The sequence below is a fragment of the Barbus barbus genome (assembly GCF_936440315.1).
Source record: "Barbus barbus genome assembly, chromosome: 3".
Classification (NCBI taxonomy): Eukaryota; Metazoa; Chordata; class Actinopteri; order Cypriniformes; family Cyprinidae; genus Barbus; species Barbus barbus.
Genome location: NC_136731.1, coordinates 38,713,239 through 38,992,520, shown reverse-complemented (window position 1 = coordinate 38,992,520; position 279,282 = coordinate 38,713,239). Strand labels below are relative to the sequence as shown.

Below are 279,282 nucleotides of genomic sequence, written 5' to 3'. Positions count from 1 at the left end.
TGCTGATTTTTGGGTGAACAATTATTTTAAAATGTATTTTTAATTATTATATATAGTTATTATATCTTATACTTATATGCTGCTGTTTTTGACATTGGTTTTATAATTAACAGATGCAATTCTTCAGATTCTTAGCATTGATTCAGTTGAAATAACTGAACCATTTGATTAGATGATTGAATAGATTGAATAGAATTTTCTTCCCTCTGTGAATAGACCCAGATGGAAACAAGAAAAAAGGACACAGGTGCACGCTTTGACCGCTGTAAGGAAGCGATAGTGGAAATTGTCTTGTTTTATCACAAGCCTGTGATACAAATCTCTCTTTGCTAGAGATGAATGAAAAGATGTATGCTAACAAAGCCCTCTGTTAAGTGCAGGTCAACTGCAAGGAAGAAGTAGAGCTTTGATTTCATGCAAGACTGTACACAATGTGTTGTGTTAATATGACAGTTTTTTACAGGTGTGTTACCCTGTGTTTTAGCGTTAATGGAAGTATCTGTAAACTTAACGGATAATCTCCTGGCAGAAAATTACCAGAACAGTTTTCCATTTTTCTATTTAGGTTTTTTTATGTTCTTACAATTTATAATACAGATAAAGGATGATTACTCATACCTCAAATGACCAATAAATGTCTCTGACAAGCATGTTATGAACAGCTCATGTTAAAATGCAGATGGCTCAGATACATTTTAGCAGGTGGTAAAGTATATATACATTTTATTAACCTTATTTACAGAAATGTATTTATTTATTTACTAACCTAACTGATTTATTTACACATCTGTCGTGTGTCTTGTGTTCCCGCCTCTTGTTTCCATATTTGGTTTGTTTCCTGTCCTTGTTATATGTGATTATTAGTCAATTCTTGTCCAGCCGTGTTTGTCTGATTATCTATGATTATTCTGTTTATTTATAGTCCTGTCTGTTCAGTTTGATTTTGTCTGGTCTACTTGTTACTCCCCGGTCTACCTGTCTGTGCCCTGCCTTGCCTTGCCCTGCCTTGCCTTGCCCTGCCTTGCCTTGCCCTGCCTTGCCTTGCCCTGCCTTGCCCTGCCTTGCCTTGCCCTGCCTTGCCTTGCCCTGCCTTGCCTTGCCCTGCCTTGCCCTGCCCTGCCTTGCCCTGCCTTGCCTTGCCTTGCCTTGCCTTGCCTTGCCCTGCCTTGCCTTGCCCTGCCCTGCCCTGCCTTGCCCTGCCCTGCCTTGCCTTGCCCTGCCCTGATGTCTGAAGTAAAGACTGTTATTTTGAAGTTACATCCTCGTCTGCGTGTTCCTCGTTCCTCCCTGCTGTGTGCACCGTGACAGTTACTAATTTTTCAATTGTTTTTCTATTTTTATTATGATTTTTCCCCTTGAGTATTTGTTTTTGTATTTGTGAATTTTATGTTGTGTAATACAAGTTCAAATTAAAAAAGCTGAATGACAAAACAACAACTAAAACTGAAATTAAAAATAAATAAATCGAAGCTGAATAGAAATAGAATTTTTTTTAGAAAATAAACTTGACAAAAGCACAACAACATTACTAATATTTAAATAAAAATATCAAATATTTAAAAGTTAATTTAAAATATTTATAAATCTATAATAGTTTATAAATAACACTAAAATAACACAAATAACTGAATGCTACATTTGTAAAATACAATATACTGTAAATACAATTTGTAATACAAGAAGCAAAAGTAGTATAAATAAAAATACATTCAAAACCAGTTTTGATGTCAAGCACCAGGTTCTAGCATGTCACATGACCAAATTTAAAATATTTTAAAACAAATTCAGATTTACTTCTGAGGGGAAGATTGTCAATAAAGAATAACTTAATTTTTTGTCTTTAAAATTTTGGACTAAATTTTAGCTTTGCACAAAGCTATGGCTTAAAAAGACTTGAAACACTGTTCATGAGTCATATCATATGGACCTACTTTTATGATACTATCATGCTGTTCTTTTGTGCATTTGGAGCTTGGTAGCATATATCATCATCCCCTGTCATCACATGGAAATTAGCAGCACAGACATTCAGCCTACAGCATTTTCTTTTGTATTTCACAGAGGAAAGAAAATGATAATACAGCATCAGAATGACACGAGGATGAGTAAATGATGATAACTATATCTTAAAACATTTCACACACTGAAAGCGCTTTCTGCACCAAAAGAGCAGATTTAGAAATGATGCAGAAATCACAAAAAATTCAAAGGGTCTGGATTCTCAATCAGGAACATCTCTGAAAAGCAGGAGTAGCAGAAGCAATGGCACAGTAGGTCCTGAGATAGATATGGAATATAAACACAAAACAATATGCTCAGTCACGTAGAAAATATGCTGTTGGGTCCATTCAGTCATCGCCTCGCTGCTCGGTGGTCTTCACTCACGTCCCAGGGCACAGTTCAGTGGGAACACCTGTGTATAGGCTTTGCAGGGGGGCACGTCTATGATAGGTACAGGCTGAGAGGGTCAGATGGAAAGGAACATGGTCTTCATTCAAGTCGACATAGTAGGCACACATGAATACACAGCCAGAATGGAAGGAACAGAACACGATTACAGCGATGTCTTGTGTTTGGAGGAGAAATGTGTTTGTGAGAATGTGTTTGTGTTGGAATAAGGCCTGTTTGAAGTGGATTTAGGTCGACTTCACAGAGTCTCTTCTCAGAATGTGAAGGTTAGAGGTGGCGTTTATCCAAAAAGCATAGATCCAAAAATCAACAATCACTTCACAGACAGCAGAGACACACGGAGCCTGTGGCAAGCCATTCAGACCATCACTGACTACAAGCCCCCGCCACAGGCCTGTGATGATGACACATCCCTCCCCGATGCGCTCAACCACTTTTATTCACGGTTTGAAATGCAGAATGACACACCTGCACAAAAACTGCCCACACCTCCCAACGACCGGGCGCTCTGTCTGTCTCCAGCCGACGTAAGGAAGACCCTATCTAGGATTAACCCACGCAAGGCTGTGGGACCTGACAACATACCTAGCCGTGTTCTGAGAGACTGTGCTGCACAGCTGACAGATGTGCTTACAGATATCTTCAACACCTCGCTGAGCCAGGCAGTCGTCCCCACATGTCTCAAATCCACAACAATCATACCGGTACCAAAGAAATCACCTGTGTCCTGTCTAAATGACTACCGTCCCATAGTACTGACTCCAATCATGATGAAGTGCTTTGAGAGGCTAGTCATGCATAACATCAAAACCAGCCTCCCCAACACACTCGACCCGCTCCAGTTTGCATACCGTCCAAACCGCTCTACGGACGATGCAATTTCCCCCACCTAGAAAATAAAGACTCCTATGTTAGAATGCTGTTCATTGACTTCAACTCGGCATTTGACTTCAACTCGGCATTCAACACAATAATCCCACAACAGCTCATAAAAAAACTAAACCTGCTGGGCCTTAACAGTTCCCTGTGTAATTGGATCCTGAACTTTCTAACTGGAAGACCTCAGTCAGTCCGTGTCGGCCACAACACCTCGAGCACTACCACACTGAGCACAGGTGCCCCACAAGGCTGTGTGCTCAGCCCGCTGCTCTTCACGCTGCTGACCCACGACTGCACTGCCAAGTTCAGCTCCAGCCACATCATCAAGTTTGCTGATGACACAACAGTGGTAGGTCTCATCAGCAGTGAACACAGCTGCAAAGATCATCGGTGCCCCTCTCCCCTCATCCTGGACATTTTCCTTACACGATGCTCCAGCAAAATCAACAGCATCATGAAGGACTCCACCCATTTATGTGAAGCATTCGTATAGTTTGTATTTTTTATCTTCTATTTTTTAGTTTGTATAGGGTAAATACTTATATATAGTATACATATAGTTAAAATCTGTCAGTAGGTTAGTTGTGTATAGGTTTATAGTATTTTTTACTTCATTGTTGTATGTCTGTATTTATGTAGCACCGTGGTCCTGCGAGGCACGACATTTCGTTCCACTGTATGTCCCCACATGTAGCGGAATGACAATAAAGCTCAACTTGACTTGACTTGACTAGATGTGGAAAATAATGACTGCAGTTGCTAGTCTCGAATCGGCTGATTTTACGTTCATGAGTTGGAGTTTAAATTGAATTGGTCACACAGGAATTGCGAAAAAAACTACTTATATTCATTTTGGGTAATTTAGAGCATTCTGGAAATGCGTTTTCCACCATGGTCCTTAAATTGAAAGGTAATTTATTGAAAAATCTGTTCCTTTAATTAATAAAATGCAACAACGCTGTTTGCTCTGCTTCTACTCCATCAAAATCCAAATTTCAATATTCAGCTTTTAATAAATTGTTATTGATATCTTGTAATGTTTTTGGAAATACTCCATATGTTGTGAGGAACGTTAATGGGAAAAGTATACTAAAATACACTAATAAAAACTACATTCTAAAGGGACAGTTCACTCAAAAAAAAAAAAAAATAAATTAAAAATAAAAATAAAATTTTGTTCTAATTTAGATTTTTCTTTCTTTCTTTCTTTTTCTTTTTTGTTTCTTTACTTACAATGAAAGTCAAAGTGGTTCAGTGTTGCTTCAGTCTTCTTTTGAAATCCACAAAAGAAAGAAAGTCATGTATTTGGAATGAAGTGAGTTAATGATAGCAGATTTTTGCATTAATTAATTAATTAATTCATTCATCCATCCATCCATCCATCCATCCATACCTACATGAAATTGAATTTAAAGGGAATTCTCTGTATTTAATCCTGGATGGTGCATGATATTGAGGAAATCCATGACTACAATCTGTTATTGATGGAAATGTAGCACTATCATCAAATATAAGCTATTCATTTAGCTTCAGGTTGATATTCATATATTTTACTTTGAAAAAGAAGCTCAGCACAACATGAGACATGCACCTTCACACATGTCTGTGTAATCTATCTTGAGGTTTCAAAACCCTCCTTTGGTTTCTCTGACATATGAATTAATCTCCGCCTGCACATATTTAAAAGGTCATCCGCACCGGCTCATTGCTGGATAATGATGACTGCTTCACTTCCCTCTGTGCTGTTGTACTGTGTGAATCTCTCTAAAACATCCACAAAACCATTGCTTTTCTGGAAGAAATAGAAGCAGCTCAGCCTAGAAGCTTATGGGTGCTGCTATTTAAAGGTTACTGAACATTACTACTATTTTAAAGTGACCACTTCCCTTCAGTAATGATGTAAATCCATCAGGAGAGAGATGAGGTTTATAGTGACGTTTGGAACACATTAGAGACAACTTGTGAAATCAAAGTCAATTTAAGGGCTGCTCCCGCCAAGACAAGAACTTCCCATGAAACACACGCAAAACAGACTCTTAAAATGCAGCAATCCATAAACCTCTTCTAACTTCGTCCAAAATATTTTACTGTGATGATTCACTCTTTATTACTTAGGCTAGGGTGCTTTTATAGTTTGAATACTCTAATACTGAGTTAGGGTTAGGTTAAAAGGTTAACCTAGTTCACCCAACAATTCTGTCATTAATTACTCACCGTCATGTCGTTCCAAACCCATAAGATCTTTGTTCATCTTCTGAACACGAATTAAGATATTTTGATGAAATCTGTGAGCTTTTTGACCCTGCATAGACAGCAAGGCAACTGACATGTTCAAGACCCAAAAAGGTAGTAAGGACATCATTAAAATAGTCCATGTGACATCAGTGGTTCAACCTTAATGTTATGAAGCTACGAGAATACTTTTCTTTCTTTCTATCCATCCATCCATCCATCCATCCATCCATCCATCCATCCATCCATCCATCCATCCATCCAAATTTGGTAATTTGTTCAGAACCCAATTTGTACCTTATCACTGCTGTTTTGCTACCCACTAGAACAGAATGAGACCAGTAAGAAACGAAATGACAGAAAAGATTGTCAGTGAAGAATGCAGCTCCAACTGTGGGGAGAGCAGATGGAAACAGGGTTACTTGCAAAACTGCAATCAATTTCATAAATAGCCTATTAGAAATCTAGAGGGGGCTGAACTAAATAGAGCTCTGTTCTCTTATGTCTTTTTTGGTCTCTTAAAGGGATAGTTTACCCGACCCCCCATTATGAAAATTCTGTCATCATTTACTCATCCACATGTTGTTCCAAACCTGTATACATTTCTTACTTCAGCTGTACACAAAAGAGGATATTTTGAAGAATCTCGGTAAGTGGAACGTTTCGTCGTCATCTTTTTTTTTTATCATTATGAAAACCATAAAATGTGTGTTTTTCCTCACCTAAGACCATATAAATAAGATTTTAAATAATTGCAAATCTGGAGATCACAAACAATTACAGTGCATTATACTAGAAAGCATTTCCTTGTCTTGATCTGATTTTAGTCACTGTATATTTGACTCTTGGCAAAAAAAAAAAAAAAAAAAAACAAACAAAAAAAAAAACAGTGTACAAGACATCTCTCAGGAATGCAATGGTGGCTCTCCTTTTTCTGGTGTTCACTACTTTGCAGATTTCCTAAATCTCTTTTTTGCGCTCCATGGATAAACTGAAAACTACGTTCTGCACTTTCATCTGCACGATTCAAAATTCTATTGCAAATCTTTTAACTTCGCCAGCATGTGCCCATTCTGTTTGGCATAGCTTGTTCAGTTTCATGTTAAAAGCAAAAAGACAGGGTTTAATTCTGGAGGAAGTCTGAATAAAAGTAATGCTCTGTAACAAAAATATATTTTGGCATACATACAGGCTTTGATGTATCAAATTATGCTGTAGAGGGAGATCTTTAGAGCTTGTCTGCCTGCTGCCTCCACCTGTCAGATGTGTGAGTGACACAAAGTGTGCTTTTTCCTGACATTATTGTACCAACATAGAATATTTATCCCCTTTGGCCATATATTCAAATGAAAGGAAGGGGGAAATCACCTTTACTCTCTCAAACACTGCTTTTCAAATGCAAATGATGGTTGTTGGTTTCACTAAATGCATTTCTTTTTAAAGTCTCTTTTTTTAGCTTCACAGAGATTGCCATCTGTGATGTCTTGAAAAGCTATACGATGAAGAGACTGACCTTTCTTTTAAGAAAAAAGAATCTAAACAACAATTTCCTCACCTTTTGTATTTTGTATCCTCTTTTTAAACTGTTGTCGGTGGTCTGGGACTTTACAAAGCCGTGTGTGAGCTTGTGTGAGGAGTACACACATGTGGGATTGTGAGAAATGATCAGATTCGACATGCAGGAAGCTGTCATTCACATACAATAGGTGGCTGCATTGGATGTCAAGAGGGTGTCAGCCGGCGAGGATTATGGTCTGAAGTGTTGGTCTTTTGGAGATAAGATATCTCCAGGCAACAGCTGCAATGGTGGTTGCAGAATCCTATGGAAAGTCAGGCAGAAAAATGACAATTATTATACAACAGCAAGAATGAAAGAAACCAAGTTTACAAAGCAGTCATGCTTTTGAAAGTCATTTTAATTGATTTTCAGAGCTCTGTTTGGGGTGTCAGAGACCACAAGGCCATTTCAAAAGCTTGAAAAGCAGATTTATTTAATAAGATTTTCCTCATTAAACAAAAACTGATTATATTTAAATATAAACTTGGTTACAAAATGTTTAAAAATGTATTCTTTGACTGGTCTACACACTGCTTTTTCTCTGTTTTGAGGTTAAAATAAAAAATAAAATAAAGCCTACTGGATTTTGATTAGGTTAGAAGAATTGATTATAAGCATTTGACAGGGAAATAAGTGGTTGCTTTAATAATAATAATAATAATAATGTTATCAATAAACTTAAAACTTGTATTAACTTTTATTAAAAGCGGAATAAATAAGCTTTCCATTGATGTAAGGTTTGTTAGGACCGGACAATATTTGGCCGAGATAAAACTATTTGAATATCTGGAATCTGAGAGTGCAAAAAAACTCAAAACATTGAGAAAACCGCCTTTAAAGTTGTTCAAATGAAGTTCTTAGCAATGCATATTACTAATCAAAAATTAAGTTTTGATATATTCACAGTAGGAAATTTACAAAATATCTTCACGGAACATGATCTTTACTTAATGTCCTAATGATTTTTGGGAAAAAAATCAATAGTTTTGACCCACACAATGTATTTTTGGCTATTGCTACAAATATACCCCAGCGACTTAAGACTGGTTTTGTGCTCAAGGGTCACAAATGTGTACCTTTTGATAAGGTACTACCCCAGTGACAGCTTTTGAACCTTTTTTTTCTGAGCGCGCATGCACAAAATGATGAATAAAGACTGAATATTGAATGTGTTTTTGCACGTTTTTAGTAAATTAAGAAGCCACTGTAAATTGATATTATTGACGATTATATAATATTAAAATGTCTTAATTTTGTAATACTATGGTGTTTTGCGAATAGGCTACAACTTAGTTTTATTGTAAATGAAAAAAAAAGGGTGTACGTCATACCTCTGTTTATCAATTTGCACTGGTTACCAATAGCTGCTTGCATAAAATTCAATGCATTAATGTTTGCCTACAAAACCACCTCTGGCTCTGCTCCCCTTTACCTCAATTCATTACTTCAGACTTATGTGCCCTCTAGAAGCTTGTGTTCTGCAAGTGAACGTTGCTTTATTGTCCCATCCCAAAGAGGCACAAAATCACTTTCACAGACTTTTAAATTAAATGCTTCCTCCTAGTAGAATGACCTGCCCAACTCAATCCGAGCAGCTGAGTCCTGCTCAAAAAAAAAGAGTTCCATCTTTATTTGACCCTCTAAGTCTAGCACTCTCTATTCTAATTCTGTTCTTAAAAAACATTGTCCCTTTTAGATTTGCACTCTATTCATTTACTGCTTGTTTTCTTTAAAAAAAATACTAACACCAGCTTTTCTCAAATTTTTTTATTATCTGTTTGTTTTATCTGTATTTATTATACAATTAAAAAAGCAAAAAAAAAAAAAAAAAAAAAAAATGGCCTCAAACACTAGCTTGCTCTATTTTTTTTCTTTTCTATCTGTTTTCGTTTTATTTATTATATAACTGAAAAAAAAAACAATAACCTTGCCTTGTGTACTGCATTAAGACTTGTTATAGCATTTACATGTCATTGCTATTTTGTTGATTTTGATTGCTTCCATTGTCCTCATTTGTAAGTCACTTTGGATAAAAGCGTCTGCTAAATGACTAAATGTAAATGCACATCCACTGCATACAATGTGAAAATTCGGAGTTTCCCCACTCATAATTACGACTTTCTGCTGATGTTTATTCAACTAAAAAATATGATCTGTCCAGCATGACTTGAATGCACCTTGAATGTGTCTGAGACTTGAGACTCATATTCATGTTACACCATAACATGAATATGAGATACAGTGTGGAACACAAACTTCAGATCCTCAGTGTCTAAACTGAATTCTTGAACTTCCAATCTAATAGCTATCTAGTCAATGTAGGCCTTCTTGTAATTACATACTTTATTTCTACTTACTTTCTCACAAAAGTGCACTATAAAGTGCACATATCATGATACTGGCAATTACCAGGACTGTACACAGAGTCATTAAAATCTGTTTATGCATGCTGGCTCAGAGTGTAGGTTTAAGTACAATACAATATTGTGTTATGACTTAAGAAAGTAAAAAGAAAGAAAAAAAATACTAGTGACCTTTTATCCTTCCAGTGATCCAGTTGTCTACTGACTGACAGTAAATTCGATTTGAGGTAAGGTGATAATAATTCTAGGAATTAATTTTGTCAGTTTTAAGGGAGCATAATGTAGCCACACGTCTGTGTAGAATGTTAAGTGGCCTGGGGCCTAAAACAGCCACATCTCCGGCTGGTTACCGTATTGATTTGTGCGATGAGAAGCATGATTACAGTGTCAGAAAGCAATCTTCATGGACCTTTTAAGGTACAGTTAAGAGCTGAATGAGACAGCTTTGTCCATAAAGTCATCAGACTGAGGAATGGAGAGAAAGGTCCTTGTGATTGTCACTGCAGTGGTTTGGTGAATCCATATGCCAATTTCTACAGACTTCAAATGCTCCCTATTCAAGAAAATGTGAAGGAAGTCGAAGCTCAGATAGCCTGCGGCTCTCTGTGATTGACTAGCGTAATGCAAGAGGCCAAGAAATGACCTTGGCAGCCTGTACAGGCCACAAAGATCAAAAGACAGTTTGCCATTACAGACTAAAAGCATCTAGGTTTACTGTCTCTTTTGAGTAGGAAATTAATGCTTTTATCTTTCTATGACGTGTAAATAAATCAACATTTTACATAATGGCTGAGGGTCACTGAGAATTTAAATCAGTTTTTCTAGCCCATTCCTTCTCAGTGTTTCACATGTGCTCTTATTCTTTGTACCAAAGGGAGTCGTTACTAATAAAAATAGTTTTGGCAAGAAAATCGAAGCCTGGACAAACTGGCCCAAAATTACCCCTTAGAGTCTTTTAATTCTGCACACAAGTAATGGGATTATGAATGAATAAGGAGGCCGGCAGAGGTTCAGATGAGTAGTCATCCATGGTCTGGTGCTCAATGCATTGTTCATTGTACAGGAAGTAGAATTTATTCCTTTGTTAACACTCTGTTAAGTCACATTTGGAAATGTGAGGAAAGCATGTGATGCTCTGAGATCAGAAAATTTCATTGTGATCTTCATATGGGTAAAATTAATGGTAAAAAAGGGTTTCCTATTAGGTCTAATAATTGCAAGGAGGTTAAGGAAACTGTTGTTATTTTAGAGAATTTCTTACTTCTTCTTCTTCATCCTAGCGTGCATCCTGCATTTGTGCAGGGTCCGCTTGTTTGCACGCCTATAACAGCTCAACTGAACTCATTTATTGAAACAATACTATTTCAAATTCAGAGTTCAGATTACTTGTAATTTAATAAATTAATTTGTTACATTTATATAGCGCTTTTCTAGGCACTCAAAGTGCTTTACATAGAAGGGGGGGAATCTCCTCAACCACCACCAGTGTGCAGCATCCACCTGGATGATGCGACGGCAGCCATATTGCGCCAGAACGCCCACCACACACCAGCTTACTGGTGGAGAGGAGACAGTGATGAAGCCAATCAGTAGATATGGGGATGGTTAGGAGGCCGTGATGGTCAGAGGCCAATGGGCAAATTTGGCCAGGATGCCGAGGTCACACCTCTACTCTTTCCGAAAGACATCCTGGGATTTTTAATGACCACAGAGAGTCAGGACCTCGGTTTAACGTCTCATCCGAAGGACGGTGCTTTTTACAGTACAGTGTCCCCGTCACTATACTGGGGCGTTAGGACCCACACAGACCACAGGGTGAGCACCCCCTGCTGGCCTCACTAACACCTCTTCCAACAGCAACCTAGTTTTCCCAGGAGGTCTCCCATCCAGGTACTGACCAGGCTCAACCCTGCTTAGCTTCAGTGGGCAACCAGTCTTGGGCTGAAGGGTGATATGGCTGCTGGCGCGAATACACTTGTAGCTCATTAACATTAAAAATAACATTATTTTGTGTATTTGGTGTAATGCAATGTGTTTATGTGGTTAGAGGTTCAAAAAACACATTATTTTCCACATACTGTACATTATTGTTGCTCCTCTATGCTCCGCCTTTCTGAAATGCATCGATTTTTACACAGTTTGTCGTTCTGAGAAGCGAGGTGTGCTCTGATTGGCCAGCTATCTGGTGTGTTGTGATTGGCCAAATACCTCAAGCATGTGACTGAAATGTTACGCCCATTACCATGTTGTGTGTGATGCCTTGTCCCGGCACGATGACACAAAAACAATAAAACCCACTATAAACGAGGCATATCTTGCATTCAGTGAGGACATAATTACTGATTATAATGACTTATACGGTCTTTTTACGCATTGCACCACGCCGCGTAAACATAACACCACGTCTGAATTTGTGATCGGAGAAACGATAAACAAGCACTACACAGCTCAAAACTCGCGTTTGAATCGTCAGTAGCAAATTCTTTAAATATCGAAACTTACTGACATTCTGTGAGTCATAAGCACCAGACTTTCCTTGCAATGTTGGAATTGCCCCACTTTATAGTGTTCACAGCCATTCGTAGTGTTCACATTGAAGGCTACTCTCTCCCAGGTTCAGGAAACAGTCCTCTGTAAAATGCGCTGCACACACTCGAATATTTGCGCTGTACTGCTCTGGAACAATGTTGTAAATATAACTTCAGTATTCTTAAGCTTATAACTTAAATATAACTACTGATTTCTAATTGTACTCATTGTGCTGGAAGGCCAAACAAAGTACTTTTGCTTTCACAATGAAACACACAGTGTCTCTACGACATGGTGGCGGCAACAATAATACTACATTCAGAATAAAAGTTACGCCTTCTTTCATTGCGTATACGTTTGGGCGGTGTTATGCAAATCTTCCCACACTGTGATGTAGACATGTGGGGGTGTGTTTGAATGAGCCATTTTAGGAGTCTTAAAGGGGTCATATGGTGCAATTTCAAGTTTTCCTTTCTCTTTGGAGTATTACAAGCTGTTTGAGCATAGATAAGATCCCTGAAGTTGCAAAGACTAAAGTCTCAAAACTAAAGAGATATTCTTTCTAAAAGTTAAGACTCTGGGAATATTTGCAAAACGGCGCCCAAATGTATACGCAATGAAAGAAGGCAGAACTGTTCTCACTGTAGTATTGTTGCCACCATGTCCTGGAGATGCTGTTTCGTTGTGAAAGAAAAAGTTTGGGCTTCCAAAAGAGGACACAACTAGAAACTAGTGGTTAAGTTGCCTTTACAACATTGTTCCAGAACAGTTCAACCCAAATATTAGAGTGTATGCAGCGCATTTCCTGAACCTGGGAGTAGCCTGCAATGCTGGCTGTGCATAAAGGCTGTTTCTATAAAGTGGGGCAATTCCAACCTTGTGTACGTACGTTTTCTTATTTAAAGAATTTGCCACTGACTATTCAAACGCGAGTTTTGAGCAGTGTAGAGTTGTTGGGGAATTACAGTTAAAACCCAAGGACCAGGTATGATGAACAAAGACGAGGAGTCAAAGATGCGATGAATTAAAGAAATAAAGAGATAAGAGAAACACTTATCTTACTTCAAGGTTGCCTCAGCCCTAAACCTTACACACACACACACACACACACACACACACACACACACACACACACAATGAGAGCAGCTTCTTAGAGAGTAAAAAGGCAGACTAAAGCCATATTCAACTTATTCTCTAACATGCATACATGTAACTTTGATTAATAATTATTCAAGAAATATTATAATTAATATTATTATGAAGGCCATTGTAGATCTGTGATCCACTCCTTCAGAGTAGTGCTTGTTGTTTGTCATTTCTCCGATCACAAATGCAGACATGGTAATGTTTACGTGGCGCGATGCGACAGTATATGTCATTATAATCAGTAATTATGTCCCCACTGGATGCAACAAATGCCTAGTTTATTATGGGTTTTATTGTTTTAGTCTCGTCGCACTGGGACACAGCATCACAAGGGGGCGTAACATTTCTCACACGCTTGAGGTACTCGGCCAATCACCACGCACTGGTTAGCTGGCCAATCAGAGCACGCCTCACTTCTCAGAACAATGAGCTTTGTAAAAATTAGCACGTTTCAGAAAGGCGGAGCATAGAGGAGCAACAATAATGTACAGTATGTGGAAAACCCTTGATATGACCCCTTTAATTAAATTATTCTGAACCTGATTCCACAAGTTTTTGAGAGATGACATAATTGAATTTAAATTGAGTACAACAAAGGCCTTGATCTGACTTTGAACTGACTCAAACTCAAGTCCAATTTCATTGAAATGCATAGTGCATATAAGGGAGTAAAGTGAAACCTGTCATAGATGGGAATGAAAAAAATAAATCAAAGTGCTTTAAAAAATATATAATATTCCGTCTCGGTTATAACTTCCTGAAAACTCTCTTCTATTTCCTCTCTTGGTGCATAGTGTCTTCTAATACACAGCATACGTCTGATGGTTTATATAATGGTTTATATATTGGAATTATAATCGAGTAAAAGTATGTAAATATTAAGTATGAAAAGTAATACTTAAAGCATAATGTAGTAATACAATTAAGTTGTTTTCTTCTAGGGACAGCCTCTATGATTTTATATCTAGATAATTAAATAAATGTTGTCATTCTAATTGAGTGAAAGTATAGGCCTATAAATATTCAGCCCGAAAAGTGTTTAAAGCATGAAAACTTTTTTTTTTTTTTTTTTTTGAATGCATGTTGCTGGTTTCATTGTGAACTATTCATCCATGCATTTATTTTCTTCTTCATAAAATGTTATTGGTCTCATATTTTATACATTTTTCATAATTTGTACTTCTTTTAATACATACGTTTAAGCTTATAGGCTATTCCTCACCAAAGCACTCCATTATTAATTGCAATACACTTCTACAAGAGGGTGAAGACAAAATAGCACATACCTAAAAGGCATGCAACTTCTTGCTATTTTATGCGGTACATCCAGGCACCTCACTTGGTTTTGAAGTAACCTTATTATCTCTATCAGCCACCGCTGCATGTCATTTAGATTTCTCTCCTCTTAGAAATCCTGCATCAGAGTGTGAATGGCCAATCTCACAGACACAAACCAAACGGACCCCTCAGCTTTCTTTCACGCCACACAGCAGCATCCAGATGGCTGTTAGTCGCAGTCACTTCCTTTCATCCAAGAAAGCCGCCTGATTCTGCTCTTCTGTGAGGCTGCCATCCATGCATAAATGTTCTTTGACTCTGGAAAAGACATCATAACTTGGTGACAATAGGGTCTTTGAAGCAAAATATGGGTTTAAGCCTGCTTTGTGGCTAAACTAGCACTGACAAATTTGGGAACTCAGCTTCCAGTCTATGACAGGCCAACTCTGTAAAGCCAAGCTGTTAGCTTGCTTTAAATGCTAAATTAATAGTGATACCTAGGCTTATATACTAAGGCTTGTTGTCTCACAATTCTGCCTTTTTTTTGTTAGAATTGCGAGAAACAAAATCTGAATTGTGAGATAAAAAGTTGCAAAGTACCTTATTTACTTTTTTATTCCCTGGTGGAAATGGGCTTCCATACTTTACAGATACTTTTACATTATTGAAATGGTGAGGTCACCAATATTACAAAAACACTTCTGACAGATGCCACGGAGAGAAGCGAGATAATAAGACATTCTGTGTGAGACATTCAAACATTCTGCACTTACCTAATCATGACCGAAGGACATAAGACATGATTTAATTCAATGTGTTGTAAAGCATTAACTGCATTTTTGTTGAAAGCTAATATTACTCACTGTCTTTATTTTTAATAAGGCATAATTAGTGGATGAACTCTGTTTCACCCCCTCTGTCAATATAACTGCCTGGAATAAGGAAAGTACTGCTTTAAAAAACAACAATTTTGTTAATTTACATTCTTTTTATTTTGCGACTTGTCTTACAATACAGGTGCAACCTCAGTCAACCGATCTCCTCAAAGTGCCTCTAGTAAAATGTTTCCGCCCTGTCTGAATCCATTTTGAGATTATGATGTCACCAGACATGCCTGCTTATATCATAACGCCTGAAACTAAGGCGACTAAAGTAACTGCCTTTGTCATTTCTACTTGTGCTCATGTCGTCTTTTTTTTTACCCTGAGGACATGCATTGGTGGAAGTTTCTCATGTGTACGAGAGCTCAACAGATGGCCTAGTGTTTGTCATTGAGACTGCTGGCTCTACTCCCACCCTGGCCACAATCCAGAGACACAGTCCTGGAGTCCCTTCCAACCTTCATCCAGCCCTTACTAACAGTTTCACCAGAGAAACTCTGGAACGACCATTCATGCCCCTCAGAGAGCTTTGCTTCATGAAACATTAGGAGAGGATTCTCTCATTTTAAGAGACTTTCAGTAAAATTTTACACCTCTTTTCTTGCTGTACCTTTGGTGAGAATGAAGAGATGTTGAAGTAGTTCAGATTGCAAAAAAAAAACAAAACAAAAAAACAACAAAAAACAATATTCTAATCCAATGTCAGAATTAATGTTTCATATATTTTTTGGGGGGTTATATCTTGTATCTTGTGAGCAAAAGTTTGTTAACTTATTTTCAGAAGATATATCAATATGTAATATAATATAATATAATATAATATAATATAATATGATATAATTAGTGCTATCAAACGTTTAATCATGATTAATCGCATACAAAATAAAAGCTTTTGTTTAAATAATATTTATGTATGTTCTGTGTATATTTATTATGTATATATAAATACACATACATCCAGTATTTGAAAATATTTACATGTATTTACATGTCTATATTTATATTAATTTAATTTATATTATAAATAAATATATTTAATATATAAACATAACTTTTTTCTGAAATATATACATGCATGTGTGTATATTTATATATATATATATAATAAATATACACAGTACATATATTATGCAAACAAAAACATTTATTTTGGATGTGATTAATTGCGATTAATCGTTTGACAGCACTAAATATAATATAATATAATATAATATAATATAATATAATATAATATAATATAATATAATATAATATAATGAATTGATATTGATCAAGAATCAATATTGTAGCATCCCATTATAAATAATCATATTTTAAATACTTCTAATTGGCTGTTTGTTTCAAAACAGCATAAGAATGAAAAAGTCATAGACTTTACAGCTCTTAACCAATTTCTAGAATGCTGGATTTAATGTCCATGTCATGTGACTTATGATGCTACAGTCCCACGAAAAATTATGTCACTGCAACACTGATTGGCTGATAGCACCAAGAACACACATAGTCCCTTCACTGACGACTATCCTGAGGTATATATATATATATATATATATATATATATATATATATATATATATATATATATATTTTCATTCACAAACAGAAAATTATGAGCTCATGTAGAGATAGTGTTGTGTTTGAAAGAAATGTAAGAGAAGGTAAAGCCTGAGGGTGATGGACAGTAATGCATGAAGACACTTGAAACATTTTAATCCTGTAAAGCTTTGACATATGTGCCCAACCCCGTTTAAAAGCTTTTACTTACTTTGCCATCCAGTGCCTGGAGTGCTATTGCTTAAAAAAAAAAAAAAAAAATACCTGCATTTCACTTGAGATGTTATTGCCTAATTCTCAGAGGGCTGATCCAGTATTTCCCTTTGCATTGATTAATTTAAAACTAGTGATACAACAGTTTTCGAATTTCAGTCTTTCATATACATGCCAAAAGCATTAGGACATTTTTTTTTGTTTTCATGCTGTGCTTGTCCGTGTTTGCTGATTTCAGACTGGAGTATGTGTGTGTAATGGAGAGTTTGTTTATTTGGTAAAAGAACAAATCAATTATTCTGAATGATTGTTTGCTGACATAGATCATTATCTTTTGAAGTTATGGTGCTGCGTATAGCATTATCTAGAGAAACACGTGTTAGTGATAAATCCCCTGTGATATTTGTACTGGCTACTGTATACAGGCCACCAGGGCACCACACAGACTTTATTAAAGAATTTGCTGATTTTCTATCTGAGTTAGTACTGGCTGCAGATAAAGTCTTAATTGTTGGGGATTTTAATATCATGTCGATAATGAAAAAGATGCATTAGGATCAGCATTCATAGACATTCTGAACTCTATTGGGGTTAGACAACACGTTTCCGGACCTACTCATTATCGAAATACACCCCATTATACGGTGTCCGTCTCCCCCCAGTGCCCTCGGGAGACCAGTCTGCCAACCCTACCAGAGTTCCAGGGCGCAGCTGGCTCCAGCGAGCGCTTCTCTCAGTTACTTCCGCCCCGAAGGGTAGCGGAGCTGAGAAGTCCTCCGCTTCAGGGCACAGAGCTAGCAGCTCTAGGTACACCAGAGGCCAGTCTCGAGAGATTGGTTCCCTCAGTAGACACTTGGCAATGTGTGAGCCCATGCCAAGCATGTCTCATTGGGTCTTGCCTGAGCAGGCTCTGGTTTTATCAGCCTGGTCTTCCTAGAAATTATGCGGGTCTGAGGACCATCGTTTCAATAAGAGGCTTCAGCTGAAGCAGTCCTGATGCTATGGCCCAGGACTTATGAGGGCAGGCCCCTCTGGGAAGAGCGGATTACACCACATTACACAGTGTCCGTCTCTCCTCAGTGCCCTCAGAAGATCAGTCTGCCAACCCTGCCAGAGTTCCAGGTCGAAGCTGGCTCCAGCGAGCGCTTCTCTCAGTCACTTCCGCCCGGAAACGTAGCGGAGCTGAGAAGCTCGCCACCCCTGCGGGGGTCTCTAGAGCCCCTGGTTCGGCCGTCTCCTGCCGGTACTCCGCTTCAGGGCACCGAGCTAGCAGCTCTGAGTACATCAGAGGCCAGTCTCGAGAGACTGGTTCCCTCAGTAGACCATCTGGCAGCGTGGAAACTACTGCCAATGTGTCTCAGCGGGACCTGTGTACTGTAGAGAAAAGCTATCGTATTTAGTTCGGCGCTCCACCGCTGCCTTTCAACGGGGTGATTCCCATGTTTGTGGGCCCCCGAGCAGGCTCTGGTCATGGAACAGGAAATAGACACTCTCTTGAGGAAGGAGGCCATCGAGGTGGTCCCTCCTCACGAAAGAGAGTCTGGGTTCTACAGTCGGTACTTCATAGTTCCCAAGAAGGATGGAGGGTTGCGCCCCATTTTAGATCTGCGTCAGTTGAACCGCTCAGTCAGCAGACTGAAGTTCAAGATGCTCAAAACTCAAACAGGTAAGTATCTCAGATCAAGTCCAAGGACTGGTTTGTCACGATCGATCTAAAAGATGCACACTTCCACGCCTCCATCCTTCCCACTCTCAGGAAGTCCTCTGAGGAGGCACAGCTCATAGCTTCCGGTCTCTCAACCGAGGTTGCTGAGACCATCCTCCAATCCAGAGCTCCCTCTACGAGGAAACTTGACACTTCATGGTGCGGAGAATGCCACCTCGACTCAGTTAACTGATTGGTACAGTGCTGGAGTTCCTGCAGGCCCGTTTCTCCGCAGGGGTAACCCACTCCACCCTGAAGGTTTACGTGGCGTCTTTATCGGCCTACCGCGCCCTTCTCGATGGCCTCTCAATGGGTAGGAACCCCCTAGTACATGTTTCCTCCAGAGGCTGAGGCCTCCGGCCAGAGAGCTTATGCTATGTGGTGGATCAGGATGCTATTCCATAGCCTCGAGTCCTCTGCTCTCCCCCTTCTTGAGGATCAAGACTCACTTCTCAGAAGTTGGCCTTTGGGACGCAGGCCCGACCACTTTAGCCACTCGTGGCCCTTTTTCTCTCGCCCTCGCTGTGCTCCTGAGGGATACACACAGGGCAGGTACTTGGAAGTCTGGTGGCGTGGGCATCTCGTTCCCCTAGCGTTTTCGACGCAGCTCGAGTTCCTGGAAGGGAACGTCTCAGGTTACGTATGGTTCCCTGAAGGGAACGAGACGCTGCGTCTTTAAGCCATACTTCCAGCATCCCTGCCAGCAGTTGCTTCATTCCTAGAAGCTGATGCCGGTTCCACCGCATGTGCATCTCTTCATGCTGAAGAGATTCCCCTAGCGTTTTCGACGCAGCGTCTCGTTCCCTTCAGGGAACCGGGGTCCATACGTAACCTGAGACGTTATATATATTTTTGGCCTTTTTTTGGTGGAGATCTGGAAATATATATGTATTTATATGATATGTACAATAAAATATATTATGTCGAATTTATGCATTAGATTTTTTTATGTTTTCTAAATTTTAGTTGAACACTGCATGCTTTATAAAATTATAAAATGTAATATTAATAACATTATTGTCATTATTAATATTAATGATCATTAATTGCTTTTTTTTTTAAGTTATATTTAGCATACTAACATTTACTAAGAACTTCAGTTTAGTTTATTAGTTATGTGAGAATTTAATTAAATTGAGGAGACCTTTTCCACACAATTAATTCAGGTTTATTGAACACTTTTTTTTGTGCTTTTAATTTGGATTATAGTGCTTGGAGCATGTGAAGAAAAAAACTGATCCTGTTAAACAACACAAGATTAAAGCGAAACCAGTTTTGTTCTGCAAAAGAAGTATCTTAATCTTCTCCAGCTGTCAGTCAGTGTTCTGCTCAGTCGTGACTGATGTGTGTCAGTATTCGTCTTGACAGATATCAAGCAGCACTAAGACAGAGCAGGTTAGGCAATGCAGTCTGATAACTTATTTGGCATTTAGAATAAAACCAGGAGCCCCCAGTGAGCTGAGTATTTAATCAGTGCCGTCCCTAAAATGCGCAGCAATGTCTCTTTGGCAGGCAGTTTCATTAATATAACATGGCATGCTCTGTTCTAACATCTGACCCATTAGGCTTTGAGTTTGGGTAAATAAATCCGACCTGGTTGCGTCACCGCCTGACCTGTCCAAACAGCTCTAGTGTAGTCATGTTTCATATTCAGCTCTGGCTATTATCTTAATTTACTGTGAAATGTCCTTTGATTTTCTCTCCAAGTCACCGGGGCTTCAAGCAGTCCTGTTCTTTCACAAAGGACCATAGAGAAAGGCAGCTGTGTTATGAAATAAACCGTTCTTGATTATTTCCAACTCTTTTAAATGACTCCTGTTGTATAATGATTTTCAGGGGTCCATGAACCTTTTTAAAATATTTGAATTGCTTAACAAGTACTATAACAGAAATACGTGTACATTAACAATAAGGTCAGGACATTAGCTTAAGTAGAAACTATAATAATTATAAAAGAATCATCCAACTTTATTTATTCCTCATGATGTTCAGCAAATTTCATGTAAAAAGTAACATAATTGAATGCATTGTAATGTAATGTATTTATTTTTTTAGTGAAGTTGTATGAAGTGTTTTTCCAACACTGTAACAATCTACTGTAGGAGGATTTAATCTGCACCCTGAAAGCCTTAATCTGAAACCCTGAAAATAAATTTATGGATGTGTGTCATAGCAAGTGACTTTGTAAAACTGATGGATTTTGTAAAAAGATGGGTACCTCCCCATATGACTGTTTTCAAATGCTTTGGGGTGCAAGGCGAGTTCGCCCCTTGTCCGCCGTCTTGGTTACCATCACAACTGAACCCTGGACTGATGTGATTAGTCCTAAACTCTCTGTGTATGGCATGCAAGTTTGATGGCATGTGTCGCAAGATAAGCCTGTTACAAGAGAAGCCATACCATCAGGGAGTTACAGTGAGGTTTTGCCTTGAGTCTCTGAGGTTTAGTGTTTTCCCAGGTTAATTTATAACCTCTAGGTTTAAATAAATGTCAAAAGCAAACTTTGCACACAGGTTAAAGTTAGATATGTTGTGGTTTGTTTGAATGACATAAACAGATAAACATTAACTGGCTTTATTCTATGTGTATTGCTATCTGCTGCATTTGAATACAGAGAATACAAGACCCCGTGCAAGTTAATGTTTAGGTATTGCTATTATTAGTTTCCTTTCCTGTATGATGTATTACTTAATGGCTCAAATGCAATAATTACTCCTTACTGTGCCAGAAAGTAGATTTATAGGACATGACTCATTTTCAATCTAAAGAATAATGCATCGAGTGCATTAAGTCTAAACACTTATACACAGATATCCACATAACAAATTACCTCTAATGTTTCATGTGCATCTAAATGTCATTTTAAGGCTTTTTGTTAGGCAAGGCAAGTTTATATCTTGTTTATTTATCTGTAGGTTCACTGTTAAATATCAATCTGTCCTGACTGCAGGGGTGTAAATAAAACTATACTATACTATACTATAATATATATATATATGCGTATGTGTGTGTACCTTAACTAATATGTACCATTTCAGGGTAAACAAAGTACAAAGATGTACCTTTTAAAATTCCTTTCCCTGGTTTGCTATATTTCATCTATATTTTTTATTTATTTTTAAATGACCTAGTCCTAGTGCTAATCTTCATTTGATTGCAATGCTTTAAAACAGCTGTACTCTGACTCTTGTTATTCATGTTGCTGTCTGGTAAAACACAAACTGTTTGTTGGTCATTTCTGCACAGGGACTGATATCTGGGATCCTGTGCTTCCAGACCAACATTTAAGTGGATGCATGAGGAATGTAATTCCAAGTGACATTCTTCCAGATTTGTGCATTTAATTTATCATAGAGAGGTACACAAATAGCTCCAACACATTTAATGCGTTCCAGCGATGTTACGAGTCCTGTCATCTGAGCCTGGATCTTGTGTGTTTTCCTCTTTGAAACGTTCCCTCGTGAGGATGATGGAATGTCAGAAGTCTGTATGGCAGTAAAAGCTGTCTTTCAAAGCAAAGCAACACATAAGATTTTTCAGTCTTGAATAAGCTTAGAAAGCATTGGTTTGCAGTGTAGAAACCTTTCATATATTATTATTACACATTAAGATAAAAAGAAAAAAGAAAGTTTTCTATTTTAATATAATTTAAAATATAATTTCTTTCTTGTGCAAAGCCCAATATTCATCAGCCATTATTCCAGTCTTCAGTGTCACAAGATCCTTCAAAAATCATTCTAATATGCTGATTTATTATCAGTGTTGGAAACGGTTGTGCTGCTTAATATTTTTCAGGATTCTTTAATGAATAAAAAGTTAAAAAGAACAGCATTTATTCCAAATAGAATACATGTCTTTACTATAATAAAAACAAAAAATCAATTTAACACATCCTTGCTGAATAAAAGTACTATTTTCTTTCAAAAAAGAAAGAAAAAATTTACTAACCCCCAAATTTTGAACACTAGTGTATATTGTTACAAAAGATTTATATTTTAAACACTGTTCTTTTTTACTTTTTACTTGTCAAATAATATATAAAGCAGCACAACTGTTTCCAACATTGATAATAAATCATCATATCAGAAAGATTTCTGAGGGATCATGTGACACTGAAGACTGATAGTAATGATGCTGGAAATTGTGCTTTGCATCACAGGAATACATATATTTTAAAGTGCATTAAAGTAGAAAATATTGTGATATTTCACAATTTTCCTGTTATTTTATCCCTCCCCCCCCCGTATTTTTGATCAAATAAATGCAGCCTTGATGAGCATAAAAAAACATTTAAAAAACATAAAAAATCCTACTGATCCCAAACTTTCAAACAGCAGTATAAATATTTTTGATTTGAGTAAGACTAGGTAAGATAATGGTAAGATAAGAAACACAGTAATTAACATAACTGGATGCTATTGCAGTTGCCAAGAAACGTTTTTCATTAATATTGAATTCAACGGCATGAGATCCTAACCACAGGTGTATCACTACTTTCTCAGTGCTGTTGTTTTTTTCTTGAGCAGACCTGAGTTCCTGTGAGCCAGCTCCTCTCTCAACAGCTCACTGCATTATCTGACATTCTCCATCTGCAGCTATCGACCAACCACTGCAATTTAATCTATGAAGCAGTCTGTCTCCTAAAACACAACCTGGGTGTTTGGGGTGGTTGGGCAGATAAGAGGTGGTTTCGGAGCAAGGCCTGCACCCCGAGCACTTAACCTTATCTGTACCTGAGCTCTGACGCGCATGTGTGTGGCATTGCCATGAACCTAAAAGCTGGGTTGCACAGGATGATGGATTAACAATTGTACTACAAGACTTTTGAACAGCATAACACAGATAACATAGAACAATAGCAGCCAGATGTTCCTTTAGTCACAATGGACAGATTTATAGGTCAGTGTGAATGGGATGTCCCAGAATGCACCTGGAATTTAATGTAAAAATAGATGCGCGGCTTTTTAATGGTCATACAGTTCATGGTGTCTGTAAGGTCACAAACAGGTTTCAAAATTAATTGATCCTCTCAGGTCCTCTTCTGGCCAAAAGTTTAAATATAGGTGTGGAGGTGCAGTAGTACAGCGGGCTATTTTTAAATCTGCCTATTCTTCTATTTCAAAAGTCTGAAATAGCTCAGGTAAAGGTGACTCTACAGAGGAAAAAAATATATATAGTTGAAGCTGTACCACACAACTATATTACAGTTATGTATGATATGAGTTTAATATGATTTGGTCATTTTTTTATTTCTGTTTTTTTTTTTTTTAGCAGAAACATTTGTGTCTTTTCCCCATCGGTGATGGACGTTAAATAAAACAAAAAAAGAAGACTGTTCTTGTGAGTGCGGATCATAATTTCTTAAACAAGATAAGAGGAATCATAAAAATTGCATGTTATTGTTTATTTCTGTCCTGAATAAGCTATTTCACATAGCAGATGTTTATATATTCTCTACAAGTCAAAATAATTAATAAAAATGACACTGTTCAAAAGTTTACATACCCTTGAATCTTAATACTGTTTGTCGTTTCCTGAATGATCCACGCCTGTCTTTCTGTTTTGCAATAGTTGTTCATGAGTCCCTTGTTGGTCCTGAGCAGTTCAACTGCCTGCTGTTTTTCAGAAAAATCATCCAGTTCCTGCACATTCTTTGGTTTTCCAACATTTTCTGCATATCTGAACCCTTCCCAACAGTGACTATATGATTTTGAGATCCATCTTTTCACATGGAGGACAAATCTCAAACCCAGTCAACAAATATATTTAAAAAAAAAAAACCAAATTTAAATCGAGCTCATATTACCTCTAGATCCATGTGTTTATAGACAAAAGGACTGAATAGAAGCTAAAAAGAATCATTGCCCTTAAAATGGCAATAAATGAAGAAAATTTGATTTGAAATGAAGTCATTTGTTGAGCAGTTCCTGATTTTCGTTTACACAATAGCGATCCAAACATTGCTTTACATTATAAAAGAGGCATTTACATCTGGAGAACATGAATGTTTGTTTATTGGCTTTGAGACACATCTTCCTATCTGGCAGTCTTAGAGGGCAATGTGCCCTTGGGCAAAGTCATGACACTGTTCCAAACATCAAGCAAGGAGCGAGGGACTGTTAAAAGCACTGCTGCCACATTAGAGCATATAAATGTGTGACAAACTCGAGCTGTGATCTCCCAAAGTTGCTATCATCTTGTGCTATTAAGTGAATTTATGTAAAAAACGCCACATCTTTTAATTGTTTGTGCATACTTAATAGGTGACAATAAACTATAAACATGCAATTTTCCTCGACAGCATTACATCGACAAATATATGTGGTCTTGTAAGACGGGTCAAACTGCATTACTGTAACTCAATGTCAAGTTCATTCTATTAACCATCTGTCATAAATTTCCAATTCATTAACTCAACCACAAATGACATCTGAAATAAAACAAAGGACGCTTTTATGCTTCTCATTTTAGTTAGAGGTCTTTCCAGACCGAACAATATGCTCATATTGAGTTGATGTACTCATCTTGATGTACAATTACTGTAGCTTAACATTTCAGGATAAGATAACATCAATAGCTGTTTTGATGTGACTTTCAAAATGCATCAGTCGCCATTTACTCTCCATTGCCGAAAGACCGATTTCAAGTTAAAATATGCATGACTCTAGAGTTTAATGTGAAGCTGTCGAACCTGCATTAGACCTGGCAATCAAAACGAGAGTTTTTGCACACCTACACACTTTTTTCAGCTTGTAATAGGTAAAGACAGCGACCTTGCTTTCAGTTTTCATGAAGTTAGCTCTGCATAGAGGAACTGGCCATGGATATGTGAAATAAGTACGTATTGTGCAATTCATTCCATCTACTTCTTTGGTTTGAGAATGTTTTTCTAAAACTGTAGTAGCTCTAGTGTTGGTTAATGAAACCGCCACAATCAAACAAAATCCAGTACTTTTCAAAGGTTCTTTTTTTCCTGAATATTTCTGCAGGTTTTCTGTGGTCTTGGGTGAGCTTTACGTGTTCGAAACCAATTTCTCTTTGTGACCTTTCAAGAGTTATTGAGGCCATTGTAACGTGACCCTCTGCTCTGACCTCTTTCTTGGTTTATGTGGGAATTTAACCAGATGAGTGAAATAAAGAAATCCAGTGATCCGGAACAAATGCCAGTGAAAGACCCTCTTAGAAGCTGGAGCTGTGTAGGGTTCTTCAGCCAAAAACATGGATCTTTGTTATGGATGAGAGGAGATTTCATAATTTGTGAAATCTCAAGCAATCACTGTTTAACAAGACAGATTTATTTTTGCATGAAGTAATTTATGCTTGCTTTGAGATAAACTGAAGCAAAAACCTCCTCTTTGTATGATAACAGTTTATTCTCAGTTATATTACGAAATGTCAGTTACATCTGTTTTTAATTTTAGCTAACTTACAAGAAACTGAAGTTATTTAAAGGAATAGTTCGCCCAAAAATTAAAGTTCCTCTTCAGGAACTCGAGCTGCGTCCGAGAACACATTGGGGAATGCCTCCAGCGTGAGAGGTTCTGAATATCGTGTGCAATCTATGCAAAGGATGGACGAGACGTCACGGACGGGGTGACGTAATGACCAGCTGGTATAAAAGCACGTGCGGTGAAACCGGCGCCAGCTTTTTGTCATTCAGCAAGCGCTCTGTGTGTGTATTGTCTATTTAATCTGTTGTGAGTCTTATTTGGTGTTGTTTTGTACATTGTATAAGCTCCATAAATGTCAAAGAGACATTATAAGGGCGAGAGCAGCGCGTCTCAGGTTCTTCCGGCCGGAAGGGCGGGACTGAGATGCTCGCCACCCCTTTCGGGGTCTCTAGAGCAGCTTGTTTGGCCGTCCCCTGCCAGTGTGCCGTTCTGATTACACCAGAGGCCAGTCTCGAGAGACTGGTTCCCTTAGTAGACTTTTTGGCAGCGTGGAAACTACTGCCAAATGTGTCTCGGTGGGTCCTGCATACTGTAGAGAGAGGCTACAGAATCCAGTTCGGTTCTCTACCGCCTCGATTCAACGGGGTGAATCCCACTCTGGTGGGCCCCGAGCAGGCTCTGGTAATGGAACGAGAAGTAGATACTCTCTTGAGGAAGGAGGCCATTGAGGTGGTCCCTCCTCACGAAAGAGAGTCTGGGCTCTACAGCCGGCACTTCATAGTTCCCAAGAAGGATGGAGGATTGTGTCTGATTTTAGATCTGCGTCAGCTGAACCGCTCAGTCATGCGACCGAAGTTCAAGATGCTTACTCTCAGACAGGTCGTGTCTCAGATCAGGTCCAAGGACTGGTTTGTCACGATCGATCTGAAAGACGCATGCTTCCATATCTCCATCCTTCCCACTCACAGGAAGTTCCTGAGGTTTGCTTTCGGGGGCGAAGCTTACCAATATCGGGTTCTTCCCTTCAGCCTAGCACTCTCACCCCGCACTTTCACGAAGTGTGTGGATGCTGCGTTAGCTCCGTTGCGGCTACAAGGCATCCGCATACTCAATTACATCGATGGTTGGTTGATTTTAGCTTAATCAGAGCAGATGGCGGTTCGACATCAAGTCAAGTCAAGTTGAGCTTTATTGTCATTCTGCTACATGTGTGGACATATAGTGGAACAAAATGTCATGTCTCGCAGGACCACAGTGCTACATACTAGTTAAACATAAGATAAATATACAACAATGCAAGTATAAGAAAAAATAGACCATCTGACTATACATATACTATAAATACTATAAATACTACACCTAGTTGCCTAGACATACACAAACTGAGACTGTACAAGAACTTTACATAAATACTGTATATGAAATTATGCAAAAGAGATATTTGTACATGAAATTGTGCAAAAAAAGAGGGGGGTCAGAGGGGGATAGGGAGATTGGAGTTAAGAGCTCTCACAGCCTGGGGAAAAAAGCTGTTGAGCAATCTGACAGAGCGAGCTTTGATACTCCGGTACCTTCTACCTGATGGTAGGAGCTGGAAGAGGTTGTGGGAGGGGTGGGTGGGGTCTTTCACGATGCTGGAGGCCTTGCTGGAGCAACGTGCAAGGAAAATGTCCAGGATGGAGGGGAGAGGGGCACCGATGATCTTTGCGCCAGTGTTCACTGTCCGTTGTAGGGTCTTGCGGTCAGCAGCACTGCAGTTCCCATACCAGACAGTGATGCAGGTGGTCAGCACACTCTCAATGGTGCCCCTGTAGAAAGTGGTGAGGATGGGTGGAGGGAGACGAGATATCATTCTCGCTCATGTGGAAGTGCTGGGGCTAAGACTGAACGCCAAGAAAAGTGTGCTTTCTCCGGCTCAGAGAACCTCTTATCTGGGCGTGGTGTGGGATTCGCTCACGATGCAGGCTCATACGACACCTGCTCGGATTGAGTCAATCCTCAACGCCGTCGCGAGGGTAAAAGAAGGCCGGTCACTCACTGTGAAGCAGTTTCAGAGACTGCTGGCTCTGATGGCAGCTGCGTCCAACGAGTTACCTCTTGGCCTGCTGTACATGAGACCCCTACAGTGGTGGCTCAGAACCAAGGGGTTCTCCCCGAGGGGAGACACACTTTGCATGATCAAGGTCACGTGGCAATGCCTACGTGCCTTAGACATGTGGAGACGTCCTTGGTTCTTGTCTCAGGGCCTGGTGTTGAGAGCTCCTTGTCGCCGCGTAATGCTAGCGACGGACGCATCCCTCACCGGTTGGGGAGGGGGCATGGATGGCCACCCTGCCCGCGGTCTGTGGAGTGGTCATCATCTCACTTGGCATATCAGTTGTCTGGAGATGCTGGCCATGTTTCGAGCTCTGAAACACTTTCTCCCGGACCTGAGAGATCACCATGTGTTGGTGCGCACCGACAACACAGCGGTGGTTTCTTATATCAACCACCAAGGAGGTCTGCGTTCACGCCCCCTGTACAGGCTGGCACACCAGATCCAAGGCCAATGCTTCATCTGTATGCCTTTCCCCCGATCGCTCTGTTCCCAGGAGTTCTGGCGAGAGTGCGCCAGATGAGGTCAGTCTACTTCTGGTAGCACTGTTCTGGCCGGGCCGAGTATGCTTCTCGGACCTGATTTCTCTCCTCGACGGCTCTCCATGGGAGATTCCCGTCAGGAGGGCTCTCCTGTCACAAGCGGGGGTCTATCACCCCCGCCCGGAGGTATGGAAGTTGTGGGTGTGGCCCCTGAGGGCCTGATCTTCAGGCCCTCTCAGTGGCCCCTACTCATTTGGAATTTGCGCCGGCATGGCCAAAGCCTTTCTATACCCTAGAACAGGGTATGTCCCGAAGGTTCCCTCCTCAGCACCACAGCCTAAAGTACTGCAGGCATACGTCCACAGAGCTGCCATGTGGAGAAAGGCAGACCAATTGCTAGTATGCTACGGTCCCCCTAAGAGGGGTCTGCCTGCTACAAAGCAGACCCTCAGTTGGTGGATTGTGGATGCTATCAACACTGCCTATGAGTCCTCTCAGCCGATGGGAGTCAGAGCTCATTCAACTCGGAGTGTGGTGGCCTCCAAGGCCTGCAATACATATGCAATGCTGCAGGATCGTCTACGCCCCTGACCTTTGTCAGATTTTATGGTCTTGACATGCGGGCCACTCCAGGCTCTTCCGTCCTCTCGCCCTTGATGTGCTCCGGAGGGATACACACTGGGCAGGGACTTGAAAGTCTGGCAGCGTGGGCATCTCATCCCCAATGCGTTCTCGGACGCAGCTCGAGTTCCTGAAGAGGAATGTCTCTAGTTTACGTATGTAACCTTAGTTCCTAGAGGTAACAAGATGCTGCATCTCGAAGCCACACTTTCGGCATCCCTGCCAGCGCTTGCTTCATTCCTAGAAGCTGACGCCGGTTTCACCGCACATGCTTTTATACCAGCTGGTCATTACGTCACCCCGTCCGTGACGTCTCGCCCATCCTTTGGATAGATTGCACACAATATTCAGAGCTGGAGGCGTTCCCCAATGCGCTCGGACGCAGCGTCTCGTTCCCTCGAGGAACTAGGGTTACATACGTAACCTAGAGACGTTTTGTTCAATGCTGTATGAGTTACATTTATTATGTGTATTTTTTTTTTATCCTTTTGGAGCTTGAAAGCTGTGATGACAATGACCTGTCTTTATATTCAAAAAGCTGCATGCTTTCATGCTGAGCTAGAAAACAACAACAGGAATGACAGGAGGGTGAGTAAATGGTGTGCAGATATTAGTGAGCAGATATTAGTGAGTGAATATTTTTGCATCCATTTGGCCTTTTTTCATTTAATATGTTTATGACGCTCTGACAATTTCTAGGACCATTATGGTTATTGCTCTGAAGCAAATTGTTTTCAAAAGCATCACTGTAGCTGTAATCATGCAAAATAAATCCACCCAAACATCCATCTCACATCATCTTAATCAAAGAGATAAATAAAGATGTTCATATTGATTTCTGCATTTAATACTAATGCATCCTAATCTGACAGACCTTTATCTTTTTTTAAATGGAAACCAACCTTACATGATCCATTATTTATTATTATTCTCACTTTGATTTATGCATTGCTGATGTTTTCAGGTTTCATTTTGTCTTAAAAGAACAGTTCACCCAAATTATCTGAAAATGTACTCACCCTCAGTCCATCCAAGATGTAGAGGAACTACTCAGATTTGGAGACATTTAGCATCACAACACTTGCTTTCCAATGGATCCTCTGCAATGAATGGGTGCCGTCAGAATGTGAGCCCAAACAGCTCATAAAAATATCACAATAATCCACAAGATTTCAGTCCATCAATTAACATCTTGTGAAGTGAAAAGCTTTTTTTTAGTAAAAAAAAAAATATAATAATAATAATAATAATAATAAAAATAAAAAATCCATCAAGACATTTTAACTTTTAACCATTGCTTATGGCCAAAAAAAACCCCAGTCCATAATCCATAATAAAGTGTCCTTCATTGGTAGTCTATTCTCTGTTGCCTTTTCACATCAAAATCCACCGACATTGGGTTATAACTTTTTTTTTTTCTCACTATAAACAGATTTTAATCTGTGCTTAATCTGTTTTGAAGTTAAACATGTTTTGGATTTGTTACTTACAAACGCAGCTTTTCAACTCACAGTATTTTGGACTGGAGTGGTGTGGATTACTTGTGGATTATTGTGATGTTTTTATCAGCTGTTTGGACTCTCATTCTGACGGCACCCATTCAGGATCCACTGAAACTCATCTACGAGGAAAAAAAATGCAAATTTCACAGTTTCTATCTTGTAAGTGTATATGTGAAAAAACACTTTTTCCTTAAAAAAATAAAATATTTTCTCAAAGATTCTTGCCAACTTTGTCTGGAAAGATTTGCTGTATTACAACACTCAACCACATAATGGATATTGCACAAGACTAGTAAAAGTGTAGGGATTTCCCAAGGCAGGTGTTGCTCTGTGTATATAATTTTCCATGTCCAAATCATTTCAGCAGTCATCTCACTTACGTTTATTGGGTGTTAGTACCCTCAAAAGTACCAAAAACATCTCTGTATGTGGAACAAAAATGCTTTTAACATCTGTGCCACAACACAAATTTATTTGTGTTTGTTTGGCCTCAGTGTTAATGTGCTGTCAGCGATGTGTCTGCACAAGCTGGGCCTTCTACGGAGTTTTCACACCTGAAAATCATCTGAGCTTTCTTGTCGGATTAATTGTAGGTGGTATTTGTTATTGATGGTCTTAAGCAAGTCAAGGTGCGGTTAGGAAAAGCATGAAAGAAGCGTAAAGTCTACAGGATGATTCTATGAAAAAAGGTGTCAAGGTAATCGAATGCTTTTCATTATAATGAGAAACAGCTTGGGAATTAGAACAGGTAACACGGAAATTTGAAGAAATGCTATTTTAAGCTTTTCAAGCCAAATTAAACAGATAAAAATAGCCCTTTTCTGTGAAACACAAACACTTTTTTTTTCTCTGTTAAAACAGATCAACTTTCTAAAGTTCCTCTGCTAAAACAGATCAACTTTCTCCTAAACCCACAATGTTCTGGCTCAGATTGCATGTTATTTCAAAGCGTTCAGGACATCCTGAAGAATATATATCAGCATTACAGATAGATCATAGATCATATGTCATGTTAACCTAAAGGCGGCATTCAAACATTTCTGTAGAATTACAAAAACATGATGTAAAGAATGACACATTGAAAAGATTAAAGTCAATAACATGCCCTTTCAAGGAACTCAATATCTTTGAAGTGACGTGATGTTGCTACATATAGTGTGATTTAAATGAAGTATAGCAATTTCTATTAACCAAACCTGTGGACATAAACACACCACAAAGGGAAAATATTTAAAAAAGAAAAACAATTTAATGCACATCTTGATCAGCACAGTACTATATGCCTTCAACATATGACTTTACTCTTTGTGTAGTTGATTTAATATAAATTTCTGTACAGTTCCTAAATTCTCTCAAACATCAAATCAATCAAAGGAGCAAAAGTAATAAATAGAATGTTCTTGAAGCACTGCAGAAAATGACAGAAATGATGGCAAAGATTGTCTCACAGAACCACAAAAAGCAAGACGGTCACATCGCCTTCACACATTCTGGACATTAATGTTATGGATATATAGAGTCACGTGTGGGCTTGCGTTTTCTGACCTATTTAAATAGTGTGATAAATATATAGATATTTTTCTGTGCCATACATGTATAAATAAATAAATTTTCCGTTGTACACTTTCACATCAGCGACTAAACACAACAGAAATACCCAAAAAAAGATCACGTATTGACATTGTTGTTACAAATACAGCTACACAGCTTGTACTTGCTCGGATCTTGTACATTTCACAACTTCACAACCTCTAAAAAAGAGAAAATAAACATTTCTAAATCAATATTTTTGTGTTGTTTTCCAGTAAAAAACTTAAAAACAAGATGAATTTACTTCTTCAGTTTACTTAACAAAACGGATTGATTTTTAAATAGTTTTTATTCTTAAAACAGGAAAAAAAGTAAAAAGTTTTCAAGTAAATTTATGTTTTAAACCCATTAAATACTTTACTGGGAAACAAGACTAAAACAGAGACAAAGAAAATGATTTTCAGTGAATAAAGAAAGAGAAACAAACACAGACACCAGTGTTGCTTCTCACAGATACAGAAAATTAAGCGAGGGGTCACCAACACAGACATAACAACACTATTAGAAATGACTTAACTAATACTGAAAACGTACAATTCCGGCTGAAGGATGGCGGCCAACGGATCTGATACAGACACTGACCTTACCAAGAATGGTGAGACTGGACATTTTTAACTTTGAACAGTAGAAGGTATTTGAGTTATGTGCAGAGATGAAATGATAAGTTTTAAGCAGAGACTGTGTTTTTATGCCTTCTTTGAGGCACGTTGGAGAAGCACACCTTTTATGCCGAACTTTGGAATATCACATATGTTGGAGGGCATGGTGAATGCTAGCTTGCTTTGGAATGCTGACTGCTGTCTGGAGGTCGCATGACCCACAAACAAAAGCCAAAGGGAAAGGTGACAAATCAAACAATTACTATACACACAAGCCACAAAACCCCAAAATCACTATTATCATTGGTGTTTTAAAGCTGAAGTGCGTCATTTATGTGCCTCTAGAGATTGCTAAGGTGTTCTGAATTACTTGAAGGAATAGTTTATTCAAAAAATATGTTTTATTATGAGTTACTTGACTCATATTTTGACCAGAAGCAATGGTTCGCAGTTAAAATGCCTAGATGGATTTGTTTCTTACAAACATGCAGCTTTTCCATTCACATGACGCTAATTGATCCATTTCTTAGCAAATGATGTAATGTTAAAATTCTCCAAATCTGGTTAGACGAAGAAACAAACTATTTTTTTTTTCTTTGGATGAACTATTCCTTTAAAAACAATGTTATGTGATTGCTTACTGGCCCAAGTCCAAAGAGATACGGCTCATGTATCTCCTTTAATTTAAGTCAACAGGGTTTTTCACTCATTTTATCACTTGTCGAGAGAAAATCAAGAATCTGGTCATCTAGAAAACAGCACACCGGGCAGTCACACCTGAAATTCACTGGTTGAATCAAATCCACTAGAGCAAACAGAACAAAGTTCACAGAACCACAGTGTTAGACTTTTTTTTGACAAGTCAAACTGCGAATGGCTTACAAACAGTTGTCTGCATATTAAAATGGCACACATTTACAGTGCACACTTCACCTTTAAAGAACAGCCTGATAGATATGTATCCAGTTCTGAGAAAGAGCGTATTACACTCCGAAACATAAAGGTACGTTTTGAACCATTAATCCATAAAGAACGACTTTGTGTTCCCAAAAACACCTTTCAGTGAAGAGTTCTTAAAAAAAAAAAAAAAATTCTTAATGTGATGAACCTTTGAATAATCTGGTGAACAATTCCATTATAAAGAACCTTTTGTGAAATTGAAAGATTCCATGCAAGTTAAAGGTTGCTCATGGAACCATAGATGCCAACCTTTATTTTTAAGAGTGAATTTGCATCCAATGAATGTAGTGAAATCGTGGTGCTACTTTCCATAACTGATTGATTAATGATTTGTAAATAATATGTGACTCTGGATTATGTTTTATGTGGTATATGAAAGGTTTAAGTACGGTTAGATACTGTAAGCACTAGAATATGTTCCTAACTAACACCTAATTCACTAGATATGTCACTAATTTAGCTCTTCAGGAGGATGATATATTGTAATACTATTTAATGTTGTATAGACAGTACCTTTGTCTCTAGATAGCCTTTTTGCTAGTAGCCTCACAGGTTTGTATACGAAGTGAACATTTGAGCTGTTTACTGTTGAAGTGCTATAAATAGTGAGGGAAAGGTTGATGGAGTGTGTCTGAGCAGTGCTGTGAAAGTCTTCAGGCCCATGATGCTAAATCAGATCCCTCAGTTGACACGATTCCACACGCACCAGCAAACAGATCTGTCTGACATAAACAGTAACCTATGCTTCTCTCATTTCTGTCCACATCACATCCATCACTGTCCGGGGAGTTTTGCTATTCAGCATCCAGCTATTCTTAGTTTCTCTATTTTCATTACACGGTTTGCTGGAATACATGAATCTGATTGGTCAATCGCAGCCAGACTGACCACTAAACTGCACGTTTAACCATTGACCCTGAAAACCTCAGCAGACTCTTTCTTCTGACATAATTAAATCATTTCAAATAAAATCAATATTTCATATCCATTTATGCTTTTAAATGATAAGCAGCGGCCTAATAAGTGGAATAATGTACAGTGAGATGGTCATTATCTCAAAATAAACCCCTTAATGACCGGCTGACTGTATATTATCTCCTGATGTATTTTTGTCCACTGGTATATTGTGCTGTGAGAGAGACATGTTTGAAAATTTAGTGGTGTGCCAGTAAACCGATGGGATGATTTGTTTCATTTTTGTAATTTGATCTTCCTTTGCTGTTGCAATTTGAGATCAACTTTGACAGGCCATTTTATAGGCTTTATAAAATAAGCAACCACAGACAAAAACAACATCCATATGTGAGCTGAAATCATTTAAATCTCAGATTTGAGATATTATAATCATTATTTGGGGTGCTACAATATGCAAAAACTACTGTTCAAAAGTTTGAGTTGGGTGAGATTATTTTTAATGTCCAATTCCTTAACATTATTCCTTAACTGCTTTTTTTGTGGAAACTGTGATGCATTATTTTCTTCAGGATTCTTTGATGAATAGGAAGTTCAAAAGAACAGCATTTTTTATTAACTATGTGAAATGTCATTTAAAAATATCGCTTTAATGCATCCTTTCTGAATACAGTGTTCATTAAAATAATATCTTACTGACCACACACTTTTGAATAATAATATACAAAGTGCTCAGTATTGTCTGGAACTGTGTCAGAATATACTCTCTCACTTTTTCCTCATTTAGAGAACAGTGAACAAAAAGGTGGTGAGTTCAGAACAGTGCCAAGATGTCATGACAGACATGAGCAAAGGCTAAATTTCTTCCTTCCGCCCTTTCTCTCCACTAACAACTCTCAGTTGCTGGCATCTGGATATTTACTACATTGTCAGAACAAACAAATCAGATTTCACTGCAAAATGACTGCACAGCCTAAATATAGATTTTAAAAAATGAACAAAGCCTTAGTATTAAACTTAGTAGCGACACTAAAACGAACCTTTCAGTTTACTAGCAGCAGTGACACAAGCTTGGTCCTCAGTTTGTCAGGTACACACACTGCTATATGGTAGTTAGCAAACTTCACAATGCTAGTCATCCTATATGTACACAACTAGATGTCTAACTTGTATATATGGTGCTACTGGACACGTACACAACAAGCATGACTGAATGTTGAATCTGCTGACGCCTTTACAAATGATTCTCGCACAAATACTTCAGGAAGGTCAGAAGAGCACAGAGGCATAGATGAAGGTCCTGAGTCAGTTTTTTTTTAAACAACCTTGCACCCCCTATCAGATGTGATTGATTGGATGTATGAGCACAAAAGCTAAATCTGCTTCAGTGTGCTGAGTCAGCAGTGAGCGGTCACAGGACACAGTCATTGGCGGCTCAGCTTGGCGAGGGTTATATAACACATGAATGGACGTTAAATGACCCTACGTGAGGCATACAGATCATTAGAGTCTCTTGAGGCTAATGATATAGGAGCAGATTTTGCTGAGGTGATTCTTCTGGCCTGATTCTTTTGGGATTTGAATTGAAGAAGCTGGTCCTAGAAAAGACAAAAGTTCACTATTCATCTATTTTTTCAAATTTACTTCCGCACAGAACAGCTGTGCAGAGAAAAAAAAAAAAATATATATATATATATGGAATATATATATGGTCCACAAATGACACAGTGACTTCCCTGCTGTCCATAAATTTCTGCCCACACCAGTAGCAATGTAAGTATTGAAATGTACCTTGTTTCATATAAATAACTGACATTTTAAAATAGGATGGTTCACCCAAAATGAAAACTGACATCATTTGCTCACCCTCATGATGTTCTGAACTCATTTCTTTCTACCACGAAACACAAATTGTGAACAGATCAGAACATTTGTGAACAGATCCTTTTTGAGTCAAATCTTTTAATTGAATCAGCTGACCAAGTTCACAAAACCAGTCTTTGAATGAAAGACTTGTTCACGAATCAAATTGATTCAGTTCAACTGAATTCATTGCATTCATTGCAAGTATGGTTTTTATGCAGTAAAAATAAAAAAAATTTAATCGTACTGACCCCTTTTGACCAACTTTTGAAAGGTGGTGTACATTCTTCAAAATCTCTCCTTTTGTGTTTGCTGGAAGAAATACAGTCAAACGGTTTTAGATAACAACGAGGCGGAGTAAACGATGACAGAATTGTCATTTTGGGTGAACTATCCGTATAAGGCTCTTGGGCGACAAAACCACCAACAACTTCCAGTCACGTGTGATTAGAATTAGTCTTTTTTTGAAAGAGTCTCCAGAATCCAACTTCTCAAGTATTTTGTACTATGATCATCTCGTAAAACCGCTTGATAACTGGGAATTTATATGAAAAGGAGAGCTGGAGTGGTTAATTGAAATACATTCAATCGCCCGCTTGGCTGAGACTCCAAATGCAGGATAAAATCAAAATCCTTTCTTTCTTCTGTGATAAACCCCTTATTTAAAAGATTGTGTTATGTGTTTAGCATCGGAGTGTACCGTCTTCTACCTTAGCAGGCAGGAGAGTCTTTCATGATGTTGTTCCCTTTCCTGTGAGCTTCCTTCCTCTTTTTCCCCGGGGGTTTAGATATATCCTTGAGTCCCAGGATGCAAACAAGCTTAGAGAGCATTAACACGTACCTTTCATCTTTGTAAAAACTGTTTACAATTTTTGTACTGCTTGATATATACAGCAACAGATGTACTCATCATATCAAAGCGAAAAGTGTCCATATTGAATGAGTTTGCTCACAGAAATTATTACTGCAACAACGTGGGCAATGAAGACCAGCGAGTAAAGAATAAGAAAAAAATATAAGGGTCACAATCTGAACATCTCGGAGAAAACGCCACAAATTTGTCCCCAATATATCCAGTCAAAAGATTCAATAACAATAATGAAAGTTCACATTAAGATGTGTCAAAGATACTGTTTGTTTTCCAATTTGAAAACTGCTATTTTTTTTCTTTGATTATGTCATTTTGTTTCAAAACTCCTAAAACTATTGCACTATATGGCCAAAAGTTTGGGGACACACAAAAATGTTCTGAGCAATTAATTCCAAAACTATTGGCATTAATAAGGAGTTTATCCTCTCTAACAGCTTCCACTCTTCTGGGAAGGTTTCCAGTAGATCATTGGTCTCAAACTCAATTCCTGGAGTGCCATAGCTCTGCATAGTTTAGCTCCAACCCTAATCAAACACAATCAAGTTCTTCAGGATCACTAGAAACTTCTAAGCAGGTGTGATTGGAGCTGGTTGGAACTAAACTCTGCAGAGCTGTGGCCCTCCAGGAATTGAGTTTGAGACCACTGCAGTAGATGTTGGAATATGGATTTGATCCCATGCAGACACATGTATAGGTAACAATCGCAATACTTTTGGCCATGTAGTGTATATTCCATAGTATCTTACTCTGATAGTTAGGAATAATCTGAGCTCTCCAATGAGAGAAGACTCGAGAACAGGATGCAACATATAACTCTGTCTATTGAATAAATACACTCTGCCAGTATTTAGCAACCTTTTTTGTGTGTGTCAGGTTCCTCCCACAGTCTCCCATTGCTGTCTGAGACCACTGATGCTCTAATCTGTTTCTGAAGCAGTTTTTTCCTCTGTGTTTGGCAGATGGACCTCATTATCTCTGTACATTTCCACCCTTCATCTATGTTTCAGCAGAGGATCATACCCTGTTTGGCCCATAGCTGTTATCCCTGGGTTTTGCAGAGGACGTGGATGATTAGCAGAGGATGGAAAGAGCGGGAGCTGAAGAAACGGGGACAGATGCTTCACTTCTGCTCTGGTCAGACAGCCGATGACTGCTTGATGCTGTGGAAACTGACCCGTGTTGGAGAGGTGGGTATAGACATGGCCCGTGCCACCCGTGCCCGAATGGAGTGCTTGTCCTGCCAGCGGTGCCACCGCTTACGAACGGCTGAGCGTACCTATGGACATAGAAAGAGACGTTACCAATGATATTAAGAATTTAATGTAACTCGACTGCACAAGTTAGTGTCACTACAAGTTTTTAAGAAAATGTAGCTTATGAGGGGAAATGTAATTTAAATTAGATATTTATCAAATGAGCAGTAGTCACATACACACACACACAAACATTTTAAAAAATGTGTGTGTGCGTGTGTGTATATATATATATATATATATATATATATATATATATATATATATATATATATATATATATATATATATTAGGGCCGGGACTCGATTAAAAAAATTAATCTAATTAATTAGAGGCTTTGTAATTAATTAATCGAAATTAATCGCATTTTAATCGCATATAAATATTTGACCTGAGAACAGTGAGAAGTAAGTTTTTTTTTTTTATATGGATTTTTAAATTTCCCATCCACAGGGCCAACCAAAGCGGTCTCATCAGGTTCTTTGTCCATGTTCACTGTGGTTTGTTTTTGGCTGTTTCTCAATATGCGTTCTTCAGCGATCTTGCGTCCTTGTGTTCTCGTTCTACGTCATCATTAACCGTCGAAGTTCAGTTCCAATTCTCAAGAACGCAAGTACAGAGGATGCATGAAAGTGCCCGGATATGTTCTTGAAACTGAGGATGCATCGAGTGCAGACTTGAGAGAATCGAGCCGTTAGAAATCCCAGAAAACGCTGTGGGTGGCCGGTGTACGGAAGCCTGTAAGCTTTAAAGTTGCTCTCACAAATACTTAACGGCTCTTCAAGTTGAAAGTAAACATTTATCGTTTTGTTTTGGTTAATTTCAATAAAGTTATAAGACCCGGAGAAAGTCTGCATTTTTATTGGCATATTAAAATGAATCTTAACAGTAAAACATATAACGCTGTAAAATAAAACAATACAATTATATGAAAGTAATATCTATAATAGTATGAAATGTTTTAATAAGTTATGACATTTTGTAATATTTATTGTTCATTTATGCTGAAACTATGCGGTCAGTTAAGCAGGAATGCAGTACATCTCAATTCTCATAAGTGTGCGTTCTGTGTTCTCGCGTCCTTCCGAGTTCGTTCTTCCAAGGAAGCTTGGCAAGACCATAGACATAATAGAGAATCTCTTTATGTCTATGGGCAAGACCGGTCTCCACGAGAACGCAAGTCCGTTCTTTGCGCTAGTTGGTGCTCCAGTATAATCGGTCCGCCGAAACTCATCCAGTGAGAAACGTTCCGCGGTGCAAAAATAAGTGCGATTAAAATGTGTAAAAAAATTTTTACGCATTATTTTTGTGTAATTAATTAATCTAAATTAACGCGTTAAAGTCCCGGCCCTAATATATATATATATATATATATATATATTAGTGCTGTCAAATGATTAATTGCGATTAATCGCATCCAAAATACAAGTTTTTGTTTACATAATATATGTATGTGTACTGTGTTTTTTTTAATTATGTATAAAAAAACACACAAATACAGTATATATTTTTTTAAAATATTTACAACATATGTATATACATGTATATACATTTAAATATTTATATTATTATATTATATTATTATTTATTTTATACTATATATAATATATTTAATATATAAACAACATATGTTTCTTAAATATATAGTACATGCATGTTTTTGTATTTATATATACATAATAAACATACACAGTACACACTCATATATTATGTAAACAGAAACTTTTATTTTGGATGCGATTAATCATTTGACAGCACTAATATATATGCACACACACACACACATTTTTAAAAATGTTTTTGCGTGTGTGTGTATGTGACAGATAAATACTGCTCATTTATATATATTAGTATAGTCAAACGATTAATCGTGATTAATCGATTAATTACATACATAATTAGCAATTAATCAATTAATTACATACGTAATTCCCTTTCAGTCGGTCACTTAGCGTCATGCCAGTAACTGACGAATTGGGATCCCTACCAAAGCACCACAGATGCTGCCCCTTCCAGTGTCTTGTGCGAGCCTTCTGCACCCCTTTTTGGTGTAGGCCAGTGCTCACAACAAGAAGGCTAGTCACTGTTGTCATAGCACTACCCACTCATTGAGATTGGATAACACTGAGAAAACGTACCCGCTCCACATGGAACCGTAACGTTGTGGAAGCCTCATCCTTCACGAAGGAGGTTTTCAATTGGCACTTACACATATGGATAACTGTTTAGGTGCAAATGGAAGATTTAGAGGTGATTGTAACCCTATTGAGAGAAACACGGGCTCTGAGCTATACCGTGGAACTTATGGGATCCACTCAGGTCTCAACATATGGGACCCAGCCCTCTACTAGCTCTCATGGATTCATCTAGTGAGGGCCCGCCGCAGGTGATGGATGAGCTTGACAGGGTCTACAGTACGGACACTCTGGAGCAGTTTAAGCAAGCCGACTCTACCCGGGGCCTCTCAGTGCCTCTACCCGTTTAAGGTGAGAACACAGGAGGATACCAGCTCAACACGAAGGCTATAGAATATAGCGAACTTGTTGGGGTCGCCCAGCCTGCAGCTCAACAACTATCTGTCAGCGAGGCGCCACGCGCCAACAATTAAAAAGAATAACTGAACATAAGTTTACAAATGAAATATACTGTTTCAGTTATTACTACATAAAATAAAAAAAATTAAAAAATTGAGGACTTTGCCTCCTCTTTTCACTTTCACTGTTCAGAACACCACCGCACACCACTGATATATATATATATATATATATATATATATATATATATACACAGTCATGGCCAAAAATATCGGCACCCTTGGTAAATATGATCTAAGAAGGCTGTGAAAATTAATCTGCATTGTTAATCCTTTTGATCTTTTAATAAAAAAAAAAATCACAAAAATCTAACCTTTTATTGGATAATAAGAATTTAAAATTTATATATATATATATATATATATATATATATATATATATATACATACATACACCGCCCTTATTAGTACTAATACTATATTATTAGTACTAAAATATATATATATATATATTAGTAGTGTATATCTATATTTGTTCATGTTGCTTTATATATGTGTAGTTTTATTAGTACAACAGGTATAAAAATTTAAATGAGTATTGCCGTTTTATTGAAGCTCTGAATACCAAGTCAAATAAGGTGGAAATTAAAGACAAATGACATAAAAGCAGACAGACAAATTGTGGTTTAAACAAACCATGGCTTTAAAAGTGACTTTACAGTCATTAGACATCATTCATTAATTACACTAATGTATAGTTCTGTCAGTCATCTGTCAAACATGCCAACAGAGCACAGCATGTGTTTTCTGTCAAACATGTCACCTGTCATGCTACTGGTCCTAGAGTTTGCACTACATTAACCTTATCAGGTATAGTAGGCAATATATATATATATATATATATATTTACAGCTCTGGGTTCTCATATCTTCCTGTTTAAATGTAATAAACACATCCAAACTTCTAATAAATTATTGAAAAATGTAGTGACTTGTTATCTTTGTTCAAAAATATTAAATAAAAAATATAAATGTATTTCAGAAATATATATATTTATTTTTAAAAATTGTTTCTAAAAAATGAAATATACGTTAGTTAAAATTTTGGCAAGAAAAATCAAGATCAAAAAGAAAAACATCACACATCATGCACATAACAATCCCACACGTAGCATCATTTTCATAGCGAAGAGTAATATAATCATGATTAATAATATTCTGCCTTGAGAGAGAAAGAGTGAGAGCAGGTGAGCATGTGTTTATGTGGGCGGACGTGTATGTGTGACAGGGAAAGAGGAAAGAAATGCATATCCGTGTGGGCACATGTGTCAAAGACTGTGAGTGTGTATGAGGAGCATAAACGTCAGAGAAAAGCCGTTTAATTTTCAATGTTATCTATACTGCATATACCATCTGAAGAGAGAGGGTTTATATTCTACATATATGAAGATGAAACCAATTTCATGCAGCTTGTATATATTTTACACTGATCTGAGAGCAGTTTGGTTGCTTTGCTAATGGATCAGATCTGGATTTAGAGTGGCAGGACTGGTCAAAGGTCAGCAGTAAACCTCTGCTCCCAGCAAAAAAAAAAAGATCTGAACATCCGGATGATTAACATTTAAATCAAACCAGTGTGATATATGCCACCAACGAAAAGCTACATTGTTTTCATACTCAGCATTCTATCACAGCAACCAGGGACTTCTCTCCTAAGCAGCTAAATTTATGGCATTTCCTTAATCTATGCTGTCAGCAAAGGTTGAAATTGTTACAGTCCTTTGACAACTAAAATGCCAAATACAGTTTAAATACAGAGGAAATACGCCTGTGGTCATATGAAAAAAACCTGGACCGCTTTAGACAGTAATTCGGAGGGGGCCGTTTCACTGAATCAATGTGTTGGCTCTTAGAAAGACTGTAAAAGGCCTCACTCTCTGCAAATCAATCAGATGAATGTCGGTGTAAACATTTAAACCTCCTCTCTGTCTCCAACTCATTCAATACACTTTGTAGGGCGGCCTGTCTTTGAAGCAGTCAACAGACACATATTTGTCAGCGCTCCAGTGCGCTATAGACAGTGTATGACTTCCACGCCTGTTGCTCTCTCACCAGATTAGGTTTTTGATTCGAAGTCACCAAAGCTTGTCAACAATGCTGCTGCTGAAATTTAAACCAGTAAACACTTCACAATCAGAAAAACATTTAAAATTTCCAAACATGTTTAGAATTCAAATCACTGTGATTTAAGCTCAGGAGCTGAATGATGCCATATTGATCAGAATTATATAGACTTATATACATAATACAGTGTATACAAGCACATACACATACATTATATATTACAGTATATGTGTTGCATATGTAAATGTGTGTGTGTGTGTGTGTGTGTGTGTGTATAATATAATAAAATATAATACCACTAGTAAAAATGGTTCTATTTAGAATTTTTTTAAATGATCATCCAATAAAGTTTAATAAAAAATAAAGAAAGAAAGAAAAATAATAAAAATGTAAAAAATAAAAAATAATTTAAAAATAATTTAAAAAACAATACAAAATTATCATATGTCTATATATATTCTATATAATATGATTCAGGGTATGTATGGAGAGTGGCATTGTATATATATATATATATATATATATACTGTATATATATATATATCATGTAATGAAGAAAAGACAATCTGCCATGTCATTATGATTTTGTGGAACTATGGGTTCGAGAGGCCATATATTCCTGAAATAAATTTGAAACTGAAACTGAAACATATAATATATATATAAAACAAAAAGGCACTCACACACTGAATGCAACTTCTTTGATAATTAAATTGCATAATTATTGTAGGTAAACAAAATAACACATTTTTGTCACTATGTTTTCCTCATATGTTTTACTTGCCATGCTGCTTGAAAGTTTGTGAACCCTTTAGAATTTTCTATATTTATGAATAAATATGACCCAAAACATCATCAGATTTTCATATAAGTCCCGAAAGTAGACAAAGAGAACCAAATCAAACAAGTGAGGGAAAAATATTTTATTTGTCATTTATTTATTGAGAAAAATGATCCAGTGTTACATATCTGTGTGTTGCAAAATTACCTATGTGAATATTTGCTTTCAGTATCTGGTGTGACCTCCTTTTGCTGCAGTAACTGAAGGTAAAGTTTCTTGTAAATGTTGATCAGTCCTGTAGAATAACATGTAGGAGTTTTATCCCATTCCTTAGTGCAGAACCACTTAAATTCTGTGATGTTGGTGGGTTTCCTCCAATGAACTGCTTGCTTAGGTCCTTCCACAACATTTTAATTGGATTAAGGTTTGGACTCAAACTTAGCCATTCCAAAACATTAACTTTGTTCTTCTTTAACCATTCTTTAGTAGAATGACTTGTGTGCTTGGGGTTGTTGTCTAGCTGCATGACCCACGTTCTCTTGAGACTGTTCTTAAACAGATGTTCTGGTGTTTTCCTTTAGAATTTGCTGGAATAATTCAGAATTCATTGTTCTATCAATGATGGCAGGCTGTCCTGGCCAAGATGCAGCAAAACAGGCCCAAGCCATGATACTATCACCACTGTGTTTCACAGAAGGGATGAGATTCTTAAGCTGGAATACAGTGTGTTCTTTTCTCCAAACATAATAGATTCTCGTTTAAACCAATAAGTTCTATTTTGGTTTCATCCATCCATTAAACTTTTCTCCAATAGTCCTCTTGCTTGTCCACATGATCTTTAGCAAGCAATTTTCTTTTTGAAGAACAGTGGCTTTTTTCTTGCAACTCTGCCATGATGGGCTCATGAACATTAACATTAACATTAGCCAATGAGAAAGGCCTTTAGTTGCGTAGAAGTTACCCTGGGAACTTTTGCAACCCTGCAGACTATAACACGTTCTGCTTTGAGTGATCTTTGTTGGTCGACCACTTCTCAGGAAGGTAACAGTGGTCTTGAATTTCCTCAATTTGTACACAATCTGTCTGACTGTGGATTTGTGGAGTCCAAACTCTTTAGAGTTGGTTTTGTAACCTTTTCTAACCTGATGAGCAACATCAACTCTTTTCCGAGGTCCTCAGTAATCTCTTTTGTTTGTGACATGATTCACTTCCACAAACATGATCAGACTTTGGTAGATCCCTGTTCTTTGAATAAAACAGGTCACGTACTGACATTTGATAGTCATTGCACTGACTGAAAACACCTCTGTACAGATGGACTCTAATTTCACCTTTAAATGAACTGCTAATCCAAGAGATTCAAATACTTTTGCCACTCACATATATGCAATATTGGATAATTTTCCTCAATAAATAAATGACAAAGAAAATATTTATGTCTGTTGCTTGATTGGGTTCCCTTTGTCTACTTTTAGGACATGTGTGAAAATGTTTTGGGTCATATTTATGCATAAATATAGAAAATTCTAAAGGGTTCACAAACGTTCCAGCAGCATTGTGTATATATATATATACTCTGAGTGGCCACACTTTGACCAGACATGAAACAGTTGCTGGCAGCCTATGGCACAGTATGAACAGTTGCCTATGCCCATGAGGGTCAAAGTTTAGTCTCCACAGTAGATCAGAAGTGAACAGCGGGGCTCTAGTGCTGTATGTAATTAACCTTGGTGGTGGGTGTCAAGTGGGGGTTTCAGAAGATGAGTCTGGGAGGTCAAACTCATGCCGGGCGATGAAAAATCAATCTAGAGAAGAAATTTCGGACTTTGCTCTTTTTCTGTATTTCTTTAAAAGCGTAAAACCCCTTGGGTCAGTGACTGCTGACACTTAAAGCAATGTTTGAAATACAGCTTTCAGAGTATTTGCTGAAAATAATCCCCGACATTCACTTTTTTTTGTCAGCTCACACAAGCATGACAGTCAAACGGCGCTTAAGTACACAACTGTAACTGCGGCAGTATAGACCGAGATTATTTCATGGCTGTTTGCCATCTATTTATAATCTTAAAAATGTACATATTAAATATCACAATTTCCATACTCTTTTCAACCATTCCTTCTAATTTAGCTTTAAAACCTGACCTTAAAATAAACTGCACTGGTTTGTCTGTCAAACTTGACATATGAAGCATCATGATGGTCTTGTTATGGAATGTAATTAAGATACGAGAGGTTAGTGAATGGAGTTTTGTTTGTTTGTTTGTTCCTGAAACCAGCCACTAATACTGAAAATGCAGACTCTATTTTTTGTCTTCTAAAGTCATACTTAGTGTTTCAACATAACAAAGGATACAAATGCTAACGCTTTCTGTTTTTTGTTTTTTTTGTGCAAAGATGAACTGCATTTTAAGATATTTATTCAAAAATCATGGTACATCAGTGAAAAAGCAAACTCATAAAGACATTTAGTTTGACGGACATAAATAGAGTAACCATGTTTTAAAAGAAGTAGACCTGGTTAAGTAAATGCTGTTTAGCTGTCAGTTATTATAGCTACGCTCAAACTTCACTGATTCTCATGTGTATTATGACTTGACAGGTTAAAATCGTGAATAAAATGTCAATATTTTCTGTGAATAAAGACTTAAATTTTGGTCCATTTCTCTCCTAAAGCAACTCAAATTCAAAAAACTATGATGCAACACATTGAGAGAAAGTGACCATCTGGCTGAAAGAAAGTGCTTTACTGTACTTCCATGTCAGATCATTGTTATTGCAGCTGTAATTTAGTACCACAGGCTTTTTAGTTCTGAACATATTTGGGTAGCCAGCCAAAAGCACCTTCTGAAGTATCACAACGCGATGACATTGGTATTTTTTGGAGGTCTTGTGTCTGACATTGCGGTGTGCCTTTCATATGTACCGGGAACAGATCAATGTTATCACTTTGACTTTAAGGAACACTGTACGTTCTGCTTTGCTCGTGTATTCTGATATCTATCTGTGATTCAGGGTGACCTCAGATCAAGCCCCAGACTTTCTGCTTGCCTTGAACATGTTCATTGGCTAAAATGACAAACAAATCAGCCCAGACAGATCCTTTTATAGCACCTGTAAGCGTGTGCTTAAGATGTGCTTGCGTTTGCGATTTGGGCACGGCGCTAAAGAGGAACATTTTGGCTGGAAGTTCCCAAAGGTTTACTGTCCTTTTCAAAGGGCATGTAATACAAGCCAGATTTAGACTTCGCAGGAATGAATATTTTATGAGCGGAGTCAGTTTTTATAGTTATCGACTGCCAAAAAGGTGGTTTTGGGTTAATGGTGAGTCAGGAGGGTCTCGATGTAATTCTTTTTTTGGCCGGGTCTCATTGGACAGCCATGGCTGAAGAAATCTGAATTGCCCAAATTACTAAGACTGTTTGCATTGCACTTCAAAGAACAGACCCATTACTTTAGTAGAGCGGTGCCCCTAAGAGTCAAAAACAGAGGGCATTTTTGGGTAAAAAGAAGAAGAACATTAGGAAAAGAGCTTTCTTACCTCACTGTTCAAAAAGCAGTAGAACACTGACACAAAAAAGCCCTGTAAAGACAAAAAGAGAATGAGAGACATTTACAATTACAAGAAAAAAAAATCTAAATAACAAACAAATTTCCCTTTTGTAAAGTCAGCATAAAACAGGGTTCACAACCCATTTATCTGAGGTATTTTCAAGTGAAATGGAATATTCACTGTGACAAATGGAACAAATGGAAATAATTTCAACCCTGTTACAATTATTAACTGTCAATCATAAATGAATCACTATCAAATCATTTTAATACTTAGTGTGTCTGGGTTACAATAATAAAACATGAGTGTGCCAAATAGCAGGCTCTGAAAGCAAAAGTCTAATTTCTGTGTAACCTTCAAAAGGGAAATCTGTGCCAATTACATCATCAAGGAAAAAAAAAATTCTATAATACATATCCTATCAAAAAAAAAAAAAAAAAAGAAAGTGTACTGTATATGCTTTTGTAAAGAGGAGAAACAATCATCGACATTTCCCTAACTGATATGAAATGCATAGACTATAGATCTGAGATCTGATAATCTTGACCCCCTAGACTATTCCTAATAAAGGAATTTGTATAAACCAATAAATGGTTTTACTGTCATTATGGTTACATAACATCCTCTTTTTTTCTGGCATGGTATTTTGCAGAGGAACTGGTAAACCTCTGTTAATGCCCACAGTAGAAGCATTTTTTTCAGTTTCAGTTTTTTTTTCCACCCATGAAAAATATTTTTTTTTAAAGCTAAATTAAATTAAATATGACCTCACGTTGTTCTAATCATGTTTACACACTGCCTCTGAAATGTTCGTCCGCCATAAAAAAATTGGACCAGGTTCGATTTTCTGCGTTTTCACATCCGTAGCAAGCGTTTTGATATGAAAAGATGACAAATACAAAAAGTACGAAAAACGCATACGAAAATTTCGTATAAGTGTGCAAGGATCTTAAATGTGGAATAGACAGAGGTAGAACCAATATGGGCAATATTGCAGTTGTCACATGTTATACAGTATTGTTTTGGATTATCTATTATCAAATCTTTTTTTTTTTAACTGTTTTTTTATTTTTATCAATGATTTTACATTCTTTCATCTATCTGATCCAGCCTGTGCCAAAATTAACCAAAACAAGCAGTTTGCATTAAACCATTTAACATGTTTTACTAGCATGACCACCCGGAAGTTCAGTTCCTCTTCAGGAACTCGAGCTGCATCAGGAGACGCTTTGGAGAACACCTACAGCGTAACCGGCTCTGAATACCAATGAAATCTGTCCAATGGATGGGAGGGACGTCACGGGCGAGGTGACGTAATGACCAGCTGGTATAAAAGCACGTGCTGTGAAACCGGCGTCAGCTTTCTGTCATTCAGCAAGTGCTCTGTGTTTCTGTTAGTCTTATTTACTGTTGTCTGTCTTTAGCTATGGCTAAGAAGAGCCAGTTTAAGGCTTGGAATATGGGAGAAGCGCAATACGAGCTGTGTGTTCCTCCCTGCAGATGTTTTTTTTGTGTATGCGGGGGATACACACAGCTTGTGTGTGTTGGCGATCCCGCGCTGCCCGCTTCCACTGAGGCGGAGCGGAGGCGGTGCTCGTGGGGTTCGCGGCGGGATCTGATGGAGGGATCGGAGACGAGCGAGTCTCTATCTCCATCCTCACCTGTCAGATCCCATGACCGCTCCTCGAGTTCGGAAGCCCGCCTCGTGCTTACTTCCCCTCGGGCAGTGGCGTCGGCGTTTCTCGTGTCTTCCTCCGAGGAGGTTGACATGGGAAGCGTCGAGCATGTTGCACCCACTCTGTTAACCCAATATGAGGAGCTTGTGGAGTGGCTTGTTGAACCGCAGAGAGGGTGTTCTGCGTTTTCTGCGGTTTCAGACTCGCCTCCACATCCGAGCCTGTCTTTTTTTCCCCCTACCTCCACACTGAGGTGTCGAGGTCGTAGGGAAAACAATTCGGGCCGCCTCTTCGTCCCCTCTTTTGATTACTACGGTAATGTGATGGGGACGAGTGAGCGCAGTCACAGAGCGATGCCGCGTGTGGAACAGACGCTTGCGAGCTATCTGTCCCCTGACGCTGCGTCGTCTCTGAAGGCAAGGGGTACGCGGCAGCAGGTCGGGCTGGCTTATGTCTGCACGCCATGGTGGTGTTGCGGGCATGCCAGGCTGACCTGCTCAAGGAGTTGGATGAGGGTGGGGGTTTCTCCATCGCCGCTCTCTAGCTCACGGGGCTGCTGGGCGAGAGCAGCCCCTGCCGCGTGCTGGCTCCTCGTATAGGCAAGCTCGCCCCTGCTGGAGCAGGTCGGGGCGGTAAGAAGAGTGCGCGGTCAAGGACCACAGCGTACGGTGCTCGTCTTCCCCCAGTGCCCTCGGGAGATTGTTCTGCCAACCCTGCCACCTATGGTGCTTCAGGGCGCAGCGGTCTCCAGCGAGCATCTCAGTCTCTTCCGCCCAGTACCGTAGTGGAGCTGAGATGCTCGCCACCCCTTCGGGGGTCTCTAGAGCAGCTAGTTCGGTCGTTCCCTGCCGGTGCGCCGCTTCAGGGCACCGACTGGTTCCCTTAGTAGACTATTTCACAGTGTGGAAACTATTGCCAAATGTGTCTCGATGGGTCCTGCGCACTGTAGAGAGAGGCTACAGAATCCAGTTCGATTCTCGTTCGCCTCAATTCAACGGGGTGAATTCCATGTTCGTGGGCCCCGAGCAGGCTCTGGTAATGGAACAAGAGGTAGATACTCTCTTAAGGAAGGAAGCCATCAAGGTGGGTCCTCCTTACGAAGAGAGTCCGGGTTCTACAGCCAGTACTTCATAGTTCCAAGGAGGATGGAGGATTGCGTCCCTTCTTAGATCTGCATCATTTGAACCGCTCAGTCTGCTAGACTGAAGTTCAAGATGCTCAGGTAAGTATCTCAGATCAAGTCCGAGGACTGGTTTGACACGTAGATCTAAAGGATGCATACTTCCAAGTCTCCATCCTTCCCACTCACAGGAAGTTCCTGAGGTTTGCTTTCGGGGGCAAAGCTTACCAATATCGGGTACTTCCCTTCGGCCTAGCACTCTCACCCCACACTTTTACGAGTGTGTGGGCGCCGCATTAGCTCCGCTGAGGCTACGGGGCGTCCGCATACTCAATTACATCGACTATTGGTTGATTCTCGCTCAATCAGAGCGGAGGGCGGCTCAACATTGAGATGTTGTTCTCGCTCGCTTAAAAGTGTTGGGGTTAAGACTGAACCCCAAGAAAAGTGTGCTTTCTCCATTAAAGAGAACCACTTATCTGGGGGTGGTTGGGATTCGACCACAGTGCAGGCACATATGTCTCCTGCTCGGATCGAGTCAATCCTCACGAGAGTCAGGAGGGTGAAAGAAGGCCAGTCACTCACTGTCAAGCAGTTTCAGATACTGCTGGCAGCTGCGTCCAAGGTGATACCTATTGGCCTGCTGTAATTGGTACAGCATTGGTACAGTGGTGGCGCAAGACCAAGGGGTTCTCCCCGAGGGGGGAACCCGCTTTACATGATCAAGGTCACGCGGCGGTGTGTCTACGTGCCTTGGACGTGTGGCGACAACCTTGGTTCTTGTCCCTGGGCCTGATGTTGGGAGCTCCGTGTCGCCGCGTACGCTAGAGACGGACGCATCCTTCACCGGTCATCTCGCTTGGTCAGCGAAATGCTGGCCGTGTTTCAGGCTCTGAAATACCTTCTCCCAGACCGAAGAGGTTGCCATGTATTAGTTTGCACCAACAACACATCGGTGGTCTCTTATAGCAACCACCAAGGAGGTCTGCGTTTCGCGCCCCCTGTACAGGCTGGTGCACCAGATCCCTGCGTGGGCTATGAGGCTGAGCTCTCCTGGTTGGTCGAGCTGGCATTGCTCCCCTCAACTTTGAGGGTCACCTTGAGCATGCCGCTCCCTTCTGAGCGTCTGAGTTCCCTCTCATGCTGAGAGTTAAGTGCTCCGCTCTCCAGAGCTCTGCCTTGGTAGAGCTAGCATTGCTCCCCTCACTTTAGAGGGTCGCCTATGAGCATGCTGCTTCCTCCCGGCTCTCCTGTTGGTAGAGCTGGCATTTTTCCCCTCAACTTAGAGGGTCACCTTGAGCATACGCCCTGAAGTGGAGACCCTTCACTTCATGGTGCGGAGATCGCCAGCTCGACCCAGTTAACTGCCCGGTAGGTACAGTGCTGGAGTTCCTGCAGGCGCGACTCTCCACAGGGTTAGCCCACTCCACCTTGAAGGTCTATGTGGTGGCAATCTCGGCTGACCACACCCCTCCTGGTGGACTGACAGTGGGCAGACAACCCCTAGTTACACGTTTCCTCTGTGGTGCACTGAGGCAGTCAGTTCGTGGATGCCACTCAGATGGCCTATGAGTCTTCTGACCTCCCCTCGCCATGGGAGTCAGAGCTCATTCCATGAGGAGTGTGGCGGCCTCCAAGGCCTTTCTTGCAGATGTCCCTATCCAGGACATCTGCAACGCTGCGGGATGGTCTACGCCCCTGACCTTGTCAGGTTTTATGGCCTAGACATACGAGCCACTCCAGGTTTTCCGTTCCTCGCCTTAGCTGTGCTCCGTTGGATACACACAGGGCAGGGACTTGGAAGTCTGGTGCCGTGGGTATCTCGTTCCCCAAAGCATCTCCTGATGCAGCTCGAGTTCCTGAAGAGGAACGTCTTAGGTTACGTATGTAACCCCAGTTCCTCGAAGGAACGAGACGCTGCGCCGCGAGGCCACACTTCCGGCATCCCTGCCAGCGCTTGCTTCATTCTAGAAGCTGACGCCGGTTTCACCGCACGTGCTTTTATACCAGCTGGTCATTACGTCACCTCGCCCATGACTTCCCTCCCTTCCATTGGACAGATTTCATTGGTATTCAGAGCCGGTTACGCTGTAGGCATTCCCCAAAGCGTCTCCTGACGCAGCGTCTCGTTCCTTCGAGGAACTGGGGTTACATACGTAACCCAAGACGTTTTCCCCACAGATGAACTGTCATCCCCATGAGGAGTAGGACAGATGTGGGAGCAGATGAATCTGTGGAAAACATGGCTTCGACATGCGTGAGAGACCCCTGGGGCACGCCAGGAAGCAAATGGTGCAAATCAGGGGACAGAGTTGACCTTGTGTGCTTCGGATGACATGGTGGACTGTAAAAATGTACCACAAGGAAATCGAACGAGGATTTCCGAACATGTGGGTAAGATTAATTAGAACACTAAATCTCGAAACACGCGCATTTAGTTGTGCAAACTGATTGTTTTTGTGAAAACAAAAGTCTTTAGTGAATCTGGGGTGAATACACTAAACAGCTGCACCACTTTAGCATGTGATGTTTCAGCACAAAACCTGCATCTTATACACTAAGCACCTGCAATCCAGTTTAAGCAAGCATTAAATGCACTTAAATAGCACTGCACCCTATTTAGATTCAGTCACTGTCATTATTTTCTATGCAAATTAGGCTTATTATACAATGCGTCTTATTCACAAACTTCAGCACTTTTTGTAAAAGACAGCATGTGCAAATAAACAACTCTATCAGCAATTTACTCTTAGTGAATTTCCACCTCTAAATATTAGTCATAAATATTAGTTTCTGGTCTGCTTTAACACAATTAATCATGGTCAAAACTGTTTTTGCTCACCTGAAAGGACTCTAGGAAAGAGTTGAAGTAGATGAAGACAATCTGTGAGATCTCATCCTCGCCTGGGTTGACAAAGAACAGCATGTATGTGATGCCTAGCAGCGGCAGAAGAACCAGTGTGGCCTTTACTGCTTTCCTGTGAGAGTCAGAGACGTAGAGATGATCAGTGATTAATTCATAAATTGTGAGGGCCCGGGACAAAGCGGGGTGACCAATCCGGCAAGTGATTAGAGGAGGGAGAGGTAACGGAGCATTCGCGCAATCACATTGGTGGGCCAACATTTGTGATTAGCAGCTTGCATAAATTACATTTATAGTATGCACATATACTCCAAAATAACATGGGTTATTTTATTTAATTTTATTTCTTTTTTTTTGTGCTTTCAGTGCTGCCCACTTGCATTCCTTTGGTAAAATACAGTTGGGCAAAAAGTATTTAGTCAGCCACCAATTGTGCAAGTTCTCCCACTTAAAAAGATGAGAGAGGCCTGTAATTTACATCATAGGTACACTTCAACTATGAGAGACAGAATGGGGGGAAAGAATCCAGGAAATCACATTGTCTGATTACCATAGAAATAACACCTCCAAAACCTGGCATGGATAACACGCATATCTAATTTACTACTTTTATTATTATTTTATATTAAAGGGAATACAATTATTGACATTATCATTATACGCGCTTTTTCGTGAAATATATGCAAGCTACAGTTCAGCACAAACAACTTTCATTGGTGTGGGAGGAGGGGGATCCCCCAAATGAGGTGCCAGATCAGATTTCAGGGTGGTGGATTCAGATCCGTCTTGTTCTGGCACAAATGAAGCCCTGGAGATTGTAATACAGAAACTAAACTCATAAATAAAAGTCATGTTGGAGTATTACAAGAAAATAATACTACTTTAGTCTTTCTACTCACTTTTCCCAACTACACTGAACAAAATGGTACTAAATCAAACAATTTATTTCAGCTACATTTAAATAATAATAATAATAAAAAAGTGAAAGTTAGTCAGCTACATTTGTTTATTTAAATGTAACTAAAATAAATTGATCGCAACCACTTACCTTAAATTTATTTTACCTTAAATTCAATGAATCAATTTCTTTTTTTTCAGTGCATGTTTCCAAAACACTCCCTCTGTTTGCCATTGGTCAGGCACACAGACAGTCCCACCCAAACTCATGTTATTGCTAGAGCCAAAAATACACACAGATTTACGATATTTTAAAGATATTTTAAGACTTTAAAAAAGGCTGTAAAATGAAAGATCTACGATTTTAAAAGAAAAAAAGTTGAAAAAGGAAATAATAATTTACATTTTATTTTATACTCTGGTCGACATTTCCATCACACTACGTCTTTTTATTTATTTATTTATTTATTTTTAAATCATATACTCTAAATATATAAAAAAATGTTTTTTAGGAAATTATAATTTAATTTAATTTAATTTAATTTAATTTAATTTAATTTAATTTAATTTAATTTAATTTAATTTAATTTAATTTAATTTAATTTAATTTAATTTGGCATGCCAGATATTCAATATGCAAAAATAATCATCCAATTAAAATCACATTTAACAAACAAACTTTAGTTTATTTTACAAATTGAGATATACAACAACAAAAAAAAGAAGAAAAAAAAAAAGATTAATTTGATATTTTTTGCCCAGTAGTGCCTGAATAATGTTACACAGAGTAATGTCACAGCAGCTAATATACAAAGAGTTCAACAGGATGACACTGAGATGAATTCGGTTTAAGCAGTATGTATTGTATTTGCTATGGGCCACTGACTGTGACTGTCAAAGACATTAGTCATAGCTATGAGCACCACACACACACACACACAGGTACACAAAAAACACTCTCCCCTCTCTCCTCAGTATACATCAATCATCCAAACGATCATCCATCAATCCCTACCTCCCTTATTCACGCCACAATTTTGACACAGCACACTAACAGCTTATTATAAAGTTCCAGAACCCAGAACAAACAGCAAACACCTCTAAATTCAGCATCTCAATCCGCTCATCCTTCTCCATCTTTATGGTTCCCCACAGGAAAGACAAATCTCTTTAAGATCTCTTTAAAGGTGAAGTATGTAATGTTTTGGATGTTAAAATACAATCTCGGATCGCAGTTTAAAATGCAGAGACAGCTACAAGCAAGCCCATAAAGTAGGAGGATTTTCCTATATAGTGTAAACACTGTGTTCTTATTAAAACTGCTCGGTTTGTCTGAGCATCCCATCACAGCATCATTAGCTTGCACAATAGTGTTATGCTTTCCAGATTTATTTTACAGCTTTTTTAATTTTACAGCATTTTACAAACTTTTACTGCATGCAACTGTTGCCTTGCATCTACTATACATTTATGTCTGTTATTATTTCTCATAAGGAATTTTAGGATAAGCATCTGCAAAATGATACCCCAGCTGGGCCCAAATAGTCTGTTTCTTTGCATCTTACAAAATTTACAAAAATTCTGGCTTTAAAAAGTGTAAAATACAATACCGTTCAAAAGTTTGGGGTTAGTATGATTTTTATTTTTAAAAAGAAAAGAAATGGGATGATAAGCAATTGACAGAAATTTATAGTGTTTCAAAAGATTTCATTTGAAATAAATGCTGTTCTTTTAAACTTTCTATTTATCAAAGAATCCTGATTGTTTCCACAGTAATATTAAGCAGCACAACTCTCTTTTAGCATTAATAATAAGAAGAAATGTTTCCTGAGCACCAAATCAGCATATTAGTATGTTTTTTGACTGGAGTAATGATGCTGAAAATTCAGCTTTGCTTTCACAGGAATAAATTATATTTTGAAGTAAATTAAAAAAGAAACATCAATTTTATAGTGTAATAATATTTCACAACATTTTTACTATATATACTGTATATATATATATATATATATATATAGTGTTGTCAAACGAAACGTTTTTGTTTACATAACATATGCGTGCGTACTGTGTATATTTATTATGTATATATAAAGATTCACACATACAGTATATATTTTGAAAATATTTACATGTATTTACATGTATATATTTATATTCATACAATTTATATTATAAATAAATATATTTAATATATAAACATTACATATTTTCCTTAAATATATACATGCATGTGTTTGCATTTATATACACATAATAAATATACACAGTACACACACATATATTATGTGAACAAAAACTTTTATTTTGGATACGATTAACCGTTTGACAGCACTAATATATAATATATATTCTTTGATCAAATAAATGCAGCCTTGTTATGCATAAAAACATTTTTAAAGTCATACTAACCTCAAACCTTTGCATGGTGGTGTGTGTTAAAAGCTGCTCATTTGGTAGCTAACATTAACCAAACTGAAATTAATACTCAAGTGGTGGGGAGATTCTCCTGGGCTAGCAAAAAACATTCCTCTGGGATCTGTTAGTGCTGAATAGTCTGCCTCACCTGTACTGAATGGTCTCTGAGGTGGTGGAGGCCCTCAGTTTAGTCATCAGGATCCTCACAATGTTGAAGAGAAAAATGAAGTTAATCTAAAGATGGAGAGAGGTAGAGAAAAAGCACTCGATTTTGCATACTTGAATGCCAGATATGAATTATCAATTGAGATTACAAACATAAATCACGAGAAATGTAATAAGATTTGTGAAAGGGGAAGCACCAAACAAATAAAAAATGCTAAATGACCTGCACACACCAAATCTCATGAAACATTTGTGTAATTGGGTAGAGAATCCAAAATGTGCTGACTCACCAGTAGGACCAGGATCATGGGACCCTGATAAATATAATCAGTGTAAATGCCGGCCCGCTTCCCAAACCAGCACCTGCAAAGACAGAATTATTATACATGCACATCACCAAGCCCAGATAATTATTATACGGTATATATTATATTTTGACCCAATTTCTTCAGATACGGCGTGACTTTGAGATAATTATTTATTATTATAGCACAATGATTAGTAAAGTGTATCTAGTAAAGTGATTAAAGAAGATCCACTGGAAAGAAGCTTTTCTATATATATTTATATATATATATATATATAAAGAAACAAAGCAAGGAAGGGAAGCCAGCAAGTGTGTCCCTTGGGTAGATATGCACCAGATTTGTTAATCTTACAGTTTCAGTTGGGTACACGGTATAATCAAGACTGTCTCGGCTGAGTGTGTCAGTTTTACAGGAAGAGAGGAACATGTGGTGTTTGGGGATTCGTCTGAAAGGCAAAATGCTGTCGTTTGTGGAGCTCAACCAAAGACATGCACGGGTTCATCCAGGTAAAACATGCCTCATGCTTTTAAATGTGCATGTTTTAAAAATGCTTTTTCGGCGCTGTCTACAACAGTGCTTGAATAGTTTATCACATATTTCATGTGGTCTGGGTGATATTTTCTTTGACCTCATAAATATATTTCTTTGATGTTTCATACAACCTGTCATCTATCAATTTTGGCTAGCCACTATTAAGGGGACAGTTCACTCAAAAATGAAGTCTGTTATCATTTTCTCACCCACAAGTTGATACAAAGCTGTATTAGTTTATTTCTCCTGTTGAACACAAAAGATGATATTTTAAAGAATGTTGGTAACAAACACTTGAAGGTCCCTATCATCTTGCACAGTATTGAAAAAAAATGCTATGGAAGTCAGTGGTAACCAGAAACTGTTTGGTTACCCACATTCTTCAACAGCACTTTTGTGTTCAGCGGAAGAAAAAAACTCATACAGGTTTGGAACAAATTGTGAGGGAGTAAATGATAACAGAATTTTCATTTTTGGGTGAACTGTCTCTTTGAGTGAGAAATAAATTTTCAAAACCCACTAGCACCCACCTTGATGGATAGCCTTTGACATTAACAACAAATCTGCATACTATTATATGGTTAGCTGCATTTTATTATTAGCATTTAGCATTGTTTCCTTGATGTGAAGAACTCTGACCCATTTTTTGGGTCAAACGCACCAGTGGAGCAGCACTGCTCTACAGTGTACAGCAGATGTAAGTGAGAAAGAGAATTAGAGAGGTGTTAAGGACTGTTAACAGAGACTCTTTAATTACTCTTGTGCAGGAAATTAAACTGTTTAGTTTGTTAGCACTTCAGAGCCTCCAATTAACAACTATTCACACACAAGAATAAAGTTCAAATTTGGACAATGATACCTATTTCCTATTCACAGTCAAGGAAGAATAAAAAGTCTACTTTTATCCATCCATTCTTCCATCATTGACCATCCATCATCAATCCATTCTCCATTCATCAATCTTCAATCATCCATCATCCATCCATCCACCACCCATCATCAATCCATTATCCATTATCAATCTTCAATCATCCATCATCCATCCATCCACCACCCATCATCAATCCATTATCCATTCATCAATCTTCAATCATCCATCATCCATCCATCCACCACCCATCATCAATCCATTATCCATTCATCAATCTTCAATCATCCATCATCCATCCATCCACCACCCATCATCAATCCATTATCCATTCATCAATCATCCATCCGTCCATCCATCTACAGTTTAAGGGGAATCTATCTATCTATCTATCTATCTATCTATCTATCTATCTATCTATCTATCTATCTATCTATCTATCTATCTATCTATCTATCTATCTATCTATCTATCTATCCATCTATCCATCTATCCATCTATCTATCTATCTATCTATCTATCTATCTATCTATCTATCTATCTATCCACCCCTCCATCTACAGTTTAAGGGGAATCTATCTATCCATCCACCCATCCATCTACAGTTCAAGGGGAATCTATCTATCCATCTATCCACCCACCCACCCATCCATCCATCCATCCATCCATCATGCAGAAGACAGAAAATGTACCGTTCTTGCTTTGTTTTATCTCCAACACTGGTGAAAATGCTTTCTTATAATACAATAATATCATATTTTATGCGCTTAACATCATAAATGTCATACATGAAAAATTAATACTATATACCCTCTACCCCTATTTATTATGAATACATTTACATTTCTTATTGTTTGTTTGTAAAGTTTCCCATCTTGAGACTGATCTTGAGGGCTTTAGTAGAATATCTGCCCTAATCAGTCCTTCCTTTATGGGGAAGTCGTTGCCTAATGGTTAGAGATTCGGACTCGTAATCCAAATGTTGTGAGTTTGAGTCTCATCCCAGCAGGGATTGTAGGTGGGGGGAGTGAATGTCCAGCGCTCTCTCCACCCTCAATACCACGACTGAGGTGCCCTTGAGCAAGGCATCGAACCCCCAACTGCTCCCCGGGCGCCGCAGCATAGTAAATCGGTGCCCACTGCTCCGGGTGTGTGTTCACGGTGTGTGTGTGTTCACTACTGTGTGTGTGCACTTTGGATGGGTTAAATGCAGAGCACGAATTCTGAGTATGGGTCACCATACTTGGCCGTATGTCATGTCACTTTTACGGGTCTAATAATAGCGTGTGTTTGTTTATTTGTTTGTTTGTTTTTTATTACAGGGGGTCTTTTTATACAGGAGATTTTGTACTGTATATATCATGTCTTGACTATTGAACTCTAGAATGTTTACATCAATTTCGTGAGTAGCAGGCGTTAATTAGCCTCACTCAGAGAGCAGAATGCTTCTCTGGCTGTATCGTGAATCGATTGTTTAATGACCAGAGGGAGGGTAGATGACAGAGATAATTGGAGTTAATCTAACCTTTAATTGCTTTTATTGTTAATGAGGTGAGGCAGTTTGTGTGTTTAGAGTAACATGCAGGAATTATACAGAGATAAAAAAGAAAGAAAATGGAAGAAAGCCTCAGCATGGGAGAAACTCACTTTTCATTGTCATAGTACAGCTTGCCAATGGCCCAAGCGACGATAATGGGGAATGGAATACCTGTGGAAAAAAGCAGAGCAAATTTACACCCACTCTGATTAGCTTGAAAACTCAAAGACATTGTACAAACAGTATAACTGATTCTATTAAGGAACTGTATGATAAATCCTTGGCAATGACTCATTTGCAATGCATACTTAATGAGGAAAATCCAAGGCTTGTTTATTCGCATAATAATTTGCCCATCGTTCAGAAAAGAACCTGATCAAATTGCAGTCCTCATTAGTGTAATTATCTACTACTGTAAATGAGTCTCCTTTTCAAGTTATTAATTGACAGCAATTTAATCACTGATGTACTTTAAAGGCAAACATGGAATCAGAAATGACCTTATTTGCTTTCTCAGTTCTTGCGCTGTGTCCAAAAAATGTTTGTCTGCTTAATTTTTAATCATAATTACTTTCCTCTTTCACTTACGGCATAAATCCAACCCTACATATCATTTATGATATGGAAGTAAAATAGATTGTGTACTGTGTGTCAGACTGACTTTTAAATACATTCTATAAAACATTATATGAGAGGTGCCTTTCCTAGGTGATTTCATATTTTCTTTTCTTTTCTTTTCTTTTCTTTTCTTTTCTTTTTTTAATAGTCACAAGTTATTTCAATATGCATGATGCACAATCTGTATGATTTCCATCATAGTGCATCATGGGATACTTACACCAGCCTATACAGATGAACATCCATTTTCTCAGTTTGTCGGTGGAGTATGTCAGTACTATGGCTGTGTGCAGATAGCAGCCCTCTCCAAACATCCAGAAGAAGTTGGTCACATGGAAATAATTATACGCTGCTGTAACCAGCCTGCACCAGATCTGAGAGCGATGAGAGAAAGAGAAATCCAGTTAGATGTTTAGAACAGTCCTAAATTGTGCCTGAGGAGATAACCATGCCACTTCTTGTTAGCATTCTCTGTTTTAAAATGCTTTTATTTTAATAGCTTAAGGAAATGAAAGCTTGTATGTTTGTGTATGTGGAAGGGTTACTCTTCATGACTGAAGCCGAGTTCAAACACCAAGCAGGGGGATAAAACCTTTTTACTCCAAGGGAAGGGACATTACAGATGGGTAGATTGCGATAGGGGGTCTGAAACGAGGCCTCGGGATGGAAGAGATTTAGATTAAAGTATGATGAAAGCCAATAGGTTATGGCTTCTCCTGACAGGACTATCAGAAGCACAGTACCTCTTAGGACGTAATACAGATGGTCAGTGTTAAAATGAAAGTCTTATTTCTGAATACAAAATCTTTAGGTTTCATCTTGTTGGTAGTAAATATTATAAGTGTATAAATTAAATAGTTGAATAAAATGCTTATCAATTTACATAACTAATAAATTATATTAATTTCTACTTTACAAAAATGCAATTTTTCTAACTTTCTATTAATCAAATAATCCAGCACATTTGCTTTCCCAAAAATATTAAACAAATACAAGTGCTAAAACGCAAAGCTGTATAAGGTGTATAAAAATAAATAAATAAATACATTTACATGAAAAACTTTTATATACTTTGAAAAAGCTTAAATTAAGAAATCATTTAACAGAGGAAAAAAAAAACGTGAAAGACAGAGATGTTAAAATGACAGAACTGGATGGGAAAGCAGAGATGCTTCTGACATTTGCAGGAGACATCCACATCAGAATGGCTTGTGTGTGTGTGTGTGTGTGTGTGTGTGTGTCAGCCCTCTATTTAATCTGTCACTCTTGGCTAAAGATTGAAGATTACAGCTGTGAGTTATGGCTGAAGTGTATTCACTTCACTGTATTCACTGTATTCAGTGTCACAGAAAGATTATACATTTTCAGACCTCTGAGTTCTCTTTCAATCTTTAAGAGAAAGCAAAAACTCAAAAAAGAGAAAGAGAATCTATTGGAGGTTTATTGCTTCCCAGCATTAATCAGTGAGTTAATAGTCCATAGACCATTACATGTGTTCTGTGGTAACGATTTTGTTTCAACATGTGAAATAGCAGAGGAAAATGAAAAGCTTCTTCAGTCATAAAATCCTCTGGCTCTCAGAAGTACTTTAGCAGAATTTTACAACCGTCTTCCATAATAGGCCCCCGGGTGTGACAGGAATTTAGGTCCATGTAGAGATTATAAGCTTCTGTGGGATCTTTATTGCTAATTTTACAGTTACTTACTGAACAATGTCTTTCATTAACAGGCATTGCGTAAATTCTCCACAAAGTGACACTTTTCACAATAAATGTGTCATTTTGTGCTATAAAGCTCAGCGAAGAGCTGTTTGCTCTGACTTCTGAGCTGTTTCTAAACAGATGCATCTTGTACATATAGAAAAAAAGACATAATGCAAAGCTCAACCTCGTTAAGCAAAGAGGATTGAGTCAAGATGGTCTTTGTATAAACCAAGAGGCAACTGGGTTCACTTGCTTGAACTGTAATTGAAACGAGTGCATCAATGACATCGCGTATTTACACAGTTTCCTTCACATTTAAACAGCCTCCGTCTCTCCATTCTGTCCAAGAATGCTCATTTTATTTCATCTAGACAGGTCGACGGAAGGCATTTGTCCACAAATCTTTTCTTATCACTTTTGAACATCTCAAAGGAGCTTTCTTTGAATGGAAACTAGGAAAATTAGGCCACTGTTGTCTGCACAAAGACCTGGAGGATTGCTTAACAGCCACTTCCACCTTAAAACCCCTTGCAGCTTTTTGCTTCCTTTTTTAAGTGTCTCTCTCGGGGAGTTCAGAGGTAGAAGTGATGTGCTGCCGTGCAAAATCTTAGCATGAAGAGCCAATTAAGTCAGCCCTTGCATAAAATACAGATAAACAGATACAAAGTATGCTTTGGCAAATATGAAAGATAAGCATCAAGGACAAACATGGCACAATCAAACTCTGATACTTTCTGAAAAGCCATGTGCATCATAAAATACGAGGCTGAATTTGGATGTAGATGGAAAATCCCCTTGGGACGTGGTGGTAGATGAATTAATTGCTCGGCTCAGTTGATTAAGGAAGCACAGAAATGTGGAGGGTAATTAATTCTTGGGGAAGCACAGTGGATGGTGACTCAGGGGCCGAGCTGTTTACATTCCCACCCAAAACACCCACCAACACACATCTAGTGCCAAAAATGCCATACACTCTGAGACTAGTTAGATTTCCATGTCTGTTAGAGTGCAGAAATGGAGAACCAGGTGTCAGGGACAGTTTTTGAATGCAATTAAATGAATAGTTTAACCAACTAATAAACAACTAATAAAAAGCAAAAAGCAAAAAAAAAAAAAAAACCCAAAAGTAACAGACACGACTCCAGTATTGTGAAGTGAAAAGCTCCTTGGTGGTAAGATACAAATCCATCATTAGGGTGTTTTAGTGAGCAAGTGATGTAATGCTGAATTTCTCCAAATCTGTTCAGATGAAGAAACAAACTCATTTACATCTTGGAAGGCCCGAGGGAGAGAAAAGTTTCAGCAAATTTTCATTTCAAGTGAACTATGCCGTTAATAAATGTGCGTTTGTTTGCATGTGTGCCAACAGAATGAGAGAATAACATGGGTGAAGAAAGAGAAATAGTGAGAACGAACAATGGATGGAACAAAAAGGTGGGTGTGCACGTGTTGTGAGAAATAACAATGGATTATGTGTGCACTGCTTGTGTATTTTGAAAAGAAAAGTAATAGGAGAAGGAGAGATTATTTGTCTGTGTATGTGTTTACTCACCACATTGCTCTCATGCACCTCTGGGTTCATGGTGAGCTGCACCACAAACCAGGTGGCATTTCGCAGGATAAATGCCGTAATCAGGTTCCAGTGAATGATATTTCTCAGACACCGGATACTCCTGAGAATGGAGGGGAAGGAAAGATGGAGGAGGTGAAAGATGGAAGGACAGAAAGAGTTAAGATGTTAGATGAAAAACACTCTTCCAAGGCTTTTTGTTGTCTTTTTCACAGGGTGTGAATGCATTCACAGCATGACTTCATGTTGTTTTATTGGTAGATCCATTGTGCTGTTGAGTTTTCTCAGCGTGCGGTCCCATCAGAGCACATTATGTTTATCTTTAAATGGCTCACCAACTGTGTGAAGCGGTTGCATCTTCAAGTAATGCACATTTCATATTCAGAACTCATATGATATACACACAGGGTGTGTACTGATAAAAATGTAGTCAAATTAATCAGATTGTATGCCCTTTAATAAAAAAAAACATACATGCTATTTACACTAAGTGCAAATAGCTATTTACACCAAGTAGAAATAGCAGTATTTTTTAACGATATGCTAAGTGCAACTAGCTATAGATTCTATTTACACTGTTAAAATAGCAAGATTTTCTGCTATTTATACTACTTATTGCAAATAGTGGCAATTATCTGCACCTCAGTATTGTAGTACATTATAAAACAGTACGCAATAATAACGTATTGTATTGTAAATTATAGTTTTAATTAAAATTTTTAAATGGATGCCACCTTATTGGGACAATGAAGCCCTCCCTACACCTACCCTAACCCTACCCGATACTTTTATTTTCAACTTTTTGACTATTTCCTTCGTTTTTATTGAAAATAAATGCCTTTCCGATGTGATATGAGATTTAAAAAAGGAGAAAAAAAAAAATTCGAACTCAATCGCATCAAAAAGCTCACACCTTACCATCTACGCCATAGAAACTGATGTTGAATGAACGTCTATTTTTATTGTTGACTAACCCAATCACACGTTGGTGGGCGGAGTTAATGTAAATAGCCTTTGCCAACAAGGCGGGCTATTTGCACTTAGTGTAAATAGACACTCCGTAAACGAATACAGATGCAGGTAAAGCTATATAAGTTTGGTAAATTTTATGAACCGTCTTTTTTGGGTAAAATATCCTTTCAACAACCAGCTCTTTGACAGTGAAAATGTGCTGTTTTCCCATCATCTTCATTCTTTTGTTTGATTCATATCCGTTATAATTTTGGTGTCAGGGTGAAAAGCAATGAAAAATGGTTTGGTACTCAAACCGATAATAAACACGGTGCCTAACAGGCTTTCTTTGTGTGTTTTATACTGTTGAAAATGTTACCAGTGCCTCAAGAGAAACATCTGGATCGGGCCAACACTTTGAAAAGCTTCATTCCAACATTTCAGCATTTTACAACAGGTTTCCTGGTTCTGAAAGGCTTTAGAAGAAGCTGCTCCAATATGCAACACGCTAAACTGGCAGTCAAAGTAGTGTCAATCTTTAGCAGGTCAAGAAGTTGAGGGCAAACTCAATGCACTTTGAGTAACCTTGGCTTTCAGACTGACTGCTCAGATTTGTGTCATAGGGCGATAAAAGGTTTTGCCCTAACAGCTGTATATAAACATGGTCACAAAGGCTATTTACGTCACAATATTCCTTTATGTTGTATATTCTCATGTGTGCTGGTATATACGGTAGGAACAGCATCAGGCTGCATTTCTCTGCAAGCTTCTATTTTTACTAACACATCTGCTTAAAAATTTTATAACTGGCTGTTTTGTTCTGCTGCTGCCTTGCGACTGAGTGAGAATTTGTTATAGAATGACCTTTGTTTGGCCTCAGGACTGTTTATATGTGACATCTATCAGGGTGTCATGCTGCTATTTTTTTTATAAGGGGACTTCAGTGCCAGTCCAGGCTCAGCTTTGCACCACTGGCAAGATAAAACAATAAAAAAGAACAACCACTTTTAATAGTTAAGGGTAAGATGTGTTAAGATTTTTATTAGCATGCAAGACTAGGCTTCAAAACATTTTCAGAAATAAATGAATCAAAATCACATCTGAACTTGACAGTCAGTGATCCTCATGCATTTTCATTCTTTCGCAGTGTGTTGTAAATTACCCTCTTTTTCTGCTTCTCTCGCAGTCTCTTAAGTTATGGCATAAATAACAGCAGTGCGACTCAAAGGTCAACTTGCCTGTGATATCAGCTTCAGGCTGGAGTCGGTATTTACGACTGACCAAAGCCCAACAGTGACCTCCAAATCAAAGCAGTCATCATTTTTAGATAAGCAGCAGAACTTCCCGGATCAGAAGAATAAAAGAAGAACTTACAGAAGCATGAGTAAACTCTTAGGGCAGTTTCTCAGTGCCACAAACAAACACCAACAGGGTCAAAAACCAACAGAACTGATTTAGCAGCCAAAAAATGAGAAGAAAGCACCATTAAAGAACTCTATTTTGAGGAATGTAGATACTTCAGTCTCACTGCAGAGGACAGACGGGTTGGCACAGTCATCTCCATAATGATCCCATGAGACACATTTATAGATCATAAGGAAAATGGGCTGACATTTTCCATGCATGTTTAAGGTTGAGTTATGCTAGATGAAATGCACCCTGAAACATGAGGTTTTATTTCTCATCTACTTCCCTGGAAATGTTAAACTGTTAAGGGTTATTAAGCGATGATGAACAGATACTCGACATTTTACATCACATATTTAAACCAGTTTCTCATATTTCATTGATTAGTATAAGTTCCATTGGCTGCTGGGCAGGAACATAATGTTGTCATGCATGTTTATCCCTGTAAGAGCTGATTAATATCCATCATTCACTCTCTCTATGCGCCTCTGACCTCTTTTCCAATTAACTCTGACAGCTCAAAGGAAACAAACGTAAAACAGAGAGATAGAAAAAAGCTGGAGGTTTTGTTGAATTGACCTCAAGCGATAAAATGTGCCAAACAATCACATATCCTGTCAAATAACAATGAAAGGGGATCTTCCATGACTATACGCTGTCATAGACTTAGATTTCTAAAAAAAAACAAAAACAATCTGGAATGCTTTTTTTTTTACAAAAAAAACCGAATGCATTTCATATTCACCTCAGAACCACAAACACGTTAGCAAACACACAAATCCCATAAACACACAGTTAGCAGTTGGTGCGTTTATGTGTCATATCAGCAGGAAGCTGCTAGTCTGGGGAAATTCATTTACTGCAAAGGATGCAAGGAAACAAATTATGACATTGCTCAGCACCAAAGCCTTTGCCTCTCTGCCTGTGCATCTCATTAGCAGATCAAACTTAAAAAGAAAACAACATCAGCATGAGAAGCAGAACCTCTTTTAAGCATTTCCTTACAAAAAGGCAAAAAGAAAAACATTAGTTTTTTAAATATGCTTTAGATTGCAGTTATATGCTTGAATTATAAGTGGCCCAGAGATAATCTGCACCTTTTCTTTCAAGTGTTTCACCTTTTCCAATGCTGATTTTTGGGGGAAATCTGCAGAATTCATTGTCAAATGATGTAATTTCAAGTTTTCCTTTTCTCTTTGGCTCAAAACCAAAGAGATATATAAAAGTTCCCATGCCCCCCTAAAACGGCTCATTCAAACACGCCCCCACATGTCTACGTCACAGTGTGGGAAGATTTGCAAAACACCGCCCAAACGTACACGCAATGAAAGAAGGCGTAACTTTTATTCTCTCTGTAGTATTGTTGCTGCCGCTGGCGCCATGTTGTGGAGACTCTGTGTTTCATTGTGAAAGAGAAAGTACTTTGTTTGGGCTTTCAAAAGAGGAAACAACTAGAAATCAGTGGTTAAGTTGTATTTACAACACTGTTCCAGAGCAGTTCAACCCAAATATTAGAGTGTGTGTAGCGCATTTTATGGAGGACTATTTCCTGAACCTGGAAGATTTGTCTACAACGCTGGCTTGCACAAAGGCTGTTTCTATAAAGTGGGGCAATTCCAACTTTGCAAGGACAGTCTGGAACTTCTGACTCACAGCCTGTAAGTACATTTTCTCATTTAAAGAATTTGCCACTGACTATTCAAGCGCGAGTTTGGAGCTGTGTAGAGTAGCGCTTGTTGTTTGTCGTTTCTCCGATCACAAATGCAGACATGGTAATGTTTACGTGGCGCGTCATTATAATCAGTAATTATGTCCCTACTGGATGCAACAAATGCCTCGTTCATAATGCTGTCGTCGCGCCAGGACACGGCATCATAATACGGTGAGGAGCGTAACATTTCCGTCTCACGCTTGAGGTATTCGGTCAATCACAACGTACTGGATAGCTGGCCAATTAGAGCACGCCTCGCTTCTCAGAACAATGAGCTTTGTAAAAATCGGCGCGTTTCAGAAAGGCGGGACATAGAGGAGCAACAATAATGTACCGTATGTGGAAAATAATATGTTTTTTGAACCTTAAACCACATAAACACATTGTATTTCACCAAATACACAAAATAATGTTCTTTTTAGCAACATCATATGACCCCTTTAAATATAGAAAACAGAGCTGCGAAAACTACAATTTTATTCTTAGCTTAAAGCATCAAGAAATTAGAACAGGACCACTGACATAGATAAAAGGACATGATGATGGATGGACAGGGCTTTCAAACACCTAAAAAATGGTAGTGCACTACTAGAATTGTTTAATTTTTTTTTTCCTCCAGAAATGGGAATGCTAATGGACATCTTTCTCCATGTATAACACACCTTGAGATATAAACAGCCATTTAGCTGTAATGGTAACATATTAAAGAGATGAGATGTCTTGAAAGTGACATCAGAGAGTGGCTCCATTAGAGTTCTAGAATAAAGATAAAAAGTATCCTTGAATGCTCTTTGTAAAAGCCTCTCTCACACAGACATGGAGTCACTATTCTTTACCCAAACCAGATCCTTTACCCGAGACGAAACCGCATTTCTCAGCTGGAAGCACCACCTCAGCTAATTATTTTGACTGTTTGTTAGATTGTACAGCAAGATCAAGGTACCGAAACCACATTTTGTTTGAGAATGGATATAAATAAACTCCCGCCTATCAAAACTATCTGAGATAAACACGGTGGGGAGAAAGCCATCTGACATCTGCAGGATAGATGGATGGATTGTGAAAATGATGATGCAATTTTCCTGGTGACAGATGGGAAGGCGCCGCTGTCTTCTGAATGGTAATCGCCAGCATCAGAGATTTATGAAGAAGAGATGAGATGAGACTTGACGTTTAAACTCAAGTCATCACTGATGTTTATGAATGGCGCCTCTGGTTTATAATTTCATATTAGAAGTTATCTGGCTAAGCGCCAAATCTCCTGTCAAGCTTTCTCGTTTTGTATCTTTTTCATTATTAATATTACAATTATAGCTGTCAATTTAACACATTCATTTAGTACAATTAATTATACAAAAAATGAAAGAAGCTAAAAAAGAAAAATGCATTATACCAGTCTTAAAATGGATTATGTTATATTTTATGGAAATAAAATGAATCATGTATTGACATTTAAAGCCAATATTTGCAAATATATTTAAATGTCTATTTAATGCTTTACTCACCTGTCACAACAATGCTGTATTATTAATATTCTTTTGTCTTATAAACGTTGTACTATCTTAATTCTGGGACTGTTTCTAAACAAATATTGATATACACTGATATATAATATGAACTGTGTAAATATTGATATATAATATGAACTGTGATTGATTTAAACAATAAATAAGCATATCATGTGATTAATTCATTATTTTGTAATGAACTGAAAGCCCCTATTATAATATGTAATGACAAGCAAACAAAATTTTCTATGCATGCCATTCAAAAACAACCATACCTACTGAAAGCACTGCATTTCAGAGGTTTTTTGTCACAAGTCTGTATTTATTTAATTTCCCTCCTCAGTTAACTGACTGCAATTGCTAGTGTGATGGATGAATGTAGACAAACAATGGGAGCGGGTGAGGATGACTTTTATCTTGAAGAAGGACGGTTGTGAGGCCAGTTTTGTCCTTGTGAAAACACAAGCTCTGGGCGTTTAGCAGCAGAGTATCTGCCTCTTATGCGGTTCCCTGACCTCGTTCACACAACACTCTGAGCAGCTGCCTCTGACATTACTTTCTCATTAGTTACGGATGGTACACCCACAAATCTTTGCACACAAACTGTACACATACACACACACACACAATAAAACTGGCAGTGTAAATATACTATGCTGGCAAGTGTTTGTGGGTAAATGTGGCTGCATGCAGATGTGGCTGTACTTTCTGTTAATGAAGTCCTGTTAACGTGGTGTATTGTTAGAGATTTCCCACATAATGCCAACTAACAAATTTGTCTTTTACTGCATAACTCTCATTAATTTTACCCCCTGCAGTTTTCAGTTGCTTTATTTCTCTTCAAAAGGAGAACTGATTAATGTTATTCATGTTTACAACATATATGTGTGTTTAAAATTATTGTTGATGACTGGAATAAAATTGCATAAAACATTAAAAAATTGTATATATGTCAACCCAGTTTCATTAAACAAAAAACGGCTGTACCTGTGACGCCATCTTTGCGCTTATTATGCTGCTTCTTGCATGCTTTGAGACACTTTCAAAGTGAAATGTCTAGTGAGTGGTGCTAAAATAACATTCAGTTTTATCCAAAAAAGATGAATGTGAATCTGGCAACATTTAATTATAAGACTTGTACCCGAGTGCAAGTGCAGTGCTGTACCAGGTGAGCTATCAAGCAAGTTTACTATTTCAGAAGAGTCATACAGAGCTGGTTATGTAATGAAAACATCAATACAAATTAGTTTACAAATCGTGCACTACAGTAAAAGTTTTTTTGAATTAAAAAGAAAATCATAATGGACTGATATTCTTCCCTGAAATCTTGTAGAGATGTCACATCTATGCATCGCACCGCAATTGATGGTTTCATGCATGTATCATAATCGAATGTAATGTGCCAGTTTGAATATGTGAACTGGAGAATGAAATTTGAAAATTAAAACTTCAGTCTGTTGCTTACATAGACTTCAAAAGTCTTTAAAAACACACACGCACAAGACACATGTACTATTTTATGGTTATTTTATGATATTCTTGTCTTTTAAGAAGCTTACAAAACTTAAGAACTGTTGTATTGCAAATCAAAGCCCTGCATAAAGACTCTCCTTTTGTAATCAATGGAAAAAATAACAGCATAAAGGTCTAAAACAACATGGCGGTGAGTAAATGATGAGTAAATGATTTCCTTTTTGTGTAAACTATTCAATACAACTCCCTAAAGCTCAATGACATTTTCAGCAAGTGACTCTTACCTCCCAATGACCTCCTCCAGTAGAAGTACACATGGATGTCCAGTGCAGCTCTACTGGAGTGCGCTGTGATTGACCCTGTTTCCCATCCCCCAGCGCCCCAAACGAGCCTCTAAATCCCTGTGAGCCACACAGGAAAAGGCCACATACGCGATACCGATCCAGCCCACATCATCTGGACATGAACTCTATGTGATAGCATATTTGAATGTGACACATTAAGCATGAGCAAAGACCTAAATTATTCATCATTAAAAAGCAAGCACCGGAAAATCCATCCCTGATCTATTAAGAAAAGCAGTGTTATAATAGATAAAGGACTCTGTTCCTTCTGGATCGATGAGCACAAGCAAACAAAGATGATGAGGTTTGAGACGTAGAAAAAAATTAACTCAGCTAATAGATGATGGCTTCTGCTTCCTATTCAGAGACAGTTTCCTAGACAAATCAATAAAGTGCACACAAACACACATGCACACACGCACGCACACACACACACTCGCTCGCTCGCACGCACGCACACACACACACACACACACTCACTCACTCACTCACACACACACACACACAGTAGCAAACAAAATTTGGTGAAGAAACGATTTTCACTCAGAAACTGCAATTCAATTTCACAAACAATTATAAAGAACCAGAAAGAAACTATTTGAAACATGAAAAACTGATTAATTTAAAAAGGTAAATCTACATATGTCACCCTGGACCACAAAACCAGTCTTAAGTTGCTGGGGTATATTTGTAGCAATAGCCAAAAATGCATTGTATGGGTCAAAATTATAGATTTTTCTTTTATGCCAAAAATCATTAGGACATAGTAAAGTAAAGATCATGTTCCATGAAGATATTTTGTAAATTTCTTACTGTAAATATATCAAAACGTAATTTTTGATTAGTAATATGCATTGCTAACAACTTCATTTGGACAACTTTAAAGGCGATTTTCTCAATATTTAGATTTTTTTGCACCCTCAGATTTTCAAATAGTTGTATCTGGGCCAAATATTGTCCTATCATAACAAACCATACATCAGTGGAAAGTTTATTTATTCAGCTTTCACAGGTTGTATAAATCTCAATTTTGAAAAATTGACCCTTATGACTGGTTTTGTGGTCCAGGGTCATATATACTAATGTCTATGCTATTCTTTGTAAATCCACATGAGTGTACAGTTGTATTTCCTTTTCATATTAGGAAGCTACTTCAATAGTTTGTATATAAATTAAAGCTGATGATGTTCAGAAATAACATAATTGGCTGGGATAGGGGTATCATTATGCTTTATTAAAATAAACAGCCAGTGGTGTAAAACTGGGCCACTGCTGCCTCTGTTTAACTCGAAGGGTTACATACTGTGCATGACAGTATGGATCAGGGGCACAAGCCTTCTCCAGTTACCACCCAAGCAGTTAATCAGAGCACTATTTTTGCCATTACAGCTCGCAGATTTCACCTTGACAAAATGCAGCCTAGTTACCCTCTTTTCTTACAGTCTCTTAAAGGCACATTATGTAAGTTTTCACCGCTAGAGGGCACATTTTATGTTAATGGATGAGCTAATGTATTAAAGATTTATTAACGTCGTAGTATGAAGCAAGGTGAGGCTGAGGCGTCAAAGCGAAACAATGCAGCTGAATGAGCGTGACACACGGCTTGAAAGCAGCGGAGCTTTTATTATGCCACTGCTTCTGCTCCTTCCGGTCATGCGTATGTGGGGTAAAGCAGCGCTGTTTTATCACACTAGACACATTTGAAAGTTCTGTTATAATGCTACTTTGTGCGGTCGTCACTTGTCTAATAAAACACATAAAGCGTTTTTGGTGTTTCCATGTTTTCTACAAAACAAAACCGGAAATCGAGGGGGTAATGACGTCAATGGCAGGCAACGCAATGACCAAGTACGAGCCATTATTTAAAATCGCTATTTCTCTGGATTTAAACATTCTTCGAAACATTTGGGATAATGCAACACAAGTCAGTAAAATATATAACATTGTTCTAGTGATTTTTTGATATTTTAATAACATATGTCAATGCCTTCACACAGTTAGTGCAATTCCTTTTACTGGTTGTCAAAGTTAAAGTTAAGTTTAACTGACTGAGCAAAATAGCATGACGAAACTGATGTTGATTCATATTTGACACATGAATGGCAGGCTGTAGAATTCATTTAAGCAGCTAAAGATGTCTTAACCTGTTAACCCGCATCGGCCCGTGGGCGGGCCGGAAGGGCGTGGTCGGGCGTGGTCGGACTTTTTATTACCTTTGTTTTAGAACAATATTCAATCAATTATCATTAACTATATATCATTTGAAAGCTAAAACACTCAAGATTAACGATGTGAGCTTGTTTTTGAAATCAATACACCAGAGAGGAAAGGGTTAACAGAAATGCTGAAAGACCGGCCATTTAAAATGAACAAAGCGAACCGCAGTACTCACGTTTGATCGCCAATAGCGCTGGTCAGCTCAGACTATTCCAAGACACACCAGCATACATTTCAAGAGAAGGGTCCACTCTTCAAAATGCATCCACTTTTTAATCCAAAACAACGAAAAAATAGGGGAAAACACGATAGATCCTCCTTTGTTTACATAAGCGATTCGAGTTATAGTTATCGATAGCGTCCATTTTCCAATAAATATCGATTATAATTCGTATTCCAGCTTTGAAACGCCATCTATTTCCAGCAGAATCGTCTCTTCCGAGTAAGAATAGCCCTCCCTCGTCTCTCTCCTTCAATCGCAGGAGCTGTTATAACCCGGGACAGTAAGCGCGTCCGTGAATGGGTCAGCGAGGTGTCAATCCGGACACATCACAATAGGGGTGTTTGAACCCAGCCAATGCCTCGCCAGCACAGTTTTGATGGATGGAAGTGTTAGCCAACCACAAGGACGTTTAAAGTGATTGACAGTTTGAATAGTTTACGTAAGATTGTTTAGAGAATAGCTCGGCGTATTGTCCGTGTGTTTTCGTGCGCTCTCGGGTTACGCATGAAGCGTACACATAATGGCGTCGCGGCGCTACACAGACTGGCTATCAGCGAACAGATGTTGTCCAAAGCTCACATCTGAATCTCTCCATCGTGGATCTTCGACTTGAGAAGTGTTTCTGTGGCGTTTGGTGGTGTTTTGGAGGACGTGGGGAGAAAAATGGCTAATTTAGTAGCCGAATACGCGCTGAGATCGCTGGGAAGCGTGGATAGCATTAGCACGTAAGTGTCTCCACCCTCCTCTTGAATGTTTATGTGTCTTTATCATGTATTTGCAGCTTTTGTTTCATGTTAGCTGTTTTAGATTCTAAAAATGACAACGGAGAGGGATAATATGAGGGGATTACATGAGTTTTGTTCGTGTGGGTGGGTGGGTGTGTTTGTTTGTGGGTATGTCCCGGTTATTGTGTGTGTGTGCGTGCGCGCGTGTGTGTGTGTGTGTACAAAATGTAAACAGTGTTGCAAGTTTGATTTGTTTTGCTTACACACTTTCTCACTCTTTTTCTCTCACTCTTCCCTGTCTTTTCAGAGGTCTGGTGAATCCAGATGGTCAGAAAAAAAACCATTTTAGTGGCTGCTAGAGCGTCTTCCTCCACTGTAAATACTGTAAATAGTTTTTTTTTTTTATTATTTAGTAATATTAGTAATAGTAATCTATTACTATATTAGTAAAATAGTAATATTCATAATATTCACCATATAAAATAAATAAAAAATACAAATGTTGTAAAAACAATGTATTTTGCATGTTTTGTGTTTTCACTAGTTCAAAAATGATCAAATCTGTTTTGGTTCACTGTTTTCATTATTGGAATTGTTCAGAATAAAGACTGTTTAGTTATGTTCAAATTCTGAAATAGTTTTGTGTTTTTTTGTGGTTTCATTGGTAGAGCAGTTCTGAATTGATATACATATGTAGTATGCAGTGTCTTATGGAGTCTCTAAATAGCATTTTTGAAAGGATTCCTAGACTTTTCTTGAAATAAAATATCCAAATGACTTTTCCAAAGCTTTTCTTGAAATGAAATACCATAAAGATGTACTTTCTGTAAGTCTTTACCTATAAAAAATTTATTATTTCATATTTTATTTCAGGAAATATTTAGGCGTTTTTTTTCAAAAATGCCATTTGTAGACTAACCAAATGACTAAATGAGTCAGCACTACAAATGCTGTTCAGAAATAGTTTTTTATTGTGTGTTTTGGTGGGCAGAGCAGTTCTGAATTGATATACATATATGTATTATGTAGTTTTGACTCATTTGGACATTTGTTTACAAAGTGTCTATTTGGGGTCTCCAAATGGCTTTTTTGAAAGGACGCCTAGATTTTTTTTAAATAAAAGCTTACAGAAACTACATTTTTGGGAGTATCATCCTCAAATTTGAATCAAAACATGGTCAGATGTTCAGCTTTATCTTTATGGTGTTTTCAGGCCTTTGGCATGAAAGTCTCATCCATTTTTCCCTTAGTGAGCTTCATTAAAACATATCGCGAGTCAATTTCATGTATATTTTACCTTGTTTTACTCTATTGCTATACTAATTTTGAGTTATTATGACTCTAGAGTAACAAAGGATCAAGTGTCTAGTTTCAAACAACACCAGATTTTTAAATATAGACCTTAGGGTTCAAGAGCTACAGACATTTTTATTTGGTTATATCGTTTTTTACAAAATGCTCAAAAATAGGGGCGCAGGGTAACAGGTTAAAATCTTTGGTACATACATAAAAAAAAAAAATCACTCAGTTTTAAAATTAGCTCCATTGAAAGCAACACGACTGTTAAGGAATAAAATTGTGGCCATTATAATACCTCTAAGCGGGAAGTCTGCAAATCTCTAACTGCTCGATCCGCACACAGGGCAAAAGTACTGATGTTGCCAACCATCACCATGGCAGCTGAGGGTGGGGGTCAGGGAGGTGCCCTCAGTGCTGACAGGCTGGCAGCGCTGGTGACAAGTGGCCATAAGTTCTCCCCAGTGGAAACCTGGGAGTGTGCCTGCTGCAGCACTCATGAAACAAACTATTAATACAGAACTAATCCTATTCATGCCGCATAATAATGATTGAAATTAAATCTCTACTGCAATAGCTCTTATGAACAGCAATATGATCTATACTGCAGTTTAATACATAAAATGTTAATATTCAATACTTTTATATAACAGACACAGTATTAACAGATCACAATAAGTTGATTAGTGCTGTCAAACAAGTAATCGTGATTAATCACATCCAAAATAAAAGTTTTTGTTTACATAATATTGTCACATGTCTATATGTTGAATTTCTGTTTTGACCTAGTTTTTGCCTGTCTAGTTTAGTTCATCGTCATCACCTGTTGTTTATTAATTATTCCATGTTCTTAAGTCCTGAGTTCTCCTCAGTTCTTTGCCAGTTATTGTTTGCCAGTACGTGTATTGAGACTACCCTGAGTTATTCCCTTCAGTTCGTGTGGATTATAATATTAAAATACTTTATTTTTGGATTCCCTTCTCTCCGTGGAGTTTGTTCTACCTGGGACCGTAACAGAAAAACTGGCCGAAACTGTTTGAGCGGCGTTTTTCCCCTTTTTTTTTTTTTTCCATGGACCTTCCCCCCCATAAAACTTCTCTGCCTGCTGGAAGAGATCGCCCACTGGAAGCTCACACCCTGGATTTCATTCAGCTCGCGTGCCTCACTCACTATCCGGACCGCGTTCCAGCGGGCGGTCTTAAAGAGGATTTCACCGCCTTTGTGGAGTGGGTGCTGGTACACAACGACACTGTGTTCACCATCGGCCCTGTGGAGGATGATTTCGCCACCAGCCCCACTCCACAACTGCCAGAGACCAGCCCACCACCAGCGAAAGATGCGACGGAGGTGTCGCACGAGCCCACCGCAGACCGAGGAGTTCGGCGTGCCGCGATGGAGGAACTTGGACCGAGGACAAGGTCGGAAGTTACCATCGCCCCGAAGCCTACTACCCCACAATGGTCTGACCAGGTGTGTGAGCCGGCTACACCGCTGAGCACTGAGGGAGTTTTAGTGGAGTTCGGGGATATGGAGGATTGCCCCGCCCACACTCCTACCGCTATGAGTGAGTACGAACTGGCCTCTGGTGGATATTATGAGGAACTAAAGGACATTTTTTCAAAGGACCTGATCGACTTTTTTGGAGAGGGGAACCCTAAATACTCCTGTGTCTCCGCTGGTCCCATCCAGCCCTGAATCTTCTGTGTTTCCTGTGTGTCCTGAATTCCCGCCCAGCCTCCCTCTCCCGCCTCCTCACTCAACCAGTCCTTCAGCTCCACCATCGCTGATGTCCTTCAGCCCCTCTGCACCTCCTAATTGTCAGCTGGATATGCCGAGTGTCTTCGGACCATCTGCTCAATCCTACACAGAGGATCCCCTGTCTCCGCCTCAGACCTTTACGTCCCTTGCTCCACCTCGGTCCGTCGACACTTCGGCTCCACCTTGGCTCCTCAGCTCCACCGGAAACCATCTGTCATACGGCTTCTCCGGGCTCCCTCGTCCATCCAGCTTCGCCTTGGTCAGTTGTGGACCTGCCTGCTCCTTACGGCTTCTCCGAGCTTCTCTGAGCTCCTCCTTCCCTCAGACTCCGCCTTTGTCCTCGGTCCCACCGGCTCAGGCTCTGACTTCTGGATTTCCGGTTCCTTATCGGACGCTCGTCGCCGCGGCTCCTCCTCGGTCTCCAGGACCATCGGCTGAGCGTGGACTCATCGGCTCTTCAGCTCCATCTGGGTCTCCATCTGCGAGGGCTGCATCTCCGTCGGTCTTCCCCAGGGTGTCCACGACTGTCAAGGCATCATTCCCACCTTGGCTCCTCCTGCCTTCGACTCCGCCCTGGGGTCTCGTCCTGGTTGGTCTCTGGCTCAAAACCTGGCTCCTCCTGCTCCTGGCTTCCCATTGGTTCCTCCCACCTTCCAATCTCCCATGAACTCTTATTTTGTTCTATGTTTGGTTTGCCCTCTCTCCTGCTCCACTCCCTCCTCCAGAGCCCCCGCCCTCCCTCCTCAGTTTGAACTTTCTTACGGTGCGAGGACGCACCTTCGCAGGAGGGGCCGATCTGTCACATGTCTATATGTTGAATTTCTGTTTTGACCTAGTTTTTGCCTGTCTAGTTTAGTTCATCGTCATCACCTGTTGTTTATTAATTATCCCATTAGCCCCTGTGTTCTTAAGTCCTGAGTTCTCCCCAGTTCTTTGCCAATTATTGTTTGATGTTACGTGTATTGAGACTACCTTGAGTTATTCCCTTCAGTTCGTGTGGATTATAATATTAAAAGACTTTATTTATGGATTCCTTTCTCTCTGTGGAGTTTGTTCTACCTGAGACCGTAACAAATATATGTGTGTGAAGTGTGTATATTTATATATACATAATAAATTTACAAAGTATACACATATATTATGTAAACAAAAAAATGTTTTTGGATGTGATTAATCGCGATTAATCGTTTGACAGCACTAGTTATGATATATAAAAATATATATAATTGAAACTAAAGCTATACACTGTTATCCCTGAAATTGTTTTAATCCAAATTAAGTACACTGAACATAAAAATTAAAATTTATCATGTAGTACTGAATTTTTTGAGTTAGGTGTACGATTTACATGAGTTTCCTCAGTCTATTGAATGTTTTACATTGAATCAACTCAACTAAGATTTTTTGAGTCTGTTGCCAATGGAAACGAAATGAGGAACACGACACAAAGAAGCTGATTGGTCTGAGCTGCTGTTTAAACTGATTCCTCGAGGGCGTGCATTTCTGTCAGTGTTTGCTGGTGAGTTGAAACCATCTTTATTTTAACTTTTGCTCTGAAACCACTATTAATAAATGAAAGGTATAACAGTTAGGTAATTAAAAAATATATAATTTAAGACTGCATGAATGTCGATTGCAAACCTTTTGCCACGGTCTTTTACGGCTCAGTTTTTTTTTTTTTTTTACTTTACTTTTGCAAGTAATGTTTTACACAAACAAGCTTATATTGAAAAACTTTGTGCATGTGCCGGAAATTAGCCCAAGAAATGCAATATCTTGTCAACATAGTGTTAGTTAGTTAGCTACTGAATGCATGTCATTTAATACCAAGTCTTTTCTACCATGTAATGCCGGATAACTTTACTGCAATTTTTAGAAGCAGTTTATGGATAACTCAACAGGTCACATCTTAATGACACTTTGCTTTTTAAGCTTGTTAAAAAAAGTCTAATGTGCATTGTTGTCACTCTACAGATTCCAAGAAGTGCAGTGCTGAGCAAAAAAAAAAAAAAAAAAAAAAAAAAAGATGATCTGGAAATGTAAGTGCTGTCAATTTGCTTGTGGCAAAAGGGGATACTTGTTAAAACATACTAGACTAAACATTTTATTTATGTTAAGGCTATGGATTACAGGTAATGATATCAGTGTACAGACAATGTGCTCATTGCTTTGCTTCATAAGATATGAGTATATCGTCAAGAGCCAGGGGTATTAATTTTGTGTTTTCTGTATCTGCTTTTTTTTTTTTTACTCTCAACGTGATGGAACCCCTTCACTTCAATTTTATGAATCACCAAGGACCATGGGTTCAGTCACCTACATTTTAAATGGCCTGAGGGTGAGTAAATTAACAGCAAATTTTTATTTAAAGTTAACTTTTCCTGTAATACAGAAAAAAGCATTAATTGATGGAAATGTGATTTTCAATTTTCATTGATACAATGTTGTCTCTGCCACCTCAGACCTCTGACCTCACTGACATGAAGTGTGGCAATAAGAGGGATTCCTGTAATACCTGATCACCCTTCTTTGAAGAACTTCATGAAGTTCTTCAAAGCATGCTTTGTAAGTATTGTTGATTTTGCTTTCTGTTATAAATGTAAACTAAAGGGGTCAAAAAATTTGTTTTATTAATTTCCTTCATGTCCAGGCTTCTGATGATGAGGAGTCACACCAAAACGTTCCAGTTGGAATCCGTGAAAGCGAAGAAGTTGCACAACATCCCCTGTCTTTCTCCTCCATCTAGCCCCTGTAAGGAATCGTCTCAGAGGGTAATCTTATGAAGGACGGATTAGAGAACCTCCCTCAGGCCATTCTTGTTTTTGGACTGACTTATGCCTTGCATCTTGATTAATGAGCAATACATTAAACACATACATTTTCTCTTTGTTTTATTAGACAAAATCTGAACATACCGAAAGTTACCTGAAATTTGTTAAATTGATTTTGTAAATTGAATTAAAATAAACTGTATTCTAAAACAAAATCCTCGTTTGTATTTTTGTCCTTGTTTATTGTGCAGCTGTAACTTAAAGAATAATGAATCGACAGATAAATCAGTCAAATTAAACCAGTTAAATAGTTATATTAAAAATGCAATTTAGTCTACTAAAAGTTAACTTCAGTGCAATTTAATGTTTTGAGTTACCTTAACTATCCAGCCAGTTGTTATCACAGAATAAATTCAGACACAAAATATTGATTTGAGCTGAAATATTTGATTAATTCATTAAAAGCAAAGCTTCCACAAAGAAAAACAGTTAATAAACAGCTTCTTGACAAAGTTTAGACAAGATGGACATTTAAGGCATAATATACATGTAAGTATGTATTCTTATGTAAATAAAGGATATTGTTTATTTATTTTGTGCACTATACACATTTATTTATCATTCTCACATCCTCGTTTGTTCATTTATTTATTGTATTATTTTTGTAGTTTTAGCACTACATATTCATGTTCTGCACTTTTTGCATTTCTCCATGTTTCTCTGTAGCTCTTGTCTATACATAAAGCAGTCACATAATAAGGTGTAAATGGTACAGCAAAATCTCTACCAGCGAACACACTTTATATACCATTGCATTTAAAATACCATTTTAAGCATAATTTGCTGCATTCCATCACAAAATGGGCTTTGCTATCTAACAAACAGATTTTTATTACAGTATTGTAAATAGGGTGACCATCTGTCCAGTTTTAAGTCGGACAGTTACCATGTCCACCTACCAGCACACATGCTTGCTTGAGTCAGATGCACATTTGTCCTATATATACTGTATATATATATATTTCTGTCATGACAACTCTCGGAGGGATTGTTATGGTAATGTAAATGGCAATTTTAATGTATTTGGTCTTGGCGGAATAGATCTGCTACGCTGCTGCTGCTGTGGCAGAGCAAGTACCGGGAATTGCTACTGCCAATACATGCACAACATATAGCTATGAGCATGTAAGAAATACTGCTACTGCACATATAACATACATTAAATAACCCACATATAGCATACATGAATCACCTAAGATCTATACAGGTGGAGCTGGGGAAGGTGGAGGGTTTCTGAAGCATGCTGCAAACTGCTACAGCAAAACAAAAGCCAGGCATCTGCATATTGAGTAGTGAGCTCATGATCTCAATTGTTTATTGTTTATTATCGACTGTTTTTGTTTCTAGTCCACCAACAGAAATGGTTCAAAACAGTGGCGGCAGAATCATTATGTCTCTGTTCAACACAGTGGTGTTTCTGAATGATTCAGCTGTTTTGAATGACTTGACCTGTTGTTTGAAAGAATCAATGATTCATTCATTTAGACAATGACTGCATTGTAAATGTATGCATGTACACAAGGTTAGAAAAGTTGCACTGAATAAATACATAAATATATACATACATACACACACAAGGCCAAATATTGTCCCTTAAATTCACCCAAAAAATTAAAAAAAAAAAGTATTTTAATATTTTAATATACTCATTACTCTCAGAGAAGAATTTCTTTATTCTGTTGAACACAAAAGTAGATATTATGAAGGATGTGGGTATCCTACAGTTGCTGGTAGCCACTGGCTTCCATAGTATTTTTCTCCTTACTACATTTACATTTATTGATTTAGCTGACGCTTTTATCCAAAGCGACTTACAATTGCTATATATGTCAGAGGTCGCACGCCTCTGGAGCAACTAGGGGTTAAGTGTCTTGCTCAGGGACACATTGGTGTCTCACAGTGGTTTCGAACCCGGGTCTCTCACACCAAAGGCATGTGTCTTATCCACTGCGCCATCACCACCCCCTTTACTATGGACGTGAATGGCTACCAGCAACTGTTAGGTTACCCACATTCTTCAAAATATCTTCTTCGGTGCTCTGTGGAAGAAAGAAACTCATATAGATTTGGAACAACGTGAACATTAATGAAGTTAGAATTTAAATTTTGGGGTGAACAATTTTTTTATTGGATGAGTATTTTCTGCCATTGCTTGTAGGTTTAATATTATTTTTCAGTTTTTATCCTGGCTTCACTGAATCCTGCAAAGTGTCCTCCTTTCTGTTGTTTTAGTAATTGCCACCCTAATTGTAAATTTGCAAATTACATTCTCCTCCTCCTCAAATGAGTGCTCAAGTGCAAAAATAAACCGTGAACACTTGAAATACTTGAATCTCCACTCATATAATCTGTATGCTTTTCAAGCAACTCTTCCTTTCACAGGTCTCTTCTGAGTCTCTGCATGGGTCTCGCAGTCTTCTGGTTTTCCGCTTAAGATGTGTCCTTTCAATAATAATCGCACGCTCAGAGTCGGGCCTCACAATCACAATCCTCTGCAGCTAATGTTGAGAGGGGTCACAGGCAAAAGCACTGAGTGATGCAATTTTAGGCCATAAACACGGTAACAGAAATCATAAACTGCAGGGGGCTAAAGCAGGCCGCTCTCTCTGCAGGAGGTCAGCGCTAACAAGCCGCGGCTGCTTTGCGCAGGGCCTGCGGCACCAGGGAAACGAGCCTCCTAGAGCGTCCTTGAGCACAAATGGTGTGCAGATGTACTGGTAACGTCCCGTGCTGGGGCCCAGTAAGAGCGACCTGTCTGTCCACTCGCACAGTATAGTGGGGGTGCTGGCGAAGTGCCATTGCCTCATACAGCGGCCATGTGCTCCGAGGTCTGCTGACTCTATCACCCTGCTGACCCTCATTGCGTAAGCATGGCCGGAAATAGAAGAGCAGAGGTCCTCCTCATCTAGTGCTGCTTAAAGGAAGAACAAGTTTATTTCTGACTGTTTCGAGACTGACTACATAAAGAGAAGGCACATTTCAGAGCTAGATGGTTATCACATCTCTAAAGCACTACTCAAATGGAAGTAGTTTATGTATATATATATACATACTCTACCGTTCAAAAGTTTGGGATCGGTAACAGGGTTACTACTGTTAACAAAAACTAAAATCATAAAAAAACACTTTGCTTAAAAACTTAAATTCAGTTATACAAGTAATTTTTAACATAAATTACATTAAACCAACTTTAAAAATAGAGTTGAATCTTTAAAAAGATTAACTTTAAAAAGAAAAAAAGTTGAAATTGCTCAACTTATTTTGATGTTAAAAATATAAGTTGCCATGATTTACTAATCTTTTTTCTTTTTTTATTGTGCAAAAAAACTATATGGACACATTAAAAAAAACTAAACTAAAAACAAATACATATAGCAACAATATACTTTATGTGTTGGCAAAAAAATCAACACATTTTGCTCAAAAACAAATGAGGAGACGCTTTGTGTAACAATAATAAACCACAATTGCTGTCATTCCAGTTCAGACAGGATTACTGCTCTCAGATGACCATAATTGCTCCGTGATTTTAACCGAGGATGTTTGACGGAAAACACCATCTCGTTCGATTCTGACAGGATTAAAATCACCAAACCCATCTGTGAAACACAAAGTTACATGACCTCCTCAGGGAAGGCCAGATCTGTCCAAAAAAGCTTCATCTACATAAACATCAACAGCAGAAAACTGTTAAAAACTTATACAACTAATGTGGCCGTTTTAACAAAGCGCTGTTTGTAATTTTTATTAATACATTTGTTTTTGCCAGAGGACATCTGATGGACAATAGTTTAGCTAAATTTAGTAGGACACATGCTATTCTAGTTAGATTCATGCAAAACGCACAATTGCTGCTTTCATGGATTTGTTTGTTTGTGTTTTAAGTAAAAGCTCTGATTGTTTGAAATAATGAAGCATTATTCAATTTAGTTATGCACATATAATGAAAAAAACACAATGGAGTCTTCAAAGATAAATACACACACTGCTTTCCCAAGAAAATTGTTTTTTAAACTCTTTCCTTCTGGGATAAAGGGCCTTGATTTCAACTTGCATTTATTATGCTTTATTTCTAGGCATTATATGCAGAGAAATACTGTCATTCTGCTTCTCTGTATTCCCTCCTGTCTCTGCCCTGAGGGCACACATGTAAGAAGGTTTTTGTGTCACACAGGACAGGAAGGTTCTCCTAGTCTAGCCTTTTGTCAAAAAACAGGATGAAAAAAAAGCTAGCTGCCAACAGTGGCTTGTCACTGTTATGTTGACCTAAGCTGTTGTGGCTGAGCCCTTCAATGGTGCCGCCCACAGCAGCTTTGCTCTCCTTTCTTACGGTGAAGCCTCCTGCGTTTTACCTAGCACTGCTCATTCTGTGAATGACGGAGGAGCCGGGTTAAACTTTCATGTAGGTGAGCACTGATATGGAAAACAAGGCCATTCCTGAAATTACGTGAGGTTACAGTGTTCTGTAATCTTAGTGACCGTATAGTCAATTCACTCTTGCTACTATAGGTATTGGCCTATAAGCATTTATATAAGATGATTGTATCTAATATCCAGCTCACGGGTCTTTTTTTCTGCTCTTAAACAATGCTGCAAGGTTAAAACATCAAAACTGGATTTACTAAATTCAATGGGATAAGATACAGTGAATTTTTCATTTTGATTGCTGGACTGGATCCTGTATAAGTCAATAAATAATATTTTGATTATTTGGCAAATATTGCAATCGCAATATTATTAACATTTAACACATCTAATTGCTATTGCTATTTAGATATCGATGTGTATGTATGTGTGTGTGTGTGTGTGTGTGTGTGTGTGTGTGTGCATACATACACTCACCTAAAGGATTATTAGGAACACCATACTAATACTGTGTTTGACCCCCTTTCGCCATGGCATTGATTCAACAAGGTGCTGAAAGCATTCTTTAGAAATGTTGGCCCATATTGATAGGATAGCATCTTGCAGTTGATGGAGATTTGTAGGATGCACATCCAGGGCACGAAGCTCCCGTTCCACCACATCCCAAAGATGCTCTATTGGGTTGAGATCTGGTGACTGTGGGGGCCATTTTAGTACAGTGAACTCATTGTCATGTTCAAGAAACCAATTTGAAATGATTCGAGCTTTGTGACATGGTGCATTATCCTGCTGGAAGTAGCCATCAGAGGATGGGTACATGGTGGTCATAAAGGGATGGACATGGTCAGAAACAATGCTCAGGTAGGCCGTGGCATTTAAACGATGCCCAATTGGCACTAAGGGGCCTAAAGTGTGCCAAGAAAACATCCCCCACACCATTACACCACCACCACCAGCCTGCACAGTGGTAACAAGGCATGATGGATCCATGTTCTCATTCTGTTTACGCCAAATTCTGACTCTACCATCTGAATGTCTCAACAGAAATCGAGACTCATCAGACCAGGCAACATTTTTCCAGTCTTCAACCGTCCAATTTTGGTGAGCTCGTGCAAATTGTAGCCTCTTTTTCCTATTTGTAGTGGAGATGAGTGGTACCCGGTGGGGTCTTCTGCTGTTGTAGCCCATCCGCCGCAAGGTTGTGCGTGTTGTGGCTTCACAAATGCTTTGCTGCATACCTCGGTTGTAACGAGTGGTTATTTCAGTCAAAGTTGCTCTTCTATCAGCTTGAATCAGTCGGCCCATTCTCCTCTGACCTCTAGCATCAACAAGGCATTTTCGCCCACAGGACTGCCGCATACTGGATGCTTTTCCCTTTTCACACCATTCTTTGTAAACCGTAGAAATGGTTGTGCGTGAAAATCCCAGTAACTGAGCAGATTGTGAAATACACAGACCGGCCCGTCTGGCACCAACAACCATGCCACGCTCAAAATTGCTTAAATCACCTTTCTTTCCCATTCTGACATTCAGTTTGGATTTCAGGAGATTGTCTTGACCAGGACCACACCCCTAAATGCATTGAAGCAACTGCCATGTGATTGGTTGATTAGATAATTGCATTAATGAGAAATTGAACAGGTGTTCCTAATAATCCTTTAGGTGAGTGTATATACATACACATACACACACATACAGTATTAACAATATAATAGGGAGGCAATATTAACAACGCAAATATTACTAAATATGACATTAAAAGTATAAAAGTCACTCGCTTTTATAAAGTAACTCTGTCCAGCAGCGACACCCGCGGTGACTATTAAAAAGAACAGCTGAACATCAGTTCACAAATAAAACATCGGAGTGTCTATTTACACTAAGTGCAAATAGCCCGTCTTGTTGGCAGAGGCTATTTACACTAACTCCACCTAGCAACGTGTGATTATTACAGAAGACAATAGTTTATTAACAGGTCCAGTGGCGTAGATGTTAAAGCACGTGCCTAAGTCATTTTTGATGCGATCAACCTGGGTTTGAATCCGGCACTTAATGTAAATACAATAGGCTCATTGGAAATATGTGCCTCTACCTACAGTTCTGCAAAACTAAAAAACAACAACAACAACAAATGAATCGCTGCAGTTTCCAGTTGAAATAAACACTAGAGGCAGTAAAACTCCCACAACATTTATTCCTTTTCACACAAAGTATGATTTTCAGGTCCATAGTTTCAATTAATAAAGCCTAATTTTCGCATAATTACTTGAGGAACATTATGTTGTGAATTCTAAATTTTAACATGCTGTGAGATTTGAAAACTGATGCATTTGAAGGTTAGAGTCACATATCCAGCTTCATCCAGTTTTCTAACTCAATTGGTTTGCTTGGTAGCTCACACGATATGGCGTTGCACTTCAGTGATGAAGAGCTTCGGTACGAAACCAGTGAAATTATGGTTCAACAAAACAGCTCAGATCTGCATAAGGAAGTTAAAATAACACAGCTGACGCATTTTTATATCACTTTTGCATTTAACACTATCAGATAGGTTAAGGGTTGGGTTTGGTGTAGGGCAAGGGTGTCAAACTCAATTCCTGGAGGGCCACAGCCCCACAGAGTTTAGCTCCAACCCTAATTAAACACACCTGATCCAGCTAATCAAGTCCTTCAGGCTCAATTGAAAGCTACATGATTTGTGTGTTGGAGCAGGGTTGGAACTACACTCAGCAGGGCTGCGTCCAGAGTTTGATACACCTGGTGTAGGGGATATTTCCAACACGATAGAGCATTGACTTTTAGCAACCCTCTTGGGATATTTTATTTATGAACCATCGCAATATGTACCTGAAGCAACGCAATAAAAACAGCAATACGTGCCTATATCAATGTTAAAAAACGTGCCAGGGTCACGTATTGAAACTGCCGCGAAAGGTACAGTAAGGTACGTAATAATGGTGCTGCAGAAATATATTTAGAGGCACGTATTTCAACTGAGCCTGGGTTGTGTAAATAGCATATCACTAAGAAAATACTGCTGTTTTCACTTAGCGCAAATATCTAACTAAGATTAATAAATACTGTAGAAGTATTGTTCATTCTTAGTTCATGTTAAATAAAGTAGTTGAATAATGTTAACTAATGAAACCTTATTGTAAAGTGTTTTCAAAATATTGTTAAAATCATTTATTAATTTGTGTTTTCTGCAATTTATGTTTTTTCTTTATTATTTAATTTCTATCTCTCTATCTAGCTATTAAATATATGTATATTCATGGTGTCTCAGAAACCCTTCCAATCCTGCATCTCTTGCTGTGCAAATGCAGTCTGCTGAAACATTAATAAGCCAATTTAATACTCCTGTCCTTCTGTCCTTGTGGGCAGACACAAAATGGCTGGAGGGTCTGAGTGCAAGAACACTCTGTGTTTACCCCTGAACATCTGTTCTCCGTGTATTTCATTACACTTTCTCCCTGCTAGAGGACCCGCTTGAGCCCAGCTACAACTTTACAATCTCTGTACTCACACCCAGCCTCAATATATCCATGACGCACTGATTTGAGAACATTAGCTAGACAGACAGAGGGTTATCAGCAGGGCACATTGTTGTGAAAAGCAGTATCCAAAAAATCTGTCAGCTGACTCCTAGCATGATTTTGATTGGAAATCCAGGGAAAGATGCCAGAATATCTTCCCCGGATTAATCATGGCAGATTAAATCGGGGATAATCTAGTCTAAATAATCCTAAACAGCGTGGATATTTCATCTGCTCTCTCGCCTCAATCTGTGGCCATAACACCAAAGAGTGTGTGGGAATGCTGAAATACGTAACTATTCTCCTCCTCACATCTAGTATGACACGTTGATCCAGGCTAATTAAGGCTTGGACATGATCCCTTAGAAACAAGTCTCTCAGTTTGATTGAGCATATTATAATGAGTGCCAGCTCACTGAAGACCTTCAGTTCTCGTCCCTAAATCATGGCACTTTGGGACTGGAATAATCATGAAGAGAAGTGTACATGCCCTTGATGTGCTGCTAAGATGTCTTAATTTCTAGACCATCAGTCTAAAATCTCATTGCTGGGAGCACTCCACTGACCCATGACGTATCGATTTCTAAGGTGCCCTGACAAGAGAGAGAGATAACCTGGACAGGTTGTCCTTGGACCTCAGAACCCTCGTCGAAGGGCTTGTCGCCTGTGATCAGCGAGCATATACAATTCTCCGTTCTCTGCCATTCAGCTGGCCACTCGATGTATAGTTTCTGTCAGCAGCTGGAAAATCAATTGATGTACTGATGGGATGTGACAAGAAGACAGCCTATATTTGTGTTGGGGGCTGAGCCTGTGTCCCTCTCAGTTAAACTGATTTAAAGCTGATCCAAGCAAAAGACACTGGACATGTTAGGAGAGCTGTCCAGAAAAGGGATCATTTGTAGGGATGTATGGATATTTGGGATTATTTTTTGCACATGCAAAAGTGATCTATACAGAAGATACAAAACTGAAGCTCCCATTGGTGTGTGTGTGTGTGTGTATATAGGGATGTGCATTTCCTTAACTGAGGCCGATGCGATATGCATCTCGGTGCACAGTCAATGATACGATACATTAAATATACATATGAAGCAGCAACCGATGCGATGTGATACAATCCACCCCTATTACGCAGTGCGATCCAATTTCAATTAGGTTCAACACAATGCAATTCAATGCAATACGATGCAATGGTAAAAAATACAATGCTGTAATTCAATATGATACATATAGTTTGCTTTTATTTCTTTGGTTCTGACAGACAGCAAATCATGAATTAACTTCAGTGTCTTCTGGCTTCTAAAGCCTTGGTCTCTGTTGTGTTGTGATATGCCGTATTCATGTAGCAGCAGTGGTGCTGAGAGAACGTGCTTGAGAGATAGTTTAGAGAGGAGAAATCAATCTACATATAAAATATTGGTCACAAATTATTGGTCAGATTCTAAATAATATAAGTATAGTACATCTACTAACGATTACATTGGCCTAAAATAAATAGTGTTTTTACTGATGCAGATATGTTAGAAATGATACAAATGCCAAAATGTATCCGATACATGCATTTTTTTATATTTATTTATATATTTTTTATATTTGTTTCCTAATATTTAACCATTTACTATAGCCATTCAACATTACAGTATAATTGAGGGCTATCAATTTCTAACATTTATTAGACTTTAAAAAATAACAACTACTAATTTAAGTGAACTTAAAACAATCTTCACATAAACCCTGAAAAGTCTCCTGTTTAATGTGGTGGTAAAGACTTTCTGTGTTTAAATAAATACAATTATTGTCATGACAAAAAACAGCAGTCGTGAGTGGGGTGGCCACACACACACACACACATATACATATACATATATATATATAAATATATATATATATACACACACACACACACACACATACACACACACTGCCCTCCAAAAGTTTGGAAACACCCCTGGCAAAGTGTGGTTTTGGACGATATCAGCATAAATTCTTATCAATGACCCCAAGCACATTTCCAAGAGGTGCAAATGCTATTTGGAGAGGAAACAGTCAACTGGCATCATGTCTGTCATGGAATAGCCTCCCCAATCACCCGACCTCAACCCAATTGAGCTACAATGGGAGGAAATGGACCGTGATATCTGTAAGAAGTGTCCAACCAGTGTGAATCATCTTTGGGCAATCCTTCAGGAGGTTTGGAGTAAGATATCAAGTGAACGTTTGCATAAACTGCCAGCTCGGATGCCCAGATTATGCAGAGCTGTAATAGCAGCTACAGATCAGCAAATGTTTTCAGTTATCGAACCACAATACAAGTATTGTTCAACCTTTAACAGTGTCCACATTGTATCGACACATCTCTAAAACTGCTGCTGCAGCTATCCAACAAAACATTTAAAAAGGATGAATTTGGGTCTTGGCTTTCACCTTAAATCCATTTTTAAATTCATCGTTGTCCAGGGTCTTTTCAGAATAGCTGCAGGGGCCTCTAAGCTGAAGAAGCTGAAGGCAGCTCTGGATTGCTCCACCTCACAGCTGGAGGAGTTTTACTCCGACCCGCTTGCCATTGCTGGTAAGTCCTGTTTTGTTGTGTGTCATTCACACTTAATGAATGTTAATTGAAAACGGTTACAAGCTTTGTGGGTAACCTGCGATCAGTTACCAAAAAACAACAAGGCAAACTTCAGGTGGGTTTCAACTGAATTTTAATGTGAAGTTTAATCAGTTTGTGCAAAGTTCTGGGCCTCCATGTGTGAAATGGCACAAATTGTAAACTTATGTGTATGCAGAGAGGATTCATATTTATTTAAATTTTATTGTAAATCATCTGCAGATTATTCATGTGCAGTATTAGAAACTAGAGAAATAGAGCATTTAAATGCAATTTATGCTGATAAAAATAAATAAAAATAATAATAAAAAAATAATTTCCACATATTTTATCCACCATTTTATCGATATGAATCGAAAATAAAAAAAAATTCAAAGTATAAACTGTTTATGTAATAAAATATGTTTTCGTATGATATGTTTATGTAATAAAATAAGTTTGTGTTGTCCCTTATCAGTGCAAAATTATCACAAATTAAAAAGGATTCATGCCAATATTGTCCAAAACCCCACTTTTCTAGGGCGTTTCCAAACTTTTGGAAGGCAGTGTACGTCTGAGCAACCATTATATATTATAGAAAATGGCAGTGGAGGAGTGTTTGGAAAGTCAGTTTGAAACATCAAGTCATTATTTTTGCAATTCCATTTAGTTGGTGGCACAAAAATGACACACTTTTCACCATTAGGTCTCCTGAGCAATAAAAGAGCCATCTCTGAGCAATAAATCTCCCCGTAAATGTTTTACAGTCCTGAGAATCCTTAGTTACTTATTCATCCATGCACTTCACAAGGCAGTAGCAGTGGTTCATACATGAATCTCTCTCATGCGAGTCCACCTGTGTAACTAATGCAGATGTTCAATTCTGTTGAAAAGCCCTCACAGCAGAGGCACTCACCCACCTGAGTCTCATGAAGAGGATGAAGGCGACCAGCAGGGCTCCCAGAGAGATACAGTGTCCCAGGTAGTTTATGATGACTGCAATGTGGTAATGCAGCTTGCTCTTCTTCTGAAAGATCACAAAGGGACAGACACACATTAGGAAGATTGAGACTGATGTCCTGCAGATATCTGACATCTAAATCCCAACATGGAATAACTCCTAAAAGCTTTTTGGGGCATTACAGGGACAGAAAAAAAATATATATTGAGGACTCTTAGGAACTCTATAAGGAACAAAAATAACTCTGACTGCCCTCTAAAACTGTGTATGACTGTGTAAGTTTAATGTTATAATTTAATATAATTAGCTATAAAAGTAAATAATAAAATAAAAATCTATACAATTAAAAGTAATTAAAAGCAATTTTATTAAAAAAGCACATTTAATTAATTCAATTAAAATAAAAAAAATAAAATAAAACAGTCACACTGCTTAATAATTTTGTGTAAACTGTTATACATTTTTAATTTGTCAAACAAACACACACACACACACACACACACACACATCCAAGACATGCAGAATATTTAATTATGTTAACTGAATGATCTACACGCATTTGTTAACTGCATAGTTGCATAATATGGAAAATAAAAATAACTGATTCTTCTTTATACTATTAAAACTGCCTTAATATGTAGCATTGAATTTGTAATATTAAGAAACTGCAGTCGCTCATCATACTACTCATAGGATTGGACACCTTTAACATCTTTTAATCTTTCAATTTTCTAGATTCTTACATTTATCTGGTGCTGCCAGATTAGACTTGAGTGCCTCAGTGGAGATTAATAGTAAAATAAGCATTAAATAAATAACTTCACATCACAAAGCTACCAACACACGGATTGACCCTTAACCTAATCACATACTAAAAAAAAAAAAGTCTCATCCGTAATCATTAGCCTTGCACATGAGGATCGCATTACACAGCTCTGCCTGGCACTAATGCTAACAGCATCCAACCAGCAACTGTTTCCAACTGTTATGAATATTTCACTCTGTGATGAGTGAGGCAGATGTTCATGGTCTCTACTATCATGATGATTGCCAACCTGACATAATTCCTTTAATTAAGTGATTAGCTTTGGCTCAGTCAAACGGTTCCTTGTGTATAGCACAACAACTCACATAAAGCTGTTTATGCCCATGTTTGAGCTAACATGTCATGTTTGTGGGGAAAAAACAAAAAAAACCACATATTAATAGCCTGGCCAAATGTTTCCATGAAGCATATGTTGAACACGTAACACTCAGGTTAGGGCGTGTGCGAGCATATAGGCATCATGTGCTCTTTCATCGCCGGCCCAGCACCTTTCCTTTCTCTAGCCACTCACTGCGTCCTCCTGGTGCAAAAATCTGTTGCTGAATTCCTGCGGTCGTCACAGGACGGGCCTGTGAGGCAAACCCCCACTGGTCACTGCAACCCTGCGGACCACTGAGACCAGAGGACCAGACTGTCCAAGCAGGGGGAGGAAAGACAGTTCTGGAATCCAGTGCCTACAAATCCACAAGGCTCATGACACAAGCCAGCTAGCATTATTTAACCCAGCAGAAACCGCTCAGACGGCAAATCAATCAGAAATTGCAAGGACTGATGTGCTTATTGCTTTACAGATGAAGTAATCCTTCAGGAGAGAATTTGGAGAACAATGAATACATTTTTTGCTCAACATAACATAGCAGTCCCCATAAGAGATATCACAAAAAGAGGTTGACTTTTAAAGACTGATCTCTGCTTTCCTAGATACATGCATAAAGAAGTCGCCAATATGTCTGCCAAAGCGTGCATCATCTGAAAAGCACTCAATTTTAAATGTCTTGTGTGTGTGTGTAAAAGCATCTGATAACAACTTCAAGGGATATTTTACACTAAAATGATTCTCAGTTGTTCTCTCACCCTCATATTGGTACAACACCTTCATACAAAAACACAAAAGGAGATCTTTTTAGCAATGTTTTTCTACTGTTTTTGTCAAACCATAAAATGTAGTGGGGTCCAAAACAACAGTGGACTCCATTAACTTACCCTTTTAAAATATCTTCTTTTGTGTTTCACAGATTTAAAAAGGTTTGCAGGTGAGAAAATGATGACTACATTTTCCCTTTAAAAATAGTGGATTCTCACACACTACCATTCAAAAGTTTGGGGTCGGTAAGATCTGATCAAAGATACTTGCAAAGCAAATACAAGTGTGTGTATTTAAGGCCTAAGTGGCAAAAAATAACTTAATACTTCCACACTCTACTCTTCACTTTCATGCATTTATCTGACAGCATGCTAAGACCCAAAACCAACTTCAGCTCGTTAAATCTAATCAGAGAGGCAAAAACCGAACATATAAGAAAATCACAGGTGACTGAATGAAGATTTGACATCTATATATGCCATGAGATTTAATCCAAATGCAAAACAAATAAACAACAAGACAAATCCAGAAATGTACTATAATGAACAAAAGATTAACACAAATACTAACAATAAACAGGTAGGGCAGCTAGGGAAAACAGAAAACCTTGACTACACCTAACCAGAGAGATCTTGCCTAGCTCCCGGAGAAAATAAAGTAGGTGAGTTTTACAGGCCACTGCTTCCCTCGCTAGGTCTAACTAAAAAGCAAAACATGAACGAAGAAAAATCAATCAACTAACCGATACTGAAAATAAAAAAATAAAGTAAAATAGAAGTCAAAAATTGGTTAATCAAAAAGTTAACGAAAAATAAAAACATTCATTCAAAGTCAAATTATAACCAAACAGGATCACTCCTACAAGGAGAGGAGAGGAGATGAGCGATCTCAGGAAATGCCATCACCAAACACCATCAGTGCCATCAAAGTTTTTATAGTAGAAATCCCAGGTGACCTCATTCCACTTTCAAGGATCAGGGAAATCCCTCCTCACAACTCCACCTACAGGCTAAAATACATAAATCACACATGGTACAATACCTCTATGTGGTATATACCTTTCAACGGCTTAAAAACACGTGTAAACATTACGTTTTCATGACCAGAGGTGGGTAGAGTACCCAAAAACTGTACTCAAGTAAAAGTAAAAGTACTTCTAGAAATATTTACTCAAGTAAAAGTAAAACTAATAGTCTGAGTAGTTACTTGAGTAAGAGTACAAAAGTATCGGATAAAAAAACTACTCAAGTAGTTAGTTACTAGTTACTTTGGATCATATAGGTACTGAATATAGTCTATTTTTATTTAGATATATAGATTACATTTATGTAATGTGTATGTGTATACACACACACACACACACACACTGCCGTTCAAAATATATATATATATATATATATATATATATATATTAATGTAATTTATTTCAGTGATGCAAATCAGAATTTTCATCAGCCTTTACCCCAGTCTTCAGAGTCACATAATCCTTCAGAAATCATGTTGATTTATTATCAGTGCTGCTCTTTTTAGCTTTCTATTCATCAAAGAACACTGAACAAAATGTCACAGGTTCCAAAAAATATTAAGCAGCAAAACTGTTTCCAACTCGGGTAATAAATCGATATATTATAATGATTTCTGAAGGATCATATGACTCCGAAAAGTGGAGTAACAGCTGATGAAAATTCTATATATTTCATATATAGAATATATGAATATTAATTGTGTCTAGAACAGGCCGCGCGCCGCTGCGCAGAGCTAACGCGGGTTCCGCGAGTGTTCATTTCATACTCTGTGACAGCTTATTTAATGTATAAATTATACATTGTATTTAATGTAAGGTACATGTACAACAAACTGGTAATGTCATAGTGGTATCATGGCCTATACCTGTGGAACAGTAGACAGCACACGCGGTGTTCATCTAATAAAAGATCTTCATATAGCTCTAGCAAACAAGCCTTTTCAGATTTGCTTTCAACTGACTGTAGATCCAAAGCCACGTCTTCAGCGCTCTTGATGTTCTTAAACTCTCTGTTATCTGAGAGAGAACCGCTTCAGAGACTCAGCGCGTGCGGCAGGGAACTGAACGAATCATTCAAACTGATTCGCGAACCGATTCACTGGTTTGCCAACTGGTTTGATAAAGTCTTTAAACAGAATCGACTCAAAAGAATGAATCATTCGCGAATGGGCATCGTTCATTGCCCAGAGAAAAGTAGACGGCGCGTTTGGAATAAACTGAAGCATTTTTAACTTGTATTGCATTCAGATACAGTAACGCGAGGAGAGTCGCCCACAGTAACGAAGTAAAAGTACCGTTTTTTCTCTAAAAATATACTTGAGTAAGAGTAAAAGTACCCATTTTAAAATATACTCTAAAAGTATTAGTTACCCAAAAAATGTACTCAAGTAAATGTAACGAAGTAAATGTAACTCGTTACTACCCACCTCTGTTCATGACCATATAGCACAGCAACGTCACGTGAGCGTGTAACCGCAAAATAAAAATCTCAAATTGACAAATTTCTACCGGTTAATTGTGTCTACTAAGGCTGGGCAATATATCGAACACGATTTTTATGCGCATCTTGTCAGTAAAGCCGGTTCTGTGATTAGCGCTAAATCTCCATCACCTGTTTTCAAATGGAGCGGCATTTAATACACATGCGCAGATGCGCATAACAATTGCGTTCGATATATCGCCCAGCCCTAGTGTCTGCCAGTATATCACCCACCCTTATTGGACACATATCAAAGATGTCAAAGATCCAGGAAAAAGGCCCATCTCCTACCCCAAACTCACTGCGTTGGTTGAGCCAATGGCATTACGTCTGGCCCAGTCAGGCTTCTCAAACTAAACCATTTCAATTCTGTTTGGTGCTGCTCTGAAATTACACGCTTTACCTTTAAATTCTCCCTTTCAACTGTCAGACTAAAGGACTCTAAGAACCCTCCACGTTTTCTATGATTTGGGCATTAGTAGGGGTTCACACTCTCCCCCTCTGATGCCACTTCTTTTAACTAAATCCTGAGAGAAGGGCTCTTCAAAGCAGCCTCTACTGATCCCTGCATTGTATCACGCTTGCCCTATTTTAAGAGGAGGCTCGGTGCACCAACACATCCATGGTATGCTCACCAATACAGAGCAAAATGTTCCCCCTCGGGATGCTGCTGTCTCCTGGCTAGACTACGTGTCGTCTAAAGGCAGACAAATTCACACCCAGAGAGCCTGTGGGAGTGCCTGTTTACGCATTCGGAATTTTGCTGTCAGTTTGTATTTTTACAATGCAAAGCCTCTTGCAGGCTTTCTGGAAATTTCTACTTCACTAGATACTTGAAATGCTACATAAAAAGTGGGCTGTTCTCTGTGGATGCTAGCTGGAAGGGGGCTGACTACATTCTTGCATTAGCACCCTATCTGTTACAGACCCCGCAGGGAGCTTGTAGGCAATGGCAGATGCATTGTCGATGCCCTCTTGTTGCACTTTCCTCTGTAGAGTGCTTTCTTGTGTTGAGAGAGCATGAGGGTTTCGCAATCTTAGCACCTATGTAGCTTGCAAAATACTTTAGGCAGTTGAAAAGAGGAAACATAATCTTTTAGAGATGTCTTGGCTCTTGAACTTCTGTCTACAAAGGACTGCAGTGCAGATGGAAACTTCATCAGGAACCTTTTACAACAGTGTAAAATTTCATGAGGTAATTACGCTTTTGAAAACATTTCCACCACAAATACTCAGGAAATTTTACTATTAGCAGGACATGTCAACATTTCCTCTTGGACAAGATTAAAATGTATTTTGCACACTTAAACATTCCTGAATACCATTACAAAATCAAAGCAAGTGATCATACACTTATACATAAAGGTTCTTTATTGGCATCTATGGTTCCATGAAGAACCTTTAACTCCATCCACAGAATCTTTCCATTGCACAAAAGAAGGTTCTTTACAAAAGATAAAAGGTTCTTTGTATTATTAAAATTTTATTCAAACTAAGAAAAAAAATGGTTCTTTGAAGAACTGTTCACAGAAAAGTTCTTTGAGGAACCTGAATTTATTCTTCTATGGCTTTGCTGCGAAAACCCTCTTTTGGAACCCTCATTTTTGGGAGCGTAACTTCTCAAACCAGGATAACTTAGGGCGAATTCCAAACCACTTTTTTGCCCCCTTGAAGGGCACTTCGGGAAGGGGACGTCATTTGTAGGGACGTTCCAAACAAAAGTGAACAACTTTAATCCTTTCACGAAGGGCCCTTCCAGAAGTCAGTTAGTGAAGGGAACATGCGATGGTCACTTCACAGAAGTGATTTCCGTTTGTGATCATGTGATCTTCACTTGCGATGAATTTTACAGTAAAGTTGGGTCTTATTTTGACTTTACATATAAGTAGAATAAGCTAATTAAATTTGTCTTTATTTTCATGTAATACAAAATATTTTCGTCAGTGATAGAAATATGATTTAAGACTGTAGACAAGTTTAGTTTGAAAAAGCTTAATAGTAAATAAGACACAATTACACAGTATTTGAATAAAATAATAACAATAAGAAGAAATATTTATTGGCAACATGTTGGAGCGCTGAATGCTGCACGGATGCACAGCGTTGGCAACATTTTGTCCGTCATTCCCATCGCCAAGGGAGTTCCAAATGCTTATAGGAGACAGTAGTGCCCTACACCCTTCAAAGAACACACTTCAAGGGCTTTGCCCTTCGAAGGGAGTAGGGCATAGGGATGCTCACTTCTGTTTGGAATTCGCCCTTAGTGTCTACAGGATAAAAATCAGCTCATGCGCCACTTTGCTGATCTTGTGCATGTTTCTGTCTTATAACCAGGTGGTCTGAGGGCAATTGCTCATTGAGGTTAAGCACTATCAAATCTAATGCCGTCCCCTATGATCTCCATTCCTGCTACAAAGAACAATTCATTGAGAACACAAGGCATTTGTTCAGTTTTTCAGCAATAAAGAGGGTGGGGGAAGTGGGGGTATAGAAATCTGATTGTAATATGAAAAATATGACAATTTCTTCAGCTTTAACGACAATATGTGATTGTGTGTGTGGGTGTGTGTGTGTGTATGTGTGTGCAAATGCTAAACCTTAGCAAAAAAATGTAATGAGATAAAAGACCTCAAAACCTTGTGGCTCATTGAACATCTGAAGGTAATGATTTCATTGTGCAATTGGATTAAAACGTCTCAGACATGCCAGACTAGAGGGTCTCAACCGATCACTGGCCTTCATTAACTTGTTGCACTCTGCCTGTGGAGATTCCTTTAGTGGTTCAAATTGAAATCTTATTATTTCTGCGAGACACTGGATTGCTGTGTGCTCCTTCTGTGATAGAGTTTGTATATTTTTGGCTCGGAAATCTCATAGGTAAATGACAAAGTTGGTTTTTACTACTTAAATCAATCCCCAGACTACCCTTGGCTCTCCCAAACTTAGTTTTCAAAAATATGTTTTGAATCTTCTAGAGGGGAAGACCCCAGCTTTTGCATTTCAAAGAGTCAGAGAAAGGTTACACTGGAAGGTTCAAAGTTATGAATTTTCCAAGAGAAAAATATGATCTTGGCTATCTTCAGTGTTTTGATACTTAAAAACAGATGAACAATAAACTTTTCTTGTAATAAATTCCTAAAAATTTCAAATCCAGCTCTGGTGATCGTCAATGGTGTCAGAAAGTTTGGTTCCCTAAATATTAAAAACAAAATAGAACATATGACACAACAAACTTGTAGTTACTGGATGCTTCTTCATCTGTGGGCACTTTTGGTCCCGTGGACTAACATAAATGCCATTAAAGCACTATTTGATCAACACCATCATAATTTAAAACTCATTAGTTTACATAATTTGTCTACTTACAATGCCCAACAGCTCATTCAGACATATTCTTTCATTATTTCCCCAGAAACACCATGAACAAATGCCATTTCCACCATTTGTGGAATAAAATGTCTGACACCTGTGCTTTACAAAGTCTAACTGTGTGCCTAGCATGTTATATATCCTAAATACACACAATTAAATCATATTTTCATGCTTTCTGAATACTTTGACTAAATAACATGACTTAAGCATGACTTCAGTGATGCAAAATAAATATACGAAGCACCTGAAAGTAGTCCCCAGCTAGGTAACTAGTTATGATATAGCCGGAGACTACTTTCAGGCACTGCGTAATATCATTGCGCCTGCTGCACCCATGATACGGCAGTAAAGTTCCTTGATTATTACCCCGGAATGAGAGTAGAGTTCCTAGCCATATCGGCCCAGAAAATCGCAACTTTTCATTTTCCGTCGGTCTTAGTACACGATGTAACTACAGAAAAGTCAAGCTTTAAATAGGAAAATTATCGAAACTCTTTGGTCATTTTTGAGCGAGATGCTAATGGTCTAATCTGATTCAACGATCTATGCTAAGCTAAGCTAAAAGTGACTCGGAGATCGGACTGAATGGATTCAAAAACGGTAAAATTCAACTGTTTAACGCTAGGGGAGTTGTAAAATGAGCCTATTTTCAAAAAAAGTGGAGTGTTCCTTTAAAGTGGCCTTGTTATTCAGGAAGATGAAAAAAGTCAAAATCTGTTAGTTTTAATTAAAATCAACCCCTGGAACACAAAACTTAATGTAGCCGCAGAAGTACACATATCACAACATTATGATAATATTTATGAAAGTCAGTCCATTCTGCTTGAATCCTGTGACAGCTGCCACACTGCACAGTCTCTCAGTCGTTTCGTTTCAGCCTGGAGTGCAGCAATTTTAGAATTATTCAACCTGCCTGGCCGCTATGTCCCCCAGGGCGAAACCAACGCAAGTGCAGCCTCCCCTGCTGGCTCCATTTCCACATTTGCCTAAGCTGTGAGCACCACAGAGTCACCACATGTCCTATGTGAGCGAACTTATTAATTATTAAATCAACAATCCCATAGGAAACAGATGGCACAGATAGCGGGCAGCTAACGCACGTCTGCCTGGCATTTTGTGTGTATGTGTGTGTGTGAGTGATACTGTAGGTAAGTGGGTGGTTTTAGACTACCTAGGATATGTCACATGTCCCAGCGGTACCTTGTGCCAGTTGGCTCGGATGCTGAATTGTGTGTATTGCATAAATATCACTATAGAGGATGATTGCAGTTGTTTTTTGTTTTTTAAATTGTTTTAAAATCCAAATAAAAGTATGCTTTTTGTTTGTTCTTTCTGCTACATCATGTTTACAATGACAGGAGCTGAAGTGCTAAAAAGCCATCATCACCTCACATTTAACTAGCGTTTGTTATCAATAAACACTACTTTGTTTATTTTAATGCATCCTCAACTTGGACCAAGAGACTTGAATGAATTCATCATGCTGTGCTAATAAAACTAATAGTGTTGCTAAAAACAAACATTAACACAAACAAGCCTCATCTATTAAAACTCTGCATCACAAGCCAGATTCATTCAGATTGTTTTCTCAAAATATAACTTTCAGCTATTTGCATTGGGCAGAAAATGTATTTAAAGATTAATTGAAGGCACATTTTACTCAAAAATAAAAATTATTTTCATTTGTTTATTTCTTCTGATGAACTCATAAAAGTTGATCGTAGCCATTGATTTAATTTTTTCCATACACTGGAAGTCAATGGCTACCAGCAGCTGTTTGTTTACCAACTGTAACAAAGTTCGTAGGTCTGGAAGGAGGAGGCGGGAACCGGCAAACATTCAACGATTTAATAACAAAATAAACAAACGTATAAGTACAGCGGCAGCCCCTCACGGACGACTGCCACACACAAAACACAAAATAATATCCAGGCCTGGTCCTCTCTCGTCTTCCACTGTCGTCACTCCTCCTTTTATCCTTCCGGAGCTCCTCCGTGGGACTCGAGACCGGTGAGTGTCGCAGGTGTCGCTCATTATCATTAACTCCACCGGCCTCGCTCCGTTCCCACGGCTCTCGGCCCCGCCCCACTCACCACATACCCCCATCGCCCCTCGCAGGCCGGGGGGTACCCTCGAGACTGCGCTCTACTCCCCCCCCCCCCCTCTCCTTCCTGGGGGGGACCCGTCAGGGCGGCCGCGGCGTACCTGGGGGTACGGACAGACGAGGCGAGAGAAAAGGAGACGGAAGGATGAGGAGTGACAGAGACGAGAGAGGGGAGAGAGGAAAAAAAAAATAATTCGGTCCGGTTCCCGGACACACTGCTGGTTGGTCCTCAACCAGCTGAGAGGCTCTCACTCGCGGTACCATGCGATGGTACTGGACCTCTTTGGTGGACGGCTCGACGCTCCGCCTCCTGGCGGACGGCGATGGCTCCTCCGGTCGAGGGCAGCCGGCAGCGAGTCCCCCATTCCCTGCTCCTCCCCATCATGGCGGATGGCAGCAGGCTACGGCCACTCGGCGAATGGCGCCGACTCCTCCGCTCCCTCTCGGACGGCAGCCCCCCTCCTCGACCCAGGAGCACGGCAGCGAGTCTTTCGTCCCACCTGATGTTCCATCGCTCCAGCACCACCGTCGCCTCGGGCAGCCAGCGGCCGTCCCCGCTACTCCCTGCTGCCCGATCTCCTCAGCACCGCGACCCCCCTCAGCAGCGAGGGCTCTCTGACAGCGTGTCCCTCCTTCCTCCCGGGTTTCGGCACCAATGTAACAAAGTTCGTAGGTCGGGAAGAAGGAGGCGGGAACCGGCAAACATTCAACGATTTAATAACAAAATAAACAAACGTATAAGTACAGCGGCAGCCCCTCACGGACGACTGCCACACACAAAACACAAAATAATATCCAGGCCTGGTCCTCTCTCGTCTTCCACTGTCGTCACTCCTCCTTTTATCCTTCCGGAGCTCCTCCGTGGGACTCGAGACCGGTGAGTGTCGCAGGTGTCGCTCATTATCATTAACTCCACCGGCCTCGCTCCGTTCCCACGGCTCTCGGCCCCGCCCCACTCACCACACCAACATTCTGCAGAATATCTTCTTTTGTGTTCAAAAGTAGAAAGAAACTTATGCAGGTTTTGAACAAGGGTGTGTACATGATAATAATATTTACATTTTTAGGTGAACTATCCGTTTAATTACATAACATGCTGATTAAATAATTAAATTACATGCATATATACATCACATACATCAATTTATTGCTGAAAAAAGTCCGCAAATAATGCAATATTGGGGCAGACAAGTAACTCACTAAATAGACATTTCAAAAGGTAGCTTACTAATTGTTTGTACTAAATTAATGTGTTAAATTGACCCTGATATTAACATTTTCACTGAATTTCCCAAAGTCATTTTAATGTCACACATACATACTACATACTTGTCTTTATAGTGCAGCTAATGCTGAACAACTGGCTTAATGCATTTTTTTCATGGTAAAGTGAGTTGTGTTAATTGCCAAGGAGATGACTTCTGGGAAAATCGCTTTCCAAATCATATGTTTATTTTGTGAATAAATCTGGCTTGATAAGCTCTGGTGCTTGGCTGAGAGCAGACGCTCTCTCTCTCTCTCTGAGGTTTATTACCTTCTGTTTGTGATTCTAATTTGATTTGAATGTGAATGCCATCTTCATATGTGTTGACTCTGTATTGAATCTTTTTTTTTTTTTTTTCATCCTGCTAAAATATGGTCTTCTAATGGTGGCCGAGTGATGCCAAAGACTTCAACTTAAAACTTGCTGAGGGTGACCAGGCAACTGCTTGTGTCTTGAAGTACTCTTCACAGACCACAAAAATAGACAGACACAATGACAGAAGAGCAGCACTGAAAAACCATTGCCCTGGGGGGGGGAAGCATTTCCATTTACAATAACCTGAGCGAGAACAAAAATGTATTCAGTTCTTCTGACGGCCACATTTAAAATATTCTGCAGTGGGGACTTGCTCCACTTCATTTGCTCCACAATGGCAAGACCAAATGCCAAGCAGGCCACTGGGGACTCTGTCTTAGTACAGAGAGGCTTAAAGGTTTAAAGACTCCGCCGTACCTCTGAGTACCACAGTTATGCTTTTAAGCTAAGATATCAAAGACTTCATGACCCTGCATTTTTTTTTTTTTGCACCCTTCTTTAGACTCACTGCATAAAATGCAGATATTAAGCGGTGATTGAAGTGGCATAAAAAGTAGTTGCAAGGAAATACATAAATTACTTAAAGGGAGTGGTGGACAGTATATTGGGCCAGTATTATATTAGTATTATTTCAAGATTCAAGATTCAATATTTTTATTTGTCACATACACAATTATACACGGTATAACCAGCAGTGAAATGTAGGTAAAGTAGGTAAATGTAGGTATTATTTCTATACTATTATAGATTTATTAATATTTTCAATTAGCTTTATTTTTATATTTTCACACCACCCTCTCTGAGACGATGTCCAATTCTTGAACAAGCTGATTATTTCCAATGAACCTGTTGATTTAGTTAACAGATTGCATTATTCATTGGGGAATCGGATTTGACTTTGAATGTGTGTGTGTCAGTCCTTGTCTTGTGTTTCCCCTCCTCTCGTGTCCCTATTTGGCCATCCTCGTTCCTTTAATTAGTAGTTAATGTGTCCCCAGCCCTGCATGTGATTGCCCCACACCTGTTTCTGTTCTTCCTTGCTAATTTCCCAGTGTTTATAAGCCCTGTGTTTCCTAGCCCCTGTGTCCGGTCTTAACGTCATTTGATGTTCGTCTCTCACCAAGCTCCTCGTCTCACGGTGTGTTCAATAAAAGGGATTATTGAAACTTCCACGTCTCCGTACCTCCTTGTATCCCGAGAGGGAACGTGACAGTGTGCAATTTATGGAGTGAAAAGTATGGATTGTTAAAGATCTAAATCTGCTGTAAAAGGTTGAGCTGTTTAGGCCCAATGAAATATGGACGTGTCTGTATTTGTGTCCCCCCATGTAAACGGAGTTCACTCTCAGAAAAGAAAGTACAAAGCTATCAATGGGCAGGTCCCAGATCTAGCTTTGTACTATTTTTTTTTTTTTTTCTGAGAGTGAAACCCGTAGTTTGTATTTTATTTTCTCACAACACAACAGCCAAAATGTACATCTTTGATTCAAATTTGAACCTACTGTACGGTGCAAACTGTGTTTGAACCTACTTGCCTGGATCAAGAGTAGCTACTAAATACAGTACTACACCAATCCTCCAGCTGATCACATGTTAATAGCATGACCTGATTAAGTGGCTCTTTTTCTACTTCTAGATACAATGCCCATGAATTCCAACAGTGCTCTCAATAATGAGGGAAAACCCTTATCGCTAGCTAAAAAACAGCATCTAGTGCTAATCACATGCTCCAGTAAACCACTGTCTGTGGTGGAAGCCCTCCCTGCTGTCTAAATATAAATCTGAGCATTATCCTTGCTAGCCCATTCCTCCGTCCCACTGATTGGATGAGCGATTTCTCTTTTCGCCATCCCTGTGTGAACAAAGGCTTAGCATGGTTGGTTAAATTGCTTCCTTTGAGGGAAGATAAAAGTCCATACATTATTAATCGCCCCATGTTACTTCTGTTACACCAAAGGACAGCTAATGAATCTTGTAGACGTGTGGCATCAATGTCTCTGTCTAACAGCCATGCCTGTGTTTCACAGAGAAATTCACCTACAAGTTCACTCAAACAAGTGTTTTGGATGCTGTATACTGACACACAGTATAATGTCAAAATAATAAAATTAATCTGGATTTAAAAGGTGGGCTGAATATAAATTGCATTATTTAAAAAAGTATGTCTTTAAAAGTATATTTTCAATGAATTATATATTTCTTCATTTGTAAGAAGATGTACATAAAGTTATACTTAAATTTCATAAACTATACTGCCGTGCAAAGTCAAAAGACCGTAACTTCAGTTTTGGTTGAAAATGAGTTATGGATATTTTGGGATATTCAAGACATCCTTTATCATGTGCATAAATATCTTGAGTCAATTTTGTTGTTTTTCCGATAAAATAATGGGTCATCTTAACCATAACTTCAAAATGAAGTTACGGTGCCTGCTTGGAGTTATTCGGTATTCTGCCTTTGTTTTACTGACCATTAAAGACTGCCACATTTTAATTATGGTGTAACTTGTATACTTTCATACATCTAATCTGTCAGATTATTAGACAGACGAATTACAGAGATCACGATCTACCAAACAGGTCCATATAACAAAGCACTGTAAAGACTAGATACCTTGGCAGGAATACATAATCACGAATAACCTTTAAAGATTTGTTTATTATTATTTTTTCCTTTGTATAATGCAGATCATTCACCAGGCTGTCACTTCTAGTTGGAAGCGTGTGGACTAGAATGCCGTAGCATATAGCATGATCAATCATAAAATCAGTAGCCAACTAACAGTTCGCAATTAAATCCATATATCCTACCTTGTAACCCGATAAAATCAATCAAACATCGCCGGAGATGTTTAATCCACAAGCAGTCTGAGCATTATTCCTGCTTGCGGGCATTCACATAAATCCACAAGTCGTTCTTTTAGGTTTGGCTATTTCATTAAGTCAATATAAAAACAATTACGTGATGTCTAACATTCTTTTACGTTACTGAGCATAGCAAATAAATTGGCTGCAAGATGATATCCACTCACAGGTTTAACTTTTAGTCTGCTTGTTACGGTAAAAAAACAAACAAAAAAACAATTAATACAGTCACACAGTTCTATATGCAATAGCCTATATAAGACAGCCAATGATCACTAGATTTTATACAGGTGTTACTGTAACGATTTTGTAAATGGTGATCAGCAACCAAATACTGATAATGTGTAAGTTACTGTCTTTTGCCTTGGTGTGACTTCTCACATTTTGCATACAATGCAAAGGCAGAGTACAGTAACTTCAAAATAGGGGTAAAAATCAAGTTTGAGCTAACAATTTTTTAATGTAGATTATTTTCATTACCAAAACAACTAATTGCCAAATTTCCAGTATCCTACCTATAATTAATTTGGCTGGACAAATAAAAAATGTTAAAGTCATTTTTTTCAGTTTCACACTCTCGCGAGTTAAGGACTTTTGCCTTTGTAGGGCAGTATACACACTGCATTTAAAACATGCTATAATAAAATAGGAAGATGTGAGTGCGTTTACTATTTATATCCAAGAATCTAACTAACTTTGGCAAGCAGCATCCAGCTGGAACATTTGGAACACATAAAAGAGCATAAAGATAAGCCGCAAATAAAAAACAAACCGTGTCTATGAAGGTTGGATGACAGTCTTGCTAAAGATTCCAAGTGACAACTCTCAACAAGAATGCATGGTCTCTATTGTGCTGTCTTTGAAGATTTTACAGTGAGCTACCTGAACGAACAACTCCTGAAAGCATGACTAGTGTCCCTCATTCAATAACACTCCAGTAACCTTTACATTAGATTAAATTCACAAAGTCTAAATGCAGTAAAATGTTGAATAAAATTGATCCTGAGTGCAAAGAAAAGCTACTTTCAAGTAATAAAAAAAGCTTATATTTTGCATTCTACTCTTATTTAATACAAAAAAAATATTTCATATAAAAACACTATATTACAGGCCTTATAAGCTGCTTCTGCTACTGGGCAAGCAAGAACAACTGTCCTTTATTTGTACAGAGAGGTTTATGTGGTCAGTGTCAAATTTGCATAGTGATTTAGAGATCTTTTTGTTTCGCATTAAATTTTTAATTTTTAAACTAAAAACCTTATTATAATAAACTTTAAAACTTAGACTTTTTGATCTCACTGTATAAAACAGTTTATTGAACAATAATTATTAGAAAACATATGATTTATGTGTCATTGTGAAATAACTGTATGAAAGTATGTTTTATCAATATAATAAAGTGCAACCACGTACCTCCTCGTTGAGGATTTCCTGACATTGGGAGTAGTTTCCCTTCTTCGCCCAGGTCCCATTGGCAAGACATTCTCTGTACACGTTATCTGGAAACACACACACACACGCGTTATTGACTGATCCCCTTATTTAATTTCTAAGGCAGATAAATAGTTTATATAATATTTATTCTGAACATCTGTGGAAAGATATGCCACTTCTTCATGCATGGTATGTAATCCATTATATAATTCAAAAGTTATGCAATATGACCCAAAACACTAGGAATATTAATAGAGCAACAGTCAATATTTGACCTCACGGTGCATGTAGGTTTGACCTTAGCATGGATATCTAGTTAACCCTGACTATACGTTAAAATCTAGTCCACATAAAACTGATTTATGACTGCAAACCCCCCATACTGTGCAGTGAAGAGACGAGTGTAACCTAAACTGAAAGAACAAACATCTTTTGCTCAGTTTTGGTTTAAAAATATCTCCTGAAACATGAAAGTTCTGTGGTAAAATCCATCCTGGGTGCAGATGTGTATGAATGAAAAAAGCGATTTCAGGTTTCATTTCTCATTTCCATTTCAGTGGTTTCCAATTTCATTGTGGGACATTTCCTCTACAAGGCTTATATTGTGCTTTGAACAGCCAGTGTTAGATCTGGTTGAAAGTTTTCTTCTTCAAAATTCCATAAAATAGGTTGAAATCCAACAAAATGAGAATCTGGGGCAAAGCTATTTTCACTGAGCACTCAAAACTCTGCTGACAGAAATGTTGAAATACAGTAGAGCAGTATAAGCATTTTATCCAACGGCATATTACTCTCCTGCAGGAACAATCCGAGTGTCTTCCTCTATAGTATTAAGGTTGGAAATGGGGTTAGTATCGTATCATGCTTCCGGGAGCTGTCCAGTTCAAGACTAACAGATACTTCAACCAGACTAACTTAATCACTAATCTGAAACCCACACATTAAAAACAGTCTGTTACCACTTCAGCCATTTCAGGTTTGATTTTCTTAATATGCATTTTTATCTTAACATTTTCAAAAATCATTTAAAAAAAACATGAATTTATTTGAAAAAGTATCATGACTTTTTCTGTCACAGAATATATCTTGAAATAAATGTAATTCTGTTAATAAATCTGCACATTTCTTTTTTAAACAAATGCACTGCCATTCAAAGATTTGATATGTTTGATAGATATATATACTGTATAATACTTTTATTCAGTAAGAATTCATTAAACTCATTAAAAATGATATTAAAGACAATTATATTATTACAAAACATTTATATTTCTAATTTCTATCTTTCTCGTTCATCAAATCAACATATTACAACAATTTCTTAAGAAATGGCTGCTGAAAATTCAGCTTTGCATCACAGGAATAAATTACATTTTAAAATATAAGAGAAAATGTCTTTTAAATTGTAATAATATTTTACACTATTACTGTTTTAACTGGACATTTGATTAAATAAATGTATATTGGAATAATGCAGCATATTTATTTGAATTATTTCAGCATATTTATTTCAATATTTATCAAATTTTTTCTTAAAGGACATATAGATTTCGCTGAATAACAAGACAATATATTTGAGCATTTAGGCTTTACAGCTTTCCTTGGAAAACTGTAACGATGAATCTAAATATTCCTTTCCTTTAAACTGACAGTGCAAAAAGGTTGCTCGTTAACTTTTAGCTAATACGAGAGTCATCCACCGGTTGAAAAAGAAAATGTAAAAAAAAAACTACTTAGTCAGAATCTTCTGTACTATATTTTAGTTTCCATGGGAACTGGTGCAACTTTGCCAATTTGTGCATGTATGTAGAGCAAAGATTCAAGTCGAGGTGATGCTACATGATGATTAGAGCCCTGATTGCCCTACGGGCCTGACATCAGCACCCATCATAACAAGACACAATTACTGGAGTGATATCAGCTAGAGCTTACCATCCATCATAGCTGTGACAGTAGAGGACAATGGGATTTAAAGTACATGGCTGTTTTTTCTTAATCCATGCAGAATGGAGGCAAACTATGCATCGAGGGAATGATAAACATACAGCAATAGTTGCACCAAAATGACACAATGTCAGGGGTTTAGTGAGATAAAGAAGTCAGGAAGAAGTTGAGAGGAATCTATCTGTGAGTCCATCCATCACGTGTGAACTGACTATCTATCTTATTAACATATTAATTAATCAAACTTTAGAAATATAAGGATGTAGTACTATCAAGGTTTCAATATCATGAGGTAATTATATTTTTTTAGGAGATGATTGGGGTTGTTATGTGATATTTGGCACAAAGATGCCATCCATTATTTCTTTTTTTATGTGTTGTTTTCTCATGATCTCAAATTTTCTCAAAAAACCCCCAAAAAACTATGCGCTCACCATTTCTCTGGTCAGCCGCAAACTACTTTGTCGACATCTGTCAAACATCATCCTATAGCCATTTAAATGTCTCTGTCCCTAAAGCTGACTAGGAATGAAACTGTCCACATGTGAAGAATCACTACAGCATCTATCATAAAACAAAGTCTGACAAATATATATAAATGCTTTATCACTGAAAGACATTGATCTATTTCAGCCTGATTGTGTCCCTGGTCAAATTAACAACAAATTCAGCCAACTGTGATGATTTATGTACTGCCTTTAGAAATGTTTTTGTTACCGTCACACCAAGTAAAGAGCTATGGAAAAGTTGGAATAACCACCAGATAATAATATTTTCCTTTTCGATTTTCCTTGTAGAGTTCATTCTCTACCTGTTTTGTCTCTTGGGAAAGACTTTAATACCAACATAGACAAGTAGTAAACAAACAATCCAAAAAATATCAGTAATTAGGACGCTTCTGACACAACTCAAAACTTTAACTCGAATGGTAAAAATAGCTGAAGATCCCAGAGAGAGCCTTGAAACAGTGACTCAAACTATCTTGCATTTAAAAACAAAAATTGTGAACTCAACCCAAACACTTACTGCAGGGAAGGAAACACTCTTTCCATTACTCTCTCTTACTAGCTTCCTCTCGTCTTTTCCTTTTGCTCATGGCAATATTGATCTGAAGGTGAATGGCAGCTCCATAGATCACACAAGCAAACAGGGCACAGAGGAACTGCTACACGGTGAGTCATCTGCCTCCTGTAAACCTCCACATCCAGCCGGTTTGATCAACCGCACAATTGCCTGAAGCAGATCTGATGGTGTGACGAGACAAATAGAAGGTTGTCAGTGCTTTCACAGCCAGGATAGCCATTTCTGTGTGGATGAGTAGTGAACAATACTGGAAAACAATGCAGCGTGCTGAGTACAGAGTGCTGAAGTATTTGTTAAACAATTGCTGTGCGATTAGGAAGAAGAGTAAGATGAAGAGTAGAGAAGAGTGGAAATCCCCTTATCCTGCTTTTGGAGGTAGCATGTCGTCTTTTCTGACATGCAGCACTTAAAAAAAACAACAACAAAAAACAAGGTTTTTTGAGTATTAGAAATTATATTAAACAATATTTTTCTTTTATTCAGCAAAGATGCATCACAATTATCAAAAGTAGGAGTAAATATATTTATGCTACAAAAGATATCTAAATTTTGATGTTAATTAATGATGTTCAACCCACAGGAACCAATTACATTATATAATATATTAAAATATAAAACTGTTATTTATTATTTTTTTAAACGGATGTAATTGAACACAACCTACAGTATATATATAAAATATTTTTTTTTTTAATTGTGATAGGACAGTATGAACCACAATAACGTTATATGTTGACGTGCTGCCCCCAAGGCTATTGGTGCCAATGTCAAAATAATAATAATAATAAGAATAAGAAGAAGAATTTAAGCAATGAATGAATGAAAAAAATGCATGCATGCATTTGGATCATTACTAAGGAGCTCGATATACCATGGAGCCAGTAATAGTCTCAGTTCCAAAAGCCTACTGTGAAACAATGTAGGAACGATGACAAAAAATGCAAACGCTACATGCAGAATGTTGTCACAGCTCTCGCATGCTCCGCCAGTGACCCATGGAGAGCAAATGTCACTTAGCATAATGAAAAAAGACCCTGCTCAGCTGCCACTGAACTGGCTTTCTCTATAACTGTCATAAGATCTCGCTGAAATGGTGCTGAATTGCAGCCTTTGCAAAAAGCCCAGGCAATAAAAGAGTCTATCAAGGTCAGACAGAGACTGACAATGCCTGAAGGAGAGCAGGAAAAGTGAGACAGGGAGAGAGACAGACAGGAGGAGAGAGAGAGAGAGGAGGGATGAGGAGTTATGTCATGTCATGTAAAACCCTCCTCCCACAGAGGGAGTATAATTAACTTTCACACACTTGCCCTGAGGTGGCAACTCAGAAGCTGAAGCTTTTCGCTTCACATTTCTCCCAAGGGTTGTTATATGTTAAAACAAAATTATTCTTTTTAAACTATACTTTAAACATGAGTGCACTACATAGGGAAGTAGTGAATGAAAATGACTGTGTGAATTCAATATTCGATCAAAACACTTTGCACTAAAGAGCGATCAACTGAACCCAAAGATCTCTTGCATGTTCACTTCACTATTCTCTATATAGCGAATTACATATATTGTAGTGCACTACAGTGTATCTTTGCAGTTAAAAAAAAAAATGTTCACTTACTCATTAATTACTATTAAGTGAACAAAAATGGATGAGGGATTTTTAGATACTGATCTAAATCCTGCCAAATAGTTTCAGAATCGATTAAATCTATTAAAATAAAGAATTAAACACTGTAACTATAAATACATATTGTGTCTGTTAATTCATATTTTTTGTCGATAACAATAGAAAGTTAGAGGAAAATAAAAATAAGAATCAACACATACAGTAAAAAGCTTACACTATTTTAGCCTATTTGTATCCCTAATCAACCATTTCTGCATTCAAAGATGCAGAGATAACATGATCAGATCTCCTTGGGACAATTTTGGTTGAGAGCTTGATTAAACGGCTCAGGTGTGTTTGATTAGAGTTCATTTTACAGGAAGATGGATTTCCAGAAGCATAATTGAGCACTGCTGATCAAAAATGATGGGAAATGCTTTATTTTGCACACTACTATTGTAATAGTGTGGAAGATTGCACCTCAAATAAGCATTTCATTGTTTGTAATCAACTGTAATCAGTGCCTAACTCATAAACAGTTCCTTGCAAAAGTATTCATACCCTTTCGTTTTTTAAAATGTTTTGTTATGTTGCTGTCTTATGTTAAATAGCTTTAATTACTTTTTCCCCGCATCATTCTCAATTCCCCATAATGGCAAAGCAAGCAAAAAACAGTTATTTCACATCTTTGCAAATTTCTTAAAAATAAAAACCTTCAATTATTCCATTGCATAAGTATTCATACCCTTATCTGGAACAGTTGAATTTTAGCTCAGAGGCATTCATATTGCTTGTAGATGTTACTACACTTCAAGTGAAGTTATCCTGTGGCAAATTCATTTGAATGGGTATGATTTGGAACAGCACACACATCTTAATAAAAGGTCTAACAGCTGAAAATACATATCAGATCAAAAACCAAGCCCTGAGGTCAAAAGAACTGCCTATAGAGCTCAGAAACAGGTTTGCGTCAAGCCACAAGAACTCTTCTGAACTCTTGCGTCAAGAGTTCAGAAAAAAAATCTGCATCATTGAAGGTTCACAGAAGCATGTAGCCTTCATTATTCATAATGGAAGATGTTTGAAACAACCTGGCCTCTTCCTAGAGCTGGCCTCCTGGTCAAACTGAGCAACTGATGGAGAATAGCCTTGTCTAGACTGGTGACCAAGAAGCTGATGGTTGAGTTAAGGGTTTGAATACTTATGCAATGTAATTATTTCAATTTTTTTATTTTTAATAAATTTACAAAGTTGTAACAGTTCTGTTTTTGCTTTGACATTATGGTGTATGGACTGTAAAATGATAAAATTAATTTAAAGCAGTTTAACATAAGGCTGCAACATAACAAAACATGAACTAAATGAAGGGGTATGAATACTTTCGCAAGGCACTGTATTAAAAAAAAAGTAAGAGTATAGTAAATACAAAGTAAATGGTAGTCGGCGTGCAGATTTGAAATGACTAAATCAAAAACTCGAAAGGAATCCACACACATAGACAAACTGCAAATGCAAAGAAACATGAGGCTGAGAATAGAAGACTTTTACGAAGGATTTGCATAAAATATACAATGCATTGCTTGTATTCAGCTCCGATTTCCAATATTTGCAATACATAAATGCCTGTTTCTGGACCATATTTATATGAATAACTAAAGTATCAAATATAGTATATCTAGTAATGTTTATCACGTTTATTTTGCACAACTACTCTAATAAAATTTATTGTGGTTACAATCAAGATTGCCTTTATAGCAGTATATCTGCTACAAATGAAGGTTTTATACTGATATTGCTGTGATTCTTTCTTTTGCATCGACAGATGTGTAGCATTAAGCATCAAGAGTGAGTGGGCTGTGTAGTTTCTGACCTGTAAATTGAACTGTATGTACTACATAAAAGACAACATCTGTTGTTTGCTCCACAGAACTCAGAGAGGAACGTTGAAAAAACAGTGTACATTTGTGCAATTGTTTCCCTCCAAATTAAAGCTGGTATTTTACTGTCCGTCATCTGACAACATCATTTTAACTACAGAAAAGATTATTAAAAAAAACAACAACTCGGAAATCTGACTAACCATTTCAATAGCTTATTTTCTTCTTTTATAACTTTACTGATGCTTCTTATATTTTCCCCCAAATATGTTCTCCAGCAAACCGCTACTAGATGTGGTTTACCTTAAATGAAGTCAAGCCAAGTAGATGGCTTCAAAGCTCTTTCTTGAATTTGATAGATAATTCAATGTTAAATTCAATGGCAATGAATGCACATTCTTTTCATTACTGTTAAATGAAGCTGTCACCCTGCATGATCTTTAGAAAAGAAGACTTTAGAAAAGAAGACAAAGTAAACAATTATATTTAATTAATTTAAAGCCTTCAATGTCATCTCACTCAATCTCAACGTGCATTGCTGCAATTAATTATTAGTACACTTTTCAAAACCTTCAGTACAAAATGACAAATACACTTGTAACACAATTCACATTTGTTTCAAAATACACAAATATAGTTACACGTAATGAGAACAAATTCTGGTATATCTACATATATTCAGATGTGCGTGTAGCCTGAGCATCTGATCACCTGAACATCATCTGATAACCACAATATATTTTTACCATGTACATTCAAAATATTTGTGTGTATGCAAGAACTGACTTTGTGAATGAATGAAATTGCCCATTCAATTCAAGTCAAAAATTTCAAGTCAATATAATTTACAGTACTGACAGTATACTCTATTTTACTGGCAGAATGGAAAACCTTATGGTTGTGTCATTAGATATTACAAACATTATGGATTTTATGTCAGTTTGTTTGGGTAATGCAAGTGCATTTTGTAATGTGATGACTGTTCATTACTGTACTGTAGCATTTTTCATTGATTTGAAATATATATCTCGATTGTTTGCTATTGATTTATCTTATATCCACCTCTTTAATCTCCTGACAAGCCTCATTTCCACAAAGGCATTGATTGGTTCATCTCCCTTTTTTTTCTTTCTCTCATTTAAAAACACACATATTTCATTCCACTGGGGAATAAAAACCACGAGAAAAGCCGATATAAGCGCACAGACTGTGTGCAGTGCCCTGTGAATATTGTAAATGTTCCTGATTTGTGCTACACACTGCCTGAAGCTCTACAATATGCTGCAGCCATGGGACTTTAAAAACCAATCATGCTATCAGCTCCAGTGAATCGTAGTACATGAATCAACCAACCCAGCATCTATGGGTGTGGGGCCATTCCTTAATGTGTATGGTACAGTATATCAACCACACAGTCTCACAAAAGTCTCACAAGTATGTCCCAAGCACCAGCTTTATTACGCATTTCACTGTCTTTCTATGCTTTGTTCCAGGTGTATAGGAGAAAAAAAAAAGGAATTATTATTAAGGATAAAACAGTGCAAACAAATCATTACTCGTGAGTTCTCTCTGTCCCCTGGCCGCCCATCCGTATTCTCATATATAACATCTTTAATAATGACTTTGGCATCAGACTTCATTCTCTCCATCTCCTCCTCTCCCAGTTTCTCCTCCTCTTCAGATTATCTTTTCCTTTCTATTTTTCACTTTTTTTTGCTAAACAAGTTGCATGTTTCAAGAAATATGACTAACGGACATTCTCTCATCGAGAGCCTTGGCTCCATGAGAACAGTCAACACTTTCATCTCCCTAAATATGAAATAAATTAAGGATTAAGATTACATTCAATTTTAATGTAAGCTTTAACCCATCTGCAAACAAACCCTTTGCAGCCACAGGGTTTGTTTGACAGAGATAAACCAGACTAAACCTTTGTCTAAACAGACTAAACCTTTGAAAAAGAAAGAAAGAAAGAAAGAAAGAAAGAAAGAAAGAAAGAAAGAAAGAAAGAAAGAAAGAAAGAAAGCAAATGGAATGAAGGATGTAAATATAATGGGAAAGAATGGTATAAAGAGATGACACAAAAGTGAATAAAAAATGGAAAGATGAGAGCAAGGAGGGAAAGAAGAAGGAAATAATGATAAAAGAATGAAAAAGGAAGACAGAAAAGAAAAAAGTAATGAAAGACAAAATTAATTGAAGAGAAGGCTGGAAGAAAGGAAGCGTGAAAGGAAGGAAGGAAAATTAAAAAAGAAGGGAATAAAGACAAGACAAAGAAAAAAAAACAAAAGGAAGGAAGAATACAGATAAATAAAGCAATATAGAGAAGACACAAAGAAAGAAAACAAGGAAGGAAGGAAGGAAGGAAGGAAGGAAGGAAGGAAGAATAAAAGAATGAAAACAAAATAAAAAGAATAAAAAAAGAAAACACAAAAAGTAATGAAAGACAAACGAAAGAAAATACACAAAATGAATTAAAGAGAAGGCTGGAAGGAAGGAATAAAAAGAGAGAAGAGAATAAAGAGAAGATATAAAGAAAGAAAACAAAGGGAAGGAGGGAAGAATAAAAAGAGAAGGTAATGAAGAGAAGATATAAAGAAAGAAAACAAGGAAGGAAGGAAGAATAAAAAGAAAGGGAATAAAGAGAAGACAAAGAAAGAAAACAAAAGGTAGGGAAAAGGAAAAATAAAGAAAAATAAAAGGGAAGGAAGAGAAAAATGGGAAGGAATATTGAAAGTAAGGGAGGAAGGAAGAAGGAAAGGAAGGAACATGAAAAAGAAAGAAAGGAATAAAGAGAAAACGAAAGAAGAATGAACAAAGAGAATGTGGCAATGTATCCTTTCATAAAAAAGAAAAACTACACCTCTGTCCACAGGGAGCATTTAGAACTCGTCTCTGAGGGATACTGGAACACTTTTGTCACAGCAGTGAGTCTCTCTCATTACAGCCACACACACACACACACACACACACACACTGGCAGAACAATTAGTGGGCTTGTTAGCAATGGTAAAACATAACTTGTTAGCATGCACCAGCTCAAAAACTGACCTACATGCAGCCCAACACACACAGGCCAATTTGGCAGAGGCGCACACACTCCCCCTCTGTACCACACACACAAACATGAATCTGAAAGCTTGTTATGTAGTGTAGCTCTCAGCTGTCGGCTCGGGTTATGAAGCTCAAACTGCTTCCGTTCCTATCAAGCAGTGCCAGATGCAAACATACATCCAAAACATGACTTCAACACGTCACAGGCGTTGAAAATATCCCCAAAGACCTGCCATTGTTTGAAGTCCAACAACATCGGCTTGACAAGAGATGTGAGAATATATAAGTCAAGCGCCTAGGTCTTCTATAAAACAGATATAAAAAAGAAACAGCTTGTGCTGTCATAAACAGGAGCAGACAGAGCAGTTCAGACGGGACTGTGATGTGAGATGCTCTGCACTTACTGGTGGTGTTGTAACGGACTCCGAGAAAGGTCTCTGGACAGGGACGGGACACCACTTCTCCTGCACTGCTCCTGGGCCAGCATGTTCCAATGCCATCAATCGAAGTGTTACAGAACAAACCTGAAAAACAGGGGGACCGAGAGAAGAATGGCTTTAGATTATGGAAGACAAACACAGAAATTTGTATGTGCTTAGCTGGAATTGTTCACATTTGGTTAGAATATATTTTAGGTCTACATGCGAAGAAAGCTGACGAGGTTATAAGTAACTAACTAGATACATTTTTATTTGTTAAGCTGTTTTCATTATACTATACATAAAAAAAATAATTGTGCTTCATGGGCTAAATTTATAGATTTTATTAATGTTAGAAATATTATGTAAGAAAATATATAAGGAAAGAAAGAAAGAAAGAAAGAAAGAAAGAAAGAAAGAAAGAAAGAAAGAAAGAAAGAAAGAAAGGAAAAGGGCAGAAAGGACCGAAGACTGGCAGACAAGAGAGAATGAAAAATGGACAAATTAATGGAAGGTTGGAAGGAATCAAGGAAAGACAAAATAAGGAAAAAAATAAGGAACATAGTTTTTGGATCATTGAGATACTATTGTTGAAACATTTTATTTTATTTCTATATTTTCTATTTTCATTTCATTTTAGTTAAAGTAATTTGTTTAGTAATTTAGCTGTGTGTTTTTGTAATTTTTAGTAGTTTTTGTTTTTTTATATACAGTATGTCTCTATAGCTTTTATTATTTTTTTATTTCAGTTTTAATTTGAGTTATTTCTGGTACATATAATACATTGAATTATGGTAAATTAAAATGAGATATATAAAGTTTTATTTCAGTTAATGTTTATGCTTAAGTCAAGTAACATTTTTATTTATTTAATTTAAGTTTTAGTTTCTGTTTTAGTTTTTGTTAAATATAATAACCCTGGAAAGCAATACACTGAAGATAAAAACTAAAAGTAGTGATGCTACTAACTAGCTATATATTTCACTGGCATGATTATATGTTTAAAAAAATAAATAAAATGACTTTTCACAGTGGAAAGCCCAATAACTATAACAATAGTAGAATAGCACGCTAATAATAAATATAAGAGCAAAAACTGTTTTCAAATTGAAATTAGTATAACCATTATTGATAATTGAGCAACAATAATAACTGATAAAAATTGAGAATGATTTCCTCAGAATCATGTAATGCAGAAAATTCAGCTTTTTCATCAATAAATTAAGTTCTGTCATGAGAACTCTCGGAGGGATTGTTATGGTAATGTACATGACAATTTTAATGTATTTGGTCTTGGCGGAATAGATCTGCTACGCAGCTGCGGCAGAGCAAGACTCGCTACTGCCAATACACCCACAACATGCTGCTGTGAGCATGTAAGAAATACTGCTGCTGCAAATATAACACATATGGATAACCCCCATATAACATACATGAATCACTGTAGCAGATCTATACAGGTGGAGCTGGGGAAGGTGGGGGGTTTCTGAAGTGCTCTGCTAACAGCTACAGAAAAAAAGCCAGGTATTTGAATATTGAGCAGTGAGATCATTGGATTGAGTTAGACCTATCGGACTGCACCATCTAGAGTTTCATGCCAGAGCTCTGTATATATTCAAATAGAAAACAGTGAAAACTGTGTTTTGATCAAAGTGCAGCCTCGGTGAGCATATGGGTGAGCATACAATAAAAATTGTAATTATTCCAAACTTTTGACTGGTAGTGTATTAAAAGTGTTCATAAAAGTGCCAAAAGAAAAGGTGTATTTTGGAAATGCAGTGTTACTTATTGGCAGCTGCAAGCATAATCTAATTAAACAAAATATTTATTAAACAAACACTGAAGATAATGTGCAGAACTTCGTGACTGGCGTTCCAATATTTGCTGATAATGCACTGAGCTTTCCACTACGTGTACAGAATCAATACTTACCATTTTAAATTGAGTCAATCAGCACCAAGTGTTTCCTATTACATACGCAGGAGATAATTTAACACTGGTTATTTTCTATGTGGTATCTGGACAACGATCGAGTCTCATGTTTCCTAAAGAAATGTTATTTCTTAAGAAACTGGAGAGTAAACATATCCAGAGACTCCGGCATAAGCACTTGAGGCTATTAACGTTGATGGCTGCATGGAGACACGTGGAATTCATGAAGATGATTTCAATTGAATATCTCTTTATCCATCTTTATCTCTGCGGCTTTCTTCTATGTGTTTGTGTGAGCTGCAGGGCACACTCGTATCGTCTGAATTGGCCTCTTTTCCAGAATTCAGAGGTTTTTTCACACATTGTTCTTGCAATCAGAAAGGCTCTGTGGAGCCCAGCGGAGATTAAAAAGTGTTTTTAAGAATTCTTAATCTTCCCTGCTGGAGACTTTCACATATATGTCTTAATCCACTGCATTCTGGGGACCATCTGTTTGACCAAACCATGGAAGACATTGGTTGTGTTTGCGAAACCTATTTTCAAGCACGTTATTTTATTTATCTGGTCATTCTATTGGCACAAAAAGGATACACTACATCTTTCCATTTCTGAATTTACTATTTGTTATTTATTATTAAAAACAGAATCTCTAGTGCATGATATCATGGCCAAAATGTATTGCAGTGTCTGAAGTAATTTCACATGCTCAAAGCCTACACTAAATATTTTCTTGGGAATATCACAGTCATGACCACTGGCTGAAACACTGTGTTTCTGTTTGTAATTTGCCATATTTACAGATAAAGACCTGAGTTATAAACTGACCTGTAGAATTGGTGGGACTAGACGTCTGATTCCACAGGATCAAAGTGCGAGCTGGGAACAGAAAAGAGAAGGCAAAAAAACATTATTGATCTCATACCCCATGTCTTTTTCTATCTGCAGTCAATCTGCTGTTTATAAGATCTCATAACATTTAAACATTGCACAAACATGATGTGTTGGAAAGCTGTGATAATTTTGGATGTTTAAAACAATTACGTACAGACAAAGTGAACAAATCAGAAATAAAATGAATCTAAGTGATTCTGAGAAACTTTTTAACTGTACAATATTGTCTGTTTGTCAAGCAAATAGCATTAGAATCTTTACTGTAGGGATCTGTGCACTTTTGCCCATCAAATCATGGTTGAATTTGTTTCTCTATTCACTCTCCTGTCTGCTGTTCACCGAGATAAAACAAGCACACATATATTAATCATCTACTCACAAAAGCAATGGACAGTTGTTCTGGCTCCATGGCACTGGAGCAGAAAACACACACACACACACACACACACACACACAACCCAAGCTAGTATGCCACCGTAACTGTTCATCCTCTGGCCCGGAAATAACAGGTGAACGAATGGGGATGTCGCTGCTGAATAATTCATAATGGATATGAGCAGCTCTGCTCTCAAAGTCTTTTCAAATCGCAGAAGCGGATGTGCAAAACAATGCATTCTTAGTACCGTGCCGTAAACATGTTGATTCGAAAATGAGGTTCCACCCTGTGGCATGAAGTTTGTTTATTTGGCAGCACAATGAGGGACACTGCTGTTCCTGCAAATGTAATTTATCCTGACTATCATGTTTTTAGTTTTTATGGGAACAATATGCCTCTCAGGAAATAAACGCATATGGTCTTGCATATGAACAGCACATCTCTCAGAAAAAAAAAAAAAAAAAATCCATTCTTGGACAGCATCAACTTGGAAATACTGCGCTTATAGTTTGGGGTTTACTTTCATAAATTTCTCAAAACATCTGCTATATAGTATATAGCCGGGCGATACAGCTAAATCAAATTTTGAATGCATTAAAAAGTAAAATGCAATAATCAAATAAGAATGTTTTGTGCTAAATGAACAGGGAAAAAATGTAGGCTGCTTAAAAATTTTAATTTAATTATAATGAATAGAATTTGAATCATTACGAATAATTATTATTGAATTATATTATTTTATGCTCTAATGCAACAACAAATTGTAATAAACAATGTTTACATAAATTTCTACTCAAAGTGCAAACAAATCAAGTTATAATCAATTCACTCAAACAGACAAATAAACTGGAACTGATTCTCAGCTGTATTTTTAAACAATGTGAATCATTCAATCAGAATGTGAAAATTACACTTATTTAATCCATATCCATCGGAACATGGTTTGTACTGAAAATCAAAAACAAGATCATTATTATGCCCTCATTATGTTGGTTATGTTTGGCGTCAAACTACATGTGATAGCAGTGCAGTGGAGTGACTGAATGATGCAGAGGACACCCACAGCTCACAGTGTGAACAAACAGAAATATTTGTGTGCAGAGGTATTTCTGCTCATCTTTTTGTGTGCATATGAGAGAGAGAGAAGTATAAGCGAGTGCACAAAAAAGCTAAACATATTTGTGATCTTACTTAAAAACAAGCCTGCATAATTGACAAGTATACAAGTATAAAGTTTACTGCACTTGTTACAAGACTAAATTTAAGTAAAATACATAAATCTGAAGGGTTAGTGAAATGCATAACATCCATTTAAATGAAGACGATAATAAAAAGGGTTAGAGTTTTATTACTTATTGTGCAATTAATTATATATTCTGTTAAACTCCACATAGCCATCATACTGTAAGGGTTGGTGGTTGTAGAGAAGGGAGCGCTCGACAAAGAATAACAAAAGAGATTTATTTAGCATCAACACACATTACCATTACTAACTTAAGATCAGACAAACACAAAGGCAAAACTGAGGACTTATAAAGGGGCTGGAACAAACGAGGAAACAAGGTAATTGAATCAAACACAGGTGATGAATATAACTAATTAACAAAACTAGGTCAGAAACTAAAACAGGAAGAACCAAATAAAGACAAAAAGGAAACTAAACAAACAGTTCTGTTACAGATATCGCCCCCCTCCCGGAAGGTGCGTCCCGCACCGTAACAGTAACATCGGGGAGGGGGGGTGGGCGTCCTGGAGGCTGGAGCAGGACCAGGATGGGACAGGGAAGCCTCCAGGACGGATCAGGAGCCTTGGGAGACCATGGCAGGACTGGAGACTCGGGAGTCCATGGTGGATCCGGAGCCTTGGGAGGCCATGGCAGGACTGGAGATTCGGGAGGCCATGGCGGATCCGGGGCCTTGGGAGGCCATGGCAGGACTGGAGATTCGGGAGGCCATGGCGGATCAGGAGTCTTGGGAGGCCATGGCAGGACTGGAGATTCGGGAGGCCATGGCGGATCTGGAGTCTTGGGAGACCATGGCGGATCAGGAGTCTTGGGAGGCCATGGCAGGACTGGAGACCCGGGAGGCCATGGCGGATCAGGAGACACGGGAGGCCATGGCGGATCAGGAGTCTTGGGAGGCCATGGCAGGACTGGAGACCCGGGAGGCCATGGCGGATCAGGAGACACGGGAGGCCATGGCGGATCAGGAGACACGGGAGGCCATGGCGGATCAGGAGACACGGGAGGCCATTGCGGATCAGGAGACATGGGAGGCCATGGCGGATCGGGGTCCTTGGGCGGCCTTGGCGGATCGGGGTCCTTGGGCGACCATGGCAGATGAGGGTCCTCGGGCGACCATGGTGGATCTGGATCCTCGGGCGGCCTTGGCGGGTCGGGGTCCTCGGGCGGCCTTGGCGGATCGGGGTCCTCGGGCGGCCTTGGCGGATCGGGGTCCTCGGGCGGCCTTGGCGGATCGGGGTCCTCGGGCGGCCTTGGCGGATCGGGGTCCTCGGGCGGCCTTGGCGGATCGGGGTCCTCGGGCGGCCTTGGCGGATCGGGGTCCTCGGGCGGCCTTGGCGGATCGGGGTCCTCGGGCGGCCTTGGCGGATCGGGGTCCTTGGGCGGCCTTGGCGGATCGGGGTGCTCCGTGGCCTTGGCCCTTGGCCTGGCCACACAGACTGAGACTATATGGCCCCCCCCCAAAATTTCTTTGGGAAAGTTCCCCTCTGGGGGCCACATTGGAGGAGAGGGTTCTTGAGGGCGCTCTGAAGGAACGGGCGCTTGAGGGCGCTCTGGAGGAGCGGGCGCTTGAGGGCGCTCTGGAGGAGCGGGCGCTTGAGGGCGCTCTGGAGGAGCGGGCGCTTGAGGGCGCTCTGGAGGAGCGGGCGCTTGAGGGCGCTCTGGAGGAGCGGGCGCTTGAGGGCGCTCTGGAGGAGCGGGCACTTGAGGGCGCTCTGGAGGAGCGGGCACTTGAGGGCGCTCTGGAGGAGCGGGCACTTGAGGGCGCTCTGGAGGAGCGGGCACTTGAGGGCGCTCTGGAGGCGCGGAGCTGGACGGAACCAGCGGAGACGAAGGAGAGCTGGACGGGACCAGCGTAGATGCAGGAGGGCGCTCTTGCAGCGCGGACACTTGAGGGCGCTCTTGCAGCGCGGACACTTGAGGGCGCACGGGAGGCGCGAAGCTGGATAGAACCAGCGGAGACGAAGGAGGGCTGGATGAGACCAGCGGAGACGCAGGAGGGTGCTCTGGCAGCACGGACACTTGGGGGCGCTCTTGCAGCGCGGATTCAAAGGGGCGCTCTTGTAGCGCGGACATTAGAGGGCGCACGGGAGGCGCGGGGCTGGACGGGACCAGCGGGAACTCAGGTGGGCTGGACGGAACCAGCGGGAACTCAGGTGGGCTGGACGGAACCAGCGGGAACTCAGGTGGGCTGGACGGAACCAGCGGGAACTCAGGTGGGCTGGACGGAACCAGCGGGAACTCAGGTGGGCTGGACGGAACCAGCGGGAACTCAGGTGGGCACTTGCGAGGTGCCGGAATTGGTGGGCTCAGACGAGGAGCAAGCACTGGAAGGCACTGGCGAGGAGCTGGCACTGGAGGGCGCTTGCGAGGAGCAGGTACTGGAGGGCACTGGCGAGGAGCAGGCAATGGATGGCACTGGCGAGGAGCAGGCAATGGAGGGAATGACATGCCCTCAAACTCAATTAAAATCCCCACCGGCACCTGTTTTTCCCCCCTCGGTGGTTCGGGGGAACCGTTATTGGCGGCGGAATCCCTTTTCTCCGCGGACGGCGCAACGTTCATCGCCCCTTGCGGCGGAATCCTCCTCGCCGCGGGCGGAACATTCATCGCCGTCTCAGGCGGAACGAATTTCTCTTGGGCGGTGGGTAAGGGCGAGCGGCGAATGGCGACCCGTTCTCCCCAAAACGGGTGGCCTGGGTAAGCCGCGACAGGCAGCCTAACATCCCACGCAGAACGGGCAGGGGCGAGCCGCGAACGGCGGCGAGAACCCCCGCAAACGACGGGAACGAGCTCGAGCATCCCAAGCGTTGATCTCGTCTTCAGTTGGCGGTCTGATCTTCTGTAAGGGTTGGTGGTTGTAGAGAAGGGAGCGCTCGACAAAGAATAACAAAAGAGATTTATTTAGCATCAACACACATTACCATTACTAACTTAAGATCAGACAAACACAAAGGCAAAACTGAGGACTTATAAAGGGGCTGGAACAAACGAGGAAACAAGGTAATTGAATCAAACACAGGTGATGAATATAACTAATTAACAAAACTAGGTCAGAAACTAAAACAGGAAGAACCAAATAAAGACAAAAAGGAAACTAAACAAACAGTTCTGTTACACATACAGGGAAGCAAAGCCATTTGAACAGAAAAATGACATGCTCCTGGTACTTCAGTGTTAATTACATAGAGTGGGCTCGGTATTACAGTTAATCACAGCTTTGTCATGAGCACCCTGAACTTTACACATGTTCGGATCTGTGAATTTTGATTTCAGAATTACGTCAATTATGGCTACACAAACAATCATAACATGACACATGACATGAAATCTGATCACTTCAGCTCTTGATATTTTATAGATAATTCTAAAAGAATAAGACCTCCAGTAGACATGACCATCAGCATACTTTTCCCAAATAATATTTTAAGCTGGTTATGTCCTTGTAATCAGTAATGTAATGTATCAGTTAATGTAAAATATTTGCATTTGCTTTACATGTAAGTTTCAGACTCCAGTCGATCAAATTTATTCTCTTGGCAAAAATAAAATAAAAATTAAATTAAATTAAATTAAATTAAATTAAATTAAATTAAATTAAATTAAATTAAATTAAATTAAATTAAATTAAGGTATGTATGTATGTATGTATGTATGTACGTCAGCCAATGAATAAAATAATGACACTCGGAAATGTCAAGTCAAGTGTAAAACAAATTGTTCTAATGATATACATTCAGTCAAGCCTCTGACAAGGTCTGACAAAGAAAATAGATTATTTTTTACAATTTTATATTTATTTACATCATAAATCAATTACTAAATGTAAAAATATATATATATTTATTAATTTAATATAATTTCAGCTGACAAATTAATTTGAAATAAGCCTGCTTCTCTATTCTACTAAACTCTGGAGACCAGTAATAAATGACAAAGCTCTTGACCCATCCTGATACAAACACAAACAGTGCCTTGTAAAACAGCAGGCAGCAATCAAAGGTCAGCTTCTTAAACGACTCTTAAACTTCTCTTCGTCAAGACTCTCAATTAGTATCACTAAGGTTACCACAGACAAACAAATCAGGAAAATCCAGTTAGCCAGAAACACTTGATTAGCCAATTGCACCTCAAAACACAGGCCCTTTTATCCACTCTTTCTCAAAGTGCAGATTGTGCCAATGAGGGTGACATGGGTGTTGTTTTCTGCTAGTTACTGTGAAGTGTTTACTGCCAATTTCAGAACTAGACGGTACAAAACTCTGCGTTTACAAACTGTCCAAAACAATATCAAAGACAGAGACGCTATAAAGAATCAAAGCCAAAGACATAGTTTCTGGTACAGAATACACGCGACACATCCACTCTCATCTGTCCTGAAAGACGGCGTAATTTGAAAATCAATTGTCTTTGAAAGAGTAGGCCACATTTTTGGACCATATGACAATCATTTCAGACACAGATATTCAAAAGATGTTTATATGTGGTACGGGATGCCAGATTTTCTCATGAGAGCACCTAGGAGGGGAAGTAACATTCAACATCATGTCTCTTTGCGTCGATATTGAGCGTGACAGATGGGTTGAAGGTATTACTCGGCATTTCATAATCGTCCCCTCAGGGAACTGCGATCCCTAGACAGCCACATCCCCGGCCTGTTTTCCTTCCTTGCGATGCAGAACACGCAAAATTGAATCTAAGACTGGCAGACACAGAACATCTATTAAAAACTTTTCATCATTCAGCTCAGATAGCCAATGTGAGTTTTTTTATCCAGTGATATTACACAACATTGACTCCTTGGGAGCTCGCAATTGTTGCTCTGGCACCAGCAGGCTTTGTTGCTGCAGCTGTGCTGGAGATTAGTGGTTGAATTCCTCGAGACTTGTGTAATTATATCATCACTTGGTCGAGCCGGCCAGTGAAAGGTTCAGGTTTTACAGGCGTTCAGGACAGATTAATTATCCGTTATATGGTGAGCATTTAAAAATACGATGTTTGGTTTTGTCTTGGAAAATCTTATCTGAAATCACACACAATTTTATTGGTTGTGTTAATGCTGCATGAAGAAAAAATACGACTGTAAGACCAATCAGATATTTGACAGCAACTGCAAATAACTGCTGGTTTAACCAGCTATTGACTCACCGAATGGTTGTAAGGCCCTGTACACATATATAGTTCAGTGGTGTAAACTTGATCCATTAATCTGTCTACCGGATGGATTAGCATGTGTCTGTATTTAAGAGGAAAGCAACGCTAACTTCACCGTATGTGAGAGATTTACTCTTTGAAGTTTTAAGGATGCAGTGCTTGCCAGATTTCACACCAGATTGGTCTCAACTGGCCTGTTATGAATATCTGAACATAGGTTCAACTTTTCAGCAAACTGTAAAATCAAGATCTATAATAACTGAGGTAAAGAGTGTGAAGATATCTTACGATTTTTCTCAAATGATTGTCCAAAACAGCAAAAAGAATGCAGGTTTGCTGCTTTTCTAGTAAAAACACCTTAGTAATTTCACATGTGTTGAGATCTCAAAATATAAAATTTATTAAGATACAAAATTTTAAAATTTACAAAACTCTGTTTTTAAATGTTCCAAAAATGTTTCCAAAAACATGTTTCTAAAATTTCCCTGGCATTGATTGAACTAAATGCTTATTAGTTTTGAATTTTATATCAGAGTTGAATTTTGTAACAACATTATCATTTTTTTTAATCTAAAAACTGTTGGCATTCATGTTTCTCATTAAGTCTCTAAATGGTTAAATATGTTAAATAATTCAGAATAAATGTGAAAAAAAAAAACTTTATAAATTATGATCCCTTTGAAGTTGGAAAACAAAATAATAAAAAGTTTAAACAATACAAAAAACTGTTGGCATCCCCCCGGAGCCGGGTGGAGTACTTTTATGATGGATGGATGCACTTTTTTGAACTTCAGAATCTCGACCCCCATTCACTGCCATTAAAAATCTTGGAAGGGCCAGGGCATTTTTTAATATAACTCAGATTGTATTTGTCTGAAAGAAGAATGTCATAGAACGGCTGAAGCGTGAGTAAATCATGGGGTAACTTTCATTTTTGGGTGAACTATTTAAATGGTTAATATATGAACTCAAAATAAATGTGGGAAAATTTTTTATTAACTTTATAAATTGTGATCTCTTAGAAGTTAGAAAACAAAACAATAAAAGGTTTACACAATCATAAAAAAATGTTGACATCCATATTTCTTATTTCCAAAATTTTGCTGGTTATTATTCAGGAATGATGCCTGTATTCCAAAAAAGAACACTAATTTAAGGTCAATCAAACATTTTTGCAGAGCATACGTGGCCATAGTAAATTTCAGTTCTCTGCTCTCTGAAACAAGCATCCGCTGTGCAAAATACCAGCAGCTACTTAAAAAATTTTAAATAAAATTTTAACCAATTGCTCCATGCAAACTAACTAGACAGAAATTAAATTATTATTAAATTAAATGACCCTGGTTTTTGTTACGGTCAATTTCTGTTGGTATGATTGGCAATCAAAAGTTTTTCTAAGACCAAATTATGTGGGGAATGCTATCTGCATTAGATTTTATTGCTCTAAACTCCGGCTAAATGTCATCCATTGTCTCATTTTTTGGCTATTTTTTTTTTTTCATAAAGAGACACAGTTGATCCTCAAATGAAACATACAACTTACACTATTGTTTAAAAGCAACCATGGAGCAATTTTCTCAGTTTAGTGAACAAAACTCAAGCCTTAAACAAAGATTACAAATATTACTCTTTAAACGTAATATTTGCAGGTGAAAAACTGTACATAGAAAATCTGTTACATCTTTCCCTAAAATTTAAGGCCAATTCAGCCTCGCTAAGCCTTTGCAAAGCTCTGAACGCAAACAGATCTGTGGTGTATTCCAGCATTCTTGCATTAGTGCTCGATTTACCCTTCTGCTTCAACTGCAAACCAAAATAAACCCTAGTAAGTCTTGGGCTTTTCAAAGCAGTGTCAAAAACAGAAAACTGAATCCAGCCATCACAACTTTCAACTCTTTATATTGCCTTTTCTGAGCAATAAGAGTTATGTTTGTCATGCATGATGTTTTGTCTAAACTGAAAAATAACCGTCAATAACTCTTGCTGCACCCTGTCCCCTTTGGTGATACGGAAAAATGAGTTCAGAGTACAGAACATAAAAGCATTAAACCAGGGCTACTCAGCTTTAGAGAACTCAAGGGCCTCACTCCTAATATTTATAGTATTTTTTTTATTAAAGAGTTTGTTATTTACTCACCCTTATGTTGTGGAACATGACTTTATTTTGTGGAACATAAAAGAAGATTTTCGGAAGAATTTCTTTACAGTGAAAGTCTATGGGGTCCAAAACAACATTGTACCACATTGACTCTCAATTCACAGATAAAACTATTTTTAAAAAAATATTCTCCTGTAAATGTGTTCAGAAAAGGTTCTCAAGGTCAACAGAACCCGTTTTCAGATGTACTGGTGATATGCAGCTTAACCACAATCCCATCAGCCGCCATGACAATTTGTTGACAATTTATCAATACCTCAAATGGGAGACCATTAACACCAGAGGCCATTAAATTGACTCGTGTAACTGATCTATGACCACACTTCCCAAACCAAATCTAAACTCTTATATACCACAAAGCAAAATCGGTTTAAGATCAGTTATGGAGACTTACCTGTAAGATTTGTAGAGAGCAGGAGCAGAGCATCGCAGGTCAGGTCAGCTGTTGCCCTGGAGATTAGCGTCATCCAGATGGTCAACACCTGCAACGGTGGTGCAAAGAAAGGAAATTTGTGGAGGGAAAAGAAAAGTGTGGCTTTAGCATCCATCTGGATATCCAGAAGGAGACAGCACACAATAGAAAAGTAAAGCATGTCAGCATCTGTCTCATGCTAATGCAGGTACGCTTGTCACATGCTTGTGCTTGTGAAGTCATATGCTAGCTATGTGTGAGGAACAGACTGAAATTTAAGTTATTTTCGAAAACGTGAAACTTTACTTTCTCACTGCTTAATTGGTTACCTGTAAAACCTTACATTTATCCAAAGATAAATTGCTTATTTACAAGGAAAGTCTACAAAATAAATTGCATTTTAATTTAGAGGCCCATGAAATTAGATTTAGTATTTCCCAAATTCTATGTTTTCCATTTTATTTTTATTCTTTGGGTTATATTTTAAGTTATAATAATAAAAAAAAGCATTAAAATTTATAAAATTAATTAAGATTCTAAAAATGTAAGAAATGTTTCTAAATGAAATCAAAATGAAATCAAATTCAATTCAATTCAATTAAAGTTTACATTCATTTTCTGTATACTTGTATCTCTATAAAAACAAGAAAAATATGGAAAAAAATCTTGGTTGTCTGAAACAAACAAACGAATTAATTAATTTTATAATTATTCTTATTACTCAGAGAGGTACATTTTATAATAATAATAACAATATATAATTTCTTCAAGTTAAACTGGACTTTTATTTTGGTGGTTTGTTGTGAAGACCTTTGTGTTGCAGTTTGTATTTTAGCATAGCTGTTATCAAATGAAACAGCTTTGGATATGAAGTTTATGTAAAGTGAGATGGCAGACACTGAAAATACCATGAATCTCACACATGTATAATGTAGTGTATGTGTATTCGTGTAGTGAATGTGCACATGTATGTGTAGTGTAAGCTAAATTATCATCAATATCATGAATAAATATAGATTTAAATGTACTTCCCTGCTCTAACTGTAGGTTTACATGGACTTTAAAATTTCACATTTCAATCAAACTAAATTTATTACTAATTTGTCTATTAAAATTGTAATGTGAAATCTTCAGTCCAACTGATTTAGTTTAGACTCTTTAGACTCAGACCAGTCAGTTTTGTTTCATCGTCAGACTAAACTGCAGCAGATGTTTGCTGTATTTATTGTATGTGCTAAATATTTCTAATTCAGTTTCTTATTTTATAGGGACAGTTCTCAATCTCATCAACGATGTAGCACTTCATTGCATTGCAGATATTTTATACTAAATTCTTTCCAACTTTGATTTTAAAAAGATTTAAGCTCCAAGATTTAAAAGATTTAATACCCAGGAGACCAGGGCTTTCGTTTCAACATTCATGTTCAGGAAATAAGAGGGAAAAATCACAGATGTGACCCTTGTGCCCTAACATCAAGCAGGCTAAATGATTCCCTCTAACCAAACTAAATGCAATTTATAATTTTCAAGCAGAATCCATTAGATATGTTTGACTAAACCACAGCTTTAAGACTAATGGCTCTTTGAACAGCGAGAGAGGCGGTGAGGTTGTGCCTGTGCTTGATTTGCTGTTATGTGACTGTCTCTAATTCATAGACCTGGATACAAATAACCTTACAGCATACAAATCCCACACAAAGAATAGGGATGAATGAAATGATATCACCTTCCTAAAATAGAAATGGACAGCAGTATATGACTGAAACCAACACACTGCACTTCTGTTCTCAAAGGGCTTGAGGCCTTTAGTCATAAAGTTTGCAAAGGACCCACATGGTCACATGACCTCTAAGAGCTTTCAGGGACAGCTGGATGATCCTTCCACACCCCATAATGAAACCATGAAAATTTATACCACCACCACAGACTCATTATGTCAACGGAAGCATTGTCATGCCGAGTGAGTTCTTTCAGCTAAGCGCAAAAAATTTTACTAGCTTTACAAAAATGATTGAAAGCTCCCAGTGGTGTGAGGTGAACAGCCCGCTGTCTTCTGGTCCCTGACCTCCGTCACATGAGGACAGGTTTACAGAGTTCAGTGTTGACAGCTCTAAAGACCGTCTGCAGCACATACTCGAGCTAGCAGGAGACAAACCAGGACTGAGGAGGGAAAAACGGAAGAAATACAGCCCCTGGTGTGTTTTACGAGCTGGCAGACTAACACTCCTCTTGCTGGTCGGCTGCTGGCTCACTCGCCAGTAATCTTCTTGAAGCCTTGAACTGCCTTTCCTCAGGTCGTTCCAGAAACATCCCAAATGCTCATTTTATTTTATTTCCCCAGCTCTCCCAATCCCTCCGCTGTCTCTTTCACAGACTTCATCCAGACTGGCTTGTTCCAAAAGGGCGCTGAAGGCTGGTTTCGCGTCAAGGGATGGTTGTGCCTTCAGACTTTCCTGTCACTTGGAACAGATTCACTTCATCACCCTCAGCCACCAACACTGGAGGGCCATTGTATAACCCATGTGCCGGACAGGATTACCCATGAGGGGTTCGAGCCATACTGTACGCACACAATAGTTTGACAAACAGCTAGAGAGTTTCGTGCTGACATGACCATCAGTGGAGTGACTAGCCAAAAGTAGTGGCGCTACTAACTACATTTTGCAGTAGCCTGACAGCAGTTAAGCTCTATCCAATAGTGTAACGTGTCCGGTAACAGTCTCCTACTTATGAAGTATTCAGAAATCTGATTAGTTTAAGTGGTTCAGTTCATTCAAGTGATTCATTTAAAATAACTTATTCAAACAAACGACTCTGACAAACAAAGGACAATTGACAGAATTTCTAGAAAAAAAAAATTTTTTTTATATATATATATATATATATATATATATATATATATATATATATATATATATATATTAGGGGTGTAACAATACGCAAATTCGTATTGAACTGTTCGGTACGAGGCTTTTGGTTCGGTACGCATTACAAACCGAACAATTCATTGGACTAATCCTATTACGTTTGGAAAATAAAGTGTGTGATATATAATGTTCTCAGTGCCACTGAGCTCAACAAGGCAGCCCAAACGACGTAACAGGCAATGTGCTGTCTGCCCTGCGATAGCCTCCCCTTGCTGGGGTGCGTCGAAAGACGATGACCTTGTATCGACGATAGCCAGAGGTATTGTCAAAAACATTACAGTATTTGGCATTTCCAATGTAGGCTTGTTACATTCTTATTTTTATTAGACCTATTATTATTATGAAGTTACTTTTATTAATAAATTAAAATTATAATTAATTTGCCCCGCAATAATTACCACATAACTGACACGCTTGAGGATAAGATTAGGCTATTTACTCCTCAAGTAAAATGTTTTAAAAAGGTATTTAGATATATTAGGCTATACAACAAATTATAGCTAGTCCTATAATTAAAATATTAACACTGCAGTTATCAATAAAAATCAATGAAATAAAAATCTTTTATTTCAAGCACTGACTTTCAAAAACAACCTGTTTAACACAAAATACGTTTCTTCTCTTTTTTTTTCTTTTTCACTATGCAAGGGCCACAAGAGAAATATTAAGTGAATAAATGCAAACAGCTATAGCCTATATCGTTATCAGCATATGCTGAAGTAGATTCGTCTCTCGTCTTCTCTGAGAGAATAAGCGGCGTCAGATGCCGAAAGCTCCGTCATTACTCCATCGTTCCGTTTTTACTTTCACTTTCTGCTTATAGTAAATTGACTGAGATTAAGATGTTCACCGGCATAAATATTGCGCAAAGTTTGCACGCGTGCTTGTTTGATATCCATTAGCTTACATTTATGGTTTAAAACAGAAATATTTCCAACATTGCGATGTAACCAATTACTCCGCCCCCCCTTATCGAAAACGTACCGAACCGTGACACCACCACTTTTGTTGTTTTGTTTAATATGCTGCTGTGTAACCAACCAACCAAACAAATAAATAATTAATTAAATCAATGTGTCTGAAAAGGACAAAAATAAAACTAACAATTCAAATAAATAAATACATAAATGTGTTTGAAAGAGATAAAAAATAAAACTGCCACCACAATGAATGAATGAATCAATCAATGAATGAATGATAGGGATAAATATAAAACTAACACTGAAATGAATGAATGAATGAATGAATGAATGAATGAATGAATGAATGATGTGGAAAAATATAAAAATAACACATGAATGAATGAATGAATGAATGAATGAATGAATGAATGTAAAACTAATTCTGAAATGAATGAGTGAATGAGTGAATGAATGGTGGGGATAAATATAAAACTAACACTGGAATGAATTAATGAATGATGGAGATAAATATAAAAATAACACTGAAATGAATGAATGAATGAATGAAAGAATGATAGGGATAATAAAAACCTATCACTGAAATGAATGAATGAATGAATATAAAATCAAAAATATTAAAACATGTCATTATATATGAATCAAAATGCAATCTAGGACATAAAGCAATATATATATCAAAATCTATCCGCACTTAACATTTTCTTCAAACAATACTTCCTTGTTCAACCAGTTTCACCGCATTGCCCATACTGGTTTGGCTGGTGAACTGCACCAGCTAGACAAGCACCAAACCAGCACTAGCCAGCATAAACAAGCCTCGGCCAGCATATGAATTCATGCACATCTAAACTCATCTTTTCAACAACAGTGCTTTTTGGTCTTGCTCTCAAAGCCCAGTACTTAAACATCCTTGATCTCCTTCAAAAGTAAGAACAGTACAAAACACACATTACAGTTCATTATCAAAGCACCCCAGACTCCACAGGGAAGCTCTTAAGCACCTCTCTGATACTCCTCCTAAGAGACTGTGGAGAACAGAGCTAATGAAAAGGCATCAGGCCCAGAAATGAGCTACTGTTGTCCTAGTATACCTTCCCTACATGCTGTAGGTGTGACACCTCACATTTCAAACAAAGGCCACTCTGTCTAACCTTACGGCCTTTACCTCATTTTGCCTCCTTCTGTCTCCCTTAAGAAACTCTTCAGATTGGCCTCGAAAGAACACCCAGCTGCGAAGCAGAACCGAGAGCTCCCCTATCACACACATACAGGGCCGGTCCCTGAAGAACAGTGGACGAGGAAAGACTACAAACTGCTTGAGAGGAGCAAGAAAGCTTTAGCAGAACCCCAGGTCTTTTAACAAATCAAGGATGAATGCAATGGGACACTGGGAAAATGGGCCTTGTGGGATAAAAAGCTCTGCAGCTATCTGAAATGAGCTGATAAGTGAGGGAAAATATAAGACCATGAGGAAATTAGATGATACTAAACAGCCATTACTTGAGGAATCACAGGCCTCATTCTCCTGAAAAGTAGTGTCAGAAAGGTCTCTTGGTTTACGATCTATGATCATAAGACCACATGAATAGAATAAATGCATGCCTTATAACTGCCTCTAACTCCTCTCAAGCTATTTTTTTGGTCATATTAACTACCAAAGCCCCATGAGCAAGGTTCAAGTACCCTTCACTGACCAGAAATGTGTTTGTTTTAACTATTTATAATGGATATCATTTAGCATTATCACTAATGTTGTTCAAGTGGCCATTATGACGATGATTCACTTTTAAAACTGTACTTTATGATTGCTTATCATTTTTCCATAAAAACATTTTTTTTTTAAACTAATAAATGTTAAAAATAACAATGATAAAATTAAATAAAATGATAAAGTTAGTACAAATAAAATAAAAAATACATATATTTTCATTTTAAATATAAATGTTAAAATAGATGTTATAATAAATGTTATGTAATAAATAACCTATGTAATAAATGTTATAATAAAATAAAATGATAAAATATGTACATATGAAAAAAATATGTAAAAAATAAATGTAATAAATAAATAAACAAACCTCGCCGACAATCTCAGAATGCTTGAGCTTCTTATCACGAGTTTTTGGTCAATAAACATTCCCCGAAAAAGACCTGACGGCAAATTATTTGTACATAAAATCTAGATAATAAAGGTCAGCATCAATTGCAGTCTTTGTGTGTAAGAATTTAATTAACCGTCATGAAATATCATCCACAGATCATATGATAAATTGACCCATTTAATTTATTTTCTTGAATAGGTATTTAAAACAAATGACAGCACATTTAAGTCATTATTTCTCTTTTTCTACATTTAACACAGGAAATCTGAAACCTCTGGAACATCCTAGCACTCTCTGGGGTATACTTTGGGAATGACTGGTATTAGATGCTTGGTTAAAACAGAAATGAGATGTGACGGAATTCCCCATATGCTTTGGCACAGTATATAAACTATTTATAAGGCAATGATATATGAAAGATCGCATCTTAGTAAATTTACCTAATGCCTCTTAACCTTTGCTTTCCATCTTCCCCATTGTGACTTGCAAATAGGATGTAAAGGAAATGCAATTTCAACTCCCACCCCTAGCACTGATCTGTATTCTAGCAGAACTTTATAAGTCTGGCTCTTTAGAAGCCATTGTTGAGCAGCTTAGAGCAGATCAAATTCTATCCAGCATTGCCTGTATGTTTCTCCGAGGCAGGTCTATTTTGGGCAGAGAATCAAACATCTAATCCTCCTTACAGTCCAAGAGGATAAAAAAGCCACATTTTAACTAGCTATGTCCAAACTACACTGAACGATATCTGCTTCTTTCCTTCTGACTCTGTCTTGCCATCTCTGCCTGCACTTTTCTACTCTCTCTATTTCCACCCTCCAGTTGCTCTTGATGCTGAACTTTTTCAGATTAAATCCGACAGACTGAACGCGCAGTTGGAGAGGAAAGGTCCAGTTGTGCTGTTGTGTGCATTACGGCAAAGCCTTTCTAGGAAACAATAACCAGACTTAGTCACAAGTGTCTTATCGCTGTCATGCAGAGTTCAAGATGGTACAGCTATTCGACTCAGTCCAAAACCTAGGTTAGGGTATTAGATATTTTGTTAAAAAAACGGATGCAAGTTACAATAAAAAGGAAAATGTAACAGAGGCTTTATTCATAATGCAATGAAAAAATGTTTCAAAGTGAAAATGTTACAAAAGATTTCTATTTCAAATAAATGCTGTTCTTTTGACTTTCTATTAATCAAAGAATCCTGAAAAAGATCATGGTTTCCACAAAATATGAAGCAGTGAAGATATGAAGAAACATTTCTTGAACACCAAATCAGCAAATTAGAATTATTTCTGAAGGATCATGTGACACTGACATCACAGGAATAAATGACATTTTAAAATACATTAAACATTGAAAAGTTATTTTAAAACTGTAATAATATTTCACACTATTACTATTTTTATTGTGTATTTGATCAAATAAATGCAGCCATGGTGAACGTAAGACACTTCGTGTAGGGATAGTATACAGACTTCAGATAGTTCTCTTATGATTTATTCAACGTCAACTTTCTTTCTTCTGTTGATTATAAAATATAATAATGTGGGTAACCACTGTTTGGTTATTCAAAATATCTTCATTTGTGTTCAGCAGAAGACAGAAACTCATACAGGTTTGGTACAATTTGATAGTGAGTAAATCATGACAGAAGTTTCTTTTTTCGATGTAGGCCTACTATCCCTTTAATGTTTAAAAAAAATCAATACTTAAAAAGAATAAATCTTACAGACTCCAAATGTTTGGTACTTTATGTTTTCAACACCAGGATTGGAAAGGTGATATAAACAGTCAAATGTTCCAGTGCAGTTACATTCCATCAGAACTTTTGGAACACTTCTTGTCCAATCAAATCAATGGACTGAAACTAACTGTTGCATAAAATCTTAATGACAAACCCTGGCACTAAAGTAGTTACTGCTAATGAGAACACTATGATTTTCAGAAGACCAGAAGAACAACACTATTACATGTATGCAATGCTTTGCATTTTTTGCTCTTTCGAGGTTCCCACATTTGTTAAGGCTGCTCTGTGTCTGTTCAAAATTCTGTGTAAAGACAGAATGCCGCATAAACGACTAAATTATGCCTGCCCACCGCAACCCTATAGTAAAAGTGTCATTGGTTATCATTGCTGTTTAAAGGCGTCATGCCACCTCTGTTCAGCATTAAACAGTCTGCGCTTCTGTGCCATCTCTGCAGTGTTGGGTACCAGCAAGCTGATATGGGAGATACTAGATATCCATTTACTAAGCTTATAAATTATAAAATTTAGCTTTCAAAGAGGTTACAATTGAGTTTAACGCTGCAGTTTGGGTTAGGAGCAACAGATGGAGCAATAAAGTCTTTTGCAAAATTGTGTTCTGGACAGCTATGTAACATATCAATCATTCCAAAAAAAAAAAAATATAGGACTATAGGACTGTGACATTATTAGTATTCATACAGGAATTATTGTACACATACTGTACATTTTCATATGTTTGAACAGACTCTAAAACATGCAATACATGTCAACATATTGATAGCATCTAAAATGCAAAAGTTTTTTTTTTTATATATAAATAAACAACTTTAGAGACTTACAAACACAAACAATTCATTTTAAGTTCCCAGAATATTATATTTGCGAATTAATGGGTTGATATTATTGTATTGTTATTATTTTTTGTGAATGGCCTTACTGTCTAGTCTTATCTGTATTTCATTAATAAATTACTTTTAAAATATGTATCTTTAAGCAAAAATGCACCATTGTTTTCTTTAAAAGTAGAGTCCTGGAATCAGTAAACTCTATTTATGTAATTTCTCTAGTCATCAGAAGATATGCATGTCTCTAAAGTTGTCTATATATAAAAGTATTTACAATTTAGATGCTTTCCAGCAAACTTTGCTAATAAGGCATCTATTTCCAGCTCAGTGCAATATTAAAATGACTATTAATAAAGCATTTCATTTGTGAATAAATAAATATTTCAGTGCTGAGGTTTAGTAGAACACATATTATGCAAAACTATCTCACCAATCTGACTCAGTTCATTTGAATTTCTGGCGCTGGAGAGTCTGTTCTCATAACATTAACGACAACAACCGTAAGCGGTGTGTTGACCCTGTTTCGCAGTTGTTTGAAATTCGATATTATATTTTGTGGTCAGTTCTCTGAGGTCAGCTGAGGAGGCTGGCAGCGGTTCTCTGGCAGCAGTGTTGTTAAAGTGTAATCCTGCTCTAACAATAGCCTTTAACACACAAGAACAGCACACGTAGCGGTGCGTTCCACCCGCTTCTCCTCTGTCCACTGGCTCAGCCTGCGCTGAAACAAATGGCTTGATTGGCTGGAGCCAGCCGTTGTGCTGTCTAAAGCATAAACCCGAATCCTTCCAGTAAAGACTGCACGACGGGCTGCTGAGCCACAGGCGCTGGAGATCGCCAGCCAGCAAAGGAAGGATGATCTTGGGATACAAAGGCTAGAAATCCAAGGGATTGATGCCAGCCTGCTGGTTGAAAGCGCAAAGCCAGTGTGATCCCACAGCTCCATCTGACAAGTTCAGTCTTTGGGGGATTTAAATCTGAGGGCCAGAGGTACTATAAAGGCAGTTTATTAAATGTTCTGTGGGTTAATAGAACTGCGTGTAGCTTATGTCACTGATCACTGATATACTCTCGAGCCTTCAAATCTTAAAGGTACATGCTTTCTAGACTGCTACGAAGCAAGGTTATGATTGGTAACACAAACTATTCTGAAGACCAAAACCTTTAGTGAAATTAAAATTAAACAGACACTATAAATGTATAAATGTGCAATTAATAAACAAAAACATGGCTGACCTTGAAAAATGCAGTCGACATCATGCTATGATAATCTGTAAAAAATGAAATAAACAAATAAATAAATAAATAGTTATGTATGCACTCAAACACATTTTCGCTCCCATTAAAATGCATACAGTATATACATTTATAAGTGATTTTCCAAAAATTACAAAATATTAGAAAAAAAAAAAAAAGCCTATTTATAAATAAATAAAAATAAGCTTACAGAGATTCAGTGATCATTACCTGGAAAGCTTCCACTTTCCACGATTAAGAGCTACTACAACTGGAAGTATACACAGATTTGGATATATATATATATATCCATATATACCACAGTTAAACAGCTGCCAGATATATTAAGAACCGTTCACAGCATGTATCACAGTTTGATACATGATGTTGTGATTTATCGTATTGTGTACAGATACATACAGTCACAGACTCACACAGACAATCTTAATTTGCCTCTCAATCATAATTTGCCTCACAGACACAATTAACCAGGGATCCTTTTTAAGGATCTTAAAATACAGTCTTGCATTTACCAACAGTAACATTCAATAGAATAAAGTGGGTTTACGTGGCAATTTAAGCTATGTGGCAATTTAAGAATTGTGGTCCACTTCTCTTCAATCCTTTTTTTATCCGATAGGTGTTTGTCAATGTGACTTCAGACTTTTACAATTCAACACACTGCCATTCACCTGCTCCTGAATGTCTTAGTGCCAAGCCACAGACCACACCATGACCATATGGCCTGGTATGAGATGCCAAAGCAGGAGAAAGAGAACACAAGAAAGTAGTGAATAAAAAAAATTAGAATACTGGAATCAAATAATTTTCTAGATGTGGGTTTACATTACAATTTTTAGACGTCTACATTAATTTGCCAATGTAGATGGAATGCTGTACTACAATACCAGTGTCTGTCTCTGAAAGCAGCCCACAGGCTGCCCACAGTCCATTCAGTGCCATACATATTGCACACAAACCTAGAAAGCACTTTCTCTGTGTGGAAAACTGTTTGGTTGACTTTACACAACCTTGATACAGTTTTGAAGATGAATCAATCACTGGAAGTTACTAATAACAATGTTGCTATATATTCATAATCAGAAATGTTAAAAAGAATAAACAAACAGAATAAAAAGTATTATTAAAAATATCCATTTTATTCCAGGTCCCATAATGGTTTTGTGCAACTAACAGACTAAAATTTAAGTCTTCATTCATTGATAATCATAATTAAATCCTATATTACTGAAGTCAGTATGTTGTACCCGAGAACTGGATCAACCCATGAATGATTCGCTCAAACCAGTTTTAGTAAATTACATCATTATTTATTGAAAAGGTCTGACTCAAAGTAATGAACTGTTCACAAATCATACATTCATGATTCTTTTTTTTTTTTTCAATTTAATGTGTCCTTAATAAAATAATTTTAATTTCTTTCAATAAATAAATCAATAAAATCTTACTGACCCCAAAACTTTTGAACAGTGATGTATACTGCTACTTTTCTTAGTTGATGTCAATATAGTAAATAATTTCCAAAATGTGGTCTGTTTCTCTCACGAAGCTATCCTATAGCAACAGAGGACTTGGAAAATAGCTCACATGTCATTTCCATGACACATTTATGGTGCTTTTGTGTCATTTTGGAGCTTGACAGGAGAACAAATTGAGTATAAACACCTCTCAGCACAGATGTGCTTGCGCCTGCGGTGAATCATGAAGTGATTCGCCAGAGAGCATGAGTCAAACAAGGCTTAACTCACACACAATGCTAAGACAGCATCCCTACCAACTGCTGATTTCATTTGTAAGGATTTTTAAAACCATTTTTAATTGTTGTTAAAAGAAACAACACTACATTAAATTCATTCAAAACTCATTAGAAACACTGGTAGGGATTAATCACAAGTCTCTTAACTTCGATAAAGATATTTCTTTACCATCCTTACCCAATACTAAGCACATGATGCATGACCCCTGGAGATAAAAAGACAAAAGCATGGCTTGGAGACAGACAGACAGACCCCTTATTAGAGCAATTCCTAGCAAAAAGTGAACACAGAGTGATTGTTCCTCACAGCCATATGTGCTTCTAGTCAGGCTCAGTGCTTTTCCTCAAAAGGATGCCCTGGGATGATATTTTGCTTGCAACGAAACGTCAACATCGCTAGTTAACGAAATGCGTCATCACTACTTAGAGACATGCAATCCTCTACACTTAAAATGCTCGGCCCATCCTTTCCGTCTACTGTTCTGAAACCAGCGAGTGACTCATGGGTGTTAATTTGGAAAGGGTGCAAGAAAACAGCTCTCCCCATCTATCTTGGGCTGGCTTAAACGGCCAGGAAGATGGACGGGGGTGGGTGTCACTCTTTTTCACACAGTGATGATGATGCATCTTCATCTGCCCACAGAAAGCACGCTCCTGTCTCTTCATCTGCTTTAATGACTGGTCTGGTTGGCGAGGATGTCTCATATGCACATGCCGTCGTGTATGTGTGATTAGCTCATATGCGTTTGATTAGTTGCGCGTAATTAGCATGCAGAAGCTTTGTCGTGGGCGACAATAAACAGTGCATGTGTGCGAGCATGCAATTTGGTTTTTAACCTCTGCCGCTTGTCGATTGATTGGCTGCCTGATTGAATGCCTCCAGCACTGCGGTCCTCTGCTATGTGATTGGTGGAGGGAGAGAGAGTAGCTCGGTTTAATTAAATTGACATTAATTAATGAGCTCTGCGACTCAAAACCATGAAGATCATAAATTACTTGCAGGGCAAAAATAAGCGCCCTGACGATGACCTCAGTTTTTTGGTGCTTTTAAGTCTGTCAGTGCCAATAATCATTAGTGTTTTGGGATTGTTTTATTAAAATGTATTGTTTGAAACACTAAAGAGCCTTAAAGTGTCGGCGCCCTGTGTCTAGTGTTCTTCTGGTGGTTTGTAAATGCTAATAGATATACAGGGGTTAGATAAAATAATGTGATCAGCTGGAAAATAGGCAATATTTCTTTCTTTCTTTTTTTTATTTATCCACCCTCAAGTTGTTCCAAAGCTGTATGAATTTCTTTTTTCTGTTGAACAAAAAATAAGATATTTTGAAGAATGTTCAAAATGAACAGTTCACGGTAGCCATTGACTTCAATAGTATTGTAAAAAATACTATAGAAGCGCAAGCTCTGGTGAGAAGAGACGAATGCAGAAGTGTAGTGGAGAGAGGGAAACTTGGTTCTCACGAGACTAGCATATTCTCACCGGAGCTTAGCTACACCTATGTCCGAAGTCATCTGCTCGAATGCCACTCTCTCGTTTTTTGTTTTTTTTTTCCCACTGCTACCTCCACAAATTATATTAACTCCTATTATAATGGGTGTTCACATTATTTTGTCTATCATACTTTGCCTTTCCCACATATTTGTTTAAACCCTCAGGTGATTTTTGATACATTCTCATGTTGCTTGATTATAAGCAGTAAGCAGAACTTTGAAATATGCTTTTTGGGCAGCTAATATTCTGTTTAGGTTTCAAGAACAATAACCTCCCCTAACTATGAACAATCACTGAAGCTGTTTATAAAATAAAAACAAAAGGTGATAATTGGCCCTGATGATATGAAATATTAATCATCTAGCACTACATGAAAGAGTCATTTTGATTTTGTGAATGAGTGCTTGAAGCTCAGCTTGTCAGGTGGATTCACAACTAATTCATGCCTGGCTGGTAATGGTTATAGCAAATTATGAATCCAGCATCAAGCCCCATCATCATGGGACCAGACTGATGGCAGATGAAAGAAAACTTCATTATACCCTACTTAAGCCCCGTTCACACCAAGGATGGTAATGATGAAGATAACTATAAAGATAACGATATTACCATCCACACCAGCAAACGATATTGTCTGTTTATTAAATATTAAATGCCTCTTTAAATTCTAGAGTACATTATAGCAGGATGGATTCTGATTGGCTGTCAGTGTTTTTATTTTTTCATCAGCTGGAAAAAAATCGTTCTGGAAGTGATTCCAATTATATCGTTTCTTTGGGCCCTTATCGTTATAGTTGTGGTGTGGACGCTGCTATTCTTTAATACTGAGAACGATTTTTAGAACTATATCTTTATCGTTAACTTTATCATTATCGTGCTTGGTGTGAACGGGCCTTAACACCGCAGGAACTCTGTTGATGTTCATATTGGAACTATTCATGAAATAGCATGTCAGTGATCAGTGTTTCCTACAGGATTTAGTCTGGGCATTTATATTTGGGAGGGGTGCTATCTATGCCCTCCCATTTCCCACAAACCAACTGAGCCATACAGTAGCCTTTATGAATGAGTCATTGAATAATTTAGTTATCAGATTCATTCAAAAACACTGGTTCATTCATGAAAGTCTTTATAAGTCACTCATTAATACATTAATTCAAATCACTCGATAAGACTACACAGTGTCACTTAAAAAGTCAATAAAATGAGCATTTTTTTATGTTTATTCTCAATATTTATTTATTTTTCACAGCACCCAGTCTTTCTGTTTATCAGTTAGCCTTCAATTCATAAGCTCATGACTGATTCTGTTGTGGCACGAGAGATTTGGTAGCAGTGCAGGATGCAGTAAACAGATTTGCATGGCAGAATACTTTTGGGCTTTATTTGGACAGCTAATGTCTGTGTATGATTTCTCAGCTCTGCTCGTATGAGGTCTAGATGATGGTGGGCTTGATTTGAGTCATCATGCGCTGTGGCAGATTCCCCGCAACATCACACCCAAACTCATCCATCTTAATGAACGATCACTGAATGATAAGAAATTAAGCAGCTGGAACATTAAGCAGATTACCAGATCAAAGACATCGTGCTCTAGAAACATGACTGGCTTCAATACACACCAGTGCATGTTGGGAATCCACATATATGAGCATAAATATGACCACAGATTTTAAAAGGCTATTAGATGCTTAAAAAATGTGAAAGGAGGCAAGAAGTACCAGTTTGGCTCCAAATCCAAATGTGTTTTATATCAGTCTCAGTGCTGAAATAGCTAAGCTTTTTTTTCTACTTTCAGACTTAATATACTAGTCTATCAAGAACTGAATGAGAATATATTAATGCTTATGAAAGCAAGACAAAAATAGCCTTTTCTCCCCAGTGTGTCTGGGTTTCTACTCTCTGGCATCAATATTATATTGGGGCAGCTGAGCTTAGGGCGGCAAGGGTAAGTTTATGTGTGCACATGCATTTGTGTGGACTAGTGCACATGCATGCAAGCATGCATATATATATATGTGTGACCCTGGACCACAAAACCTGTCTGAAGTCACTGGGGTATATTTGTAGCAATAGCCAAATCTACATTGTATGGGTCAAAATGATCCATTTTTGTTTTATGCCAAAAATCATTAGGATATTAAGATATTTTGTACATTTCCTACCGTAAATATATTAAAACGTAATTTTTGATTAGTAATATGCATTACGAAGAACTTCATTTGGACAACTTTAAAGACGATTTTCTCAGTATTTAGATTTTTTTGCACCCTCAGATTCCAGATTTTCAAATAGTTGTATCTCGGCCAAATATTGTCCTATATTATTGTCCAAATATTGTCCCTAAGAAACCATACATCAATGGAAAGCTTATTTATTCAGCTTTCAGATGATGTTTAAATCTCAATTTTGAAAAATTGACACTTATGACTGGTTTTGTGGTCCAGGGTCACATATGTATATATATATATATATATATATACACACAAAAAGAGTACTTCACTTCATCAACGTACAATGATTTAAAATAATAATATAATGTTAGCACATTTTGTAAATGAAAAGCTAACATTCCATTAAATTTGAAACTATTCAGGTAAAAACAAAAACTTTTACATTTTTAAGAAACACAAAATGTCGCGCCTGTACCTCATGTTTCCTATGACCTCACAGATGTGTCTTATTCCATAGTATCATGTCTGGTTTAATAGACAATTTTTTTTCAATCTAGATGAGTGCATTTACTGCTCCACTGGAGAGACATTTCCGTGAAGTGTATAAATCATTTAACCTTTAATAGAAAACAAATTAAATAATATAAGGCACTGAAAGATTGTACTCTCCGGGCTGCGACACACTCTGAGACTGTAAATTGGTTAACTGTGGAAAAGAGGAAACCCACATCATAAGTCCGTCTAGCAGAAGCAGGAGGGAAAATTTCCTCTTCATCTACTTTCATCTCTTCAGATGAGGTCCTATTGAAAGCTAAAACTGCCAAAAATCCACTCTACTCCGAATTAGGGCGATTTGAAGGTAAGATCTGGAGTCTGTAACGACTCTACTTGTACATGAGGTAGTTTAGCATTATGTTTGAACATGTTACTAAAGCTGTCACTGTATATATAGACACATAACATAATTAAATGTGCTGTAGGCAGTATTTTTTTAGACTACCGCACATAAAATATTCCTACTACCAGACAGATATTATTGAAATCTCTGTCCTCAGACATCACACGTGTATGTGACAGCCTTAGGCTCTGTAAATACCAAAACAAGGGCTAAGGGAGTGTCCCACACTGTTTTTGCCAGTCACACAATCTGAAAAGTTAACTGGAAGTTAATTATTTTGGCTCGTTTCAAGGTGACTTTGGACTGGCTGGCAAGAAGAAAGAGTGTGATATTGAAGTTAGAAAAAAATCACTTACAGAACCTTTCAAGAACTACTTCACCTAAAAAGATTATCTTATTTGTCACTCTCAATCATTGTCTTTCTTTCTTTAAATGGTGAGCTGTTAAACTTAAAAAATGCATCACCATAAAAGTAGTCTTTATGACTCATGCTTTATATTCAAGTCTTCTTCTAAGTCATCTGATAGCTTTATGTGAGTAGCACAACAGGTTTGACATCAATGATGCCAACATCTGGTTCTTGTGTCTCCCAATTAATCATGCCACAACAAAGTTAAATATGTGCATATTCAAATCACTCTAGTGTAGTTCGAGAGCTACAGCAGAGAAAACGTTTTTCAGTAAATAATGTCTGTAGAGTTATTCTCTATAGTTTCTGACAGTGCATTAGTCACTTTAATTTTTGCTTTAATGCCTCTTATGATAGCACATGGTTTGCCATTCATTATCAATCCCACCCACAATTTTCTTAAGTGGCTGAAATAAAGCAAGCACAGGTATAGAGAAAAAGTGAGCAAATGGTGACAATTTTCATTTTCGGGTGAATGAACCCTTTAATATAAGAATGATTGCTGTTATAGTACCACTACAAGCCTCGCAGAAGCAATAATTTCAGGATGATAGTTTTATGTTCCATCTCAGGCACACAATTTCTTTCTCTTTTCTCTGTGTGTTATGTGGTCCATTTACAGTGAGAGTCTGGGAACAACAAGAGAATGCTTTCAGTTGTCACATGTCTTTCTGGCAGCAGTAGACAGCTTCAGGCAGAGTCTCTGTGGGCTATTTATCTGTGAATGCAGGAGGACAACTGAAGGATGCTTAGAGAATCTAGAGACACTAACCTCGCCTAAAATCAGTTCAGTAAGGTCCCACAGCATTCCCGCATGGACTCAGATGGTTTGTCTCATATAATTCTGCATGTGTGTAATTTATGGCTTTGCACAATCATGATAAATAAGACATTTTAACATAAGATTTTTATTTTTTACTTATTCAGTGTTTCAAGAAATGATTATCCCTGCTGACTAAACTGTCTTATTTTTCATTTAGAAAACAGGTTTTTGTTGGAAAGTCAAAAGTACTGGTAAAAGTACTGGTTTATACTAAAATAAGAAAATATATAAAATAAAATTAGGTCTTTTGCAGCATCTGTACTGTATCTGAGTGCTATCTAATGTAAATACGGAAGAGAAAACATATAAAAAATGAACACATAAGTTACTCTATTAATTGTCACAAACAATATCACACTTGCATTAATTCTTGTATTCAGTACAATAATAATACAATAATATAGACTGCCACTTGATTCCTTTTTACTTACAATAGCATTCATAAGTTTGGGGTCAGTATATGATTTTTTGAGTTTTTGAAAAAATTGGACATTTATGCTCACCAAGGCTGCATTTATTTGATCAAAATACAGTAAACTGTAATATTGTGAAATATTATTAAGTATTTCTTATTTTAATATATTTAAAGAAGCAATTTATTCCTGTGATGCAAAGCTGAATTTTCAGCATCATTACTCCATTCTTCAGTGTGATCCTCCAGAAATCATTCTAATATGTTCGATTTGCTGCTCATGAAATAGAATAATATAGCGTTTTCAAAACCATTCATTATTTTAATTACCAGTGCTGGTTTTTTTTTTTTTTTTTTATCTGTTTTTTTATTATCACTGGGGGAAAAAAGTGTAACTTCAGCAGAAACATTTTAATTGCCTAAAAGAGGTGACTGGCAAACAAGGAGTTAGCGATTAACATTTACAGCTTATCGCTGTCTTGAGTTACAATTCTGAGAAAGCCAACAACGAGACAAAATTATAACTACCATTAAATTGTCACACTCCAGGTCAGAGAGAGTGCTGAAAGTGTTAAACACATGTGGTTTAAGCACCATTCTAATGAAAACCAAATTTCTAACCTCAGGGGTACAAACACAAGAGACTCTGCCAGAGAGCAACTTCATGCTTGCAAACCACAAGAAGTTTAGAAATCTGACATTCTTCTGAGAGTTTCTGCCATCAAGTTTAAAAATAAATAAATAAATAAAGCAGACATTATTAACTCAAGAACAAACAGAAATGATGAGGCTACGTCTGGTCCTGCCATAGAGTTCAAGACAGCTCAGTGAACTCTGATTAAAATTGACTCCAAACGGCCAAGGTCTGTGGAGTGAGGGATGAGATTCTATATTCGTTTTTGCCTTTTCTTCTCTCTGCATGACACAAACAATATATTAAGAGCTGAAGAGAAATAGCAAAACTAGTCTAGCCGAGTAAAAACCAGAAACGCACGTGTATTGCTATTTGTGATGACAGTGATGAATGGCTTAGGTACCTTCAAAACAACACATAAGTTCTAGGGCCTTGAAACACTTCAAACACCTGCGCCCTCCCAAAAGCTGAAACATACGGGGAAGGGAATTGCAAAATACAGTGAGCGACTCCGAGAGGATCAGAGAGCGTGCTGTGAATCCATCTGGTTCATGTGAGCGCTCCCGCTGATTGCTTTTGCAGGCGGAATGCAATAGGAACCGATTCTTCTAATATGTAGGTCAGTTTGTTGCAAAGTCCTCAAACTGATCCGTGGAATCACCGCCGCCTCTTAATTGTGGGAGAAACTGATAGTAAGCCCTGCAAATTGAATCCTACCCCTTTCTACACTCAAACATTCTCTCTGGCTCAACACGGGCCTGTGGGGTTGGGCTGAAAGGAGGAACGATCCTCACGGGTGGACAGGGTTAGATTAGCTTCTCTGCGATCACACGGCTCAGTTGCTCTGTGAGAAAATGATCCATAGTTAAGACACACTCCACCCGTGATGCTGTTGAACGGTCGCCCAGTTGCTACGCATCATGGATGCCATGGAAACTGAGATGACAGGGGGAGGGGTTTGGCACAGACGATCACTGAAAGCTGCGCTCATCAAGATGTGGGGAAGACGTACTTGCACTTTCACAACTGAGCCTGAAACCTTTTCACCTTTTCAAAAAATGGACACAGATTAACTTTCATTAAATGTTAACTGACAAATTCGTAAAATCAAATTAAATGTTGCATGAGATTTTCGTTTCTATTAACTTTGTATGAGGCAATTTTTGCAACACTGTTAACAAAATGTGGGACATGTACTCAGTTTTAAATATGCTTGAGCCATTTGGTCTAAATACAGTTTAAAACCCAGATTTATGTGAGTTTGTCATCCTCTATTAATAAAAATCTGATAATATTTTATTTTTAAAGGCTTTTTTTCTTTATAAATATTAAAAGTATTATTTTATATTATTTTTTAGTTACAAATGTTGGTTTATAATTACTGATGAACATTTACTTCCAAAAAAATAAACAAAAAAGAAAAACTAAATAATAATAAACTAAACTGAATATAAAAAAATCAAAAAATCCTCTACTAATAAAATCCAAATGAAATCCTGATAACTAAGTCATCCAATAAATTAAAGAAAAACATTTTAATAACTGAAATGAATGAATAAGTTTGTCAATATTGTGCCATGAGAAATAAATACACAAATAAATGTAAAATCAATAATAAATAATAATAATAATCAATAATAAATCAATAAGTCAATATAGGCAACCCTTTATACCGCATTAGTGGAAAGCATGTTTCCTTCCAGGAACTTGAGCTGCGTCGAAAACGCTAGGGGAACGTCTTCAGCGTGACCGCGCTCTGAGTACATGTGTAATTTGTACAATGGAAGGGCGAGACGTCACGGGCGGGTGACGTAATCGACCAGGAAGCATAAAAGCATGTGCGGTGGAACCGGCATCAGCTTTTTGTCATTCAGCAACCGCTACTCTGTTTGTGTGTCTGTTGATCTGTGTTGTGAGTCTTATTTAGTGTTGTTTGTCCCTACACAATCACTTGAAATGTGTGCAAGCACTTGGGCGAGAGCAGATCGCATTACAGGCTGTATGTTCCTCCCTGGAAACGTTACATCACTGCTGGGGATACACAGTCCCTGTGTGGTCTGCTTGAGAGCAGAGCACGCAGAGTCAGTTCTCGAGGAGGGAGCTGACTGCCCGCTTTGTGAACGTTTGTCACTGCGTCTGCTTGCTCTCGGAAGGCTCTCTTTGAGGAGTGAGCTTTCACTAGCATTCCTTGTGGTGCCGGTCCCGCTTCTGCCCCACATGGATCAGGTGGAGGGAATGAAGACGGCCGAGCCCCTATCTTCTTCCTTTCCCATCAGATCCAGCACCCGCTCTCTGGAGAAAAAAGGCTCGACGCTCCGCCTGTCTTCCTCCGAGGAGGTGGACGTGAAGGATGTCGAAGAGCTTTGTAAAGCTGCAGTGTTTGCACAAGCATATTATGAATGACGACATCATTATATTCGCACCGTCAGCTCTAAGTAATGGGGCTGATTGTGCTTCTCCCCACCGTATGACCTCGCGGTCCCGCCGCTGCTGAGGCACGGCCGCAAGTGAGATCGCGGGGATCGCAACATGGATCTGGCGGACGGGTTGGAGACGGGTTCGCCCTATCTCCCCCTGCATTCCCCAGATCTAGCGCTCTCGCTCGGGGCTGGAAGCCAGCGGTGCGGTTCTTCCCCCTTTGAGTGAGAGTGAGAGTGGTGGCTACAGTGGTGGCTCAGACACACTCCACCCGTGATCGCAGAGTGGTGGCTCAGAACCAAGGGGTTCTATACGCCTTTCCCCCGATCGCTCTGCTCCCGGGAGTTCTGGCGAGAGTGCGCCAGGACGAGGTTAGTCCACTACTGGTAGCACTGTCCTGGCTGGGCCGAGTACGGTTCTCGGACCTGATTTCTCTCCTCGACGGCTCTCCATGGGAGATTCCTGTCAGGAGAGATCTGCTCTCACAGGCGGGGGGCACTATTGTCCACCCTCGCCCGGAGCTGTGGAAGCTGTGGGTGTGGCCTCTGAGGAGGCACAGCTCATAGCTTCCGGTCTCTCAACCGAGCTCCAATCCAGAGCTCCCTCTACGAGGAAACGTGTCACTTCATGGCGCGGAGACCGCCACCTCGACCCAGTTAACTGCCTGATTGATACAGTGCTGGAGTTACTGCAGGCCCGTTTCTCCGCAGGGGTAACCCACTCCACCCTGAAGGTTTACGTGGCGGCTTTATCGGCCTACCGCGCCCTTCTCGGTGGCCTCTCAATGGGTAGGCACCCCCTAGTACATGTTTCCTCCAGAGGCTGAGGCCTCCGGCCAGAGAGCTTATGCTATGTGGTGGATCAGGATGCTATTCCATAGCCTCGAGTCCTCTGCTCTCCCCCTTCTTGGTGATCAAGACTCACTTCTCAGAAGTGAAAGTGGCCCGACCACTTTAGCCACTCGTGGCCCTTTTTCTCTCGCCCTCGCTGTGCTCCTGAGGGATACACACAGGGCAGGTACTTGGAAGTCTGGTGGCGTGGGCATCTCGTTCCCCTAGCGTTTCGACGCAGTTCGAGTTCCTGGAAGGGAACGTCTCAGGTTACGTATTTAACCCTGGTTCCCTGAAGGGAACGAGACGCTGCATCTCTAGGCCATACTTCCAGCATCCCTGCCGGCGGTTGCTTCATTCCTATAAGCTGATGCTGGTTCCACCGCACGTGCTTTTATGCTTCCTGGTCGATTACGTCACCCGCCCGTGACGTCTCGCCCTTCCATTGGACAGATTACACATGTATTCAGAGTGCGGTCACACTGAAAACGTTCCCCTAGCGTTTTCGATGCAGCATCTCATTCCCTTCAGTGAACCAGGGTTACATATGTAACCTGAGACGTTTCTGTTCCTGTAATTTAAAGATTTTTTTCTTATAATTGAAAATAAATGGCTGACCTTGACAAATACTGTTAACATTTTGATAATCTTTCTTTAATGCTTTTAAAAAAATAAAAAAATAAAAATAAACACACACACACACGCCAAATGAGCAGAAGCTTCTTTATTTACTTCCTGTAAATTTACTTTCAGGAATTTACTTCCTGTAAATTAAAAAAAAGAAAAAAGAATCTTATGATAACTGAAAATGAATGGCTTCCTTTAATGCCTTTCAAATAAATAAATAATAAATAAGGGCAACCCAGGTGTATTTCACTTGTGCAAAATGTCTTCTGTTTTTGCATTTACTTGCGTCCAGTCTGTTTGTTTAAGATGTGTCTGCTGTTCTTCATCTGTATGAAGGAGCCTGTTTATGGCCTTAATAGTATTTACACAGGCTGCCCTCTATTACCCTATTGTTTATTTACCCCATAACAATCTGTGTGTGTGTGCGTATGTTTACTCAGGAGGCAGTCCTTTCAAAGGACATGGGTGCTATGCAAGTTCATGTGTATCTGTGTGTGTGTGTGTGTGTGTGTGTGTGTGTGTGTGTGTGTGTGTTTGTGCGTACTGTGAATCTATGCTAGAGTGCATAGACAAAAATGTAAAGTAATTTTCTGTTTGTGCTTCCAGACTTGGGATACTTCACGCTCATGTGGGACGCAGATGAATGAGTAACCATGTGTGGCATTTGGACAGAGTGTACGGAGTGTGCTATAGTTCATATTTGTGTATGAGTGCATGGATGTCTACAGATACAAGTTGGAGACTAATCGTGACAGTAGTGTAAAATCACTTCAGTCAGTGTGTGAACTGCTCTAACATGACAGCTTGTCTGAGCATTACAAGCAAGCAAGAGAACAGAAATGCCTTTCACATCAACTTGCCAAGCTTCCATAAGGGAACTCATGCTTGATTTTGCCTAAAACTAGTCTCAGATCAGAGACTTCTAACTTCAGCCCAAAGACATGGTATGAAAACACACAGCATCTGTATTATACATTACAAATTTCTCCTCCTCTATATTTAGAACAAATGTAGCAAGGTTTTTTATGGCTGACATGTGCCTAATCTAGATCCTAACCTCAACCTTACCTAACTTCAACCTTGTTTCAAAAATAAACCCAACCAAATCCTCAACTAAACCCCAGTCTAACCCAATGCCTCGATTGGTTTCAAGTAAAAGACTATTTTACACTATGATTTAGACTATTATACATTCTAAACTAAAGTCCGGCCGTCCCCCTCAGTCTGGAGGGGGGACACAGGGATGTCCGTGGGGGGGCAAAGTATACAGTACAAAATGTGTATAATAACCAAGTACACCATGAATCCATTTTCCAAACCGTGTTTTTGGTTTATCCTGAATCACTACAGTACACCTATAATAAGTGTTTATATTCTGACTGTTTTGGGTAGGTATCACTGCGGAGTAGCTCAGTACCTGCGTGATTCGTCATATACATAAACAGAGAGCAGTAGCTCCAGCTACAATGTTCTTCTGCAAGACCCATGCAGTTCTGTTTATTAACTGCTAGAGCGCCAAAAGTTACGGACTGCAGCTTTAAGTTTATACAGCAGCATGTCGTATTTTTTTATAGTATAGTAGTTAAAAGGTGTTGGCTTTACCGACTCAAAGATTTCATTTGCTTTTTTATTTCCTGTGCACGAATTGCTACACGCATGCGCTGATTTGTGACTGCGTGTTTTGAGTTTGAGCTCCATCAAGTTGATTCTTTATCGTCTATTTTCTATCTTAAAAACAATTTTATACACTACCATTTTCCTTTCTATAATGTGTGAATATATCCCCTATAGCATTCTAAAAAAAAAACAATCAGAGCGCTTTGTTATCACTAGTTTTATTTTGATTTCTCGAGTCTGCTATTAACTTATAGCCCGTTAGCATCGGCAGTGTGGCTGCTGCTAATCTCGCTTAGATTGCTAATACTCTATTCACACACATTACCATTGTTTCACTGTTACTTGCTTAAATGGCGGATTTGTGTCTACCTTTGAGTGCAGGTGAGGACACATTCGAGCTGGAGCTGGAGGCCGTGGAGAAGCAGATCCGCGACCTGGTGGAGAAGCAGGCCCAGCTGAGAGAGCGGAGAGCCACGCTGGAAACATCCCGGGCTGACGCTCACAAGTCCGGGGTAAGTATACAGCACACTGCTAACACTCCCACCACCTCTACTCAGTGTGTTTCTCTGTACAGACCCTGTGCACCCAGGACGCGATCTTCCCAGATGTCCTTCACTCCGGCGCCGGGACGCCACGGACCCTGAGTGCACCAGCAGCGGAAGACGTGAACCAGGCCCTGGGTGACGACCTCTCCGCCTCTGGTCTTCGAGATCTCCACTCGGAACCGCTTCGCTCCCCTCCTCGAGACGGAACGCGACGCTGTGATCGTCGGTGACTCCATCGTCCGGCACGTCTGTGCTACGTTAGCTGAAGGTAAAGTGCACACTCACTGTTTCCCCGGTACTCGTATTCTCGATGTTTTTGCGCAGATACCTGCGATCCTGAAGCGCTACGAGAGCATCGGTGCTGTCATGCTGCACGCGGGGGTTAACGACACCAAGCTGCGGCAGACAGAGACACTGAAGAGGGACTTCAGGAGCCTGATCGAGACGGTACGCAGCACATCGCCCGCGACGACGATCATCGCGTCAGGACCGCTTCCCACGTATCAACGAGGACACGAAAGGTTCAGTAGACTTTTTGCTTTAAACAAATGGTTATTGTCATGGTGTAAAGAACAGAAACTGCTCTTTGTTAATAATTGGAATATTTTCTGGGAGCGTCCTAGGCTTTTCCGTGCTGATGGCCTGCACCCCAGCAGAGTCGGAGCTGAACTCCTGTCGGACAACATCTCCAGGACGCTACGCTCCATATGACTAGTAAGCCAATTCTCAAATAACTACTATGATGACTTTTGTTCTACCCACTTAAAAGATAGAAGTACTTGCGTTGTCCAATCTATACAGACTGTGTCTGTTCCCCGAATAGCGAGGTCAAAATATAAATTTAATGCAGGATCTAGAAAAACTTGTTAAAATAAATTGCTTCTTGCTTCAGACCAAGGCTGCATCTCATTGCTAGTATTACTTTATCTTAGTGCTGCGTTCGACACTGTAGACCATGACATACTCATAAATCGATTACAAAACTATACTGGTATTCAAGGGCAGGCTTTAAGATGGTTTAGATCCTACCTGTCCGATCGCTACCACTTTGTTCATTTAAATGGGGAGTCATCTTAATTATCACCAGTAAAGTATGGAGTACCACAAGGATCTGTTCTAGGTCCTCTGCTATTTTCAGTATACATGTTGCCCCTTGGTAATATTATTAGAAAATACGCGATCAGTTTTCATTTGTTATGCTGATGATACTCAACTATATATCTCAACAAGACCCGATGAAACTTCTCAACTATCTAAGCTAATAGATTGTGTAAAAAATGTAAAAGATTGGATTACCAATAATTTCCTCCTATTAAATTCAGATATGATGGAGATATTACTTATTGGACCAAAAAAACAGTACACAGAATCTCTTGGATTACAATTTGCAACTAGACGGATGTACTGTTACGTCCTCTAATGTCAAAAATCTGGGTGTTATATTAGATAGCAACTTGTCCTTTGAAAATCATATTTTCCATGTTACAAAAACTTCGAAACATGCTACCTGTTTCTGATGCAGAAAAGCTAGTTCATGCATTCATGACCTCTAGACTGGACTATTGTAATGCACTGCTAAGTGGTTGTCCTGCATCTTCAATAAACAAGCTACAGATAAAGTCCAAAATGCAGCGGCTAGAGTTCTTACCAGATCAAGAAAATATGATCATATTACCCCAATTTTACAGTCTCTGCACTGGCTACCTATTAAATTCCGTATCATTTACAAAATATTATTACTTGCCTATAAGGCCCTAAATGGTTTAGCTCCTGTGTACCTAACTCGTCTTCTACCACGCTACAATCCAACCCACTCCCTAAGGTCGCAAAACTCTGGACTTTTGGTAGTACCTAAGATAGCAAAGTCCCCTAAAGGAGGTAGAGCTTTTTCACATTTGGCTCCCAAACTCTGGAATAGCCTTCCTGATAATGTTCGGTGTTCAGATACACTCTCTCTGTTTAAATCTAAATTAAAGACACATCTCTTTATCCAAGCATTCACATAATGCATTTTATAATCTTGTACTGCAGTTATATCTGATCAAATGTACATTATTATTATTCTTTAGCTTGGGTTGAACAAATAATTTTTTCTTAGATGTAACAGCAGCTACGCTAATTATGTCTCTATTTGTTTCTCTGTTTCTGCCTAGGAATTACAGGAGCTTCAGTTTGGATCCAACCCTTAAATGATCTGTGATGACCGAACACCTGAGAAAAGATAATGCCAACCCCTCAGAGGACCTCAGAGGATGCCAATGCTCAGACAACATACAGAATTACCAAATTTTGCCATAAGTTAAATATATTAAGGTTCTGCAATATATAAATATATTGTGGAAACTTAATTTCCTGTAGAGCTGCTTTGCAACGATTTGTATCGTAAAAAGTGCTATACAAATAAACTTGAACTTAAAATAAGTTCAATTTTAAGTTGAAAATTTTCCTTTGCCACCTGAAGTATAAAATCCTGGACACACCCCTGATAAGATCCTAATAAAAATCAGCTAATATTTCATTTTTAAAAGATTTATTTTTTATAAAGCTAAAAATATATATAAATAAATAAAATACAATCTAGAGCTTGTTTGCATGCTTCTACCCAGATTTAACATTGTGTACTGTACCCCTGACCTTGAGGCTGCACTGCTTGGCTCTACTCGCTGTGGGGCTGTTAATTGTGATAAATGGAGATGACACAGGCTGCAGTGTTAGCGCAAGGAGTCAATATCTTTTATGCCAGCGTTCCACACAAGCATATCTGGGTAATTAGTGAAAGATGCTTGGATTCCATGCCCCTCCACCTGCCTGCACACTTCATTCACTAGTCCCACAAAAGGGAAAGTGAGACAGTATATACAGTACATGAGTTACATTTGTCAGTTTGCGCAGGCATAAATAGGGGTGTTTTCTATTGCCCCAGCATAATGTGCATTTGAGTGAAAGTCTGTGTGGATGCATGTGAATATGACCGTACTAACACATACGCGTTTTTAAGCACAGGAACATGCTCACACAAATAAACACACTGCTCAAGTATGCTTGGAAGAGAGGATGTTGCCATGGACTATATTCCATTGGGACATACAGTGGGGTCAAAAAGAACACATTGAAAATCTGGGATTCAAAATCCAATTTAAACCTGCAAATAAACACAAGGTTTAAAGATTCTGAATTGTTTAAAACAAAGAAAAGTTATGGTATAAACTGAAGACTCAATAAAGAGAACTTCCTGTAAATTTTACTCCAAATTTGTTCTCATGATTTTGAAGGTCATCAGTGCTTTTGAACTTACTAGCATTTCTGAATTATAAACACTGGTCCATATTTGTAGAGTACATTAGAAGTTGTGTCAGTGTCAACCATGCATAGGGGATATGGTGCACCATCAGCATAAAAGCTGTTTTAAAAGGCACTGTACTACCTTGCTTGTTCAAAATGCACAAACAATAGAGAAAGAAATGCCTTAAATAACCCATCTATTAGATAAAGACTGTTAGATACTCAGTACACTTAGTCTTGAGTTGCTGTCACGCAACTCAGGGACAAAGAATATATATCTTAATAATTATTTCATTAATAGCTGATCTTCTCGCTTTCTGCTGTAATGATTATTCACTAGTGTGATGAATTAATGCTTACTTTACTTTTAATTAAGGCTGTTAATTTAACACGTTAATTTGGTACAATTAATTAGAACAAAAATAACATGCTAAAATGACCTAATTAATCATTAGGTAAAAAAAATTAAAAAAATAATCCAGATTAACAAACCACTTCAAAGGACAGAAATCAAAATGCAAGGCACGAGATTGCTGGGGAAAAAAAGCATGACAGAGTAACATTATATTTTACTATAACTATAATAATAACAATAACAACAATAAAAACTTTTCTTATCGAATACTGATATATGCCATAAATAGTGATTCAGTCAATTAATAATCATTTCATTATTTGAGAAAATGTTATAATTTATGTATTCTTTCATTTAATAACTAATTAATAACTTAATATAATTAATATTAATAATTATTTTTTTTAAACTGATTGACAGCATGTCTGTTAATCATTCTCATTTTATCATCTTCTATTTTGCACGGTTCTTTGTTGCCTGTAGCTAAACTGATGTGTGTTCCGTGCCGTTAGATTTATTCTTGCCAATGAAACCGAACACTGAAATTGAAAAGTGAACGAGAGGAAATAGATGCAGCGATAAACACAAGGCAAGGAGGAGAAAGATTTGATGAAAGGCTTTGCTAATATTGTACTTTTTCATGATGAAATCTTGGATTTGACACAGTTAAACAGATCATATTTATATCTCTTCAAACAGAAATTATATTCACAGAATAGAAAGAACAAAAGAATGCAAAAGCCAAATATGCTTTCAACAGAGATCTAATTTAGTCTTCTCAAAACAAACGGCTCTCGCTAATTTGCATGTCTAATCTGCTGTGAGAATACATTTCCCACCAAAAAAAGTAAAAAATAGAAGTAAACAAGAACATCAGTCCCTTTCCTAACACTGCAGCATTGCGATCAACCAATACGAAGGAAGAAATGCCTTCTGGGAAGCCACTGCAAGCCCCTCTGATGTAAATGTGTTCCGTTTTAAGTGAGACACAAGTTGTGAAAAATGCCGGATGGAAAGGGAAAATCGATTGGAAAGGGATGAATGAGGTTTTGTCTTTCCTTATGCAACAGCTGCCAGGTACCAGCTGCTTGTAAAGAGCTACTGACAGGCTAATTGAGTTAATTCACTCATTTAATTTAAAAAAGGACGAGGATCTGGGACAAAGTTGGCATAGCGATCACTGAGAGAATATCTTTCTTACTCATGTAAAACCGTGGCAAGCTGCGAGAGAATCCCACCATTTTCTGTAGCACAAAACAACATGTGTTGCATGACCGCACAGAACGTCATGCCCATCTAAAATGAGGAGGCAAATGAGTGTGGCAGAAAAAACCCATTCACATTTAAACATGTCAATGAAACTTGTAAGAGTGCGGGTTGGCAAGTCACAGTAAAAAAAGATGCAGTTTTGAGTGCGATTTTTGGTTTTGTACTTAACGTATGACTGGCTAAAACTAACTCAATGAAGTGTTTCATGATTACTAATGGGAAATCAAGGACGGAACAATATGTTCAAAATGTGAAATCCTCCAGATATGGACCTTATCATATTTCTGAACAATCATCAGCTAATATTTAATTTTAGAATGTCCAACGATTCTCCAAAATGTTTCTGCATTCCAGATTATGACACTCAAAAAGGTTCGGACTTTTTAAAGGTCCAGAGGACCTTTGAAACTTATTCAACATTGAATTTAATTATCCAGATTTGGGAATTGTTCACGTGTTCTAATATACTTTTTTCAGAGATTGTGGTATTTCCACAGTTATTACGTCATAAATCTATTCCACAGTTATTACATCGTAAAATTTAAAACTGAAAACTGCTGCATGAGTGTTGACAAAATTGACACCATTCTCTCTTTTGAACAACCTAATGAATCTCTCAATATTTTTTAACTCTTTTGGAAAGTTAAGAAATGCTATTATGGATTTTTTCTTTTGCTATTGGAGCAAATGAGAGTACACACACACACACACACACACACACACACAAGTATATTTGTTGTAGTGTCTGTTCACCACTATAGAAGTTTACCTAACTATGATGACTTCTGAGAACCCCGGAAATGTGAAAAGGTTCCATTGTAATTTTGTCCCTTTGCACAGTATTTGACTTCGAGTAAGGACATGGTTAGGAAAGAATGCTATATTTAAAGTACTTGAGAGCTGATGTATTTCCGTAGGTTTCCGTTCTATTGTTTTTAAGGGCTCCCAGGTTGCCAGCTCCACCTCAGGTTCATCTATATTCCTCATTTGCTTTAAACACAGACATTGTAAATGACTCATGCAAAATCTATACCACACCTTCAGCTTTTACAGAGTACTTGCCGTTCAGCCTTTAACATAAGTGCACTTCCTGTTCCCTCATCAAAAGCCCATCTCTGAAATCACACAATGACCCCTTCATCAGAGTATCTTCACTATCGTGTAATATAGCTTTTGTGCAAGGCTTGGCATTCTTTACACACACTTTCATTCTCACTTTTTCCATTGCCAGCTATCTCCACTTCAGGCAGACCGGCTGTGCTCCATGCCTAGACTAATTAAGTGAGTTTAAAGAACAAATGCGTTTTGTGCGAGCCGTCCAGCTTTTAATATGTACAAAAACTTCCAATTCTTCCCTATAATTACCTTATTAGGTAAAGCACAATATTACTTTAAGTGATTTATGATAACCTGCTTTTAAAATTGACTATGACAGTCTGGGGGTGATAAAACCAAGTTTTTAAGTGAGGTTTATATGCCAGCGCTCAACGTTAAATCTGTTATGTCCTTCTTGGTGAAAGAAGCTACTATGAAGTCATTCTTTTCCTATGTTAAACTATTTAAACCAGTATTTCCCAACCTGATGGAAAATCTGACGAATTTCCATTAACCAGTTCATTGCAAAAAATAAAACCTTTTAGAATGTATATAACTTGCAATAACAATAAACAAAAGCCAATACCAATATGTATATGTGGATTAATTTTAGATTATTATGAGGGGCAAACGTCAGTCAAACCTTTGGTTCACTCACTTTCAAACATTTGTAGGTTCTTGGCTCATTGAGAACTGGACATGTCTGTATGATGCATTCAAACCAAGAAAAGTAAAATAAAATAAAATAAAATAAAATACACTCACAGATTCAGTCCAATTAATGAATGAATTTGTGAACCTGTAGTCTGTTAACGAGATTTGAAAGAATAATTTATAAATACTGTATGCACTAGATATCATTTAGCGCAGCACATTTTATCACATAAATTTGTGTGTGTGTGTGTGTCTATAATTTGTGGAATACTTTGTGCTTTCTTTCCTTAAAAAGGAACTGAAAATATAAGATTCAATATAAGATTGATCTTGATTTAACCCATTATTATTAGTAGTAGTAGTCTAAATTCTGCATAGATTCTGTATAGTAGTATTTCTGTTTTATCAATTTAAAATCAGCAGAACAAAAATGTTTCCAATGACCCTCTGGAACTCCCCTAGGACTTGGTTGGGAATTACTGATTTAAACTGTGGCTTGTTCTGGTAATGAGAAAATGACAAAATACCATTAATGCAGTTTGCAATGATGAAAGCTATGTGAACAATTGCTTCTAATCTCTGTTTTCATAACATTAATTTCAAACTTGCCCCAAATCTCTCCCACGTCACCCAGAGCAGAGAACCAAGAAATATTCAAACAACCAATTCAAGACCAATATGATCTGAAGCTATTCAACTCTGAGTGACAGAGGAGCATAGGGTTGCATACAAAAAACATCCCTAAATGGCAACGAGATGGAAAACTCGAGATCCTGCAATTCTCAGCAGCAAGCTCGTTTTCAGAGTTTGAGAATTGCAGAGGGGATTTGAAAGGATACATTCAGAAAGGGAACTCCCAAATGGCTTAACGTCATTATTATGAGCTACATTTCCAGGAGATGCGGCAGAGGAGCAATCACTGAAAGAGCTCCTAAAAGAGACACAGCGCTGACACAAAATACCTAGCAGGGCTTTAGTACTAAATAAGCCACGATTTACACTGCAGTATATATAAAAAAACAATAATCGCCTTGACTGGTTATGAGAAAGTGAGCCTGTCTTCAAAAAGAACAATGTGGCCCAACGCAAAGTCCAGTTCTAAGTACTTAAGAGGTTTTCGCTGCTCTGCGAATCCTCATCTGTGTTTATACTCAGTACATGTTCGATTAGTCACGCAAAGACACTGCGGCGCATGAACCATGATAAATCATAGACATGGTATTGACCTCTGGGATATCAAAACAAGAAAATAATGGGCCGTACCTGCTGTTGCTATGTGAGTGCTGAATGCATTTGGAAGAGTCTGAAACCCCTAAACCTCAACAGTACCCTCAAAAAGGTTGTTCAAGCTCTACAGACTCTTCGCAAAAGACCGCAAGCATATCTCGAACAGCCTTTCTCCTTCAAAACAGAACATAATGAGACATGTACACCATTCAATGTGTACACTATTGTGTGAGAGAAGCCAAATAGCCACAACCACAATGAATCAAGGCAGCAAATAAATAAGCCAGACTGTGACGAATAGCACAAAATAGACTGTGGCTCTTCTGACATTAAAATTCTGACATCTTGAGGAGAAACTTATAAACCCACCGTATGCATCTGAAATGTTGTTTGTCTGTATCTAAAAGCTTGAAGATGTTGGGTCTGTGCAAAGCGAGAATCCTTTCCGCTCCTTACATTCCTGTGATGAGTTAATTAGACCTGTGTGCTTATTGAACTGCACTGGGTCAACTGTAATTTGACAAAAGCTTCCGGTGCTTAACCAGGCCGAAGGAGTCATGTGTACAAGTGAAATTATTCTTCCTGTGAGGTGCAATGAACACACAAACAAACACATGTCTGTGGGGCGAATGACCTCAAAGACTCTCGTTTCCTGCAGGACGGGTTGTAAAGGATGCCTTCCGAGCTCCCGTCAGGTGTGCCAAGGTGTAAATGAAGGGCAAACAATTGACTTGTAAACAACCGGCGGCATCATGATGGAAATATGCTATAAAAAGAGCTAAAGGGAGGAGAACGAAATGATAACGATGCCATTCATGGCTAAAGAGGGCAAGATTACACATTCATAAGCCTTTCTTCCTCACAGATGGCTCAGTTTTCTTCTGGCCTCAATTTTATCGCAATCATCAGCACAACCAGTCAATCATCTCAGATCTGACCTTTTGACCTCTAGCTGCTAGAAAAAAAGATAGTCAGCCTTCAAATGCCAGGAATGAAATGTGGCATTTTTGGAATACAAAATTTCCTCTGAGATCACAGTAACCACGCTGATGTGCTGAGGCAATGAAAAAGAGTGAAATATAAGTCGATTAGCAGTTGTACGGAATCCTAATTGCTTCTTTGCACCCCTGCCAGCCACATGGGACATTTCATAACACTGGCAAAGCCAAAATCACAGTACCGTGTCTTCACTCTCTAAGTATTTCAAAACTCAGATATGATCAATCGTCACTCAAGTCATTTTTCTGGGAAAAAATACTATCCGCAGTGCTGAAAGTGATAAAACACATGTTTTGACTTGTCAGAGTTTCAGCACATTACTTCGTAATGGTGCAAAAGTGAGCCACGGTCCAGAGCGGAGACTAATAAACTTGCTGCATCCTTTATAAGGCTAAAAATAAAGGCTCTTTTCTTCTTTACCTTTCAGTGATGACATGTTATATTATTTTGAATCTATGATATGCTTGTGATGCATTGCCAGGCTTCTGTTATAAGGTAGAATTGATATTCTTTTCAAATGTCTTGCGGCTCAGCTGAGGACTGGCAGGGGATTGTGTCCTGTCCCTGCTTGTATTAACTGTCTACAGAATTCAATAGCACACCCACACACTGCTGACTCACATTGGCAATGATCTTCCCCGTCGAAGGATAGTCATTAATTGCCTCCACTGTTTGCCTTAAAATGTCAGTGTCAAATTATAATTTAATGACAAATGTTATTCTAATATATTTAGACAAGACAAACAAACAAACAAAAAAAATTATAAAATTAGGACAAAAAAAAAGCCTTTTTAATTCCAACATCAATAATAATAATAATAATTATAATAAACGCAACCAGTGCAGAAAAATTTGAATGGCAAAAATGCGCACTGTAAAAAAAAAAATACTTTGTTAAACGTTGTTTAAAAGGCAGATTTTTGTATGACTGCATATGTAAATTACACTGTAAAAATACCAATCTACTGGAGTCGTTAAAATCTATTTGATACTGTGCTGCACTCACACCAAACACTAGTGATACAATGGAAAGCCACACAATGTACTTTCATAAAAATAAGCCTCTAGTAACTGTCACTAGAACCAACAGACTGACAAGAGCACAGTGTTACGCACACAAACAAAATACCATTAGGTTAATACACAAAATACTACAATAATGCTTCAGATATGACTAAAGAAACATAAAATGCAACATAAAACACTCTGACTATGAACACAAATAAGGAGAATCTAACTTTTTTAATGGCTTCTCAACAACTGTGATTGTGTGTGTAGAGGGTTCTGGGAAAGCCTCTTTCTCGAGGAAAATAATAATAATGTGTCATACACTTATGTGTATTGCCCCTTTTTTCAGCAAATTATAGGCTAAGGTAATTTGTAGTTTAAATAGTGTTACAACAAAATTGCACGTGTTGTTTTCTACAATTTTTCACTGTATGAGGGTAATTTACAGTTAACCAATTAAAAGGTTGGCATTGCATTGTAGCATGTTTCCATTCTCTTCACTGTTAAAATGACTAATATTTTACGAGTTAAGCTACTGTGCGCTTTCATGGGGTGATAGTCGTACCTGTGGATGGAGGATGCGACTCATTGCTCCAGTGTTTTTCTGCAGAAACCTTCAAACAGCACAGCGCTCCTCTGCTCCAGATGCAGCTGTCCGGATGCTCGGCTCCGGGGTGACAGACCTCTGTTTGAAAAACAACAGATATGCACCCAAAGGATGGTCAGGGCAGCGCTTACAACTGGAAATAAACGAGTGAATTCTGCGCGCATTTGAACCGCTGTCTCATTTTCACCCAGTTCCAGATGAGTTATTATTAATACAGGCGGATATATCCTTATTATTTAGTGATTCAAATGGACGCTTGATCCTCGGTAAATAATCTTCTGTCAGGTTTGAGTTCTTAAGGTCCTCAGAGGCAGGTGTTTATTCAGACACGATCCCAGTCACGCGCAACACTCAGCCAGTGTTCCCTGTTAGATATGATAAGCGTTTCGACCTGCTCCCCTGCGGCTGGAACTCAACTTTTCTGAGAGTACTGCCACTATTTGCTCTGTTTCTTCTCCAAAATGATTCGTTCCTTGTAAACACGGCAGATCCTCTTCACGTCGAGCTCCTCACACCAAGAGTGACCCTCTGTTTGTGTCCCACCGGTCAACAGTAATGCGTTCACATGAAGCCCCTACATGACAGCGAGGAGGCGTCACTGCGCGCGGATAAGAGAAATCGACGTTCGGGTTTTGCGCGCGTGCGGATAAATGTTGTCCTGCGAGCGGAATGTGACGACAATTGTAAGAAGTCTTGCTGACGCGCGAGCGGAGTTCGCCGGTGCAAACTAACCCGTGCCGTTCCCACGCGGGCTGCGCGTCTTCATCCTATCCAACCGGTTCATTCTCTCGCGTGCGCACAGCAGCAGGCTCAACGCTGAACAGCCTTCATAATAAATCAATTCCATTCCAAAGTGAGCATCACTAGCCTATAGCCGCTCACTCCGAAAGGGGATAGCACTTGAAGTGTGTTCTCTGGAGGGAATTGGGCGCAAAACTGGCTTATTTGGAACACCATACATCTACAGACGTCATTAGCACTTTATTTTCCATCAGAAAGTTGTGCTTAATTGACATCTGAATAACATCGCGTTATTCAGTCAAATGTAGATCAAGTTGTGTGGGCTAATGTAGTGTGGCGCTTAAATAACTTTTTTTAAACAAAAAAAAAAGAAAAAGAACCATAAAAATGTGTAAGCGATATAATAGAAATTCCCCGCGTAATCCCTAGCTCACGTTAAATATAAAATAATGTATTTAATGTCTTGAAAAGAATCACGTGGACCCACCAAGAAGGATCACGTGAAAGGGCAAAATGACATTAGAACGCAAAAAAAAAAAAAAAAAAAAAAAAATGCATATTTTGACTTCATCTAATCTAATTGTGCTGATCCAGCACAATAACAATCTGGGTTGCGTGAGACGCAGATTATACCTCCTGAAAAATAACCTTTATAACAATGCCTTCATATCACCCCGAAAATGAGTTTAATTCGCACACTGATTAAAATCAAAGCATTACAGAGGCGCTGCTTTTGGAGTTACATAATATCTCGTTCTCTGCGCTTTGATCGAATGGGGTGTTTTTGTCATGCAAAACTGAAAATTAATGGCAAATCTTTGAAATGCTGTTTCATGTGCTCTTTTTTTAGTACTTTGGAATGAAGGCGGACAATGGATATGACAATTTGTCTCTTATTCATTTTTGGAAGGTATATTAGGAAACTGTGGAGAGGAGAGTTAGTCGATGCATATTTTGTCTCACAGTTATGCGTGCGTCATTCTAAACGGACGCACTTGGCGTTGCGTGGCTTCAGTGGATGCTGCTGCTGCCCGCGCTTCTCTTTACGCAGTGACTCTGCACAGAGTCTGTCAGATCTTAGTTCCAAAGGAAACTGTCATCCCATATTCCCAAAGAACTACACTAGCCTTTATAGAACTTAATATCAGTTAAACAACACGCATGGTAGCCGTTCGTTTTCATTTCCCACTTTTGTCACAGGATTTGATAACATTTCTATATTTTGTAACATTTACATTTCTTTAAAAGATAAATCTTTTATTATTTGTATTAATTCTTAAACTCTCCTAATAACTGTTATCGAAGATCTCTCACAATAATATCTAACTTGCCATTTAAAATAGACAAAATCAGCAAATAAATACTAATACCTGTCATTTTTCAGCTTTTTAGTTCAGAATTGTTTGTGGTACTGACCACTCTTGACTAAAGGTGACAGCACAGCAAACCCTTCTCACGTATTTCCAGACACTCCTCTTTCTAGATTTAAATGTGTTTTCAGGGTCAGGTGTCACAAGTGCACAGGAAGTCCTGGACAGGGGTGTCGAAAAGAACAACTGGCTATTCAATCATTCTCCCCATCACATTAATGTTGTTGTTCATTCTGGTTTATAAAGACAAAGGAAATATTTCAAAATGCATTAACCTGCACGAGCTGATCTAAGAACAGTGATACGTCTGATGATTTAACTTGTTTCACATTATTAAAATTGTTAGGAGAGCGTTGACAGGAAGGTCTAATTTTAATATGGAAAGCTGTATTTCAAGATGCCTTTTTTAAACTTAAAATTGATAGTTCACCCAAACAACACTGGACTCTAATTGCATTCATTGTATGGCAAAAAAAAAAAAAAAAAAAAAAAACACATATACATATGCGTGTGTGCGTGCGTGCGTGTGTGTGTGTGTGTGAGACCATGGACCACAAAACCAGTCATAAGAGTCATTTTTTTTGTTTTTAAGCTTTCCATTGATGTATGGTTTGTTAGGATAGGACATCAGATACAACTATTCGACAATCAGGAATCTGAGGGTGCAAAAGAAAAAAATCGAAATATTGAGTCTTTAAAGTTGTCCAAATGAAGTCCTTATGCATATTATTAATCTTGATATATTTATGGTAGGAAATTTCCAAAATATTTGTATGGAACATGATGTTTACTTAATATCCTAATGATTTTCGGCATAAAAGAAAGAAAAAAAAAACAATAATTTTGACACACACACATATACATATACACAGTATGTACAGTATACACACACACACACACACACATATATATATATATATATATATATATATATATATACAGTATGTACAGTATACACACACATATATATATATATATATATACAGTATGTACAGTATATACACACACACACAAAATAAATGAAAAGTAAAATAATTTTTTGACTATAGTAATATTTTCCATCTACATACTTCATGATGTCAGAAATAATTTTTTTCTCTTTTCCAGACTTTCTGAGAGAACCATTCATGATGAAATCATTCATTATCACCACACCTGCTGTGGCATACGTCTCATTTTACTTTATGGCATGCTGTCATCTCACCCGTGACATATTGACATCCGTTTTGATGGCGCACGGAGCACTTTTCTATATGAGTGGCGCACATGACTCATTCACATCGTCACTAATCGTCACTGGGGCATTTTTGAACAGATACAAAATGGAAAGGGTGATCTTGTCTTCCCAAAGGGAATTGGCTTTTTAGGCAGGCTGAATTTAAAAGCAAGCTCTAAAAGCAAGAGGAATAGACATTAATAAAGTATGCGCTTATGCACTTTATCATTTATTTAGGAAATGATTCGACGCACGCAGAGGTAATTGGTTGAGTAAAGTGTAGATATGTTCAAAGAAAACCTCCCCTTGTTTAAATGCAATTGCCTTTTCATTTTCACTGTAAACATAACAGCCTAATTTGATGCAGGGAATTTTAATGGTTTCAGGGGTTGCTCTGTTTAATTTGTCTTGGTCGTCACTGCTAATTTAAGAGAAAGAGAATGACATCATAAACACTCTTCTGAAGAGCCAAAGGTCAAGTTCATGAAAATAATACTCAGTGTCCTCTGACTTCCAGCTAAAAGTTTGAGTCATGCTGGCTACACACACACACATGTTGTGTTTCCATATTTTATGGGGACTCTGCATAGGCGTAATGGTTTTTATACTGTACAAACTACATTTTCTATCGCCCTACACCTAAATCTACCCTTTAAAGAAAACTTTCTGTATTTTTTGTTTTTTAAAAAACTTAATTCTGTTTGAATTATAAGATTCTTTCCTCATGGGGTCCTAAAAATGTCCCCACAAGTTCAAAATTTACTGGTATTACTATGCTCGTGGGGAGATTTGGCCCCCATAATGTGATAAATACCAGGTACATGCACACGCATGCACACACACACACACACACACACACACACACACGTTGGTTTTTGTGGTTTATGGAGACTCTCCATAGGCGTAATGGTTTTTATACTGAACAAACTGTGTGTGCTATTGCCCTACACCAACCCTACACCTAAACTTAGCCCTCACAGGAGACTTTGTGCATTTTTAGATTGTCAAAAAAACACCATTTAGTATGTTTTTTAAGCCTTTTGAATTACGGGGACATAGGCAGTGTCCTCATAAACCACCTTCATATTGTAATACCTCTGTTATACCCATGTCATTATACAAATTTGTGTCCTCATAAACCACATAAACATACACACAAACACACACACACACACACACACACACATACACTTACTTAGCTAGCTATTGTTTTAGATACACTGTAGAGATACATTTTCTAACCTATCCCTAACCCTACTTCTTACTGAAAGCTTTCTGCATTTGTACAATTTCAAAAAAACTTTGATTACTTTATTTTTAAAGCAGTTTTACAAATGAGGACATCCCGAAAGGGAGGTTTTTGGCAGTTTTGCCAGGTTTTGCTCACGTTTGGGTACAAATTTGTCCCCAATATATGGTTAAGTAGGTACACACACACACATTTGAACTACCAATTGTTTATTATTGGTTACTCTCCTAAAAAAAAAATGATATTACTGTTTACTCACCCTCGTGTAATTCCAAACTGTGTCATTTTAGTATTATTGAGATACTATTATATATAATTGGTATTATAAATAGTTAATATGTTTTTAATATAAATGTTTATATTTACCTTTTTTAATTTCAGTTTATGTTTCAATAAAGGTCTTGTGTTTTTTATTTTTGGAATTTTTGTGTATATATTTTTTATAAATTTTATTTCAGTTTTAGTTTTAGGTATTTAGTACATCAAGTTAAAATAGAGAGCAGATAGCTGAAATAAGTTTTTTATTTTATTTTATTTTATTGCAGTTATCATTGATTTTATTTTAACTAAAATTATTTTAATACCATTTTGATGTTGCTGTTTTCAGTTTCAATTTTTGTTAACCATAATAACCCATGCGCCCAACCCATGTTTGCTTGTTTGTTTGTTTAAAATCATTTAAAAATATGTTTTCATTAAAAAATGAAAAAAAAAAAAAAATAGTTAAGGTATGCAAATGATAACAGTATTTTTGTTGTGGGGTGAAATATCCCTTTAAGAATGTTAATGCGTGTTTTATAGAACTGTCTAAATGGGTTTCTCAAATCACCATTAACCATCTGATGCATCAATTATTTAATCACATAGTAATAATAATAATAAAAAAATCTATTTTGTCCCCTTAAAAGATATATTGTAATCTGCCTGCTGTATTGGACGCCATGGGCTGTAATGTTATGGAAGCCAACTGCAATTTGCTATTAAACCAAATATCTTGTGGAAAGTTGCATCATTATTTCATTTTAAGTAGTTTTAGAAATAGTCGTAGAGCTGAATGAAAATTTCTCAATCGGGATCATCTGGAATAAAAGGTAGGCTGTACTTGCTGCTTTGCCACTTTCATCAGCCATACTGAATTTGTGTCATCATAAATGAATAACACAATGACACACAGAGAGATCAGTCGTAAAAAAATGATTAGAAAGGGTCAAACCATGGAGGTTTGACTGTAACATCAAGTTAAACATGCATCAGAGGGTTCATTTAGATCTATAATTTGCAGACCATCTGGAAAAATGAAGATAACAGCCTGGTTACTCTGATCCAGACCGAGTGAACATCTCCAGTTAAAGCAGCAAACCTTGGCTGCCACCTTAAAATAAACCCAGGCATCGTGCAATGCAATGTGAAATACGTATAGATATCCAGCAAATCTTTTTTAGCCTTTTTATGAATGTGGTGGTGACAAGGGGCATGTCTGAGAGAGACACTCTCTCATGAGAGAGCCACGCCAACATGCCACAGAAAACAAGGTGAACTCACTATCTGCAAATCCTTTTGAAGCCAAACCACATTTGTATGCCTCGTGGAAAAAATAATGATTGCACTACAACATTGCACGACTGATCAGATAATTTTAGTTTGCAGACACAAACCAGCAGCACAAAGCAGAGATAGTGCGATCACAAGTCTCTAATCTTTATCTGAGAGGAAAATTATGCCGAGTTCAAGTTATAACTTTTGCCATCCTATTCAGAAAGGTGTTCTACACCACCCAACAGAGTTTCAGAAATAGAAATAATACATTGACTGTGACTCATGTGTCATACGGATATGCTATGTCCCAGTTTTCAGCCTTAGCATGATATCTGTAGGTCTCTGAGTCGAGCTATAATGACAAGCTCCAAACCCTTACGCCTCTCCAGAGGAGTTAATGACCAGAATGTTGTCTAACTTGCTTCTCTCCTTTCGCAGAGGCCTTTGACAGCATTTCAGACCTCAGCCTGTTGCCTCTGTTTGGAAGACACCTTCTGCTTATAAACAAATGCTATAGTAAATGGCTGTTTGTGACCAATTTAGTTTTCTACCAGCTGCATAAAAATGAAAAGAGTAAAAATAAAATCAATTTATATACCTGTCCTGGTCACTGTTGAAGTCAAGAGTTGGATTAAAAAGATTTATGGTCAACTCTGATGGCACAATAAATACCAAGTCTGACAAAATATGTTTCTCAGATTCAGAACATGCTCGAACTATAGAGCAAAATAAAATAAAATAATAAATAAAATAAAATAAAATACCTATTTACTGCTATAATCTGACATTCAGGGTAGCAAGATTTTTAATGAGGGGAGAAAATGTACTGCAGGACTTGATTTCATCCAGTGGAAATTGTGACCAAATAAATCAAGAGGGTAATAATAAGTTGAAAAAGTATTTTCCGACATTAGACAAAAAAATGCTACTTATTTCAAGGGCAGAGCAAATTAATTTATTTTACGAAACATTACAAAGTCAATTAATCACGCAAAATAAGAATTGAAAGTGCATTAGGGTTACTTTTGATTTCATGTTGCTTTTTATCTCTAAATATCTCTGATAGGGAATTAATGAAATTTTGTTAAAGATGATTACAGAGTTTTTTTTTTCTTTAATGGTTAATCCACTGAGTTGGGCTTTATTGTTCTATTTCTCATGCCCCGACATTAAGCATGTCTTCAGGATGCCATGCATCAAATACATCTAATCTATCATAACAATGCTTCTATCAGACTGAAAGAGAAAGCGAGACAGAGAATGTTTACACAATAAACTGTGCTATGAATAATTGCCTCTCTCACACAGTTTGGTTTCCAGTTTCTGCTGATTTATTCAATGTTGTGTGATTTGATTACTATGGTTTTATCCACCATGGCGTAACCTGAGAGGTCTACAAAAACACTCACACACAACAAACCCTTGACCCACATCCCAGCCCCCCAGAGATTATTGACAATCAGAGTGACCTGTCCTGTCTGTCATACACTGAGCCTGGATAAAAGGTGACCGGGCTTGAGTTGAAGCCAGAAAGGAAAGCATAAACACAGCAGTCATTTTTCAGTCATCAACAATAGAATGAAATGCTGTCATCTATAATCAAAGAAAACTGTTTGTACTCAAAGCTCTATTCTTAATGCAGACAACCCTGCCAATTCTACAAAGGTTCTGGACAGCTTTTTAAAAGTAAGAGCAGCAACAACCCCCATGCAAATGCATCGTACCTGAAGTGCTGAGCTATGCAACACATGAGTCAAGGTTACAGCTGATGCAGATGGAGACCAGATGCAGCATTTCTGTTCTGCAGTATATTTTCATGTCCTAATCATAAACCCTAATATACTGGATTAAAAACCTGACAATTTAAAGATTTTCTATTTTTCTATTATCATAATTATCTCAATTATGATGTATATTTTGTATACTTTGGTTGAAGGAACCAAAACAAAAACATCCAGCTATGCATTCATTTTGTCCATACTGTAATCAAAACATTTTAAGCAGAACATATTTTCTTGGGATTGGCATGAATCATGCTTCTTTGTTTTTATTTGCAGTCTGATGAGCGAGTCTGGGTTTGGCAGGTGCCAGGAGGATATTACCGGCCTGACTGCATTGTCCCAATTCTAAAGTTTGCTGTAGGGCTGTCACGATATCAGATTTTTCACTACACACACACACACACACGTGTGTGTGTGTGTGTGTGTGTGTGCGTGTGTGTGTTATACACAATATATATGTATCACAATAAACAGCTATTTTTATTTAAACAAATAAAGCTACTACTCAACTCCCCATAATTTGAATTTAATTAATCACACCGTAGCACTTATTTCAGTGAACCCTTGAATCATTTGCCCCACCAACGTTGAACCATTGAACCAGTGTTGTCTTATGTGTTTTTTACCTGATTTTGGATAAATTTTCCAGTTTGTAACGAGACATGTAATTAAAAGGAAGAGTAGTAGTTAATAATCTTTTACTGGCCTGTTTAGACATGGCCTCCATAAAACAGACACAACAAGCCCTGCAAATTAATAAAATAACACATATTTTACAAACATTGTTTTCAGGGGTTGGGTTTAGGCAGGATTTAGATCTTGTGGAAAGCCTTCGAAGAAAAAGTAAAGGCTATACTGTAGCAAAGGGGGACCAAGTCCATATTAATGCACAAATGCTACATTTTCCCCCTTCTTTATACGGTGAAAAACTGGACATTACATTTAATTTCACAGTAATGTACAGTTTTTGGAAGTGGAAACAGAGTGTATAATTTACAGTGAAAAACCGCAGATTGACATCCCCAGAATTGCCTGCGTTACATTTCACATTTGATGTTTTGTTGAAATAACTGTTTCTTCTTAGGTTTTTCACATGACACTGTGCACCCTCCATATTTTAGTATTTTCCCTCTGGAAAAGCTGCATGTGATGAGCTTTGGTTCATCACGTGACTTTCTCATCATTTTGGTGGTTACCAGTGTATTATAAAGGTACAAAACATATTTAAGTAATTCAATAGATTTGTATATCAACATTATATCAGTTAATGAAATGAATGTAATATATGTTCAATTTAAATTTAAATCCGTAAAACCTAAAATGTTGCTACTGTATTTTTTTTACTGTAAAATTCTGGCAACCACAGCTGCCAGTTTTTTTTTTTTTTTTTTTACTGTAATTGTTTTTTTGTTTTTTTTTTACAGTGTATTTCATAACAGATACATTCCACAACATTCCAGCAGACATACATTCAAATGGTTTCAGTTATATTGTACAGATTACTTTACTGAATGATCTAACAATGCAGCTCTGAGACTGCTGTCTTCCTCTATGTCCTGGCAATATGAATCTTATAGCCGTTAGTACTTCCTGTCTTTTAATTATTTAGTGTCACCTGAGGATAGTCCGCAGTGCGCTCAAGTCAGTTATGTTATCTCTCACATTCTGAATGCCACAGTACAATGCAACCTTTTCAGACAGGCCAGAAAAGAATCCACTATTTTTAGGTCCTTGTCACTGGATACCTCTGAGTGCTTGATAATGAGGTGTTCTGCGTGTATTCTTCATGCAGTCGTCCCCGCTGTCCCCACCGGTTGGCCCGCAGTGACTCAATTGCACTCCCTGATGGTTATGCTGCTGCTTCCTATCTGGATGTTCTTTATTATTCATTAATCATTCTGATGTATTTAGTTTATACCAATTGTTCTTCCAATGTTGAGCCAGTGATTGGTGGTTTTGCTTTGTTGCATACATGTCCTTATTGTGAGCAATGATTTTTTTTGTCATCCAAACAAATCGTCTCTTGTTAAAGACTGCGATACCATACTCCTGAGGTCAGTGAGCTTGGTGGACGCACACTGGAGATGATGTGACTCGCACGCTCTCATTTCACACTGAAACGAGCCTGTTGTCCACAAAACAAAACTTACTCTGCTGTGGCTTCCATCGATTTCAGTCGCTCAAGGTCAGGCCTAATTGAGCATAGCGACTCTCAGACGACAAAGAATTGACCTGGTTACACTGACATACATATACACACATCAGTGGAGAGTTATGAAATGACTAGGAAATGTCCTCTCTCCAAGTTTTGTTTGTTTGTGTGTTTAATCTAATACAATTTCTAACACAATTTTTACAATTAAATTCTTATGAAATAAAATTTACTGTAGCCTAGATTCTCAACTACATCATAATTTTCATCAAAGCCTCAACAAGCATAAAAACTAAATAAATAAATAGAATAAATATATATATATAGCTTTAAAAATAATAATATAATGATATTGTAAAATAAAATTAATTTATTTTTAATAATTAATAGATTTAAATGATAGTATAATAATGTAATACATATAATAATACTGAATAAGACTAAAATTATATAAAATGATAGTAATAAAACAAACTAATAATTGTCAGTCCTCTGCCATGTGTATTGTGTAAGGTTGTGTCCTTATTTGGTTTGTTTCCTGTCCTTGTTTAATGTGATTATTAGTTTATTCTGTTCAGCTGTGTTTTAGTCATTAATTTAAGTTACTGTCTGTTCAGTTTCGTGTCGTCTGGTCTACTCGTTACTCCCCGGTGTTCCTGTCTGTGTCTGTGTCTACCTTGCCTTGTCTTGCCCTGCCTTGTTTGGAGTCATTAAAGACTGTTATTTTGAGTTTACTCCTCATCTGCGTGTTCCTGTATCATCCTCGTGTGTGCGCCATGACAATAATAGTGTTAGAAGCATCTTGTATTTGTTATTACTACTGACTGCTATAATAATAATAATTGTATTTGTATTATTAAGAATAATTAATATAATATTAATAAAAAATAATACTATTTTAATATTTAAAATTTAAAGAGCATTTTTGTGGATAATTTATTACGATTTTTATATTTAATAAATATAAAAATATATCAAATAGTATTTAATAATTGCTGGCGCTGATAGCCTAGTGGGCAGCATGCTGACATACAGCGCCATTGCACTACGAGTGTCCAAAGTTCAAATCCTGACTTGAGGATCTTTCCCGATCCCGTCCCCCTCTCTCCCACTTCTCTTCAAGCTCTGTTGTAATAAAGGTGAAAATACCAAAAATAAATGGTTAAAAATATATATAATAAACAATTAATAATATTTCATAATAGTAAAATAATGCAATATAACAGCAAAACAAAATAATAATGTTGGAAGCATTTTATATTTGTTGTACTGACTGCTGTTATAATAATAATAATAATAATTGTCATCATCATCATCATCATCATCATCATCATACTATTAGTAGTACTAAAAAATACAGTTGGGCCATTAATACATTTCTTTGCATCTTTCTGCAGTTCATCTAAGCTTGGCAAAAAAGAAGCAACTGACTAAAAGCTTACAAAAGAGTGGCATATGTCCTACTTTGTCTAAAACATTTTGGAGACACGAAGACACTGAGAAAGGAAGAGTCCCCAAAACATGGTGTTTTGTGTAAAAATACAAACCAGTTTAAGAGCTGCAAAATGTAGGTCACAATACATTGTCCAAAGAGCTGAACAACCTGAAATGCACATAAATATTTAAAACTCTGAGAAGGAGTGAGCGCATTCTATGTCACATAAGGTTAATTTATTAACAGTGATCAAGGCTTCAAGGCTTTGCTCCTGGAAATAGTGACACTATATAGTCCCTTTTCAAATCTGAGCATAATAAGTTATGACAATTTTGATATTCCATCTAGCATACACCTTTCTGTTATTTGATGGCTAGTGGGAATTCTTGTTCTGTCATCCAAAGTACAATGTCTGAAGCTGAGCTCTTGAGTTTGATTTGTCATGAGCCAGTGTTTGGGGAAGATTCTGTTGCTTGTCAGAAGTTACTCATGAACTACACTTTTCCACTCAAGCTATTTCATTACACTAAAAGTGACATAAGGAGACTATCTAAAAAAAATATTTAGGCTATTAATTGGGGCAAAAGAATTAAACTTAATGACATGTCTGCACAAATATATTACGTTGCTTCTATGTCGCACATATCGCAACATTTTCATAGTAAACTATCCAGTGAGTGGTATTTAAAGAATATTCAGTTTAATTCAAAACAGATGAATTTGAATCTGGCAACATTTCACAGGACTCATAACCAAGTTCTCAACATTGTAAAAGCAATGCTGTACCAGGTGAGCTACCAAGAAAGTTTACTTTGTCAGAAAAGCCATACACATGGAGCTGGTTACGTGATGCAAATGCCAAAATGTAGCATACTGTATGTGCAGGTAACTGTGGGAAAAATTTCTTTACTAATTAATAATCTGCCCCATAATCATAATTTGTGTGAAAAGTATTTAGGTTGTTGACGTTTTACTGCCACTAGTGTTGATTTCAAATGGAAACAGTAGTGAATTAAGTACACTGTAAAATTTTAAGATTAACCTTTTAACACGCAACGATCACCATCACCCTCAGATTATTATTGTTTCACTTTAAAACATCACACTCTAACTTGAAATGGACAAACTGTGCATCATTAGAAAGATTAAAGCCTCTAGCATATACATGCTTCGATATTTGACCACACTCTAAAAAAATGCTGCTATATAGCACTAAAAGTGGTTCTTTGGCTCGTAATCATAGGGGAACCACCTTTGGTGCTGTATAGTACCAAATCTTGGTGCTTCAGTGGTTCTTCAGCAGTTCTTCGCCAGTTCTTTGGGGTGATTAAGGTGCTATATAGCACCACTGCCGTACAAAAAACCTGTTAAGCCCCTTTAAATGTTCTTTATCAGCCAAAGAACCACTGTTGGTGCTGTTTAGCACCATTTTTGTTGAAGAAATACAATGCAATATGGGACCTCTTATGGTTCTACATAGCACCATTTGACAAAGGTGCTGTATAGCACCTTTAAAGATATGGTGCTATATAGCACCAAGAGTGGTTCCCCTATGATTACGAGCCACAACCCACTTTTAGTGCTATATAGCACCCTTTTATTTAGAGTGCACTTTTTTGATAAAACTCTGTTGCAGTGACAGTGATTTATTAATTTATGTCAAGAGGGCAAAACAACAAATCTGTATCTGTGATATTTCAAATAGAAAATCACCATGCTGCGCATTCATATTAATTTATGTCTGCAGTGGTTTATTTGTGCTACCATATCTTCAACTGAACAGCGTCAATAAGGCCTTACAGTCCAAATACGCATGTACTTGGAGAAATATGGATACATTTTCACGTTTACTTCATATTTCTTCAGACAGCTTTTGCCATTTAAACTAACTTTTTATAAATTGTCCAGACAACAAGAAAAGTTTACTTGCCCTCAACTAAGCTAAAAGTTGAATGAACTAGTATAACTATTGTTTCAACTCAAAAACATGTGTAAAAAAAAATGTAGCTAGAGGCATGTCTTTCTACTGAACCTATGTTGAAAAACAACTAATAAAACCCTATTGAATTGAAAACAGTGATGAATGTCACAATTTTAAGAAAATATCAGGGAGTTCAAGCCGATTGAGGGTTCAGATGAATCAGTAACTTTTTTGAGCCTCACAGTTTGTTAAAATCAACCAGACTAAAAACCTTTCTGGCATGATTCATGGTGGTGATGGCGCAGTGGATAAGACACATGCCTTTGGTGTGAGAGACCCAGGTTCGAATCCACTGTGAGACACCAATGTGTCCCTGAGCAAGACACTTAACCCCCTAGTTGCTCCAGAGGCGTGCGACCTCTGACATATATAGCAATTGTAAGTCGCTTTGGATAAAAGCGTCAGCTAAATGAATAAATGTAAATGATTCAGAGTTCCCTCAAACTTAATTTTCTTTCCCCTCAAGAGATTAGAAGAACTGAATTCTTTGAATTACTGAGAATGGCTATCAGTAATAAACCAAGATTTCCTCAGTTTTGAGTCAGCTGTTCATAGTGGTTGTCAAATAATGCTGATCTCAGACAAGTTTCGATATTTATGACCCAGATTACGGTTACAGATGTAAATGCAAAATCTGATGCTGTTGGAAGAATGCTGCTTTTACCGCAAGAGAAATCTGGTTGTTCAATCAACCTTACTGTCAGTCCTTATCAGCTAGATGCCCCCAGTTCAGGGTCATGTGACTGTCTGACATTTGAGGACTCCTATAAGGACCAACTGCACAAGGGATGACGTGGGCCTATTTTTTGAGGGGGTGCCAGTGGCAGTCCAGGATCAGTTGTTGACCCTGGTGAGAAAAACATGACCGAATTAAAAAAAGAAAGACAGAAAGATAAAAAAAGAAGAAAGTAGCCTACCAAGTATGAATGTCATATACGGTCTGCTGTTTTTTGGCCTCCTTTGCTTAATGCCTGATCAAAAAGTTGAATATGTTATCATGATATCTTGTTATACCTAATTAAAAGACCTTCTCATATCAGTAAGCGCTACAGTATGTTAAGCTAGGCTAAGTCATTAGCTTGTTATCCATAGGCTTACTAAAAACATAAAGAAATTAAATGTTTATTTCACATTTTTAGTTTTAGCAATAAAATTATATGTACACTACTATTTTGAATGACTATAAACTGACTATAAATTAAGCTTGAGTTAAGATTTTAATGTTTTTAAAGTCTCTTATGCTCACCAAGGAAAAAACATAATATTGTGAAATCAAGAAATATTTTTTATTATTATTATCTATGTTGAAAACAGTTGAGCTGCTTAATAAACCATGGAACATTTTTTAGGATTCTTTGATGAATAGAAAGTTCAAAAGGACAGCATTTATTTGAAATAGAAATCTTTAGTAACATTATAAATGTCTTTACTCTCACTTATCAATTTAATGTACCATTGCTGAAAAAGGTTTTAAACTCAAATGTAACATTTTTATTTTATTTTACAAATGCAGAACACATCATCATTTCTAATTAGGCACTAAATAGGGTATCAGTAGTTACCCATCATACCTTGCTTTTTCTCCCTTGCCATCATCACCATCAATGCCCGTAAGCTGTGGGAGGACGGACTTAACAAGGTCGCGGCGGAGTTGGTGGCAAACTTCTGGCAAACCTCGTCTGTTTTTCTGTTTGATCTTTTTATGGCAACAAGGCACCTGGTATATGCCGTTCTCCTTCGAACCTACTTTCCTGGAATGACAGCTGTGGGTCATAAAGCAGATGAGGGCTGAGGCACTGTAAACACCTTTTATTTACTGGGCATTCTTGTTGCCAAATTCTTAGCTTGTCTAAATAGAGATTGGGGGAAGGGGCAGTGGGACTAAACAGCCGTGCCAACCGTTTCCATGATGATAAATCCCATCAGAGATATGCGGCTATCACAGATTGGACTTATTAAGAAAATAAAAATCAGTACAAGTGGTAAAGTGCCAGTTTAGTTAACTAGAAAACTTCAGGTTTTGTAGGATGGTGAGAGATCTGTCCGTGTGCCCATTCTCCACAGATAGTCCATTATATTGTTAGCATGTGCTAACAGGTAGAACAGCTTATTCTACACAAAGCACAGGAATTCGGGAATATTGGGGGGTTTTTTCATACGATTTTTAAATGCTTTTGAATTAAGTCTCTTATGTTTACCAAGACTACATTTATTTGAACAAAATACAGTAAAAATCAAATGACGTAAACTAATGTCAGTCCTCTGTCGTGTGTGTCATGTGTTCTCGCCTCTTGTGTCCATATTTGGTTTGTTTCCTGTCCTTGTTTAATGTGATCATTAGTTAATTCTTGTCCAGCCGTGTTTGTCTAATTATCTATGATTATCCTGTGTATTTACAGACCTGTCTGTTCAGTTTGATTTGGTCTGATATACTCGTTACTCCCCGGTGTTCCTGTGTGTGTCAGCCTTGCCTTTTCTTGCCCTGCCTTGATGTCTTCATTAAAGACTGTTATTTTGAGTTTATCCGTGTTCCTCGTTTTTTTTCTTTTTTCACACGGTTCCTTGCACAATATTATGATCTCAAAACAATTTTTTCACATATTCCGTTCCATATGTTTTGCACTTCTTGCATAGTAAACTTGCTCGGTAACTCACCTGGTACCGCATTGCACTTGGGATGCGGAGTGTTTGGTTACGAGTCCTGTGAAATATGACACAGGAAAAGAGCTTAAAAAATGTGCAGAAATCACATAATTTGTTGCATGGTATTTACAGCTCAGCTGATTACAGCAACAATTTCATATTATGTACTTCCAGGGAATCCTGTGATAGCCACGCAACTACCATTGAAAACAATGGGAATGCTAACAGTTAACTATTTCCAGGTATTATAGACCTCTTTGGAGGATATAGGATTTCAAAATGACAAATTCACACACTCTGAACACAACAGCACAATATTTTGAAGCATGTATCCTAACCGCTAGTCTACAATCAAAATATTATGAGGAAAAATACAAATGAACATCGAGACCATAGTCTAATGCTAATCAACATGTATTTTGCATCATACTTTGTTCACGGAAACAACCTTGCCATGTTTTTCTCTTGTTGTCAATGATCACTTAACCTTCTGTTGCATGAGAGGAATATGTACCTATTTGTTCAGAAACGTACATCTGACAGTTTTTCAGTGGCACTAGAAAATGAGACATAGACGTGTGTGAAATGAACTAGCAGCAGCCTGCAATTAAGTTGATAACAGGAAATACACAAATCCCATTCAATACCATTCTTTCGATTATTCCTCATGCACTGTAGCTCAGAATTTTGACAAGGTCTAAAACATGACTAACATGCCCTTTAAAAAAATGTTTAATGTGCCTGCCACTGCAACGTGTTTAAACGCTCATTTCTGCATACCATTATAATCAGCTTAAGAAATTCAACAATTGGCTCTATATTGTGTGTGCGTGTATGTATGGCCCATTTAACACATCACGTTAGATATCCTTTCTTGCGGGCTTTTTATTTCTCAGTTGCTATCTATAATTAGACACTAAATTCTGCTTTCGGTCAATTATAATTTTAAAAGTCAGTTATCATTTATTCACCCTTATGTAATTCCCAACTGAGTGACTTTTACTTGACTTTTCTCTCTTTCTATCATCGATACAGTCAAAGCCAACAGGCTCCGACCCCATATTTCATTATTTGAACAAAAACAACTTGAGATTTTTTACCCCAAAACTTTCCATAACTTATTTTGAGTTTCATAGAGACACACTGGTTTGGAATGGCATGGGTGAGTAGATAATGAATTTTCATTTTCAGGTGAATCATCTCTTTAAAAGTTTTTGCAGGAAAACAGACTGAGACAAATTGCAGGGAAAACTGCACATCTAGACAGAACATCATAGCCTGTTATGTCCAAGTAAAAGCTACATTTGAAGCTAAACTGGACGCATTTTTAGGTGGGTGATGAACATGTTCTGATAATATATGGGAGCAGATCTCACACTTTCACTTCATGTTATGGTGGGAATGTGTGCTAAAGATGGGATTAAAATGCCGAAGGGCTGTTCCTGCTGTATGAATGTTGATGCTGAGAAATGAAGACCCAGACAGACAGATGAGAAACACTGTCAACATGTTTTCTCAGTTCACTAAAATTTATCAGCATGTTTCTTCTGAGGACAAGCTCTCGGCAGAACACTTCTCTCACTTCTTTCCATTTCAAATAATTGCTATTTTTTTCACAAAGAAATATAAGGCAGCACAACTGTTTAAACAGATAAAAAAATTGAGCAGCAAATCAGCATATTAATTTAATTTCTGAAGTATCATGTGACACTGAAGACTGGAGAAAATTCAGCTTTTCATCACAGGAATAAATTACATGTTAAAATATGTTACAATAGAAAACAGTTATTTTAAATTGCAATAATATTTTACTGTTTTTACTGTATTTCTGATCAAATAAATGTAACCTTGGTGAGCATAAAATACTTCTTTCAAAAACATTTTAAAATTTTACCAATCCCAAACTGACTGGTGTAATTCACACAACAGAAGTATAAAAAAGATGTAGTGGACTGAAACCTTAAAAGACTTGTATCACAGCATAAATTCACACAAAGTGATTCTAACTACAGCACAGCCAAAGAGGAACCATTTTGGAGAAACATCTTTGTTTGTGATTTCCAGTCTTTGAAGTTATACTCATCTGACACCTCCAGACACACACCAGCTTCAGTGCTGCTATCATTAAAGAAAAATGTGACATATCAATCCTAAAAAGTTCTGCAAAGCGTGAAAAAATCTTTCACTCCAGCTTTCCACTCAAATTATTATGCTGAAAATATGTATTAAATTATGCAAAACAGAAGCATTTTCACTAGTGGTCTCAAACCCCACTGTATATCCAACAATGGCTTATTTGATGGACGGATATTAATAACTGACTTCCAGTCAGTGTTTCAAGCCACAGAATTGTATATTCATGTCATTTGTACATGAGCAGGAAGTCACTGTGGGCAAAACTGAAAAGAATAACAAAATAAAAATGAAATAAGATCAAACCAAACAGGCTATTTTCCTTCAGAAGTAAAAGTAAACAGAGCGCAAGCTGAAAGAGAATAAGACTCGGGTTCAGTGAACTAAGTCCCGTCACACGAATGCTCTACATTCAATCAGTCTGACAGGTCATAGGGTGTATAGCTCAATAATAATGAAAAGGGCTTTCTGAAAAGCTGTTGAATTCCAATGGAGAGTCAACGTCAGGCTGAAATCCGCCTCATTTCTCCCACAGAAAGCTTTTCCTTAATCTGACATGTGAGAAATTGGGCATCAGCGAGCAAGAGATATGACCACTTCACTTCATTCAGTTGTGTGGCCATGGAGAAAGAAGGATTCCTTTCATTCATTCTCTCTTCATCCACCATCCATCACCTCTGTATGTTACTTACTCTACATCTAGTTAAGGTCAAAGGCATTACACTGATCCTCATAAATGTCAGCAATGCCATTCTGTGAGTGGGTGTAACGGTAGTTCTGAATAATTTTACTTGCTTTCTAGTGTGGCATGTGGGGCTTTATGATTGTTGATAGTGGCTACTATGATGCTTGTGACGTCTGTAATTGGCGCCGTGCCACGCACATATATAAGTGACACACACCGGTAGCGTAGGTATGCGACACTTCCCGACTACTGTCCTGATCTATCCTGGCTAGTTTTGTTAGCATTGGCTGTGAGTGATCCAGGTAGGAGGAAATGATATTCGGTTAATCACAAGATTAATGTATAAACTCTAATGGTGATGTGTCACTTCATTTTTGTAGCACCGTTCTTTATCTGCTTCCCTTCCAATTTGGCTTTGTTGCCTGACGAGTGGGATATATTTAATTATAGCCGTCCAGTGCCTTCCATCTGATTGTATTTTGATGTCACATGGCGTGCACCCGCCCCCTGTTTGGTATGTATTTTGAATAGATACAAAGCTTTATTGGTGTTAAACTTCAGCATTCGGCAGTATGCGTGTTATTTTTAGCTTTGCTTTATTGTTTTTGGGATGCAGACAGTGATAGTTGACTGTAAGCTGAGTGAACAAGTGTTTTGTGATACCTAGAGTCCCGCAGCTGTTGACCGGTAGGTCTGAAACTTTTCTTATCAACACTCTTCTATATTTTGCAGCTCTGAATAGCACGTAACCTAATTTTTATCCACAGCTGTTGACTGCTGTTGATCGGATGAAGCGTTGCTCCCTTGCCGTGGCGTCGCTGTGACTTTGTTTCCACCAGATCGCGCTGAGCACATTCTGTGTCCATCCTTTTGGGCCTTACTGAGCCCCTTCGACGAGACTCATTAATTTGTAGAACATTTCAGGTTTATTTTGTGAGAATTGTTTTTTCTTCTCTTTTTTTATGTATTTTTGTTTGAGATCTGAAGCTAATTATTTGGCCTGATATTCTAAGTTTTTTTTTTTTTTGTTATTGCAATATTTATTTGTTTTGTGCAACTGTTTGATTTTTGTCTTTTGGAGGTTTAAGATTTTGGGTTTCTTCATTTGATGCAATTTTCAGTGTAAATTCTGTCTCTTGTGGATTGATTTTTGTACTTTGCTTGCTCCAGCTAATTGATACATTTATTTTAATTTGTTTTTATATCTGTTTTCAGTTTGGGTCGGTTGAAAGATTCAGCCTGATTCTGATTCCTGTGCGTAGCCTTGGGGGCAAATTCCTTGGGTGAGATTCCCAGGGTGGCGTAGTCAGGTGTTTCAGTTGGGTTGGCTTCTATTCTAATTTAGACTTTTTGGGCCCCATCGTCCAGTTACACTAGGAAAAAGCAACCGCAATAGACCTGACATTTACCCAGAAGGTGTATTTGTGTGTTTCAGAGTAAGTAAGAGATCTTTCCGAAGTCTGACTTATAGATTTAGAAGCTTGCTAACATTGTTTTCTTTGACAATTTGTCACTATAAGGTTCAAAAAGGCTAAGTGCTCTAAAACACACATTTGCCTGACTTCCCCTGGCCATTCACCTTTAACAGACTGTAATCCTCTGGGTGTTTTAAAGCCATTTCCTGTAATAGAGTCAGTTCATATTCCAGATCCAAATGTGTGTACTGTGAGAGACAACAGGGACTTTAAGCAACAGCTGCAGCCCGGGCAGTCAAGAAATGAAGAAAAATCACTGAGCATCAATGCAGAGGACGGCATAATGGACTATCATCCATCCAATAAAAACAAAAATGTAAACATTATAAATATTATTACTGTCATTGTCGTACAATGCTTTGTTGTGATGTGAGCAAAAGAAACAAATTTTGATGCCATCATGATTTCAGTCTTTCTTCTTTTAATTAGACTAAGCTATACTCGTATGACTGTTACCTACAACAGCCGCTTGTCGAGTGAACTGACCTCCCTTAAAGGAATGTTGGCACAGTTCAAAGATTCTCTTTTTCCTGCATCATTACACTAAAATGTAATGTGGAGGGGAATTATTTTCATTTATTTAATAACAAAATATACAGTTACTGATAAATGCTGTCATTTGCACTGCCCATAATCAACTTTACTGAACATCAAAAGTCTCAGAACTCTTTCTGGTCTATTAGTCCCAATGTGGGGGAATCTAAGATCAGTCCAAAACATAATAAGCTTCTTCCACACACAAGAGGGAATTCATCTAGCCAGCGTAAAAAAAGAGCTTTTGATGTATGGAATGCAAGCGTTGTAATTTTTGGTGAAAAACCAGAGACTGACTGTCAAAGATAAGACAGAAGTCTAAGCAGGAGTATCTGTTAAAGGATTCTGTATCGAATATCATTCCATGAAGAAAGAAAATGCATAAATTGGATCCATCAAATTATCAAGAGAAAGGTGCTGAGTCAGGTTGGTTGTGGAAATGCTGCGTTCACAAAGTTACTCTGAACAAGGATTCTGATGGGCCGAAGTAAGTCAGCAAGACCAGGATTTTTATTTAATTTTTTTAACTAAAATTCATAAAAGAGGAAATGCTAAATTTGTAACATAGTGAATATAATAGGAAATATTTGCATTTTAATTGCATTCTTTTATCAACTCTAAATGAAGCAGTGCAATTGCATAATTTTTACTCTATGCCATGCATTTTGGCCATGGGAAATCATTTTTCTAATTAGATTTAATTTCTAAGAATACCTGAAGAAAGCAGAATCTCATCTAGCTGCATCAACACAAAGATGAAAGATGGCACTCATTTCACATAGTGTGAGAACTGAGATCCTTGCACAATATTAAACATTAAAATCACGTTCAAACACCTGTTGCTTTTGTGTAAAGAAGGATCTTCATGCAAATTGGCTCATGAGTGACTTTAGAAAGGTGACTTTCAAAGAGACTTGTAAAATACTTGAACAGTTTTACCCCCGTTTTCAAAGACAAGGCTTAAGACTAGTCCCAGACTAAAATGTAATTCTGAGCTGTTTCAACTGAAATAAACTTGGATCCCTTAATCCTACCCTATACCTAAACTTAACAACTACCTTACTAACTATTAATAATCAGCAATTTGGGAGTTAAAAGTCAAAAATAGTTAAAAATAGTTAATAATTACTTTGTAATGAGAACACATACACTTATTCAAATGGTGAGAATAAAATACTTACTTAAAAAAAAAATATTCCCATATATAAACGTATATATTAAATTGGTCACAACTATTTCATTCGTCCTTGAGGTCTCAGCAGTCAGCACAGCATCATATTTAACTTAAGAGGTCTCATCAGTCAGCACAGCATCATATTTAACTTAAGAGGTCTCATCAGTCAGCACAGCATCATATTTAACTTAAGAGGTCTCATCAGTCAGCACAGCATCATATTTAACTTAAGAGGTCTCAGCAGTCAGCACAGCATCATATTTAACTTAAGAGGTCTCAGCAGTCAGCACAGCATCATATTTAACTTAAGAGGTCTCATCAGTCAGCACAGCATCATATTTAACTTAAGAGGTCTCATCAGTCAGCACAGCATCATATTTAACTTAAAGCAGGATGTTTACATTGTAACCTTCACTAAAGATGGACAGACTAAAAATAGCTATATTGAAATGCCAACCATAAGACCAGCTGGTTTTGGTTTAGAGTCTTAAATAGGCAAGGCCTTTAAAAAAGTAATGAGTTTACAGGAAATTATGATAAACAGGATACTTCTCAAACCGTTTTTAAAAGTTTGCATTTCCAGGCCCTCAATACACCATTGTTGTGTAAACGAATGGCCAAAATGCATAAAACGTTTACCTTTTTTTGTTGAAAACAATATTGAAAACACTGTATTCATTCAGTATATATGTGTACCCAACTAAGAGACTCATATAAAAAAAAATTGTGTACCGCCACACCCCTTGTTAACATCTAGACATCAAACATTTTCTTTAATGTGTCTGAATCGACAAGAAACTCATGCAACATATCAATAGCAACAACGTTTAATCCTACTGCATATATGGACACATATAGTGCTCCCCCAGCTAACCCCCTTGGGGTGCATGTGATTTTCCACGGTTCCCACGGTTACTGGAAACGTCTGGGTTAACCTCCTCAACATATGAAGCTAAGTGATTACATAACAGAGGAGCAGTTTGTTCTTACAGGGGAAGAGCTGGGGTTCATGTTATAAAGGTCTCAGCTAGAGACAGGTTGTATCTTCATCAAACAGCCATAATATTGCTCCTGCTCTATTTACAACACCAGCCAACAAATCCTGTTTGCTGCATCACTGTACACTGCTATCATTTCTCCCAAACAAATGTTCTCATTTTCTGCAAAGGCTGCTGAACTATCCATATTGAATGAATGCAAATGGGCTTGACAATCAGTCATGATTATGCAGACATGATGATAATTATACTTCACTTTTTGTTGTTTTGTTAACAAACATAGCAAAACAATGTCACTTTCAAATGCGTTTTTGTGATTTTCTGTCAGAGCTGTGGCACAAAGAGTAGCACATTGTTCTCGTATAAAGAGCTGTTGTGCTCTTGGGGACTGTTTTGAGTTTGGTCTGTTTCAAATCCTTGCCTGTTCTTACGCACTCTCCCATAAAAGAAAAGAAAAGAAAGAAAATAAATGTATATATCCATTCATTTGAAAGCAATTCTTGAGCTATCACTACTTTTTCTGGGATATAATCAGTATTTTTACTTTTGAATAGGGTTGTGCAAAATTTAGAATGGAAAAATTGTCTTCCTTTCAATCAATGAGATGGAATTTGAACTGACTTAGCCACACACAACAGGAAGCTGAATGGGAATTTTAATTGTATGAAGAAGAAATTACAGATTTCAATACAGATAATGCTTTCAATCAACCATTCCTCTGTCAATCAATCATAGATACAAGTTTATATTTATCAATATTTAAAATATATCTTGACAAACGTCACTTCTCTTGTAAAAAAAAACAAAAAAACAATATAGGAATTTCTTTGAATTTCAATTAAATTCTATTTCCTTACAGCATTGTAAATTGCTAATTAAAATTCCATTGTTTCAAATATCTATATCTTGTTTGATACTGTATGTCATTTAAAAAAAAACAAAATTTAACTGGAGTTTCACAGGTTTTCTCAGTTCAGTTCTGAATGGCACACAACCCTGCTTTTGGGCAGAAAGAAAATCCGATCTTAAAGTTTATCCAAATTTATTTAGTGTTTTCTGTACCAGCAATTGCAAATTAAGACCCATAAAGGACACATTAAAACAAAATAAACCATCATTTGTTGCTTTTTTCCCCATGTCAATCAGATATTCTCTTCTTGTCTAATACAGAAATTTTCTGTAGACCTGCTTTAGCTGAATCAAATTTGTTTTGAATTGACAAATTTTGCAACGCTGACTGTTAATGAAATGAATTAAATCACCATTGATGTTTTACAGTAGAATTTGGATTTATATTTGATTAAACTGGCATCACTGATTCTATTACCTCCCTGTTCAATACTGTGAAGCTGCTTTGAAACAATTTGTACTGTAAAAAGTGCCGTATAAATAAAGGTGACTTGATGGCTCTTGGTCAGAATTAGCTGCAAATGTGAACTAGACTTTATGTCATTAATCAAAGACCAGTTAGGCAGATAAATCCACCTCTACATTTACCAACACAGCAGCAGAACCTGTTCCAGATGCAAGAAGCTAAACCGTGAATATAATAATAGCATGTATATCACTATCAAGATTTAATGTGCACATCAGGTCAGCGCTTCTCATGCCGGGGATCATGATCCATTCTCATGTGCTCATTCAAAACCACTCAGACCTCTGGCTGGGCGTATGTAAATATGATACTTTCATTTGGATTATGCGGAGGTAATTTTCCCCTGGTGTGATCAAATTGTAATGGAACCTAAATGAACTGCAACAGGTTTGCTAGAAGTAGGTTTCCTCCTTCATTATGTGAGTAAATGCTATTACACGGGGGGGGGGGGGGGGGGGGGGGGTTCCCTGTCCACAAGGTTCAACATTAGTTTCTGGTGATGCCAGTGATAAATATTGCATTTGTTCCTACCATTATTGCTTGCGGTTAGAACCACTTAACATGCAAATTAATTTCTTGTTTTCTAAAACAGAGAGGAGGAGAGGTAATTTCCATCTGATTGTTTATGTGTGGGGCTCCATCCCCTTTAAACATCTTTTTATTGCCATCTCAAATGGCATGCATTGATCTCATACAAAACAATTTGGATTTTATTAGCATTTTAAAGACGATTCGCTCACGCACTGCTCTAGAACCGTGCTTTTGTTTAATTGACACTACTACAGGTTCAGTCCTCTGCCCGTGGGTGGTTTAACTCATTGTCAGCATTCACAACGTAATAGGATTATGAATGATGATTTGGTCATTTTCTGAACCATGCTAATTTCACATCCCAGATAACAGTAGTTAAAAATGCACTCCTAATTAACCCCACCATTCACCAGACAGCATTTCCAAAGGAGCATCCGAAGTCAACGGCATGCATTAGGATGTGTTTCATTGTGTAGACACAAAGACTGTACTTTTAAACCCATGTGCATACTGATAATTGAATTTCCACACAGTTGAGACAGAGTGAGACATAACTCAAGCTAGGAGGACGGTGTGGTTATGTTTCCGCCGTCAGCCTTGTAGTATTTATAACAAAAAACACCTCTCTCAGGGTTAAAAAGAAGCTGTAAATAACTGAGTTTGGCTGGCAAGTGAACAGTTTTGTGTTTTATTGTATTTTAAAGAAAGATATAGTAGAACTATATAGCAAATTACTGGGGTTTTACTGAAGGTGTTTGCCCCCTTCCTGATTTTTTTACTTTTTTGCATGTTTGTCACATTTAAATGTTTCAGATCATCAAACAAATTTAAATATTAATCAAAGATAACACAAGTAAACACAACATGCCGTTTTTAAATGAAGGGTTTTTTTTAATGAAGGGAAAACAAAATCCAAACCCACATGGCCCTGTGTGAAAAAGTGTTTACGACCAATCGTATCGCTAGATAAGACCCTTATTCCTCAGCTGGGATCCTGTAGAGCCCTTTGAAGCTGCATTGAAACTGCAGGTTTGACCTTCAACCCGTTGGGTCCCATTGAATATGGAGAAAAATCCTGGGATGTTTTTCTCAAAAACCTTAATTTGAATAGAGCAGCTTTTGTGAGCAAATAGCTTATTTATTGAATCAACATCCTGTTTACTAATCTTCAACATGTTTTACACTAAATAATACTTTTGTTGAGAACTACTGTATATGCAGACTTTGCCTTGATAAAAATTTTAATTTTTAAGAGAAGGCAGAGTAGGGAATGTTGCAACAGGTAGAGCTAATATACAGTATTTCTACCAACAAATGTGTAGCATTACTATTTAATAATAGAAGTTGTGTAATTTTGTGTATTGACTAAAAATAATTATGTTTTCTGTCTTTCTTCTTTGGTTTTTAGATTTTACCTGAAATTAGACTTGAATTGGTTGTGATTATGATTGCCATGTACCTTTTATTGAAATAATGCATTTTAATGTCACCACCATTATATGATTAGTTAACGGCTCCAAGTTAGCCATTATGCTCTTTGCAGTGGTAAGTACTACAGACCCTCACATCTCCCAGAAATAAGCCAATCTCTGGCTGTACACGAGCAATCTTTGTACCTGCTCACCAAACTTACATACTTTCACAACAGACATTGTGTCACAGACCACTCAAACAAGAAGATCCAATTGCAGCTTTTATTGAGGAGTCCAAAAACAGAAATTCAGATCAGGGCAAAACGCAGAAAAAAACATGACAAAGGTAAACCATAAAAAAGAACCAGCAAAAACAGCAGAATGCTCCAACAACCAAGACACAAAAACACAAGACATTTAACAGGTGAGCAAAGTGTCTAAATTGCACACAGCTGAGGGTAATGGTTCCATAAAAAAGCAAAGGGTGATGGGATTTGAAGTCCAGAACCAAAAAACAATAAACTGGAAGAGTGCCCTCTGGTGGCTGTCATAGGCACACCAGCTGATGGCTGTGACATAACCCCCCATTTAAGGAGTGGATTCAGGCAGGACGAACCGGTGTGGCTCCGGCCAAACAGGAACACCAGTGGATGGCCAGGACGGAGCCGGAGGGACAGACCAGCGAGGCTCCGGCCAAACAGGAACCCTGGTGGGTGACCAGGGCGGAGCCGGGAGCTTGCCAGGCAGCAAGGGTGGAGCTGACAAGGCAGATAACCCACCCTAGCGGCTCAGGCAGGACTGCAATGAAGAGCACAGAGAAGTTAGTAACAGCCTTGATGGCCGCAACAGGACAGGCAAACAGCTCAGCAACGGTCTCCTTGACCATAACAGGGCAAGAAGACAGTTCAGGAATGGTCTCCTTGACCATAACAGGGCAGGCACACAGCTCAGCAATGGTATCCTTGATCATAACAGGGGACTGAATTAATTAAGAGGCATTCTTTGCGACCGTAATAAGCAGGGCTAAGAGTTCATGATTGGCTTCTAGGGCCTAGATGGTTTTGACAGAGAATTCACCAAGGGTCTCCATGACCTCCTCAGGATCGATGAAGAATTCATAATTGGAAAACCCTGTCTTGAGAGGAGTGGAAGTAAACACCCCCGTCACATCTGGAAGTTCTGCAGCGGATGCTGCCACCTCAGGAGGAACTTCTGGACTGAAGTGGGCTCTGGGGTGAACTCATAAACTTGAGTGGGCTCTGGAGCAGAACAGGACGATTCTATCATGGCGGATACAATACACACTTCAACTATCTCACAGGTACGCACTTGTAGCTAGTTATTACACCCAACCAACTAACCTCCCTTGTTCTGGCGCGGCTGGCGCTGTCGTGTCTGATCGGGGCGTTGGCGCTGGTGTCGGGGCCACGTGGCCTGGTGGTTGTCCGGCCGGGCTGTTGCCTGGGGATGCCTGTCCGTGTCCTGTTCCTTGTCGCGTTGGGGCGGAGCGGGAGAATCGTGTCTCAAAGGGTGCGATGCATGCTACAGCTAATCTACAGGTACGCACTTTTTGTGGTGAGTTACCGTCTGATTACACTCAACCAACTAATCCTTGTTCTGGTTTGACGGGTGCTGCTGTGGATGTCAGGCTTGCCCGAGACGTCGCTGCTGGTGTGGGGTTCATGGAATTTGAGCGGCCTGTTGATAGCCGGTTTGGTGGCCCACTGTGTGTGCTTCGGGGGCTGTCTGAGATGGAGTTGAGCTCGGATACTGGCGTGGAGATCTTTGGCTCGGCGGGGTTGTCAGTGGGCTCGCTCATGTCGGCCGGTTGGAGGAATGGAGGAGATGCCGATCCACGGAGTACTTCTGATTTTATTGACTTGAACATTAGATAATATACGTGGAGTCAGGACAAAGATGAAAGGTGTAAATAATAGAATGATTAATGCAGCGATCTTAAAAAATAGAAAATGGAAACTTTTCCGAACCCTTAATCAATCTAGAATATTTTGGGATCTAAAAGGAAGGGTCTCTTAGGTGGTCATCTAAACATAAGAAGTATTAAATCGAAAAGTGATCAAGTTCGTCATCTCTTACTAAACTCAAATTTAGATTTCCTTTATTTATCAGAGACTTGGCTTCACGAAAATGTTTCTACTGCAGTAATTCAGGTGCCTGGTTTTAATGTTTTTAGAAAGGATAGAGAAGGTTCCAAGGGTGGTGGAGTAATGACTGACTGACTGACTGACTGACTGACTGACTGACTGACTGACTGACTGACTGACTGACTGACTGACTGACTGACTGACTGACTGACTGACTGACTGACTGACTGACTGACTGACTGACTGACTGACTGACTGACTGACTGACTGACTGACTGACTGACTGACTGACTGACTGACTGACTGACTGACTGACTGACTGACTGACTGACTGACTGACTGACTGACTGACTGACTGACTGACTGACTGACTGACTGACTGACTGACTGACTGACTGACTGACTGACTGACTGACTGACTGACTGACTGACTGACTGACTGACTGACTGACTGACTGACTGACTGACTGACTGACTGACTGACTGACTGACTGACTGACTGACTGACTGACTGACTGACTGACTGACTGACTGACTGACTGACTGACTGACTGACTGACTGACTGACTGACTGACTGACTGACTGACTGACTGACTGACTGACTGACTGACTGACTGACTGACTGACTGACTGACTGACTGACTGACTGACTGACTGACTGACTGACTGACTGACTGACTGACTGACTGACTGACTGACTGACTGACTGACTGACTGACTGACTGACTGACTGACTGACTGACTGACTGACTGACTGACTGACTGACTGACTGACTGACTGACTGACTGACTGACTGACTGACTGACTGACTGACTGACTGACTGACTGACTGACTGACTGACTGACTGACTGACTGACTGACTGACTGACTGACTGACTGACTGACTGACTGACTGACTGACTGACTGACTGACTGACTGACTGACTGACTGACTGACTGACTGACTGACTGACTGACTGACTGACTGACTGACTGACTGACTGACTGACTGACTGACTGACTGACTGACTGACTGACTGACTGACTGACTGACTGACTGACTGACTGACTGACTGACTGACTGACTGACTGACTGACTGACTGACTGACTGACTGACTGACTGACTGACTGACTGACTGACTGACTGACTGACTGACTGACTGACTGACTGACTGACTGACTGACTGACTGACTGACTGACTGACTGACTGACTGACTGACTGACTGACTGACTGACTGACTGACTGACTGACTGACTGACTGACTGACTGACTGACTGACTGACTGACTGACTGACTGACTGACTGACTGACTGACTGACTGACTGACTGACTGACTGACTGACTGACTGACTGACTGACTGACTGACTGACTGACTGACTGACTGACTGACTGACTGACTGACTGACTGACTGACTGACTGACTGACTGACTGACTGACTGACTGACTGACTGACTGACTGACAGACAGACAGATAGATAGATGATGTAATGATTTGGGATACTATTCAGTGTAACGAAATCCAGTGGGTGAATTGCCAGGAATAGGAATACATTGGTATAAACATTGTCTTATCTCCACAAATGTCGATTACTCTCATTGTCATTTATCGTCCCCCTTCTTCTAATTGCAGTTTCTATGAAAATCTTGAGACATTACTGAATGTAATTTTAACAAGGAGGTAATTATCATGGGTGATTTCAACATTAATTGGGAAGATAAATCTACTAGGAAAAATCTTAAGCAGATGATAGTTTTGATCTTAAACAATTAATTAGTGGACCTACTCGAATAACACATTTTTAATAAAAGTCAAATTGATCTAATATTTACTAATAGACCTGAGCGAATTTTGAAATCCTGTAATATGTTAACTGGTCCGTCAGACCATAATATGATTCTGGTAACTAGGAAACTAACTAAGAAGAGGTTTAGCTAATTTTTAAGAAATGTGAATTCTTTGGGATACCAAAGAATAAACAAGAGAACTTTAAAGGTTCTATTCAGCAGATCGAATGGGATAATCTACTATTGGTTATTGACTATGAGGAAGATAGTGACATTTTTACAAAAAGATTAGAAAATATTATTACTGATTATACCTGTAAATTTAATCATAGAAAGAAAAAGAATATGGCCCCATGGATAAATGTAGACATTCTTGAATTTGATGAAAGAAAGGGATCATGCTTTGAAAACCTCACTTAAAACTAAATTGAGTAGTGATAGATATCGATTTACTATGTTAAGGAACTCAGTGGTAAAGAAATTACAAAAAGCTAAAGCAGATTTTTTCCTCACTATGATAGATAAAGCAAGAGGCAATCCTAGAATCATTTGCAATCAGTTAAAAAAAATAACAGGACAACAAAATGAAGATAAGAAAATTCTAGAACTTAAAGTAAAGGGGAAATCAATAAACAATCCAGCTGAGGTGGTAGAGATTTTTAATCATAATTTTGTTGATTCCGTAGAAACTATTGCTCGTTGTTTTCCGTCTGCGTGATTATTTAAATCTCTTAAATCATCTAGAGCAAAAGATAAATATGGAATGGATGTTGTTATGCTCAAAGAGTCCAGTTTTACCCTAATTAAACCTATTACTAAAATGATGAATCTTTCAATTTTCCAGGGAAAATTCCCAAGTGTTTGGAAGTCGCCGATTGTTGTTCCAATATTCAAAAGTGGAGATCGCCTTTCTATTGATAATTATAGGCCAATTAGTATTTTACCCACTGTTTCTAATATTATGGAGAAACTAGTTGCAGAACAGATTAGCAGTTACTTGAGTAGTAGTTCATTTTCAATGCATCCAATGCAGTTTGGTTTTAGAGCTAAATACTCAGCGGAAAGCGCACTTTTTTTTTTTATAGAAAATATTAAAACTTTCTTAGATAAAGGTGGTGTAGTTGGAGCAGTGTTCCTTGATTTAAAGAAAGCCTTTGACACCGTTAATCATAGAATCCTTGTCTAAGTTATCTTGTTTTAATTTCTGAATTTAATTGAATTGAACATCAACTGGTGTTCCGCAAGGATCTATCTTGGGTCCAATGCTTTTTGCTATGTATATAAATGACTTTCATCTTTCATGTCCTGGCATCAATATACAAATGTATGCGGACGATACCGTAATTTATATACATTGTAATAGTCTGACACAAGTTGCAAATTAACTTACGAATTCTATGGTTAATGTGTTGGCATGGCTAAAAGAAAATTGCTTACAACTAAATGTGTCCAAAACAGTATGTATGTTTTTCCCTAAGTCTAACAGTATTATTAAAGAGCCAGATGTTTATGTGTCAGGGGTGAGGCTGCAGGTAGTGCCTCAATATAAATATCTGGGAATACTGATTGATTCTAAACTTACATTTAAAGCTCAAATTAAAAAGGTTTGTAAGAAGGTTAAGTTTAATCTCTATAATTTTAAGTTTATTAGAGATTACATGTCATTAGAGGCAGCTAAGATGTATATGTATTCTATGGTTATTTCTCACATGACTTACTGTTTAACCACCTGGTCTCAGGCGAGTTCAGTGACTCTAAAACCATTATACAAATGTACAGTTAAAGTCTTCGATAAGAAATCGGTACATTATCATCTTTGTCCAATACTGAAAAAAATATAATTTGTTAAGTTGGGAAAACATGATTAAATATGCAAATGTATGCTTGATGTATACAATTATGTATGGTTTATCTTCTCCCCCTCTCGGTCAGTTAGTTCGTATTAGAACAACTGATTATCGCTCTACAAGAGGCGCATTAAGATGAGACTGTATCATATCGCTTAGACGAAGTAAATTTAGTCAGTCTACTTTTTCTGCCAAAGCTGCACAAGAATGGAATACTATTCCGACAACTATAAGAGATCTAGACACATATGCTTTATTTAGGGTTCAAATGAAGAATTGAAGAAACTTAGATTTGTCAACACTAGAATCGTATATCTGCTAGCCATCCTATTATTGTTTGTATTCTGTTTGCATTGTTTTTAAATGATCCTATATTGTTTTCATTAGACTACTGTATGATTGTATTGTGTAATTATTACATTTTCTTTTATGTATTTTTGATCAAATTTTCTTTAGGGTGACTTGTAACATCTTGTAACAAAATAGCCTTTGGCCAATTCTGGTACATTTACAGGAATGTTTTTATTAATGTACAATGTCCCTGTCAAACTAAAAATAAATAAAACATCCATGACGGCTGGAGGTTCTGATGTGGCGGCCATAATGTGAAGAGGCTCTGGAACTGCTTCCTCTCGAAGGGGCTCTGGAACAACAGGAGTGAACCTAGCGGACCTCCTCCTTTCAACTTCCACTTCTCAGTAGGAGTCGGAAGGCCAGGGATGGTTAGAAAATCCCTGTGTAAAGCCCAAGACACACTGCATGATTTTCTGGCTGGCCCAGATGAAAGACTGGCATTGTGAAACAATGATTTCTGATTCGGCACGATTGTTTCATGATGCCAATCTTTCGTCTGGGACAGCCAAAAATCATGCAGTGTGTCTCGGGCTTAAGGGTTCTGATTGACTTGATGTTGCCCACTGACTACGATGATGGAGATACTTGTCGAAGCCCAGGATCCTAAGTCCCTCCATCTCCCACTGGGGCAGAGGATCATCCAGGCAAATATTAAGATACTCTTTAAGTGCAGCCTCATTATAATCCAGCCCTACTGGCAAAGTCCAGAACAACTGGGAGAAGCCTCCTACTTCCATCCCCTGCTGGTGCAAACCCATCAACCCCCGATGTCGAGCTATCCGCTCCTTCTCGGGGGCAGGAGGAGAAATCCGGAGATCTATAGTCTAAAGATAACTAAAAACTGCTGGATCTTGAAATGACTGGAGTATTCTGTCACGGAACACTCTCAAACAAGAAGATCATCCGATTGCAGCGCTTACTGAGGAGTCCAAAAACAGTAATCCACATCAGGGCAAAAGGCAGAAAAAGATGAACAAGGTAAACCACAAAAAAGAACCCGCAAAAACAGAACAATACTCCAGCTACCAAGACACAAAAACACAAGACACAGCTTATATAACAGGTGAGCTAAATGTCTAAATTACACACAGCTGAGGGTAATGGGACCATAATCAAAGCAAAGGCTGATGGAAATTGAAGGGGTTTCAATTTGTAGGGGTGTTGATGGCGCAGTGGATAAGACACATGCCTTTGGTGTGAGAGACCCGGGTTTGAATCCACTATGAGACACCAATGTGTCCCTGAGCAAGACACTTAACCCCCTAGTTGCTCCAGAGGCGTGCGACCTCTGACATATATAGCAATTGTAAGTCGCTTTGGATAAAAGCGTCAGCTAAATCAATAAATGTAAATGTAAGTCCGGAACCAATAAACTGGAAGAGTGCCCTCTAGTGGCTGTCATAGGCACACCAGCTGATGGCTGTGACACATTGGAAAAACATGGGGAAAAAAACCTGAAGCAATTCAACTTATTAGAAGTCTGAATCATAGGAACTGATTTTTCAGTAATATAAAAAGTATCTTAGCCTATTTTCACCTGTCGCCAAATAGATCTTTGCGAGCAGAAATCACGTTCGTCTGGAAAGCAACCATAGCAACATCATGCTTCTCAAACGCTCTCTGCTAGGATCAGATTCAAACAGTACATCGACAAAACATAAGTACTGTCAGTTTTTAAGAAGGTGGCACAATACATCAAGGTACCCAGTAATGTCCTTTATATAGCACAGTGAGTCATGCAAAATTTCCTCCATCCAAAGAAACTGAATGTCAGAACATTGATTTCACATATGGCTCCATTTTGGTGTACATTATGCAGCACACACCTGCTCTGCTCGAGAAATCAATACAAAATACAATCCCAATCAATACTACATTTCAAACAAACCACTTTCTTAATATCATATAAAGTATTTCTCTTTCTAAGAGTTCATTATAGACTGTGCTCCAAAGTGATGAATAAAAGTTAAATAAATGGTGCAAAATTAAATATAAATATCAAAGTAAATATGGTGCAATAATACATGTATTTCGCATAGCCATACCAAACATAAGCAATCCAATGCGAACTTATACACTTACCCCAGATAAACTGTGTCAGTATTTCTGACAAATGTGAATAATAATAATAATGATAATTGCATAATTATTTATTTAACAGATGTTTAGCTGGAAAAATGCAAACAAAATCTGCTCTGAATAGCATAAAGAGCATTTTCTTTCAGTTCTATAATGACAAAATGAAAAAAAAGGGGAAAAAAAAACACAAAAAGTCACACTGCACTTTTTGTTTGTTTTGTTTGTTTTTGAAAGAAATTAATATTTTCATTCCGCAAGGGTGCATTAAATTGACCAAAAGTGACATTTATACTGTTCCATAGATATGGAAAAGCATGAATTGTATTTTCTTTCAGTTCTTTACTGAATACCGAAAAAACCAAAACGTGTTATTGGAAATAAAACACGAAAATTCACTTGTCATGGGATGTTCTTTCAGTTTCCATTGATTTTCTGAATTATAAAAGGTTGATCTTCTCAAAAAAAAAAAAAAAAGAAAAAAAAATTTGACATTATGTAGGTTTTTGCATTGCAAAAATACATAAAAAAATAATAAAAACATACTTTTGCAGTAGCAATATTTAAAAAATATGAAGACATAAGAAAAAAAGAGAAAAAAGGAAATTCTGTCATCATGTACTCACCCTCATGTAACTCCAAACCAATATGAATTCTTATCAGCTTCTGGACATGCATGAGCGATCCATTATTTATGATATACATTGTGTTAAATCACTGCTAGAAGTCATTCTAAGTGCTACAATAACACAGCTGCGCTCTCACTGAAAGTATCTTTTGAGAAGCGTCACTGGAAACTGTAAGTGTCCAAGGCTGCAGTAAGAAATACAGTATTATGAGTCAAACCATTACAGGGCATTTCTCTTGCTGCCTGCAATCATGTTCTTTCAATCACATGTAAAATCCCCATGCCTCTGAACTCGTTTACGTTTTAAAACGAACTCTCCCACAGGAAAACATTCTTATCTAAAACCAACGATTCCCTAAAATTTAATCCTAAACATTTAACCTTAAAATATAGCCTATGACTCACTTCATGTCTATTATGACCAATAATAATAAGACAAGCCTTTTGCTAAATGGAGTTAACATCAAAACACATCAATCTCTAAATGAAACCAAGACATAAAGGTTAACAGCTCTCCTGCAGTCAGCTGGGTCTCCTCACGCCAGACAGTTATTTAAATCTCAGTACATTCCCAATGTTAATATCATAATGCTTATGATGTATATACTGCTAATGTGACTTTAATTCAGTACGCATGCCATTAAATGACCCCTTCACAGTGTACAGAACAGTACTTGTAGGGTCAGTCCACTGGGACGTCCTGGGGTAAAGTGCCTTGCTCAAGCATACATACGACATGGTTTTCTCTGTAACCATCCATGATCTTGAGAGTTGATGTCTTATCTGTGGAGGAGGGTGTGATGTACAGCACATACTATAAGGCATTATGCTTCATCTTTTTTAGGCTAAAATACTCTCTTTCTTCTTAATTTACTGTGCAGACATAACTGTAACAAGCGAGTAAGTGTTAGTAGTATAGGTCTAATACCCAGGGAAGTTATATGAGCATTACCATTCTTCAATACAGTTGCTCAGCTAGTGCAGGACATTATAAGGATATCTAATCATTATATCCTCACAACCTGAAATAATAGTTTTTATTAAATGTATTGTATCAGTATGAACAATAGGGTAGAGTGGGGTAAAACACCCCCATGGGATCAATCGCCCCCTACTGTTTTTCCCAAAATAACCACAAGATAAAGTCAAGATAATTTTTTTATTGTAACTATGGACTACATTGACGAGAGTGATGTAGAAGTTTTCACCATGAAGTTTACACTGGTGATGTACCGGAGAGAAAACAGATTTCACAGTAAATGATCAAATTTTCAGCAGTAAGAAAAAAAAAAGTGTTTTTAAAGCTTGTTTTGTAGAACATCACAGTTATATATGATATGAGAACAGTAGGGCATGTAGATAGGGAGTACGTGTTATTTAATAAAAATATAATTATATTTTCAGAATGACATTTTTTTCTCAAACAGAGTGTGTGGGGTAAAACACCCCCAGGGGCAATGGGTAATTACTGTAGTTATTCCGTTCTGAACATCAAATCTTTTCTAAATAGTTGGTTGAATAAAAATATTTGGACTTTATATTTAAAAATCACCTCAAGTTAGCATCAGGTAGCTAGTTAGCTAGGCAGTTATCATCAGCTAACATTTTATTTAATTTTTTTCAAATATTCTATTATAATTTTGTAATTCATAATTATTGATTAGAATCTTTTTTAATTTTAAGTCAAAACTGCCTGTACTCTGATTTTACTGTAAATGTTTAAACCAAATTGTTTTGTCAGACTGGGGGGCATTTTACCCCACCCATAGGGGCGTTTTGTCCCATAGGTGGGACAAAACATTTCTGAACATGTTTAACTTTTGTTTCACTGAAAAGGCGTTTTCGCCCATTCTACCTTACTGGCTACTAATTCTACATTCATTTGGGATTCAAAGTGTAGAAATATATACACATACTACTGTTCATAAGTTTGTGGTCAGCAAGTTAAAAAACAAAACAAAACACCTTTTTAACAACTTAAATATTTTAGTGTCATCTTAGTTAATGCATCCTTGCTGTTTTTTATGTTTCAAAACAATTTAAAAAGATTTATATTATATTTATTTTTTTCAAATAGATGCTGTTCCTTTGAACTTTCTGTTTATCAAAGAATTCTGCGGGAAAAAAAAAAGTATCACGTTTCCAAAAAAGCATTAAGCTATTTTCTGAAGATCATATGACACTGAAGACTGGAGTAATGTCTACGGGAAAAATCACGGGGAAAAAAATACATTTTAGAATATATGTAAATAGGAAACTGTTATTTTAAAATGTAATAATATTTCATAATATTACAGTTTTTCATACTGTATTTTTGATCAAATAATTGCAGCCTTGGCGAGCATAGAGACTTCTTTTATATACTTTACTTTACTTTACTTTACTTTTGTCATTTAGCAGACGCTTTTGTCCAAAGCGACTTACAAATAAGAAAAAGTAACTAAAACTAAAAAGTTACAACTCTATAAATACTATCTACCCACATATTTAAGAAAATAAAGAAATTAAATAAAAAGCTACTACTATCCCTTGCCGGTGTCCCTGCCCGGTGGAGTCGCACGGTAGAGTCGATGGTCTTTACACTCTTTGGTCTTCACACTAAGAGGGCTTCACACGACGACTGCCGCGACCGCTGCCGCGGTATAATAACCTTTATCATACCAATCTAACAAATTATCATTTCAATTCAGCTGGACCCACTTTCCTGTTTATCAACTACAAATGGCCAAGCAAGTGCACACACTGACAAGATAAGTTACACGATACAGTACGAGACCAAACGCGATTTCAGCAACTCTCATCCTAGTAAACAAAATAAGCGTTTCCTAGCAACGGCAAATGCGCTAAACACTGAGACAAGTAAATACACTTACGAGCTGATTTTAAACTTCCGCTGATAGACTGCTTCTCTTAAAGACCACTTCCATTACACTGCCTTCTGCTGGCGCTTGAACCCACTTTCCTGTTTATCAACTACAAATGGCCAAGCAAGTGCACACACTGACAAGATAAGTTACACGATACAGTACGAGACCATATATATATATACTATATATACTATATATTATATACACACTATAAAATACACACAATAATATAATATAATATAATATAATATAATATAATATAATATAATATAATATAATATAATATAATATAATATAATATAATATAATTGTTGGTTGATGTTGTGTAATTACAACATCCACCAGCAGGGGCACACTGGACCATGCTAACGAGTGCAGTACTTTAAATTCAGTTTTAATCTAAAGCGTCATAAAAAACATTATTGCTGTCTTGGATGGGCACTATTCATATGCTCACAGTGCATTGGGATTGTATTCTTTGTCAAGGATGGGATGCTGCCTTAATAAGTGGCTAAAACAAGAATCTTAGAAGGCAGCATAATCACAACACTTCACTCAGAGGAGTGATTCTTATTTCACAACTCAAGAGGATCCATCATAAAAGCATATGGCCAAGAGATCTTTTCATGAATCAACCTTTGATTAGCTGCCATATTGCTTCAGTGATCAGTAAAGTGGAACGGATCCTGACTGGGACCTGGCCAACATTTGCTGATCTCACAATGGTCCTGAACCCTTTCTAACTCTGGTGATGAGAAGCTCATGTCCTCGGGGTGGCCACTATTTAGCAGGTGACTAATCACAGAGTGCTATCGATTGTGCTTCATGAGTGGACACTGCTCTCGTCTCTTCAGGGCTGACTGGTTCATGCTTCACAGGATTCATTCTACCCTCTCCTTCCTCTTGCCATATTGGCTTAAACCCTCATTTCTTCACATGGCCACAGCATGTATAATTAACTGAGTCTGTCATCAGCTAATTCAGAATGTGGCCTCCTGCCAAGTGGCCATGAAGGCCATTAGCTCTTGAGTAAGACATCTGGCGTCTTTGCTAAGTTCTTAAGAGGAGTGTGTGTGTGCAAGATGGATTCTCTAATGAAGGCCACTGCACCAAATGCATAATACAGTTAACAGAATTCTCCAAAAGAGGAAATTCTGTCATAATGCACTCACTGTAATGTAATTCCAAAACTTGTATGACTTATACTTTCTTCCATGCAAAACAGAAGACTGCACTTTCCCAAGTAATTATAATTAATGTAGACTGAAGCTTTAAAAAAAAATCACTATAAAAGGTACTATAAAAGTTTTATTGAAGTCATCCATATGACTTCTGCAAATTAACAAAAAGGCCAACATTTTTACTGAAAACTATGGTTAATTTCACAACTATGGTTAATTTAATTCTAAACAGGGCAAATTAGCATGAGAACGCAATTCCAAAACAGTGCCAATGGGCGTGGAAATTTCTGCAGGTGATTTACTAATAAAACGCAAATTAAAGAACACAGATGCAACATCTCATTTACATATCGACCAACGCAATTTACCAAGCGCAGCGCAAGTTAGTGTAGTTGCGAATAAACAATAAAGAAGCCACAGTATGTTGAAAAGAATCGGATGCTAAAAAATTAAGGTTTGTTAGAAGTTTTGGTAGACCTGGTATTGTGTGACTCCTAGTTGAGGGTTCCAAGTCGTCTTTTATTTCCTGAAGCAAATTAAAAATAACATGGCTTGGCAAAGAATATGTTCAGATAATGTGTTCTTTATAAATAAATTAATACGTGTAGAAAAATCCTCTCCCTTTTACCACAGGCTCTCTGTTCTCTGCATTGCCTCTCCTAGCAACAAATTACATCCATTTCAAGCGCAAAATAGTTTAAGACATGCTTTTTTGGGGTGTTAAATAATAATGGTGCAAATGCCTGTAATTTGACTAGTGCAAACGTTAGTAAATCTCGTTGCGTGATTCATTTGAATACTTTCCTCCCATATATTTTGCGTCTGAAAGCGAAACCCTAGAAATTTTTCAGTAAGGGTAAGTCTTTGCGAGGCAGCTGTCACAAAACCTGCCACCCAGAGGCAGCTGTCGATCCGTGTGAACAAACAAACAATGCAACCCGGGTCTCCTTCTATTCTTTTTTTGCTTGTCTGGCACCTTACACAATGTATGACCCTCCGTTTTTGTTTTATTGCTTTTATTTTTTTCTACCACGGGAGCTACAACAGTATGAATTAACCACACGCTTTTCACCTGCCTAAAGATCTCTCGCTGCTACCGGACACTCCGATTGATGCACATGTTACAATTGATAATAGAATGATTACACTTTTAAGCTTACCTATTTGCCAACTTACCTTAAATAATTTTTTCCTCTCTTTTATTCCATAATGGAGCATGCGTCAGGCCTTCCTTAACATCTCTCACATCACTCCGATTGATGCACGTTAGCGAACAGACAGTGCAATTCTACATTTATTTTCTCCATCTATTACACAATACCTTTCTTTGAAGAATATTTCTCCACACATTTAGGCTTTCTTAAGAAAACAACCTAACCGAAAGAAAATCTCAAGAAAGGCTTAACACAGCAACTCATATAAATAGCATTCCTCTCATGTTGCTAAGCCAACAACATCAACTCTAATAAGCATACAAACACATTGCACACACGATACTGAGTAAACAGTCCATTCTCAACTCATTACAATATCTCATAAAGTTGCAGGAATCTCACTATAAAGGTCAACATTACTCCATCAGAGATCTTCTTTGGTTTCTCTCAGCCTTGGGGCACATATATCCCATTTCTTTTGTCTCATATTGATTTTATGATCTTCATAGCCAGGAACCTTTTGAGGTATGAAAGGTCAAAGATCAGTCCTAATACATTACCACTATATATTTAATGCACTGACAGCAGTCATTTACCATGTCAATGAACCACGTCAGCCTTCTCCAAATTCAATTGTACTCTGAATTTTTCATTTTGAAGATGGTGTGTAATTTTTCTATGTTCAAATGTGAATAGCATACTAGCATACTACTTTTACTATATCTGCCTGCCTGGTGATACAAATTCAGTTGTCACAATCAAAATTCTACAAAATAATTTGTTTAAAGGGTAACACAATAAATTTCCATTATGTTAACTACAACATTAGTTATTATCAGTTAAATCAAATGGCTTTGGGCAAAAGCTGAACGAAAGCACACTAAGAGTAGTTATATAATAAAATACATATTGGCACACTACAAAACCCAGTTATTGCTGGTTCTAATCAACAAATAATGCTGTCTGGCTGGTTAAGAAGTTTATTTTTTATATTCTACAGAAATTATTTGATGTTTGGACATAATATACAAAGATTAGAGATTATTATTTTTTATAAAAAATGTCTGATGTAAAATTGCTTGTAAAATTACCCCCGTTGCAGAATTATTTCAGAGACAGGCTGGGTTAACCTAATCTGCAGAATTTATTCCATACACAGAAGAATCAGGCGGCAGGGCAATAGCTTCTCTGAAGAACCTCCGCAGAGCTTCTGAATGAGCATGAGTAAATTACAAATGTAAAACAATCCATCTATAGACTTCTATGACAAAAGGTTGGCACTCTTTCCTTACACGTTCTCTCTTCCTCCGAACCTCCTCCCCCACCCCCCCCACCCCTCTCTCTCTCTGTATCCATGATGTTTCAAAGCATGCCAGGTGGGATAAAAATAGTAGATTCTTTCTCCCTGTTCAGCAGTCTTTGAGACTGGGAGGCTGGCCCTAGATTTAGGGACAGTGAGCTGACAGAGGAGAAAAATATATTTTAGCAAGCCTGGATTCAATCAACAACTGCACACTATAAATATACCTGTGACTTTCTTGTTAATCAATACACTGGTTTCTGGTTCTCACTCAATGTATGATGTAAAAACTGTGATTACTGTAAACAATATAATTTGAATATGAACCTTCATATACAGTGGGGAAAAAAAATTATTTGATTATTTATTTATTTTGTACGTTTTCCCACTGACAAAGAAATGATCAGTCTATAATTTTAATGGTAGGTTTATTTGAACAGTGAGAGACAGAATAACAACAAAAAATCCAGAAAAACACATTTTAAAAAAAGTTATACATTGATTTACATTTTAATGAGTGAAATAAGCATTTGATCCCCTATCAGTCAGCAAGATTTCTGGCTCTCAGGTGTCTTTTATACAGGTAAGGAGCTGAGATTAGGAGCACTCTCTTAAAGGGAAAGCTCCTAATCTCAGTTTGTTACCTGTATATGAGACACCTGTCCATAGACGCAATCAATCAATCAGATTCCAAACTCTCCACCATGGCCAAGACCAAAGAGTTGTCCAGGGATCTCAGGGACAAGATTGTAGACCTACACAAGGCTGGAATGGGCTACAAGACCATCGCCAAGCAGCTTAGTGAGAAGGTGACAACAGTTGGTGTGATTATTCATAAATGGAAGAAACACAAAATAACTGTCAGTCTCCCTCGGTCTGGGGCTACATGCAAGATCTCACGTCATGGAGTTTCAATGATCGTGAGAACGGTGAGGAATCAGCCCAGAACTACATGGGAGGATCTTGTCAATGATCTCAAGGCAGCTGGGACCATAGTCACCAAGAAAATCCTGCAGCGCCCGCAAGGTCCCCCTGCTCAAGAAAGCACATGTACAGGCCCATTGGAAGTTTGCCAGTGATTCAGAGAGCTGGGTGAAAAGTGTTGTGGTCAGAAGAGACCAAAATCGAGCTCTTTGGCATCAACTCAACTCGCTGTGTTTGGAGGAGGAGGAATGCTGCCTATGACCCCAAGAACACCATCAAACATGGAGGTGGAAACGTTATGCTTTGGAGATGTTTTTCTGCTAACGGGACAGGACAACTGCACCGCATCAAAGGGACAATGGATGGGGCCATGTACCGTTAGGGCCAGGGCATTGAAAATGGGTTGTGGATGGGTATTCGAGCATGACAATGACCCAAAACACACGGCCAAGGCAACAAAGGAGTGGCTCAAAAAGAAGCACATTAAGGTCCTGGAGTGGCCTAGCCAGTCTCCAGACCTTCATCCCATAGAAAATCTGTGGAGGGATCTGAAGGTTCGAGTTGCCAAACATCAGCCTCGAAACCTTAATGCCTTGGAGAGGATCTGCAAAGAGGAGTGGGACAAAATCCCTCTTGAGATGTATGCAAACCTGGTGGCCAACTACAAGAAACGTCTGACCTCTGTGATTGCCAACAAGGGTTTTGCCACCAAATACTAAGTCATGTTTTGCGAAGGGGTCAAATACTTATTTCACTCATTAAAATGCAAATCAATTTTGAAATGCATTTTTCTGGATTTTTTGTTGTTGTTGTTGTTATTGTTGTTGTTGTTATTATTCTGTCTCTCACTGTTCAAATAAACCTACAATTAAAATTATAGACTGATCATTTTTTTAATCAGTGGGCAAACGTACTAAAATAAAATGAACCCATCATTTTATTACTAGCACAATAAACTGGACTTCCATAATTCAATGTTCACAGCAATAGGCTTAAATTTACAGTGGTGGCTCTAAATAGCAAAAACTTAATTATGTAAAATTGAATTTTCTAATTGCAAGCCATGCTCTTGCCATAGATGCATGATGTGCTATCTTTGAATGAAGGGTATTAGTTCAGAAGGAGCATTGTTGTCTCTTTCCTCCTTTCATCTGATCTTTAGGGCTTTCGCATTTCCAAAATGTCTATTCCTACAACCCCAATAATATTGACTAATCAATGGGACTTGCTGAGGTCCATTTGCTTTGTACTTTGATTATAATGCTCCTTTCAATGAGTCTTATTATTCTCTACAATTCAACATTCTGCTTTGAATCAATGCTCTTTGTTGTATTCAAGAGATTGTTTGAAGTTCGATTGTTGTCTCTCATAAAAGAAACACTGATGTCGCTGAGGTGACATTTTCCCCTCAGTCAAAGCATCTGCAATCCTCAGATACTGTCAAGTGTTTTAATTATTTAATATTCAAACACAATATGTTATTTCATTCATATAAAACAAACTAAAATCGATTGTTACATTGAAATCGACTCAAGCTTAATACCTACAGTAATTAATATTTATTCTTACTAATTAATTAATTATACTTATTGTTATTTATCAGGGTTGCATTACACAGACTAAAAGTCACACCCAACATTGATAATGATAAGGAATGTTTCTTGAGCAGCAAATCAGCATATTACAATGATTTCTGAAGGATCACATAACACTGTAGACCAGAGTAATGGCTTTGCCTTCACAGGAATAAATAACATTTTAAAATATGAATATAGCACCATGGTGACATTTACTGTAAGTGAAGCACGAAAAAGTCATTAGAGTGAAGTTTCCTGAGAAGAAAACTGAAGCTGAAACATTTTGTGACATTATATGAGCTGTGTTCAATCCTCATTTACTTGCTCTCCGAATATTGACAAGGGTGGCCCATTTTCTGAACTTAAGTGATTGGTACACTAAAATGAATAACACGCAACAAATCTCTATCCTAAAATGAACATCATAGCCACTTTTCATATAAAGCTGCATTTAGTCCTTGGCCAGAGGAAAAATGCTTAGCTGTACCTTTTACGATAAGGCAGTCATTTTAAATAACATTTAAATTATGTTACAGCCTCTTTTTCCTAGTACAGACTGAGAGCATTGGAAGAACACGTCAGTGGAGACAATAAACTGAAAGATATTGTCCCCCGAAGCCCTTTTAGTACCTTGTGACAAAGTGACCCTTTTTAAATATATGTGGAAAAAACAAAGTGTTCGCCCGCCAGTTGATCATGGTCTTTAAATGGACTGAGGGGAGTGCTTCAGTCACAGCTGTCAGGAGCTGACAAAAGGCATTCGCCAATTTTTCTTTCCATTAATGAACACGAAAGAGGACTGAGTACAAAAAAAACAGTGTTTCCACTGTTTCTCTTTCTTCAGTTCTTTTCAATATTGTGCTTCAAAAGTCTCACGATGGTCAGATTTTTCCTGCTTCTTTATAGCCTAATTATTATTTTTTTTTCAATAACTGTCCAGGTTAAAATCGTAGTCCCAGATTTCCAGTGGGGTCTCAGGCGCATAATGAAAAGTGTCTATAATGTGCAAATGTCCATAAATCACATCAGATAAACCAATTTGAGATCCTGGAGGGAGGGAAGAGTCTGTCTATCATGCTAATGTGTGGGAATTTTACTGGTCGGATGAGTCTCTGAACATGTTTTTATCACTCTGGAGATTCCAAGCTTCAATTCAATAAGCTGTTGGCTTCAAAAACAGCACCATACAAAGACTCCAATCTGGCCCAGTGATGTAATGAAGGGGCGACTGTATATGTGTGTGTTTTCTTTCAGTATGATGTAATCAGATCATTACTCTACTGACTTGAGTAAGAAGAGATTGTGTAATAGTATAATCCCTCTAATGGTTAAACGTTTAACCTGGAATGCAGATGCAGTCCTTCCAGTGGCCCTACTGGGGAAAAGGGGGAGGATGATTTTGGATATCTTTAGAATCTGAAGGAGGAATGCCTTCATCTGCAATGATCTGAGGAAGCAAATTACCCATTCACACACTCTAAATGATGTGTAATTTTGGATTGGGTATACTTTTCTGAATTTGCAGTACATTTTTTTTTTTTTTACTGTGCAATTTCTACATAACATATAACCAACGTGGAATGCAACATATAGAATTTTTTTTTTTTGCCATGATGTAAATAGGATGACCTTTCTCAAGTTGCAACGCTGGAAAAAAATTGCAATATTACTCCTTGAGTCTGTGAGCAGCTTCTAGAACCTCGACTTCATGAAGACAAGCTGATTCAGAAATACTATTGACATTATCAGAAATACTATATACTAGTGACATTAACTAACAATGTAACCAGAGTGATCTTGCAGTTCCAGTTGCTTCTAGAAGGGCTGATATTTTACAATAGACCCAACTGCATTTTACAACTGACCCAAAATATATGTAGTGTTTATGTTTGAATTGGACTGCAAAAATTGGATGTGAAAATACATTGTTATCCAAATAAAGAAAATGGGTCTGAAAAGGAATGAAAAAATTAAGAATTTTACACAATATTTATTGCTTTGAAGTAATGAAAAAATATATATATTTACTTTACTTTACTTTTACTTTTGTCATTTAGCAGACGCTTTTGTCCAAAGCGACTTACAAATAAGAAAAAGTAACTAAAACTAAAAAGTTACAACTCTATAAATACTATCTACCCACATATTTAAGAAAATAAAGAAATTAAATAAAATTAACACATGCATATAACAACAACATTTCAATAATAAACATATCAATGAAAAAATTAAATAAAAAGCCACTACTATCCCTTGCCGGTGTCCCTGCCCGGTGGAGTTACGGGACCAGAATCATTCAAAATAATCAGAATCTTTCAATTCCGTATGGTTCCATCTAAATGGCCAGTCAGAAGACTGATTAGGGTTTTACACCACTAATATTTATCTTAAATACAAAAATATTGATATTAATGAAAATATGGGATCATGTCACTCACACAGTCCTAATCTTGATCTCAAAATCTAATAAATTAGAGCAACATTGTTGTGATTAGGTGATACAAGAATGTTCTGATTAAACCAGATATGGTACTTGGCTTGAGGACTTTGAGAACCACTGGAGTTGCGACACAAATATAAATATTACACACTCACCAAAGACAGAATCTGAAGTCTTGACAGCCTGTTACAATGAAGAAAAGCTGCTCTCTTTGCTGCCGAGGACATTGTTTTTTTTTTTTTTGCCAGGGATCTTTGATTGTCACCCCCAGTGTGAATCAATGGTGTTTTTTTGTTGTTGTTTTTTTTTTACAAAAAAACAAATACAAAATGGATTAATAGAATAGAATAGAATAGAATAGAATAGAATAGAATAGAATAGAATAGAATACTGGATTTCCAAACATCCTTGGAGACAGAATAGTTGCCCTAATTGAAGAATCACTAATGAGATCATGCTGAGCACAAACACACACTAGAGATAGTCATGGAACAGAGAGAATGGAATGCTATGACAATACAAATGGAAGCACACGCAATAAACACACACAGACACACACACACACACACACACAGGCTGAGCCCAAGACACACTGATGGAGAGGCAATCCGCTGACGTCATAATCTCAGTGCAAGACAGTCATGGAAATGCACACTTTCTCTCTCTCTCTCTCTCTCTCTCTCTCTCTCTCTCACACACACACACAACTACCCAAACAGACACCCACCCACACAAACACACTGAATCTGGGACGCTAGTCATTCATCAGCTTGTAAAGTCTCACAACACTTTCCCAGGGTTTTTTCACAGTAGCAAATTTTTAGCATTATATGCAATAAAACTAGTTATTTTAAGACACTGTGACAACAGGGTAAACAAATAAATCCCTTAACACCACAGCCACAAATGGTTGTTTTTTTTCAATACACATCTTGGCTTGTGTTGGAACACTGATTCGTGTGGGTCCCACTGGACTTCCTCAATCTTCTTCAACAGCTCCTGATGCTAAACAGATGTCCCAGTAGAACACGCAAAAGAACTAGAACAAGCTATAAACCTCCAAAAATACATGTCCTGAATGTTCAATTCAAATTTTATTTTCTGAAATATCAGGATGCTCAAACTACAGCAGGTGGTCTGCGTGCTTGTACAGAAAGTCTTGTTGTACATGTACAGGAAGACAACAGCAGGATGTTATAATGTCTTCTGCCTACCATTTTTCCTGCTTTAATGGTCAGTTTGCTCAAAACTGACAATTCTGTCATCATTTATTCACATTATTTATAGCAGTTTCTGCAGCTTCTTCCCTTTTTTTTGAATGATTCATTCTTTTAAGCATAGAAAAATACAATTACAACATTCATTATGCGTGTCTAGATCAGCAGGACATCATGTCCACGTCTTTGTACATGCAGACCACCTGTTGGCATCCATGCTGATATTTCAAGAGAATGATTGAAAGATTTTGTTTCATATTGCTTCATCCACAGACCTACTTCAGGACAGACATTCAATGCACAACAAAAAATACTGCCATAAGGAAAAATGAAGAACAATCACTGAAACTTGTTTTAAACGGTGAGGATTTAGTGCACAAAATGTGCCTGGAGCTCATATGGAGCACAACTGATAACTCTTGAAAACTGTTTGTAATTGCTTTTATTTAGTTGTAACAGATGTTCAAGAATCTGGACCGTGGATTATTTTCTGATGTTAAAATCTGTTCACCTGACCAGACACACTCTTCTTTGTGGTAAATGGATACAGAGAGAAAGAGAGAGAGAGAGCGAGAGCGAGAGAGAGAATATTAATATTAAATACAAAACATTACATATTTAATGTAATATAACTGAATTGAATTACAGTACAAGCAAATATTGTCCTGGTTAGTCCCATTATCCTCTGCTGGTAGATGTCATAACTACACCATTATATCACCAAAAAAACATATTTCTGATGGCCATTCAAAATAACAATGTTTTCTGATCAAATAAATTTTAATTGAGAACTTACTGGATATTTACTGAAAATTGAGACTTGTTTTCTGAATTACCCTGATGAAATGTATTGTTTCTGTTACTGTATCTATTTGAGTTTCACAGTCCAAAAAAAAAAAAAGCTATTAGTTTTTTTTGGACCTCATTTACTAGACTGTTTCAGCACTGAAAAGACTGTGAGAATCCCAATTTTACTCTCACAAGGAACAAAAAAAAGACAAGAAAAAAGGATAGAGGAAGTACAAATAGCAATAGATATCCTGAAATATAAATATACTAAAATGTATTTGAAATACATTAATGTCATTCTAATTTATACATACACAAAGTCATACATTTACATTTACAAATACATTTACATATTTACCCTGCAATTGTAATTTTGGTATATTAAACTGGTATACTTAAATTCTGCTAAATTGCAACAACTGTACTTAATGCACTTTAATTGTGCAGAAGTAGTGCTGAAGTCCAACTAAAGATATACGGAAGTAGGCTATATTTGATTGCACTAAAGTGGAACTATTGCAAGTATACTTCAGGTACACTTTAAATATCTTGCATTTAAAGACAGATGTTATTCAAAGATCATGCAATCCTCATTAAAAGTAACATTAAAAGTGACATTTTAGGCTTAATATTAAGAAATATGCATTGTGCACAAGTAGTACTCCGAATAAAGTTTAAATTATAATTTTAATATCAGTAAGTCTGGAGCGATATTTCAATAAATATGTTAATAGATTTGAAATATATAAATGTATTTTAAATATATTATTATTATTTTTTTACTAGGGTATTACTCACTCTAAGTACAAATAATGTTAAATACTATTTGTACTTGTAGTTATTTGCACCTCAGTGTGTAAATTGTAAATAGACACTACAAGTACATAGCTTCAATAGAAGTTTTACATTATACAGTATATATAGAACTTTTTGTTTTACCCTTGGTACAAAAGAAAGTTCTATGGATGTTAAGAATTCTTATGTGAACTGACGCCGATAAAGAACCTTTATTTTTAAGTGCAAATTTCAAATTGTATACCTCTGTGGTCCTGAAGAGTAATTGGTATTGACTGACAAGAATGAGAACATATAGCTTTCTCCAGGTATTATGGACCTTTTCGGCTCTCCCTCATCTTTGCCTTCAGTGTTCCTCCTTCACTCTTGTTCCACATAAAGTGAAGAGTGAATCTGTGTCAGTGGCTGCAGAGTGTATTGTGTGCAGTGGCTCATTCATTTCCCTCACCATATTTGCCGTAATCTACTTATCACCAGTGCAGAGTCACGACGCGCTCTCTAGTGAGTCTACATTAGGAGTGAGAGTTGAGGCATGGACAGATTTACATGTTAAATGTCACTTCCTTGGTAAACGTTTTTATGGCACGCTGTGTGTCATTAGTTCCCTGCCTTGATGGAGGATATTCTCTCTAGATTTTATTCTGTTTTCCCTCCAACTGCAGAGTGAATGCACAACATGCACAATAATATGTGGACAACCTTAAGCTACCAGCATCCACATAAAATCAAACAAACCTTCAGGTTAAATTTTCAGCTATTCATTTCAGTCGAATTATGAACGAGTTCTGAAAATAATGCAATCTCCAACTCCGTCCACATGCTCATTAGATTCCCATTTCTCACCTTCAAGCTAATTTTTGGCTTGTAAACATGCTTATTTTTCCAGTAATTACAGCTTTTATTCCCCAGCAAAATGTTTTTTTATGACTTTGCTGTTTTGGCCATTACAATTGTTTAGTCCTCTGAGGAACCATCTTGCGGTTATATGGTTCTTGGGTAAGTTTTACAATTGAAGGTAATAGCTTTTTAAAATCTAACCTCACACTTGAATATTCATCATATGCATTTGCAGGTGTAAAAAAGTTGAGTAATTCAGCTGAGACAGAGGAAGTAAAATCTCTCACGTAGCACAGAATCAAAACAAGGTTTCTGAGTGACAGGTTTGAAATGGAAATGAGTTTGGATCAATGTTTAACTTAAACACCTCTTTCTGACAGTACTGACTTTTAGACTGCTGTAATATCAATGTCTTAAACTGCCGAGGAAGTGTCAGCAAGCGTGAATAATACATCACACACAAAAACAGACTCAAAAAATTAGACTGGATCATTTTTGATCCCAATCTGCCATGTGTCACTCAAGATTGGAACAAAGCTCCCTGTGAAACCTCTAAGGTCATTTGAAATTAATCACTCTCTTAGTTTGGGCACTGGAATATGCTTTCATTCACTCATTACAGTAAAATGTCAAAGATATCTTTAGCTCACTTCTAATCATCGAAAGATTCAGTGGTGCCAAATATCCCCCTAAAACTCCACAACTCGCAATGCCAATTCTATATTGTATTATACCTACTGAAACATGGATGAACAAGTTAAAAACAACAACATATATATCATAAACAAATAATACGCTCTGTACCCTAAGTCTACCTTAAAAGGTAAGTGAAAGTTCAATGATGTTCGGTTAAAAACTACATTGACTTCAAAAGCATAATGCTTTGAAATAAAACAATGTTTTTATTGTAAACAATTCATTCAAATATTAGTATAATGTTTATACATTATAACATAATGCAATATAAAATTGTGTATTTTACAGATTATTTTAATTATACAATTCATAACAATAAACTTGAGAACTTTCAAGATCTTCTCCCACACAAATATTTTGAACTTCCCATAATTGTCTTCTTCTCAAAGTCCTATTAAGAGTTATAATTTATGAGTAACAAACTCTTGAGCATTACACCGACGCCCATTAATTTCCATTCAAAAGTGACATTGCAGATGTCCAAAAAGTGCCTGCGAAAGCCAGAAAGTCTGAAGCAGTCAAATCTGAGGCAGTCAAGAAATAACAATATCAGGCATAATTAGATATGGGATATAAAGCCTCTTTGTTAGATGATTCTGTAACTGATTATTAAGACATGGTATGACATGCATACCACTTTGAAGGCATGTAATGATAGGAATAAACAAACTTTGTTTACATTAAACATTATGATGGGTTGGGTGATTGAAAGCCTTTTTATGTCTGTTGAGTAAATAAAAGCATACTACTAAAAGCATACATGTGTGCTGAACTTCTTTCTAGATGTTTACTGCTGTTGGTTAAAGAAGTAGTTTCCAATCCTCAAGCAGCACTCTTGTTTTTATGTAAATTAACACAATGCCAATCATTCTTGCAGTGGCACCAAAATAAGAACCAATGGGGGAAAATAAATGAAGTTTTGCAAAAAGGAAGCTTTTAACCCTGTTCTTTATTACTAGACATTTGCCTGACATTTAAAGCCTCAGAAAGTATGAGAATTCAGTGCAGTAATTAAAAATGAATTGATTTTCAATGGAACTGTCTGAAAAGCATCAGTTGGAACTGATTATTCAGCAAGGAAATGTTTATTAAAAGTGACAGCAAATATATTTATAATGTTGAAAAGATTTATTTTTTCACATAATTGCTGTCCTTTTGAACTTTTTGTTCCTCAAAAAATCACATTATGCAAATATATTAAGCAGCACAATTTTCAACATTGATATGAAGAAATGTTTCCTGAACACAAAATCAGTATATTAGAATGATTTCTGAAGGATCGTGTGACACTGAAGACTGGTGTAATGCCTTCTGAAAATTCAGCTTTGCATCACAGAAATAAACTGCATTTTACAATATATTAAAAAAGAAAACAGTTTTAAATGGCAAAATATAGAGAGAAAGATAGTTGCTTATTTTCATGTGGGTTTCCAGGGCTTTAGTATCTGTGTGCAAGCAGATGGCATTCTGCATTTGGCAGTAGTCATTGAGCACGGTATCTGACAGGGTTAAAAGAACTGGAAGTTCGTTGGTTATTTGTCAAAGTAAAACAGGTGTGGAGAGCTAAGCAGTGACCCACAGTAAAGTCAATACAATGCTGGCATTTATCATTGGAAAGCCAGATAACGGCTATTGACGTGACTATGTAAGACTGCTACTCAGCCTGCTTTGGAGAAGGTAATGCTAAGTTCAGGTAAGGTACTAAATCCAATTTTATTGAACTAAGCACATATAATTATGTAAGCGAGGAGGTCAGCCTATTGTGTTTTATTTTTTTTATGAATGCTAAAGAACCTGAAAAGGTAGCTTTTGTTACCGTTATCTCTAGCAGTCAATGTTAATGAAGTCTTTCACACGTACTTGGGTTCAAAGTATCAGGGCTTTTCAGAAACACTGTGTAGATTATTTGAGCAAATAATATTAGAGAAATTAAAGCAATCTTGTTGAGAGAAGAATTGCTAAGCAACAATTTCCTTGACATGACATTGTCTTTCACAGTAACATATTAGTCAAGAGAGCAGGAGTGTGTAAAAAGATCTCAGAATTGAGAACTCACCCTCTCCACAAAACAGCTACATGGAAGAGTGGATGCTATGTACATAAGTGAAGAGCCTTCACTGATACACTTTATATGGAAATACTCACGAAGAGAGGTTAAAATTTACATTTGATTGCATAAGGTTATAGGAGAGACTCCATCAGCACTATTGTACGCTAGAAAGAAGGTTTGACCTTTACAGAGTATTTGTCTGTTGGGAAAACAGTGCTTGGGTGTTTAACAGATGGTGTACTTTTCTAGTTTTCCATTAGATTGAACTGAGGAAGTAAGTACATGCTGATGTAACTGCATATGAGATCAGTCTGCACTGCAGTGTTTGTGTTTTTTACTTCTGCATCTTGAAGCTAGAATCAAAGAGTGTGCAATTGTTTTCATACATTCAAAAGACACCTAATTTCAAATTGATATTCATTACAGCAATTTTTTTGATTGGATATTGTCAGACCGATGACGGGATACTCATGCTTGTACTGAGCAAAAGAACAATGGCCACAACATAACAGACATGACAAAAATTAATCATCAGAAAATTCAGAAAACAGTCACATGACAGCATTAAAAACTAAAGCAGAAATACAAAAAGCGGTATAAAGGAGCTCAAAATAACCACTAGTGATACACACAACTGGTTGGGTACCAACTGAAAATTAAAAACAGATTTTTATTTAGCGTAATCACTTACATGTTCACAAGAGGCAAGATCCTCTAGTCAAGGCTAATGGTGCTATTAGTGGCTCACAATGGTAGTCGTCCACATGATTTTTAAAGGGCCTACATAAATGGCAAGAAAAGAAGAACAAAACCAGCTCACACTGTAGCCATATTCATAACGTCCCTGTGCAGCTATTTCCAGTCATGCAAGTACAAATCTTATTTGCCTAAAGGGGACCAACAAGACCAACAATGTATGTCAAAATAACATTAATCTGTCCATAAAACTAATACCTTAACAAACTTTAAACTAATCCCTAAGTCTAACTCTATAGTAAGTACATGTTGTTAAATAATATTACTCACTATTACTCATGTAATATTACTCATTACCTAGTAATATTACTCATGTAAAATTACACTCTAATAAGGACACTGTAAAAAGTGTAGTAAAGTGTAATTAATATAAAATGGACGCAACAGCATAGATGTTAAAAGTAAGGTAGTTAATTTTCAGAAAGGCTAGCAATAGCAAGCTAACTCTTGAAAGCATAAGAACCCACCCTCCCTGCAAATCACTCTTCAAAGCCACGCCTCCTCCAAAACACATGAACATGCACAGGCAGACCAGAGGCTAACCAGCAACACAATTAGAGATGGCGTTGGTGAATTTAACGCTGTCAGATTATCTCATGTCTCATTCACTGGTGAGAAAACATTACAGTACAAAGTGCATAATATTACAATAATAACGCCTTCCATTCTCACTTGGTCTGCAATAGAGTAATGAATCGCACTGATCACGTATTATGTCTGTGCGAACATGGTGTGCAGAGGTATGCAAATACATATGTAAACAGGCAGGTATGGACAGCCTATCGTAGCTCATGGACCGAGGGATATGATTGGTTCTACACCATCTACAGATGAGATACAATCTATGCATACAAGTCTTAATGTATTATGCAGTGTTGCTTCTCAAGGCAATGTATCTTGTTCCAAGAACTCAATTACTCATAAGGAGTCATTTTTTGTAGCGTGTGCATGTACGCTCTCTTAATTATGGCAGGACCTCCATTTTAAACATTGCAATAACTCTATCAATAAGACAACTGGCTCTTAGGTCAGGACTATGGCTGCCATATTGAGCAATGTAATTTTTCATATTCATATATGTATGAGTGCGTCATCTCGCAGTCAACAGTCTCTGATTAAACAGGCCACATATGTTTTACAGAAAACATCCTTCTTCTCTCAGGCATCAAGGCCATAACAGAGATTATGTTCAGAGATCATGCCGTGGAGGTCTCAGCAAAACGGTTGTGCACATGGGACACTTAATCAAACAAATGAGTCCTTGGTTAGTGGCAGGCACGTATATACATAGGCCGTGCTCCGTGCTAAGATCACTCCTTTTTCCAAAGCCTGCCCGCATATGAAGTTATTTTCATAAATCATGGGCTGCTCGGGATGCACCGCTGTTCACGTCAGTGTTCAATCAGGCAAGTGATGCTGTTCCAGTTTGGAATTTGACAGCCCCCAAGGGCAACTTTTGACACCTGTCAACATTTACAATGAACAATTATTGCATCACAATTAGTATTCAATATTCAAGCATCGTTTGTGACGACTGCATTCCAGACTCAAGAGTGTTGCAATTAATGATATTAGACAATCAAACAACTTCTTTATGCTAGAGACAAAATGGCAGGCCTTGTGAAATCTCTCCACCATCATGATTACTGTGTTTTGATGGAGACACCTCAGTGACAAAATCCATCAAGATGTTAGACCAAGGAAAAAATGATAGGAAAAGTAATTAGCCATTATGAGGTGCAGAGACCCAGCAGCACAATACGAGCACCTTTTTGGGACAAAGAGGCAGCCCGGAGAGCCAGGTTGCTGCTGTTGTGCCCTCTTGATTGTAGTCTCAAGGCCTCATCTGATGAGTGAAACCAATTTAGACCTCAAGATAATTGGCTATGCTTTCTTCTCCATCTACTTTATCAGTCTGGAAAATTGAACTGAATGGAGGGGATTCTATGTTGCATAGATAATTCTACAAAAAACTGCATTTATCTCCATGTACTGCCTTTATTTTTATTTATTTATTTTTCATATACTCACCCAAAAAAAAATTTCAACTACAGTGTGCATTACCACAACACTTAAATGTACAGTGCGCCACTAATATTGGCACCCTTGGTAAATATGAGCAAAGGCAGCTTTGAAAAAAATCTGTATTGTTTATCCTATTGATCTTTCATTAAAAAAAATCACAAAATTCCAATCTATCATTGAAGTAAAACAATTGAAAGTGGGGGGAAAGTCTCATTCTGAAATAAATGCTTTCTCTAGGTCATGTTGGCCACAATTATTGGCACTCAATTATTGCAACTGAGTTTTCTCCTATAATGCCTGAAGAGTTTGGAGAACACCTGATAAGAGATAAGAGACCATTCCTTCATACAGAATCGCTCCATTTCCTTCTCATTCATAGGTCCATGTTGGTGCTTCTTCTCTTCAGTTCACCCCACTCATTTTCTATAGGGTTCAGGTCAGAGGACTGGGACAGCCATGGCAGAAGCTTCATTTTGTTTAGGATTATTGTCTAGGATTACTGGAAGATCCAAACATGGCCCATTATAAGATTTCTTACAGAGGCAGTCAGGTTTAGATTTTATATCTGTTGGTATTTGATAGAATCCATGATGCCATGTATCTGAACAAGATGACCAGGACCTCCGGCAGAAAAACAGGTCCACAACATTAAAGATCCAGCAGTATATTTAAACATGGACATGAGGTACTTTTTTATCCCTGTTTGAACTAAACCCATTTGGTGGGTTTGCTGCCAAAAATATATTTTTTTTTGTTTGTTTGTTTCATCTGACCATAGAAGCCAGTGCCATTTGAAGTTCCAGTCGTGTCTGACAACTGAATATGCTGGAGTTTATTTTTGGATGAACGAGGAGATATGAAGGGGCTCTTTTTAGGCTTTTTGACCCCAAGACTCAACTAATCTCTGTAATTCTCCAGCTGTGATCCTTGGAGAGTCTTTAGCCACTTAAACTCTCCTCCTCACCGTGCATTAGGACGATATAGACAGATGTCCTCTTCCAGGCAGATTTGTAACATCTTTAGTGAATTGGAACCTCTTAATTATTGCCCTGATGGTGGAAATAGGGATTTTCAATACTTTAGCTCTTTTCTTATAGCCACTTTCTATTTTGTGAAGCTTGTTCTGCACATCAGAATTCTTTGGTTTTACTTGTGATGGATTATTATACAGTCGTGAGAAGTCGTGGCCTAATGGTTAGAGAGTCGGACTTGTAATCCAAAGGTTGCGGGTTCGAGTCTCGGGCCAGCAGGGATTGTAGGTGGGGGGAGTGAATGTCCAGCGCTCTCTCCACCCTCAATACCACGACCTTGAGCCCTTGAGCAAGGCACCGAACCCCCAACTGCTCCCCAGGCGCTGCAGCATAAAATGGCTGCCCACTGCTCCGGGTGTATGTTCACTACCGTGTGTGTGTTCACTGCTGTGTGTGTGCACGTTGGATGGGTTAAATGCAGAGCACGAATTCCGAGTATGGGTCATCATACTTGGCAGTATGTCACTTCACTTCACTTCACTTATTAAGGGAATCTGGCCTTTGTGTTCCTCATATTTATAATCCTGTGGAACAGGAAGTCATGGCTGGACAATTTCATGCTCCTAGTCACCCTGGTGTGCTTAAAAAAAAGGATTATTTTCTCCCCACTTTCAATCGTTTTATTTCAATCAAAGATTTTTGTGATTTGTTTTTTGTTTTTTTGGATTTGTTTGTTTTTTTTGAGTGAAAGATCAAAAAGATCAAAAGATCAAAAGTTCGAAATCAAGTGGCTTCTTCATAACCTCAGAATAAATATCTGAGGAAACGTCTTAGCCTATGGCAGGTTATGGAATATTGTGTTGGGCAATGGGGGGCCTTGAAGTCAAAAAGGCTAAGAACCACTGGTCTAAGGGGACACACATTTCATGTACTCATATGGCCTTTCTGGTAGCTGTTGGATATTGGAGAGTATAGGCTTAATGAAACGCCTTGAAAATTTGTGGTGTAACTTAATTTATGAGACATACACAATAGAAGATCTTTATCTAATTAACATAAAATCCATACTAGGGTCATTACCAGCCTAACTGCATCTAATTCAGAGCTGAACAGACATACTGTACACATTGCATTTACTATTGTAAGAGTATCTGGTTGTCATAGCTTAAAAAGTTGCTAATCCTGCAAGACCAAAATTAATCGTCAGTAGTAGTCACAGCGCTACACATCCATATATACCAAGAACAAGCAGTATCTGCCTCGGAGCGTGATTTCCTTAAACTAGGACACTCAAACTCATTCAAAATCCCATCTAATATTTGCTTCTACTGTTAAATATTGCATATATTAGAATCAAAACTCTTCCTTTTGTCTTCTACAAGGTACGTACATCATCCATCACTTAAACACCCACTTCACTGAAGAATCTACTTTGCATATTTGACTGTACTATTGCTCTTCCTCAGTAAACCTGCATTGTCTTGTAATGCCCCAGTGTAACTTGAAAGCCCACTTTCCCATCTTTTTTTAATATCCCTTTCTTTGTACCATCTAAAAGGATCAAGCAATTTGCTCACCTGGTGTCTCCTTGAGAACCCACTGATTGCGACAGCACTTTTAAAATATCTTTGTCTTTTCAAAAACGCTTTTCTCTGTGAAAGATCAAGCAAAGATTTTCCTCACCTGCTGTCTCCTTGATAGTCTTTGCAAGCGATTGATTCCAGCAACACTTTCAAAACAGATGATAAATAACTGAAGGAATTTAAAAGATAGGAGTGTGAGGTTTTCCCAAACTCGGACCTAGCGTCTGCATGCGATATCTGGTTGTACACAATTCCCAGAGTAACACCGTAAAAAATAACCATAATGTCAGCAACCAGCATTGTTATCATAAACCAGCAGATGCAATGGCATCAAATTGTTTATCTCGTTTGCAAAGGTCTATTTTCTATCTGGAACAAGGGCACATTATTTTCTCTCAGCTTAAGGGACGTATAAAGACAGACAATAGAGACAGAACACATTGAAGCACAGAGTACTTAATCTGACACACTCAGGAGGCCAGAATAAGATCCAATGCAACACGATTTGTGTCACAAAACAAAAAGCAGACACTAAGAGACAACGACGAGTTAACTTACAGACAAATGCAAGTGTAGTTACTAACTGCAGTGTGTATTACCCTGCACTGACTATATTGTTAACACCTGATCTGCAAAAGGAATTATGCAAAACAGGCCGAAAATATGGCCAAAAATCTAAGAGGAACACAATTTGCACTGCACAAATTTGGATTATGTATTCCATGAGTTAGATTTATAGCAACCAGCCAAAAGTTTCATAAACTTACAGTCTAAAAGGTAGACATGCACTAATATTAAAATTCTGGCCAATACTGACAAGGTGACAATTTTTTGTGATGAACCAAATTTGTTTGGCAACCAAACATTTTCAGATGAAGCAGAGTAAATCTTCAGTTTCAGCCAAAATCATTGACATAACTTCTCAGATGACACATATTGACTGTCATTTTCTACTTTGAGCACACAATGTGGATAAGCTTCAACAGGTTAACATTTTAGGAGAGTGGACTCATTTCACTGTTACAAAAAATGATGGTTAAGTAGCAATACGGAAAATTCGACTGAAATATTGAGATGCGGAATGTTGCCGAAGAACTTCAGTAAGACCGGTTTGATTTATCAGCTGAGAACACACACCCTGAAGAGTTCAGTTATTCCAATTTAATTACAAAAATCCTTTTTTTTTTTTTGGACTAAATAAACATGCTTCTTTTGGTTTAGGCGTTTAGGTTACACTTTATTTCGATAGTCCACTTTAGACATTCTACTAACTATAAGTAACTTTGTTTCTCATTAATTTGCAACTACATGTCTACTAACTCTCAGAGTAGACTGTTTGGGTAGGTTTAGGGTTAGTAGAATAAGTTGACGTATACTTGCAAAGTTTCTCACAGTCAGTATGTTGTATATTGTGGAACTGTCAAATTAAAGTGTTAGAAGTTATTAAGCAGACAGTCTACTAATACTCTAATGACTGCTAGTTGACATGTAGCTGCAAAGTTACTTACTGTTAGTAGAATGTCTAAAGTGGACTATCAAACTATGATTCTTTTTTAGAAAACACAGGATGGTTTTCCAGTTCATGTCCAATTTAAATCAAATTTAAAAATGTAACATCAGCCAATAACCAATAATGGTACAGGACTACTATCATGATTCCCTCCTTACAAAAAGTCCCATCGAATACCACATGTCTGTAGCACTCTTATACTTGACAGAAATATATGGGATGTAATCTTCCAATAAACCCCAGGTCCCATCCAGCCTAGCAGCACCCCAGCCCCACATAGCCACCAGCAGGTAATTGTCAGAGAGCAGGTGAATTCATCTTGTCAGAAGATGATTGACAGTTGGGGGTGACCAGGCTGGCACCATTGATTTTGCAATTTGTAACGTTGCACTAGTGTTCCTGAGCACTGTCTCGCATTTCCACCATACTGGCTGGTTAATTTACACAGGCCAGACCAGAACGAGAGGAGAGGGGAGAAAAAGACAGAGAAAGACGCAAAGACACAGACATGCTCATTCATCTCATACACGCCTGCTGGACGGGCAAATTAAACCCTAAGAGCAAAACAGGACATGACATGTCCAGGTCATCTTGGTGAGACGCGCAGTCATGGTGATGTACTGTGACTGGGGACAGAGTCATCAGCAATCTTTTTCATCCACTCACTTCATCATGACTTTCTGGCACTCGCTTCTGGTTAGCATGCTATGCTACAGAATAGCAGAGCTGTGCGCTACACACTGCTTCGAAGATTTATTGGGTGATGGAAGGAGAGTGGATCTTTCAACAGTTTTACGGCAAGAACTGCCAGCGCACTCGAGCTGATGGATCCGCTAGCCTTGAGCAACTCGGAACTGTTCTTTTTGTGGGTTTGGACACAACATTCGCACAAGCTAGTGCTAGTCAGTCTGTTTACTCAGAAATGATAAAAAAAAAACTCCTGACAATAATCCCACTTGAATAATACTCCCACTAAAATTTATACAGAACTTTAGGGGAATTTTATGGGAAGTCGTGGCCTAATGGTTAGAGAGTCGGACTCGTAATCCAAAGGTTGCGGGTTCGAGTCTCGGGCCGGCAGGGATTGTAGGTGGGGGGAGTGAATGTCCAGCGCTCTCTCCACCCTCAATACCATGACTGAGGTGCCCTTGAGCAAGGCACCGAACCCCCAACTGCTCCCCAGGCACCGCAGCATAAATGGCTGCCCACTGTTCCAGGTGTGTGTTCATGGTGTGTGTGTGTTCACTGCTGTGTGTGTGCACATTGGATGGGTTAAATGCAGAGCTCAAATTCCGAGTATGGGTCACCATACTTGGCCATATGTCACTTCACTTCATTATTAAAATACAAAAAAAAAAAAAAAAAAAAAATGATGCAAACTGAATCTTATTGGCTTTATTTACCTCATAAAACTGCGTTTGAGAGGTCCACTTTAGTTTGACAGCTAAATCAAATCCTTGTTTCAGTCTGCATGCACACACATGCATGCTAACAGGGAATTCTCAGAACTTTGGCTAATGTTCTGGCAATGTTCTCTCGGAGGTATGAACACACATTCTTCCAGTAATGTTAATAATAGAATGTTCAATGTTTTTCAAAGTTATCTGTTCTTTAACACTTTCTCCACCACTGATAGAATTTTCCGTCATTTATGAGACAACGCTTCCCCTCCATTGACAGGACTTTCACTGTTATACTTTAGAGGGCGCTATTACACCTTTTCTTTAAGACTACAGAATCTCCAGATCATGACACATGCAAAGAAGAAGTAGAAACAAGCAATAGCATGTAAGTAGATGCATATGTAAAATTACTGCGATCATCAAGCATTAAACAGCATATACTGTACATCAAAACTGCCTAATGTTACCAAATGAAATGTTTTGTTGTTGTTGCTGTTGTTTAAACCCAAAGACTGTGTTGTTTCTTTTGCCATATTACTTGTTTAAATATTAATACAACAAAATATTCTGGTGGCCAATAAAGTTTTGTGAAAATGATAAAAAAAATGCTGGCGATGGCTGGCAACTTTTAATAAAAACACAGACAGGGAAAGAGTTAATAATGTTCTCTAACAATAGCACAGAAACATTATGTATACCTCATTTATGGAACATTTTTCTAAAGCATTTCAGTAGGACATTCGAACATTTTTAGTTAGAACAAATGTTCAGAACATTTCCATAATGTTTGCAAAATGATAAAATGTAATGTTCCCTTAATGTTTGCATAACCAAGAAAAAACTTTTGCGAAAATTCTGAAATAATGTTTTTATAATTTAATGGAAACGCTATCAAAACGTTCTTAAACTATAATTTTGTTATCTTGGCATCTGCCACCCTCACTACTTTAAGAAGCACATATTGATGTTGATACTTTAACAACTTAAATTTCAAGATATATTTAGCCAGCAAGAAAAGATTCTGGTTAGCATACTATGCTACAGAATAACAGAGTTGTGCGCTACATGCCGCTTTGTAGATTTATTAGGTGAGTGGATCTTTTGACAGTTTTATGACTAAACCTGCCAGCACACTCTACCTGATGGATCCGCTGCATTTTTGTGGGCCTGGACATTTTGAGCACACAGGCTAGCGCAGTCAGTCTGTTTACTCAGAATTGATAATAATCCCTGGCAAAAGCAGAGATAATTACATACACCGGGTGGAAATGATCTCGAGGGGTCTGCAGAGCTAGCGCTGCCATGCTAATTCACTCAATAATCAATCAAGGGCTTTGGCTCTGACATTTTACTGATTCATCGCCACCTCCTTTGCTAGCGCTTGTAGTCTCTTGCCCCTGGAATATTTTTCTTAACCCCCACTTGCTTCCTCCTTGCCAGACCGGTCTCTGTGGTATTATGTGAGCAGATGTGTGGAGTGTTTTTGGCTGACAGATAGACAGCAGCTCTGGCTTCCACATCTATCATTCTCCCACAGCCTCCCATGCATGGGTTAGGTCCGCCACCACAACAGGATTAATTCACATACTGCACTTAAACCCTCACAAAAGGCTATCATTCACTATTTCTCCTTCCTTCCTTCCTTCACTCAGTCTAATTCATTTGCAGTCCATATCGGCTTTCCTTGTTTATCAGTGGACACTTGAGATCATCACATTTAATATGACATCTGAGATGGTGGTTTCACAGTCACTGGAGAACAGTAGCACTTCCGTGTTGTTAACACAAGCCGAAAATCACATGTGGGGAACAGAATCTTAGCTGGAGAGACGTTAACCAAAAATTAAAGGAATACATACTATGGTAAAGTAATGGTATGGTAGCAAAATTCAACAGTGTACAGTGTAATTATACATTTAAGTAATTAGTAATATTTTTCAAGTACAGGTACTTACTATATTGTTAGGGTTAGGATTTTGATTTGGCTTAGGGTCACTTGATTCAAGAGATTCAAGATTCAAGATTCAAGAGTTTTATTTGTCACATACACAATTATACAGAGTATAACCAGCAGTGAAATGTAGGTCAGGTCCGCTCCAAGGACAGTGCAATTATAAAATATACAAATATTAAGAGAAGAAAAGTAGAAAAAATTAAATAAAAGAATAAAATAAAATAAAATAAAAGATAAGATAAAAAATATAAATATAAATGTGCAGGTCAGTATGTTGTTGACTTAAATAGTAATAAGAGGAATGGAGGAAAAAAGTTGTACATGGTATTTAAATAGCAGCAATATGAAGTAGAGAAAAATTATGAATAGCTTATTGATATGGTGATATTTACATGGAGTCAAGTGATGTTATGACACAGAGTTAGAGTTTAGGAGTCAAGTGATGTTATGACACAGAGTTAGAGTTTAGGAGTCAAGTGATGTTATGACACAGAGTTAGAGTTTAGGAGCCTGATGGCCTGGGGGAAGAAGCTCCTCCTAAGTCTCTCAGTTTTTGCCATCAGGCTACGGAAGCGCTTACCAGATGGAAGCAAAGTGAATAGTCGGTTACCAGGGTGATTTGAGTCCTTGAAGATTTTAACAGCTCTATTTTTGCAGCGTTTGAGGTAGATGTCCTGCAGAGAGGGGAGAGCAGACCCTGAGATGCGCTCAGCTAAGCGCACAACTCTCTGTAGAGCTTTGCAGTCCTGATTGGAGCTGTTTCCATACCACACTGAGATGCACTGAGTCAATACACTTTCTATGGTCCCTGAATAGAATGTTTTCAGGATTGCTGGTGAGACCCTGAATTTCCTCAGCTGTCGCAGATGGTACAGTCTTTGCCTGGCTTTCTTGACCTGTGTTTGGATGTGTGTAGTCCAAGTCAGGTTCTCGGAGATGTTTACACCGAGGTACTTGAAGCTACTCACCCTCTCCACAGGGGTCCCACTGATCATAAGAGGAGTGTAGGGCTGTTGCTGTCTCTTCCTAAAGTCCATGATCAGCTCTTTAGTTTTGCTCACATTCAGAGAGAGACAGTTGTCCTGGCACCATGATGTGAGACTTTCTACCTCATCCAAGTATGCGGTCTCATCGTTGTTGGAGATGAGGCCCAGAACCACAGTATCATCAGCGAATTTGACAATAGATGTGGAGCTGTGAGAGGACACGCAGTCATGCGTGTAGAGAGAGTAGAGCAGGGGACTCAGGACACAGCCCTGTGGGGCTCCTATGTTCAGAGTGATGGAGTTTGAGGTGAACTGGCCAACTTTCACCACTTGAGGTCTGCCGGTGAGGAAGTCTTGAATCCAGTCACAGAGTGAGGAGTTTAGGCCGAGGTCTGTGAGTTTAGATTCCAGCTTGATGGGGACTATAGTGTTGAAAGCTGAGCTATAGTCAATGAATAGCAGCAATTACTTGCATGTAATTATCCATAATTAATTGTTATTATAATAGTAAGTACATGTAACAAGGACACCTTAAAATAAAGTGTTACCCAAAATTGTTATTGCTTGAGGCTGGATCATTCAATCAATTAATAAATTCATAGTTCATCAACAGCAGAAATTGAGAATCTGTTCAATTCAGTGTGCAGTGAAGCATTCTGTGAAAAAATGAAGATACTACAGTTTCCTAGATTTACTGTACTTCAGTATAGTAAGTATTATTTATTTTTTTTGGGGGGGGGGGGGGTGACTTGTAAAAATGATTGTAAAAAAAAAAACTAAAGTATCAGTTTTCACAAAAATACTGAGCAGCACAACAACTGTCTTCAAGGAAGACACTGAAGACTGGAGTAATGGCTACTGAAAATTCAGCTTTACCATCACTGAAATAAACAAAATTTTAAGTATATTCAAATAAAAATATTATTTTAAATTATAATTGTACAAATAATACTTTTTTACTGTATATTTTTAATAAAACAAATGAAGCCTTGGTGAACATGTGAGATATCTTTCAAAGATATATATTTAAAAAAAAATCTTACCAACCTACTGTCGTCATTAGAAATTTGTGTAATATCCCACTTGAATTTACACAGAATACAGAATTACAACAAAATACATAACTGTATCATAAAATACAGATATCACTTGTTAAATTAAGCTCAAAGATTAACTAAATTTAATCTAATTTGCTTTACTTTCCTCATAAAACTAGAGAAGCCGAAACGAGCACTATTAAATTTGACTGCTAAAGGTTTAATTCATTCTTCTACTACACATCTACCACCCGTGCTACTTCAAGAATTATATTTATAAACTTGATTGTTAATAATGCATAGTATTATTTTCTGAAAATGGAGCTAAGAATCACTTTCAAGATATATTTAACCAGCGAGAAGAGATGCGATCAGCAACCAGTGGCATCTGCCATGGCGACAGCTGAGGCGCTCTGTCCTGCCCTGGGACTTCATTAGTCCTCCTCTCACCATCCTGACACTCAAAATATTGGGAGGAGCTTTCTGGTGAATATTGCATGAGGAAACATATCACAGAAGCCTGGGTAAATATGAGGACAACTCAAAACACAGGCAGTTTTCAGAGGAAGGGATAAATATATCTTGTGATAGAGCAGAATAAAGAGGGTAAACAAATCTTGTCAAAGTGATGACATAAAAAGGGGGGAAATGTTCTTTCATTTGCCTTTTTTGAACGATTATAGTGATATTTTGTCCAATTTTTCCATTTAAATACCTAAAGAGATTTTAATATTAGAATAATATTACAACCGGAATTCCAGTAATGTTGGGACGTTTTTAAAATGAAAACTAAAAGAATTTCAAATCACATGAGCCAATATTTTATTCACAATATAACATAGATAACAAATGTTTAAACTGAGTTAGAGTTAGGGTTAGGGGATATGCACAAAATGAGCTCATTTCAAATTTGATGCCTGCTACAGGTCTCAAAATAGTTGGGACGGGGCATGTTTACCATGGTGTAGCATCTTCTTTTCAAAACAGTTTGAAGATGTCTGGGCATCGAGGTTATGAGTTTCTGGAGTTTTGGTGTTGGAATTTTGTCCTATTCTTGTCTGATATAGGTTTCCAGCTGCTGAAAATTTTGTGGTTGTCTTTGATGCATTATTATGACGTACTTAATTTAATGATGCACAAAATGTTCTCTATAGGTGAAAGATCTTGACTGCAGACAGCCCAATTCAGCACCCGGACTCTTCTACTACGAAGCCATGCTGTGTAATAGCTGCAGTATGTGGTTTTGCATTGTCCTGCTGAAATACACAAGGCCTTCCCTGAAATAGACGTCAATGTGTTTACCGACAGTGGTTTCTGGAAGTATTCCTGGGCCCATTTACTAATGTCAATGACAGAATCATGCCGATGAGTGATGGAGTGTCGTCTGAGGGCCCGAATACGGTGGCCGAAAGAACTCAACCCGCTGCAACTTCAGAAAACACATGCAAATAGACAAAGCACCAGCAAATCAAGAAAACAGGTGGTGCAAATGCTCACAACACAAACAAAGAAAGAAACGCACTGCAAATGCTCACAACACAACCAAATAAATTTTATTTGCAGTGAGTTTCTTTGTTTGGTTGTGTTGTGAGCATTTGCAGCATGTGTGTTGTCAAATTGACGAAAGTTATTTTCTTAATTTGCAGGCGTTTTTTCTATTTGCAGTGCGTTTCTTTGTTTGGTTGTGTTGTGAGCATTTGCAGCGTGTGTTTTCAAATTGAGGAAGTTGTTTTCTTTATTTGCTGGTGTTTTATCTATTAGCAGCACGTTGAGCTCTCTCATCCCGTACCCGAAGACCACGGACATCCAACAAAGTTCCTCAGCTTTGTCCCTTACGCACAGAGATTTCTCCCGTTTCTCTGAAACTTTTGATGATGTTATGCACTTTAGATGATGAGATTTGCAAAGCCTTTGCAATTTGACATTGAGGAATGTTGTTTTTAAAGTATTCCACAATCTTTGTATGCACTCTTTCACAAATTGGAGAGCCTCTGCCCCTTTACTTCTGAGAGACTCTGCCTCTCTAAGACATCCCTTTTATAGCTAATCATGTTACAGACCTGATGTCAATTAACTTAATTAGTTCCTAGATGTTCTCCCAGCTGAATCTTTTCAAAATGTCTTGCTTTTTCAGCCCTTTGTTGCCCCCATGCAAACTTTTTTGAGACCTGTAGCAGGCATCAAATTTGAAATGAGTTCATTTAGTAGTTTTCATTTTATTCAAATTTTAAAAAATGTTGCAACATTTACGGAATTTGGGTTATATTATTAATAATGGTTCCTATTATTATTTTCAATGCTGAAAAAATTATTTGCTGCAACATTTTTTGTGGAAACAGTGACATACAGTTTCAGGATTCTTTAATGAATTGAAACTGATTTAAACTTGGATAATAGTAAGAAATGTTTCTTGAGCATCAAATCAGCATATGAGACTGATTTCTGAAGGATCATGTGACACTGAAGACCAGACTAATGATGCTGAAAATTCAGCTATGCTTCACAGATATAAATTACATTTTAAGATATATCCAAATAGAATTGTAATGCTACTTCACATTAATACTGCCTTACTGATTTTTATTGTGAAATCTTGCGATTTTGAGGATTTGAGTCTCAGGAGCTCTTAGTCCCATATCTAAGCATCAGCTAATGTGGCTTTGAGTAATTTTTAAACTACTGGTAAGGGAGGGATTCAGAGAGAAATATCTTCAGTTTACAGCAGCTGCTGTTAATAAAGACAGTTCAAACAATCACAGATTTTAAAGGTGTTGACAGCTTAATTAATTGCTCATTTTTAAGCTGAGATAAAAGTGGCTGAAACTGGCCTAAATGAGGTCAAGAAATGCCTAGAGGATGTGTCCATGCTTAACCAACACACCTTAGCCACCCCAATGAACATCATCAATATTTCATGAAGAAACAGAATGTTTTACTTGAACATGAAGTTTCATTAGTAATAAAGAGGATAAATTGGGTCTGAAAATATGAAATTGTACTAAAGCACACATTGACATGAAATCATGGAGACAATTTCATTCACATACCTCTACATTATTAAATAATTACACCTTATAAATACCAACTAAAACAACTGACTGTCAGATATAATAGAAATGTATTACAGAAGACACTAGAACTGCTTGTTTTATACTTGATTCACTTAACTATCCATGAATGCAGGAAGTTGTGTGCATTGTGGAACTTCTTACATCTCTATTATTATTTTTTTTTAACTTTAAAATAAGATTTTCCCCAGCTAGTGTCTGACTTGACTGAATGTCCACCTACGCCTGCTCTTGATCATAATGCCTTGCTTCCTACACAAAGCTGTAGCAAGTAAATTACTTTTAGGCTCAAAAAATAAAAGGAAAACTTGTAAAACATTTCATATCAGTCCGCTAATGGTCCCAAGTGACAAGATCAATGAGGATGGTCTGTAAAATATTCAGCCAGAGGCAAGTTATAGGGAGAAACTTGCTGGGCTAACAGAAGTAACCTTGAAAGAAAGAAAGAAAGAAAGAAAGATTATTTTCCTTGAGGCAATTCTTTTTGTCTCTTAGCTAATTATTTTGCACAACCAGAAACAGCTCAATTTGATTTTATTAACTACTGTGATAAAAATAGATATGAACATTTTGCTAACAAACCTATACATGTGATTAGTTTGTCTTTTAAAACTGTAAAAAATAAATAAATAGATTTATGTTGCTATGCTTGCACATTAAAGACAGCATTAGTGGAGAGGATTTTTCACTCATTCAGTTTAAGAATAAGTCACTGAATCTTTCAGTGAACCAATTCATTTAAACCAACTGATTCATTCTGGAACAAAACCATTGATTCACTTTATGAATGAGTGAGTCAAATAATTGTTCACTTAACTAATTCGCTCTAAAACAAAATCGTCTGGGTTACTTATGTAACCTCAGTTCCTCGAGGGAACGAGACGCTGCGTCAAACGACGCTTTGGGGAACGCCTACAGCGTAACCGGCTCTGAATACCAATCAAATCTGTCCAGAAATGGGAAGGGACGTCACGGGCGAGGTGACGTAATGACCAGCTGGTACAAAAGCATGTGCGGTGAAACCGGCATCAGCTTCTAGAATGAAGCAAGCGCTGGCAGGGATGCCGGAAGTGTGGCCCCGTGACGCAGCGTCTCGTTCCTGGACACATACGGTTTAGCTTCAGCTGGTCAGGCTCCCGAAAGGGAGGAGGACTAAGCCTCAGTGCACCATGGAGGAAACATGTAACTAGGGGTTGTGCGCCGACTGTCAATCCACCAAGAGGGGTGTGGTAAGCAGAAATTGCCGCCACATAGACCTTCAAGGTGGAGTGGGCTAACCCTGCGGAGAGTCGAGCCTGCAGGAACTCCAGCACTGTACCTACTGGGCAGTTAACTGGGTCGAGCTGGCGATCTCCGCACCATGAAGTGAAGAGTCTCCACTTCAGGGCATACAGTTTCCTCGTAGAGGGAGCTCTGGACTGGAGAATGGTCTCAACCTCGGTTGAGAGACCAGAAGCTATCAGCTGTGCCCCCTCAGGGGCCACACCCACAGCTTCTATAACTCCAGGCAGGGCTGCACAAGGGTGCCTGCTGCCTGTGAGAGGAGATCCCTCCTGACTGGAATCTCCCATGGGGAGCCGTAGAGGAGGAAAATCAGGTCCGAGAACCATACTCGGCCCGGCCAGAACGGGGCTACCAATAGCAGCCGGTGTCCGTCCCGGCGCACTCTCTCCAGAACTCCGGGGAGCAGAGCAATCGGGGGAAAGGCATAAAGACGAAGCCTCGGCCACGTCTTTACCACGGCATCCAGCCCCTCGGAGCTGGATGACGTAGAGAGTACCAGAGGGGACATTGCGCTGCCTGAGTAGCGAAGAGGTCCACCTGAGCCTGGCCAAACACTCTCTAGATCTGCTTCACCACCTCGGTGTGAAGCATTCATTCCCCGGATAACAGCCCCTGCCTCGACAGGGTGTCTGCTCCCCATTGAGATACTAACTCAGATGCTCAAAAGGGAGCGGCATGCTCAAGGTGACCCTCTAAGTTGAGGGGAACAGTGCCAGCTCGACCAGCAGGAGAGCCGGGAGGGAGCAGCATGCTCGTAGGTGACCTCATAGTGAGGGGAGCAATGCTAGCTCTACCAAGGCAGAGCTCTGGAGAGCGGAGCACTTAACTCTCTGCATGAGAGGGAACTCAGACACTCAGAAGGGAGCGGCATGCTCAAAGGTGACCCTCAAAGTTGAGGGGAGCAATGCCAGCTCGACCAACCAGGAGAGCTCGGCCTCATAGCCCACACAAGGATCTGGTGTGCCAGCCTGTACAGGGGGCGCGAACCTCAGACCTCCTTGGTGGTTGCTATAAGAGACCACCGATGTGTTGTCGGTGCGAACTAACACATGGCAACCTCTTAGGTCTAGGAGAAGTATTTCATAGCCTGAAACACGGCCAGCATCTCGAGCCTGTTGATGTGCCAGGCGAGATGATGACCCCTCCACCGACCGTGGGCAGGATGGACACTCATGGCCGCTCCCCAACCGGTGAGGGATGCGTCCGTCGCTAGCGTACGCGGCGACAAGGAGCTTCCAACACCAGGCCCTGGGACAAGAACCAAGGTTGTCTACACATGTCCAAAGCACGTAGGCACCGCCGCGTGACCTTGATCATGCGAAGCGGGTTTCCCCTAGGGGAGAACCCCTTGGTCTTGAGCCACCACTGTAGGGGTCTCATGTACAGCAGGCCAAAAGGTATCCCGTTGGACGCAGCTGCCACCAGACCCAGCAGTATCTGAAACTGCTTGACAGTGAGTGACTGGCCTTCTTTCACCCTCCTGACTTTCGTGAAGATTGACTCGATCCGAGCAGGAGACATACGTGCCTGCACCGTGGTCAAATCCCCACCACCCCCAGATAAGTGGTTCTCTGTAATGGAGAAAGCACACTTTCCTTGGGGTTCAGTCTTAACCCCAACACTTTTAAGTGAGCGACAACAACACTTCAATGTTGAGCCGCCCTCCGCTCTGATAGAGTGAGAATCAACCAAAGGTCGATGTAATTGAGTATGCGGGCACCCCGTAGCTAACGCGGCGCCCACACACTCGTAAAAGTGTGGGGTGAGAGCGCTAGGCCGAAGGGAAGTACCCGATATTGGTAAGCTTTTGCCCCCAAAAGCAAACCTCAGGAACTTCCTGTGAGTGGGAAGGACGGAGACATGGAAGAATGCGTCTTTTTAGATCTACGTGTCAAACCAGTCCTCGGACTTGATCTGAGATACTTACCTGCTATCAGACCAGTCCTCGGACTTGATCTGAGTACTTACCTGAGCATCTTGAACTTCAGTCTTGCAGACTGAGCGGTTCAATTGATGCAGATCTAAAAAAGGGACGCAAACCTCCATCCTCCTTGGAACTATGAAGTACCGGCTGTAGTACCCGGACTCTCTTCGGAAGGAAGACCCACCTCGATGGCATCTTTCCTTAAGAGAGTATCTACCTCTTGTTCCATTACCAGAGCCTGCTCGGGGCCCACGACGTGGAATTCACCCCATTGAATTGAGGCGGACGAGAATCAAACTGGATTCTGTAGCCTCTCTCTACAGTGCGCAGGACCCATCGAGACACATTTGGCAGTAGTATCCACGCTGCAAAATAGTCTACTAAGGGAACCAGTCTCTCGAGACTGGCCTCTGGTGTAACCCGGAGCGGCTCCAGAGACCCCCGAAGGGGTGGCGAGCATCTCAGCTCCGCTACGATACCGGTCGGAAGAGACTGAGATATGCGCTCGCTGGAGACCGCTGCACCCTGAAGCACCATAGGTGGCAGGGTTGGCAGAACGATCTCCTGAGGGTGCTGGGGGGCAACGATCGCTGTGCAGGGGGTCTCTACCCCAGCGGGGGCTACCCTCATAAGCCCTGATCCCACTCACATCAGGGACTCTTGGCCGAAGACGTCTTCGCCTGCTTGGCTGGGAGGTCTTTGACCGCGCACCCTTCTTACCTCCCCAACTCGCGGGGGCACGCTTGCCTATACGAGGAGCCAGCACGCGGCAGGGGCTGCACTCGCCCAGCAGCCCCATGAGCTAGAGAGCGGCGAGGGAGAAACCGCTGGAATGCCGCCACCTGCCTCCCGAACCAAAAAAGGCCAGACGGCAAAGTGGGGCGTCCAGAAGGAAGGCTCTGTCATGGTTTTCCATAAATCCGACAGGGTCAACCAAAGATGCCTCTCCGCCGCCACCAGGGTTGCCATAGATCGCCTTGACGTCTCCCTGGCGGCGCAGAGAGACAAATCAGCAGTTTTGCGTTCATGGATGTGCTCCGCACTAATCCCCTGCCCTCATCCAACTCCTTGAGCAGGTCAGCCTGGCATGCCACCATGATGTGCAGACATAAGCCACACCTGCTGTCGCGTACCCCTTGCCTTCAGAGACGATGCAGCGTCAGGGGACAGATAGCTCGCAAGCGTCTGTTCCACCCGCGGCATCGCTCTGTAACCGCACTCACTCGTCCCCATCACACTACCGAAGTAACAGAATGAGGGGACGAAGAGGCGGGCCGAAATATTTTCCCTACAACCTCGACACCTCAGTGTGGAGGTCGGGGAAAAAAAGGGCAGGCTCAGATGTGGAGGTGAGTCTGAAACCGCAGAGAACGCAGTGTAACCCTCTCTGCGGTTCGACAAAACACTCCACAGGCTCCTCATATGGGACGACAGAGTGGGTGCAACATGCTCGACGCCTCCCATGTCAACCTCCTCGGAGGAAGACGCAAGAATCGCCGATGCCGCTGCCCGAGGGGAAGAAACCGCCACGCGTGCTTCCGGACTCGGGGAGCGGTCGCGGGATCCGGCAGGTGCGGATGGAGAAAGAGACTCGCTCGTCTCCGATCCCTCTGCCAGATCCCGTTGCGAACCCCACGAACGCCGTCTCCGCTCCGCCTCAGCGGAAGCGTGTCAGTGCCGCGGAGAACGCTAGTGAAAGAGCCCTCTCCAGAGAAAAGAGCCTTTCGGGAGCGAAGCACACGCAGAGGAAAACCCTCGCAGTGCGGACAGTCAGCCCCCTCGAGGGCTGCCTCCACATGCCTCGCTCCCAAGCAAAGCACACACAAATAGCGTTTGCACGGAGGAACACACAGCCCGTATTGCGCCTCACTCCTCTCCCCACTTCGCTTTGACATGTTTACAAACAGACAGACAACGGTAAATAGGACTCACCAGTCACAGAGCGCTTCGCTGAATGACAAAAAGCTGATGCCGGTTTCACCGCACGTGCTTTTGTACCAGCTGGTCATTACGTCACCTCGCCCGTGACATCCCTTCCCATTTCTGGACAGATTTGATTGGTATTCAGAGCCGGCTGTAGGCGTTCCCCAAAGCGTCGTTTGACGCAGCTCGAGTTCCTGAAGAGGAACAATCATTTGTTCTGAAAAGCCAGAGTTGATTGTGATTTAACTTTTTTGGAATTATTTTTTATTGGCAAAGCAAAACAGACAATTATTTTGTCTAAATTTATGACAAAACTATTGTTACAGAATAGGGACGTGATGTGAACGGGTTTTATTGACAGACTTGAGGTAGTGGAATGAATCAGGTAAGTGATGATACTAGGATTCTTTGGTGTTCTGGAGGGATGGTAACTTGAACATCTTTTTCCAAACAGGAGACACGTAACAGGAGTAACTGCACACCTCACCAACACAGTGGATCAGGATGAGACTCGGGAGCTGACAGACTTGAGATCGCTGGAAGACACACTTGGGATGGAACACAGCAGGTAAGCAAACAAGACGGTAAGTATCAATAATAGAGATATGATAGCTATAGTAGTCCTCTTCGTAGGAACAATTCACATAGTATGGTAGTAACAAGACCGGACCCTGGAGTGCTGTGAGGTGTGTGTATTTGTATCCGTGTTGATGAGTGAACAGATGATGTTGCAAGTGTGCTCAATCAATTGCTAAGTGAAACCAGGTGCGTAAGTGCATTGTGACTGGTGGAGAGATGACAGATCCGTGACTTTTTGTGTCTAAAAGTTATTAACATCTTGTTTATTTAATAGGCTACAAAAACAATATATCACACATGCAACAACAAAAAAAAAAGAATCTTATATCATGTCTTATATTTTGTGTCTTATTTTCTTTCTTTTTCTGCCTCAAGCTTTTTATTTTTACCTCAGAAATATTAACGCTACAAAAATGTATAATTCTTCAGTATTGGAATTATTTTTCTCGCTCTCATTATTCCTACAATCAGGAGTGCAATCTACAACCAGGAGCGCAAATTACTTATAAAGCTGTCAGGAATTAGCCCTGCAGTATGGAAACACAGAAATATGCTTTCATGCCCACTTTGTATCAACAACAACGTAATTTCATCCTGCAACATTTTTCATTTCAGTCTGGCAGGTCTACATGGTAGAAAAGAGACAGCATGTTTATTTATTTATGTTCCATAGATGGAGAGCACGACCGCTAATCTCCAGGATCATTTGCCTAGACCGATGTCTCGCCATCGCAAATCAGGAATATTGCACTTGTGACAGAGAGACGCTGTCTGCTGGTTTGAGCATTAATAGAAAATCTAATATCACAAGCTTCCTAAGTCCTCACAACTATTATGAAGAGACAGGCGATCTTTAAACTGTTGTGGACATTTCTTTCAATGTGAAATCAAAACTGAGTTTATTTAATAGCCTACTGGTATTATTGTGCAAAAATCATCACTGCACGTTATTCAGAAGACATATTCATATCTTCAAACCAACTTCAAATATGGAGAAAAAAACCTAAAAACTTTTCCAAGCTTTAACTCAGAAATACAGCTCTGGAAAAAATTAAGAGACCACTGCAAAATCATCAGTTTCTCCGGTTTTAATATTTATAGGAGTGTTTTTGTGTAAAATTAACATTTTTGTTGTATTGTAAGAAACTACGGACAAACATATTTTCATTTAGCATTTGTGATCCAGTAGACCCTTGCAAATCTACAAAAAAAAGGGGGGGGGGGGGGGGGGGGGGGTAGATGGCCTGACCCGTAGAATGTTTTATTTACTGTGTACCGATGGAAATATCCAGTGGTGTAAGTATATACAATAATTATCCAAGTGCTCTGTCCAAAAGATAACAAAGTACCAAACAAACCCAAAATAAAAGAACAAAATAACAAACAACAAAGAAGAACAAAAATAGATATAAATATAAGAAAACAAACATCTTCCTCTTAATCACATTCCAGAAGTTTTCAATGGGCTTCAGGTCTGGAGATTGGGCTGGCCATGACAGGGTCTTTATCTGGTGGTCCTCCATCCACACCTTGATTGACCTGGCTATGTGGCTTGGAGCAATGTCTGGTAAAACCGATCCTCAGACTTGAGGAACATTGTCAGAGCAGAAGGAAGGAAGTTTTCTTCTAGGACAACATTGTGTGTGGCGTCCTTCAAATTTGCCTGATTACAGCCTTGCTAAAACACCCCTAGATCATCACAGACCCTCCACCAAATTTCACTGTTGGTAGCTTGTTGGCCTCTCCAGGTCTCCATCTAACCATTAGATGATGAGGTGCTGAAAATCGGACTCCTCAGAGAAGATGACCTTATCCAGTCCTCTATGGTCCAGTCCTTATGGTTTTTGCAAACCTCATCCTGGCTCATCCACCTCATCCAACTCTCTATCCATTAGGCCATGACTGCCCTTACAACATAAGAGTAAATAATGACTGAAATATAATTTTTAGGCACTTTTTTATGATTGACCTCTATTTTGAGCCTCCAGTTCTGATATAGCTGTAGATGTGGCATATGAAACAATAGGAAGGATTCATTGGGCCCCCAGGAGAGCAGGTATGATTATAGGACAGCTTTCAGACACTTCTCAGTGTCACTGCTCTCTCTTCTCCTACTTTTCTAAAAGTATTTGAAGTTTTCCCTCCACAATGAATCACTCTCAGACTCTCTCAGTCACTGGAGTACTTTTGTGACTCTCCCTTCATGTTATTTGAAAAAGAAACCTCGGAATGCAATCACTTCTTTTCAGCTCGCTGAAATGCGATCATTCATCTCTCGCACCTTTTTTAGCCTTTTCCTTGAATCTGCTTTTGGAGACAGATGGCCTGATGGTTTATTGATTATTTCTGCTTTTGAGGCTTGTATGTATTGGACATTTTGGGGTTTTAGCTGTGGTTTGTAGATGCTTTCTTCCGAGTTTGAATCAATCTCATATTTAATATTAGTCTAGATCATGTTGTGATGAATTTCAGATGAATCAATCTATATTTTTGGGATCAGATGTTGCATTTTGGGAAGATTATGCATAACTAAGAGGCTGTTTTTATGTTTTTCCAACACCTATAGGAAATTGATCTAGAACCAGAAGAACAACTCCCTATTTTAAGTCAAGTCTGTGCATTCTGTCTTCGTCTGGTATTTAAAGGGTTACTCCACCCCAAAATGAAAGTTTTGTCATTAATCACTTACCCCCATGTCGTTCCAAACCCGTAAAGGCTACGATCGTCTTTGGACCACAATTTAAGATATTTTGGATGAAAAGGCTTGTGACTGTCCCATTAACTGCCAAATAACTCAAGTCAAGTCACCTTTATTTATATAGCGCTTTTAACAATACAGATTGTGTCAAAACACTTAACAGTATCAAATTGGAGGATAGAGTGTCAGTAATGTATAATAATAAGATTAAACACTCAATTTTCAGTTAAAGGCATTTCATTATTGAATTCAGAGATGCCATTGTTTAGCTCAGTTTAGTGCTAGAAATTAAGTGTCCCCAACTGAGCAAGCCAGAGGTGTCGAGATTGTGGAAGAAACCATTCTCGGCCCGCTTATTCATCCCTGCCTCTGATTACTATAGCAATGTGGCAGGGCTGGGTGAATGTGGTTACAGAGCGATGACCCGGGTAGAGCAGACGCTTGCGAGCTGTCTGTCCCCCGGCACGGCATCGTCTCTGAAGGCGCCGGTCTTGCCCTCCAAGCTGCTGCGAACCACTTCAGCGCTGGTGGGCAAGGAGTACATGGCAGTGGGTCAGGCTGGTGCGTGTCTGCACACTATGTCAGTGTTACAGGCATACCAAGCCGACCTGCTAAAAGAGCTAGATGAAGGCGAACAAGTCAAATCAGATGACATTTCAGAGCTTAGGAGAACCACTGATCTAGCTCTCCACGTCACCAAGGAGACCGCCAGTGCCATTGGGCGGTCTATGGCAGCTCTGGTGGCGGCGGAGAGGCATCTGTGGTTGACCCTGTCAGATATAAAAGAGAAGGACAGGGTCTTTCTCATGGTCTGTTTGGCGACACCATCAGTTTCGACAGATACCAGGAGGTTCGTAAAAAGGCGGCGGCATTTCAGTGGTTTATACCTCAACGTTCTATAGCTCTGGGTCGTGCTTCAGTCTAGGAACCCCTCGACGAAACGGTTCTGACATCCATAAGTCCAGGACTGATGAGGGTAGCCCTTACTGGGGAAGAGCGGGGTGCACCGCATTACATGGTGATCGTCTCTCCTCAGCGCCCTCAGGAGATCGTTCTGCCAACCATGTCAGTGTTCCAGGGTGCAGCGGTCTCCTGCGAGTGTTTCTCTCAGTATTTTCCGCCCGGAAATGTAGCGGAGCTGAGAGCCTCACCACTCCTTCGGAGGTCTCTCGAGCAGCTAGTTCGACCGTCTCCTGCCAGTCGTCCACTTCAGGGCACCGAGGTAGCAGCTGCAAACACACCAGAGGCCAGTTTTGAGAGACTGGTTCCTTATGTAGATTATTTAGCAGCATGGAAACTACTGCTAAATTTATCTTGTTGGGTCTTGCAAACTGTAGAAAGGAAAGGGAAAGGGAAGTGGTGTGTGGCCAAGTATGGTGACCCATACTCGTAATTTGTGCTCTGCATTTAACCCATCCAAGTGTACACACAGTAATGAACATACATTTGGAACAGTGGGCAGCCACTAAGAGGCTATCGCATTCAGTTCGGCACTCCGCCGCAGCCTTTCAAAGCGTTTTTTCTCACACTAGTGGGCCCCGAGCAGGCTCTGGTATTAGAACAAGAAGTGAACACTCTCTCGAGGAAGGAGGCCATCGAGGTGGTCCCTCCTCTCGACAGAGAGTCTGGGTTCTACAGCCTGTTCCAAAGAAGGATGGGGGATTGTGTCCAATTTATATCTGTGGCTATTGAACCGCTCAGTCATGCATCTGAAGTGCTCACTGTCAAACAGGTCGTGTCTCAGATCAGGTCTGAGGACTGGTTTGTCACAATAGATCTAAAAGATTCTTATTTCCATGTCTCCATCCTTCCCAGACACAGGAAGTTCCTGAGGTTTGCTTTCAGGGGCGAAGCTTACCAATATCGGGTTCTTCCCTTCAGCCTTGCACTCTCACCCCATACTTTCACAAAGTGTGTGGATGCTGCTCTGGCTCCTCTGCGACTACAGGGCATCCGCATACTCAGTTACATCGACGATTGGTAGATTTTTAGCTCAATCAGGGCAGATGGCAGTTCGGCATCGAGATGTCTTTCTCGCTCATATGAAAGTGTTGGGGTTAAAACTAAATGCAAAGAAAAGTGTACTTTCTCCATTACAGAGGACCACTTTCAGAAAAGGCCAGTTACTTACTGTCAAATAGTTTCAGAAACTGTTGGGTCTGATGGCAACTGCGTCCAACGTGATACCATTTGGCCTGCTGTACATGAGACCCCTACAGTGGTGGCTCAAGACCAAGGGGTTCTCCCGAGAGGAAACCTGCTTCGCATGATCAAGGTCACGCAGCGATGCCTACGTGCCTTAGACATGTAGAAGAAACCTTGGTTGCCCACCTTGCCTGTAGTCTGTGGAGCGGTTTTCGAGCACTGAAACACTTCCTTCCGGACCTAAGAGATTGCCATGTGTTGGTGCGCACCGACAAGACAACAGTGGTCTTTTATATCACCCACCAGGGAGGTATGCGTTCATGCCCCTTGTACAAGCTGGCGCACCAGATCCTTGTGTGGTCCCAGGACAAGCTCCTCTCACTGAGAGTAGTTCATATTCCTGGGCATCTCAAAATAGGAGCAGACATCCTGTTGAGACAGGGGCCGAGGACCGGGGAATGGATGTTTCACCCCGCAGTAGTAAAGCAGATATTGAAAGTTTTTGGCCAGGCTCAGGTCGATCTGTTTGCGACTCGTCAGACATCACACTGTCCCCACTGACTCATCCAGCTCCACTGGATGCAGGAGTTCCTAGAGAGAGTCCCCCAGGATGGGGTCCATCTATTGCTAGTAGCCCCGTTCTGCCCAGGACGAGTTTGGTTCTCGGACCTGATTTCTCTCCTCGACAGCTCTCCATGGGAGTTTACATCAGGATGAGAGGAAAGGTAGTTAGAGATTGTAGCTATATTGATGGGAGTGGAAGGGTGGCCACTTACAATTTTTTTCTGAGGAGGCTTTTTCCTTTGTGATACTCATCTGAAGTGTCTTGGACTGACGGATTTCGAGTGCGCGTCTTTGCAGAAACTGCAAATGTGCGAAAACTTACAATTAGCGTAATTACATACTGATTAATTGAAATGATTGCATAAAGGATTTCCATTAAATTTAATTATAGGTCTGCCTTTTACATCGAATGAGGCGTGAGCAGGATCAACACCATGAACAGCAGCCGGCTCTCTCGTTGCGAGGGCTTTAGGGCAGAAAGTAGCAGAATGTCCATGCGAGCTGCACACGACGCAACCCAGGGCTCTTTGCCCGGTGAAATTATGTACCAAAAGTTCAGAGTCTGTCACAGACCAGTCCAGTCTGGTATTGTATAGTGAAATGAAAGATGCGGATTTAGCTGCAAAGGATTTATGATACTTATAGAACAATGTGCCTCCGTATCTTTGATTGAAGTCTGCCAGCATCGCTAAAATAGAGTTCTAATTCCTCCCTACAATCATGGAAGGATTGACATAAAATGTCTCTGTATACCCCGAAAGCAATAACGAATTCATACAGGTTTCAATGCAATCTGGGATCTGCAGATTTCAGCAATACAGCCACGTCACCGCAGTCAACCATATGCCGATCAACGACTGGCAATGGAAGCAGTAGAACAGCCAAATGAATATCCTTACCTAGGATTATGTCCAATCTTACTTTTTGAGAAGCAGTGATAGCAGCAGGAGGAACGAATCAATACCAAAATTCTGTGCGGAAACAACCGTGGAGAGATTGTGAGATGGTGTAGATTCTGATTCCCCACAGTTGTAGTTCGGATTGGTGGCTTGGCCCCACCGGACAAGGTTGACTGCACATTGAATCGGTTCAGCATTGACCAGTGTCGTCGAGGAAGGTCGAAGCCAGGAGGATAGACCGATGGCTCAGCTAAGAGGGAGTGGTTCATAACATCAGTTGCTGCCCACTCATCAATCCATGCCACATTGGCTGTCATATCCTCTGGCGGTGGGTCCAGCCAGACAGGTTTTCTCGATGACAGGCGGGCTGCTGGATGCAGTGTGATGTCCAAGTTGTCATTCGCATAGACTTTATTCAACATCTTGGCAGTGGCCTCCTGTCGTCGGAGATGTCGTGGTGGTATGTTACTGAGAACTGTCAGCCATGGTAGAGGAGTAGAACGTAGGGTTACAGTAATTATACGCATAGACATATTTAACTGGACATCTACTAGCTTGGTGTGGGACGATCTAGACCAGACTGGTGCACAGTACTCTGCTGCTGAGTAACACAGAGCAAGTGCAGTGGTCTTGAGTGTCTGGGCACCTACTGAGGAAGTCCACCATCAAATCCATGTCCATGTTCAGTACATTCTTGACCTCGTCAAATGTCCGATGTTGGGTTCCAATGCAGATGTCATCGGCGTAGATGAATTTGTGGGACTGTGTTGCTTTAAGATCATTAATATAGATGTTGAAGACACTTGGAGACAGGACAGACCCCTGCGGGAGTCCGTTTGCTTGTCTTCTCCAAGAGCTACTTTTGTCTGCCGTGTGTACTCGAAAACATCTGTCATGGAGGAAGAGTCGTATGGCCTCTAATCCCCAACGTGGTAAAACTTTAGATAGTTTCAACAGGAGACCAGCATGCCAGACCGTGTCATAAGCCGTGGTTAGGTCAAGGAAGACGGTCCCAGTTTTCTGATTTTTCTGGAATCCGTTTTCAATGTATGTTGTCAGGGCAAGAACTTGGTCACCACCTACTGTTACATTTCCATTTTCTGTCAGATTTCTTTTTTTTCATATGGCTTTAAAAGGGCAATTTTTAGACCAGTCTTCTTTTTTTTTCTTTTCATAATTATCAATATTATACCTGCCAATTTTGTTAATTGCTTATTATTAATAATATTATGGCAACTGTAATCACATATTTTTTGTTTTGTTTTGCCTTCCCTCAGTTGATAAATGCAAATTTATTTATTTATTTATTAGTTTGTTCATTCATTAATTTCCCCCCAATCTGATATTCCTTTCAGTTGTGTTCATTTAATATTTTTACAATTTTAAAAGACCATAATTCATAATATCGAGCTGAATCCTTACATATTTATAGTGAGTCTGGTTGAATGTTGCTTGATGAGCTGAAAAAATTGCCCAACGATGTGTAGTCATTTGACAGTTCACAGTTCACTCACCCTCCATGTGAGTTCTGGTAAACAGGAGAGAGGTTATTTGTTTACCAGTCACTTGCTGTGGTGAGATGGACTGTGTGTGTAGGAGGTGAGCGATCAGCCTTTACCAGAAACTGATTCACTGAAATACAAATCCGGCTAGACAGCAGTACACTTGCATCCAACAAACATGGTCGAGCAGATATTACAACAGTTGTTACAGCAGAAATACAACGCAGCTGTCGTAGAGGCATATTTTACTTTTATCCGCCGGTATAATTGATTTGGCACACTCTAAAGTCAATATGAAATCAAAACTGGCCCTTGCTTTCTTAATGCATGTCGCTGTGAATGATTCATCATTCTTTCTCAGCAGATTTCAATTTGAAAGCATGGATAGAGAAAATAACAAAACAAAATAAGTAAAAATAACCAAGCTACTTCGACCACCTGTTTGCTGCAAGCTGCAACCACCACACAAAACTAGCATAGCAAACACAAAGATGCCAACAAGATGCCATGAAATTGTTTAACCTCCCAAAAAGAAATTGGTTTATTGTATATGTCTATGGCTACAAGATTATTTCCAAGAGACTAAAAGCTCCTAAAGACACAGCTGGCAGCCTTATTCATAAATGTAAAATGTGTTATACCAAAAACAAACCTTTGAGGGCATTGAAGAAAAAGCACATTATCATCAAGGGGAATAAAATGTTTGATCATAGAAACTGAGATAAATCCTCGATTTTACTGCCAACGTCTTGCAAGATGATCTGATGAAAAGAAGGGAAAATCATTTTAATGCAGAGTATAAGAACAACACTAGACAAACATGAACTTCATTCAAGACATACTTCTGAATGCTGCTTTTGATCAAGAAGAACATAAAAGCCAGACTTGAATATGCTAATATTCATTTGGATAGACCTGTGGAGTTTTGGAAGAATGTTTATTGAGTTATGTGATGGAACCAAAACCTTTTGGACCCATAGATCAGCAGCATGTCTGGTCTAAAAAGAGCAAGGATTATGAGCAGAAGAACACCACCTCCATGACCAAACGTAGAGGCTGAATACTTGTTATGGGTGTATTTTGGGGATACAAGAAGTGAAAATCCTGTCTATGAAACAGACCACGGATTCCCATTCAGTCTTTTTTTGAATCTCATTGAAAATATTTAGTGGGATTTGAAGAAAGCAATGGTAACAAAAACTAATAGATTATCAGGGATCTAGAAGATTTTGCACGAGGTATGGGCTAAGATTCTAGCAGAGAGGCAACAGAAGCTTGTAAGTATGTAGAGACAGTGTTTAGTCGAGGTTATAAAGAATAAAGGATTCTATACAAAATATCTTTTGGGGGTTGAATAATTTTGTACACACACACACATGCAGTATATATATATATATATATGTAACCCTCTTTGTCGGTGTGCTCCCCCAAATGTCTCTGCGTTGTGTCGAGGTGAGGAGTAAATGAGGAGGACACCAAAATTGTTGAGTCAAACAGAGCAGCTTCCTTTTATTAGGCTCCTTTCTCCACACAGTCACTCTCACAGCAGAACAGAATGGCGACAGCCTTTCACAATGAAAATAGAACTGTGTTAATTTCAAATAACCTCAAAATTACAATACATAATGAATTATAACAGGAAATAATGAAGTTGAGACTGGAGCTAACTTAATAGTAAGCTCATCGTTCACAAACCCACTAAAACACAGGAAAGATAGACTACAGCATATGACAAAGATAAATGCTGGATGTAATCAAAATAGGGAGAATTAGACCATAAAATACACAAGTAGGCCTTAAACATAATATAATACGCATGAAAATATGCTCAGCCACACGGAACATAGGAAATGTGCAATAATATCAGAAATACACAACAACCTATCAAAAATAATGTCTGATACGCATGAACCAACCTCTTATCAACAATATATTTATTCTAATAACATGGATGGCTACTATAATTAGATACATTTCAATGGATATAGTGGAGCAACATGATAACCCTCCTTACCTTTCACAATGAAAATAGAACTGTGGGTGAAAAGAATGGCTCACTCCCCTAATAAGAAACAACACACAGCTCCCCCAAAGGATGGGAGAACCCATTACATCTTCCCTACATCTATATATATATATATACACTGTATGTGTGTGTGTGTGTGTGTGTGTGTGTGTGTGAGTCACTTACTTGTCCAGTATCCAGGACACTGTCATGAAACAGTCATGAAATACTAAAACTATGTTCATAAATCAACTTTCATGATTAATATGCTCATTTAAATGCTACTGGAAAAGTAATCAATCATAAGAGCTTTACTTGTTGGCATGAGCTCATTCCACATTGTTTCCTTTACTCTGAGCACACGTCTGCTCCCAAAGGAGGACAAACATTCTCTTTTTTTTTTTTTTTTTTTTTTTTTTTTTTTGCAGCAACAACCAACATCTGTATGAATCACAATAAATTCTAAATGTTAAATGTTATTGAGCAGCACACATAACTAATATTACAAAATAGGTTTTGAAGCAACAGCAGATTAAGACAATGTGAGTCTGTGAGCACCTGTTTTTACACCAATGTAAATACTTGAGTGTACACCTGTGTGTGTGAGCGCGCTTGTGTTCATAAGGTTCCTCCATGTAAATGTTTAATAGTGTGTGTGGAGAACAACAGCCCCAACCCGCAAGGCATGAAGCAGGCATGGAAAAGACCCGGGCCCCAAACATCCGGAGGCCCCCCTGGGCAAGGGACCCCCAGGAGAACCACCCCAGAAAAAGGGCAGAGGAGAGCCCGAAGGTGGGACATCCGACAGCCACAGTGTAGACGCCCCAGGGTGCTGTGGCGGCAAGCCCGCAGGCTCCGCCGGCAGCCGACCACACCAGGGCAGACCGGTCGATCCAAGGGCCCCCCACCCCCCAACCGAACATTCTCTTAACAGAAAAGAAAAAATATATATATACAAATCCAGTAAAAGTATGTAAAAATATGATGTAAAAAAATAATAATAATAATAAAATAAAAACATCCTGACCCTGAATATGATGTCTCTCTGGTCTCAAAGACGAAAGTGTGATTATGAATGTCTTTTTTTTTTTAATAATAATCTGTTCTGTTATTAAATTTATTAGTCTCTGTGATGCTATTAAAGCATTAAACCTTAATTAAATAGTACTAGCATCTCTCCAAACAATACCACTGTACATTAGCTCACCCAAATAAAACTACTGTAACCGATCATTATATACTGTATGTATCACAGACCATTTAGGATCTTTTTATGCTGGGCTTGCTTGAATTCCACAGTGGTACATTGCATCGCATAGTGTCAGACACTTGGCATGATGCCATGGCTATAAAAAACATAGGAGCAGCGGATGGATGTGGTGAGGACCTTTGGCATGATAGAGGATGCTGTAAAATCTGTTCAGCATGCAATGTGAGACAGCACAGCAGAATGAATTTGGCCTTGACTCTGATTTATTCTCACCGTGAGATACACCTCAGGTTCTAGTTATTTTTCTTGAACCTTAACTAGTAGATAATTAATAGTATGGCAGAATACATTAGTTATCGATTAGCTAACTGTTACTTAACACAATCATAAAATTGTATTACATACTGATTAGTTAACACGTCTTCCTTCGTAGTTAACAGTAGTGAGTTAAGTGTTAATGAATAATTACCTGTTAGTTCTTCAATAATTCCTTATTAGTTATGCAGTAAGTAAGAAACAGTATTCTAAAGTGTTACCGATAATTCCTCTCATCTCTATGCCATTGAGAGCCAAGATGGAAATTCAGATGGAAGCAGGGTCACACTGCATCTCTCTCCAGCCAACATATATACAGTGCCCTCCAAAAGTTTGGAAACGCCCGTGGGGTTTTGGACAACATGGCATGAATCCTTTTTAATTTGTGATAATTTTGCACTGATAAGGGACAACACATTTTGAAGCACTTTATGCTTCCATCTGCTGACAAGCTTTATGGAGATGCTGATTTTCTTTTCCAGCAGGACTTTAGCACCTGCCCACAGTGCCAAAACCACTTCCAAATGGTTTGCTGACCATGATATTACTGTACTTGATTGGCCAGCCAACATGCCTGACCTGAACCCCATATGGAATCTATGGGATATTTTCAAGAGAAAGATGAGAAACAGTCGATATAACAATCCAGACGAGCTGAAGGCTCAATAGTGCCGCAGCAGTGCCACAGGCTGATCGCTTCCATGCCATTCCTCACTGATGCTGGTATTGAGTGCATAAAAAAGAACTTTACATACATACTTTAAAGAACTTGAACTTTTCTGCTTTGCAAATCCTTTTTTTTTTTTTTTTGATTGATCTTAGGAAATATTATAATATTTTGAGGTACTGGATTTTGACTTTCATGAGCTAATAATAATCATCAAAATTAAAACAAAAAAACTTTTGAAATGTCTTACTTTACATGTAATGAATCTAAAATATTTATGAAAGTTTCACTTTTTGAAATGTTACAAAAATGCAGTTTTTCACGATATTCTAATTTTTTTAGATGCACCTGTATGTATATATATATATATATATACATATATATATAAACGAATAATGGATGATAGAACGAGCAGAAAAATGACAGAAAGAAATGACAGAAGAAATAAAAAGAGAAAAGTTACGTACTGTATGCTGGCACAAAGTTTTGGGCAGAAGACTTGAGGAGTGTTGAAATTGGATTATATTTAGCTTTGATAGTGAACCAGTGAGATTAGGAGCATGTCTTATGTATTTTCATTTCAAAGCAAATCAACATCTAAACACTGAATGTGCTTGATAAAATGTGTGATGAGAAGCCGAGATGAAGGTGCTTTAATTAATTATATATTTCATATCAATATTATGCCTTTCACAAATACATTCATTACAAACAGACCCCTGAGTGGAGCTGGAACTGCCACAATCATATCAGCTAACAGTCTGTGTGAGTGGAGCAGCCAACCAAAAGACTGTAGAGAAATATGATTGCACTTGTAAAGGACAACACACTTTAATGCATCTCTCAACCGAATAAAATGTTCCTTGCATAATTAGATGAAATATTCCATGGCTTAAGCCAGCAAGGTGGAGTAAGTGCCACCTTTAAATTAGTCTACACTAACAAAAAAGAGATGCTTTCTTTTTACCTCGCTCAGCATAACATTCAACTTCATGAAAGATGTCAAGGCTTTTCCAGGAAGCACACGCACTTGAGAAGTTCTGTAGGAAATAAATGGATGGTATCTTCTGCAAAATTGCTTAAAAAAGGCAGTATAACTCCTACATAATTAATTTCTAAACAAATCTTGGCTGAGTATATAATGACCGTTTAGCAGCCATTTATGGTAACTGCACCTTTCTGCTACATTTAAGGGAGTATTAATGCCAAGTGATCCATCTGATGGCAAATGCAACTCATTACATTAGTGTGTGAATATAAATGTTTCCATTAAATAGGCCAGTGGTGCGAAGCATAGCAGAACACAGCACAAGGTGATAATCCTTAAAGGAATAATTCACCCAAAAAATGTAAAATTTGCAGAAAATTTACTCACCCTCAGGCCTTCTATGATGTAGATGAATTTGTCTCTTCCAAAGAGATTTGGAGAAATTTAGCGTAAACTGTTTAAAGTTAAATTTGTCTTATTGATAGATTTGTTTATTACAAACATGCAGCTTTTCACTTCCCATGATGTTAATTGATAACCTGAAGTAACGTGGATTATTTATGGATTATTGTGATGTTTTTATCAGGTGTTTGGACTCTCATTCTGATGGCACCGAGTCATTATATTGCCAATGGAAATCACGCTTCATCTGGATCAGGAGGTATTTTGACCAGAAGTGATGGTTCAAAGTTAAAAAGGCCTTAATAATGGATTTGTTTCTTAGAAACATGAAGCTTTTCATTTTACAAGATGTTAATAGATGGACTGGAGTTGTGTTGATTACTTGTGGATTATTGGTATGTTTTTATCAGCTGTTTGGGCTCTCATTCTGACGGCACCCATTCACTGCAGGGTATGCACTGGTGAGCAGGTGATCTAATGATAAATGTCTCTAAATCTGTTTGCTTATAAACAAACTCATCTATATCTTGGATTACCTGAGGGTGAGTACATTTTCATCAAATTTTTATTTTTGAGTGAACAATTAGTTTTAAGCCAGCTTTAATTTTTTGATAAATTATTGAACTTGATTATTGAGAGAATATATCAGGAACACTGATCATTTTTAAAAGAATTTGTGAAAATTGAGCCGACTAGAAAAAGAAGAGAGATGTCTTTCCCTGAGATCCAGCCCAGTCACCCAAAGTGCAGTGACCTATTTGGTGTGTGATGAATTGTGCCAAGTGAACTCAAGCCCTAGTTTTCTGTTATGCAAACTGCCAACAAATGTTTAAGGACTCCTGTGGGAGCCTTTACCCAGGGCGTAAGTTGCCCGCATAACCTGATCTACAACAAAGAATCCCAAAACACATAAGCAAGGACTTACTTAGGATTTGCATGAGGTGTGCCACTTTATTGACCTCTTTCCGAACTTGTGATCAGATCCAGCATGGCTAAATTATGGATTTGGCCCTAGAACAGACCACTGTTGAAAGAGAATTACAACAGATCATTAGTCCACCACAGAGAAATTTAAATAGAAACTTTCTAGATTAAAATAGAAGGAGAGGCTATATCTGTATGGTGTATTACTGTGGATCACGTCCAGTTCTTCCATTATGCCAGAGGAGGTCACAGGCATTATTTTTTAATCGAGCTATTCTCAGTACCTGGCCAAAACTCATATAATATCACAGAATGCCACCGTTTCCATTAGTTTGCCTCAAAGTTCCTTTGAGGCTAAGAAGAACTACTGGTGATTGCATTAGTCATTTAAGCACGGTGGTATAATATTAAAATTAGATAAGTTCGTAAACAAACTTTAAGGTTGGCTTGTCAAAGCCTTGTTTGAAAGTTTGAAATAACCATCTCGAAGTCAATAAAGTGATATTAACATTCTAGCACATAGCTAAAATGTTTAAAGGGGTCACTAGATGCCCATTTTCCACAAGTTGATATGATTCTTTAGGGTCTTAATGAAAAGTCTATAACACACTTTGGTTAAAAATTCTCAATGGTAGTGTAAAACAACACCCTTTTACCTTGTCAAAAAGTTATTTTCACAGCAACCCATTTTGTTGCATGTCCCTTTAAATGCTAATGAGCTCTGCTCACCCGCCCCTCTCTTCTTTGGGGTGACGAGCCGTACTGTTTACTTTAGACGCATTTAGCCGTGGAACTTGCTAATTAGCACATTATTAGCAAAGGCGATTTGCAAAGATTCATTCAAAATCCCTTATACTCACTTCTTCTGTAGAGGAAGCTGGATCGCGAATGATTCATGCAAACATAGATGCATTTAGGTAGTACGGGGGCGCTGCGCATTCCCTTCGATAACAAAAGTAATCCTCCACATCTTCAGCAGCTCAGATGTCAGGAGTAAATGACGACTGCTATGTTCATTACTTGCAGTGGCGGACTGATGACAGCTCACTCAGGGCGGGTCTGTGCTGAAACACCAGTGTCAATCAACATTCGTGGGAGGGGCCTAGGTCCGTCTAAAATCTGAGATCGGCTTGATTTGAGAAAGGGGTTATCACTTATCGGGATTAAAAAAAAAACTGGGTAGATTTTTATCATTATAGGGTGGTTGTGTACACACACCGCCAACACACATTTATGTTCAAACATGTAAAAGTGAATTTTGCCTCCGATGACCCCTTTAAGCAAGTTGTAAACATCATTGAAAATGCCGCTAACAGGAATTAACATGTTGCTACCATTATTTAACACATTGCTAGCCTAAATTAGCATGTTGCTAGCATGATTTAACATGTTGTCCTATGACAGTCATCAAGCTTTGCTAGTGAAAGACATTTTAAATACTCTATTAGAGTTATTGTACAAATGTTTTGACGCCCCCAATGAGAGTCTATGACAGTTTATTTAGTTTGTATCGTTTGTTTAATGAAAATCATAAGTTCGATCAGTTAGAAAAGATAAAGCAGTCTGAAGTACCGAATCAAACCAGTCTGAAGGTCTTACCCAAGTTTGGTGGTTGTAACTAAAACACTCAAGGAGGAGATACAGTTAAAAATTTAGGATTGTCCAAAGAGGAAGTAAGAACAAAAAAGAGAGATGCCAACTCACTGTGAAGCATGACACGGAATGATGCTATCTTAGAAGGCTGACACGTCCCTCTGCTGCTCTGAGATAACTAGAATGGATGTTTAGGATTTGGGTAATGTAAGCCAACCCATGATCAGTATCTCCACCGATGTGGGTGACACCTTAAGTGTTTCTGTCAGAACATCCCACACTCTTGAGGCTGGCTGCATCTTTGTCAACAATACTGAGAAGCCTGGCCCGATCTTCTCATCGATCTTCTCAGCAGAAGTTTCATTACTCTGCAGATGTCAGTGACTTGACACAAAGCCTTTGACGGTAAAAAAAAGAAAGAAGAAGAATAGCTTAAGATTTTTCCAAGACACCAGCAAAAATACAATGAGTCTTAAAAAAGAATCCCTAAGGACAGATAAATAGCTTGAGGTGGCATTGAACTCTTAAGTTTTGAGATAATGGCCAAACTTGATTGACAAGTGGCAGTAAGTCCTTGAAGAGAGCTGGGACTCACTGTTTTCACCATTTTTATTCTCTCGATTGCTTTTTAATGCCTTTTAAAGAAGAAAACATTTTTTGAGTGGGTTCTTTAAACTGACAACTCAAGTGAGTTTAAACTTTTTAATTCAGACCGTCATGAATGCAACTTCAAAGTTTAAAACATTTTTTGCCATTAATTCAAGTCAAATATAGCAAGTAAAGACACATCATTACTGCATAAGGGCAAATAAATGAAAAATAATTTTGGGGTGATTACGCAAATAAACTGAATGAGTAAATCAAGATTCCTGCATTCCAAGACAATCTGTTAGCAAAAGTTTGTAGAGACGAGTGTGACAAATGATGATTCTTTCTGTTGATAATCACACACCTGCAGAATAAATGCTAGCCTTACATAGCGATTTGGTTGTTAGGAGACTTCAAACACCTGCTGATGGTAGCATTGCCATTTTGTTTGCTTACACAACATCTTCCATGCGTCCTCACTGTCACATTTGGCTCTTGTTGAGAACATGAATTAGCAGCAGATACATGAATTAGCACTTGTTAGCAGATAGGACTGATCACACTTTTGACTCACTCTGCACTCACACTTTCTGAATCATTCAGAACACTTATAGAAGTACGTATATTAGTCATGCCACCACCAAAAATCATCCTCGAGAATTAGAATTTTCACTCTGACATTGAGAAAGTAGCCTATTAACATCCAGGCGCTATGCTAACAAAAAAACAACGTAGCTCTCTAACTGGAACAAAATAGGATGATTGCAGTTCCATGTTGTAAGAATTTAGACTACCCCAATGTGTCTCCTCTGTTCCCCTGAAGGCCAAATGTTTTGCCAAATGCATTTCCATAGCTTAGAAACTGGCGTTAATATCCCACACGCCTAATAAAGTTTCCCTGGCTGGTTTGCCAAGCATATTGACCGTATCTAATTAACTAAGGTGTATGAATAAGATTTTCCACTACTAGAGATAATTTTCTGAATTATTTCACTGGAATACTACTAAATACAGGAAAGGCCCTGAGGGTTTGTGTTGTAGACTAGTTTTTGGTCTTATGCACCCTCGAAGCCCCATCAGTAAGGCTTAGGTACTCCTTTATCGACATCACCACAGAGATGTTTTCATTTTATCTTGTATTACACAGCACGTCTTTGTCTGCACGTTACACCTTTGCACCAGTAGGTGAGTAGGTTACTCATATAGACAAATGTCTATATGAGTAAATCATTCATTCAACCATTTGTTTAAAACACTGATTTATTCAGGACCAAAACAACTTTGCAACTCTTAAAAAAGCATGTTCTATACAGTATAAATGTGTGTAGTATGAATGCAATCCATACATAGAATATTCACCATTGGCCTGTTACCACCAGTTTTATCACTTCACTGCCAATCACAAATCCTCCCTTGTGCCCTCATGGGATAGTAAAATATCCATCGGATTTTAGAAACAAAGTAGTAAGTCATACAGGTACTTTTCGCCTACTATTTTATGAATACTGTAAATTCAGATATACTGTTTTTGATCTCTATGGTAGGAAAGTATGCATCCAAAATAAAAGTTTTTGTTTACACAATATATGTGTGTGTACTGTGTATATTTATTATGTATATATAAATACACACATACATGTATATTTTTAAGAAAAATGTAATGTTTCTATATTAAATATATTTATATATAATATAAATTATGTGAATATAAATTTCTACATATAAAAACATGTAAATATTTTAAAATAGATATATATACTGTATGTGTGTATTTATATATACATAGTAAATATACACAGTACACATACATATACATACAGTGCAGTGAAAAGGTTTTGGCCCTCTACCTGTTTTTTTTATTTTTTGCTTATTTGTCACACTTAAAAGAAAAAGATCAAACAAATTTTACTATTACACAAAGATAATGCAAGTAATTACAAAATGCAATTTTTAAATGATGATTTCATTTATTAAGGGAAAAAAGCTGTCCAAACCTACCTGGCCCTACGTGAAAAATGAATTGCCCCCTCCTGTTAAATCATGAAAGAACTATGATTAACCACATTATTTTGGAAAGCTGAGTTAAATTTCACTAGCCAAACCCAGGCCTGATTACTACCAGACCTGTTGAATCAAGAAATCACTTAAATAGAACCTGTCTGACAAAGCGAAGCATGCTTAAAGAGCAACACATCATGTCACGGTCTAAAGAAATTCAAGAACAGATGAGAAACTAAATAGTTGACATGTATCAGTCTGTAAAGGGTTATAAAGCCATTTCCAAGGCTTTGGGACTCCAGCGATCCACAGTCAGAGACATTATCCACAAATGGAGAAAACTTGTAACAGTGGTGAATCTTCCCAGGAGTGACCGGCCTAAATTACTCCAAGAGTGCAATGGCGACTCATCTAGGAGGTCATAAAAGAACCCAGAACAACCTCTAAAGAACTGCAGGCCTCACTTGCCTCAATTAAGGTCAGTATTCATGATTCAGCAATAAGAAAGAGACTAGGCAAAACAGCATCCATGGGAGAGTTCCAAGATAAAAGCCACTGCTGACCAAAAATAACACAAAGGCTCATCTCACATTTGTCAAAAAATATCTTGATCATCCTCAATACTTTTGGGCAAATATTCTGTGGACTAATGAGACAAAAGTTGAACTTTTTGGAAGGTGCGTGTCCCATTACATCTGGCGTAAAACCAACACACCATTTAATAAAAAGAAAATCTTACCAACAGTCAAACATGGTGGTGGTAGTGTAATGGTCTGAGTCTGCTTTGCAGCTTCAGGAACTGGATGACTTGCCATAATTGATGGAACCATGAATTCTGCACTCTATCAGAAAGTCCTGAAGGAGAATGTCCAGCCTTCAGTTTGTGACTTCAAGCTCAAGCGCACTTGGGTTATGCAGCAGGACAATGATCCCAAACACACCAGCAAGTCTACCTCTGAATGGCTTAAGAAAAACAAAATTAAGGTTTTGGAGTGGCCAAGTCAAAGTCCGGACATAAATCCAATTGAGATGCTGTGGAATGACCTTAAACTGTCCTTTCATGCTTGAAAACCCTCCAATGTGGATGAATTAAAACAACTCCGCAAAGAAGAGTGGGCCAAAATTCCTCCACAGCGATGTGAATGACTTATAGCCAGTTATCGCAAATGCTTGATTGCAGTTGTTGCTGCCAAGGGTGGCACAACCAGTTATTAGATTTAGTGAATTACTTTTTCTCGTAGGGCCAGGCAGTTTTTAACAGGTTTTTTTCCCTTTATAAATGAAATCATTATTTCAAAACTGCATTTTGTATTTACTTAGGTTATCTTTGTGTAATATTAATCATTATTAATATTAATGTAATATTCGGATCATGTTTGATGATCTGAATCTTTCAAGTGTGATAAATATGCAAAAAGAATAAAAAAAAATAGAAAGCGGGCAAAAACTTTTTCACACCACTGTATATGAACTCAATGATGGACAATAGGGAAAATGGGAAAACGTAAGAATTTTAGTTGTTGTTTTTTAAATAAGCAAGAAGATCCACTTATAACCTCATCTCTAAACCTAACCTCTACTAGGGCATAAGCAGATTGTACAAATAAGATTGTATACAGTAAATGTTTTGTGTTACACTGTGTTGTGTGAAGTGAACTTCAGTTGATATCCCATGACCAGGCTGTAGGGAGCAGTGAACACTACTTAGGGACCCTGATAAATTGGAACGCTGCTGGTTTTGGAAAAACAGCATCATGCGATGATGTTTAAGCCCACTATATATCATTTAGCATTACGATTAATGTTAGTAAAATGGGTTTTAGTACAATGAGTCACTTTCTGTGGGTGAAAAAAAAAAAGTCTCCCACTGTTTTCCCTGGTTGGGAATCACTGTAATGAATAAAATCAAGAAGAAAAAAAAGTGGAAGCATGTTAAGTGATGACATGCTTTAGTGCTTTATTATAATAATCCTTTAGATAAGATATGTTCTCATATTATCTAATTAATGGTTTCTGTCATCCATCTTTGTTTCCACAGAGATTTACAGCCATGACAACAGCTATGATTACATGCTGCAATATGTTGATCAAATGTCAAGAACACATTCACACAATGATTGTGATTTTGCTATGCAACAACACAGGGGAGGACAGAGCCAGACGTTGGTTGCCATGGAGAGACTGTTATTTGAGACAATGGCACAATACCCTGAAACTGAACACGACCAAAATTCAAAGACTAAGATTTAAGTGGTGCTGTACGCCATGGTGCTTATTCACAGTGTGCCAATGTGCCATGTAGCTATATGAACGCGTACACAAACAGATTAAGCGTGTTCTTTTTTTGGTCTGTTTTTGGTTTGTTTACATGTTGTAGGCTCATTATGGTACATTCTGAGTTATAGTATAATCTTTAAGCAAATAACTTCAGGCCTAAGATAAACAAGAGTGTGGCATTTTAGTTTCTGTATTCAATGGATAAACTCAGCCTGGTATGGCTTCAGTAATATTTGAAAGGGTAGCCCTGGTTCAAGTAATCACCCCTTTGGTTTTCACACTTAAAGCTTGATGAACCAGCGCTTGTGACACAGTGGGTGGTTTGTTAAATTACATATTCCTCAAAAAAAATTGTATGAAAAGTGTCATAACATGAGATACAGAGTAATTTTTCCCTTATGGCCTCTGTGGAGGTTAAATCCAAACCTATTTGCATTTAATGATATTTTCTCATTACAAAGGCTGGTCCATCCTGTCAAAGCATCCTTCTTTTTCTAATTAACATTTTATTGGATTTTGTATGAATGAGATTTAAAGTATAATCGGGGTGAGAAGCCTGCCGTATTAATGCATAATAATATTGACTTGTAATAACTGCCTACGGACCATTCTTTCAGATAGCAGACGTGGCTATTTGCAGCTCTTTAGGTTATCTGTGGTTCAGAAGTTGAACTGGAGTGTGTGTGTGCGTAATGCATCACTCTGACACATTTGTACTGTGAGATGCCAGTTTATGGGTACGTGGCACATTATAATGAGAGAATGAGATGATGAGGACCCGACAGTGTCTTCAAAGAACTTTGAACTACTGTCATTAGTTCTGACCACAAGTGAACCCTTTCTATTTTAGTACTCCTCCTCCATCTCTGATCCTTGTCACAAACTTGCATATCTAAAGTGTTTTGAACTTGCAGCCAACAATAGCCAGACTTTGCTAAAAAAAAGATTCAAATTAAAGGGATGGTTCATCCAGAAATGTAAATTTACTCATCCTAATGTTCTTCCAAATTCAAATGACTTGCTTTCTTCTGTGAAAAAAACAAACAAACAAACAAAAAAACAGAAATTCTATTAATATGGGGGGGGGGGGGTAGTCGTGGCCTAAAGGATAGAGAGTCGGACTTGTAACCCAAAGGTTGTGGGTTCGAGTCTCAGGTCTGGCAGGAATTGTCAGTGGGGAGAGTAAATAACAAGCACTCTCTTCCACCCTCAATACCACGACTGAGGTGAGACCCTTGAGCAAGGCACTGAACCCCCATCTGCTCCCCGGGCGCCACAGCAACATGGCTGCCCACTGCTCCGGGTGTGTGTGTGTATCCACTACTGTGTGTGCACACTTGAATGGGTTAAATGCAGTGCATAAATTCCAAGTATGGGTGACCATACTTGGCTGTCACTTCACTTCCTATAACGATTGCTCTTTTCCATGAAATCCAAATGAAAATAATTTAAGACACCATAAAAGTAGCCCATTTGCTCTACATTGTAGCTGTCTTAATAGCTTATATTACCTTATGATTGATTTGTGTGAGAAAAAAAATCTAAATTGGTGCCAATATTCAATGATAATCTTTCAGTGAGCTCTCAGAAGTCAATGAGTTGAACTGGTCAGTCTGGTTAGTAAACAAACAATTTTTGAATAAAATCAACCTATACATAAAAATATCAGATTTAAAAGAACAATTTGTTTATATTTACTCCTTTTCATAAACACACCAAGAAGTACTTTTATGGATCTTCTACATACTTATTGAAGCTTGAAATCCAGTTGAAACTCCACATTTGGTCATTCACATTTGGAACAACATGTGGCTGAATGAATGAAGACCAAATTATTATTATCATTTTATGGTGAAACATGCTTAACATACCATTCTCAGTAGTCAATACCACTGTTGTAGAGATAAAATACACACTGGTGATGCATGATGGTGCAACTAGTCACGTGATGCTAGTCACACATAAAACATTTTAAAAAGAAGTGTTATAAGAAAGTGTAATATAAAAGTGCCAATGCTGTTATTGTTAAAACTAATTTTGTTGATTGAAATAAAGCTGAAACAGAATATAAACATTAGAATGAACAGCGGAAACTTAAGTTAAAACTATACATAAATAAACAAAACAAAGTAAGAAGAATCACAAAAGTCCATATAATTCCTTAAAGCAGGGGTCATTAAACTTGATCCTGGAGGGCCGGTGCTGGTGCTGTCCAACTGGTGCTGTCAAAGGGTTGGTAGTGGTCCAAAAAAAAAAAAAAGTTATCCAATGAATCTATCAATTTGATAGTACAATGTCCTCCAGATGCTTCCGCATATATGAAATTTAATCCTTGCACTCTTGTCCACACTGAATGCTTTTTATTACTTATTTCTGCCTGTAATTCTCTCTCTCTTTCTTGTGGGTCCAATGCCAATACCATATAAATTACGTCTTGAAGGCCAAATGGGTTCACCATCCCATTGTTATCATCACCCTCCTCCTTGAAAGAGGTTCAAATCCACTTTTGTAGCTTCCCAAGTGACCCTCATCCCATTCTGGCTGCATTGTGCTTCATGATAAATCCACGAGAACTGCCCTACCGTGGCCCACATCGAGATGGAGGCAATCAATCAGTATGAGATTACTAAAGGCAGCACACCAGAGGACACCTGCATACTACACAGCAATTTGAATTTAATGAGCTGCTGCTTGAAAGAGAAGGAACCAGCGTTCACTGTGTACTTTTGCTTTTCTTTCACTGCTCTGCCCAGAATGTAAACACATACATGCATATTTATACAGTGGTCCCAAAATAGTATTTGGACACTAAAGTCACACTTAAAAATGTCTAATGATCAAACTACACTATGAATTTCAATGTTAGCGTTACTTGGGGGGAAAAAAATGTTGCAAAGTTATTGCCTCTAAAAAAAATTTAGTTAAGATATCTCAATACATTCAAGTTTACTCCAAGCCTGAAAACTTGAATAGGCCTGTACTAAGTAACCTTAACTAGATTTTTCTAGAGGCAACAAGTTTGCAAGAGGGTAACAAATTAAAATATACAGTAAATAATTTAAAAAATAACTATTTAATATATTCAAATGTATAATTTATTAGTCTTCAGTGTCACATGATCCTTCAGAAATCATTCTAATATGCTGATTTGCTCAAGAACCATTTCTTACTATTATCAGTGTTGAAAGCTGTGCTGCTTAATAATTAAGTGGAAACCATACATTCTCGTTTTACATTATACACAATCAATAGTATACTGCATATTTCAGCAAATGCTTGTGTAACCTCAAGTTAAGTTTCAAAACTTAGAATTTGTCAATTACAAAGGCATTTTTATTTTCAGCTATACACAGTAGTTCACTATAGGAGTTGCTGCATGTCTGTAGCATTATCCAGTCATTTACAAGATTTAATTCAGGATGCTGCCTTAAAAGGCAACTGCCTTTGTAGGCAGCTCAGCAGAGCAGAGCTTCACTTCAGTGTTCCAGAACAGATTCTCTACCTTTTATTTTAAACATAAAGGACACATTTCAGCCCTTCTCTCCTTTTGAAAATGTCACACGGGAGTAAGTTTGGCACTCAGCGTGGTTAATTCACTCTCATCCTTGCCTCAGTAAATAAATCAATAACATACAATTTTCCCAAAATGAAAATGTTTTCTGATGCCAAATGTGTGGGTCTGAAAGTAAAATCAAAAGTTAAAGCCTGAAACTAACTCTAGTTTCTGCAATTGATACCAAACTTTTTTACAAGTTGGCTTCAAAGGGCACCTTCAAAGACATTTCACAGCAGTAATATTCCTCAAACATGGCCTATTATTTTATAGACAATCGTATCCTCTGTTGGAGAAGATTGAAGGCTCTGCAGATAACTTCAGCAGTCTGTAGAGCCCCAGTGATTAATCACACCAAATTCACTCAGATGTTAAACATGACTTTGGCTGCAAGGAGCACCAGGCAATGAGATTATATGGCTGTTGCGGGCAGCGCTACTCAGTAATCACTTAAGGTATCATTCAAAGAGTGACTCCTCATCTACTGTACGCCTCCCCAGCACTCCAGCTCTAGAGGTCCATTGTTAATCAATTATAAATTATAAAAGTATAAAGGACAGAATGGCTGCCTGCTTGTACATCAGTGTGAATGCTTGTTCAGCTATTAATGGCAGGTAATGAAAACCAGATGTGCAAGGTAGTAGGAGTTGTTCCTGGATCAAAATCCTTTGTCGTTCCTTGAACTCAATTTCTATAAAAACCAGTTGCAGCCCAGTTTTACCAACCTTAAAACCCTGCTCTGCAGTCAAAGGACACTAATTGTTTGAGGTTTTCCAGTGACAACAAAAGATAATCATTCATGTCCTACTTGCAAAAAATAATACTGATAATAATGTGTTGGGATAGAAATAAATAAATGGCAGTCAAAATAAACTCAGTGCCAGGAAGTTATGGATAATCAGTGTGAGACTTGTATTGAGTGCAGCCCCAAGAGAAATTTGATTTTGTACTCAGCAAGCAGCCCATCATTAAGGCTTTCAGGTGGCTTACCAGGCTTTTCTGCTGAAAAAAAAAAATACTGTTCATGAAATTGTATATTTTTCAGAGAAAATGTCATCAAAAAGAAGCTATTACCTGGTCTTGGTCTAACTAGTCTGCCAAAACAAATATGTGAGCAAAATATTTAAGATATAAAATGATATGAATGAACTGCAAGATGAAAAAAATACTGTTGTAAATTATGGTTTTTGGATTTTACATTAAAAAATGTATTAAAAGCATGGTAAGTGTTGTGATTACTGTGGTAATAGCATGGTAGGTGTCATGTTTGATGTGTTTTAACTTCAAATATCACAGTAAAACCACAGTTACTGTGGTAATAGCATGGTAAAGTGTTGTGTTTGTGTTTTAATTTCAAATATCACAGTAAAACCACAGTTACTGTGGTAAATAGCATGGTAGGTGTCCTGTTTAATGTGCTTTAACTTCAAATAATCACAGTAAAACCACAGTTACTGTGGTTACCATGATTTTAGTACAAATACAACAAATAAAACAGCCACTTTTCATGATCCAATCAATACCTAATGGATAAAAACAAGTTTCTACATTTTCTTCTGAATGAATTTCCAAAATATGTCACATTGCAGACCTAAAGTGGATTGGGAATTTGACTTTCTATATCCCCAAGTAGTATAATATAGCATAGCTGTATACTGAGAAGCTGGTGTTTAGCATTGGAAATGTGTAAAAGTATGGCAGTGTTTACATTTATACTTTTTGACGTATTCTCTTTTCTTAATCCACTGTGCACTTTAGACCACGTCAAAACATGTTCAAAAAGTACACCGCAGTTTCCAGAAGTCATTAGGAGGAAAATGTCAGGGAAATACCAAAAGGCCTTTGTGTTAGAATATCTGAATGGACATCTATTTCAGCCCTACCTTTGATTTTCATTCATTTATTTTGTTTTGTTTTCATGTCCGACTGCAGCTAAGCACAGGACAAAGTCAAGTTTGTTCCACTGTTAGATTCCCTGAAGGCATCAGATTAATCTAACTTCCTGACTCTCATAGCAAGTCAGTCTGTGAGTTGTTAAACCAATTTTCAGTTGTTCCTTTACAGTGCACCCGTTGTAATGAAACACTGTGTCTGTATATGTATATGTCTGTATAACTTGTTCACTGTTATTGCTTTGGCAACATTGTGCTATTCCACAGTCATGCCAATAAAGCTAATTTGAACTGAATTGTTTCAGTGAACAATAGTTACAATGAAAGAACAACAGACACAATGATTGAATCATAGAATGACAGATACAGTGATGGATACAACCATAGATGCAACAATAGGCCACTTTATTCACTTTAAAATCAAGTCAGACAACTATAATATGATTATGATAACTATTATACTTTTCTTGCTTGGTCTAGAGTTTGCATAGCAAAGTGATTTAAGCCTATAATTTTGAAATTTCTGCATCTAATGCTGGACTGATGTGCAATCAGATAGTGTTTGGCAGATTTCTTTTTGCATGCAAAAAATAGCATAAGCCTTATTTTCTTCTCCCACAGGAGTTAAATGCTGAATGTAATAGCCTTTCATATTTCTCCCTGCTGGGCGAAACTATGCACACATGCTCCAGGAATACAATTACTGGCATGCTAGACTGGTTCCTGTCAATCATGCTTTCAATAAATGCATACATTGAAATGAATTTGGAAATGCCCAGTGAGAGGCCCGTTTCAAATTAGTTATTTCACATGTCTTGCCAGCGCTGCTGTGTGCATGTGATGTGGGGCACTGGGGCCACAGCTTGCTGGCTGCTTAACATTAAAATGATAGAATAAGCCATCACCTTTTTCTATTCTCAGGTGAGGTCTGTGGATTGATTTGCTGTACGAGTAGAATGAGAAATGCTTCATTTACTAAATATACCATGAGATATAATAGCATTCATTGAGCTGGGGTACAAGCGCTCAAAAGATGAAATGAGAGTCTTCTCTGACCACATCATTTTAGAATTAACAGCAGGCCTTATTAAATGAAGAAGAATATCAATTGTGCACTATGCGCAACATTAACAGACAGGGTACGCGGTACAGCATAATGGATGGATTTTATCAGCAAGGAGCAGGCTGCATTTTCAAATTTGCACACCTTGCAGCTGAGTGATTGCCAATTAAGGTGAATGCACAACATGTCAATTAGAACAGAGTTTATAAATACTTCTAGTGTTTTTCTACTGGGGAAACAATGGCTTAGCTGGTCTTACTATAAAAAAGATCATACTTTTAACTGTAAAAAATAAAAATAAGCTACAATAAAAGCATGGTTGGTTAATGATAAATTACCTTATGGTGAAAAACTTTACTAAATCTAATATTACATTTAATGTAATAATTTAAATTAACAGTATATGGTCATTAAAAACAGACATCGTATGATTTTCAGTGAAACAATTTTGACATTCACAGAATCTCCTGTATTTTACCATTTGATGGGTTTTCATTTAAATAATGATGTTTCTTTTTAGTTTTTTGTCATCAATTATGTACATTAAGGTTTTATTACATCTTATGTTGTTGAATTAATGTTTGTTGCATTATTGTAATGGCATGTGTGTTACCATTATGTTGTTTTTGCATGCTTAGATTATGGTGGTTAAACATAAACATAAAAACATATATAAACATATATAAACATAACAAACAGATTTAAGTACTTAGGTTGGTGTATTGACATTATTTTAATAAATTAAATTTAAAATTCAGTGCATAAAACCAAAGATTTTGCTACCATATTTTTAAGGTACGTTTCTAGCTTTTTATTTATTTATTTATTTGTTTGTTTGTTTACTTTTAATTTCTTTATTTTATTTTATTTTAATTTTTTTTTTTTTTTTTTTTGTGGAACATTGCTGATTTAAAGTGGCCTCAAAACCACTCTAAAAGTAGAGTAGGCTTGTTTAACATGTTTTTTTTTTTGGTCAGTGTTATCTGTTTTTTTAATGTGTTAATTGTTTATGTTTTCTCTTTCTAGTGCAAAGTCATCAGAGGTGTATTCCAGAAAGCAGGTTATGTGACATACCCGGGTAAGTTTGAGGATAAGCAAGCGGATAACCTCAGCTTTCGGTTCCAAAATCGGAGGTTACTTTCGGGGTATGTAAGTAAGCATAGTAACTTGCTCTCTGAAGATAACCCGGTCGACCGAAGTAGGTTATGTTCCAGGGTTAGTTCACTTCAGCGCTATCAGCGCAAGCGTGATCTACTGATGAGCCTTCAGTGGGCATGACAGATAGCGCACAACATTATATAATGTTACATTTTGTAACATAATCTATTATATATATATTATATTATATACACATATACACACATATATCATAATATAATACACACACACTATCGATAGATAGATAGATAGATAGATAGATAGATAGATAGATAGATAGATAGATAGATAGATAGATAGATAGATAGATAGATAGATAGATAGATAGATAGATAGATAGATAGATAGATAGATAGATAGATAGATGTGTAAGTACAAATGTGTAACAGGACATTGGTAACAACACTTTTTTCACTTCACTAAGTACTCATGTAACAGGAATTATATAACTACGTTTTGTAACAGCAGTATGTATAAGAGTAATTGGAACAATTTGATCCGGGGGTGGAAAAGGTTAGGTTTAGGGATATGTAAAGTAGGAGGAGTTGGATCTCGGGTTGGTGGAGTTGGTGCACCACTGTAATAGCAGTGTACTTACATGGTAACCCCTCAGGAACTGTCCACTTAATATAAAGTGTAACATTCTGGACACCAACCACAATTTATATGTAAAGCCTAACTTGGGCAGCTGGCCACTGCTGTGTAATATCAAAGTAATTACATGGTAAATCCATAAGAATTGTCTTCTTAATATAAAGTGTAACACTTTCTTTACCAGAAAGTGCTGTTTGTCCTGTTACACATTTGTACTTCCATTACCAAAAAGTGTTGTTACCAATGTCCTGTTACACATTTGTACTTACACATACCATTCTGAGAGTTGTTGCATGTGTGTAGTTACTCAAACATTAGCGCTGTAGATACTAGGTACCAATGTGTACTTACACTGTGGTTACATACTATGTACACATCTAGTTACTATGTAAGTACACAAGTATTAGGGGCACCATTATATATAAAGTGGGACCATTAAAATAAGAGACTGCTATCTCCAGACCTCTTTGGAAAGAAGTAGATCCAGAAGCTGGTCTTCTGCTCAGTCATCACTCACAGAAACCTGTGCTTCTCCCTCATTGTGAAGCATTTGTTTCTTCTAATTACTCTAACCAGTGGCAACAATGACCTTTATAGGTCAAGGCTCTGTTTCACAGGAACAAAAGTAAACAAAATTATGACAGGACGGGACATTGGTGATAATTAACAAAGATGTTTGTGAGTGCCTATGTGTGTGGGTATGATTTGTGTCTGTGCTTGTTTGAGCGTGTATAACATTTGCGCTCTCCAGCTGAGCAAACCAGACCCTGTGTGATGCCTTTCTTTCACACTAAGTATACAAGAGAATGGGGCTAGATGTCACATTTTACAGTGTATTTATTTTAGTATTTTATTTTAGGCAAATTTCTGTACAGTCATGAGTCTTTGCTACAGAATAAAAAAACACTGAATATTTAGGCCTAAGAGATACCGTGGCCGTAACAGGACAGGCAGAGAGTTCATGAATGGCCTCCTTGGCCATGACAGGACAGGCAGAGAGTTCATGAATGGCCTCCATGGCCGTGACAGGATAGGCAGAGAGTTTAGAAATGGACGCCGCCACCTTGGGAGGTTTTGCAGTGGATGCTGCCACCTCTGAGGTAGACTCGTGGACAGAAGAGGCCTCTGGAGTGCAGTGTGCAGCCCAAACATGCTCGCCGAGCTTGAGTGTGTTGAAGTTGTGAGGCTTGAAAGTGTAGAGACCACTGGGATTCATATAATTATTATTACGTATTACTCAAGTTATCATAGTACATGTGAAGTTATGTTAGTTTGCTGGCCATCATCAAAATTATTCATGACAATTCTTAATGCATCTCAAACATGGCTTTAGATGGGTTTGTAATTGTGTGAAAACTAAATTCTTAGCATTAATATTTATAGAAAATTTAAATCTGAGAGACCCTTTAAACCAATTAGGTGTCCCCTTAAAGTTGTCTGTCTCCAGAAAACAAAACAAAAAAAATAAAAAAGAATAAGACAACAAATGGACTCTGAAAAGTGAAGTTGATGGAACGTAAGGTTATCAACAGCAGATAAAAAAAAAAACTTTTTTTTAAAAAGTGGATTTTAAGCCACTATAAATACTGGAATCCTCAGACAGAGACAAAAACAGAAGAGTTCAAAAGTCATAGACCACACTGAAATAATCTTTCATTTAAACCCAGAAAGCACTACTTATTTTATTTATAATAAACACAAAAATGTCAAAAGAAAAAAAAATATATATATATACACGTAAGTGTCAGATGTTCTTGCTTCCATTGAAGCAGCTCTGTGGTACATTCTCAAATCATGGATTAAAGCAGTTTCACTAGTGGTCTCTTGACTATCATACTATGTGTACTGTCCAACACAATACAGCCCTGAAAATATGATACAAAGTCATTACCATAAAGACCTCCTCATCCTCTCCCCCTCTCACTTTCTGCACAATTTTTTTTTTTTAACTGCTCTAGCCATTAATATTTATAAAAATTCAGGATGAATGTGCCGGCAGAAAATTAATATGTCACCCATGTACGCCTTTTCTTTGTATTTATAGAAACAACCTCCGGGGCCTCTCTGGTTTTAGGTGATTTCATTAGTCCTTTGTGCATCTTAGGTTGGCAGCCTGTAGGGGGAAACCAATTACTTATTTTTGGACAGCACCTGGATGGCAGGATGTGGGATGGCAGAAGACAGAGGCGGCTAAGAAGATGAGCGATTCAGGCAGTCTGCTGAAATAGGAGCGACTACACGATCAGAAGCACAGTTTGATATAACCGCTCACACTCTCCGAATCTGCACATTTGACTTCACGCTATTAGAAGCATACCAACAATTTCCAAATTAAACAGTGAGGCAGTAAGATTGAGTGACTGATTTTAAATGAGTCTTGCATTTCAGGTTTGAAATATCAAATGCAACATGCTTTTGAGCAAGTTTTTGTTTTGGACATCAGCCAGAACAAGATTAGTAGAGTGTTTCTAGTTAAGCCTTAGCCAAATCCGATTCATGCACACATGGCTATCTTAGGTCATTTGTTTAAATAAAGCTTATGGGTAAGCTAGGCTAGTTAAATGAGCTCTAGGCCATTCCAGTCTGGGTACACATTATGAGGCAGGACACAAGCAAGTTAAGCCTTTCGGTCAAGCCGTCCAGGTACGAATAATGAGTCAGTCCATTAGCGTTGCACTATTTAGTCAAGCTGGCCCAGAAACACAGAGATAGCACACACACACGATTACCATGGCTCTGTACAGCAGCGACAAGTCTTGGCAGGTAGACTGTCACATTGTCCCAACAGCAGCAAGTCGAACAGTCTTACAAGCTTTTTTTTTCTTTTCTTTTTTTTTTTTTTTACAAAAAAACAAGTAGTAAAACAGATTACTTCACATTTAATAAATTAATAAATAAATAAAATGTGACCCAAAATGGCAACCTAGGGGCTTTTTATTTTTAATTTTTAATCCTATTTCAATCATGCCATGTAATTCAGTTACATTTTTTAATTCCTGGACAGCTCTTATGACAAGTTCCACCATTTTAGTACAATCAACATGATGTGTTCATTAATATCTTGGTGTTAAGGGTCAAATGTACCCTACCATTCAAAAGTGTTTTTCCTCCGCGTCTTTTCAAAAAGTAAAAATAATAATAATAATAATAAATAATACTTTTATAAAGTAATGATGCAGCAAATTAATCAAAGGTCAGAGGAAAGACTTTTACATTTTAAAAACAAATCTAATAATCTAAATCAATATAATTCAAATAAATTAGTTCTTTTGTTTCCAGCATTGATAATAACAGGAACTATTTTTTGAGTAGCAAATCATCATATTAGAATGATTTCTGAAGGATCTTATGACAATGAAGACTGGAGTAATGATGCTGACATTTCAGCTTTGCATCACAGAAATAAATGATACATTTTTTAATATTTCAAAATATATATTTAAAAAAAAAAAGCTTTTTTATTGATCCCAAACTTTTGAACAGTAGTGTACGTTGTCAGATTTATTGATTCTCAGATGATGTGTATCTGTGTCTGTGTGTTAGTATACTCTTACACCTCTTGCCTTAGGGAAAAACAACACTTGGACTCAATACAAATGGCACCTTTCATATCATATACTGTCAAAACCTTGTCATAATGTTAGCAGTTTTGAGCAGTTGCTGTCCTTCCCAAACTATTTATTTGCTTGTCATGGCACTGCCATGCCCTGTACAATTCTTATGTTTCTGCCATTACAAATCCAAAAACACCATGAAAATCAGCGTAGTCAAGTCAGTCTTTTATTAAAATCACAAGTGATTGATGTGCTGATTCCTGAAATCATTTCTCTAATCAAAAGAGCTCTTCTGATATTTTAAAAGCCTTGTAAGAGGAGTCCAAATTGCCAAAGTACGCCTACACTAACACCTGCAAGGGCAGAGGAAAGTCAGTGGGTGCATCGGTTTTCACAGTTCCTTTGAGGAGGAAACATCAGTCTTTCAGCAATAAGAAAAGCCGGGATTGATTGATTTGGTGACATTTCTGAAGATGAGCTAAGAGCCTCTCAGACATATTTTCTCTCTTTGTCTTGTCTGTGTTTAATAGAAGAATTGGTCTTGACAGAGAGTTCAGATGCATTGAAGTTCAAAGGGATAGATCACCCAAAAATGAAATTCTGTCATCATATACTGTACTTGTTCCAAACCATATACTGTATTTTTTTGTTTTTGGGGGGAAAACACATGAGCTAACACTTGCTCTTTTGCATATATTAGAAGTTAATGGTGAATATTGGCTGTCAGGCTTCAAAAATTTAAAAATACACAAGACTTTACAAGCCATATTATAGATTTATTATAATGGCCATAATATAACCACATTATACACTGAACAAAATTATAACTTTTTTTAACTGGAATATCAGATCACAATTTAATACTTGTTTCTTGTAAGCTGAATAAGAATAGATTTGTATATCATAATACTAATCAGAGTAACCAGAATTATTCATATAGAATACCAAAAATGGATATGAGTGCTTTTGGAGAAGAGCTTGGACAAATTGATTGGCAATCACTTTTATCTTCTGAAAACCTGGATACTGCACATAGAATATTTATTGAGGAGCTAAAAAAATGTAAGGAACAAATATACAAAACTAGTTAGAAATAAGTCTAGAAATAATAATTTGCCATGGATTAATGAACAGGTATGGATGCTTATGAAAAAGTGTGATACTGCCTTAAAAAAGCTATAAAATCTGGTTTTACCTGACGCTTTTATCCAAAGCGACTTACAATTGCTATATATGTCAGAGGTCGCACGCCTCTGAAGCAACTAGGGGTTAAGTGTCTTGCTCAGGGACACATTGGTGTCTCACAGTGGATTCGAACCCGGGTCTCTCACACCAAAGGCATGTGTCTTATCCACTGCGCCATCACCACCCCCTTGGTTTGCAACAAAATCGACTTCTTTTTAATAGTTTAAGGAATAAGGTAGTTAAGACATGACGGCAGGCTAAGGCACAATTTTTTGTTAATATTCTAAATGAGGCTAAAGGCAATAGTAAAAGGATATGGCAAACTATTTATAAATTGATAAAGAAAGACATTAAATCATGTAATAAATGTTTAGAATTTGATTTTAAAGGAAGTATAATTGATAAACCTGATGAAATTGCTGATGTATTTAATAATTACTTTAATGAATTAATAACTACAGAGAACGAGGACAGGAACAGGAAGACCAAAAATGGGCACGAGAGGAGGGGAAACACGAGACACAGTCTGACATTACGCTCCCTCCGGAAGGCGCGTCCACGTGCCATACACCATCCAATGGGGAGGGGAGGTGGGCACTCTGGAGGCCTCCAGGGATCAGGGGGCAGGGCTACCGGCTTCCAGAGCTGCGCCCGTTCCGGGAGCCATGCCGGGACAGGGGACTCAGGAGGCCATGGCGGATCAGGAGACTCGGGAGGCCATGGCGGATCCGGGGACTCAGGAGGCCATAGCGGGACTGGAGACTCGGGAGGCCATGGCGGATCCAGGGACTCGGGAGGCCATGGCGGGACTGGAGACTTGGGAGGCCATGGTGGATCCGGGGGCCCAGGAGCCCATGGCGGGTCTTAATTTTTCGGGCGGCCAAGACGGGTAAAGGGGTTCTGTGGCCTTGGCCCTTGGCCTGGCCACACAGGCCGTGACCCTATAGCCCCCCCAAAAATCAAGAAAAGGATTCAATAGCAGATAATCACAGTTTATTATCAAGCAAAAACAGAGTCACAAATGGCAACTGAGCTCGTGCACAGCGTTGATTGGAGACGGACGCAGGGACGCAATGGGCAGCCAGATCCGACTGTAGAATCCTCCGAAGTCGGAGCAGAGACAGGAACGCTCCAGGAAACAAACGAGAGGCAGCACAGGAACACATTGAATCTCTGAGGATCTGACAGTGAGAGATGCGTTAGCTGATCTTAAATAGTCTCCAATGATGAGTATCAGCTGGAGCCGCTCAGCCCGTAATCACGAGCTGGCCACACCCACTCAACCACACACACACCAAAACAGACAAGCAGACTGAGACAGTGATTCTATGAACCGTGACAGGTTCTGGCTCGGGCTGGATGTCTCCCAGACACTGGTAGATCCCTTCTCTCCAGCTCAATCCTGTGGTGTCTGGGAGGTCCATAGGGCGGTGGTAACAGCCCCCGAGCCGGAACAGATGGAGGATGGCCGATGCAGCTCCGTACCCTTGGCGAGCCCGCAGAACTCCCCGGCATACTCCACGAACGGCAGATCGCGTAGGATGAGGGCGCGGAGGCGGGCGGCGAACTCCATCGCCGTGGAGGGGGAAAAAAAGTAAAACCAAAAACGTCTCAAAAACGGAAAACAAAAGGGGGAGGAGAAGTGCCGCTTACTTTTGTTTTGGTCCTGTATTCTGTCACGCTGATCAGGGAGCAAGGAGCGAGGAGGCACGGAGAATATACAATGAGCAATGTTTATCGAATCGAATGTGAGCATTTGCCCACTCAAGTCGGTTACGACGACGTACTGCAGTCAGGTCGAGACCCCGATGAGGACGACAAGGATGCAGATGAGCTTCCCTGAGACGGTTTCTGACAGTTTGTGCAGAAATTCTTTGGTTATGCAAACTGATTGTTGCAGCTAGTGTTGTTTTTGGCGGCCTGTTTTAATTTTAGTTTTAGTCTAGTCTTTGTGTGAAGCTGTCATTTTAGTTTTTATTAGTTTTAGTCACGTTCATACTCTTTTTAGTCGACGAAAACTAGAAAGACTATTTTCGTCTAGTTTTAGTTAGAATTATCCATGACTATTTTAGTCTAGTTTTCGTCAATGAAAATTTTATTTTAGTCTCTTTTTAGTAATACAATTCTATTTAACCCAATCAATATAGTAGAAGTACCTAGTAACGTTAGTATAGACGAAAACAAAATTTTCTTTTAGCCAAACCCATTTCAAACAAGGTTATCTTATTATATTATTGTTACCTTATAGACTCAAGAATACATCCATTCCAGACACGGAAGACACTCTGACTTGAATTTACAACATTTATTTTACCAGCCAAACATGTTAGAAGTACACACACATCTCCCAAAGACGAACCCCGGCTGGCCAGCCATCGGTCCCTTTCTCTGTGTCAGACTTAACTCTGTTGTCGTCTTCAAAATAATGACGTGAGTGGGGCTTGAGGAAGTGACGTCGCCTGCGTCTGCGCAGTGCAACCTGAAGTGAGACACCGGAAACAGAAAAACTGCAAAATAATAATAATAACGCGACTAAACGAGACGAAATAACGTTATAACATTTAGTTTCGTCTCGTTTCAGTCAACGAAAATGAAGAGACATTTTAGCATAGTTTTTATTTTGTAAACCACATTTAGTCACGTTTTTATTCGTCAACAATATTGCATTATACATTTAGTTATCGTCATCGTCACATGACCAGCATGTCTCGTCTCATTTTCGTCACGTGATAAAGGTTCGTTGACGATGATATTTTGTCATAATTTTCGTTGATGAAAGCAACACTAGTTTCAGCAGATGTCCGGGTGGCTGGTCTCAGATGATCTTGGAGGTGAAGATGCTGGATGTGGAGGTCCTGGGCTGGTGTGGTTACATGTGGTCTGTGGTTGTGAGGCCGGTTGGATGTACTGCCAAATTCTCTGAAACGCCTTTGGAGAGAGCTTATGGTAGAGAAATGAACATTCAGTTCACGGGCAACAGCTCTGGTGGACATTCCTGCAGTCAGCATGCCAATTGCATGCTCCCTCAAAACTTGCGACATCTATGGTATTGTGCTGTGTGATAAAACTGAACATTTTACAGTGGCCTTTTATTGTGGCCAGCCTAAGGCACACCTGTGAGGTGGATGGATTATCTCGGCAAAGGAGATGTGCTCACTAACACAGATTTAAACAGATTTGTGAACAATATTTGAGAGAAATAGGCCTTTTGTGTACATAGAAAAAGTCTTAGATCTTTGAGTTCAGCTCATGAAAAATGGGGGCAAAAACAAAAGCGTTGCGTTAATAATTTTGTTCAGTGTAGATTTGTGTGAAGAAAAGTACAACTGAAACTGAAAATCATCTCTGCTACAACACAGAAGATGATTTTCAGTGAGTCATAAATTAAATCTTATGTCTTTTCTTCATTTACATTTATGCATTTAGCAGATGCTTTTATCCAAAGCGACTTACATTGCATTCATGTTACAGTTTTTTACATTTTATCAGCTCTCTTGCTTTCCCTGGGAATCGAACCCATGACCTTGGCGTTGCTAGCGCCATGCTCTACTATTTGAGCTACAGGAAAGAAACATTATTGTATGACTGCAGAAGACTTTGAAAACTCCTGCTCTCTCATAAAAAAGGCATAAAAGCTGTACATTTTAGGGACTAATATGTACAATTTAAGTACTAATGTGCACCTTTAAGGTACCAATAAGAACACTTGGGTACAAAGGTGTAACTTTTGTAAAGCCAGCTTTTGTACCTTTTGTTCTGAGAGTGTGTGGAGGAGTCACACAAAGAGTTTGTATGTAGTAAATATTTTTTAGCTGATCTGTAGATCAAAATTTCTGTTCAGAATTCTCATAGAGAGAAAGAGAGAGAGAGGGGTAGACAGACAGACAGACAGACAGACAGACAGACATGGATGGATGGATTGATGGATGGATGGATGGATGGATGGATGGATGGATAGATAGATAGATAGATAGATAGATAGATAGATAGATAGATAGATAGATAGATAGATAGATAGATAGATAGATAGATAGATAGATAGATAGATAGATAGATAGATAGATAGATAGATAGATAGATAGATAGATAGACAGACTACTGTGTAAACTACTATTTATACTAGCCTTGCGTAGCCAGACCTTCAGACTGACGGCAGAAGGTCTGGAATATATGTCCGCTTTCATATAATGCATACACTATCTATCAGTAATAGGTTTGTAATTCATGCATTCAAGCCAAACATGATGCCTCAGTTTTAATGTTGAAAGACTGTGAGTTAAAATGTAAAGTGATGCTAACTAAACTTTTTCACAAATTAGACTATAATTTGGTGGTACGTACTGAACTGGGAAAAAAGTATTTTAAATTTGCTGCTCCCTTTGCTTGGAATAATTTGTAAATTAAATTACAGCTTAAGGAGCTGGTGTCACTAGATATTTTTAAAGGGTTTTTAAATAACTTGGAGACAGAAACATTGGGCTGTAGATGTTGTGTATTGATATGCTTGTTTGTGTGCATGTGTGTAATTTATGGATGTTAAATTACACACATGCACCCCCCCCCCCCCCCCCCCCCCCGTGAGCTGTGTTACTGTTAATCTTGGCCAGGATGCTCTTGTAAAAGAGATTTTTAACCTCAATGTGTTTTTCCTGGTAAAATAAAGGTTATAATAATAATAATAATTTATGTGTTCAAGACATGGTTACAGTTGTATGCAAAAATTGTAGTTTTTGCATAAGAGCTATAGAGAAATGGATGTACAGAAATACTATTTTTTTAAAGATAACAAAACATGACAACAAAGAAACAATGTCAGTGGACTGTGCATATGCATCATGCTCATGTATTCCCACACACTAATTTTACACTTAAAACAATTTTCTACTTCCAATGTCAAGCACTCCACAATGTTCACCTCATGGAAATCAACAAAGTGTTTGTCTACGTGCGTCATGCATGTACGCTCGTGATGGGCTCATCAGGAACGTCAGTGCTCATGTTTTTACTGTGGTACCCCTCTGCAACAATGGGCTTACGGTTTAATGAGAGCACCTTTGGGCCATGGTGAAAGGCCAAGAGCCTTTGTAATTATTGTGATTACAGTGAGTGGCAATCAGGGGCCAAGCTGTCATCTCTCTTCACCTCCACACCACCAGCACTGCAGGGGGGATCTCCAGGACACACGCATGAGTGTGCTTTCATGCTCCATGACCGTGTTTGTGTGTGTGTGTGTGTGTAGGTGAAGTGTGTGAACAGTTTGTGGTGGCCACAGCAGCATCTGTCAATTTGTACAAGTTGTCAAGATGGCAACTACACGCACACGCATACACTCACCCAGTATTAATTAGCTCATTCTTCATGTCATACAGTACTAACTGTGACACATCAATTTCTATCAGCTCAAATGACTTGACAGGCAGCAGGATTTACTTATAATAGCCATTGGGGTGCTGGCTTATTAGTGTGTTTCATTACCGGCGCTTACTATTGCAAACATCACTATTAATGTTGCTCAAGCATGCAGTTAGGGATTCGAGAAAAAAAAAACACCTCTACGAATTAAAGTAATGCAATAAAGTAATAGTGGGGTACAAATCAATTAATTTGGCTTACTGAAAAGATGTGTATTATTGCTCTTCTAAGAAATCTGAATTTCACCATTTACATGACAAAAGACAGAATTAGCAGGTAAGTTAGGGACTCAGAAAATATACACTGTAAAAAAAAAACCTGTAAAAAGACTGGCAGCAGGGCTTCCAGACATATTCCGTTAAATTACAGAAAATAACCTTTTCACACAATTACAAGCAAAAACTGTAAAAATACAGAAAAGACTTTACAGTCAAAATTCATAAAATTACAGTATATTACTGTTGATAATTGTTTTTAAACTATGGAAAAACAGATAATGTATGTCAAATTACATAGAAAAACAATCAACTTTCAGGTTAATCGCCATAAATTTAAGGTTTTAACAAGTTATTTTATAAAACTGCTCTGTCAATCTACAGGAAATTACTTTTAAATTACAGATTTTCCATGTACAATAACTAAGAAACAGTAGACATAGCAGGGGGGGGGGGGGGGGGGGGGGGGGTTATAAGCGGAAAGAGTTAGTATTAAAGGGATAGTTCATCGAGCAAGTTATGCTTAGGTCAAATCTGTATGGCTGTTTGACCTGAAAGTTAGTTATTTTACTTTATAAAGTGTAAAACATGCTTTGCTTCAGAAGGCCTTTAAAAAAGCCACTGGAGCCATGTTGAGTACGTTTATGATGGATGGTTGCACTTTTTTTAGCTTCAAAGTCATGGCAGCCATTTACCGCCGTTATAAAGCCTGGAAGAGCCCGGATGTTTATTGATATAACTCCGATTGTGTTTGTCTGAAAGAAGAAAGTCTTATACACATGATGGTTTGAGGATGAGTAAATCATGGGGCCATTTTCATTTTTGGGTGATCTATCCCTTTAATGGGTCAAGTGTTCATGAAAAAAAAAAGCATTTTTAGCCATTTCTTGAGAATGACCAGTGTTAGGCAGTTTATTACAACAGCAACAAACGGTCAAAGTAAAGGTCTGTGAAAGTGAATTTATACCTATTTGGGA

At 38.3% G+C, this 279,282-nt stretch overlaps 1 protein-coding gene across 2 annotated transcripts; it reads right to left on the bottom strand.

Moving 5' to 3' along the window:
- Positions 1-37,933: 37,933 nt before the first annotated feature.
- On the bottom strand, positions 37,934-165,665 carry crhr1 (corticotropin releasing hormone receptor 1; the record flags this gene model as incomplete). 2 transcript variants are annotated; one of them, XM_079379718.1, is made up of 15 exons in its annotated part: positions 37,934-38,909; positions 47,863-47,904; positions 53,513-53,648; positions 56,994-57,079; positions 57,301-57,373; positions 60,365-60,425; positions 61,093-61,246; positions 64,128-64,248; positions 92,001-92,107; positions 107,787-107,872; positions 117,770-117,889; positions 120,542-120,592; positions 129,930-130,017; positions 139,719-139,753; positions 164,830-165,665. In XM_079379718.1, the coding sequence occupies 14 exons, from the start codon at positions 139,740-139,742 to the stop codon at positions 38,769-38,771; spliced, it is 1,290 nt and encodes a 429-aa protein (XP_079235844.1). In that variant the 3' UTR covers positions 37,934-38,768. The 2 variants fall into 2 exon arrangements, with proteins under 2 accessions (XP_079235844.1, XP_079235845.1); XM_079379719.1 differs by lacking the exon at positions 139,719-139,753 and having other exon boundaries at positions 164,830-164,853.
- Between the last annotated feature and the right edge of the window lie 113,617 nt (positions 165,666-279,282).